The following is a 288,358-nucleotide window of genomic DNA, read 5'->3' as shown; positions in this document are numbered from 1 at the left end:
CCCATCCCTCCAACCGTAACAAGGACAGAACGCCCCTGGTGCTCACCTTCCACCCTACCAAACTTCACATAAACCAAATCATCCGCCGACATTTTTCCCCCCTCCAAACGGACCCCACCACCAGGGATATATTTCCCTCCCCACCCCTTTCCGCTTTCTGCAAAGACAGTTCCCTCTGTGACTACCTGGTCAGGTCCACGCACCCCCCCCCCCCCCCCCCCCCCAATATCCCACCCTCCCATCCTGGCACTTTCCCCTGCCACCGTGGGAATTGTAAAACCTGCGCCCACACCTCCTCCCTCACCTCCATCCAAGGCCTTAAAGGAGTTTTACCTGCACATCCACCAATATCATTTAATGTACCCGTTGCTCCCGATGCGGTCTCCTCTACATTGAGGAGACTGGACGCCGCCGAGCAGAGCGCTTTAGGGAACATCTCCGCGACACCCGCACCAATCAACCACACCACCCTGTGGCCCAACATTTCAACTCCCCCTCCCATTCTTCCGAGGACATGGAGGTCCTGGGCCTCCTTCACCGCCGCTCCCTCACCACCAGACGCCTGGAGGAAGAACGTCTTATCTTCCACCTCAGAACACTTCAACCCAGGGCATCAATGTGGACTTCAACAGTTTCCTCATTTCCCCTTCCCCCACCTCACCCTAGTTCCAAAATTCCAGTTCAGCACTGTCCCCATGACTTGTCCTACCTGCCTATCTTCTTTTCCACATATCCACTCCACCCTCTTCTCTGAGATATCATCTTTATCCCCTCCCCCACTCACCTAATGTACTCTATGCTACTTTCTCCCCACCCCCACACTCCTCTCACTTATCTCTCCACGCTTCAGGCTCTCTGCCTGTATTCCTGATGAAGGGCTTTTGCCCGAAACATCAATTTCACTGTTCGTTGGATGCTGCCTGAACTGCTGTGCTCTTCCAGCACCACTGATCCAGAACCTGGTTTCCAGCATCTGCAGTCATTGTTTTTACCTCGTTGATTTTAACACTCCTCAAAAAGCTAGTCCAAGTCTAAGTCCCTCGACATAGTTACAGGATCATTTGTATTTTGATTTAAAAATAAACCTTTCAAAGGATCTTGTGGTGCAGTGTCCCTGCCCAATATTTGGATTGAAGTCCCAACTTGTGGGGAAGTGTGGCTGAACAGATTAATTAAAAACCTCTAATGTCGAAAAGGGAATAGCAGGAATATGGCTCTGTGCAATCATCTCACCTGCAAGAGTATATTCACATGAATAATGTTGCTGCAAAAAACTCTGTCTTCTTCCGAATTCACCATCAAGCTTGAATCTACTTACTAACCATTGTATCTCTATCCACAGAATGAGGAGCTTCCATAGTCTTTAGGTGCCTGGAATTCAAGCAGTCAAGGCTTTTTATTCTTAGCTTAAGTTTGTTCTTTATTCCTGCAGATCTATCACAGTAACTGTTAGAAGGAGGAGGATAATGACATTTAGGGAGGAGCAGGGAAAGGACTGAAGAAAATCTTATGATGACAATGAGCAGATTGGGAAATTGGGTTGAGCAGCAATAAATGAGTGAATTGGAAAATTCCATCAATTCATGGGGGAATGAGGGGAAGCAAGCTGTTTTCTCTCTCTCTCTCTCTCTCTCTGTCTGTCTGTCTCAGGACTTTCATGTTCAGACAGCTGCCATTATACCAGCTAGGCCTTGGTCATCGGGCACACAGATTCATGGCAAAAGGAATGTTACTGCTGCAGATGGACTGTAGGTGGAGAAGTTGGGAGGTCATGTTGCTGTTGTACAGGACTTTTATGAGGTTACTTTTGGAATACTGTGTTCTATTCTGGTTTGTATGTTGTAGAAAAGATGTTGTTAAACTTGAAACATTTTCAAAGATGTTGCTGGGGTTGGAGGGTTTGAGCTACAGGGAGAGGCTGAGTAGGCTGGGGCTATTTTCCCTGGAGCGTTGGAGGCTGAGGGGTAAACCATGTAAAGATTTATAAAGTAATGAGAGGTATGGATAGGGTGACTGGCCAAGGTCTTTTTTTCCAGTGTAGGGGAGTCCAAACATAAGTTTGAGGTGAGATGGGAAAGATTTAAAAGAGACCTAAGGGGGCAACTTTTTCACTCAGAGGGTGGTGTATGTATGGAATGAACTGCCAGAGGAAGCAATAGAGGCTGGTACAATTGCAACATTTAAAAGGCATCTGGATGGGTATATGAAAAGGAAGGGTTTAGAGGGATATGGGCCAAATGCTGGCAAATGGGAGTAGGTTAATTTAAGATATCTGGTTGGCATGGGCGAGATGGACATGCCCTCAGAAGGTCATCTTCTTTTGTGTTCTCCCACAGCATCTCAGTGCGGAGGTCTGGGGTCAATCCTGTGTTGGGGAAATTTGCCTTACAAGTGGAGCACAGTGATTATGGAGGTTTAGTGGGTCTCCCCCAAGGACATTTATGTCTAGATGGACTGGACATGCTGAGTGTGCCCTTCATAGAGGCAGATGCACTCTCCTTGGCTTGAACTCCTCCCAGGCTGAGGGGTGGCAGGCAGGGTGGAGATTGAAGGCCTGGCCACCTCTGGAGTGTCCTGAGATGGGATGTCCAGGGGAGATTGTACCATGTTCACCCTCCAGCTGGGCACTTGCTGGACTAGCCTGTCTCCTCATGAGGAAGAGGCCTTTAGAGTGAGGTCAAGATCCCTCATCTCCCCATCTCCTCGCAGCCAGTGCTGAGCACCAATGGTTGGAGTGATGGAGTGTGGGTCTGTGTGACTTCCAGCAGACTCTGAGACTGTTAAATCCACTTCTCCACAGCAAACACCAACCTGGCCACGGAGGGTGGGTTCTGGGTTTGGGAAGGGCACAGACAGACGCTCACATGACTAAGACAGCACTGCTACAGTTCTGATGTGTGTCTGTGTGTGTGTGCGTGCATGCGCGCACGTGTGTGTCTGTTTATGTGTGTGTCTGTGTGTGTGCACGCATGTGTGTCTGTGTATGACTGTGAGCATGTGTCTGTGTATGTGTGTCTGTGTGGGTGTCTATGTGGGGGTGTGTCAGTGTGTGTGTGTATGGGGGGGGTGTCTGTGTGGGGTTGTATGTGTGTGTGTGGGCGTGTGTGGGCGGGGATATGTGTGGGTGTGTGTCTGTGTGTGGGGGTGTGTATGTCTGTGTGTGGGGGTTAGTGTGTCTGTGTGTGGGTGTGTGTATGGGGGGTTTGTGTGTCTGTGTGTGGGGATGTGTGTGTGTTGGTGTGTGTGTCTGTGTATGAGGTTGTGTATGTTTGTGTGTCTGTGTCTGTGTGTGGGTGTTTGTGTGTCTGTGTGTGGGTGTGTGTCTATGTGTGTGTGTGTGGGTGTGTGTGTGTGTGGGGGATTTGTGTGTGTGTGTGTGGGGGGTTTGTGTGTCTGTATGTGGGAGTGTGTCTATACGTGGGTGTGTGTCTGTGTGTGCAGGTTTGTATGTCTGTGTGAGGGGGGTGTCTGTGTGTGGGGGATGTGTGTGTGTGGGTGTGTGCAGGTGTGTGTCTGTGTGTGGATGTGTGTCTGTGTGTGGGTGTGTGTGTGTGTCTGTGTGTGGGTGTGTGTCTATGTGTGTGTGTGGGTGTGTGTGGGTGGGGTGTGTGTCTGTGTGTGGAGGTTTGTGTGTCTGTATGTGGGAGTGTGTCTATGCATGGGTGTGTGTCTGTGTGTGCAGGTTTGTATGTCTGTGTGTGGGTGTGTGTCTGTGTGTGGGGGTGTGTGTGTGTCTGTTTGTGGGTGTGTGTTTGTCTGTCTGTGTGTGTGGGTGTGTGTCTGTATGTGGGTGTGTGTGTGGGTTTGTGTGTGGGGGGGGGTGTCTGTGTGTGTGGGTGTGGGTGTGTGTGTGAGGGGGGTGTCTGTGTGTGTGGGTGGGTGTGTGTCTGAGTGTGTGTGTGTGGGGGGGGTGTGGGTGTGTGTCTACGTGTGGGTGTGCGTATGGGTGTGTGTGTCTGTGTGTGGAGGTGTGTGTCTGTGTGGATGTGTGTGGGTGTGTGGATGTGTGTGGTGGGGCAGTGTGTGTCTCTGTGTGGGTGTGTGTCTGTCTGTGTGTGGGTGTGTGTGGGTGTCTCTGTGTGTGTCTGTGTGTGTGTCTGTGTGTGGGTGTGTGTCTATCTGTGGGTGTGTGTGTGTGTCTGTGTGTGTCTGTGTGTGGGGGTGGAGGTGTGTGTGGGTGTGTGTCTGTATGTGGGTGTATGTGGGTGTGTGTGGGGGGGAGGTGTCTGTGTGGGTGTGTGTGTGTGTGTGGATGTGTGTGGGGTGTGTGTGTGTGGGTGTGTGTGTGTGGGTGTGTGTGTGTGGGTGGGGTGTGTGTCTGTGTGTGCAGGTTTGTATGTCTGTGTGTGGGGGGGTGTCTGTGTGGGGGGGGGTGTCTGTGTGTGGGTGGGTGTCTGTGTGTGTGTGTGTCTGTTTGTGGGTGTGTGTTTGTCTGTCTGTGTGTGGGGTGGAGGTGTGTGTGGGTGTGTGTCTGTATGTGGGTGTGTGTGTGTGTGTTTGTGTGTGGGGGGGTGTCTGTGTGTGTGGGTGTGGTTGTGTGTGTGTGTGGGGTGTCTGTGTGTGTGTGTGTGAGAGTGTGTGGGTGTGTGTCTATGTGTGGGTGTGCGTATGGGTGTATGTGTCTGTGTGTGGAGGTGTGTGTCTGTGTGTGTGTGTGGATGTGTGTGGTGGGGCAGTGTGTGTCTCTGTGTGGGTGTGTGTCTGTGTGTGGGTGTGTGTGGGTGTCTGTGTGTGTCTGTGTGTGTCTGTGTGTTTGTCTGTGTGTGGGTGTGTGTCTGTGTGTGGGTGTGTGTGTGTGTCTGTGTGTGTCTGTGTGTGGGGTTGGAGGTGTGTGTGGATGTGGGTCTGTATGTGGGTGTGTGTGTGGGGGGAGGTGTCTGTGTGTGTCTGTGTGTTTGTCTGTGTGTGGGTGTGTGTCTGTGTGTGGGGGTGTGTGTGTGTCTGTGTGTGTCTGTGTGTGGGGTTGGAGGTGTGTGTGGATGTGGGTCTGTATGTGGGTGTGTGTGTGGGGGGAGGTGTCTGTGTGGGTGTGGGTGTGTGTGGGTGTGGGTGTGTGTCTGTGTATGCGTGTGCGTGTGTGTGTGTGGGGGAGGTGTCTGTGTGGGTGTGGGTGTGTGTTGTGTGGGTGTGTGTCTGTGTGTGTGGGGGTGTCTGTGTGTGTGGGTGTGTGTCTGTGTATGTGCGTTTGTGTGTGGGTGTGTGTGGGTGTGTGTCTGTGTGTGGGTGTATGTGTGGGTGGGTGTGTATGTGTGTGGGTGAGTGTCTGTGTGTGTGTGTGGAGGTGTGTGTCTGTGTGTGTGTGTGTGGAGGTGTGTGTGTGGAGGTGTGTGTGTGGGTGTGTGTGTGTGTGTGGAGGTGTGTGTGTGTGTGGAGGTCTGTGTGGGGGGGTGTCTGTATGTGTGTGTCTGTGGATGTGTGTGGTGGGGCAGTGTGTGTCTCTGTGTGGGTGTGTGTCTGTGTGTGGGTGTGTGTGTGTGTGTGTCTGTGTGTGGGTGTGTGTCTGTATGTGGGGGTGGAGGTGTGTGTGGGTGTGTGTCTGTATGTGAGTGTATTAGGTGTGTGTGTGGGGGGGAGGTGTCTGTGTGGGTGTGGTGTGTGTGTGGGTGTGGGTGTGTGTCTGTGTATGTGTGTGGGGGGGAGGTGTCTGTGTGGGTGTGGGTGTGTGTTGGTGTGGGTGTGTGTCTGTGTGTGGGGGGTGTCTGTGTGTGTGGGTGTGTGTCTGTGTATGTGTGTTTGTGTGTGGGTGTGTGTGTGTGTGTCTGTGTGTGGGTGTGTGTGTGGGTGTATGTGTGTGTGGATGTGTGTGTGGGTGTGTGTGTGGAGGTGTGTGTCTGTGTGTGTGTGTAGAGGTGTGTGTGTGTGGAGGTGTGTGTGTGTGGAGGTGTGTGTGTGGGGGTGTGTGTGTGTGTGTGGGTGTGTGTGTGTGTGGAGGTGTGTGTGTGTGTGGAGGTGTGTGTGTGTGGGTGTGTGTGTGTGTGTGTGTGTGTGTATGTGTGTGTGTGTGGTGTGTGGGAGTGTGTGTGTGTATGCATGTGTTGATGGAGTTACGAGTTGCCAACATCATGGTGTCCTCTCCAGCTTGGGGCTGAGCAGGTTCCTCGTCTCCAGCATCTCTCCATGATCCAGTGACCCAGCGTGTCTTGAAGAATGACAGAGTATCTCATTGAAACTTACAAATTTCTTACTGGTGTGACAAAGTGGACATAGAATGGTTATTTCTCCTGGCTGCTGACTTTTGAACCAGGGGGTATATCTCAGGCTGTTTAAGGCTGGAATATCTTCATTCAGCAGCTTGTGTATATTTTGGAATTCTCTCCAACGGCAGAAAAATGGCATTGAGGAGATGATCAGGCATGATCTTGAATGATAGGACAGCCTTAATGGGCTGAATGGGCTACTCATGTCATGATCTCAAATGACAGGACAAGTTTGCTGGGCTGAATGGCCTACTCCTGTTCCAATGAGGGAATCTGTAGATTGCCAGGAGCACTGCACAGACTGTCAATGTTTATTTCCTCATCCAACAAAGTTCATCAACCCTCTTCTCCTCCATTAAAATTCTACACAAGGGAATTTCCATGGATGAAGTTGGTATTGAGAACCTCCTGCTCCTGTCACAACCAAGTCTAACTCTATCAGGACTGCAGATCCTGGAGATCAGAGTCAAGAGTGTGATGCTGGAAAAGCACAGTGGGTCAGGGAGCATCCGAAGAGCAGGAGAGTCGATGTTTTGGGCATTAGCCCTTCATCAGGAATGAGGCTTGTGGACCAAAGGGGCTGAGAGATAAATGGGAGGGGAGTGGAGCTGGGGAGGGGAAGATAGCTGAGAGTGCAATAGGTAGATGAAGGTGGGGGTAAAGGTGATAGGTCAGAGAGGAGGGTGGAGCAGGTAGGTGGGAAGGAAGATGGACAGGTCATGAGGGCGGTGATGAACTGGAATGTTGGAACTGAGATAAGATGGGGGGGAGGGGAAATGAGAAAACTATTGAAATTCATATCGGTCCCGTGGGGTTACAAGGTCCCAAGGTGGAAGGTGAGGCGTTCTTCCTTCAGGTGTCGGGTGGTTAGGGTTTGGTGATGGGGAGGTCCAGGACCTGCATGTTCTTGGCAGAGTGGGAGGGAGCATTGAAGTGTTCAGCCATGGGGCGATGGGGTTGGTTGGTGTAGGTGTCTCAGAGATGTTCCCTGAAATTATCTACAAGTAGGCATCCTATCTCCCCGATGTAGAGGAGACTGCATCGAGTGCAACGGATACTGTAGATGACATGTGTGGAAGTATCCTTTGGGGCCTTGGGCGGAGGTGAGGGGTTTGGCATTTCCTGAAGTGATAGGGGAAGGTGCGGGAGTGAGGTGTGGGCTGGTGGTGGAACATGGATCTGACAAGGGAGTCGCAGAAGGAACGGTCTCTCCAGAACACTGATAGGGGTGGGGAGGGAAATATATCTCTGGTGGTGGGGTCTGTTTGTCGGTGGCAGAAGTGGCAAATGATGACGCGATGTATCCAGAGGTTGGTGGGGTAGAAGGTGAGGACCAGGGGGGATCTGTCCTTGTTGCATTTGGAGAGGTGGGGTTGAAGGGCGGAGGTGCGGGAAGTGGAGGAGATGCGTTGGAGGGCATCATCAACCATGTGGGAGGGGAAATTACGATCTTTGAAGAAGGAAGCCATTTGGTATGTTCTGTGGTGGAATTGGTCCTCCTGGGAGCAGATACAGTGGAGACGGAGGAATTGGGAATTAGGGATAGCATTTTTACAGGAGGCAGGGTGGGAGGAGGTGTAGTCCAGGTAGCTGTGGGAGTCAATGGGTTTGAAGTAGATGTCTGTGTTGAATCAGTTGCCAGAGATGGAGATGGATCACTCCAGAAAGGGGAGGGAGATGTCTGAGATGGTCTAGGTGAAATTGAGATCGGGTGAAAGGTGTTAGTTGAATTGATGAACTGGTCAAGCTCCTTGTGTGAGCACAAGGTGCCGCCAATGCAGTCATCAATGTAGTGGAGTAAAAGGTGTGGAAGGGTGCCGGTGTAGCTATGGAAGATGGACTTCCACATACCTAACAAAGAGGTAGGCATAGCTGGGGCCATGCAGGTGCCCATGGTAGCCCCTTTGGTTTGGAGGAGGTGGGAGGTTTGAAAGGAGAAGTTGTTGAGGGTGAAGACTAGATCATCCAGGATGAGTGTGTCAGTGGAAGGGTACTGATGGAGAGAAAGAAATGGAGGGCTTGGAGGCCTTTGTCACAGTGGATGGCGTGTACAGGGACTGGATGTTCATGTGAAAAAGCACTGGGGGCTGGGCAAATGAAAGACTCAGAGGAGGTGAAGGGCATGGATGGTGTCCCAAATGTAGGTGAGAATTCCTGCACTAAGGGGGACAGGATGGTGTCAAGGTATACAGAGATGAGTTCAGTGGGACAAGAGAAGGCTGAGACAATGGGTCGACAGCGACAGTCAGGTTTGTGAATCTTCAGCTGGAGGTAGAATTGGGTGATGTGGGGTTCTCGGAATACAAGGTTGGAAGCTGTTGGTGGGAGATCCCCTGAGGTGATGAGGTTATGGATGGTCTGGGAGATGATGGCTTGGTGATTGGAAGTGTGGTTTTGGTTGAGGGGGCAGTAGGAGGAGGTGTCCTTGAGTTGATGCCTGAACTCAGTGGTGTAGGGGTCAGTGCGCCAAACTTCTACTGCGACCCCCTTGTCTGCTAGTTTGATGGTGAGGTTGGGGTGGGCACGGAGGGAGTGGAAGGCTGTACATTGCGAGGCTGAGAGGTTGGAGTGGGCGAGGGAGGTGGACAGGTTGAGGCAGTCTATGACACAGCAGCAGTTGGAAATGAAGAGTTCAAGGGCGGGTAACAGATCAGCATGGGGTGTCCAGGTGGATGGGGTATGTTGGAGATGGAAGAAGGGGTCCACAGAGGGTGTGTGGGAGTCCTGACGAAAAAAATGGGCCTGCAGGCAGAGGCGGTGGAAGAACTGTTCAAGGTCGTAATGCGAGTCAAACTCATTAATCCTGGAGCATAGTGGGATTAAGGTGAGATCTTGGCTGACGATCATTCATCCTCAGTGTTGGGGAGGTCTAGGGAATGATAAATCACAGCAGGGCAGGAAGCTACGATCTGGTATGGAGCTGGAGCTGGGACTGGGGGCGGAGACTGCCACCGGAGTCTTTTCCAGCACCAAACACTCAACTCTAACTCAGTAGGGCACAAGGCAAAAGCCTTATTTCACTATGTCTGGTAAATGCCCTTTAAAACATTCTTCAGGATCCAATTCAGCAGATCTACTGATACAGGGAATGTACACATCAACTATAGAAAGAAGCTGAGTAGGCTGCAGCTATTTTCCCTGGAGTGTCAGGGACTGAGGGGTGACCTGATAGAGGTTTATAAAGTCATGAGAGGTATGGATAGGGTTATTAGACAATGTCTTTTCCCCAGGGTGGGGGAGTCCAAAACTAGAGGGCATAGGTTTAGGGTGAGAGGGGAAAGAAATAAAAAAGGTCTAAGGGGCAACTTCTTCCCACAGAAGGTGGTACGTGCATGGAATGAGCTGCCAGAGGAAGTGGTGGAGGCTGGTACAATTGCAACTTTGAAAAGGCATCTGGATGGGTATATGAATAGGAAGGGTTTAGAGGATTTTGGGCCAAACGTTGGCAAACTGGATTAGATTTATTTCGGATATCTGGTCGGCATGGATGAGTTGGACCAAAGTGTCTGTTTCTGTGCTGAAAATCTTTATGACTCTATAACTCAACATTCATTTGTCATACGTTGCTGACTACTCAAAGGTCCGCAGTGCAAGGGTGGACCTAGTTCAGTCTTTTGGGAACCACTCTACCGTAAGTGATATACTAAAGCTTTTGTGTGATTAATAAGATTTAAATCCATCATTTAAGCCTTAAATTGCTCATACTAACAGATCTTGGTGTTTTAATGTAAAAGTTATGTACCGATAACATCAATGAAAATAGGTCTGGAATAGGGAGAGGGCTGTAAGACATGTGGCAAGACATATTGACCTGGGCTTCAAGGACTTGGTGGCCAGGGTTCAGGGACTTTGAGGTTTACCTCCAACACATCACATGCATTTCTTGTGCAGCCTGACAGCTGTTGGAAACTTTACACTTTACAAAACTCGCTAGGTGGTGATAGTGAATCAACTGAAAATTGACAGCAGATTGAAAATATAAGCTAAGTCTCCTTTCATTTCAGTGCTTTGGCCTAAATGCAACCGCCATGTTTAAGAGTCCAGATTGTGAATTCTGGGAGTATAGGAGACTTGCTGTACAGAAATGGAGGGCAACCACAATTACATTTCCCTGAACTTGATACAACGTAATTAGACAAACATGTCGCAATGTACTGTAACCTAATCTAATTACCAGTCACGATGCAAAGAGGAGTGTCTAGACCATAGATGTGTCAATGCAACAGTACATGCCGTGAGTCGGGGAAAAATACTGGTTCTTCAATTTAAAAGTGCTGACATACAAGAAGCAATGCAACTCCCTGTACAAACACCGCAACTAAACAACAAATCCCAATAAATGCTAAGTTCATGGCTGCATCCTGATGTAAATTGTTCCCACATCTCTTATGTGGTCAATAAAGACACATTCCTGAAGAAGGGCTTATGCCTGAAATGTCGATTCTCCTGCTCCTTTGATGCTGCCTGACCTGCTGCGCTTTTCCAGCAACACATTTTTCAGCTCTGATCTCCAGCATCTGCAATCCTCACTTTCTCCACATTTATGTGTCTGTCTAATTAGTGTTGAAGCACTCAGCAAAGGCTAATACTCTTTTATAAGTAAAGAATTTCAGCTAGTCCACCTCTCCTGTGTATGTATCAAACTTTATGCCTTGAGCCAGTTTTTGTTGAATCATTTCCAATGATATATAGTTCAGGCAAACAAAGGCAGATGTTTGATATGTCACAAAGCTGGTTTCTTTTTCTCTAAACGAAGTTCCTTTTCTGAAGGATACAATGTCCCTGGGATTTTTCAGAGGTGTAATAAACCGGTCCCGGTTCTGATTAGACTGGTACAGAGATGAAAGAGTATTGAGAGGCCTTTTTGTTTATATGTAAATAGGTTTTAGGAGTGACCTGTATAATGAAAGGGGAGTGGTCAGCTCTCTAACTGAGCAGTTTAGTTCAGTCGAGAACTAGTTGGGAATTCAACAGTGACCTGTGTGGAAACAAACTCTCTCTCTCTCTCTCTCTCTGCCCTTCTACCTTCAACCTGTAAGCATCTGTTCCATTCAATTATCCTGGTTTCTAAGGGGGTTTGCTTATTAGGACTATTGTGTATATTCAAAACAACATACTTAAGTCTAGTTAAGATAGACTGAATTCTGTAGGGGTTCTTTATTCTGTTCTTTGTGTTTCATTGTGTAATTTTGTGATTAATTTTTTTAGGGGAGAAAGTGAGGTCTGCAGATGCTGGAGATCAGAGCTGAAAATGTGTTGCTGGAAAAGCGCAGCAGGTCAGACAGCATCCAAGGAACAGGATATTCGACGTTTCGGGCATAAGCCCTTCTTCAGGAATGAGGAAAGTTTCCTCATTCCTGAAGAAGGGCTTATGCCCGAGATGTCGAATCTCCTGTTCCTTGGATGCTGCCTGACCTGCTGCGCTTTTCCAGCAACACATTTTCAGCTCTGAATAAATTTTTTGCCCGTTTTTAACCTGGTAGTCAACCTCACTAACTTATTCCGGGTAATTTTCACTGTACACTTACCGAAACAAGTTGCAAAGTTATGGTCTGGGCTGCCTCCTTAAGAACGTTTTGAGTGGTCTGGCCTAGTCCATAACAGATGGCGCATTCATAATGCCAAAAAGAACACAGGTACTGTTGGAAACCATTCGTTTTAAACAATTCACGTGAACAATATTCGTTTTTAGAAAATTCACAATGTGCACTGTGTTCTCAAGGTGTTAAATTCAATCACCCTTTATAGCTCTAAATTACAGAACGCCACCAGATTGTGACATTGCCAACATCCCATTGTAGCACAGACTACACTGGCATTGTTAGCCTGCGTTCAGAAAGCTGTTAAAAATCTTTGTTGCTTTGAAGAATCTCAAATGTCTGGTCTTGTTTGTAACCTGACTCCATTACCGCCCTCTTTTTAAATCAACAACAGATTTTCAGCAGCAGGTTTCAGTCTGTTTCTTGAATAGCAAGATTTGTCCTTTTGAGGAGAGTTTGGGTCAACCGGGTCTGGACTCAATAGAGTTTCAAAGAGTGATAGAGGAACTCACTGAAACATTTCAAATTCTAACTGAGCTGGACAGACTGGAAGCAGGGTTATGGTTCTCCCTGTGACCACAGTCTCCAGATACAGGGTAGCCATTTTGAAATGAAATGAGAAGTTTCTTCAAACAGAGAGCAGTGAACCTGTGGAATTGTCTAACCAGAAAGGCTATGGAGTGAAGCCTCTGAATACTTTCAGGAAAGAATTGGATTGCTCTCTAGAGGCTGAAATTGGCTTAGCTTGGTTGGCTAGCTGGTTGGTTTGTGAAGCAGCACACTGTCAACAGTGTGGGTTCAATCCCTGCACTGGTTGAAGTTACTATGAAGGGCTTCCCTTCTCAACTTCTCCCCAGCCCTGAGGTATGATGGGCCTCAGGTTAAACCATAACCAGTTGTGTTGTGTCTCTCTTTAATCAGAGAGCAGCTCCATGGTCTGGTAAGACTATGGCAATGGTCACTTGATGGCACTGAGATATAGGATCAGCATAATCATTTTGTATGGACCAAATGGTCTGATTCCATGCTGTGTATCTATATGACTTGGGTTAACCTGAGGCCCATCATACCTCAGGGCTATTTTCTACAGGTCAAGTCCTACCAGAAATCAGTGAAGTGTCATTTTTAGAAAGCTTCATGAAGGATTTTCATTTTCGAGGCCCAGTGAGTCTTCTCATGTTATTGTCCAAAGCACATTATCTATACACCATGTCCTGAGAGCTCACCACTCACCATATTCTCCCTGTCGTCACTGTAAGCTAAAGTATCTGCCACTGACAGGGTATCCTGGCATTCCTGGTGCCGTAGCCATATTTGAAAAGCTTTGTGCACCTGGTCCAACACTGGAACAGTCAGTCTGGAATAGCCCTACACAGTTTGATGCATTTTCCCTGAACATGCCAGATAAAGGAAGATTGGTGCTCCACTTTGAAAATGGGGTGTAGAGGTCCTGGTGGGCAGGTTGGTGCAGAGGAGGGCCATGCTACTTCCCCAGGAGTGGCAGAGGAAGCCACGACAACAGACCATGCCAGCCCAATCTGAGGTAACCTCCTGGGTAAATGTAGTTTCTAACATCCAGAGGAATGCTGAGCAGTGAAGGAAGAGCAGAATAGAAAGAAGGTCAATGAGCTTCCCTGTCTCACTTGGGTATGTGTTCATGTCTCTCTACCTCTGCTATTGCACATACCTCCCATCAAGGATCATTGTCTCCCACTTCCAATAATCTACCCAACAGCTTCCTTCACTCACTCTTGCCTAGCTTAACCTACCATAGCACGAACCTGCATGGCCTCTGTGTTCTCTACTCACTCCCTGGGACATCTCACCAATTTTCCCCAACCATCACTTCCTTTATCTCATTCCAGAAGAAAATAGGCAGAGAGCAAAGGTGGATAGTGGGGGTGGGGATGCTGATATTCACGGAGGGAACATGGAGAGAATCCCGGTTCTTGCCAGTAAGACCAAGATGGTTCCTGTGCAGATGAGAAACCTCCAAATCCAGACAACCAAATAGGAAGCATTATCCATTGTTTTGCGACTCTCCTGTTACCCCCCCCCCCCCATGTGAATGTGTTCCCAATGTGCCAACATTCCCACCTCTTGTTTGCAACACTTTTTCTCTTTTGTCCCCTGCAGATACCAGTGGCATCAGCACAGTCTTGGTGGGCAAGGCACCTCCACCTCTGAGGAAGAGAGCATGGACCCCTCAGAGGATGCACCAGTAAGTCTTTAGTCTGCACCCTCCAGCAGCTCAGACACAAACATCTCAGTGGGTATTGTAGCTCAATGAGCAACCTCTGGTGAGCACATCACCCTGCCACCTCTCCACAGCTGGCAAAGGAAGAAATGCCCCAGTCCACTGGCACTCAGAGGACTGCCAGAAACCAATCACCTGCCCAGCCGCAGACAGGAGAGGAGGTGGACATTTATGGTGTTGGACATTTGTCACTTCACCTGAATACACAGGAACAACAGACAGGATTGTCCAAGGCACTGGCCAACCTGACACAAAGGCTACAACAAATGCGTTAGGATTGTGCTGCCTCTGGCACCCAAATGTCTGGTTGCCTCCATGAAAGTCAGGTCCAGTAGTATCAGAGCCTGCTGGATTGACGCATAGGCCTGCACTTCATTGCTTTAGCCACAGGAGGGTAAGGGACCTTGACATCACTCCAGGTGCCCCTTCCTCACAAGGAGGCAGGGCGATGTCAGTAGATGCCCAGCCAACGCAGGAATCACACATGGGCATCCCAGGAGTGTGCTGTCCCAGGACATTCCAGAGGTGGCCAGGCCTTCCACCGGTGCCCTTCCTGCTGCCCTCAGCCCTGTGGGAACTCACACTGAAGTGGCGGCACCTGCCCGTGGGTCGAGAATTCCCAGCATGTCTAGACACACGTGTCCATGAGATCACCCAACCAAAACTCCAGGTTCCAGAGTTGGGCAGGCTGCAGGCCGCTGTGGACCCCAGGACTACAGCAAGACCTGGTAAGAGGGAAAGAAAGAAGGAGACCTCTGAGAGCATGTATGGAGACATTTCATTCTAAATAAATAATCACATTTGTTAATAAATGCTCATTGATCATCATCAGATGTGTGAGTGAATGTCTGTCAAGCTGCAACTCCAAGATTGCTGGTGCAAAGCCTTGCCATTCTTTACCCTCTGTTTCATTCACTGGCTGAGCCCAGCATTTAGTGCCATCCCTAGTTGCCCCTTGAGAAGATGGTGGTGAACTGCCTTCTTGAACGGTTGCAGTCCACCTGCTGTGGGTTGACCCACAATGCCCTTAGGGAGGAAATTCCAGGATTTTGACCCAGAGACAGTGAAGAAACTACAATATATTTCCAAGTCAGGATGGTGAGTGGCTTGGAGGGGAAGTTACAGGTGGTGGTGTTCCCGTGTATCTGCTGCCCTTATCCTTTTAGATGGAAGGGACGTGGCTTTGGAAGGCTCTGCCTGAGGATATTTGGTGAATTTCTGCTGTGCATCTTGTAGATAGTACATGCTGCTGCTACTGAGCATCAGTGTTGGAGGGAGTGGATGCTGTGGAATGTGGTTCTGATCAAGTGGGCTGCTTTGTCCTGGATGGTGTCAGGCCTCTTGTATATTGTTGGGGCTGCACCCTTCCAGGCAAATGGGGAGTATTCCATCACATTCCTGACTTGTGCCTTGTAGATGGTGGATAGGCTTTAAGGAGTCAGGAGTTCACAGCAGCAGCATTCCTAGCCTCTGGCCTGCTTTGGTAGCCACTGTGTTTATGTGATGAGTCCATTTGTGTTTCTGGTAAATGGCAAACCCAAGGATGTTGGTAATGGGAATACAGTAATAGTAACACCATTGAATGTCAAAGGGCGGTGGTTAGATTGTTACTGGAGATGTTCGTGCCTAGTATTTATGGTGCAAATGCTACTTGTCACTTATCAGCCCAAGCCTGGAAATTGTCCAGATCTTATTACATTTGAATTGGAGAGGTGGCAAATGATGCTGAATACTGTGCAATCACTGGTGAACACACCCATGGCTGACTTTATGATGAGGGGGAAGATCATTGATGAAGCAGTTGAAGATGTTTGGGTCTCGGGCACTACTCTGAGAAACTCCTGCAGAGATGTCCTGGAGCTGAGATAACTGACTTCCAATGACCACAACCATCTGCCTACGTGCCTGGTATGACTAACCAGCAGAGAGTTCCCCCCATTGATTCCAGTTTTGCGAGGACTCCGTGATGACTCTCTTCACAACTTTTTATCCTCTCTGCATCTCAGTACACTGTTTGCAATCCCCAAAAATTAATAGATGGACTGACCGTGGCCCACCTCCTTCACTGACCTGGATGGAGAGCCCTGAAAGATGAATACCCAGACCCTTGACTGACCTTCCTAAATCACCTGCAGAGGATCCACACTACAGAGTGTGGCCCATTCCCCCAGCAATAGAGGTACTGACCCTGACTTTTCCAAGTGACTGAACATGTCTAAGCCCCTGAACTGGTATCAGAGGCTGACCTTGCTTACTGCGTTGGGAACCATTGACTGAACTCTGCCTACCTTGAGTTGATTGAGGGCTAGCCCCCGCTAGGGTTTGAGACACAGTCATTTAGTTGAAGCAGCCTGTTTGCCATATAGGTTGCTGGCACATGATGCAGATGTGAGACTGAGGAAGCTCAGTGAGTTACAGCAAGGTGTTTACCCTCTTGACTGATCACCATAGCTGAAACTATGACAAGCTGTGTGGCCTTTGTGGCTGAACTCAAAGGGCAAGTCAAGTTAGAAATACTGTGAGTCTTTAAGCTCTGGCTGAAGAAGCAAATCACATAAAAGGAAGGCAAGGCAAGGATGCTATGAGCATCCAAGTAGGTGCAAGGTGAGTGAGCACTAAGAGAGTGAGTGAGCAGCCTTGAGATGAACCCTATTTGAACCCATTAGCTGAGTACCTATCCCTCACCCCAAAGTGCCCTTGCAGCAACATTACAATGGCAGGTGTCAGGATGGACCAAAGTGGGGGGTCAGTTAGCTCAGTTGGCTGGATGGCTAGCTTGTGATGCACAGTGACATTTGCAATGTGAGTTCAGGTTTTGCACCAACTGAGGTTACCATGAAGGACTCTCCTACTCAACCTCTCTTTTCACCTGAGGCTTGGTGACCTTCTGGTTAAACCACCACCAGTTGTCTCTCTTCTCTGTCTCTGTCTCTGTCTAATGAGAGAGCAGTCCTGCAGTCTGGGAAGGCTATGATGACTTTGCCTTCACACCAAAGTGTAGTTTTGAAATGCAGAACTTTAAACAGGTCAGAGATCCACCTGACACTTGGTTGGAAAATTGAACCTGTTGCTATTTACGTCAGGACGGTCCTTACTGTCCATCTCACACAGTTTTCCCAAAATTGTCACCATCATCCATGTCAGTTAGGGCTGGGAAGATTCTTCCTCATGTTTACAAAAAAAGCAATGCATATCATTATGACTGACCGAGTCTGCTTTTGCAATTGATTAATCACACACCTGATAGACTAACGTCTAGAGATAGCTTCTAATCCTCATGTTCTGAGGCAAGATGGCACACCTCTGGAGTGGGTCTTACTTGAACTCAAGCCTCCAGGCTCAGAGATTGGGAACCAACCACTGCCCCACAATAGCACCTTCGGACCAACTTTTATTTTAACACTGATCCAAATATGTTAAATCGTGTGCAAAATGACTGAGGAGGGGATCCCCTCGTGGCATCATTGCTAGTTAATCCAGATATCCTGGTAATATCCTGGGAACCTGGGTTTGAATCCCACAACAGCAGATGATGGAATTTGAATTCAATAAAATATCTGGAATTAAGAGTCTAATGACCACCATGAAACAATTTCTGATTGTCAGGAAAAGCCCTTCTGGTTCACTAAAGCCCTTTAGGGAAGAAAGCTGCTAGACTTCCCTGCTCTGGCCTGCATATGACTCCAAACCCACAGCACTGTGGTTGACTCTTAACTGCCCCCTGGGTAATGAGAAATGGGTAATGAATGTTGGCCTAGCCAGCAATGCCCTTATCTTGTGAATGAATTTTAAAAATATACAATTGAAATTGCTGAAATTAGGATTTTCTGGAACAAATCTTTGCCACAAATAAGATGGTCAAGCATTAGCTTTCATTCATGCTGTTTAACATGATCAGATTACAAGATGGAGGGCTAATGAAAGGTTAACCCATTACTGCCACTCAATTACAATAGCAGACTGCAGATAACAAAGAGGAGTATTTTATGTGGTAATCTCTGAATGTACTTGAATACTTAAAGGTTTTTGGCAATGAGAGTTACGATGTAAATACATTGGAGATTGCTCAGAGGAAATTGCCTAGATTGCTACCTGGAATTAGTGTGTTGTTTTACAAGGATAGGTTGCTCAAGCTGAGCTCGTTCTCACTGGATTTTCAAAGCATGAGGGGTGACTTGATTGAAGTGTATAAGATCTTGAATGGTCTTGATAAGGAGCAAATAGAAAGGTTAGTTCCTCTTGTGGGTTGGACCAGCACTAAGGTGCGCTGTTATAAAATTAAGGAGTCACCCATTTGGGGCAGAGACAAAACCAATGAATTCTCTCGGAGGTTATGCGACTTTGGAGCTCTCTGCCTCAAAAGGAGGTAGAGGTGAGGTCATTGAATATTTTTAAGACAGAGCTGGATAAATTTCCACCACAGAACACACCAGATGGCCTCCTTCTTTAGAAACTGCAATTTCCCTTCCCACGTGGTTAAAGATGCCCTCCAACGCATCTCATCCACATCCCGCACCTCCGCCCTCAGACCCCACCCCTCCAACTGTAACAAGGACAGAGTGCCCCTGGTACTCACCTTCCACCATACAAACCTTCGCATAAACCAAATCATCCGCCGACATTTCCGCCACCTCGAAAAAGACCCCAACACCAGGGATATATTTCCCTCCCCACCCCTTTCCACCTTCCTCAAAGACAGTTCCCTCCATGACTACCTGGTCAGGTCCACGCCCCCCTACGACCCACCCTCCCATCCTGGCACCTTCCCCTGCCACCGTAGGAATTGTAAAACCTGCGCCCACACCTCCTCCCTCACCTCCATCCAAGGCCCTAAAGGAGTCTTCCACATCCATCAAAGTTTTACCTGCACATCCACTAATATCATTTATTGTATCCGTTGCTCCCGGTGCGGTCTCCTCTACATTGGGGAGACTGGACGCCTCCTAGCAGAGCGCTTTAGGGAACATCTCCGGGACACCCGCACCAATCAACCACACCGCCCTGTGGCCCAACATTTCAACTCCCCCTCCCACTCTGCCGAGTACATGGAGGTCCTGGGCCTCCTTCACCACCGCTCCCTCACCACCAGACGCCCAGAGGAAGAACGCCTCATCTTCCGCCTTGGAACACTTCAACCCCAGGGCATCAATGTGGACTTCAACAGTTTCCTCATTTCCCCTTCCCCCACCTCACCCCAGTTCCAAATTTCCAGCTCAGCACTGTCCCCATGACCTGTCCCACCTGCCTATCTTCCTTTCCACCTATCCACTCCACCCTCCCCTGACCTATCACCTTCATCCCCTCCCCACTCACCTATTGTACTCTATGCTGCTTTCTCCCCACCCCCACCCTCCTCTAGCTTATCTCTCCATGCTTCAGGCTCTCTGCCTGTATTCCTGATGAAGGGCTTTTGCCCGAAACATTGATTTTACTGCTCCTCGGATGCTGACTGAACTGCTGTGCTTTTCCAGCACCATTCTAATCTAGACTCTGGATAAATTCTTCCGCAAACATGCAGGTCCTTGGACTCCTCCATTGCTAGACCATAGCAACATGACGGCTGGAGGAAGAGCGCCTCATCTTCCGCCTAGGAACCCTTCAACCACAAGGAATGAACTCAGATTTCTCCAGTTTCCTCATTTCCCCTCCCCCCACCTTGTCTCAGTCCCAACCCTCAAATTCAGCACCACCTTCCTAACCCGCAATCTTCTTCCTGACCTCTCCACCCCCACCCCCACTCCGGCCTATCACCCTCACCTTAACCTTCTTCCACCAACGCACTTCCAACGCCCCTCCCCCAAGTCCCTCCCTACCTTTTATCTTAGCCTGCTTGGCACACACTCCACATTCCTGGAGAAGGGCTCATGCCCGAAACGTCGATTCTCCTGCTCCTTGGATGCTGCCTGACCTGCTGCGCTTTTCCAGCAACACATTTTCAGCTCTGATCTCCAGCATCTGCAGTCCTCACTTTCTTCTGGATAAATTCTTGTCAGGTAAGGGATTGAGGGATATTGGGACAGATGGATATGATGAATGTGGAACACAAACAAATCAGCCATAATCTTATTAATGGAGAGTACCTGAATGGTCTATTTTTTTGCTCCCATCCTATATGGTTATATGTGTCAGTCTTCTGCTGGTCTCCACTCCACAATACAGATATGTTAAGGAAACCAAAAACATCACTGATACAGAAAACATGGGGCCCATGAATGAATGGATGGTTAGATTAAACAAGGCAGTTTTAAGGAAGTAAATGTGCCAAGTTATTAATCACATTTTTGAATGAATAAAGCAATTGGGATCTTCATGTGATATGGCAGAATCCAATATAGAACATAGAAAAATACAGCGCAGTACAGGCCCTTCGGCCCTCAATGTTGCGCCGATCCAAGCCCACCTAACCTACACTAGTCCACTATCCTCCATATGCCTATCCAATGCCCGTTTAAATGCCCATAAAGAGGGAGAGTTCACCACTGCTATTGGCACGGCATTCCATTAACTCACGACTTGCTGAGTAAAGAATCTACCCCTAACGTCTGTCCTATATCTACCACCCCTTAATTTAAAGCTGTGCCCCCTCGTAATATCTGACTCCATACGTGGAAAAAGGTTCTCATGGTCAACCCTATCCAAACCCCTAATCATCTTATACACCTCTATCAAGTCACCCCTAAACCTTCTTTTCTCCAATGAAAACAGCCCCAAGTGCCTCAGCCTTTCCTCATACAATCTTCCTACCATACCAGGCAACATCCTGGTAAACCTCCTCTGCACCCGTTCCAGTGCCTCCACATCCTTCCTATAGTATGGCGACCAAAACTGCACACAATACTCCAGATGCGGCCGCACCAGAGTCTTATACAACTGCAACATGACCTCAGGATTCCGGAACTCAATTCCTCTACCAATAAAAGCGAGTACACCGTATGCCTTATTCACAGCACTATTTACCTGGGTGGCAACGTTCAGAGATCTGTGTACATGGGCACCAAGATCCCTCTGCTCATCCACACTACCAAGTATCTGACCATTAGCCCAGTACTCCATCTTCTTGTTACTCTTACCAAAGTGAATCACTTCACACTTACCTACATTGAACTCCATTTGCCACCTTTCTGCCCAGCTCTGCAGCTTATCTATATCCCGCTGTAACCTGCCACATCCTTCCTCACTGTCAACAACTCCACCGACTTTCGTATCATCTGCAAACTTGCTCACCCAACCTTCTAGCCCCTCCTCCAGGTCATTTATAAAAATGACAAACAGCAATGGTCCCAAAACAGATCCTTGCAGAACACCGCTGGTAACTGCACTCCAAGATGAACCTTTACCATCAAATACTACCCTGTCTTCTTCCAGCCAGCCAATTCCTAATCCAAACCTCCAACTCCCCCCCTCAATGCCATACTTCCATATTTTTTGCAATAGCCTACCATGGGGAGCCTTATCAAATGCCTTACTAAAATCCATATATACCACATCAACCGCTTTACCCTCGTCCACCTCCTTAGTCACCTTCTCAAAGAATTCAATAAGGTTTGTGAGGCACGACCGGCCCTTCACAAAACCATGCTGACTATCCTTGATCACATTATTCCTATCCAGATGTTCATAGATCCTATCCCTTACAATTCTCTCTAAGACTTTGCCCACAACAGAGGTAAGACTCACCGGACTATAGTTACTAGGGTTATCCCTACTCCCTTTCTTGAACAAGGGAACCACATTTGCTATCCTCCACTTTTCTAGCACTATTCCTGTAGACGACGAGGACATAAAAATCAAGGCCAATGGCTCTGCAATCTCCTCCCTTGCTTCCCAGGGAATCCTAGGATAAATGCCATCAGGCCCAGGGGACTTATCTACATTCACCCCTTCCAGAATTTCCAACATCTCTTCCCTACATATCTCAAAGCCATCCATTCTAATTAATTGTGACTCAATATTCACATCGGCAACAATGTCCTGTTTCTGAGTGAATACTGAAGAAAAGTATTCATTCAGTGTCTCCCCAATTTCTTTAGCCTCCACACGCAACTTCCCACGACTATCCTTGATGGGACCTATTCCTACCCTAGTCATCCTTTTATCCCTGACATACCTATAGAAAGCCTTTGGGTTTTCCCTAATCCTATCAACCAAGGACTTTTCATGTGCCCTCCTTGCTGCTCTGAGCTCTCTCTTTAGATCCTTCCTGGCTACCTTATAACTCTCAATCGCCCCAATTGAACCTTCACGCCTCATCTTTACATAGGCCGCCCTCTTCCCTTTAACAAGGGAATCCAATTCCTTATTAAATCACGGCTGCCTCACACGACTCTTTCCTCCCTGCCTGACAGGTACATACTTATCAAGGACACTCAGTGGTTGTTCCTTGAACAAGCTCCACATATCGATTGCACCCTTCCCTTGAAGCCTACTTTTCCAAGCCATGCATCCTAAGTCATGCCTCACCGCATCATAATTGCCCTGCCCCCAGCTATAACTCTTGCCCTGTAGTGCACACTTATCCCTCTCCATCACTAGAGTAAAAATCACCAAATTGTGGTCACTGTCACCAAAGTGCTCACCTACCTGCAATTCTAACACCTGGCCTGGTTCGTTACCCAGAACCAAATCCAGTATGGCCTCACCTCTTGTTGGCCTGTCTACATAGCGTGTCAGGAAACCCTCCTGCACATATTGGACAAACACCAACCCATCTAACGTACTCGAGCTATAGCTTTCCCAGTCAATATCTGGAAAGTTAAAGTCCCCCATAACAACCACCCTATTACTTTCACTCTTCTCCTGAATCATCCTCGCAATCCTTTCTTCTACGTCTCTAGGACTATTAGGAGGCCTGTAGAAAACTCCTAACAGGGTGACCTCACCTTTCCTATTTCTAAGCTCAGCCCAAACTACCTCAGATGGCGAGTCTTCATCCATCGTCCTTTCCACTGCTGTAATACTATCTTTGACAAGCAATGCCACACCTCCCCCCTCTTTTACCCCCACCTCTGACCCTACTAAAACATTTAAACCCTGGAACCTGCAACAACCAATCTTGTCCCTGTTCTACCCATGTCTCCGTAATAGCCACAACATCGAACTCCCAAGTACCAACCCACGCTGCAAGTTCACCTATCTTATTTCGTATACTTCTCGCATTGAAGTATACACACTTCAAGCCACCTTCCTGTTTACAGGCATCCTCCTTCGAGATTGATGCCTGGTTCCTAACCTCCCTACAATCCAGGTCCTGCACCCTAAAACTACAGTCCAGGTTCCCATGCCCCTGCAGAGTTAGTTTAAACCCCCCGAAAGAGCACTAGCAAACCTCCCCCAAGGATACTGGTGCCCCTCAGGTTCGGGTGTAGACCATCCTGTTTATAGAGGTCCCACCTTCCCCAGAAAGAACCCCAGTTATCCAGAATATGTCAGGCTTTTAAATTTTAAAGTAGAGAATGGCACATGCTTCTTAATCTTGCTTAGGATGCACAGTAAAGAAATACAGCAGAAATGGTTGTGTAAAGATCTGGAAAGGTTCATTTTGAGGTATGATGAAAAGTTTAAGATCTCTAAGAAGGAACAGCTAACATCTTGTCCTCCTCTAAGTTTCTTTAATAATCTCTAACATCTCAATGTAAACAGAACAAGTTGCTAACATGTGATGAACGATATCTTGGTAATCCCAAGAGACATTTCTAGTTAGTTCAGGAGCTCTCCCCCACTCGACCAAACAGGCGCCAAAGTCTCCTTTGCTCAAAAAGGATGGTGGCAACAAGCTTCATCATGAGTAGTGGCTGATGGGGTGCAATGAGCTGGCCCTGCCCATGCCACAGACATCACCCAGAAGTTGCTCAGGATTTGCATTAATTGGGAACAATGTGGTCAAAGTTTAATTCCAAGAATGGGAGGCAACAATAAAAACAAGAAACTAAACCACCATCAGTGGCTTGTGATCCATCTAACACACAAGACAAGGAACTTCTTAATTAAAAATAATAATTGTTTCGCTTCCATGGCAAATACAAAGCTATAGATTTCATATTTCATTCAATTCCTGTCAATTAGAGGAAATTTGAGCCGTTAGGCATTTTGGTAACTCTGTGGAGAATCAATGTAACCCACACTAACATGAGAAATATCTCTTGCAATTCAGACCATGAATAACAGTTCAATAGATTTAGGGGTTTAGTGTTGCTTCAACTCTCTAAAACACATCAAATCACTTCACTGACAATGATATGTTTGAAGATTAATGTTGCTGGGTTAACCATATTTATCGTCACACAAGCCAATTGTGGGTAAAGGAAGACTTCTAAAAATGAAAATAGTTAACAAAGTCACTTTTGAGCTTCAAGGTTTGGTTACAACAAGAAGCCACTGGACACAAAATTTTTGTTTCTCTCACTCCAGATGCTGCCAGACCTGCTGAGTTTCTCTGGCATTTTCTGTTTTTGTTTGGTTCAGTAGAAATCAGTGTCCCCACTAATGAACCAAGGTATTGCATAATTTAAAAGCAATGATGATACCAACCCCACCCATTTGTTTTTAACATTTTTGAGTCACATGCTGAGACAGATAACATTAACCTTCAAATGAAATGTCATTCTCTGATATAAGATAGTCAGTTCAAGGCCTGCCTGGTATTGTCAGTCACTGCACACACCACATAAGCACTTTACATTTCACATTTCTATAGTATGGATATAGACAGCACTACCTATACAGCATTGGCCCAGGAAATGGGCTGCAGATCAACTTGCATGTGGCTCAACTCTATCACATTCTTTTTGCTGCACTGTAGGATTTGGATACAGTGTTCATTGGACAAGTCTGAGTAAGTCTCTGTTACTTTAACGCGCAATCAGGCGAACAGGCACTCACCTTCTCTGAAGTAATATGTCGAGCCTATATATTGCATCATGGTTCAGCTGATATAATTCATAACTCTGGGCCAGGTCATGGCACAAGCGCCGTAGCAAAGATTTGAGGATGTCATTCAGGGCAGTATTGAGGGAGTCTGCATTGTTGAAGGTGCCACCTTTCCATGAACTTCTAGACTGATGCACTGTCTGTCCTTTCAGGTGCATATAAAAGATTCTGTGATAGCCACTTCAAATGTGTCTTACCTAATAATTAGCTTTGAATTACTAAAACAGAGTTATCTAGTTATTTACAGGAAACGTTATTAGAACACTGGTATAAGCCTACATTCAGAAATACTGAGAAGTTCTATATCTCTTCCTCTTTCTAATCAACTCATTGAGTTAAATTGGGATTCCCATAGAGATAGCCATGATGTTAGGAATAGGTCTTTCACGGATAAAAACTCTCTCCACCCTTCAGGATCTCTGCCTGTATTCCTGATGAAGGGCTTTTGTCCGAAACATCGTTTTTACTGCTCGACAGATGCTGCCTGAACTGCTGTGCTTTTCCAGCACCAGTCTAATGCAGACATAGGTCTTTCACAATACTGTGTGCTGCAAAACCTCATCAAGCACAGAATTAGCCAAAAGTAAAATAACAAGACCAGAAAACTGTATCAGAAACACAATTCAAAAGCTAACCTGAACCTTTTAGGGAGGAGTGGGTAGTGTGTGTGTGTGTGTGTGTGTGTTGGGGGGGTGGTGGGAGGAAATGGAAGGTGGTGGGAACAAGAGTCCACATACTCCAGGTAGCATTTCAATGTATTAACACAGCACAGTGAAGCTCCTCTCTAATTCTGGTGGGGGTTCCTGCAACATTCATTTATTGTGCCTGGCGTTTGCATCAAGTGTAATGAATGGAGGCTCATATAAATCCACATCCACATTTCCATGCCATCACAACACCATTATACATGCTGTGTAGATTTAATAAAAACAGAATTAAATAAAAATATTTTTGGTAAACTGTCATAAATGTGTTAGCTTTATGTAAGGCTGCATGGTTAATGTGACTTATTGAATAATTAATATTAGCATTAGCACCATTGCAACACCTTAGGTATGCATAAATGAATAACTGAACCTCAATAAATTACAAAAGATTTTTAAAAAAACAATGGAAAGTTTTACACTTCTGAAAAACAACAGTGTGTGTTTAATGTTGCATTGGGAGTCTGTGATTTACTCTCAGGAGGATAACTTACAACTCTAACATAAGGAAGTATTAAAACCCAGCAAGGCTTCAGTGTAAATGTATAATAAAAATTAACAAGCAGGAATTGTGCCAGTCTGTGATAAAGTCCATCTTTGCTTCTCTCACATTTTCTCTCTTGGTTCCTCAGTAGTCTTTTAATTCCATCACTAGCTTATCTGTTACCTTGAATATTTAGTGTGGAACTGATCCTTATGGACTGGAAAGATTTTGGTTTTATGTGACAGAAGTAGAACTTGCTGGAAAAACTCAGCAGGTCTGGCAGCATCTGTGGAGAGAAATCAGAGTTAACATTTCGGGCTGAGTGAGCCTTCAACCTAAAATGTTAACTCTGATTTCTTTCCACAGATGCTGCCAGACCTGCTGAGTTTTTCCAGCAAGTTCTATTTTTGTTTCTGATTTATAGCATCTGCAGTTCTTTTGGTTTTTTTAGTTTTTGATGACTGACTGAATCAGGATGGAGATATGGTCACTGCAACTGGTTTTAATACCTTACAATTATGGAGGAGACAAATCAGAGAGGGTCTCCCTGATGGAATAAACATGCATGCACTGTCAGGTAGTGAGTCCTCACATGAAATTTAGGTGAGAATAAAATCAGGTTCAACTATATTATCTTTGTTGTAATCAAATAGCATGCTGATTTTCTCACAGAAAGATTGGGAGAAGCATCAAACTGTCATCTTAAGTTGTAACTTGATTCAAGGATGATGTTTACTTGAGTTGCCATGAGTCTTCATGTGCGAGACCAGGTTGATTCTCACCCTTCAGATCTTTGCTCACCCATGGTAGGACAGCCCACAAAGTGGTGGGATCTGGACTGTAGAATTTTCTTCCCCTTTCTTCATCTCTACTACTGCTCTGCCTCATCGTTATAGTCTTTGGATTGAAAGTGTGATGTATATTTATGGACACGTTAACACCATGTGGACAGATTGATAGCAAGCTCCTCCCAATGCTGCCATACTGCAAGAAGACTTCCAGAGTGGGCTTGTGATTTCTTCTGTGTCTTCACCTGGGCACTGGTCACTTGAAAGTTGAAGAAATGAGACCTGGCAGGGGAGACACGTTTTGATCATTTAGACACCGTGTTCAGTGCATTGTTGTTGATTCTGCAGGAACACATCTGAATGCTCATAAAGGGTTTCAGGAAAGACATTAGCATTTGTCATACTTAGTTTGTGGAACTATATCCCAATACATGTTAGCTTCTTAAATAGAGAATAGAAATTAAAAGAAGTACTCTCTTTCCCTTCCTTGTTTCACAGGACATTAGTTCTATATCTTTGAATTCTTAAAAATGTGAATTAATTATTTTGCTTCTCTGCTTCATTGTTTCACCGCAATCATACAATAGCCCAAAAAATGAGCATTGGATTTACACAGAATGAATTGCTGTTGATATTTTCATATTAACAGTCAGTGCCAACATTTCTGAAGTACCTTTCTCTTGTCAAGAATTAGGTGATTGAAAGCTGCCAAAATACACTACAGGCCTTTATTAAATATTGATTTAAAATGACACTATCAACTTCAAGTTGCTTTGCTCTTTCCCCATGCTCAATGCAGTCAGAAAGAAGATGAGGAAATTGTATCTTTTTAAATTCCATTTTTAAAGATATCTCAGTCTTCCTCACCCTGTTCAAATTCCCTCTTTTAGTGCTGCCATGTTCTTCCTTGAATTTCCTAAAGGATTCCTTCCTCCAATGTTTGACTTTCTTTGTGTTAAAGCTGTGACAAAAGTATAGTTTGACATGTGTCAGACATACTACAATACCTGAGCCAATTTGCTGAACCTTTAAGTTTGAGTTTATCTGGGAGTGCAACAAGTTCATTCATGCAGTGGAGGTGGGGCATTGCAGCTGTGCCAAGTCTTTGCCTCACCTGGTACTTATGCCCATACCTCCAGGGGATAGTGATCGAGAGCAGGATCCCTGATTGATTTTCTCCTGCCTAACCTGAGGCATTCTGGCTAATTGCAATGCTCTGCCTGCTGCTCTAGCACAGCTCAGCTGCTCCCTGCACAAGAGCAGGTGAAGCTGGGACCTCTCCTCTTTGCTCCAAATGCAGAAAGCTGTGTATTTATTCCCTAAACTACTGGGGAAGCAGTGCCAACTTCCTTTTAAGTCTCTATTTACCTGAAATGATTACATGGTAGAGTGGAGCCACATACCCCACTGCATTATCCATGAGGGAAAATGTGATTTGTATGATTCAGAGGTTGACAGGCCACCAAAACATCAAATTGTAAAGTTACTTAACACAAGTTTCTGTGTTAAAGTTGCTATTACACAAACAATGTAAATACAGTCAATGCAATAGCAGATAAAGATGAAGAATATGCTTTGTAACGTTGTACTGACTTTTAAATAATATTTCCGCTATATGATGTTATCAAGTAATCTGAATTCAAACACTACTATAACCATGTGGTACATAAAATCACAGGTTACTGAACAAACAGCACGTTTTAAACCATAGACACCAAATTCCACACTCAAGTTAAATGATCAATAAACCGTTCCCTGTAGCACTCCCTTGTGAGTGAATGAACAAATTATCCTTCCACCCCTGGGCTCTTGAGTTTATTCCAGCTCCTATTGACGAGCTGAGGTCTATTCTCTAAGGAGAGCAAAATTTTGAAGATGCTGGAGACCTGAAATAAAAACATAAGGTGTTGGAGAAACTCTACAGGTCTGGCAGCATCTGTGGAGAGAGAAAAGTTCTGAGGATGAATCAATGGATTTGAAATGTTAACTATGCTTTTCTGTCCATAGTTGCTGCCAGACCTGCTGAGTTCCTCCAGCACTTCCTGTTGTTATTTTAGATCATTTACTGGATGTTTTGCACTGTGGTGCATCCTCAGAAAGGCACTGCCTCATTTCTCAGGCATGGTTTATTCTTTCACAAGGTTTAAAGTGGTCTTTCTTCATGAGGGAGCTTGGGCACTGAATGACAGTGAGCTCTATTGACCAAGGAACATTAGGGTTGAGTTCAGTCCTGTTGTGGGGTAACTCCAAGCCTAGCTGGGCGTAGACTGTTGTTGAGTTTTCCTCTCTCTACTCAAGGTTTGTCAGTTCAATTAGCTTAAGTTACTACAGATCAGCTTCCATCATATATTACCTCTTCAATTTTATGGGAAACATTGCATATCCTGGCTGCCTTCATACAAACATTCAAAATATTTAATGGCATTTAGTGTGACATATTTTTCTGCTATCCACTGGAATTCCACCCTGTCTCTCTCTCTCTCACTCACACACACACACACACACACACACACACACACACACACACACACACACACACACACACTCCATTAATATATATTCATTTGTACATTAATAGAGAGGATAATAGGGAGGCACCACCCACTAATAATATATTTAAATTATCTGAAGTTGCTGAACCAGTTTTCAAGGAATGGAGAGTTTCAGCACTCAAGTGAGAGAAGGATGTCGCGGTAAATTACAGTTCAGTGAGCTATTACAGGTTGTGTTTAGTCTGGCCGACTCTGTGCAGGAAGGTTTTATTTAGGCCCCAGATATCCCACCTGATAAGCAAATTAGTTTTCGCATGGGTTTTGATGTATCACTTTGTTGCCCTTTTGGTTGCCATGCCAATTCCAATCAGCCATAGGGAAAGGAGTAGCCACAACACTCATTCTAGAAATCCATCTGGTTTGGCATCTCCAAGAAACAGAGCTTGAACGCTGACCTGCACAACTCTGTGAGCATCTGAATGAACAAGGACAATAGCCTCAGTGACTTTACAAAGTGTCTGCACACGGACTAAGCCATCTCCTGTTCTTCAGGACATCACTGAGCCTGAAAGAGCCCAAATGGACTCACCCTTGAAAGTAGCTATTATCCTGTAGTCTTGGGAATCTAGCCGTTTCAAAAGAGGGATGTTGCCATCTGGATATCCACTGCTGAGGGTCAGTGTCAAAGTACATCCACTGGAACTCAAGATTTAGCAGTTTTTAAATGTTCTGCATCACATGCCATATCAAGAAATTGTTCGACTTGAGATGGGGTTTTGAGATGGAAAAGTTTAACAATTGTCACGACTTTAAAGGCCAAAGGCAAAGCTGTGCTGATATTGGACTGAGCTTTGCAGGTTGACTCACATGAAATCATACAGTTCAGTAACTATTGCCCTGGAATGTCTGCATTTAATGCTCTGCAGCAATATTCAGGCAGTTAATGTTAAAGTGGTATGCACATTAGCTTTAGTGCCTCGTACAAAACACAATTTCTTCCAACGTTGGAATGTTCCTCAGCTAATTCAGGTGCACTCAAAAGTAAAAGATTATAGATTATCTAAAGAGATGACAAGTTGGGCTCTTGTGATGGTAGTGTCCCTATCCCTAAGCCAGTCAGCCTGGGTACAAGTCCCACCTGCTCCAGAGGTGGATAATAATGTCTCAGATCAGGTTCATTAGAAAGTACAAAAGAGACATCAAATAATGCAATTACATAGTAGTGTCCCTACCTCTGAGAGAAGAGACCCAAGTTCAATCCCACCTGCTCTGGAGGTATGTAAAACATCTCAAAACAGGTCGATTGAGGAAATCTTGTAGAAACACCACATAGACAAATTATATTTTTACTTCTGTGGAACAAAATTTATGGTTTTGAATTGTGTTTTCATTAAGTGTATACCATAACTTATCCTCAAATTTCAAAATCACTCTCTCATTAAATCAAATTAATGATCTTTATTTTATCAACAACCTAGTCAAGAAGCCAAATTCCTCATAAATTAATTCCTTTCCCAATCTAAGAACACTTGTGAAGAACTTTATTTTGTTAGCTTGTCACATATTCCTTCCTTGTTGCATTGAAACACTGGTCCATCACATAAAGCTGCCAATTATAAACCTGCAATTGATTACATAGACTTAAATATGGTTTGATCCTCTTGACTTATAAAGGCCTTAATCAAAACGATAATGACTTACCTGAATGCTTTATCTTTGCAATTATGCAATTTTGCTTACAATTCTGTCATGCTTATGATGAATATACACTGAATGCTCAAAACTAAAGAATGCCATGAAGTAGATAACTACTCATCAGAAAAGTTCGACTGAATTGAATTTATTATCACGTGTCCTGAGGCACAGTGAAAAGCTTTGTGTTGTGAGCAATACAGGCAGATCACAGAGTTAACTAACATTGATAAGTAAATAATAGTTAAACAGTGGCAAAAACAAAAACACAGGTGTAGGCAAATGTTAAGAGTTTGTGAGTCCATTCAAGTACTCTAACAGAATTGGGTTGAAACTGTTGCGAAACTGGCTGGTGCGTATGTTCAGGCTTCTGTACCTTCTCCCTGATGGTAGAGGTTGTAGAAAAACATTTTCAGGGTGGGATGGACTTTTGAGAATGCTGGCAGCCTTTCCCTGACAGTGGGCCTGGTAGATGGATTCTATAGATGGGAGGTTGGCCTTTGTGATTGTCCGGGCCGAGTTCACCACTCTCTGTAACCGTATCCAATCTTGAATGGTACAGTTGCCATTCGAGGTAGTGATACATCCAGACAGAATGTTCTCGATGGCACACCTATAAAAGTTGGCGAGAGTATTCGCTGCCATGCTAAATTTCCTCAGCTGCCTGAGGAAGAAGAGATGTTGTTGGGCCTTTGTAACCAGTGCGTCCACATGAAGAGTCCAAGAAAGCTTGTTGTGGTTGACCACTCCCAGGAGCTTGACACTCTCCACTCATTCCACCTCTGTGCTGTTAATGTGTAGGGAGGCATGATTAACATCCCCTGAAAGATAATAATGAGTTCCTTGGTTTTCCCGGAATTGAGAGCTAGGTTGTTCTCAGTGCACCATTTTTCCAGGTCTTCCACCTCCCATCTGTAGTCTGTTTCATCGCCATCTGAGATTCGACCGACTATTGTGGTGTCATCAGCGAACTTATAAATGGCATTAGTCTGGTATTTGGCGACGCAGTAATGGGTATACAGTGAGTACAGTAGGGGGCAGAGTATGCACCCCTGGAGCCCCCCCAGGGGTTCCAGTGTTGACTGTTGGTGAGGATTAAATGTTGTCCCCAATCTTCACTGATTGTGGCCTGTGGATCAGGAAACTGAGGATCCTGTTGCAGAGAGAGGGGCTTAGTCCGAGATCACTAAGTTCAGTAATCAGTCTCGAGGGGATAATAGTGTTGAAGGCTGAACTGTAGTCAATAAGTAGGATTCTTACGTAACTGTTCTTGGTGTCAAGATGTTCTATGGAGGAGTGAAGGACAAGTAATATGGCATCTTATGTGGATCTGTTGGTCTGATAGGCGAATTGGAGTGGGTCAAGATGAGTGGGGAGACTGGAGTTGATTAATGCCATGACCAGCCTTTCAAAGCACTTCATGACCACTGAAGTTAGAACGGTAGTCACTGAGACATGCTGCATCAGCCTTCTTAGGCACAGGGATGATGTTGGCCTCTTGAAATAGACAGGAACAGTGGCCTGCTGCAGGGAGAGGTTGAAGATGTCCAAGAAAACCTTTGTCAGTTGATCTGCGCATGCTCTGAGTGCATGGCCTGGTATTCCATCTGGACCCATCGCTTTCCTTAGATTCACATGAAGAAAAACTGATCTGACCTCTGATTCAGTGACTGTTGGGATAGCTTCATCAGGATTTGTTGGAATAGGTGTTACCTCTCCTCCGAAATTCTGCTCACTAATGTTGTAAGGTTCAGCTTCACTTCGAGGGTCATCATTTTGAACAAGTATGAGAAGACATGATGCCAGTTCTTGTGGGGCACTCTTGTGGAGTGGGGCAATGTTCTCAGTGGATCATTGCAGAGGACAGAAGCTCACTGTTCACCAAGCAAATGTTCAGTTTGGATTTTGTTACAGCAAGACTGGATAACAGGTTGGGGAGAGGTGAAGTGCCTGAGAGAGAACAAAGGGTGATAGAAGTAAGGGCTCCTGTGAATGAAGATCCAGGGAATTCAGAGGTGAAGAGTGTGATGCTGGAAAAGCATAGCCGGTCAGGCAGAACCGAGGAGCAGGAGAGTTGATGTTTCAAGCATAGGCTTTTCATCAGAAATGAGAGGATGGCCCAAGGGGGCTGAGAGATAAATGGAAGGTGGGGTGGGACTTGGGGGAAGGTACCTGCGATCCTTGCAGAGGGAGGAGGAGAAGAATTTCTTCACGGTAGGCTTCCTTGGAAGAGACTTTGCAGTAAGGTTATAATCAACTAGGAGAAAGTGAGGACTGCAGATGCTGGAGATCAGAGTGAAGAGTGTGGTACTGGAAAAACACAGCTAGTCAGGCAGCATCTGAGGAGCAGGAGAATCGACGTTACGAGCATAAGCTTTTCATCAGGAAAGGATGCTGCCTGACCAGCTCAGCTTTTCCAGCACCACACTCTCGACTCTGATCTCCAGCATCCGCAGTCTCCACTTTCTCCTAGTTGATTATAACCTGACTGCAAAGTTTCTTCCAAGGATGCCTACCTTGAAGAACACTATGGTCACAATAGGCTGCTTTTCATGCTGTACCCCCCTCAAAATAGAATCCAATCCCTCAATTTCCCAGTATCTGCTAGCAGTGGGAGGAAGCTGGCTTGTAGTTAGCATAGTGTCAGCTTAGAATTCTAAATGTCCACTTTTGGCATGTAAGTGGGAACTTCAATAAACATGATGTTGGAAACGGTCAGGTGAAGAGAAAAGCAAGAATGGAGAGTTGCATATGAGCTAAGTGAATTTGACCTTAAAGCCAAGTGGAAGTGTTGTGGCCTTAATTGTTAGTAGCACATGTTAGCAGATCAAGTGGACAAGCACCAGAATGAAGAACAGCAGAACTATTTGTCCCAATCTGGAAATTCCACATTCTAACTGCTATCTGAGCAAAGACAGTTCTCATTATTTCCTGTACGCTTGTTTTTTCATGATCCTGTATGAATGGCCTTTACTTTTCTCTCCACATCTAACCCTCTGTACAACCCATCATAATTTTAAACTCCCTCTCCAGTCTCCTTAAAGTTTTCTCTTTTGTAGAAACCCTATTCTGTTGATTGCTTTCTGAATATAATCAGACAGTTTATTGTCAACTTTATAAATAGGTTTTGTACCTACTCCAGTCTAAGCCCACATTCTTTTTAATAGTGTGAAGACCAGAACTTTGTAGTTTGTGAATTGTAATGACCAGGTTCCTTTACACATTTTCCCAATGCATTCACCTAATTTTACAAATTTGTGTAATTACTTTTCTGCTGCATGATCGATGTGATATTCACACCCATTATTGATACACATCTATGATGTCAATCTCATGAGTTTGAAAATTATTTGTTTGTTCTATGCATCAATTTAACAATTTAATACTAGTGCTTTAGCTGATAGTCCTTATTCACACATTTAATTATTCCAAAATTTCCACAAAATTCCTTTTATTTCATAGGCAATGAATTATGATTATGGACATGGATTAGTGCAGGGATACTTGTGCATACAGTATACCGGTACCTGCATTTTAATGTAGGCCAATCTGAAATAAAAAAGCATTAAATGTGCAGACATTACACTCAGGAATTAACTATTCTTTTGCAGATTTTAGTGCATTTAGCTAATCAGCAGGTCTGGTTGCATTCTGCTTGACTCCTCAGTATAATGTATTCAATCTCAAAGTCAGTATACTACGAGTAACAGAGACTTGCCACTTGTATGCTAAAAAAAACACATTTAGCACATTCTGCTTTAATGAACCCCACTGTGCTGTCTAAAATTCAGAACAGTGCTGTCTCCGCCTAGTGGAGAATAATATATATCACAAGTTTTTTCAGTTGTTTAGCGTCTTGCTAATGACTCTTTTTTTTGGACCTGGAGAGGGCTTGGAAATTATGCTTTTAATGCTGTGATGTGGAAGAGTCGGTGTTGGACTGAGGTGGACAAAGTTAAAAATCACACAACACCAGCTTATAGTCCAACAGGTTTATTTGGAAGCACTAGCTTTCAGAGTGCTGCTCCTTCATCAGGTAGTTGTGGAGCAGGATCAAAAGACATAGAATTTATCGCAAAAGATTACAGTGCCATGTGACTGAAATGATATATTGAACAAACTGATATTGTTGTTAAGTCTTTCATCTTTTAGAATGGGTTGCAGGTTTCAGTTCATTAATGTGTAAATCTGAGAACCTCTTTTAAGTCGAGTGCTCTGAAAGCTAGTGCTTTCAAATAAACCTGTTGGACTATAATCTGGTGTTTTGTGCTTTTTAACTTTTTACACTGTGATAAAGGGGAAGAGAAAAGTAACAGATGCCCCAAGCAAAAGATGAAGGGATTGCTGATGGTGATGAAGGGAGTGCTGATGGTAATAAAGAAGCCAACGAAATGCAAAATAGGTCTTAGTGACATATTGTGAGTAGCAAATGCAGTGAACTAAATTGAAAGGAGTACAAATTAACCACTGCTTTACCTGAAAGGTGTATTTGCAGCCTTAGACAGTGGGGAAACATGAAGCAAAAAGGCAAGTGTTGCATTCTTTGTGATTGCACAGGAAGGTGCCATGGGGGCGGGGTAAGAAATTTGTTAGGAATGATGGAGGAATGAAACAGGCTGTCACTAATGCAACATTCCCTGCAGAATGTGACAGTGGAGGAGAGGGAAAGGTGTATTTGGTGATGGTATCCTGCTAGAGGTGACGGAAATGGTGGAGGGTGATCTTTTGAGTGTGGATGTTAGTGAGGTGGAAAGTGAGGACAAGGGGAACCCTAAACCCTATAACTGTTCTGACAGGGGAAGGGGTGAGGGCAGAAGTGGGACAAATGGGTTGGACACAGTTGAGGACCCACTCTACCATGGTGGGGAGGGGAATCCTTAGTTGAGGAAAAATGTGAACATGTCAGAGGCACACCTGTGGAAGGTCTGATGCGACAGGTGTGAAGAAACAGAGAAACTGGAACAACGGAATGGAGTCCTTGAAGGAAGTAGGGTGTGAGGAAGTGTAGTCGAAGTAACAGTGGTAGTTGGTCAGTTGTATTGGCAAACAGATTATCACTAGACATGGAAAACGTGAAGTCAATGTTAGCCAGGGAATACATAGAGATGGACCAGGTGAAATTGGAAGCAAAACTGATTTTTTTTTTTCAATTCTGGACAAGAGCAGGAAGTGGCAACAATGTTGTCATCAATGTATTGGAGGGAGAGCTGTGGGAGGACTGGAATAAGCAATATTCCACAAATACCATGCATAACCGGGATGTAGGGCTTACCTATAGCCATACATTTGTCTTGGAAAGAGTGAGTTAAGTCAAAGTTGTTGTTCAAAGTGAGAAAGGCACTGGCCTGCGAGTCCATCATTTCAGCCTGTTCCCACATCATAGCACTTATTTCTTCTTACCTTCCCTTATTCAGTCTGAGCTTACTTACATCTGTGATCCTTCTCACCCTTTATATCACATCCACAATTCTCAGGAACCTGGCCCCAGTATCTTCCTCTTCAACATGAATGTGCAATCTTTCTACACATCCATCCCCGATCAGGGAGGTCTGAAGGATTGCCACTTCTCCCTTGAAAGGAGGCCTGAACAGTCCATCAACCACCACTCTCCCTCAACTGGCTGACTTGAGTGCCAAAAGGGTCAATGGAATTCTATCTGACAAAATCAATGTGGCATTCCTATCACCGAATATTCCCAACTCCAATAACTTGATGTTTACACAGACAGTGGAAAAATTCCTCTTCATTTCTTGATGTTCCCAGTATATCCATTGCCAGTACAAGGAGCTCCAAACCCTACAGGAAAAAAAACAGTAAAACTTATGAATGACACATACTGGGAGAAAGTGAGGACTGCAGATGCTGAAGATCAGAGCTGAAAATGCATTGCTGGAAAAGCGCAGCAGGTCAGGCAGCATCCAAGGAGAATCGACGTTTCAGGCATGAGCCCTTCTTCAGGAATGAGGCGAGTGTGCCAAGCAGGCTAAGATAAAAGGTAGGAAGGAGGGACTTGGGGGAGGGGCGTTGGAAATGCGATAGGAGGTTAAGGTGAGGGTGATAGGCCGGAGTGGGGTGAGGGCGGAGAGGTCAGGAAGAAGATTGCAGGTTAGGAAGGTGGTGCTGAGTTTGAGGGTTGGGACTGAGACAACGTGGGGGGAGGGGAAATGAGGAAACTGGAGAAATCTGAGTTCATCCCTTGTGGTTGGAGGGTTCCTAGGCGGAAGATGAGGCGCTCTTCCTCCAGCCGTCGTGTTGCTATGGTCTGGCAATGGAGGAGTCCAAGGACCTGCATGTCCTTGGTGGAGTGGGAGGGGGAGTTGAAGTGTTGAGCCACGGGGTGGTTGGGTTGGTTGGTCCGGATGTCCCAGAGGTGTTCTCTGAAAATGTTCTGCAAGTAGACGGCCTGTCTCCCCAATATAGAGAAGGCCACATCGGGTGCAGCGGATGCAATAGATAATGTGTGTGGAACTGCAGGTGAATTTGTGGTGGATATGGAAGGATGCCTTGGGGCCTTGGAGAGAAATAAGGGAGGAGGTGTGGGCGTAAGTTTTGCATTTCTTGCGGTTGCAGGGGAAGGTGCCGGGAGTGGAGGTTGGGTTGGTGGGGGGTGTGGACCTGACGAGGGAGTCACGGAGGGAGTGGTCTTTTCGGAACGCTGATGGGGGAGGGGAGGGAAATATATCCCTGGTGGTGGGGTCCGTTTGGAGGTGGCAGAAATGACGGAGGATGATACGATGTATATGGAGGTTGGTGGGGTGGTAAGTGAGGACCAGTGGGGTTCTGTCCTGGTGGCGATTGGAGGGGTGGGGCTCAAGGGTGGCAGAGCGGGAAGTGGAGGAGATGCGGTGGAGAGCATCGTCGATCACGTCTGGGGGAAATTGCGGTCTTTGAAGAAGGAGGTCATCTGGGTTGTACAGTATGACACATACTGGTCCCATTCATCTTATATGGAACTCCAGGAAAGTCAGTGTATTCATTTCCACGTTTTTCTTGCCTTTGGGAAACATTCCCCTTTTGACTTTAAACAAGGTAAAATCAGGAGCACCCATGAACTATTCCAGGACTTTGAGGATGTAACTCTGAAGATGGACGAGGGAGATCCAGTAAATATAGTGTACCTTGACTTTTAGAAAGCTTTTGATAAAGTCCCACATAAGTGGTTAGTGAGCAAAATGAGGGCGCATGGTATTGGGGGCAAAGTACTAACTTGGACTGAAAGTTGGTTGGCTGACAGGAAACAAAGAGTAGTGATAAACGGCTCCTTTTCAGAATGGCAGGCAGTGATCAGTGGGGTACTGCAGGGATCAGTGCTGGGACCGCAGCTTTTTACAATATATATTAATGATATAGAAGCTAGTATTAGTAATAACATGAGCAAATTTGCAGATATTCAAAGTTTGTGAGAAGATTTGTAGCTCGGGTGTTCATTGTTGTGGTTCTGTTCGCCGAGCTGGGAATTTGTGTTGCAGACGTTTCGTCCCCTGTCTAGGTGACATCCTCAGTGTTTGGGAGCCTCTTGTGAAGCTCTTCTATGATCTTTCCTCCAGCATTTGTACTGGTTTGAATCTGCCGCTTCCGGTTGTCAGTTCCAGCTGTCCGCTGCAGTGGTCGGTATATTGGGTCCAGGTCGATGTGCTTATTGATTGAATCTGTGGATGAATGTCATGCCTCTAGGAATTTCCTGGCTGATCTCAGAGAAATGTCTGCAACACAAATTCCCAGCTCGGCGAACAAATTTGCTGATGATACAAAGTTGGGTGGCAGGGTGAAATGTGAGGAGGATGTTAGGAGATTACAGGATGACCGGGACAGGTTAGGTAAGTGGTCAGATGCATGGCAGATGCAGTTTATTGTGGATAAATGTATGGTTATTCACTTTGGTGGCAAGAACAGGAAGGCAGATTACTACCTAAATGGAATCATTTTAGGTAAAGGGGCAGTACAAAGAGATCTGGATGTTCTTGTACACTAGTCAATGAAGGTAAGCATGCAGGTACAGCAGGTAGTGAAGAATGCTAATAACATGCTGGCCTGCATAACAAGAGGGGGATTGAGTATAGAAGCAAAGAGGTTCTTCTGCAGCTGTACAGGGACCTGGTGAAACCACACCTGCAGTACCGTGTGCAGTTCTGGTCTCCAAATTTGAGGAAAGACATTCTGACTATTGAGGGAGTGCAGCATAGGGTCACGAGGTCAGTTCCTGGAATGGCCGGACTACCTTACTCTGAAAGACTGGAGCAACTGAGCTTGTATACCCTTGAGTTTAGAAGACTGAGAGGGGATACGATTGAGACATATAAGATTATTAAAGGATTGGACACTCTGGAGGCAGGAAACATGTTTCCGCTGATGGGTGAGTGCCGAACCAGAGGACACAGCTTAAAAATATGGGGTAGACCATTTAGGACAGAGATGAGGAGAAACTTCTTCACCCAGAGAGTGGTGGCTTTGTGGAATGCTCTGCCCCAGAGGGCAGTGGAGGCGCAGTCTCTGGATTCATTTAAGAAAGAGTTGGATAGAGCTCTCAAGGATTGTGGAATCAAGGGTTATGGAGATAAGGCAGGAACAGGATACTGATTAAAGATGATCAGCCATGATCATATTGAATGGTGGTGCAGGGTCGAAGGGCAGAATGGCCTACTCCTGCAGCTATTGTCTATTGACTGTGCTCCCTTAGGTTGATCATCACTCATTGGAGTTTAAGGTGACTTTATTGAAACATGTTATGATTCTTAGGGGGTTTAACAGGGTAGGTGCAGAGAGGTTGGTTCCCCTTGTGGAAAAGTGTAGAACCAGAGGACAAAATCTCAAAATAGGGGGTCACCCATTTAAAACAGAGGTTTCTCACGGGGAATCAAGGCTCATGGGGAAAAGGCAGGGAAAATGGGGTGAAAATAGTCAGGTCAATCAGGGTGAAAATTATCAATGGTGAAGCAGATTCGATGGGCTGAATGGTCTACTTTTGCTGTAATTTAAGGTGACATGGTGGCTCAGTGGTTAGCACCGCTGCCTCACCTGGGTTTGATTCCAGTCTTGGGTGACTGTCTGTGTGGTGTTTGCATGTTCTCCCTGTATCTGTGTGGGCTTCCTGTTTGATTTGGAGACGCCGCTGTTGAACTGGGTTGATCACACAACACCAGGTTATAGTCCAACAAGTTTATTTGGAAGCACTAGCTTTCTGAGCTCTGCTCCTTCATCAGGTGGTTGTACCAGGGATATATAGGTTAGGTGGGTTAGCCATGGGAAATGCAGGGTGATGGGGTAAGGATTAAGTCTGGGTGGGATATTCTTAGAGTGAATCGATGAGCTGAATGGCCTGGTCCACACTGCAGGGATTTCACTGTTCGATGATTTTACATTCTTATCGAGTGACAGTGCATAAGAAGACAGACATAAAAAGGAGCACCAATGGGCAACTGGAGACAGCTCCCCATCTCAGAAACTCATGGCTCATCCGATTGGGACATCAGCTCCACTTTCCTGCGTACCCAGTCCCCGCCTCAGGTAACGTTTGATTGCCCGAATCAAAAATCAACCCAACACAGCCCTGTGCATAATGAAGGAACCTATCTCCAATGCTTTGTGGAGGGGGAAGAGGAAATTCCACAGATTAACGACCCTCAGAGGGAAAACGTTTTCTTCCTCATCTCCCTCTGGGGTGAGGAGACTGTGACAAATCGAAACAACAGCGTTCATTCTGCTGTTTAATGACACCAAATGATTCCCTCGATGTAACATTACCAGAATAATCTAGCGGAAGGTCCAACCTAAACTTCCTCTCTTCACAGCAGCTGTTGCCTGGGCCCTTGGATCTCTCCTGCATTTTGATTTCCAGTCTCTGTATTTTGATTTACAGCGGGGACACACCCCTGTGTGTGCGTGGGGATGGAGGGGGAAGGAATGTCAAAGTTCAGTCATCTAGTTCTCAACGAAGGAGCAACTGGTGTCTCAGTTTTTATTTTTAATATATAATTTTAAACCCACCTCCTCACTTTACCCGTTCTGTAGAAGGGTGATTGGACCTGAAACGATAACTCTGCTTTCTCTCTCTCTCTCCCCCCACACACAGTCGCTGCCTGAGTTTCTCCAGCACTTTGTGTGTTTGTTTGTGAGTTGTGTGTATTTGCAGTATTCACTTCCCTGGGCCTTGAACACTGAAACCTTAAACAGGCTGCAGTTTTCCTACATTTTCACTCTCTGGAACAGACAGAGGAGTTTGGAATGGATTTTTCCCCCCCCGGTCTGTGTGAAGACGGGCTCCACCCCAAAAGCACTTTCCAGTCCCACTCCTGATTTGGCTTTGGGTTTTTAATGTTGTTGATGTGTCGCTGGCTACAAATGTCCCTCGCCAGCGCAGGCGGAGCGGCCGCAGCGAATAACATTTTGTGGGACGTCTCTTTGGCACCAACAAGGGAGTGAGGAGGAGGAGGGAAGGAAAGGAAGGGTAGGGTAGGGTGTGCGCGGAGCTCCCGCCTTGGGTGGAGAGACACAGAGGCGTTCCCCGGCGCTTTCCCCGCTGAATGGGAAGCGGCTGTGAGCCGCTGCTCCGGCCATGATCGCACAGGAACACCCGATCCTGACCATCCTATTGTCCGCCCTGGCTTTCCAGAGCCTCCGGCTGGTCCTGCGGGCGCGGAGCGGCTGCCTCCTCCCGAAACAGGTCGAGGGCAACAAGACCAAGTCGTGGAGATGGACCAACCTCAGCGTCTCCCTGGTGCACTCGGCGATCACAGGACCGTGGGCTTTGTTGTGGTATGTTTCCGCCGCCCCCTCCCTCCTTTCAGGCGACCACCCTGTCTGGGTTGAGGTGTACAGTCCTTGTGGGTGGTGGTGGACCTGATCCCAGCGCGTGTTTTCCACACTTCATTGGGTGCCAGTGCAACTCGAGTTTAAAATCTGAGTCACTCGATTTTGCTGTCCTGTTGTTGCTATCCTGCAAAATGCCTTTGATATGAGAGCACTTGCTCCCTCTGGTCTGGTTTGGAGAGGGTTCAGGAGGGTGGGACTGCCGACTTAGGCCAGCTCCAGGACTGGTACAGACCCCCAGGAGACAAGTGGTCCAACAGGTTGGAGGTTCCTCTGTTTCTGCCTTGTAGTATGAGGGTTGAAAGTTGCCAGGAGGATAGAGGGGTGGGGGAGGCCGTAAGCCCCTCAACTGGAGAGGACTGTAAAGGTATGTGGTAGGGGATAGTATACTTGGGGGCTGCGGGAAGGTGTTGACACTTTTCAGCTGGAAGCGCCCAGCTCATGTTGTCTGTCAGGGTTCAGGACATCTGCTCTGAGCTGTGGGGGAATTTGCAATAGAAGGGACGAGGGTTAGGTCGTCGTTGTCCATGTAGGTACCATGTTGTGGGTGGCACAGTGGTTAGCACTGCTGCCTCTCAGCGCCAGAGACCCAGGTTTGATTCCTGCCTCAGGCGACTGACTGTGTGGAGTTTGTACATTCATCCTGTGTCTGCGTGGGTTTCCTCCGGGTGCTCCGGTTTCCTCCCACAATCCAAAGATGTGCGGGTCAGGTGAATTGGCCATGCTAAATTGCCCGTAGTGTTAGGTGAAAGGGTAAATGTAGGAGTATGGGTGGGTTGCACTTCGACGGGTCGATGTGGACTTGTTGGGCCGAAGGACCTGTTTCCACACGATAAGTAATCTAAAAAAAACATAGGCAGGACAAGGAAGTTCTATAGGGCATGAGGAGTTAGGTGCCAAAGTAAAAATGATAACCTTAAAAGTAATCACCTTTGGAACCATGAGCAATTTGGCACTGGGCACATAAGATTGGAGAAATGAATATGTGGCTGAAAGACTGGTGTGGGAGAAGTGGGATCTAGTTTGTGGGCCATTGGCACCAATACTAAGGAAAATGGGATCCATTAAGTTGGGACAGTCTAAACCTGAATCATGCTGGGGTCTGACTTCTAGTGCTGCAAATGTGTTGCTGGTCAAAGCACAGCAGGTTAGGCAGCATCTCAGGAATAGAGAATTCGACGTTTCGAGCATAAGCCCTTCATCAGGAATAAGAGAGAGAGCTGATGAAGGGCTTATGCTCGAAACGTCGAATTCTCTATTCCTGAGATGCTGCCTAACCTGCTGTGCTTTGACCAGCAACACATTTGCAGCTGTGATCTCCAGCATCTGCAGACCTCATTTTTTACTCTGACTTCTAGTGAGCCACATAATTGGGAAAGTAGAGAGGATTTTAAATAATGGGGGGCAAGGGATCAAATTTGGAAATATGTATTGATGCAGAGTTGGATAAATTTGTGCTCATTATTAAGGGGATCAAGGGTTACTGGGTGAAGGCAGGATAATGGGGGTGAGATACATAAAAGCCATGATTGAATGGTGGAGCAGACTTGATGGGCAGAATGGCCAAATTCTGCTCCTATATCTTATGGTCTAAATCAAAGAATCGAGATGCGGCAAGACTGAAGGGAATATGATTAACAGACCATTACAGGAAAGGATAGGGAATACAAACTAAGAGTAATCCAACAGACAAAGCTAGAGATTATGCAAAAGTTAAAGGCTCTGTATCTGAATGCAGATAGTGTTTGGAACAAAACAGATGAATTGACAGTACAAATAGAGATAAATAACTAAGATCTGATAACCATGAGAGACATGGCTGCAGGATGACACAATTTGCGTTCTGAGTGGTGAAAGGACATTTTAGGAAGGACAGGAAGCTAGGAAAAGTTGGAGGAGTGGCTCTGTTAATAAATGATAGTTTTTGGCAGAATAGGGAATGTGACCTAAATTTAGGAAACAAGGCTATAGAAACAGGTTGGGTTGAGATGAGGAATTATAATAGCAAGAAGACACTTTGGGAGTGGAATGCAGGATAGAGTATTAAAAAATGAAACTATGTTAACTTGTCAGAAAGGTACAGTTATAATCATGGATGATTTTAACTTATGTATAGACAGAACAGTCAGATGGGAAAGTAGCTTAGGTAAGTGCTTCACAGAATATATTTAGGATAGCCTTTTAGAAATTCACATTCTGGAGCCCAAGAATAGATTATACTGGACCTGATATTGTGCAGTGAGATAGGATTAATTAATTCCCTAATAGTGAAGACTTCCCTAGGTACCAGTGATCATAACATGATTTAATTTGACATTCAGTTTGAATGGAGGGAGGAATGTGTCCAAGTGTTGTAATTTAAACTTAAACAAGGGCAATTTTGAGAGCACAAAAGCAAAGCCAATTAAAATGAATGGGCAAATAAGGGATACATCCATATAAATGCAGTGACAAAGACGTTTAAGTGGATATTTCAGAATGTACAGAATAGATATATCCAACAAGAATGGAAAACTTCCTAGGGTGGAGTTCACCACCTGCTGTTAACTAAAAAGTTAAAGATGTTGTCAAACTCGAAGGAAAAGCAGAGCTAAGTTGATTGGCATGTCAGAAGATTGAACAGAACTTAAAAACAAAGCAAAGAATTGACTAAAAGATTAATGAGGTGGGAAAACAGTGAAAATAGGGGCAGGAGTAGGCCTTGCAGCCTTTTGAGCCTGCTCCACCATTCAATGTGATCAGTATCCTATTCCCACATTCTCCTCATATCCTTTAATTCCTTTAGCCCTGAGAACTATTAGTACTTCAAAATCATTCACTGTTTTGGCCTCAACCACTTTCTGTAGAAGGGAATGCCACAAGCTCACCACTCTCTGAGTGAAGACATTTCTCTTCATCTCATGCGTTAATGGCCTAACCCATATCCTTAGATTGTGACCCCTCGTATGGATTCCTCAGTCACTGGGGACATCTTTACATCTTTAAAAATTAGAGTACATGAGATAACTAACTAGAAATACAGAAACAGAAAGTGAAAGGTTTCTATAGATATTTACTAAGTAAAAGAGTTAACAAAGTGAGTATTGGTTCTACAGAAAGAGAGTTTGGAGAATTAGTAGTGGAAAATAAGAAGATGACATGAATTGCATCTGCCATCACTGTAGAGGATGCAAGCAGCAATAGAAATAGCTGTAAGTCAAGAAATGGAAGTGAAGGAGCAACTCCAGAAAATTACAATCAGCAGGAAAGTAGTATTGAGCAAATTGTTGAAGCTGTGGGTAAACATGTCCCTGGGTCCTAATGGACATCATCTTCGATCATAAAAGAAGTGACTAGTGAGATGGTTGATATTTAATTTTTGAAAATTCCGTAATTCAGGGAAGAGTCCAATAAATTGGAATCATGTTTAGCTAATTTGTTGAACTTCTTTGAGGATGTAACATGTGGCTAAAGGGGAATCAATAGATGTACTGTACTTGAATTTCCAGAAAGCATTTAATAAGAATCTGCATCAAAAGTTATTGGGGAAAATAAAAGCTCGTGATGTAGAGGTCACATATTGGCATGTATAGAAGACTGGCTAGCTAACAGGAAACATAGAGAAGGCATAAATGATCCTTTTTTTGGGTAGCAAGAGGTAAGAAGATGTGCTTGGGATTCAGATGTCAACATTTTATATAAAAAGACTTTGAAGGAACTAAAAATATAGTTGGTAAATCTGTTGATGATTGAAAGATAGGTAGGAAAGTAATTTGTAAAGCATGCATCAGTCGTTTACAAAATATAGTAAGCATGCAGTAATGATCTGGCAAATAAAGTATAACGTGGGCAAATTTGAAATTGTGCATTTCAGCAGGAAGAATAAAAATAGGCATGTTATATAAATGTTGAGAGTTTGCAAAGCTCTGAGATGCAGAGGGATTTGGGTGTCTCAATACATGAAAAAGGTTAGTATGCAGGTCCAGGAAGTAATCAGGGAAGCTTATTATTATATGGGGTGTAGAACACTTCAGTTATTCTCCAGTTATACAATCGGACCATATCTGTGTGTTATGTACAGTATAGGTCTCCTTATTTAAAGAAGGATGTATATGCTTTGGAAGCTGTTCAGAGAAAAGTTCCCGATACTCTAATGCCTAGAATGGGTGGGTTGCATTATGAGGAAATGTTGTTCAGGCTTGAGCTTGTATCCACTGAAGAGTAAGAGGTGAAACATAAGATTCTGAGGAGCTTGACAGACTCGATGTGGAAAGCACCATTTCTGGGAAAACTGGAACTAGGGATCCTTGTTTAAAAATGAGAATTTTTCTATTTAAGACAGAGATGAGGAGAAATTTTCATTTTCAAAGAGTCAGAAGTCTTTGGAAAGCCCTTCCTCAGAAGGCATTGGAAGCAAACAAATTGAACACTTGTAGAACAAATAAGCAAGGGGGTGAAATGTTATCAGATATAAGCAGGAAAGAGGAGTATCAGATCAACCATGACCTGAGAGAATGGAGGAACAAGCTGAAGCGGCTGCGTGATAATAGACAATAGATGCAAGAATAGGCCATTCTGCCCTTCGAGCCTGCACCACCATTTAATATGATCATGGCTGATCATCCTCAATCAGTATCCTGTTCCTGCCTTAACTCCATAACCCGTGATTCCACTATCCTTGAGAGCTCTATCCAACTCTTTGTTAAACGAATCCAGAGACTGGGCCTCCACTGCCTTCTGGAACAGAGCATTCCACACAGCCACCACTCTCTGGGTGAAGAGGTTTCACTGTCCTAAATGGCCTTCTCCTTATTTTTAAGCTGTGACTTCTGGTTTGGGACCCACCCATCAGTGGAGTTCTACTGCTCCTAATTTGTACATTCAATGTCCAGAGGAGTCTAACCACCAATCCCTTTTAATTGAGTGTATTCATATATCATTCATCATTGTGAAACATAAAATATTAAAATTTTCTGTTAATTTCATAATGGAAAGGATTCTACAAACTAACTTGAGAAGACATGCAATTCCCATGTCTAATGTAAAAATTGCTGAAAGGCATTGCAATTAGGGTTACCTTGGTGATATTAAAATGTTGCCGTTTTTAAATAATTTTAATCCATCTAGGTTCTGATGTGGTTTCAAGTCTGTATCCTAAGGTCCAGTTGTTTGCAGTGCAGTTTCAATTCTGTACACTGCAACATCGGTTCACCCCCATGCCCTCCAATGTTGGTGTTCAAACTGGAGCCTGCAGATCCTAAGGGATCCACAAGGGGCTCTGACCACAGTCAGTGGTGTTGTAAGCAGACTTCTTTTCAGATGCCATCAGATTTTGTTTTTTTTCCATTGATAACATATGATTTCTTATGCTGTTTGCTGCAACAAAATGAAAATTCAACAGTTGTTTGCATTCTATTCTTTTGGGTTTCTGAAATTGCAAGTACATTTGTCGGTATTTTTAGGAGATTCCTTAGGCTGTGTATCAATACAGGCAAAGGGTTCTCATGTAGGTGCCTGTATTTACAAGGAGACCTTAGTAGGAATGTGTAAATATTTTCAGAGGATCCCCACAACCGTGTGACTACCTAATTCTGGGGATGTGTTTAAAGTGGGAGAGTTGCTGATTGATCACTGTCTGTTTTAAAATAAATAGGTCAAAATATCAGTTGCCTAAAGGGAAATCATGCAATTGATTATTGAAAACATTTACTTGGAAAATGTGAGGAAAATTCTTATTTGTTAATTGGAATTTTCTAAAGCTCTTTAGATTTAGAGGACATTCCTTTGGATTGGTAAATTGCAAATTAGGAATTTCATTCCATTGCTCATGAAGAGAGGAGTTGGAAACCTCATACAGTTGTTCTCGGATAATGCACGTTCCAGCAGTGCAATTTGTTTATAACGTCGCTGAGGAACTAAGAAATGGTATTTTTAAGAACCCTTACCTTTGTTTGCAATAGTGCGATTCCAGCGGGGATCATTTTGTGCGCTTCGTTCTGCATATGCGCTGATGTCAGCTGCCGACAGAGCAGCTTTCTGTGAGGGGTACAGTAGAGAGAGCAGCTTTCTGAGAGAGATACATTAAGCAGCTTCCTGTGAAAGGTACACTTTTTTCCTAGACTATCCCATTTTTTTGAAAAAATAGAAGGGCATAATGACAAGAATGTTAGCAAGAAGTGTCCTGGTTATAAAACTGCAGGTGGTGAACGCAAAAGATAGGCTATAATGCTGGAGGAAAAGCTAAATATTATAAAGCGTTTTGAGCATAAGGAGAGAATACATGATATAGCTCGCTTAACAGGAATGAGGGAGTCTACCTTATGCACCATGATGACCCTCTGTTCCTGTAATAACAATAACTTTTAAATGTACTGTGTTAAATTTACTTTTGTTTCATTGATAACTATGGTTTATAATTTCATTTGGTCTGTGCAATACTTTGTATTTTAGGTAAGTTTAGAGCCATCGTGAGTGATATTTTTGGTGGTCTGCCCCAACTCCAGTTTCCCACAGACCCCATTATTTATATATTAAGCAAGGTTTCGCTGGAATGCATCTATGGCATTTGAAAGTGAGAACGCAAAGAGTAAATACAAAAACTGAATATGCCAGAAATCTAAACCAAAGACTGAAATTTTTGGAAATGTCCAGCAGGGCAGGTAGCATCAAAGTTTTAGGTTAATAACCTTCCATCAGAGTAGATAGGACTTTTGCTTGTTTCCTTTCTCTGTTCTAATAAAAAGTAACTGGCCTGAAACATTAACTCTGTGTCCTTGCTCACAGTTGCTGCCAGAATTGCTAAGTAATTCTGTCATTCCTTATGTTTATTACAGAGTGATGAACAAGTACAAACTGATTGAAAGGTAAACATTTAGAGTTGATGAATTTAGTTGAGACTTTTGAGGTGACCAACATGGTCGATAGAGAGGTGTCCATGGAAGTGGATTTTAGATGGCATTTCATATCATTTTGAATTAGGTTATTAGCAAAAGTGAGTGTGCACAGGATTGGAGGTGATCTTGTGCCATGGATGTGGTTATTGGTTGAGATGTAGGAGACAGAAAATAGAAATCAGTTTCTAGATTAGATTAGATTTCTTACAGTGTGGAAACAGACCCTTCGACCCAACAAGTCCACACCGACCCGCCGAAGCGCAACCCACCCATACCCCTACATTTACCCCTTACCTAATACTATGGGCAATTTAGCATGGCCAATTCACCTGACCCGCACATCTTTGGACTGTGGGAGGAAACCGGAGCACCCGGAGGAAACCCACGCAGACACAGGGAGAACGTGCAAACTCCACACAGTCAGTCGCCTGAGTCGGGAATTGAACCCGGGTCACTGCTAACCCGGGTTAGCAGTGCTAACCACATTGGCGAATGTGAAAAGTGAAGTTGTCCGGGATTGTGTGCTGGCCCTCATAAGTGATTTGGATGTAAGAGTAGACTGTTGTGTGTCCAAATTCACAGACTAGGCCAAGTTTAGATGCACAACAACTACCTATTTTAGGCCTGATGTAATCATCCAGGAGCTAGAAGGCTCTTGTGAGCACCAGGGCATGATCCTTGTTATTGTATAAGAAATGGAATCTGATGTAATCTGTAAGGCCTGAATGCAATTTTAAAGCTAACCTGTGTAGCAGATGTTAAATTTGCCAGACCCTGGCTATGGAATGCAGCAAACCAGAATCCCAAGGAATAACTGGAGGTGACTCATTAAAAAGCTTTGTTGCAAGTGGGCGGCTGATTTTTGAAGATTGGTAGAGGCTCTTTAATTTGTTTCTTATTCCCCCCCATATAAAAAAAAACATTTTTACTGCTGCTAGATCTTCCATAAACTCTACCCACCCAAATTGTATTGAATGCAGTCACTGTCAGAATGCTGTGTTGATTTGGTTCTAGATGTGAGTTGATGGACTCCCCTGTTACTGATGAACCAGCTGCCTATCAGTCTTCCTATATTGCTAGGAACATGCCAGTTTTAATTGTTAAAAAAATCTGACCTTGAAAATGATTTGAGCTTCCAAGGAGTTTCATAGGCCCTGCTCACTGGTCTAACCCGCACTCCATAGCAATACCTTTAGGTTTTGCAAAGCATGCATCTAGCACAGAGTAAAATGCCTAGAAACCACAAAGAAATACCTCATTCCAGTTAGGGTCTCTTGCTAACTTTTAATTATTTTGTAATTTTTTGCTTTAACATCCAGATCCACTAAGAAGTGGCTTGAAGTACTTAATCTTTAAGTACACTCTTGCACACACCAACAGGAGACTTTGCACTCTTTCAACTTAATCTCCGATTTTAGATATCAACCTTATTTACGTTAAAATATAATTCAATTAAATAGTCAGGTCATACCTTGTGATTTTGTGTGTCAATATTTGGTCGATGGTGGCCTTGCCTGTGTGAGAAAGTCATGGTTCAACACCCAATCTGGGCTGGTATATTCACCTTGTACTGAGGAAGTGTTGCACTCAAATGAGCTGTAAAATCTGGAATCTTGAAGGACTGGTGGATGGGAAAGCTTCTGTAGCAGTATTGTAGGGAAAAAAAGCATGACAATCTCTTAGTGTGCACACCCATAGTGTGCCTCAGCATCACTGAACTGGATAACCTTGTCCTATATTTCATTGTTGGTTGTGGTATTCTGCTGTTTGTCACTGGCTGTTGTGTTTTCTGAGATTATGGGAGTGATTGGATTTCTCAAGTGCTTTAGTGAAAGTAAATGCTATGGACGTCCTGAGAATTTGATAAATGCACGTCCCTTCTTTATATAAACATAGTGAAGATTCTGGCACATTACTATGGCCGCAACGGATCTAATAACAAGCAAATCAAAGTGCTAGATCTCACAAGACTAATAAAATGTGGAGTTTCGTAATACGCGCTCTGCTTCTTCCTTAAATGGAGATCTGAACAGATTCCATCCACCATCTGCCTCTTTCAACTGGCTGAGCTTGTTTCCCGATTTCTCTTTAACTTGTCTCACCTCCTCCAAATAAAAGGTGTGGCCACGGGTTATGCCTGCCCTATTGTGAGTTTTATGCAATATTTGTTCCAGTTCTCCTCACATCCCCTCTTACAATACTTTTTCCAGTATATTAATGATTGTGTCGGTGCCATTTCCTGCTCTCATCTGGAACCAGAAAGCGTCATCAATTTGCAACCAATTTCTACTCCTCCCTCATCTTCACTTGGTTCATCTCTGACTGTCTCTTTTCTTTTTTTATGTTCTCTTCCCATTTCCAGGGATAGCCTATTGAAATTGAGTTGTTGAAATTCATCGCAAACCCACGCAACATTACTTTAACTACTTGTCCTCACATGCTGTTTCCTGTAAGGACTGCATTTCATTCTCCCAGATTCCCATCTCTGCTTCCGTTAGGATTCCCTTATTGGCTTTTCCCACCTCACTTTATCCATATTGAAAGGATCCTCTACCATTTCTGTCACCTATGGCAGGATGCCACCATCAAAAACATCATCACTTCCCCTCCCTGTCAACATTTTGAAAGGATGATTCCTTCTGTGACATATTGGTCCACTCTTCGATTGTCCCCTAGCATCTCAACATTCTCCCCTAACACTTTCCCATGCAATTGCAGGAGGTATAATACTTGCCCTTTCACCTTCCCTCTCCTCACTTTCCAAGGTCCAAACACTCTTTGCAGCAGTTTGCGTGTGTGCCTTTCAGTCCAGTCTACTTTTTTTACTGCTAACTATACGGTCTTCACTACAGTAAGGAGACCAAATACCAATTTGTGGAACACCTCCACTCAGTCCACAAGTATGACCCTGACTTTCTTGTCACTTGCCATTTTCACCCATGATCGCATGTTTGTCCTAAGCTTGCTTTAGTGCTCCAATGAAGGCCAACACAACAGCTCCTTTTCTGTTGAGGCAGTTTTTAACCTTGTGGAGTCAACCCACTGCCAAATCTCTGGATTTGTGATTTTGCTTTTAGCGAAATGACCTATATTCTGACCTATCTCTCTTCTCTGCAACCATTACCACTCCCTTTGCCTTTTGTACTGTGGCACCTGTGATCTCTAACCTCTTTCGGCCTTTAACTTTCCCCTGACCATTTCTTGTGTTCCACTTGATCAATTCCACCTTTTCCAACAGTAAACCACCCTATCAATTTTCTACCTGTCGCTTCAGTTCTAAAGAGGAATTTATTTGGACTCAAATGTGAACTGTTTCTCTCTACAGATACTGCCAAATATGCTGAGTATCTCCAACAATTTGTTTTTAGTCTGGATTTTGACTTGTATGGCACAATATTTAGATTGTTGATGCTGTTCCAGACTGGACAGGTTGAGTTCTAAGAAGATTGATCTCCCTGTATCTCTGACTTAGCTTCTTTGGGACCATGTGTCACTTGCTTTTCTACCAAGATACATTACTTTAAGTTTGTCTATATTAAATTTTACCTGCTCCAGTTATGTATATAGACTAATTCACTTTGTCATTCCTTGTTTGCTTCCTCAGGTTCAACTTTGCTGTCTCAAATTTGGTGTCATCTCAAAATCCAAGCAATTTGAACTAAACCTTTGAACAAGAAGCAGCAACATCAATTCCTAGGACATGCCACTCATCACTTTCCTCCACTAACAAGTATCTTCAATTTGCCCTTTTCAGCCAATTACTTATCCATCTGTAGATTTCACCCTGACATGAAGTTCAAATTTATTGAGATGCAGCATAGCAGCAGTCCTTGAAATCCTAAAGGTTTATTCTTGTTCTTGTGATCCTCACTAGCCTTCTCTCAACATCCTTAATCTAATCTCATCAAGGGATCCGTCTACACCTTTCTTTCTTCTTATCTAGCTTCTCCTTAAAACAGAGCTATGATGGCCATGTCAACTAATTCCTCTGATAGCGAGTTCTACATTCTAAAACCTCTCTGCATAAAACACATTCCTCTTAAATTTCCTGCTCATTTTATTAGAGACCACCTTATTGCCATTGCCCCTGGTCCTGCCCCCAACCTTTTTACCTCTCCCCTATAAAGCTCCTCAATAATCTTGAAATAGTCTACCAGATTTATCTTTTATTCTCCTCTTCTCTCATGAAAAGGCTTCCATCCTGTTCACCCTTTCCTGGTAGGTGTCAACACTCAGTCCTGGTATTGTTTAAATAAATAATTTTTGCACTTTCTTCTTTTTGTATAATATGGAGAGTAGAATTAATCACAGTACTCCAGCTGTGGGCTAACCAATGTTTAATGCATGTTCAACAGATCATCTCTGCTTTTCACCTTTATCTTTCTGGAAACAAATCCAGAGCGTTGTTTGCTTTTCAGTGACTTTATTGTACCAAAATGATAGGTTTGCATTCCAAGTTCCATATTTCTATTTAACCCCAATAACTTCTGATTCACGTGCCCAACAGAAATCTGACACTGATGAATTTGTAACTGCCTTTTTTCAAAAAAAGGGCAAGTTTTTGAATCATCCCCACTTCTTCCATGTGCCAGGATTGGATTCACAATACTTCATTGCTTTCTCGTCCAATGATATTTTTTCACAAAGATCTGCAATACATTCATTTTACAATACAGTAAATGAAGAGAGAAAGTCTAGAGTGAAGAAAAATTGGGTTTTATTTTGCTAAAGTGTAGATGGGCAAGGTGTGATTAGATTAACGTCTATAACATCCTGAATGATCTTGACAAAGTAGAACTGGAAAGGCTGGTTATACTTGTGGGAGGGTCCAAAATGAGGGTTGTTATTTTCCTCTTGAGTTGTGTTCCTTTGGAACTCTGCATTACATGCCAGTGGGGGATGGGAACACTGAATACTTTTAAGATGGCTGTAGATAGATTCTTGTTGGGCAAGGGAACCAGACGTTATTGAGGTCAAATGGGAATATGGAACTTGGAATGCAAACGTATCAACAGTGAGCTTAGTGAAAGATCGAGCAGCTTGAATGGCCAACTGGCCTACTTCTGTTTCTAGTTTGTGTGTCGGTATGCCAGGGTGTGAGAGTGCACAAGTACAGTGAAAAATCTTGTAATTATCTGGATGTACATAGAGAATTAGAACTTGACCTAATTTGGATTTACAGGAACATGATTGCTGAAATAAAATTAGGAAGAGGAGCATGCAGTTTACATAAAGTATGTGTTAAATAACACTGCAGTGTGTGAATGAGTTTTACATGGAGTCTCCAGACTGTATATTCAACATCGAGAAAAATGATGCAGAGAAACAGAAACCGATAAGCTTTGGCTACTGTGTGCTGAGAAAGGACTGATGATTTGCTACAAAAAAATAGTATAGTAATGAACTAGCTACTGCCAACATTGAGTTCAGATCTCCACAACAGCCAGTTCATTTCATAAATGTTGTTATTTTGTATAAGATAATAGCTGTGAATACTGTCAGATTATCATTAAAAATCCAACTCATTCACTAACATCGATCAGGAAACCTGCCATTTCTGCCTGTTTGGGCTTGCATGTGATTCCAGTCCCTCCATAAATACTGCTTATTCAGCATAGTCCACGTTGCAAAAGCACGTTACATGAAAGAAATGGAAAAGTGCTTGAAAGTAATTATTTATGAAGCATGAGTTTACAAAAGAAAATTGTCTTGTCATAAATATCACTGGTTGTTACGACAGAAGGTATAGTCACTAAGCAAGTGCAGTCAAGCTGCTTTATCAATTTTGCAGCCCTGCAATAGCAAACGTGGTTTCTGTAAAACAAAATTCAACAGTGTAACATGTCTTTTTTTTTCCCCCTCTTTTGCAGCGTATACAAGTCTCCTGAAATGTTAACTGAATTATTAACGTTCCACAGTTCCTTTTCATACTTGCTGATCTGTTTCTCCACGGGTAAGAATGTCAATCATATAGAATGTTGTACACAGTATGAAAAATAGTAGATTTCATCCAAAGTTTGTTGCTTGTTCAAAGCTTGAGACTGCAATGTACATCACCAACAGATCTAACTAGCAAACTTATGACTTTTTTTTAATGCTATGGTGATTGTGAAATAACTTCACAACTAAATTAGGAATTCATTATTGTTGAAACTTTCCTGTATGGTGGAGTCAAAAAGTTAATTAAACTTCCAGTCCTATGCTGACATATTGCTCAAAGTTAGTATTTTACCTGTTGCCTTGCAGATGGACTGTTAAGGAAACAGATTTCTTTATGAAAGCAGTAAGTTTATAAGTTTGGTATTATTCAGAAAATACCGAAACTAATCACGGCCGAATAACAAAAAACTGCTCCCTCTGTGCTGCAGCTATGTTATTCAATTTATTTTCAAGCAGGCTCTCAAAAACATCTTCCAGTTTTAGCAGTATCTTAATTGGAATCTCACAGCTACTTGTTTTTAGGGAGGCTGACTGGGTGTTTCCACTCCTTTATACATTCCACCTTATCCCAGCTCTAGACTCCTCAACAAAATTTTATCCTGAGTCAGTAACTCTGCTGCCAGGACAAAGTCATTCTTATCCTTAGGGTAAATGCCAGGAAAAAAAAAGTACAGGGAGGCTAATTTCCAGATTCCTAACTGAATTAATAGCGCAAGAAAGGCTATTTTAAAAAAATCAGCTGGATGTATTTTGCAGAACTGAACCAATGTAGTTTGACTTAAACTGAAGTGGTTGGAAATAAATTGCTGTTTACATCTGTGGAGAAACCATATTGAAACTACATGGAACAGCACAGTGACTCGGTTGTTAGCACTGCTACCTCACAGTGCCAGGGACCCAGGTTCGATTGCACCCTCAGGTGTCTGTCTGTGTGGAGTAGCATATACTCCCCCTGTCTGTGTTTACTCTGGGTGCTCAGTTTTACTCTCATGATCCAAAGATGTGCGGGTTAGGTGGATTGGCCGTGCTAAGTTGCCCTTAGTATTTAGGGATTTGCAAGCTGGGTGGGTTATCCATGGGAAATGCAGGATTACAGGGATAGCATACGGCATGGGGGTGGGTAGGGGGGGTAGTTGGGTTGGGTCTGGTTGGGATGATCTTCAGAGAGTTGGCGTGGACTAGATCATAGAATCCCTATAATGAGGAAGCAGGCCATTCAGCCCCACCGATGCTCTGAAGAGCATCCCACCCAGACCCATGTCACCCAAGGCCGAATGGTCTGCTTCCACACTATAGGGATTCTATGGTTCTAATTTTAAAATGTATATGTAATCAAGGACAGACATTGGAAGTAACTGTGCAATCCTGGCCACAACCAATTAGTAATGTCTGGGATTGAGAGAGACGAATGAGCCTTGGTGATGAGGATCCTGCACAGTGGTCTGTGGGCAGCCTGATATCCAGACATCACCAAGTGGAGAATACATAATGGCCAGGGAACTGCTTGAAGCCAGTGACAACTATTGCATGAGCTTACATGGGAATTAGATTTTAACTTTTATTTCAAGTCTTTTTAATATTGCTGTAGTGAAGAGTTGGTGTCATAGGTTTGAACATTGGAGGGTAAAAAATGAGGTCTGCAGATGCTGGAGATCACAGCTGAAAATGTGTTGCTGGTTAAAGCACAGCAGGTTAGGCAGCATCCAAGGAATAAGCCCTTCATCATTATGCCCAAACGTCGAATTTCCTATTCCTTGGATGCTGCCTAACCTGCTGTGCTTTAACCAGCAACACATTTTCAGCTGTGATCTCCAGCATCTGCAGACCTCATTTTTTACTTGAACATTGGAGGTACAACATTCTTGCTTTGCCCCCAAGCTTCATTGACACCTTGAGATCATGCCTCTTTGCTGATATTATGGGATCTAATAAATTGTCTTATTCCAAGTTTGAACTTTGATCTAAAGGCCTTTATAAAATCCTTATCATGCATGAAAATTTCTGGTCTTAGTGATTTACTTTAAACCAGCGCTTTTCTGGTTCATCTGATGATTTTCCAATGTCTCTTGAAGAATCTTGAAATGCATGTAGAACATTCGTTCATAACAAAAAATTTCAGCCTTGCTAATGTTGCTCATACCCAGAGAACCAATACAAAGAAAAGGAGGACATTTCTGGTTTAAAACATGAAACCTATTTTCATGCCCACAAAACCATTCAGAGTGTAAACCAAACTGATGATCTGGGAGCTGCTGATGTAAAGATGTACCTTTTCACCATGAAAATGATAAATATTTGAAAGCAGATAATATTGAAACATTTTAAGTGAGAATTAAATATTGTAAATAGCAACAGAAGTCATTGCATGGAGCTTGATTTTTTTTGGATTAGCCAGATGACCTGCAGCTTCTTTTAGATCCTGCTTTTTTCGTGGTTTTGATATTCTGATTAGTAGAATAAATTTAAACCATTTTTTTTCACCCTGAGGGACCTTAGCATCCTAATTATGTATGACTTATGTGTCATTATACAAATACAAATTTATCCTGCTATCACAAAATAATTTTAGGTTTAAACTGTTGCTTTTGAAAATTGTTTTGAGAAGTAATAGTAAGATGATTGCATAAAACCTTGTTTGTTGGTGGAAAGGTAATGCTGTGGATAGAGGCTTTCCCTTTGAGATTACTGCTGATGGGCTGTCACAGTCCATCATTCTGTGACAGATTTACTACACTATTAGAAATTCAAGATCAACATTTTTGAGTCAAATGCTAATTCAGTGGCAGGTACAGTTAAGCGTGAAGTACATCTGAAGAGAAGCAAGATATTCTTTTGTGATAGCTTTTAATTTTATCAGAACTGTCTATTGAATTCCTACTTTACAGACCCCATAACCATACATCATCAGGCAGCAGTTTCAGTGCAGCCTTGGGCTTATGTCAAAGAGTCATGATCTTATTAAATGGCAGAGAAGGCTCGAGGGGCCAAATGTCTGACACATGCAACAAGTCCATATCGAACCAAATTATCCTTCAGCCCTCAGTGGACTTTGTGGCTCTCTAAAATAAAAGTGAATTAGAATTATCGCTTTTGTTTCTATCTGTTCTTGGAAGTTTGTAGAGTACAAGAGCAGGCTAAAATGGTTCCCACTAAGATTGTGTTACAGACGGGAGTGATAGGACCACCCAATCTATCACTAAACATGTTATTCTATCATATTGACCAAGCAGTTGCGGGAGATTTCATCCTAATTCTCCTAAGGTTAGCTGCTCTCTGTCAGCATTGATTTTTGTTCCTACATTCCTGGCTAGGTCAGGGGAATACTCCTTTACTGCATCAATTGCTTCCTGTTCTTTCTCAGGAGCATGTTTGTTTCCATTCCTTCCAGTCAATCTCCATCACAGCATCTGTTCTCCTTGCTCTTCCTTTATAAAGGACCACCTCCCACTGCACGTAAAACAACACATAAACAAGTTATTACAGACAATGAAAATCTGAAGTGCGAACAGAAATTGCTGAAAGTATACAAGAGGTCAGGCAGCATCTTCAGAGAGAAACAGGTCATGCTTAAGATTGATGATCTCTCATCACAGTTGAGAAAAGAGTTCAGCCGAAGGGCCATTTGAGCTGAAATGTTAACTGTGTTTCTGTCCACAATAAGTTCCATTCTGGCACAATGCGGTTTCCTGACGCTTCCGCTCCATGCTGGTGTTCTGAGTTAAAACGCCCACAGCTCTTTTTAACTCGTAAGGCAATTCTGTTTCTTGCAAGAGAGAAAAACGTAAAAACACTTCATTAACAAACTTTTTCTCTGGAAATAGGTCACCAAGGGGGAAAAGCAAAAGTGAACTAAAACAAAAGAAGGAAAGATTGAGTAAACATAAAAAGATCAATTTCTCTGGGTAAAAGCAATTAATGCAAAGACATGTTATGAAAATAGTAAGAGAGAGGAAAGGTGATTAACGAAGCAATTGCAGCTTCACAAACAGCCTGTTTTCAGGTGAAAGTACATACTTTATAAAACTGCTTGAGCATAGAATGTAACGACATGTCATAATGACACAAATAGTTATTCCTTCACAGATGTTATTCCTTTATATTTACACTGAACAATTTAACATTTATTTGTTCCCATTGTTTACTGTTCCAGAGGAAAGTTTATAATACAATAATAGTTATTAACAATATGCTTATAATGAAAGGCTGGAACTTTTTCACTGGAGTGTAGGAGGTTGCGGAGTTTATAAAATCATGAGGGGTGTAGATAGGGTTAAGGTCGGTCTCTTTTCCCTAGGATGGGAGACTTCAAGACTAGGGGGCATATTTTTTAAGGTGAATGGAAAGAGATTTAAAAAGGACATAGGCGATTTTTTTTACACAGAAGATGGTTTGCGTATGGAATGAACTTCGTGAGGAGGTGGTGGCTGTACATACAATTGGATAAGTACATGAACAGGAAAGGTTTGGAGGGATAGGGACCAGGAGCTGGCAGATGGGACTAGTTTAGTTTGGGATTATGTCTGGAATGGACTGGTTTGGACCAAAGTGTCCATTTCTGTGCTGACTCTATGACCCTATGAATCCATCTTTAATAATTTACTTAAAAATAATATATCTCTTTTGGGCAACATAATTAGGTCACTTTTCAGTTATCTCACTTACAAGGCGCTTCATTCATTTATAGTGGTAATCTGGAATTTGTATCTTAATATTTTTAACAGTTTTTTAAAAACTCAACAACCTCCTGAAGGCCGTGAAATGCCTATTCACAAGATGACATGTTGTTTCTCAAGCTTACCTTGAGCTCCATGGGAACAGTATTGGAGAGTGAGGGTAGAGGGGTCAGTGTAGGAGTACAACACAGAACTAAAAGCAATTTGAGGACATGCTTTGAGGGCAAACTGGATAGAGATACTGTAAAATGCAATTGCCCCATTTCTCCAATGAGTAGGAGACTGCACTATTGAGTAAATAGAATAGATGAGAATGAAAGAAGTACAAACAAGTCGCTGCTTCACTAGGAAGGAGTGTTCAGGACCTTTGAATGGCAAGAAGGGAAGAGTTAAGTTAAATGTAGCAGCACCTGTACTTTCATGTGACAGTACCAAGTGAGGAACAGGGCATGTTTAGGACTGAACCTCCACTAAGGAGGGAAAGTCCGAAGATGATCTGTTTGGCGGATGCTGATGGAATGGACAGCAAGGACAAGAGCTTTCATGAGGGAAAGGGTGAGAACAGAAGTATGGAAAACAGGATGTAAACAGTTGAAGACCCTATCACCTTGGTTGAGGAAGACCGATCAGATTTGTAAGGGTGTCATGTCAGAACAGACGCAGCAGAGAAACTGAGAGGCTAGAATTCTAACAGGACTGGGTGTGGGGCAGTATTGTGTGATGTTGGTGTAGTAGAAATAGCTCTGGCAGGCAGTGGGTTTTCAGTTGGTTTTCAGTGGATTTTGGTGGATAGTCTATCCCCAGAAATGGGAAGAGGAAAGTCATGGAAGGAAAAGAGAGAATTTGAGAGAGACCATGAGAAGGCAAGTAAAGAGTGAAAACTGGAAGTAAATGGGATTAAACTTTCCAGTTTGGAGAAAGGGCAGTAATAGTACCAATGCACTCATCCAGGCATCAGGAGAAGTCAGGGACTCCAGCAAAATGTGAATAAAGAACGTTCCACCTCTCCTATAGAGAGGCAGCTACAGCCTGGACATGTGCAGATTTACAAAGAAACATCTTTTAGTTGAAGGAAGTGAGTGAAGTTAGAGGAGAAAATGTTCCATGTGAGAATAAGTTCATCCAGTGGAATAAGATGATAGTAGCTGGAGAGTGGTTCTTATTCCATTCAAGAAAGGTACAAATTGGGAGCTGGAGCAGTCCATTTGGCCTTCAAGCCTGATGTCAATAAGATCGTGGCTGATTTGATTATGGCCTCAACTCCACATTCCCATCTACCCCCAGTAACCTTTGACTTCCTTGTTAGTCAATAATATATTGATCTCTATTTCAGAAGTTCCACTGATATTGTCTCCACAGTTTTCTAACTGAGAGTTCCAATGACTCCGGACTGCCTGAGAGAAAATAATTCTCCTCATTTTAATCTTAAGTGGGTGACCCCTTTAAATGAAATTGAAATCTCTTAGGTATAAAGAATGCACCATCCCTGGTGAAAAGGAAATAGTTAAGTCTAGGAAACCATAAACTGCTAAAGTGGTGGATAGTGGTGAAAGAGTTGTGGACGTACAGTACAAGGAAAGAGACTAGACGGGTGAGAATCTATAAAAGAAATCGGTTCCATTGAGGATGAATAGGCTGAAATTGTGTGTCTGACAGGACCATACAGTTTGTGGGTCTTGGGAAGGTGGTAGAGCAGTCTGTATGGAGTTGGGAGCTGAGAGGTTAGAGTTTTTAACAAATGTGTCACTGGTTTTGTGGTAAAGAGACTCATTGAAATGTGGTAACTATGTGGCCATTGTAATGAATCATCTCAAAGGCATGGAACAACATTAGCTGATTTTACTTTGATAGTATATAAAAGTTCCTTCAAACTATTTTTATAGGACAACTCACCAGGACTTCTTTGGCAGCATCTTCCAAAAGTGCATTCTGCACTACTTAGAACAAGGGCATTAGATACATGGGAACACATCACCTGCAAGCTCCCCTCCAAGCTACTCATCATCCTGATTTGGAAATATATCGGCATTCATTCATTGTCACTGGGTCAAAATTCTAGAATTCCCTCCCTAACAGTACTGTGAATGTATAGGAACACAGGAATTAGGAGCAGGAGTAGGCAATTCAGCCCTTCGAGCACGCTTTGTGATTTCAAATGATCACGGCTGATTTTATCCTGGGCTCAACTCCACTTTTCTGCCTGCTCCCCATTGCCCTTTATCTTGCTTTTTATCAGAAACATATCTGTTTCTTTTTTGAATCTGTTGATTGCTCTCTGGGGCAGTGAATTTCACAGATTCAAAACCCTCAGAGAAGTAGTTTCTCCTCGTCTCAGTTTTAAACCATTTCATCTCACTCGATATGTATGACCTCTTGTTCAAGGCTGTCCCAGAAGGAGGAACACCTTTCCAATGTTCACCTTACCATCTCTAATGTATGTACCCACTAAGGACTGAAGTGATTCAAGAAGGCAGCTCATCATCCCTTTCTCAAGGCATTTACAAAAAGGCAGTAAATGCTACACCAGCCACTGACGTCCATACGCCCGTAAATGAATAGAAAAATGAATGCAGCAAATATATAGAAATGTAGTAAATATACTTTTCATAAGCTTTTTGTGCAAGAACAACTGCATCAGATAGTGATTTTATGGTTTATTGGATCTTCGAGGGTTATAGTCAGTGTATTTGGAAAATATTCAGCCAGAGTTATTTTCTTCGAAATTGTTTGTTTTTTGATGTTATTGATCTTTTGGTGATCTGAAGTGTTCAGAAAGTAATAACTGCTCACTCGGCCTTGCTGTTGGCCAGTCCAACTCAGAATATGTGGTCTCCCTCTTTATTTGTCAGATGAAGAAGATATCCAATTTTCAGGAGGCGTAGGAGCAGATGTAAGCCATCGAGTTTGATGCATGACTTTGAGTACAGCTATTACTGGTAGCAAGAGGCACCCACATCTAACTCCACCCTGAGTATTATTAGCAGTGCATAAGTCATTCATATTAAACTACTGTTTTTTTTGGAAAACAATCCTGACCTAGTTCGAAGCATCCCTTAAAGCAAAGTTACAGGTGAAAGGGGATTGTAAGGAGATGAGCAGGACAGTGATATTAGAGATTTCAAGACAACCAGGAGATTAGGGCCAGACCAAAAGCAGGGGCGTATGCTACCTTACAGCAGTACAGTGTCAGCCAGGCACCCAAGCAACATATTAAACAGTCAGGACCATACTGAGTAGTAAGAAATCAGGAAATTGGGATTCCTAGCATTGGACAATCCATAATAGTTAGGAGTTCTAAACTGGAAAGAATGAGGTGCCCACGTTTCTCCCAAGTGAGGTGCAGCAGTCACAATGACCCCAAAGATATTTTTGCAGAGTCTGGACCAAATACTCCAAGCAGATATATTTACAGACAGTGTTGTTTGACCCAGAGTAACCCAGTGGCTGAAAATCACCACAGGAAGCTTTAGAATGGTCAAGGTTATGAATGAAGACTTAAGATTAGTATGCATCGTTGTGTCCTATAATACCTCATCAATAAAGGCCAAAATACCCAAGTTTGCTGCTGTTTTTAAAATTTGGGGTTTTTAAAAAATATTATTTTTGTTTCCACTGATCTTCAGTGAGTCATTTTTTCAGCATTTGGCTTGAATTCATAGCTTAACCTCGGCAAACTGATGATAATATCAGATACATTTCACAAAGTCAAATATCAAGTTCATGTTTCTCAGAAACCAAGCTTGATAAATTGTTATTTGAGAGTGTTTGAAATATGTCACCAGACTCCCTGAAAATTCCTTTCATTGTCTTACCATTTTCTGCTGTAGTTAGTGTGAACAGCTTGTTTAACTGTAGGAGTTATCACAATCAGTTTCTATGCTGTCATGACACAATACTCAACATTCATATTCCTGCCCTGCTTTAGCCACATGCACTGTTCCTGCCTCTGATTTTTTTTGTGTGTAGCCTGTTTATTCCACTGCACAACAGATTGCTGCGTGTTAGCACACCTTAATGACATAGAGGAAGCTCTGGCTAACAATTTGTTGGAATATTGAAGGATGGCTGCATTAACTGAAAATGGTGCTTTCGGTGAAAAAGTTGAACTGAGGAATTGTAGTCAATTAAGCAGATGCAAGAGGTGCCTTAGTACTTTTCCAAAAAGAACTTAGTTTTCTTGATGCTTTAGAAAACCTCCTTCAACACACATAGTCAAAAACAGAATCATGTACCTGATTTGTTTTTGTGGCATCTTTGCAGCGTCCACAATGGCTATCATGTTTGGCTAAAAAAATGCTTCAGGGCTTGTGCCCGAAATGTCGACTCTCCTGCTGCCTGACCTGCTGTACTTTTCCAGCACCACACATGTTGACTCTGATTCTCCAGCATCTGCAGTCCTCACTTTCTCCTTTTTAAAAAAAATCAAGTCTACACTTCAAACAAAAAATCACTTGTTGAACTCCCTCTGGACATGATAGTAATGCACCAATCAAATGCAAGTCCTATAACTCTGGTTCAAATATAGTTGAATCCTAAACACTTATAAATCATGGAACAGCCCATGCTAAGTGCATAATTAAAATGCATGTGCATTAAGTAAACTGGGAAGGTTTCAGCTGTTTCTGTAACGGGAGTTTGGTGGGGCTTTCTTCTCTTATTTGAGTGCTTCCAACTTTATTTTTCTTGAAGACTGTGAATCTTGCACAATGGCAGTTCCTCCCCTATCAGCCAGTGGTCACTGAAAACATAATTCAAAGTGGCTTTCACTGTTGTCACCTCCCAGCGATGTCACCAGAGAGCTATAAGGAATGGCAAACCCGACCAGGTGCAGCAGCCCCATCGCTTGCCCCGTTAAGAATACCAAGCCCAGCTGTAGCAAACTGCACTCCACCCTAAACAGCAATTAAATCAGTGCAGGTTCAAGCCTGAAATTTCCTGGTCTTCTGATTTCACACCAGCTGATGAATCTACTTACTAAACAAGTGGGTGGGAAACATGTTTTTGCATCTGTTTTCTTGAACCATTCAGTTACATTGTGTTCCACCAATTTTAGTAAGTACATCATACAGCTCTAGTCCTTTGTCACTTTTATATAATAATTGTGAATTGTTCTTTTCAGGCTATTTTGTCCAAGATGTGGCTGATATCATCATGAATGGCCAGTCTAAAGCATCATGGGAGTTCCTGTTACACCATATGTTGGTAATTATACTGTGGAGCTTCAATACTAACCCAGCAATTCAGATCAGCTTTTAAGTTAATTTACTTCAAAAAAAGTATAAATTTTATGCTGGAGAAATAGATCGGTTCTGTGAGAGTTGTAATACTTGATTTTATTTTGCGTTAACTATTTCTCCCTTGTGCACACATGCTCCATATTGAGAAAGCATCAGTTGTTATAGCAACTGACAGTATTATCTACTGTTGCAACACAGGGGCTAATTTTATGAGTCACGCTGTCAGTGGGGAGCCATGCCTGCCAAAAACACACATCCAAAATCAGGGAATGTGCTGCACAAAATATTTCAAACCTTTATTTTAGCATCTCATCCAACAACATGATTTCTGTCTCCTTTGTCTTCCTGCGTTACCTCTCCTTGGTGTTCAATCTTTTCCTGCCCAGTTTAATAATTTCTGTCTGTATACTACTCCTAACAACAAAACATTGGTATCCCCCTCTTCTTCACTCAGTTTTTTTCCCTTCTTTTATTAACTTCATGATATGAAGGGGGGATCTGGGAATTATTATAATAATCCAGCAGAGAGATTCATGAGTGTGTGTTGTTTACTTCAGTGTTTCAATGCTGCCAAAAAAAAAGCTTCCTTCACTGTTTGCTGCAAATTATAGCAGGTATATCCAAGTGGGGGAAGGGTGTATTTGGAATCTGGTATGTTCAGAAATATGGTCGTGCACTCTGAATTGTGGTGGGGATTGCAGTTGGAATGGAGGAAAGGACAGGACCTGTGTACATTTCATGGGAATGTTTTTAGTGCTTGTTTGTGATTACATTTTATTTTATGTCTGTTTATATTCTCATGCATGAGGAACTCTTATAAATTTCTCTTTACTGAAATGTGGATGGAAGCAAATATAATATTTTGGAATGTGGTTATGCATTTTATAATGATGAGTAATTTTTTAAAAAAATCAAATTTAAATACTCAACTAAAAAGCAGAACTAAGAAGTAGACCAGTGTTCATTGGTCATGACACATAACAGATTTAACAATAGGAAAAAAATAATTATAAAACAATAAAATACTACCACTGAAAAGGTATTTTGTGCTCAAAGATTTAGTTTGCTCAGTCATATGACTTATAAACTAGTGTTATAAACATTAGCATTCTAAGTACAATGTTTCATTGCTGTAACAAAATGTTTAGATATGTGGCTGAAGTATAATTTTAGGCTTTGGCAGGTTAAGTGCTGACAGTCTGTCATGTAAATTTCAACATTAGTATGTAGGTTAATCATAAGATCACTGCAGACTGGAATGTTACAGATTAGCCAGGCTGCAGATAAATTTACATAATGACAATCAGCCCTCAGCAAGACATTGAAGAAATTGCTAGAAAACAGTAAAACCATTTTTCTTTATGCACTGAAGATGAATGAAAAGGCTATTTAATACATACGCCCTTGTGATATTAGTAGAATTTGAACAATGCTATTTCTGTTATCTTCCAAAAGAGCAGGAGACTAATTTGAAAGCAGCTAGGTACAATGCAGTTCAGGGCAAAATATCTAATCAATGTCAACATTCAGCTCTTAAAAGGATGCTCTGCAAATATTAAATGTCTGAATACCACAAGTTTATTTTTTTTCATTTTATGCAGTTAGTAGTATATCATGACCACTGAGGACAAGGAGAGGAATTCTGATTGGGATGAGCAGCATTCTCTATTTATATTTTAAATAGTTGAAGTAGGTGTGGCTATGCTCCATGTATAATGACCACTTGTACATCCCCAGCCACCCTCCATCCTCAAAGGTTGGTATTGGCCACGCACCAGCCTCATCGCATTATTATGTATGTCTCCAGGTCATTTACGACATAGTTGTTCACTTCAATACACCATTTTGGAGTTCACCAACTGCCAGGCCATTTAATGTTCAGGGACAGAGACCATCTCACACATGATGCACCTTAATTCAGAGCTGACAGGCTCACAGTATTTCTTTGCATTGCCTCTTAATGCAGACAAAGGCCAGTCAGCTTATCATAGTTGTCAGCAATGACTAGAGGGGTGGGTATGTTGCTGTTCAAAACTGTGTAACATCAGTGTCACACATACAGAAAGCGCCAGCAACTTGTGTGACAAACGCACTACATGGGAAACATACTCCAGCCAATTGAGCTAACTGACCTACATAATAGCCAGGCTTTGGCTGACAAATGGCAAGTAACATTTGTGTCACAGAAATGCCAACCAATGACCATCTCCAACAAGACAGAATCTAATCTTCGCCCTCTTGACACTCAATGTCATTATCATCATTGAATTCCTAACTATCAACATCCTGGGGATTACTGAGAAACTGAACGGGCCAGGTCATACAAATACCATGATTCCAAGAGCAGTTCAGAGTCTAGGAATCTGCAGTGATAAACTCATTTCCTGATTTTCCAAAGTCAGAGATCACATGACACCATGTTATAGTCCAACAGGTTTATTTGAAATCATGAGCTTTCAGAACGGAGCATTTCACCCAATGAAGGAGCAGTGCTGTGAAAGCTTGTGATTTCAAATAAACTTGTTGGACTATAACCTGGTGTCATGTGACTTCTGACTTTGTCCATAAGACATTAGCAGCAGAAATTCGGCCATTCAGCCCATCAAGTCTGCTCTGCCATTCAATTATGCCTGATAAGTTTCTCAACCCCAATCTCCCGCTTTCTCCCCGTAACCCTTGACTCTGTTGATTCTCAAGCACCTATCTATTTCAGTCTTAAATGTACTCCATGTTCTGGTCTCCACAGCTTTCTATAGCATTGAATTCCATAGGTTCAGCACTGTCTGGCTGAAGAAGTTTCTCTTTATCTTCATTCCCTTTACTCTAAGGCTGTGCCCTTCGGTCCTAGTCTCTCCTATCAATGGAAACATCTTCTCAACATCTACTCTGTCCAGGCGATTCAGTATTCTGTATGTTTCAATTAGATCCCCCCTCATCCTTCTGAACTCCATTGAGTATAAACCCAGAGTCCTCAAGCTTTCCTCATATGTTAAGCTTTTCATTCCTGGGACCATTCTTATGAACCTCCTCTGAACACGCTCCAGGCCCACTACACCCTTCCTGAGATATGGGGCCCAAAACTGCAAACAATACATCCTAGTCCAACACCAGCACCTCCACTTCATGGTTTTCCAAAATCTGTACAAGGCTCAAGTCAAGAGTGTGATTTGAATACTTCCTGCCTGCCTGGACGAGCTCAAATAACACTAAAGAAGCTTGATACCATCCAAGATAAAACAACCTGCTTGATTGGCCCCACACCTATAAGCATCTATTCCCTCCACCACCAACGCTCTGTTGCAGTTGTGTACACCATTTATAAGATGCACCGTAGAAATTCTCTGAGGTTCATTAGAAAGCACCTTCTAAAATAATGACCTATAATGTCAGAGGACAAAGGCTGGAAACACAAGTGAACACTACTGTCTGCAAGTTCCCATCCTCGTCACTCACCACCCTGACTTGGAAGTACATCACCGTTTATATGGTGTCGCAGGGTCAGAATGTCAGACTGGACTTGAAATGTTAACTCTAATATTTTCTGTATTGATACTGTCTGACCTATTGATTTTCTGCTCCTTTTCTGTTTTTATTTATTTTCAACATCCACAGTTATTTGTTTTTATTTTTTTGCTTATTTTCAGTGACTGATATATAAAGTCACCTAGCTCTCGTTGTACCTCCCCTTTCTCAATTTATCGCCATTCAGCCTGCCTTTAATGTTTTTGGCTAGTAAACTGGATCGCATTATCCACATTATACTTCATCTGCCATGCATTTGACCACTCTCTGAACTTGTCCAAATTACACCGGAGCATCTCCGCACCCTCCTCATAGTTCATCTTCACACTTAGGTTTGAGTCATCTGCAAATGGAATTTATTTCCTCAGCTAAATATATGTTGTGAAATGATCCATGTGGTATCCCACTAGTCAGTAGCTTCCAGTCAGAAAATGACCAGTTTATTTCTACTTTGTTTCTTTTCTGCCAGCAGTTTCTCTAACAACATCAGTACACTACCCCAGTCCTATGTACTTATTGTTATATGTTAATAATGTATGTGGGGCATTATCAAAAGTCTGAGAGTCCACATGAATGGCATCCACTGGTTCTCCCTTATCAAGTTAACTAATTATGTTCACCAAAAAATGTCCAGTAGATTTGTCAAGCATGATGTGCCTTTCATAAATCCATTCTGACTCTGTTTGATCCTGTCACTTTGCTAATTGCTGTGCTACTAAATCTTTTACGGTGGACTCTAGCATTTTCCGAACAACCACAGTTATGTTAATTGGTCTACAATTTCAGATTAGAGTGGTGCTGGAAAAGCACAGCAGGTCAAACAGCATCCTAGGAGCAGGAAAATTGCCTTTCGGGCAAGTGCCTGTTCTCGCTACCTGCCATTTTCAATAGTGGGGTTACCCTAGCTAGCCTGTAACCCATACAAACTGTTAGGGTCTGAGTCTGAGGGGGCATGGGGCATACGTGTAGCTTGGAGGGGACATGGGAGCAGCCGCAGGTTGAGGAGTGAGGTTTAATGAGCATAAGAACAATGTCATCAGCTGGGCTGCTATCCCTGAGAACTATGGCAGGCCTTTTAACTAGTTTGACTTCGCACCCACAAGCCTTTCCCCCGCCAACATCTTTGAGAAACAAAAATATGAGAAAAATTGGTTTCAGAGGCAAGCTTGCATTTTAGAGGCTGATAAAGTGCCAGTTCATATTTACCCATCCCTTTGTGAAAAGACAGTCTGAAATGTGTTGCTTGAAACTCCTTTGGCCTGTTACCTCAAGAAAGTCATGTTTAAAATTAACTTGTTTATGATTAACAGACTGGTTGGTACATTTAACTAGCACAGAGAGGAATTTACAACAGCATCATGAGCTGATATTTGCACTGCTTACTTCAATGACTGAGCTCTTAAAAAATAAAACAAAGGCTTTGCTAATCCAAATAGGTTTTGTGGCAGGTCATTAAAGAAGTGCAGAAATTTATACAACTATACAATGATGAACTGATGGATTAGATTCTTGAGTAGGCATAAAATTTTAAATGTGAATTATATATTAGCATTCTGATTATATGTTTCAAGTGGAACTATGTCTTCTAGATCAACAAATAATGGAATGATGATCATCAATGGGTCAGAAGCTTCTGTACTGAATTTGTATAGATCAATTAACATTATGGGACTTAGGCTGTTTGTTGACTTTTGTTTAATTATTATAGCAATGTCATAAATCCGCAGTTTCATTCTTTGTCCCTGCCTGGCTAAGTGTTAAATCACAAAAGATTTACGATGTGTGTGCAAACTACATGCAGGTAGCCTGGCTGTAGTTAAAACACATTTATTTGGGATTGCATTTTGAGAAATCAAAATTGTAACATGCCACAAACCGGGATGAAGATGGTAAAGATTGGTGTCCTTTGCTGGTATCAAATTGATTTATAATATTGAACAAGCTTGATGTCTTAAGATCCCTCCTGTTTTAATCTTCAACCTCAGGTATATCAAGTAGCAGGATTAGCAATTAGATTCTGATGAAAGTGTGAAGCCTGTTTGGCAATAGGAGAATATACAGCCTCAGTAGGGAAATGGAGCTGGGTACAAACCAGCCACGAACTCACTAGTTTAATTTCCCAGTATTTACAAGGATTTTATATGTCGATCACACATGTTGGAAGATCAGAGCTGTTCCAAAACCAGTCTTCAGTCAGTCAATGTTACTTATTTGAGTAATATTCGCAGAGTCATAAATATTTGAACCACCAAGACACCATTCAATCATTCTGTAATCCAGCTCATATAAAGTTGTCATTAGAATCCTTTGTTAGGTTGGAGTTCCCTGTCCTCTGAGTAAAAGTGAGAACTTATCGTTAAACATTTATTTGTTAATCTTTCAGATCGCTTTTGCTGTAATGTTTTTCAGTGCCAAAACAGCATCCCCAATAATGCCACCCTGCCCCTGTTCATGGAGAATTCCCAAGACTCCTAAAACTCGAGCTGTTTCATAACTTCTTGTGCAGCACTATGCAATGCCTCAAGATGTGGCATTAGATGCATATTCCACACTGTCCTCCCTCAATCCTCCAAAACTCCAACCTTCATGTCAGTCTCCCTCTTTGTCTTTAAAACCATTCCTTAAAACCCAAAATCCAATTTTTTTTACCAGAAGTTCCTCTTCCCGGTTATTTCTTCTTTGCGTCAGTCAACGTATGTTTAATTTATTGCACCTCTGTAAAGGCCCTCAAGAGACTTTTCTACTTGAAGCAGTGTTGCCCATTACGTTAGGCACTAGCTACTTGTGGCTAATTGGGTAGCCAGATTGCATTTCACATTGGGGAATGGAACATGAGTAATTGTCACTGTCAGTCAGAATGTAATTTCAATACTCATATTCCCACTGCGTACATGTGTTCTTTAACCTTTATACCTATTTGATGGCAAATTGTCAAAATTAGGTTCTGTGGGTGTTTTGGGCAGTTGTGGATGCTTTATCTCCTTGATTGTGAAATGGTAGTCTGTGGAAGTTGTGTAAATATAACAAGTAAAGCCAATTTACCCCATACTGTGTTCAGAATGGGTTTCTATTAAAATTAACACAGACAGGTAAAATAGTATTACCTCAACCAAGACTATGGTTCGTCAACGATTTCAGTTGGAGATTATATTAAAGGTATGTTTATAAATGTGAGACATTCTTCATGCAGTCTTTGTCTAATTAGTAGCTGATTGCTACAGTGTCTGGATTGAGCTGTTCATGAAGCATCTCTTACAGTTTCATATAAAACCTTACTGTGCATTTTCCAAAGCTGCCATATGAACTGATATACACTTAAAGCTTATGAAGCCATTGTTTACTTAAAATAGTAGCAATTTAAGACATCAGTGATTCATTTGGTTTGGAAGAGTAAGTGAGGGTGAAATTGTTCTCAGGCAGTAGCATAAATTGGGCAATAGCGAATTGGCAGCCTATGACATGCCACTCAGTTTTCCTTTCCATCAATGTCAATGTGGATTATGAAAATAGATTCCACAGGCAGCTTGGTGCAAAACAAACCGAGATCCTTTTGGCTATCACAATTCATGAGTATTTGCTGAACTGCTTCAATGCTGTGAGAAGGCAGATATGTCAAATTCCACATAGGATATATAGGCTTCAGCAAGTGCATGTAGGGCTCTAAAGAGGATTGTACAGACCACACAGAACAAATAGATGTTCCAGAGAGTTGCATGAGAATCCAAGAAAGTCATACTAAATGCAGGATATATTCAGTTCTATGCATTATCACCAAACAAATGGTCAATAATAATAGGTATCTATGACTGAACACCAAATAGTATTTTTTAGAACAATGTTACGGAGTTTAAAAATAAGTTAATCTCTACCTTTGGACTTCATGGTACTAAGCAGAGAGGTGGTGCTTTCCTTAATTGATACATGTACACCATGGCACTGTTAAAAACTAAATTCCATTTTCCAGAAAAGTATCTAAAACAACTTTCAGGTTGCACATTGTAATAAATGCTAATACATGTTTTAAATTTGCAATCATTTAGATTGTTATGAGTTATAATTATGCATTAACAAGGACTGGTCCTAAACACACAATACAAATCTAAGTACCTGACCATCTTACTAATGAGAGTGCTTTGAAGAAGGGTGAGTAAAAATGGAGAAAGTGAATGACAGTGCCCTTCAAATACAACACAGCCTGCAGCATTTAACTAAATTAAATTGTGTTCCTGTGGAGCCCAGCTGCATGACATTGCTAAGTTTGCACAAATGAATAGGACAGTGGTACAGAACTGTACTGTCTGTGGTATTATAGCTTTAAATTGTTGCTGGTCATGTCACACTGTCTCCATTGTTCAGTCTCTAATGAACCCAAGTTACTCTATTGTCACACCAACTCACTGCAGCAGATCCCTGCTACTCAACACAGCCTTAATTGGCAAATTCATTAAAAGGTAATGACTTACATAGATTTTCTTGAATATACTGTGCAAATATAATCTGGTTCTTTGAGGTGAAATGATATGCTTTCCACATTTTTATGGTGTTACAGCTTAACAGTGTCTTGACAGTGAGAGAGAAAATAGTCAGTAAATGAAACATGTCAGAAATGAAGATGCTGAAATGTGTAATAAAACTGTAGGTTACCATCTCAAAGTGAAGGGTAAATATCTTTGGGTGGATTTTACATCAGAGCATAGTTTTCTAATGAAGGTTTACACTCAAACTGGCATTCAGACTAAAGCTGATTGTTTTGGTGACACATTTCCTCCACTTATGAGAGTGGAGGGGTTGGCAGACATCAGGCTTCTCACTCTGTACCAGGAAAAGGTTCTTGATTTAGTCGGAGAAGAGCATGACTGCTCATGTCAGGATGGGGAACCTCAGTGACTAACTGCCTCAGTAAATATCACTGAGGGACTGTGCTGTGCTGCTGTCTCTCTCTTTTAGACCACAAATTTACTACTTCTCTCACGCAGCTCCAGTGAACACATGCTAAGAAGAGATTGGCACCAGAGGCTCTTAACTCTATCTCTATCTTGTGAGGAGAAAGCCTCTGAATCTCAGAGGATGTACTTGCAAAGCTTTTACCTGTATCTTCCACTGGGTCAGAGACTTTCACCTTAGATTAGATTTGGAAGCACGATCTAGTGAACAGATCACTGACATGTCTCTGCAGCTGGTTTAAGGAGAAACACCCAAGGTCTCTGGCTGTCAGAGGACTGCTGGAGACCAGGCAAAAGATGGTCCCCTGCCATTAAAGGTTTCAGCAAAATGCAGGTGGGACAGGAACAGCGGGCTGGTTTTGTCTGAGAAGTCAGTTAGCTAAATGGAATGATAGAAGTGTTCACCAACATTATCAGTACCCGGCTAGCTCCAGCATTCATTGTTCAGCTGTCTGCATGAACAGGCTGGCTGCTATCATGAAGCTCCAGATCCAGCACACTCTCTATGTTTGCTGGGTTTGCACATAACCTATGCTCCTAGACAGAAGTGCTCAGCGTCAATGGCAAGGAAGTAGGGGAGGCAATGGCCTCGGATAATATCACTGAGCTGTTAATCCAGAGACCAAGGCAATGTTCTGGAGACCTGGATTGGAATCCCGCCTTGGCAGATGGTGGATTTGAATTCAATAAAAATCTGGAATTAACCATCCAATGATGACCACGAATCCATTGTTAATTACCAGAATAATCCATCTAATTCACTAATGTCCTGATACCTGGATCACCATTCAATGGCGTTCTTCTTCCAAGTTCACAATTTCCCTTCCCATGTGGTCGACGATGCCCTCCTCCCCTTCCCGCACCACTGCCTTTGAACCTCACCCCTCCTAACACAACAAGGACAGAACACCCCTGGTCCTCCACCTTCCACCCCACCAACCTTCTCGTACATCGCATCATCCTCTGCCACTTCTGCCACCTACAAATGGACCCCATGTCCAGAGATATATTTCCCTCCTCATCCCTATCAGCATTTCAGAGAGACCATTCCTCCCCACAACTCCCTTATCAGGTCCGCCCCCCCCCCCCCCCACTATTCCCGGTACCTTACCCTGCCACCGCAGGAAGTGAAAAACCTGCGCCCAAACAACTCCCTTCACCTCTACCCAAATGATCCTTCCACATCTGACAGAAATTTACCTGTACCTTCACTAATGTCATAATTTGTGTCCGTTACACACAGGCTGGTCTCTTCTACATCGGGGAGACAGGATGTCTCCTTGCGGATCGTTTCAGAGAACATCTCTGGGACACCTGTGCCAACCAATCCCACCGGGCCTGTGGTTCACTCTCCCTCCCACTGTGTCAAGGACATGCAAGTCCTGGGCCTCCTCCATCACCAAACCATTACCACCTGACACCCGGAGGAAGAACACTTCATATCCCACCTTGGGACCCTGCAACCACAATGGATCAAATTGGATTTCAACAGTTTCCTCATTTCCAATCTCCCAGCCTTATCCCATTCTCAAGCCTCCAACTTGGCACTGCCCTCCCGACCTGTCCATCACTTTTCCCGTCTACCTACTCCATTCCCCCCTGATCTATAAACTTCTCCCTCACCTTCATCTACCTATCGCATTCTCAGCTACCTTCCCCCACCCAAACCCAACCCCCTCCAATTTGCCTCTCAGACCACAGCCCACAAGCCTTATTCCCGATGAAGGGCTGATGCTGCCTAACCTGCTGTACTTTTCCAGCATCACACTCTCGACTCCCCACTCGATGGCAAGATTCTGAAGTCACCATTTAAGGCTCACGTGGAAAATCACATTCAGTTTTTCAGTGTTGCGGTTCTGATTTTTCCCATTTTCTCCATGTCTTCCAACTTTATTGCCATTGCTGATACTACACCAGGGAAGAGAAAACTCTGCCCTAGATATTTTTAAATCGTGTATTTATAGACTGGGTTCTAATGCCTCTGACATGTGGGGTCAGTCACGAACATAACAGATCTTTACTGAAGTCCTTTGGGCTTTCTATTCATTTCAATGAACAGAGTACTGGGAGATCTGTATTAGATCATGCATTCCAGTGTGAGTTTTATATACATGCTCCACCCATCCTAAATATCCATGTACTGAAGGGTAAAAATCTGATCTGATCTCTGAAGTGCTTTTAAATAGAGAATCTTAAGGTTAAAGTTTTTCTAGAAGACTTTATAAGGCAAACAGATATTCAAGTTTGTCTTATCATGGGGAATTTGAAATAATCAAATCTTCAAAGGATCTAGCGTCTTTCTTAGGCACTGATACCGTTCATACAATCCCCCTTCGCTCTGAACCCTGCACAGGCTGGGACTGGAACATTGTGAGAGCAGTTACAAAGGTGAAAATTCATTGGGGAATGGGAACAGCATTCAGAAATCAGGCAGAAGCATCCACGCTTTGTAACATGGCCAGGTAAGCATAAAAAAGCTATTTGACAGCAATGAGTGCCCGGGGGGAGAGCAAGGAAGGTCTTGTGTATAACTTAGTATAGTACAGGAACAGGCAGTTCGGCCCACCGTGGCTGTGCCAATTGTGATGCCATTTTACACTATCCCACTTGTCTGCACAGGGTCCTTATCCCTCTATTCCTTGCCTGTTCGTGTGTCTGTTTGAATGCCTCTTAAATGGTGTGATCCAGTGAAGAATTGGAAATGGTAACCTGATGTGAGCAGCCAGATGCCCAGGCTGCAGCACTGTTGGTTCTGAAAGAATAGTGAAGCAAATGTCAACTCTCCCCATTTTACTGAACTCAAAATCCTCTAGGGGAAGCAGAACAGTTACTACAGCACTGATTAATTTGCTACAGCCCAAGGGGAAAGAAAAAACTGTATATATTTATCTGAATACACCTGTGTTGCTTTCAGATGCTGTTTTAAAACAACCTAATCAAAATTTCCTGAAACCATTGGCTTTTGGCAGAATTTTCCACCGGTTAGTCTCATTTATTTGCAAGACCAGGCAATTCAGTTATTGGATGGATCAAAGGCAAGGTCAGGCTTGGCTCAGCTGGTAACTAATTATGAATGAGTCAATGTTTCCTTCAATCAAGCACTGAGTATTTTTGACCACTGCCATAAGCACAAATCCTCCGTAATTGTAGCGCACTTGTTGCTCTGGCTGAGATCAGCGCATTCATTGTCGATCTGAGATCAAAACTGGGATCTACGTGCTGGGGCCAATTCCACTTGATCCAAACAGTGGCAAAACTAAAATTGGAAGTAGCACCAGATGTAACCCACAAAGTGATTACACAATGACGTCATGCCATTCTATCCTATGTAAACAAACCAGGTTTAAAAAAAAGTGTTATGCAAGAACCTCTGAAAACCTCCATGCAGTAAAAGTAAAATTGTTTCAATTTTTTTCACATGTTGCTACATACAGAATGTACCTGACATTTCAGATTCATTTCCAAAAAAAATGATAAATTAGATAAATGTACACTCTCATTGGAGGTTTGTCAAGAGTGCACACTAGGAAGCAGTGTATCCACCCTTAAAGATTCTAAGTTTATTTATCTCCAAGGAGAAGACAATTGTGAAATTCATCGTCATCTGTGAAAGTGAAATTTTATTTCCAGCCCAGTAAAATGTATTTAAATATTTCAAATATTTCTGTAAAATATTATAGTGGTTTTGTGATATGTTCGTTATGTGTCCACTTAATCTGTGAAAACAGCTGGTTTCACATTTGAAATTATTTTATGCGAAATGCTTTCTCATATTTGAGTTGCTTCCAGAGACAGTCCACTCCTGTTGTCTTAATTTTGTCCTGATATTTTTGAAGTTATTCATGACTCTGAGTTGAACAGTGAAAATAACAGTGACAGCTTCCTTCTAAAAATAGATGATCAGGTAAATTGACTTAAGCAACTTTTACTTAAGGTGAGTAGAAGCTATTTTGAGTTACACAATGCCTAAATAAACTCAAAAAAAAAAGCTGGAAATCTGAAATTGCCAGCGAAAATCAGCAGGTCTGGCAGCAGCTTTGGGAAGAAAGCAGAGTTGATATTTTGGGTCCAGAACTGAGATTGAAAGGATGGTCACTGAACCTGAAATATTGACTCTGCCTACTCTGGATGCTGCCAGGCCTGCTGAGTTTTTCCAGCATTATCTGTTTGTGTACCATAATAAACTCCACGGCAGATGTTTCCAAGAGGACAGGGAACAGGTGTCACTTCTGTATCCAAGATAAACAGTCACGTTTTTGGATTTTTCACTCAGATGCCCCTGAACTTGGCAAGAGGCAGAATCCTGGTCCAATTAAAGGTGGATGGGCAGCCTATCAAAGCTGAGTATTTTCTGAGACACTTCAACTTGAAATAGATGGTGAATATGGAATGGGTGTTTCAACATGGGGAGTGGTGCCCTCTCATCTATCTTGTGGAAATTTTAATTGTAAAATGCTAACTGCAGTATTGCCTAGCACCCAGACAGGGGAAAAGGGAATCGAGACCGAGAATCATTAGAATCTCTACAGTGCAGAAAGAGGTTATTCCGTCCACCATCCCTGGAATTCAAAGTTTGGGAGAAGATTTGTAGCTCGGGTGCTCGTTGTTGTGGTTCTGTTTGCCGAGCTGGGAAATGGTGTTGCAGACGTTTCATCCCCTGTCTAGGTGACATCCTCAGTGCTTGGGTGCCTCCTGTGAAGCGCTTCTGTGATGTTTCCTCTGGCATTTATAGTGATTTGTACCTGCCCCTTCCGGTTGTCAGTTCCAACTGTCCGTTGCAGTGGTCGGTATATTGGGTCCAGGTCGATGTGCTTATTGATTGAATCTGTGGATGAGTGCCATGCCTCTAGGAATTCCCTGGCTGTTCTCTGTTTGGCTTGTCCTATAATAGTAGTGTTGTATAACAGAACCACAACAACCACCCCTGGAAACTATGGACAATTTAGCCTAGCCAGGCCATCTATCCTGCACATCTTTAGTCTGTGGGAGGAAACCAGAACACTCGGAGGATACCCAGGCAAATACAGATAGAGTGTGCAAATTCCACACAGTCACCCGAGGCTAGAATTTAACCTGAGTCCTTGGTGCTGAGAGGAAGCAGTGCTATCCTCTGAGCCACAATGCCACCTGAGTACACTAGGGATCCCTCCCTGTCTGCCATCATGTGCCGGTCATTAGGCAGCTCATCTGGTTTCTGAGAGTGTGGGCCAGTGGAGGACAATTGTAGAATTCTTGTCAGCCTCCTTTAATTGCAGTTGACAAGGCTCTGAAGAAGACTAATTGAGGTCAGTTAGCCAAACCCAGCTTCACCCCCACCAAAATGGCTGGCACTGTGCAACTGGCATTTGTTTAGTCTCTTCCTGCCTTATTTCCCGGTCACTGCTCAGCCTGGAAGTCTTGTCATATAAGGTCAGTAATGATTGAGTAATCTGAGGTTACAGGAGGAAAATTTCAAGAACATGAATTGAAAGGCCTAATACTGTGGAAAGGCAAGAACTTTCAAAAGGTGATTGGAGGCAAATGTTCGCAGGTAAAGGGATGGCTGGAAAATGGGACGCCTTCAGAAATGAGATAATGAGAGTCCAGAGAAAGTATATTCCTGTTAGTGAAAGGAAAGGCTGGTAGGTATAGGGAATGCTGGATAACTGAAGAAATTGAGGGCTTGGTTTAGAAAAAGGAGGAACCATATGTCAGGTATAGACAGGATAGTTCGAGTGAATCCTTAGAGTATAAAGGCAATAGTATACTTGAGAAAAATCAGGAGGACAAAAAGGGGACATGAGATAGCTTTGGTAAGTAGAGTTAATGAGAATGCAAAGGTATTTTACAAATACATAAAGGACAAACGGGTAACCAGGGAGAGAACAGAGCCCTTCAAAGATCAGCAAGGTGGCCTTTGTGTGGAGCTGCAGAAAATGGGGGGGATACTAAATGAGTATTTTGCATCAATATTTACTGTGGAAAAGATATGGAAGATATAGAATGTAGGTAAATAGATGGTGACCCCTTGCAAAATGTCCATACTACAGAGGAGGAAGTGCTGGATGTCTTGAAACGCATAAAGGTGGATAAATCCCCAGGGCCTGATCAGGTGTACCCTGGAACTCCGTGTGAAGCTAGAGAAGTGATTGCTGGGCCTCTTGCTGAGATATTTGTATCATCAATAGTCACAGATGAGGTCCGGAAGACTGGAGGTTGGCTAACATGGTGCTACTGTATAAGAAGGGTGGTAAGGACAAGCCAAGGAACTATAGGCCAATGAGCCTGACCTCGGTGGTGAGCAAGTTGTTGAAGGGAATCCTGAGGGACAGGATGTACTTTTTTTTTTGGAAAGGCAAGGACTGATTAGAGCTAGTCAACATGGCTTTGTGTGTGGGAAATCATGTCTCACAAACTTGATTGAGTTTTTTGAAGAAGTAACAAAGACAATTGATGAGGGCAGAACAGTGGACGTGATCTATATGGACATCAATAAGGTTCCCCATTGGAGACTGGTTAGCAAGGTTAGATCTTATGGAATACAGGGAGAACTAGCCATTTGCTTATTGAACTGGCTCAAAGGTAGAAGACAGAGGGTGGTGGTGGAGGGTTGTTTTTCAGACTGGAGGCCTGTGACCAGTGGAATGCCACAAGGATCGGTGCTGGGTCCGCTACTTTTCATCATTTATATAAATGATTTGGATGTGAGCATAAGAGGTACAGTTAGAAAGTTTGCAGATGACACCAAAATTGAAGGTGTAGTGGACAGCGAAGAAGGTTATGTCAGATTACAACAGGATCTTGATCAGATGAGCCAATGGGCTGAGAAGTGGCAGATGGAGTTTAATTTAGAGAATGTGAGATACTACATTTAGGGAAAGCAATTCTTAGCAGGATTTATACACTTAATGGTAAGGTCCTTGGGAGTGTTGCTGAACAAAGAGACCTTGGAATTCAGGTTCATAGTTTCTTGAAAGTGGAATCACAGGTAGATAGGATAGTGACGAAGGCATTTGCTACGCTTTCCTTTATTGGTCAGAGTATTGAGTACAGGAGTTGCGAGGTCATGTTACGGTTGTACAAGACATTGGTTAGGCCACTGTTGGAATATTGTGTGCCATTCTGGTCTCCTTCCTATCTGAAAGATGTTGTGGAACTTGAAAGGTTCAGAAAAGATTTACAAGGACGATGCCAGGGTTGGAGGATTTGAGCTATAGTGAGAGGTCGAATAGGCTAGGGCTGTTTTCCCTGGAGCGTCAGTAGCTGAGGGGTGACCTTTTATAGAGTTTTACAAAATAATGAGGGGCATAAATAGGATAAATAAACAAAGTCTTTTCCCTGGCGTCAGGCAGTCCAGAACTAGTGGGCATAGGTTTAGGGTGAGAGGGGAAAGATATAAAAGAGACCTAAGGGGCAATGTTTTCATGCAGAGGGTGGTACATGTATGGAATGAGCTGCCAGAGGAAGTGAGTGGAGGCTAATACAATTGCATCATTTAAAAGGCATCTGGATGAGTATATGAACAGGAAGGGTTTGGAGGGATATGGGCCTGGTGCTGGCAGGTGGGACTAGATTGGGTTGAGATATCTGGTTGGCATGGACGGGTTGGACCGAAGGGTTTGTTTTCGTACTATACATCTCTCTGACTCTGAGATATAAGGAAACACCACCCACCTTCAAGTTCTCCTCCCAAGTCACGCGCCATCATGAGTTGGAAATATCTTGCCATTCCTTCAGTTTTGTTGGGTTGAAATCCCTCCCTAAAAATTGTGGGTCAATCTATAGCACATGGAGTGGAATTGTTCAAGAAGATAGCTAATGACGATCTTCTCAAAAGCAACTAGTGATGGGTAATTAATGCTGGTTCAGCCAGCGACTCCCACGTCCTGTGAATGATTGAGAAAACCAAATCTACATTTCAATGTTGTCTTCTGATGAAAGGTCACAGACCTGGCACTGCTTTTCTTTCTCTCACTTTGCATAGATGATGTCTTGTCTGGAATTTGTTTTTGCACCATTTTCTGTTTTTATTTCAAAAATGTGAGCCTCACTGGTCCAACTATCTGCAACTTAGTAATATTAATACGTGAAATAGATAAGACTGCTAAGTGCACATATGTTTCTATTGTACCTCTGGATTTCAAGCATGTACCCCATACACAATGATTTGCTGCATGCAAAACCTATGAAAACCCACATTGTTATTGTGAGCATATAATTATGGAACCATGATATTTTATATAAATATATACAAGAAATATACTAAACCCAGCCAGGATTGGTACAAATGTATGAGAGGAATGTAGTTCACAATGAGAACCTGACTGCTGCCATTTAACAAGATCAATTTTCTCCTCAGGTAATTTCCACATTCCTGTATATTGTGCTGACCCATAATTACGTTGCTGGTGCCGTTGTTGCACTGTTCGTTGAGATAAACAGCATCTTCCTCCATACCCGACTGCTTCTGAAGCTGGCAAATGCACAGACCTCGCAGCTGTACCACTACAACAAGTACATCAATGTCTTCACCTATATTGTTTTCCGGCTGCTTGCTCAGTTTTACCTCACTTGGTTCATGCTGACGAATTTTAGCATCCTTCCAAACTCGGTCTACATTAACCTGAACTTGAACGCAATGAACATCATGATCTTGGTTTATTTCTACCGTCTGATCCGCACAGATTTTTTCAGTAAGCCGAAGCACTACTTACAGAATGGCAACAACAACACAAAGTTTGTGGATGATTAAAAGTCTCCTGCTTTTGAAAATTATGGTTTGAAATGGAGACAGATTTATTGAATTAATTTAAAGCTGGACTAAATACAAGAAGCAGAATACCTTACATTTTAACTGTTTAACTGCTGTCTGTCCAAGATTGTATTTCTAATGTAATTTATGTAATGGGATAAGTCTTTGGGCTGCTAAGGAAGGAAACTGACAGAGCCAGTACATGTGCGTGTTAGCTTTATTAGGCAAAATGGCTAGATTGGATAGGACAAGAATTGTAACAAAAAAAATTGTGGTGTAATTGTAGGGATTAAAAACCGTGTACAATTTTTTTTTAATTTATTGTAATTCAGGAAATAAAAAATAGAAGTGTATAATACTGTTAAGGAGCCTTGACAGAGTTCCATCAAACACTAAACATTATTATCCAGATAATGGATGAGCAATATGAATGAGGAAGATTTATGTTTGTTGCCCAGACTGATCGCTGGTGTGGCAGTGTTGTGGTAAAGAGGTAGTCGCAGTGCTTCTGGGAATGGAGCTGATAAAGAACTGAGGTTCCTGCCTTGAGTAATCTAACCCGGCAGTCCCTTCTGAAAGTTCAGATGTGAGGGTGACCAGATATCGGGAAGATTGTTGGACTTGGCTGCGGCAAATAATCTGTCAATACCATGGACTCTGTAGTTGTGGAGCTTTGGCTTACATGTGTTTAGTGAGATAGGAATTATCATGAGGATGTGCCTCTGGTACTCGCCAGTTTTCCAGAATCTGATTATTCTGTGTAACTGTGGGCAGGCCTCAGCCAGGGAAACTGCCTGGAACAGATGTGGGAAACATGCACAGCTGACCATTAAAGTCTTTTACTGTTCACAGCATCCTTCATGATATCTTAAAGTACTTAAATAGTTGTAAACTGTGCTTTCTTTTGAAAGTATCTTCAGCTTTGCAACCAATTGAGCTACCCAGAAAGTGAACTCTGTCATCCACAGCAATGTCAGATACAGGGACAAGGAAACCCCTTGTCACATGCTTGCTAACACTGCACATGCTGGATGCTGGGAAATTCATCATATGGTGTATTCATATCTAAGGATAATATTAATTGCCCAGTCTATTGGTCTAAGGTTCCTCAAACAAATGCTAGAGCTGGAGAGAAGTTCCAGAAGAGGTTTTTTTTTGCCTCAGTCAGCTGAAGTAGGACAGACTCCATAATGTAATTTCAGTAGAAAATCTCACTATCCAAATTCATGCATAATTTCTGGCTACTTGGATGAGGTACATAGGACATCTGACATGTTCACACTATACAATGCCAAAAAAAAAGCTGATCTTTAGTTATGCTACAATAGTCATTGTCCTTGACTCCATAGCATTATATTTGTCTTAAGTAATTTGTGTTGAATTGAATTTGTACAATAAAACTTTCCTGTGTAATTGATGCAAAATGAATTTAATTCTCTTTGCGTTTCTTTAAAAGAACTTGCAATGGAGAACGGTAAGAAATGTGTGTTTATAGTAATGGCACAGCTCATATGTGAAAAGGTTGCAATTCACTATCTACACAAAATGGAAACAGCAGTTATGTGTAGCCATCCTCCTGATGTCTTTAAAGGCAGTTTCTACTGTTTTGCAAGAAGATTGCGGAGGTAATGTGATATGTTTAATATGTTAGCATTACCTGTTTGCATACTAGTGCCACTACTTTGATTAAGCGCACTATAATGCTGAAATACAATTTTACTAAACTTTTTCACTATATCTATATTTGCAAGTAAAACAAGTGGAAAGAATTTATACCTTGCTTTTATCAAATTCTCCAAGTATGTTTATTCAAAGTTTTAGAGGATCTGCATTCACCTTCCTTCTTTTACTGTTCCAAAACTTGCTCAACAGGAAATTGTATCTTGTAAGTCCAACATTCCTAAAACGGTGTGGTCACAAATGAACATCAGATGGCTAAAAGCAAAGACAAATACAAGGAGAGGAGTTGGCATTAACTCTTTCCTGTGTGATTTGTAGCATTATTGGAATAACTCAGACATTGGCAACCTAGGTGTTTTGACTTGGTCAAACAGCTCTGGCTTTATTTTTAAGTCATTCCGGAGCTTTTGTAGACTATACGCAGTCCAAATTATTTCTCTAACTTGTATTAATATTAAATGCAAGACTTTTTAATGTCTGTCGATAGTGTTGCCCCAACATATGCCCATGTGTCAACCCTGCATAATTAAGGAAATGGTATCACTATTTTTATATGTCATTTCTCTTGAATTTTGTAGAATTAAATTGAGCATCTCAGTCACTGTTTGCTGTTATTTTACTAACAGTACTTTCTAGAAACGTCCAATTGCAGCACTGCAGTCCTCTCAGATGAAACTTGTCTTATATAGTTTTCTATAGCTTTGCCAAAAGGTGGTAATAGTTATTAATGGATAAAATTATTTCTTTTATGGTGGTATATGACACTGTTAATTTCTTATGAAGTACTGATGCAACTCAATGCATATGTTAACAGTTAGATTGACCAGGTGAATGATCAATATTTATGACACCTGAAAGCCTAGCTGGTATGACAATGTGCATTTTTGCTTGTGATTTCTTTGTTATCAGGCAACTGGTGCAAAACCTTCTGCGAATAACATAGCATTCAATACAGTAAGCTTATTCTGTTTCAAAAGGAAAGTTATAGAGTTGGTCTAGAATATTAAAAAAATGAGTATGAATGGGGTGAGTTACTCTGAGTGACACTATCGTTAACAGAATATTGAATATCTAAGGAGAATCCGCTGTGTTATCATTAAATGTAGCTTGCCAGGGAGGGTTAAATGTAACTATTACATCATTTTTAAACCAACTGGGATGATAGGCAGATACTGGTCTAGTAAGGAACTGCCTGAACTAGTTTGGTGAAATGTATGTTCTTTTCGTTAAAGTTATTGGTGCTGCTAATAATGTTTGTTGCCTTGTATAAAAGGAGAATAAAATGTAGAGTTTTCTATGTTTTTCAGAATCTTTGACAAATAAAATTACATTCTGTGAATTTCAATGCATTATGTTTTCATGTAATTGTTTTATGTTTTCCATGTTCAAAAAAAATACAATTCCTGTAGACATTGCTAATATTTTAGGTGTAGTCCTTAGCATGAAATATCACATGTTAATGCCATATGTATTAAGAATACATGAACCCCACAGTTTTAATAGTTTGTCTTAGAGCCACTGTCTGATGGATTCTCATTTGCACCAGAAATACTATTATCCCATAGTCTTTTAAAAAAAGTGTTCATTGTTTTAGAATCCTGGTACTTTTATCTCAGACATTCAGCAGTAAACTATATGGCTGAATGGTGTCCATTTATTGTTTGAATCATTCTGAGACAACAAGAGAATTTTCCCAATTCAGTTTACTTATTGGGCTAAGGGCAGGTGAGTTTTCTCCAGTAAAACACATTTTCAGCCTTGGGGTGATTACGAACAGAATCTTACAGGGATCTAAGCAAGGTGGGCTGTGTAAAGATGTGTGGCAGAACTGGCTGAACTTGTTAGACTATACTCTGTTATTGTCGGATTTTTAGCTTTGTACGCCCCAGAACTGGCTGGTTGTGCAACAAGGTCCATTTTGACATCAGAAGCAAATTGCACCATACATTTCACAAGCAGAGTGGTAAATTCCTCACTAAATATTGAAGAGATGCCAACTGACAAGGATTCATGCTTGCTAAAACACAACTCTATCAGTTATAGCCAGCTTTGAATCTTACCAAACTCATCAACAAACTACATTTTGGGAAGAGTCGACAAAGAAACTGGAGCAGCACTTGGCAGATTCAGCTCCGTGCTTGCGGGAATGACTTCCATGTTGGAAACCAGATACCAACATCATATGGCACACTTCAGAGACATAGGCCACACATGCCCCATGTCCATAAATATTAGTATCCCACATTTATTAGCCTCTAAACCCTCCAGCTACACTATAGACTAATTTAGAAGATATTTCTGCTCTTAAATGCTAGCACTGATAACTATCATTGTAAAGCTGTTGAAATGACACTGTTCACTTTAAGACATTTACTCAGCTCAGGGAATGGACCAGACTGTATCCCTGGATGTTCACCTGCTGTCACTGTGCCCATTAATTATCACCAGCTGGACACTCACAGCATCTCTGCCTTGTATTGTTTTGATTTTTTGCATTTCTTCCTCTCAGCCATATTCTGCTATCTTGCCATGCAGTTTAGCACAGATAGAAGGATGGGAAACTTGTCATAATTGTCAGCAAGTTTCAGTTTCATCAAAAGAAATTAGTCTTCGCTCAGGGGTTCCCAGCAGTCAACAGCAGGTATTGATCCAGGCCATGCTCAGGGTGGTCCTCTCTCATTAACGAGGAAAAGCTGAATGGTGGACAGCACATCACCATCTTGAGTTTTTCCATTCTTATAGGCTATTTCTCTCATGGAATAAGAGCAAGGTAATTATCATGAGAGGTGAAAATGGATCACATAGCTATTCTTATTGATGCAGTTGGGAAGATGTCCTGAGTGAGTGAGTAGGCAGCACAGAGAGCATGCAAGTTTATTGTGTTATGAAGGTGTAGAGAGGTACTGAACATTTAAGAGAGTTGAAGGACTTAGCAAGCACACACAATGCTGGAGAATTTACAATGTAACATTTGATCCAGCAGCTAACAGTACTTGGGTTGCTATGAGACAAAAACAAATGCAAATTTGGTCAATCAGTTTAAATTATGCCCCAAAATACTAAACTCCAATTAAGTTTGAATTTAGTATTTTGACAGTATTAAAACGAATGAAACGATCCGATACTCTGGGGTATAAAAATGAGAAAAAAATTAACAGTTGGAGGAGAACTGCCAAGCCACTAACATATGCAGACTGCCCTCAGAATAGCTCTCTTAAATGTACCTTTATCTCTCAACAACCTGTGAAACAGAGTCCCTAAGAAGAAAATATGACAAAGGAAAATACAGAGGACATTGGCAAGCTGACTGGTTTTGAAACGTGATTTCTTTTCGGTAAATCGTAATCAGAAATTTTATCAGTCAGTATTGTAGAAGGTAAAATAAAAGATAGGTTGGAGAAAGGAGTTATAAATAGTTGTTAGTTAATTATTCTCTGTTAGACTTTAAAAATTAACTTTATCTTTTTTACTTTAAATAGTGACTTTTGGGAGAGTTCTTGGCCTCTCAAATTTTAACAGATTACAGCACAGGTTAAATCTTTTCTGTGTTGCTGGTTTAAATTAGCAGAGGGGTTTACCCAGTGTTGTAACAATTGATTTTGGGGCTTGGGGTGGATAAGATCAGGTAGAGACAATGTTGAAGATATTTGTGAGAATGGAAGTGTATGAACCTTGTTGTGAGTTAGGCACAGTAGCAGAAATAGAGTATGAGGTGTTGGAGAGAAGGCAGTGACACGAATGCTGGCAGAGTGGAGAAAGTCATTGACATTTTTCCTACTGGTTGGGCATTCTTATAGTCAGCTGAGACTGCTTTACCCGGATGGTGACCTTGTACCAATGTGGGGCGTGTTCTGTCATCATGTCTTCAACTGCTGGTCCAAGGGGGAGGAGGAAGTCCCATGCCAGCATCACCCAGTCCAGCAACATCTCCATGTCCCTACCTGCAAAATGGGATGCCAATTTTCCTGTGCCACATCCAGGGCAAATGTAGCAACCATGCAAGGCAGCTCCAAACTGACTGTGATTGTCTGGCACAAGCACAAGAGAAGCTGATTAATTCCAGGCTACCTTCAGGATGACGGTTTGTATCAGAAATGGCATGTGGTAAAATGGGGCAGAAATTGAATGTGAGAGATGCCCTTGCAGAGGACTTTTGATGAGATGCAGCAAGAGAACTTACTCGGCCTCAGCGACAAAGCCTTCAGGAAACTCTGTGCAACGTATACTTAGCCAAGAAAGGGAAGATTCAATCCATCGAATGCATTCAGACATTTCTGCAGCTCATGCAGATTGAGTTGGATTGAGTGTTTTTGTGTAGGGTTCCACTCCTTTCCTGAAGGATTCCCTTGTCATAGATGGAATAGCACTGTTCTGGATAACATTTTGCTTTGTGCATGATTTTAAAATAGGCTGTGCATATCAAATCTGAATTCAATATAATTTTTAAAAACTATGGCCTAGAACCGTATATATTCTTAAAGCCCCAAACCTATTGTGTCTGAACTTACTGCAACATAGACACCACCTGGTGAAAATATTCTGAATTGCACATAGATATTTTCAAATCAACCTGTTCAGAGATGTTATTACACACATTTTTACTGACCTGAAAAATGAACAAAGTAGAATTACCTTATAATGCTCTACCTTGCATCTCAATTTTTGATGCAAATTCCTTGCACTGTCTTTCCCAAAGTGAAATAAATCGACTTACCACATCTGCATGAATGGAACAAAATGCAGAAGTTAAAAATGCCAGTGTTCTATTAGGGTATCAATTAGATCATTTCTCTTTATTATGTTAGTTGTAAGTTACTAACCACTGGAGCAGCTTCTTCAAGTCATGGGACAAGTACAATCAGAGAACAATGTGTATGGACTGAAGAGAATGAGTAGAATATGTCTCCTTAAAATGGTGGAAAGAGGTGAACTGAAAAAGGAAATGGGTGGAAGAGTCCCAGATTGAAAGAGTATCAGAAGAGTTCTTTCTTCCCCATGTGGAAGGCAACAATGTGACTGGGAGAAAGAATTAAATGGGTGCCTTGATGTTCTAGAGGGAGCAGTATCAGTGTAAAGGTGAAGGTGGAAATGAGTTTGAATAAGCAGATCAATGTGAACTAAAAAGGGAAGGGAAAAAGGTTCTCAGGCTGGATTGATGAACAAGGATGTGAACTTGGAGAATGAGGTGGGCTGGCAGAATGAATAAGGTGGAGGTGACAACAGAGCATCTGGTTTAACTGGAACAGAGACAAAGAAAGAGTGCCTTTCACCGTGAAGTTGAAGAAAAATGCAGAAATAACCCATGTTGCTAAGGTCCATGCAACAATCGGATTTGACAATTGTGTATATATCAATATTTAACATGTACACAATTGCCTGTAATTTTTATGAAAAGAGTTATGTTATTCCCCTTCTGTTTAGATCAGATCAGTAGCAGTAAATCAGCTCTTTGCAGCTGACTGAGAAGTTTAAACAGCAACAAAGATTGTAAATTCTTTTTAGCAGCATCTTTATAATAGTTAAATTGAAACACAGTACTGGTCAAAATTAAGGAGCCAATTACAAGGTTTCTTGCCTGTAAGGAGAAACTTTATTGTTTACTAATTTCAAGAAAAATAATAAACTGTGATATTAAACACACAAACAAACACAGGTATAAAGTTTAAAAAGGAAGTGTCTACTTCACAAAGGAAGATTAAGGATAGACAATTTGAAAAGTCCTCAAAGTCTCTTAAGTCTTAGATTTTAATTTGAGACACTCTTGTTTAATGGATGTCTTGTTCTCTCAGCTGTAAAATTTGTAGATATCTTTAGGTTTCAGTGAATGGATGTTCCTCTAATTTCCTTTATCACCTAGTCCCATTTTTTTCAAGTGACTGACAGAAACAGGGTAAGATGGAGAGAGAAGACTTCCATTTTTACTATTATAAATCAAATTTCTACTCTGTTCAAAAAATGTTGCCTGAAAAATGATTCCTTTGTGTATTTCCATATCTGGCTCCATTGCTTTTTTTATGCTGTATAACCTGCAGATGACTTTCATCTCAATTGTCAAAATTCCAATAATTCATAAATCAAACATCAAAAACATATCTGAGTGAGTGGTCATTTAGTTATTGAGGTCTACAGCGCAGAAAAGGCCCATCAAATCTGTACCAGTCAAAAACAACCACCAAACTATTCTAATCCCATGCTTCAGCACTTGGTCAAGGGTCTCATATGCCTTGGAATTGCAAGTGTACGTCTAAATACTTCTGTATGAGAGACTCTGTCTCTACCACCATTACAGGCAATAAGTTCCAGATTCCCACCATCCTGAGTGAAATTTTATTTCCTCAATCCCCTCTAAACCCTTACTTTAAGTCCGTGCCCACTCCCTCACTCTAGACCCAGGAGAAAAGTGCCTTCCTGCCTACCCTTACTTTGCCTCTCAATTTTATACATCTCAATCATTTTTCCTTTCATTCTTAACTTCTCCAAGGAAAATAATCCCAGTCCATCCAATCTCTCTTCAGAACTAATACCCTCCAGCCTAGGCAAAATCCTGGTCTATCTCCTCTGCACCCTCTCTAGTGAAATCACATCCCTCCTATAATGTGGAATCCAGAACTGCACACAATACCTAACCAACTCAGACAGTTCCAGCATAACTTCTCTGCTCTTCTTCTTCATGTCTTGGCTAGTAAAGGCAAGTATCCTATTTACCTTCTTATCCACTTTATCTACCTGTTCTGTTACCTTAAGGTACCAATGGTCATGTACACCGAAGTCCCTCTGATTTTTGGTGCTTCCCAGGAACCTACCATTCGTTCTGTACTGTATTCCATTGCCTTGTTTGTCCCACTGAAGTGCGACACCTCACAAATTACCACATCCACAGATGCCACCTGACCTGCTGAGATTATCTAGCAATTTTCTGTTTTTTCTTCTGTGTAGAGTCCTTCACTCACACTGATCCAGCTCCCTCAGAGCCAGCTCTCAGAGTGACAGGATGTCTGACCCTCCTATTCTTTTTATTTATTTCCCCCCCATACTACTGCCTGACAGCGGTAGTACTTATTTTTCTCTAACACCCATGTCGTATGTGCAGGTCTCGGAAACAGTGAAAAGCAACAAGTGTGCAGATCTTTATTTATATTCCACCACCAGGAAGAAAGGAAACACCCGAGTGGCCAGTGACAAGCAGTGCCCTTCTTAAAGGGCAGAAGGACAATGCTGCATGATCAAACAGTGAAGGGGAGGGCAGGGATGAAATCAAAATAAAATTTCCTGCTATTATCACTTGTCCTAATTAAAGTTTTAGTAAATCCAAATCTAAAATTGATTAAGCAGGAAAATTGGTTAAATGCTATAATTTTGATTTGGCTGGAAGATTTACTTCTCTGGATTGTCTTTTTCCTCACTTGTAGAATATTTTCTAAACAAGCTGTTCAGATTGTGTTGTTGGGCTGTGGTGGCATAGAAGTACTCCCCTTCCTTTGAGGCAAGAGGCCCAGATGCAATTACATCTCTGAACAGATCGGTTAGAAACATCTTCAGACATGTTTGGGGGGGAGGGGGGGTGAATCCTTCTGAGTCCACATGAAGAGTCACTGGTCTTAAAATGCTTAACACTGCTTTCACTCCACAGATGCCAAGAGATCTGCAGACTTTCTCCAGCAATTTCTCTTTACATTGTGACACATGGCTAGAGCAGGCATGACTTGAATCTAGGTTTCCTCCTCACCAATGGAGACCTTCCAATCAACCTGTTCATCAGATATTATTATAGTCCACCTCTGGAACAGAGAGGCATTTGAAGCAGGGACCCCAGGCTTAGAGATAGGGCCACTTTCACTGCCTGGATTAGAGTGGTGCTGGAAAAGTACAGCAGTTCAGGCAACATCCAAGGAGCAGGAAAATCGACGGTTTGGGCAAAAGCCCTTCATCAGGAACACAGAAGGGCTTTTGCCCGAAACATCGATTTTCCTGCTCCTCGGATGCTGCCTGAACTGCTGTGCTTTTCCAGCACCACTCTAATCCAGAATCTGGCTTCCAGCATCTGCAGTCAGTATTTTTACCCACTACCACCGCACCAGGAGAGCTCTTCACCTGTGGATTTTTATTTTAATCAACCTGTTAGTACCCATCTCTGGAGTAGGTAAGACCCGGGCCTCCTGGCTCAGAGGTAGGGGCACTACCTCCACACCATGCACTTGCAACCTGAAGTTAGCTCCACCCACTATTATTCTGGATGAGTGCTGCTGAAAGTGCACAGCGGTTCAGGCAGCATCCACCCACCCACCCACTATTAGCCGGGCGACGCGGCTTGTTTCCTCCTCCCAGCCTGTGGGGGGCGCTGCAGCGGGACGGTGGGTGGAGGGAAGCACGTGACCGTTCCCGCGCGCGGCTTCGACGCCCCGCGCGTGTGAAGAAGGTTCTCGATTCGTGCCGGGGGTTGAGGGGCTGGGTTGGTTTCGTCGCTTAAAAACCCGGTCTCCGCATTTAAAACCACTGAGGCCAAAACGGTTTTCGAACCACAGCCCGCGCCCGTTCCCGCTGTACATTTAACGTGCTCCTTTCTCCCGGGGCGAGGACCAATGGCGGCCGGCCTGTGGGCCCGGATCCTGCCGTTCGTTGTCGTCGGTTTCCGTTACATCGTCGGGACCAAGCTGAACGTCCCCAAAGTGCTGCTGCCTTACTCCGCAACCGTGAAGGTTAACTTTACCCTGGAGGCCGACGAAGGGTGTTACCTATGGTGAGCTCCTTCCCCCCCCACCTTGATGATTCTGAGTGGGATGGAGACCAGCGCCAGGTGGTTTTCACTCCCCAGCAGCATATGCTCAGTCAACTTCATGTGTTCCCATTGTCGAACAACTCCTAATTACTAAACAAATCAAAGAACCGTGGATGCTGGAATTCGGGAATAAGAATCAAGAAATTGCTGGGAAAACTCAGCAGGTCTGGCAGCATCTGTGGAGAGAGAGATGGCGGAGTTAACCTTTTGGGTTCAGTGGCCTTTCTTCAGAACTCCTAACTTTGCTGATGACCTTTCAAACGAAGTTTTGACGTTATTGAACAGGACGTCAAATATTTGACATCCATTTTGATTACACCCTCCTTTTCAGGTTTGCAAAATGACAATTCTCGGAACCTCCATTCGTCAGACACACACAAGATGTTTGGGGGACTTGACAGGGTAGATGTGGGAAAGTGTTTCCCCTTGTGGCAGAATCTGGGGCCATAGGGCATAATCTCAGAATGAGGAGTCATGCATTTAAGAAAGCAATGAAGTGCAATTTTCTCTCTCCCAGGGTTATGCATGTGGGCTTCTTTACCGTAGAGCGCTGTCTAGACTCCGTTGTTAAATACAGCTGTTTTGTAACAACTTTGTTTGGATTTCTTGCCTATTCTAAGATGCTACAAATCATCTCCTTGACCAAACTTTTGATCAGCTGGCCTAATAATTCTTTGAGTCTCCATCATATTTTGTTTTATAGTCATTCCTGCAAAGTGCCATGAGTTTAATTTAGATAAATGCGATATGCATTTATTGGAAAAGCAAATCCGAGCAGGACCTACATTTCATGGTAAGGTCCTGGGAAGTGTTGTTGAATAAAGAGATCTTGGAGTGTACGTTCATAGTTCCTTGAAAGTGGAGTCATAGGTAGATAGGATAGTGAAGAAAGTGCTTGGTATGTTTTCCTGTATTAGTCAGCATATTGAGTATAGGAGTTTTTTGGGGGGGGGGGGGAGGTCATGCTGTGGCTGTACAGGACATTGGTTAGGCCACTTTTGGAATGTTGTGTGCCATTCTGGTCTTCCTATCAGAAGGATGTTGTGAAACTTGAAAGAGTTCAGAAAAGATTTACAAGCATGTTGCCATGGTTGGAGGATTTGAGCTATAGGGAGAGGCTGAATAGACTAGCTGTTTTCCCTGGAGTGTTGAAGGTTGAGGGTGATCTTAGAGGTTAATAAAACATGAGGAGTGTGAATATGCTAAGTAGACAAGGTCTTTTCCCTGGGTTGGGGTAGTCAGAACTAGAGGTAAAGGTTTAGGGTGAGAGGGGTAAAATATAAAAGGACCTTAGGGGCAACTTTTTCACACACAGGGTGGTGTGTGTATGGAATGAGCTGCCAAAGGAAGTGGTGGAGGCTGGTACAATTACTACATTTAAAATTACAACATCTGATAGGTATGTGAATAAGAAGGGTTTAGAGGGATACGGGCGACGTGCTGGCAAATGGGATTAGATGAGGTTATCTGGTTAGCATGGACGAATGGACTGAAGGGTCTGTTTTTGTGCTGTACATCTGTATGACTATTTTATTACGTTGAAGATGTTGTATAAATATAAATTGTTCTGTACTGACTTATTAAATTGCATTTCAAGATTATATACAAATGTGGGTGCTTTTAGAGGTTAAGTTTCTGCATGCACAACTGAAAGAGATTATGGCCATGTTTAAAACTTAAAGAATCCAAATTATAAACTGACCAAAATAAATGTTCTGCAGGTGAAATAGGCTGTGTTAAATTTGGATATATTTTCTCAATACCATAACAAAAACTTACAAATCGTGCAAACTTAGTTTCAAACGTTTCGTCCCCTTTCTAGGTGACATCCTCAGTGCTTGGGAGCCTCCTGTGAAGCGCTTCTGTGATGTTTCCTCCGGCATTTATAGTGGCTTTTCTCTGCCGCTTCCGGTTATCAGTTGTTGTCCGCTGCAGTGGCCGGTATATTGGGTCCAGGTCGATGTGTTTGTTGATAGAATCTATGGATGAGGGCCATGCCTCTAGGAATTCCCTGGCTGTTCTCTGTTTGGCTTGCCCTATAATAGTAGTGTTGTCCCAGTCGAATTCATGTTGTTTGTCATCTGCATGTGTGGCTACTAAGGATAGCTGGTCGTGTCGTTTCATGGCTAGTTGGTGTTCGTAGATGCGGGTTGTTAGCTGTCTTCCTGTTTGTCCTATGTAGTGTTTTGTGCAGTCCTTGCATGGGATTTTGTACACTACGTTGGTTTTGCTCATGCTGGGTATCGGGTCCTTTGTCCTGGTGAGTTGTTGTCTGAGAGTGGCTGTTGGTTTGTGTGCTGTTATGAGTCCTAGTGGTTGCAGCAGTCTGGCTGTCAGTTCGGAAATGCTCCCGATGTATGGTAGTGTGGCTAGTCCTTTGGGTTGCGGCATGTCCTCGTTCCGTTGTCTTTCTCTTAGGCATCTGTTGATGAAATTGCGCGGGTATCCGTTTTTGGTGAATACCTTGTATAGGTGTTCTTCCTCTTTTTGCAGTTCTGCTGTGCTGCAGTGTGTTGTGGCCCTTATACCCAATATACCGGCCACTGCAGCGGACAGCAACTGACAACCGGAAGCGGCAGAGACAAGCCACTATAAATGCTGGAGGAAACATCACAGAAGCGCTTCACAGGAGGCTCCCAAGCACTGAGGATGTCACCTAGAAAGGGGACGAAATGTTTGCAACAAAAACTCCCAGCTCGGCGAACAGAACCACAACAACGAGCACCCGAGCTACAAATCTTCTCCCAAACTTTGAACACCTACGTGCGAGAGACGCTAAAACAAGCCAGGAAATGGGAATCCTGTGCCAACCGCCTAAGCGCCACATACGAACAACTCCAGTTCCTGTATGAATGCCGAAAGAATCGAATCCTTCCACCATGTGTCAGATACAGACCACCAGTCAACAATTCACAAGCCAGGGACACAGCCAGACAGAACGGACTCAGGATGATCCAGGTAATGATTATAGACACTCACAAGACTTCACAAATACAGACAAGAAATTGCGTGCCAAAAATCGTTAATTTCAAAAACCACCAATCAGGAATGGACCCGGACCATAGAACAGGCTATCACCATAGTACAGAACAGGACCACACACCGCAAAAAAACAGCACTAAAAGAAAAAATGGCCAAACTAACACACAACGAAGAGGACACCACAACACACGCAGACACGGAAAGAACAATACTAGCCAAGGGACTCAACTACAACCACAGAGACGCCAAGACAGCAGATTTCCTAGCAGCACTAGAGTGCACACTCAGGAACAATGGATTGACAGAAGAGACACAACAAACAGTGAGACAAAGTATCGTACCTCTGATAACAAGGAAAAGATAAACACACAACCTCAACACCAAGGAGAAAGCACTAAAATCACTAAGAAACGATAAGAACATAATCATACTACCAGCAGACAAAGGCAGAATGACGGTCATACTGGACAAAGCAGAGTACATCCAAAAGGCACAACAACTACTTGCAGATACCAACACCTACCAAAAGAGGGAGTCTGACCCCACCCCACATCTCACCAATAGGATAAACAACACACTGAGGAATCTACAAAAAAATGGACAGATAACCAGATCTGACCTGCAAAGAATGAAACCGGAAAGCAACAACACCCCCAGATTCTATGAACTACCTAAAGTACACAAACCAGACATCCCACTCAGACCCTTACACAAACACCATCACACAAACTGGCTAAAGAGCTACAGCAGAAACTGAAACACCTGATCAGCAGATCCAGACACTCTATACAGTCAACACAAGAATTCTTGGACATCATCAAAAATATACACATAGACAAGGAAGAAACCATGGTCTCATTCGATGTAACGGCACTGTTCACCTCTATCGACAAAACCCTAGCCTGAGAAACAATATCCAACCTGCTGGACATACAGAACAGACAACAGGATGTTGAACCTATTAACAAAGACTGCATACTTAAACTACTGGACCTGTGCCTCACAACACACTTCACATTCAACAACCAGATATACGAATAAATCAACGGAACATCCATGGGCTCACCGATCTCTGGACTCATAGCAGAAGCAGTAATGCAAAGGTTAGAACAAACAGTCTTACCGCAAATACAACCTAAACTTTGGGTACAACCCAAACTCTGGGTCAGATATGTGGACGACACCTTTGTAATCATTAAAATAGAGAACACACACCGGATCATCAACGCCACACTCACAGGAATCCGATTCACGAGAGAGGAAGAAAAGGACAACCAGCTCCCATTCCTAGCCGTGATGGTACAGAGGACACCGAACGGAGAATTCAGCATGAAGATATACAGGAAAGCCACACACACAAACCAAGTCCTGAACTATGAAAGCAACCACCCCAACACGCACAAACGAAGTTGCATCAGGACACTATTCAAAAGGGCCACAACACACTGCAGCACAGCAGAACTGCAAAAAGAGGAAGAAGAACACCTATACAAGGTATTCACCAAAACGGATACCCACGCAATTTCATCAACAGATGCCGAAGGGAAAGACAACGGAACGAGGACATGCCGCAATCCAAAGGACTAGCCACATCAGGAACATTTCCGAACTGACAGCCAGACTGCTGCGACCACCAGGACTCATAACAGCATACAAACCAACAGCCACTCTCAGACAACAACTCACCAGGACAAGGAACCCGATACCCAGTATGAGCAAAACCAACGTAGTGTACAAAATCCCATGCAAGGACTGCACAAAACACTACATAGGACAAACAGGAAGACAGCTAACAACCCGCATCCACGAACACCAACTAGCCACGAAACGACACGACCAGCTATCCTTCGTAGCCACGCACGCAGATGACAAACAACATGAGTTCGACTGGGACAACACTACTATTATAAGGCAAGCCAAACAGAACAGCCAGGGAATTCCTAGAGGCATGGCACTCATCCACAGATTCTATCAACAAACACATCGACCTGGACCCAATATACCGGCCACTGCAGCGGACAGCAATTGACAACCAGAAGTGGCAGAGATAAATGCCGGAGGAAACATCACAGAAGCGCTTCACAGGAGGCTCCCAAGCACTGAGGATGTCACCTAGAAAGGGGACTAAACGTTTGCAACAAAAACTCCCAGCTCGGCGAACAGAACCACAACAACGAGCACCCGAGCTACAAATCTTCTCCCAAACTTTGAAAACTTAGTTTCACATTATAGTTTTAACTCCTTTCTATCAAGAATAAAAACTAAAGTTGGTTGAAATTCACAAATTCATCAGCACCATTAAAGACCAAATGATGCATTAAGTATATCTTTGTTAAAGGAACCACATTTAAAAACCTCTGTCAACCTTCCTTTTCTTTCGGCTGCTGACTTGTCTTCTATTTTCTCTTCAGTATTTGCATGAAATCTCATTACCTCCAGATTTTTGTTGGACTGTGAGCTTGTATTTATGTTACAATTTTACAGTTCCCATAAATAAAACACAGCACTGCATGCACTTTAAAGTTTTATTGTACATGGTGTTATGCTATAAAAAATGACTTCAGCCTCTGCTAAAGCTGGAAAAGGACCAAAGCTATTGTACAGTTGTGCTCTCAAAAGAATGAAATGTTTCTGTTTAAAAAATTACAAATATACTTTTGTTAGAAATCACCAAGTCACGAACTTATTGTCTTTTTGGGATCAATTTTCCCAAAAGAAAGCTGAATGATTTCTGTGCTTTTGTCTGGTGAAAGATTACTTTTGTTACTAAATACTCTCGGCAGATAAATGTTTCTTGAAATCAATTCAAAGCTTGCACTAATCAATATAACATCTTGTCCATAATACATGAAACCTTGCTACTGTCTACAGGTTTACCGGTTTTGCTCAATTTATAAGAATTGTTAAATTTAATCTTTATTACAATTTTATAGTTTCTAGGGTTTTTTTTACTAGCATGGAAAATGTTCATCCCAAAATAGCTAGGTAACTTCAGGGTAAGATCAGGCTAAGGATTACATACTTTGAATGTAGCTAAAATGAAAAAGCATTAAGCAAGGACTTGAAATTAAAGGCCATCTACAGCGTTAACTCTGGCCATTTATTTGCCAAAATAATATGAGATAGTGTAATTTTTAATAGTTGTGCACAGGGAAAGAATTGGAGTTGTGGGGGTGGTGGTCTTGTTTTTCTTTAAACCAGTGTGCAATCTAAGTCAGGCTTCAGGAAATTTTGGTGAGGTAACTGTGTTAGCCAGCATACACTTGTGCTTGCTGCATAGGAATAAAAAAAATGAATGCTGCAGCATAAATAATCTAGTTCTCATAGCAATAACAAGCTAGTCTAGGTATCCTTATGCGCAATCTCATTGCACAGCCTTTAATTATTTCCTTGACAAAAATCCTTGAATCCAAGGATTTGTGCTTATTGGTTCATGATGCTATCAAAGCATATATGGTTCATTGTAGATGCGCAAGCATTTTGGCTTATAAAGTCTTGAACTGTGTGAAAAGGTCAGGCCACTGTTGGAATATTGCAGTTCTGGTCTCCTTTCTATCGGAAAGATGTGAAACTTGAAAGGGTTCAGAAAAGATTTACAAGGATGTTGCCAGGCTTGGAGGATCTGAGCTACAGGGAGAGGATGAACAGGCTGAGGCTGTTTTCCCTTAAGCGTCAGGCTGAGGGGTGATCTTATAGAGGTGTACAAAATTATGAGGGGTATGGATAGGATAAATAGACAAAGTCTTTTCCCTGGGATCGGGGAATCTAGAACTAGAGGGCAAAGGTTTAGGGTGAGAGGGGAAAGATGTAAAAGAGACCTAAGGGGCAACTTTTTCACGCAGAGGATGGTACATGTATGGAATGAGCTGCCAAAGGATGTGGTGGAGGCTGGTACATTTGCAACATTTAAAAGGCATTTGGATGGGTATATGAATAGAAAGGATTTGGAGGGATATGGGCCGGATGCTGGCAAGTGGGACTAGATTGGGTTGAGATATCTGGATGGGTTGGACTGAAGGGTCTGTTTCCATGCTGTACATCTGTGACTCTAAAGGACATCTATATGTCCATGTAGAAGCTCTGAATTTATTGTGCAACAATGTGTTTGGAAAATAGCATAATTTAGACAAGTCAGTTATAGAAATTATAGGGTCATTATGGTCCAGAAGGAGACCATTAGGCAATCTTCAGAGCAATACAGTTAGTTCAATTTCCCCACTGTATCCCAACAGCCATGCAAGTTTATTTCCCTTAAGTGCTTATCCATCTTCCTTTGAAAGTCATTGATCATCTCTGCTTTCACTGTACTTTTAAGTAACAACAGGTTCTTGGTCATTACCACTTTCTGTGTAAAGTAGCTTCTCCCTAACACCCTCCCTGCAATTGACCAAATGAAGAAATATCATACAGGAAGACACTGAGCACATTGGGAGACTCCATTGGAATAGTCAGAGACTAAGTTGAGACAGCGGAGATGGTACAAACCTCTAAATCTGACCCTTCAAGTGTTACGTGCCTCAAATGTGGCTGAGTCTACAGATTATGTATTGGACATATTAGCCATCTAAGAACTATTCAACCAGTGCCCAGAGGCAAGTTGTTCCGAGGGGGAGCCTAAGAAGAAGGAAATTCAACACTCAACATTGACAAAGCCCATGATCCCATTATGCTTTGACTTTTTTTCAACATGTTCTACAATCTTCAAATCAATGTGCATTATCCTTTAAATATATTTTGCCCTAACTCATTTGTTCTTCCAACCTATTTTCCGTTCACTGCAATAGAATGGAGTGCTGCTCTGTTGGAGGTCCATCTTTCAGATGAGGTGTTAAACAAAGGCCCTTTTGGCCCTGTCAAATGGACTTCTAAAATCCCATGTCTCTATTTGCAAAGAAGCAGTGTGTGCCCCCACCACTTTTGAAGTACATTTTTATGTATTATTAATTGCATAGAGAACACTATTTTTAATTTGTTGATATGTTTCAATCTGAAATATGGGCATAAGCGGTTCAACGTGGGCTTAAAATTAGAAGAATGTGTCATTTAAAAATTTAAAATTAGCAAAATATTAACTGTTTAAAGTTTCAGGATATACTTAATTGCTATTTTACCTGATATTGTATTTCTATTGATTCAAATGTTGGGTCCACAAATCCATCTTGACACTAATTGCAGTCAAGATGCTTATTAAATGTTTAAATTCTATTTTTTGTTTTAGGTGAGATTAAGTTTTAAATTTGTGCTGCAGTCCATGTTGCTTATTGAAATGTGTAAGTTATCCATCAGGCCTTCCACTTAATGGCTAGTCTATCGTAAATGTGGCAAAGTAGCTTGGAAAAGTGATGGTTCACTCAGTTGGCTGGACAGTGGGCTTGCAATCCAGAGTGATACCAACAGTGTGGGTTCGATTCCCACATTGACGGAGTTTACCATGAAGGTTTCTCCTTCTCAACCTTTCCCTTTTGCTTAAACCATCACTATTCATCTCACTCTAATGTGAGAGTAGCCTTTTGTGACTTACCTTACTAGTAAAAGCAGTGATGATAGACCTACTAGATTTATTTCATGTTGCAGGTTTTCAACAAGACCAGATGTGGCAACTATTGAAGCTATATTTCAGAATGATACTGATTGTTCACATACAGCACTGATATCTGTCCGCTCAACTCAGCTTACTCGCCTCACCAGCATAATTATAGCTGAGGAAACAGGTATACTTCATTGCACTATTAATTCAATTATAGGGTTAGTAGAAGTTTGAAAATACAATTGGAAGACTGTAATACTGTACAACATGTTGTATTTGAAGAAATTGACTTTCAAAATCCTCCAGTCATAAAATCTAGAACACTAGCAGATGTTCCAGGATCTTGTAGTTGGTGAAATATCAATTGTCTGGATTGCACAGTGTTAACTTGTTTTAGGTCTTTGATTTAATATTGCAATAAGCAAGAAAGAAGATGCAAAATTAACAAAACAAAATTACTGAGAGTGAACATTTTCTTCCTTTTGCTTTAAACATCAGCAGGTGTAGGTTGTAAAAGCTTATTATTTTGGGAAGTAGAGTCAAATTAAGACAACTTTTATATTCTCAAAAAAATATGGCGTTGGTGCTATGTGGTACCTTTCATTGGATCTGAATTTTTAATACATTTGAAGCAGCAAATCAAACTTTGTACCTCATTGGTTTCAGATACAATGTGATGCTAGGTAATGGAGGAAAGTGACAAGTAATACCACTTTTCATGTAAAGATAAACAATGGAACATATTGAAATTCACCACCATTTTCATACAAAACAATTGGAAAAGGTCTGCAAAGCAGTCATATTTTTTCTTTTTGTTTCAGTGACAGGACAAGTGTTGCGCTGTGATGTAATGGTTGATGTAATAAGTGAAATTGAAATTATATCAACAACCCGGGAGCTGTATGTTGATGACTCTCTCTTAAAATTAACAGTCAGAGCATTGGATGAGGAAGGTATGAACTGCACTTCATAACACTATAAATGTGCTTTAATCACATCTATAACAGTGTACTTTGGCAAAAAAAATACATCTGATGTAGAGAATATGAAAGTCACAATTTAACGAAGTTACCTAGAGAACAGATGACCAAGTCAGTCTAACTGGTCTGTGCCAATACTTATGCTGTATGCAAGTCTCCTCTTCACTCTGACTTCTTTCACCCTATTAGTATATTCTTCCTCACTTGTATCTATCTTGCCCTTTTGAGCACATTGCTAATAGCATTGCTATTAAAACCAGCATAAAGGGCAATTTTTGGTACAAATTAAAGATTATAGTAATGCTTACTACAATAAAGTTTTATTGCTATTGTTTTAAACGTTTTCATGTATGCATCAAAACAGTATTGTCTGGGAACGGTTCACATGTGTAACTAACTATGGCAGTTTAGAGATTGTAACAAATTGAAAGAAAAAGTGTAATTGTATGAAAATATGGCAAAGATTAATAAAAGACTTTGTGGATATACCCATTTCAAACAGGTATGCTGTTTTGGACAATGTAGGGGGTGATGGATTCTCAGGGGAACGTAGCACAAACAGCCAAGTTTCTGGTTTTGAGACTGGCTCTCATGCAACGAGGGGTACATCAGCTTCCAAAAGGTCAATTGCGTTAGGGGATTCTGTAGTCTGCAGTACAGACAGATGTTCTGTGGCCAGCAGAGATAAAGCAGAATGGTGTGTTGTTTCCCTGGTGCCAGGATCAAGGATGCCTCAGAGGGTGCAGAATGTTCTCACGGGGGGAGAGGGGCCAGCAGGAGGTCATTGTCCACATTGGAACCAACGACATTGGAAGGGAAAAGGTTGAGACTCTGAAGGGAGATTACAGAGTGTTAGACAGAAAATTAAAAAGGAGGTCCTCAAGGGTAGTAATATCTGGATTATTCCCAGTGCTATGAGCTAATGAGGGCAGGAATAGGAGGATAGAGCAGATTAATGCATGGCTGAGGAGCTGTTTGTATAGGAGAAGGATTCACATTTTTGGATCATTGGAATCTCTTTTGGGGTAGAAGTGACCTGTACAAGAAGGACGGAGTGCACCTAAATTGGAAGGGGACTAATATACTGGCAGGGAAATTTGCTAGAACTGCTTGGGAGGATTTAAAGTAGTAAGGTGGGGGGTGGGACCCAGGGAGATAGTGAGGAAACAGATCGATCTGAGACTGGTACAGCTGAGAACAGAAGTGAGTCAAATGGGCAGGCAGGGACAAGGTGGAATAATAAATTTAAACTGCATTTATTTCAATGCAAGGGGCCTAACAGGGAAGGCTGATGAAATCAGGGCATGATTAGGAACATGGGACTGGGATATTGTAGCAATTACGGAAACATGGCTCAGGGATGGGCAGGACTGGCAGCTTAATGTTCCAGGATACAACTGCTATAGGAAGGATAGAAAGGGAGGGGGAGTGGCATTTTTGTTAAGGGATAGCATTACAGCTGTGCTGAAGGAGGATATTCCCGGAAATACATCCAGGGAAGTTATTTGGGTGGAACTGACAAATAAGAAAGGGATGATCACCTTATTGGGATTGTATTATAGACCCCCCCACCCCCCAAATAGAGGGAAATTGAGAAACAAACTTGTCAGGAGATCTCTGCTATCTGTAATAATAATAGGGTAGTTATGGTAGGGGATTTTAACTTTCCAAATATCGACTGGGACTGCCTTAGTGTTAAGGGTTTAGATAGAGAGGAATTTGTTAAGCGTGTACAAAAAATTCTGATTCAGTATGTGGATGTACCGACTAGAGAAGGTGCAAAACTTGACCTACTCTTGGGAAATAAGGCAGGACAGGTGATTGAGGTGTCAGTGGGGGAGCACTTTGGGGCCAGCGACCATAATTCTATTAGATTTAAAATAGTGATGGAAAAGGATAGACCAGATCTAAAGGTTGAAGTTCTAAATTGGAGAAAGGCCAATTCTGACGGGATTAGGCAAGAACTTTCGAAAGCTGATTGGAGGCAGATGTCTGCAGGTAAAGGGATTGCTGGAAAATGGGAAGCCTTCAGAAATGAGATAACAAGAATCCAAAGAAAGTATATTCCTGTCAGGGTGAAAGGGAAGGCTGGTAGGTATAGGGAATGCTGGATGACTAAAGAAATTGAGGGTTTGGTTAAGAAAAAAAGGAAGCGTATGTCAGGTATAGACCGGATAGATCGAGTGAATCCTTAAAGTATAAAGAAAGTAGGCGTATACTTAAGAGGGAAATCAGGAGGGCAAAACGGGGACATGAGATAACTTTGGCAAACAGAATTAATGAAAATCCAAAGGGCTTTTACAAATCTATTAAGGGCAAAAAGGTAACTAGGGAGAGAATAGGGCCTCTCAAAGATCAGTAAGGCGGCCTTTGTGTGGAGCCACAGAAAATGGGGGAGATACTAAATGAATATTTTGCATCAGTATTTGCTGTGGAAAAGGATATGGAAGATATAGACTTAGGGAAATAGATGGTGACATCTTGCAAAATGTCCAGATTACAGAGGAGGAAGTGCTGGATGTCTTGAAACAGGGAAAGGTGGATAAATCCCCAGGACCTGATCAGGTGTACCCAAGAACTCTGGGAAGCGAGAGAAGTGATTGCTGGGCCTCTTACTGAGATATTTGTATCATCGATAGTCACAGGTGAGGTGCCAGAAGACTGGAGGTTGGCACTGTTTAAGAAGGGTGGTAAGGACAACCAGGGAATTATAGACTAGTGAGCCTGATGTCGGTGGTGGACAAGTTGTTGGAGGGAATCCTGAGGGACAGGATGTACATGTATTTAGAAAGGCAAGGACTGATTAGAGATAGTCAACATGGCTTTGTGTGTGGGAGATTGCGTCTCTCAAACTTGATTGAATTTTTTGAAGAAGTAATAAAGAAGATTGAGGGCAAAGCAGTAGATGGACTTTAGTAAGGCGCTCGACAAGGTTCCCCATGGGAGACTGGTTAGCAAGGTTAGACTTCGTGGAATACAGGGAGAACTAGCCATTTGGATACAGAACTGGCTCAAAGGTAGAAGACAGAGGGTGGTGTTGGAGGGTTGTTTTTCCGACAGGAGGCCTGTAACCAGTGGAATGCCACAAGGGTCGGTGCTGGGTCCTCTACTTTTTTTTGTCATTTACATAAATGATTTTCAAAGTTTGTGAGAAGATTTGTAGCTCGGCTGCTCGTTGTTGTGGTTCTGTTCGCCGAACAGAACCACAACACATAAATTATTTGGATGTGAGCCTAAGAGGTACAGTTAGTAAGTTTGCAGATGACACCAAAATTGGAGGTGTAGTGGACAGTGAAGAGGTTTACCTCAGATTACAACAGGATCTGGACCAAATGGGCTGAGAAGTGGCAGGTGGAGTTTAATTCAGATAAATACGATGTGCTGCATTTTGGGAAAGCAAATCTTAGCAGGACTTATACACTTTATGGTCAGGTCCTCGGGAGTGTTGCTGAACAAAGAGACCTTGGAGTGCAGCTTCATAGCTCCTTGAAAGTGGAGTCACAGGTAGATAGGATAGTGAAGAAGGCATTTCGTATGCTTTCTTTTATTGGTCAGCGTATTGTGTACAGGAGTTGGGAAGTCATGATGCAGCTGTACAGGGCATTACTTAGGCCACGGTTGGAATATTGCGTGCAATACTGGTCTCCTTCCTGTGGGAAAGATGTTGTGAAACTTGAAAGGGTTCAGAAAAGATTTAAAAGGATGCTGCCAGAGTTGAAGGATCTGAGCTAGAAGGGAGATGCTGAACAGGCTGGGGCTGTTTTCCCTGGAGAGTCGGAGGCTGAGGGGTGACCTGATAAAGGTTTACAAAATTATGAGGGGCATGGATAGGGTAAATAGACAGAGTCTTTTCCCTGGGGTTGGGAAGTCCAGAACTAGAGGGCATAGGTTTAGGGTGAGAGGGGAAAGATATAAAAGAGACCTAAAAGGGGCAACTTTTTCAAGTGGAGGGTGGTATGTGTATGGAATGAGCTGCCAGAGGAAGTGGGGGAGGCTGTTACAATTGCAACATTTAAAAGGCATTTTGATGGGTATATGAATAGGAAGGGTTTGGAGGGATATGGGCCGGGTGCTGGCAGGTGGGACTAGATTGGGTTGGGATATCTGGTCGGCATGGACAGGTTGGACCGAAGGGTCTGTTTCCATGCTGTACATCTCTATGACTAGACTATTCGGAAAACTTTAGAAACAGGAAAAATGAATTAATGAGGATGAAGAAATTATGGATTGAACAAAATAAATGTTTCTATGTGTATATTTTTAAAAAAGGAAGAGAGTAGCTAAAATGCTATTTGATCCTTCAAGGGTGAGACTTGGGAATTAAAGAAATTGTGAAGCTTTTGAATAAGTACAGTGAATGTTTTATTTGTGTTCACAGTGGAAAGTACAAAAGCTTCGAGAATAGTAGGAAACAAGAAGTAAAGGAATAAAGAAACATAAATCATGATCACTAGAGGAAAAAGCACTGGGAAATCTTGAGGGCAAAGGCTGACAAGTCCCCTGGATCTAAGAGCCTGAATCTGAGGGTCTTGAAAGAAATGTTAATGGAGATAATGGATGCATTCCATGTAATAAGCAAAATTTCTCTACTGGAAAGCTCTCAATCGTTTGGAAAACAGCAGATGTAACACTTTTATTCAAAAATGGGGAAACTGAAAGCAACAAACTATGCCAGTTAGTCTAACACTTGTGATTGGGAAAATCTAGAATCTGTTGTTAAGGAGGCAGAGCAGAATATTTAAATTGTTTTCCGGGGTGTAAATTCATCATGGAGTTATAAAAGGGACAGTTTGTTTGACAAATTTATTCAAGTTCTTTTCAGGATGTAGCAAGCATGATGAATAGAGGATGCTAGTAGATGTGTTGAATTGGAAGTTCAAAGGGAATTAAGGATTTGCCTTATCAAAGGTTACTGTGCAAGATCAGATCTCATGATGTTGGGGTGTTTATATTAGCTGGAGGATTGGCTAACAGGAAACAGTCCGATAAGTGATTTATTTTCATGTTGGCAGAGTGTAATTAGTGGAGTGCCACAGGCTTTGTTGCTAAGTTTCAATTATTTACAATCTACATTCGTTACTTAGATGAAATGACTGGTATATTTTCACCACATTTGCTGAAGAAATAAAGATAAGTAAGAAAATCAGTGAGGAAGGTACAAGAAGTCAATAAGGGAATGTACAAATAAGGGAATGTATAAGTGAATACGGCGATGAAGTATAATGTGGAAAACTGAGAGGTTGTTCACTTTGGTAGGAAGAATAGAAAAGCTTAAGATTATTTACATGGGGAGAGGGTGCTGTATGTAGTACAAAGGAATATGTTTAGAAGAATGAGAAGCAATCTTACTGAAATGTGCAATATTCAGAGAGGGTTGCCAAGATGGACACCTGAGAGGCTATTCCCCTCAAGGGGTTAGAACTAGGGTGCACAAAAAAAGTTGTCTTGACTTCTAAGATTCACAGAAGAAGGGATTTCTTTGTGCTGTCTTTGGAATTCGATTTCGTCATCAAGCATTCAAGGGCTAGTTAGATTTTTTTTAATCTAAAATGGAATAAAGGGGAACAGATGAGAAATGGAGCTATAGAAACAGTTGCATCAGTCATGATCTTAATGAAAAGAAGATTAATTTGCTGGGCTAGTTGGTCTGTTCCTGTTTCTTCAGGTATAATTTCTGCTGCCTGTGAATTTTGGAATCACTATCATTTCTGTAGATAATGTACCTAAATTCTTTAATACATGGCAATGTATAATGGAGTTTTCCTATCTATGTTTAAGGCAATACTTTTAGTAGCTTGGAAGGATTTATTTTCGAATGGAGCATTGTGAAGAATGAAGATATGGATAATATTGCTGAATCGCCAAGTAAAATTAGGTAGGCATCAGTTGGGCTTTTAAAATCTGGAAGATCATTATTTCTGTATCTTGACATAGACTAACAAAAATAAGCCTAATCCTTTAAAATGGAAACAGTAGTTTGATACAATTAGATGATAGTGAAATAAGCCAACCTTACTCAAACTGGTCAACCAGGTGAAACTACCAAACAAGATTACTTGTGTGCCTAACAACATAAACAGTAAGTGATAGACAGAGTTAAACGATCTCACAACCAACAGATTACGTCTAAGTTATGCAGTCCTACAACATTCAGTCATAAATGGTGATGGACAATTAAACAACTCACTGGAGGAGGATGCTCCAAAGATTTCCCCATCCTCAAAGATGGAAGAGCCCAGCACATCAGTGCAAAAGATAAGACTGAAGCATTCACAGCAACCTTCAGCCAGAAATGCTGAGTGTACTATCCATTGTGACCTCCTCCAGTGCTCCCCACCATTACGGATACCAGTCTTCAGCCAATTTGATTCTCTCTGGCTGCATTTTGGAAAGGCAAAACAGGACAGGACTTGTACACTTAATGGGAAGGTCCTGGGTTGTGTTGCTGAGCAAAGAGACCTTTGAGTTCATAGTTCCTTGAAAGTGGAGTTGCCGGTAGATAGGATAATGAAGGTGGCATTGGTATGCTTTCTGTTATTGGCCAGTGTATTGAGTATAGGAGTTGGGAGGTCATGTTGTGACTGTACAGGACATTGGTTAGTTAGTTTTGGAATACTGTGCAATTCTGGTCTCCCTGTCACAGGAAGGATGTTGTGAAACCTGAAAGAGCTCAGAAAAGATTTATAAGGATGTTGCCAGGGTTGGAGGGTTTGAGCTATTGGGAGAGGCAGAATAATTTTCCTTGAAGCGTTAGAAACTGAGGGGTGACCTTATAGCGGTTTATAAAATCACGTGGGGCATACATACGATGAATAAACAAGATGTTTTCCCCATGGTGGGGTCTCCAAAACTAGAGTACGTAGGTTTAAGGTGAGAGGGGAAAGATTTAAAAGGGATCTAGGAGGCAACATTTTCAGTGGTGCATGTATGGAATGAGTTGCCAGAGGAAGTAGTGAAGGTTGTTACACATTTAAAAGGCATCTCGATGGATTTATGAATAGAAAAGATTTAGAAGGATACAGGCCAATTGCTGGCTAAATGGGATTAGATTGATTTAGGATATCTGGTTGACATGGATGAGTTGAATCGAAGAGACTGTGTTTGTTTCTGTGCTGTACATCTGATTCAGTATCAAGACATGGTTGGAGGCACTGGATACTTCAATGACTACAGGGCCTGACAACATTCCAGCAATAGTACTGAAGATTTGTGCTCCAGAATGTGCCATTCCCTAGCCAAGCTTTTCCAGTACAGTTGCAACACTCTCATCTACCTGACAATATGGAAAATTGCCCAGATATGTCCTGTGTACAAAAAGCATGACAAATCCAACCCGGTCAAATACTGTCCCATCAGTCTGCTCACTATCATCAGTGAAGTGATAGAAAGTGTCATCAACAGTGTTATCAAGCAGCACCTACTCATTGACACCCAGTTTGGGTTCTGCCCAGGTTACTTAGCTCCTGACCTCATGACAGACTTCGTTCAAACTCAGACAAAAAAGTTGGATTCCAGAATTGAGGTGACAGTGACAGCCTTTGATGTCAAGGCTGAATCCCACAGAGTGTAGCATCAAAGTGTCCTAGCAAAACTGGAATCAGTGGGTATCAGGAGACAAACTCTCTGCTGGCATATAGGAAGATGGTCATGGTTGTTGGTCGGTCTTCTCAGGTCCAGGACATCTGAACAGGAGTTCCTTAAGTTATTGATCTTGCCCTGTCATCTTCAACTGCTTCACCAATGACCTTCCTGCTATCCTAATGTCCAAAGTGGGGATGTTTGTGCAATCATCAACAATGTTCAGCACATTTGCAAATCCTCATACTGAGGCAGTCTTTGTTCAAATGCAAAAAGATCTGAACAGTATGTAGGCTTGGGTGACAAGTGGCAAGTAATATTTGCGCCACATAATTACCAGGCTATGGCTGTTATGTAAGAAATAATCAGATCCCTTGACATTCAGTGGTGTTACCATCACTGAATTCCCCACTATCACCATCTTTGGGACTACTACTGACCAGAAACTCAACTGCACCTGTCCCATAAACAAAGTGGCTACAAGATCAAATCGAAGACTATGAATACTGCGGTAAGTCACCCATCTCTTCCCAAATTCTGTCCATAATCTACAAGGCACAAATTAGAAGTATGGTGGAATGCTTCTCATTTGCCTGGATAAGTGCAGCTCCAGCAACACTCAAGAAGCTTGACACCATCTAGAACAAAGCAACCCGCTTGATTGGCACCACATCCACAAAAATCCACTCAGTGCATCACCGACACTTGGTAGCAGCACTGTGAACTATCAAAAAAATGCACTGTAGAAATTCACCACTGTTCAAACAGCACCATCCAAACTCACAACCACTTGCTTCTAAAAGGACATGGGCAGCAGATACATGAGAGCACCACCACCTCTAAGTTCACCTCCAAGCCACTCACCATCCTGACTTGAAAATAAATAGTCGTCCCTTCACTGTCACTAGGTCAAAATCCTGGAATTTCCTCCTGAACAACAGTGTGGATCAAACCACAGCACATGGGCTGCAATGAGTGGTTCAAGAAAGCAGCTCGCCACCACCTTCTTAAAGGTAACTAAGGACGGGTAAGAAGTGTTGGCAGCCAGTAACATCCACTTTCCATGAATGAATTAAAGAAAATTTGTGCATTAACCATACAATTTCATGTAAGTGATTTGAATCTTGTCATTTTTCTTAACATGCTCGATTTCTAGAAAATATTTTGTATGCTATAATTTTCTGTGGGTGTCGTGTATCCATGAATTAGAAAAAGAAAAACTGGAAACCAGAATTTAACATTCCCATGCTGGTGGGCTTTCAGAGGTGAGAGGAGAATCATTAATTTCCTAAACAAGTTGTTTGCCACACCTCTTTCTTGGCCTGCATGTGCAAGTTATCTTTCCCACAGTGTTATCACTCTTACTGCTAACTACGTCTTCTACATGCTGTTGCTCTTGCTTCCCATTGTTGCCTCCAGCCTTGTTTCCGTTCTTTAGTCTCCAGGGTCTGTCTTCGGCTACTTTGCTCCGAGCTCCTGTTCTGAACTTGCACTGAAGTGTCAGCCTGCATCTAGTGACAGAGATTGGTCAGTACAGATGTTACAACACTAGGTAAACCCCTCTACTAATTTAAACTGAACATGCAGAGAAACCCTCGCCATAATCTGTTAAATTTCAAGAGGCAAAGAACCATCCCAGGTTTCGTTATTTAAAATAAAAATTAACAATTTTTTCTTTAAGTCCAACAGAGAACATTAAAACCACAACTATTTACAACTCCTTTCTGTTAAACCTATCTTTTACCTCTCACTCTACAATACTGTCTGATAAATTCCCTCTTGTAGCAAATCAATTTCAAACCCAATTGTCGTTTTTGGATATCAAACTTTCTCTGTAGATTTCTCTAGGTTGGCTTTGGTGTTTCAATCAAATGTGCACAAATTTCCTATGGACAGGTACCTTTCAGAGAGCTATTCTCCTGGTGGTCTTTGTTATCCACCAACTGTTCTCTCTTCTCTCTCTCTCTCTCTCTCTGTCTCTCTCTCTCTCTCTCTCTCTCTCTCTCTCTCACTTTCTGAAGGGAAGCATGATTAACTTAAGTCATTTTGCTTAAAGTTGTGACTTGAAGAAAAGCATACTCTACTATAACACAGAATTCATTGCTAGAAATTCAGCCCATGTGCAACTGTAGGGAATACCCTATATTATAGCTGTCTGTTATGTGACAACATGCCATGCATTAGCCTGTTGTGATAAGATTTTGAATGACAATTGGCTTGTACTGTACTGGAAGTTAGTTTTTATTAGATTTACTAACATGTACACTAATAGGTTTGAGAGCTTCACACTGACTCAGGTAATTGGTTTGTTTTGACAAATCATATTCAGAATTTGCCTTTATATTTGTAAGGGAGAAAGTGAGGTCTGCAGATGCTGGAGATCAGAGCTGAAAATGTGGTGCTGGAAAAGCGCAGCAGGTCAGGCAGCATCCAAGGAACAGGAGATTCGACGTTTCGGGCATAAGCTCTTCTTCAGGAATGAGGAATGTGTGTCCAGCAGGTAGGGAGGAGGGGTTAAGCAGGCTACCTTTTATCTTAGCCTGCTGGACACACTTTCCTCATTCCTGAAGAAGGGCTTATGCCCGAAACATCGAATCTCCTGTTCCTTGGATGCTGCCTGACCTGCTGCGCTTTTCCAGCAACACATTTTCAGCTTTATATTTGTCACTCTTATGATCTAATGAGTTCCCATCTTTTCATCAGAATAATGAAGTTTTCAGAGTCCACCTATTTACCACCTGCACATATAGCAAGAATGGAAAAAGATGGACTGCAGGGCGACATCATTCTTGTATCTGGGTTAATGACTGGTACTGCTAACCTGAAAACACGACTGCAGGATGCTATATATAAGGTAATGGTTTGTTGCAGACTTTGTAGTTACCACGAAATCAGCTTTTAAATAAAGCTTAGATGCTTTTATAATCCAACTTGCCTAAGAACTATAAGGATAAAAGAGCAGTTGAGAATTCTTTACGCCCAAAGGAAAGTGGGAGCCTGGAAATCATCACCTGAATGGGTGGTTAAGGCAAAAGCTCACAATGTTTAGGCAGTACTATATCGGGCTATTGGCCAAGAGCTGAAAATTGGATTAGTGTAGTCAGATCTTTATTGACCAACATATAGACAGTGGCTGAATGGCTTCCTTTTTGAGCTGCAAGCATCAATGAGTCGGTGACCAATCAGAGTCTAACTACTTGGTCTGAGAACTAAGATAAGTAGTTAACTATCTTGCTGCATTGCCGTGCCGATTGTCCAACCAATCTGCATCTTTTTCTCATGCTCTACACGTTGGTGTCCCTTTTTAGCAAGCTGTTTCTTGTGTCTTAGTTCTGATGAGTGTAGGCCAAAAAAACTTCATTTTCAACTACCTATCCACATTTAACATCGTTTTAAGTTTTGTAGTACCAGTAAATTCTTTGAGGAGAAAGTGAGGTCTGCAGATGCTGGAGATCAGAGCTGAAAATATGTTGCTGGAAAAGCGCAGCAGGCCAGGCAGCATCCAAGGAACAGGAGATTTGACGTTTCGGGCATAGGCTTGAAGAAGGGCTTATGCCCGAAACGTCGAATCTCCGTTCCTTGGATGCTGCCTGACCTGCTGCGCTTTTCCAGCAACACATTTTCAGCTAGTACCAGTAAATTGTCAACATACTTTCTTTGTATGCATTAAATCCTTTCAATGTTGTACCATTATTTCCTAAAGTCATACTGTTACAACCCAATGGGATAGCCTGCCATATATGGAGCCATGCTGTTCCCGGACTTGTACCAGATGTTGATTTTTGTTTTAAACGGGTTCACACAGTATCCCCAGTATCCTGACTTTCAGATGAAGATTGAGAGAAAGAATGGACCGAGTTTCTGTATCATGCAAGAATTATTATTTATTACAAGTAATTCTACTATAACCACAAGTAAACAGGTACAAACCACTGATGCATTACACTACTAATTAAAACTAGTTCCCTTGTAAACTCGCTCTTTACTTACACGCACACTCTGTCATACACAAGTTGGGAAAATAGACCAGAACACAAGAACAGAATTAGGTTTTTTGGCCCATCAGTCTGCTCTGCCATTCAATCGTGGCTGATATGTTTATCGATGTCATTTTCCTGCCTTCTCCCCATAACCGTTGATAAGGGGACACAATCAAGAACCTATCTATCACTCTCTTAACTACACTCAGTGACTTGACCTCCACAGGTCTGTGCCCAATGAGGTCCACATATTAACCACCCTCTGGCTGAAGAAATTCCTTCAGTTCTAAAGAGTTGTCCCTTCAGTCTGAGGCTGTGTCCACTGATCCAAGTCTCTCCTACTAGCAGAAATGTCTTTTCCATGTCCCCTCTGTCCAGGCCTTTCAGTAATCTGAAAGTTTCAATCAAATGTGCACACCACCCAAAAAGTAACTGGGCAATTCTTCTATCAGATGCAAAACCCACAGTCCTCAACTGCTCCTCATGTGCTAATAACCTTCATCCCTGGGACCATTCTTGTAAACTTCCTCTAAATCACCTTCAAGGCAAGTGCATCCTTCAATACGGAATTCAAACTGTTCACAGTATTCCAAATGATGTATGACCAGACCTTTTTGAGTCTTCAGCAGTACATCTTTGCTCTTGTATTCTTAATCTTAAGAGAACCCTGAAGTAAACTTACAAGTCCCTTTGTGCTTCAGACTTCCGAAGGCTCCCCCCCCATTAGAAAATAGTCCAGGCTCTATTCTTCCAATGAAATTACATAACCTCTCATTTTTCAACATTGTATTGTTGAACAATACATCTGCCACTTCTTTGCCCCCTGTCCAAATCCCTCTGCAGACTCCCTGTTTCAACATGACCTTTTCATCCACCTTTGTGTATTCAACTGTGCTGCAGTGAGGAAATGCACTTAATGAAAAATAAGATTAGAAGAACCAGCAATCTACCTTGAAGAAAATGCCCCTGACCAGATGCATCAGCAGAAGAGGAGCTAGCCACTAGTCTGATCTTGCGATATGTATATATGGAATCGGTCTTCGCAAATTGACTGATAGAATGGTTATGTTTTCATGTGAAATGCAATGCATAAAGATATATTTGAATAAGCCAATTTATTCATGAATCCAGCAAAACTTTCAGGGCTAGAGTGAGTTGGTGTAGTCTTTCTGTGGAACAAAAATGCCTGTGTGAGACAGAAAGCCAGAGTCACTCAGACTACCAAAAACCCCAGTGCCATTATTTCCAGTCTGCAGTGATTCATCGTCAAAAGGAAAAACACCAGTAGAACTATTAACTTTGGCCACATGAATGAAATATCCAGAAATTTCAATATTCTCAACAAAAGATCATTCAGAATGTTCAAAAAATGTTGCATATCCATTTCAATTAATGGAGAGGAAGGTTATCTAATATGTGAGGGCATTATGGAACTGAAAGCATCTTATCTAATTCAGAGTTGGATCTTTATGATGATGCCACAGCCAGTATGATTTTGGATTAATTTAATGAACTCTGCATTAGATGCTGAATCTAATGAATTTGACGCTTTTAAAATATTACAATTGTGGTTCAAGTTTACCTTGTAGAATTATTTTATTGAATAAAACATGGATTTATTTCAAGTTACGCATATTTACATTTCAGAATTATGATCACCTAGACACAAACCAGCATTTAGCTTGTGTACTTGGCTGATAAGTGAAATGTTTTTAATAAAGGCTTTTCAAATCTTCAAGACTAAGGATTTTAATAACTATTACATAGATCATAAATTAACAACTAAAATGTTAATGCACATCAATTACTTTGTTCACATTTACCTGGAAAATGATGTAATTCCAATAGCAAACACCAAAATCGGTCGAGAGTAATAGCCATATGTAAATAAACTCCTACTGTCATTAACTTCAAAGGTCCTCAAAGCCTAACTCTGTCACCCAGTTTTTGCCAACTTACCTCATTTTTGTTCTGTTCAGTGTTTCTTTTATTGAACTTCTGAATTTGAAGATTATATAAATGCAAGTTCCTTTTTGTTTTTAAGAATTGAAGTGTTAATCTTGAATTGTCGGCAGTGGAGCAGAAAAGTATAATTCCACATTGGTATTGAAGTATTATTTCTTGAAAGAGTGACAATTTGAAGTACAGTCCAACCAGACTACTGGCTGCTCTCTCGTTAAAGAGCCACAACTGGTGGTAGTTTAAACTGAGGGTCACAATGCCTCAAGTGAGAGGAGAAATCAAGAAAGAGAGTTTTTCGTGGCAGTTTCAGCTGTTGCGGGAACTGAATTTGCACTGTTCTCTACATTGCAAACCAGGTATCATCCAACTAAATGAACCCTACCCCAGATTCCCTAAACCAATAGAGGCAGCAGAGTGCAAATGTGAATATATTTCCAAAGACCTCTTAAATCAGTGTGTCACTTCTTAAATGAGATAGTAATAAGTAAGGAAATAGTCAGACAAGGAAACTTTACATGGTCTACCTTTCACCTGAATATCTGTCTGTTTAATTGGATTTTGTTTTATCAGTTTTTACTTTTCAAATGACATTTTCATTGTCAATTATTTTTTTCAAAATCTATCTTTTTTTAAAAGACATCTGAGTCGATATGATTGTGGCAAGCTAACGATGGTCTCACCTTGCTTGAATTATTTAACCCACTGATGAAATTTTTAAGTTTACTCATTTATGGGCTGCAAGCATATGTTACGCCAGCACTTTTTGCCCATTCTTAATTTCATTTGTATTATAGCTTAGTTACATGTGGCAATTACAAGGGACTAATCTTGGTGTTTACTATTGTTGCGGGGAAAAACACCAGACTTGGAGTCAGAATCAGGGTTCAATGACAGCTTATTGCACAAGGAAATACTGGAGTTCCGGGGAGAGAAAGATACAGCACAGTGGTCAGCTGCGAGTCTTCTCTTGACCTGGAACACATGTCAAGAAACTTTTATACATCTTGTATACAATAAGTCGGTGATGAGATTATTGTCTTTGCCACAAACAAACCATGTTACAATCATTGCAGAATCGTTGATAGCTTCGATACAGTCTTTGTCACTTCCAGCACAGTGTTTCCGCGTGGTCATTGTCAGTTTCAGTGTAGACAGAGAAGGATGATTACTGCACCCCTGAGTATTAGCATTTCGTACTGAGTTGGTATCAAGCTGTTACTATTTCTGTAAGAGGTGTTGGCTGGACCCAGACACTTGGGGCAATGTTCACCCACCCACTTAAGCATTGTGCTGGCATTATGGTGGCTCCAGTCAGTGTCTGTATCCGCTCTGCTGTTTCTCTCCACATTGTGATCCAACAGCCACCTTGTGTGTCAAGATGGCCAACTGATGGCTCAGTAGCCATCTTGTGTGTCCGTGTGCCTAGTGTCACCCTGCTCCATGCCATTTCCCTCTTCACTATTGGAATTATATTGTGTGCATGTATCTGGAAAACCAAATTATCAATGTGCATTGCTATATTAGTTGTTAATGTATGATGTTATTGCTGTGATTTATTAAAATCCTTTAACCGTAAGCATATCTTGTTTTCTCCGTTTTCACATTCTCTTTTTTTTTTCAAAACCTATGATTGGCTTTCTCATTCTTGAGTAAAATGTCCATTGTCTTTGTGCTATAATATCCATTGAATTAGTAGTACGACATCTAGCAGATTGACAACCAATATGCACTTTATTGTACTGCATTCACATTGTGTAAGTAGGGTGATATTTTTAATATAAAAGGAAGCCAGTGTATTGGATTGCATCATACTGTTGGGAAATAGGCTTGGTCCTCGTTCACAAAATTGTTGATGCAGTCTGTGCTGCTGGTCAGAATTTTGATATTCCTGCATCATGTGAATATAACTTTAATATTTTCTTATCCAGTTTGCTAGCAGGTGCATGAAGTATGAAGTAGAATGGTCTCAAAAATGTGGGTAACTTGGGGTCATTGGAGTACAGGGGAATATTATTGTTTCTTTTCATGCATGAGCATTCATAAGCACATTCAGTTATTTCTAACTTCTGATTCTTTCTTCTAGAATGTTCCTGCTGCATCAATACGTGTCACTATTTTGGAAAACATTATCTTGAGTCCAGCCCATGATATTTATTTGTTGATAGGCTCTATTATTCGCTACAGAGTTGCTAAAGTTGTAAATGGGAAAATGACAGGTAACTTTCAACTAAAAACTAAATTGAACTACTGCCGGAAGAGGGAATTTCTATATCTGTTTTGTTTCTCCGATCAACAGTTATAGATTACAGAATCTTGAACAGTTATTTGCTTTTAATATTTTCCTTTGAAGTCAAGATGGACATAAAATATGACTGAACATGGAAGCATTTGTTTTCAGTGTAAGTAACTTGTTATGAGACTGTTGGGATAAAGATACTTTAGAATGTCTTCTGTCTTTAAGTATGCATGTCTACAACTGAGCTGCTGAAGTAATACATATTAAACCAGCAAGAGGCTAGAAGAACACAGTAAGCCAGACAGCATCAGCAATTCGAAAAGTGCATGTTTCGAATACAGCCCTTCTTCCAGCCTCCTGCTTGTCTATTTTGCATTCCAGCATCTGCAGGCTTTTTTTGTCTCTAACAAAGTATTACATATAGATTTAATGCATTTCAATTTACTTTTAGCAGTGAAATTAGACATTGAACCTGATGTAACTGTAGTTGAATTTGTTTACGTATGATGGAGCAGTAAATTTGAAGTTACTTTGCCCATGTGAGGAGTGTTGTGTTGATTTAAAAAACAGAAAGTTGCAACATAAAGATGTCATCTGGCTGCCTAGATTTCAATTAATCTGAAGTCTTCAGGTAGTGGATCTAGTAGAATGTAAAGCATCGAAGATAAAGCAGTCAGAAGATTTGGGCTATTAAGGTGTTTTTTGAAGTGCAAGAAATGCAGAGGACTGCATAGTCAAAATGACATACACAGTAAAATAACATGCAATTTGTTTAGTTACATAGAACCAAAAATTGAGCAGAACTTTGGTCAAAAGGGTACCAAAACAATTTTTAGTGTTCGGAACAAAGCAGGCAGAACAATGTCAGTCAACCAATTCTGTTAAGTGCTACATTTTTTGAAAGAAAAGTGTAAAAATACTATGACTAAAACATTTATGCACTTAAACAGTATTTAGATTAAAACTTTGTGCATTGAGAAAATCTGCTTCCACAATTTGGAATGTGGAACAACATTTTAAAACAGTGTTGTAAATACATTGCATGTTACACACAGTTTTTTTTCCCACAGGAATATTGAATTGAATTTATTGTCATGTGTACCGAGGCACATTTTACAGCTTTGCCTTGTGAGTAATAGGCAGATCAGAGTTAAGTATCATAGATAAGTAAATAATAGGTAAACAGCGGCAAAAACAAAAACACAGGTACAGGCGAATGTTAAGGGTTTGTGAGTCCATTCAGTATTCTAACAACAGTAGCGTAGAAACTGTTTCCAAACTGGCTGGTGTGTGTGTGTGTTCAGGCTTCTATACCTTCTCCCCAATGGTAGAGGTTGTAGAAAAACATTGCCAGGGTGGGATGGCTCTTTGAGAATACTGGCGGCCTTTCCTTGACAGCAGGCCTGGTAGATGGATTCTGTAGGTGGGAGGTTGGCGTTGGTGATTGTCAGGGCTAATGTCATCATTCTCTGTAACCATCTCTCACTTTTTAATCTTTTGGTTTTAATATGTGACCCAAAATGTTTGCAGTAGCTGGATCATCCCAAATCTGCAGCTGAAAATATCATTTTTAATGTCAGTGATTATTCCAGGTATGACTTATCACAATCACATCTGGAAGACTGGGAACAGACAGTAGGAATAAATGGTTCTTTTCCAAGAGACAGGGACTACTGGTGTAGTGCAGGGATCAGTGCTCTGAACCCAACAGTTCACAATATATATTTATGATTTAAATTAGGGAACTAAATAATATCTGCAGTTTTGCAGACAACACCAAGCTGAGGAAGAGGTTGAGCTCTGAGGATGCAGAGTTACATCAGTGTGATTTGAACATGCTGAGTGAGTGCGCAAATGCATGGCAGATGAAACATAATGGATAAATGTGAAGATATCTGCTTTGGAAATAAAAAAAACAGGAAGACAGGTTATTATCTGAATGATAACTTTGGAAATTAGGAGACTTTAGTGTCCTATTACACTAGTCACTGAAAGTAAGCATGTGCATATGGCAGTGAAAAGGACAAACAACATGTTGGTCTTAATAGTAAGAGAACTCAAGGACAGGAGCAGGGATATTGTGTCGGAGTGATTATAATCTATTGATGAAACTACACCTGGAGTATTCTGTGCAATTTTTGTTTCATCTGATGAAGGATGTTCTGGAAATGTTGAACGAAAACTGCTTCCTGGGATGACAGGACTGACTTATGAAATAGGACCAGTGTCCCCAGCTCAGTTTCTGAATGTGCAGAGAGCAGCATTGTCTTAAATCACAAGATAAATTATGGTGGCAGGGAGGAGCAAAAAACATCCAAAGCCAAGAACTGAAGTTGGGACAGAACCTTGTTTGAAACAGAAAAGAATTTGAGAAAATGCTGGTTAAAAAATAAGACAAGAGTTCATGCTAAATGTTTTCCTGTAATTAAATGTTGGTTAGCTTGCCTTGTACAGTTTGAAACAAATTACTTTGTACTTAATCTCTACTGACATTTCTGCCCAAAGAATTCATTTACCTAATATGATGCATACACATGCATGTTTTCAGTTTTGACGCTGCTTGTGACTCACTGCGGGTACTGGGACCCTAGCAGAAATTTTGAAAGATAATATCAATAACCTAAAAGAAAATAAAGCTTTATTCACAGAGAATATAGAACATTACATCGCAGTACAAGCCCTACAGCCCTCTGATGTTGCACTGACCTGTGAAACCAAACTGAAGCCCATCTAACCTACACTATTCCATTATCATCCATATTTATCCAGTGCCCATTTAAATTACCCTTAAGTTGGTGAGTCTACTACTGTTGCAGGCAGGACATTCCATGCCCTTATTACTCTGAGTAAAGAACCTACCTCTGACATCTGTCCTATATCTATCACTCCTCAATTTAAAGCTATGTCCCCACGTGCTGGCAATCATGAGGAAAAAGGCTCTCACTGTCCACTAAATTTAATCCTCTGATCTTATATGTCTCTATTAAGTCACCTCTTTCTTCTCCCTAACGAAATAGCCTCAAGCCCCTCAGAAGACCTTCCCTCTATAGCAGCCAATATCCTGGTAAAATGTCTCTGCATCCTTTCCAGTGCTTCCATGTCCTCCTTATAAGGTGGTGACCAGAACTGTACGCAGTACTCCAAGTGCAGCTGCACCAGAGTTTCGTGCAGCTGCAATATGACCACATGGCTCCAAAACACAATCCCTCTACCAATAAAAGCCAACACACCATAAGCCTTCCTAACAACCCTAGCAACCTGGGTGGCAGCTTTTCAGGGATCTTTGTATATGGACACTGAGATCTCTTTGCTCATCCACATTACCAAGAATCTTGCCATTAGCCCAGTGCTCTGTATTCCTGTTACTCCTTCCAAAGTGAATCACCTCACACTTCTCCGCATTAAACTCCATTTACCATCTCTCAGTCTAGCTCTACAGCTTATGTATGTCCCTCTGTAACCTGCAACATCCTTCCACACTGTCCATAACTCAACCGACTTTAGTGTCATCTGCAAATTTATTAACCCATTCTTCTGTGCCATCAACCAGATCGTTTATAAAAATGCCAAACAGCAGTGGCCCCAAAATAGATCCTTGCAGTACATCACTAATAACTGAACTCCAGAATGAACATTTCCCATCAACCACCACCCTCTGTCTTTCAGCTAGCCAACTTCTGATCTAAACCGCGAAATTGCCCTCAATCCCATGCATCTGCATTTCCTGCAATAGCCTACCACGGGGAACGTTATTAAACACTTTACTGAAGTCCATATACACCACATTTACCACTTTACCCTCACCCATCTGTTTGATCACCTTCTCAAAGAACTTAATAAGACTTGTGAGGCACAGCCTACACTTAACAAAACAGTGTTGACTATCCCTAATCAAATTATTCCTTCCTAGATCCTTTCCAACAATTTACCCACAACCAAAGTAAGGCTCACTTGGTTACCAGGATTGTCTCTACTCCTGTTCTTGAACAAGGGGACAATATTTTCTGCCCTCCAGTCTTCTGGCACTATTCCTGTAGACAATGACAACATAAAGATCAAAACCAAAGGCTCTGCAATCTCCTCCCTTGCTTCCAAGAGAATCCTAGGATAAATCCCATCCAGCCCAGGGGTCTTATTTATTTTCACACTTTGCAGAATTACTGACACCTTCTCCTTCTGAACTTCAATCCCGTCTAGTCCAATAGCCAGTGTCTCAGTATTCTCCTCGACCACATTGTCTTTTTCTTGTGTGAATACTGATGAAAAATATTCATTTAGTGCCTCTCCTATCTCTTTGAACTCCATGCACTGCCACTGTCCTTGACAGGCCCAATTCTTACTCTAGTCTAGATTAGTGTTGCGCTCGAAAAGCACAGCAGTTCAGGCAGCATCTGAGGAGCAGTAAAATTGACGTTTCGGGCAAAAGCCCTTCATCAGCAATACAAGGCAGAAGGCCTGAAGGATGGAGAGATAAATGTAAGGAGTACTCGCTGCCTGTATTCCTGATGAAGGGCTTTTGCCCGAAACGTTGATTTTACTGCTTCTCGGATGCTGCCTGAACCGCTGTGCTTTTCCAACACCACCCTAATCTAGACTCTGGTTTCCAGCATCTACAGTCATTGTTTTTACCTACTCTTACTCTAGTCATTCTTTTTATTCCTCACATAGCTTTAGGGTTTTCCATGATCCTTTCTGCCAATGAGTTCTCATGTCCCATTCTAGCTCTTCTTAGCTCTCTATTTAGGTCCTTTCTGGCTAACTTGTAACACTCGAGCCCTAACCGAGCCTTCACGTCTCATCTTTACATAAGCCTTCTTCCCCCTCTTGAAAAGAGATTCATCTTTAGTAAACTATGGTTCCCTCGCTTGACCACTTCCTGCCTGACAAGTACATACTTATCAAAGACATGCAGTAACTGCTCCTTGAACAAGCTCCACATTTCAATTGTGCTCATCCTCTGAGATTTCCTTCCCCATCCTATGCATCCTAAATCTTGCCTAATTGCCTTTCCCCTAGCTATAACTCTTCCCCTGTACTATATATCTATCCCTTTCCATTGCTAAAGTAAACATAACTGAATTATGGTCGCTTTCACCAAAATGCTCGCCTACCACCAAATCTAACACCTGGTCCGGTTCACTACCAGTACCAAACCCAATGCAGCCTCCCCTCTTTTAGCCTATCTACATACTATGTCACGAAACCCTCCTGCTTACGTTGGACAAAAACTGGCCCATCTAAGATACTTGAGCCAAATCATTTCCAGTCAATATTTGGAAAGTTAAAGTCTGCCATAACAACTAACCTGTTCCTGTCGCTCTATCCAGAATCATCTTTGCAATCCTTTCCTCTACATCTCTAGAACTTTTCGGAGGCCTATAGAAACAGGGTTTCCTGTTTCTAACCTCAGCTCATGCTACCTCAGTAGATGGGTTCTCGTCAAACGTCCTTTCTCCCTCCATAATACTGCTCTTGACTAACAATGCCACTCCTCCCCCTCTTTGCCACCTTCCCTGTTCTTACTGAAACATCTAAACCCCAGAACCTGCGATAACCATTCCTGTTCCTGCTCTATCCATGCCTCTGAAATGGCCACAACAGAGAAAATGTTAAGTAGTATCAAGCAACATAATTACAATGGTGAGAAATAGAGAATGAGGCATAAATCCAATGGTGGGGAAATCTTGAGCATTCCCATTTTAGAGGAGCCCAGGTTGAAAACAAAGGCAGGAATATTGTCATTAATTATTTGTCCTCATCTGTGTATGTCTCTTAAATGTTGTGAGTACTTAAATTGCATTGTGGGTTGAATGAAATTTGTCGAAAGAAACATCCGAGAATGCAAAGCAATACCAAACAGCCCTAACCAGAGTGGACATGCATCTTCCAAAATGACTCTTTGACAGGACCGGGACATTTACTCATGAGTCAAGAGTAGCTTTATTTGTCATTTATACCGTAAAGAACAGATACAATAAAATACAGCGTTCATCCAGAATTAAGATGTGACATGGACAGCATAAACAACACAATCTTACGCAGGGCGGCGTAACATGCGTAAGAAGTGCAAAACACTCAAGACAGCACAGTAAGTCCTGACACACCAAGATAATAGGCATAGTGGTGTATAAATTAGTGTAATAAAAGAATGATAATTAGTAAAACATTGTTCGAGCAGCAATTCGAAGTTGTGCAAAAAGTTTCAGATGGAATAGAGTCTGATCACAAAGTGTTAATGAGCCTGATGGCCTTGGGGATAAAACTGTTACCGTGAGAGGCCAAACGCTTCAGTATCTTCTGCCAGATGGCAGGAGGGAGAAGAGTTTGAGAGGGATTTGTGGGGGCTTCCACAATGCTGTAAGCCTTTTGGATGTACCGTGTGATGTAAATGTCTGTAATGGAGGAAAGAGAGGTCCCAATGATCCTCTCAGCTGTCCTCACTATCAGTTGTAGGGTCTTACAATTCGAGACAGTCCTATTCTCAAGCCATGCGGTGATGCAGCAGCTCAGGGTACTCTCAATGAATTCTCTGTAGAATGTGGTGAGGTTGGAGTGTGGGAGGTGTGCTTAGTCATAGAGATGTACAGAATGGAAACAGACCCTTCGGTCCAACCCGTCCATGCCGACCAGATATCCCAACCCAATCTAGTCCCACCTGCCAGCACCCGGCCCATATCCCTCCAAACCCTTCCTATTCATGTACCCATCCAAATGCCTTTTAAATGTTGCAATTGTACCAGCCTCCACCACTTCCTCTGGCAGCTCATTCCATACATGTACACCCTCTGCGTGAAAAAATTGCCCCTTAGGTCTCTTTTATATCTTTCCCCTCAAGACACTGCTGGCTTTCTTGGCTATGGAGCTCGTGTTGAGGGGCCAAGTAAGATTGTCCGCCAAGTGAATGCAAAGAAATTTGGTGCTCTTCACGATCTCCACGGGGAATTTGTTGATGTCCAGTGGAGAATGGTTGCTCCATGCCCTCCTGAAGTCACAACCATCTCTTTTTCATCTTATCTACATTCAGAGACAGGTTGTTGGCTCTGCACGAGTCCGTTAGCCACTGCACCACCTCTCTGTACGATAACTTGCCGTTCCTGCTAATGAGATCCACAACAGTCGTGTCATTAGTGAACTTAATGGTATGATTCAGGCTGTGTATTGCTTCATAGTGGTGTGTCAGCAGGGTGAACAGCTGGACTGAGCACACAGTCCTGGGGTACCCTGTGCTCAGTGCGGTGGTATTGGAGATGCTGTTCCCAGTCTGGACTGTCTGATGTCTCCTTCAGCAAGTCCAGGATCCACTTGTAAAGGGAGGTATTTAGGTCCAGCAGACTCAGCTATTCAATCAGGTGCTGAGGAATCCTAGACTTTGGTTCCACATTCAACACTATGAACAGTAATCTGACATGGGTGTCCTTATTCTGCAGGTTTTTGAGGGCCAGATGGAGAGCGATGGAAATGTCATCACCTGTTGAATAGTTTGGACAATACATGAACTTCATGTCCAATGAGGGGGCAGCAGGATCTTAATATGCCTCCTCATGAACCTCTCAAAACACTTCATGATGTGTGTTAGCGCAACGGGGCATAGTCGTTGAGACAGGGCGCTGAAGACGACTTCAGCACGGGGATGATGGTAGCGGCTACAGAGCATGTTGGAACTATGGCACAGCTCAGGGAGATGTTAAAGATGTCCGTGAGAACATCCGCCAATACATCAGAGGATCTTCTTAGCACTCTGTCAGGGATGTTGTCTTGTCCAGCAGCCTTATGTGGGTTGACTGTGATAGTGTTGCTATTAGGTATTAATGGAATTTAATTTTGTGGGTCTGGTACTGGATTTGCAAAGTGGGTTGAGTTGAAATCTGCTTTTACAAATTGTGAAATTGAAATCAATAAATAGCAATTTTTGTTAGGCATCAGAAAGTGATTGTGGAATTAAGTTGCTGGGTTGTCACTGAAAATCCAACATGTTCATTAAAACCTACAGGTTCCCTTCTTTGAACAATGTAATCAATCTGGTAGATCATGATATCACACTACATGTTTGACTTCTTAATGACATTTAAAATGGGCTGTTTTGTAAAAACAGTTACTTCATGATTGGAATGAGCGTCCAGTGGATCTCATTAATCATGAGATTCTTGATTTGGGTTGTTAACCTGGGTCAGTCAGGAAGCCTTAACTGACAGGACATTCAGAGTCTTCATTCGAGTGACTGGCTCTGAGCTGACTGGTGATGGGATACCAGCTTCTGTGCAGTTATTTTAGTTACTATATAAAGACGGTAGTCCATCATTATCTTAAGCTAATTAGGAATAGTTTGCTGGATCTAGACTTACCAGCCTACCCCACTTCCTAAGAAATGATAGAAAAAAAATTTGCAGTTTTAAATGTTCACTTAATATAACTTTGGTTTGGACATTAACAATTCCGGCTGAACTGAATATGACAATACTGAAATCATACATTGTACAACTTGGAGCATTAAAACATCACTTCATTTTATCTAATATATCATCAATTATTTACATTTTTGAAACGTTCTGCTTCTTGTTACTCTTGCAGAAATTGAGATGCCATCCGAACAGTACAAATTGGAGTTAAAAAGTGGTGAAACGGACTCTGATGTGGACAGAACAGTCGCAGAACTGGATTCTGACACCTGCATTGTCACAGCAGTCCAAGAAGGGCAGATTAACTTAGTTCTTACATATAAGAGTATCCTTTTTCCATAAATTGATTTTCCACTGCACAATATTATCCATGCAAGCTTGTTTCCAACTTTAAAAAGTGTAGCATGTTCTTTTCAGGAAATTGCTAACATGAACAGGATTCGTGTAATTGTAGATGCCACTGTCAACTCATCAAAAGGCTTCACATAATGTTATAAAATGTATTTTGTTGGTGTGGCTTTTTGATGAGTGGTTCTGTTATATAACAAATTGAGGGAAAAAGTGATATTTTATGGGTAATTTAATCAATAATAATTCAAAGATTTATGTTAAAATGGTTCTTGAGAAAGAAGTAGGTTGTCAAAACCGGACTATAATTTGGAGATGCCAGTGTTGGACTGTGGTGTACAAAGTTTAAAAATTACACAACACCAAGTTGTAGTCTAACAGCTTTATTCAAAAGCACTAGCTTTCGGAGCGCTACTCCTTCATCAGGTGGTTGTGGAGTATAAGATTGTAAGACACAGAATTAAAGCAGAAGTTTACAGTGTGATGTAATTGCAAGTCTATATTGAAAAAGATATGGATTGTTTGTTAAGTCTCTCATCTTTTAGAATGAACATGTTGGTTTCAGTTCTGACTAAGTTGAATATGATCCTATCCATAGGATTTCCTGATAGAATATTCGAAGTCTTAGAAGTGAAGGATTTTTTTCCACAAATATTAATGATTTGACAAACAAAAATCTTGTTCTCTGTCTTGTTCTTTTCACTACAGTATCAATAAATAACTCTTAAAAGAAGCTAGTTCCAATAGAGAAGCTGTAGACTCACAAATTGGAGAGAAAACACTATTGTTTTGAAAGTTTGCTGTAATTTTGGATTTATAAGTTATTTTCAGGGTTATGTATCCAGAATTCAAATGCATAGAAAATTGGAATACTTCGATAATCACTTATCTGGGTGCTTTAATTCTAAAATGATGATTTAACTTTTTTTTAAAAAAGACATTCTATCTGTTTTCTATTGTCTTGTTGCAATTTAGTTTCTTCCCTAATTTTCAACTTTTTTTTAATCAGTTAAATCAGTGGACAATTAGGAATTTCTGATCCTGCTTAAAAATCATATTTGGATTTATTATTTCAGTAAGAGGGGCCAAATTGCCGACTCCTGTTCCTGTTCCTTATGTGCCAATATTACCAGTAATGTATGGTTCAGGCTAGCAATATACAATTGTCAATCCATGATAACTTTTGAGGCACGAAAAATGTCTCAAAGTGACTGGCCACCTCAAAAGAAGCTGGAAGTCTGCACTGAAACAAGTAGCTTTCCACAACATAATGGAATTCCTATGTTCATTGCAACCAAATTAGCATCTCTTCAAAATGGTGATTTTGGGGAGGTAATCCCAGTCCATCCTGTTCCCATCATTTTAATGTGCTCAATCACAGCCATTTGAATAAAAGTCTGCTTTCTTGGGAGCAAGCGCAGGTAATACGCAGCTGGAGTTGTATAATCAATCCTAGATGTTGGGTATTAGATTAAATTTTGTATAGCTTATATGCCATCATGTGTTGAATGACATTAAATTACCATACACTTGATAGGATTTCTTAAAAAAATCCTGTTGCTATCCATTATCTATATATTTGCATTCAGTAGTCAGTATTGAAAGAAGTTAAGATCTCTTTAACTAAAAAGTAGATATTCACATGCAAGCATTTTCTCAGCTGCCCAATTCTACAATATATGTTGTGGGGGCTGGTTTTCTAGGTCAGTGTTGTACAGATTTCCTTTATGTCTTGTAGACATAATATTGAATAAAGCAAGATAAGAAATTTAGTAGAAAGAATTGAATGGAGATTGTTATTACACCCAGTTGTTGCAATAGAGTTATGGAGATCAGAACTTTTGGAGAAATGTGTCCTGAAAGTGCCTTTTGGGAGCACTGCTGATACTTGGATTTACTGCATGGTGTCTTGATCTTTCAATAGCAGATTTTCGCTATGTTCCATATCCACAAATGGCAAGTTTCCACGCACAGTTAATAATCGTGCTAGGAAACCTCCAAAATATTGAAGCAAGGTAGACCTAGAAAGTAATGAAGATCTAAACGTTTTACAAAACCACTTGCATAGGAGGAAGTCCAGACTTGATATAGTTTCTGGCTACAATCCTTTATTTCCTCCAGCTGCACTGATTTTTTTAAAATTTAAAATCCTGCAGCCAAGAATGCTAAAGCTTCCAATACTAATAATCTAGAAAAGTTGGGAGACATGGCAATCCTGTGCTGCTTACCTTCTGAGCTGTTGATACAGGTTGGCTTGTTGATGAACCACTTTTTATTGCTATTATTAGAAAATTAAAAGTTGACCAGTACTTTGTAACTCCACAATAAATGCTACATCACTAACTAAAATTATTTTTGCAACTCTTAGCATGCAAGCAGTTTTACTTTTTGCTGTTTACCAGCTGAATAACATATGAGAACATTCAAGTGAAGTAAAATCATAGACAATAATTTTAATATACAAATATTTTAAGTTCTTGGCATTGTAATTTGAGGGGGTGATAAATTATTTGCGCTAGATGTGAAAGTGGATTTGAGATTGCTGTCAGATCAGTCATGATCTTATTAAACAGTGGAGCTCGCTCAAGGGTCCAAATAGGCAAATCCTGCACCTTTTTTGTATGGCCTCGGTTCACTTGTAGATCTTGGTTATTGACCAGTTAATGAACTCGAAATTGAATAAATGCAAGTTTTTCAAGAAGTGTTAATCTGTTTAATTGCAAATCTCACAAAGAAGGTATCTAAAAATAAGAAGTGAGATCTTTGGATTTTCCAGTATTGGTCTTGTGTGGGCTAAAGAAGTATGATAGTTAAAATGCTTAGATGTTCACATTTTAAGAGAGTCATAGAGAAATAGTGTGGAAACAGACCCTTTGGTCCAACTTGTCCATGTCGACCACATATTCTAAATTAATCTAGTCCCAATTGCCAGCATTTGGCTCATCTCTCTCTAAACCCTTCCTATTTGTATACCTACCCAAATGCTTTTTAAATGTTGTATTTGTACCAGCCACCATGACTTCTTCTGGCAGTTCATTCCGTACATGCGCCATCCGCTGTGTGAAAATATTGCCCCTTTAGATCCCTTTTAAATCTTTCCCTCTCACCTTAAGCCTAGTTTTTAGACTCCCCTACCCTGAGAAAATGGGTCACCCCTCAGCCTCCGATATCTCACATTTATCTAGATTGAACTCCATCTGCCACTTCTCGGCCCATCTGATCAAGGTCCCATTGTACTCTGAGGTAACCTTCTTCACTCTCCGCTACGCCTCCAGTTTTGCTGTTATCTGCAAGCTTACTAATTATTCCTCCTATATTCAAATCCAAGTCATCACCAGTTCATTGTTCTGGAAGTTCGCAAAATATTTTATAACTATTCAAATTCAACATACATGCTAGATGCGTGAAGATTGTTCTAAAATGTTTCCTTTTGATCCATCCAGGTTTTTATGTCTTTCCTGGAGAAAGGTGGGTTTTGGAAGTAGGAAGAACATATGAATTTAGAGTGGAAGTTTACGACAAAAACAGTAATAAAGTTTATTTATCCGATGTAAGTTATTTGATAACCCAATTTTGTTTCTTCAGTGCACTTTTTTCCTTCTGTGTTCTTGACTGATATTAGCCATTAGTCCTAACTGATATTCATGCAGTTTTCTTTGTTTTGTTTGTTTGTTAGAAATGCAAGGATTTACGTGTTGATTTATGTTTGGTACTATCTCTTTAATTCAGGGCAAAGTCAAATGGTGAAGAGGGTCATTTGATCTGCTTCAAATTCTATTTGATGACAAGCCTGGGTGGCTTAGTTCTCATGGGGACTTGATTAGAGCAAGGTGATATATTTCACAGCTGGAAACTAAGACAGGAGCATTAACTGTAGACATGTTTTTAATCTCTGTCTATGGACAGCAAATGAGAGAGCAGTCTTTTAGAAGGACAAAAGGCTACAGATAACGTGGTCAAAAGCGGGGAAAAGGCTTTAAGTCCTCTATATGTAACCAAGCAGATTGCAAGAGGAAGGACAATCTCTGGCCAAAGAGGTGTACTCTGTTATAATCTAAAGACCCTGGAAAAGTTGTTCTTGAGGTTAGGAGAAGTTCCGAAGTTGCCCTTACTATTGGTAGTTCATTCTAGAATTGCCTGAAAACTAATGGAAGATTGATAATCATTCAACACTATAATTCAATGAATTGGGAAGGCATGGACCTGTTGGAAGTTGGGACTTGAACTATGTTCTTTAAGATTCTAATCCTATGAAAAGCATGCTGGAAAGTAAATATATATGCACATTTGGTTGCCAGTTCTATTAAGATGATAATATAGGCTAATCTTTCTCTAGTTTGGAGTACAATTTCTCTACTAAGTAACTTTTAATAACCTACTGGTTGGTTGGGCTGAATACCTATTTCTGCGTTGTATCTTGTATGTAGTAGGTCTGTGTCATCATCTGCATACATTTTCCATAAAAAAGGTATAGTGGTCTTTGCTTCCACCAGTTTTTCCTGGCAAAGCTCCATGCACTTTTTTTTAAAAAAGTGCTTTGCAGGGAAAATCGTGACAGCGTCAAATTGATATAGTTTGATCATTGTTCTTATGACAAAAGATTTAATAATTGTGAGATCGTTTATCTAAGCGATACATATTTTTAAACAATGTATCTATTTTAGAACGAATCTTCCATTATTTAGTTTGGAAGGGACAATGGAGCGTGCATTATAATTTAATCAAAAGCAGAGAACAGTTAATAAAGAAGTGGAATCAGGACTCAAATGATTTGATTATGATCCAGTATTCACTAGAGACAGAGGAATGTGTTATTCTTGAATAACAGCAAAAACAATTAATGCAATTACCTAGTGCAGCACATGCAGCAAGATTCAGTAAATATCCTGCAAATGCCATATATATGGCATAACTATTTTTCTCTGTAAGGTTTTGCTGCACGCTATTATACCTTCCTGCTATGTCAACTGCTTTATCAAAGTACTGTGTTCTGCATTTGCTGAAGTGAACTTTGCACTTATTGCCTCTACTCAATTACCTAGATAATCTAGCATCATGTTGGCTATGCTTTCACAACTATGCTTTTCCAAATCAAAGGAAATTTAAAATGGTTTTAATGAGAAAACTATTATTTGATGGCACATATCTTTTCATTAATCAACATGTGGAAGATCTAGTGTAGAGTTGAGAGATAAACTGAAGTATCCTGCTAGTCTCAAGTCATCCAAAAGAGATCCTATTTTTCAACCATAAACTGGATGAATTCATCATAAATTGACTTTACTCAATTTTACCTCATTGATTTTACTCAATTGAATGCTTCCCAAATCCACTGCATCTGTAATATTTGATCTGATTGGTTAGAAATGAGTACTATTAAACTAAGAAAATACCCATTATATAATGAGTCAAACTTTTCATTTCCACTCTTAAAAGTTAGTACATAGTTTGTGAGAAGATTTGTAGCTCGGTTGCTCATTGTTGGGATTCTGTTCGCCGAGCTGGGAATCTGTGTTGCAGGCGTTTCGTCCCCTGTCTGGGTGATATCCTCAGTGCTTGGGAGCCTCCTGTGAAGCGCTTCTGTGATGTTTCCTCCGGCATTTATAACGGCCACTATAAGTGCCGGAGGAAACATCACGGAAGCGCTTCACAGAAGGCTCCCAAGCACTGAGGATGTCACCTAGATAGGGGCCGAAACGTCTGCAACACAAATTCCCAGCTCGGCGAACAGAACCACAACAGTTAGTACATGTTCTGATATTGTGCAAACAACTGCAACAACATGTTTGAGTATATGCCTTCAGTACTCTTGTTGCTTTTTAATCTGTTCCTCCAGGTCTGAATCCATGATTAACCCATATTGCCTCATTAGATACTTAAGCAAAGTTTTTCTGTGATCTGCAGAAATCTTATAATTTTGAATTCCAAAAGAGTTTTACCAGTTATTAAACCATCACTAACCATCACTGTTAGTATTGTTGACAATGTTTAGAAAAGTTAGCAGATAGAACTTAGAGTATACTAGCTACTCTTGATTGTATTTCCTATCATTAGCTTACATTAAGTGATTAATTTTGTTTGAAGTAAACACTTCGACCTTTCAAACAGGCCATTCCAATATTGACTTTGAGAAAATATATTTTTTTTAAAGGAACACCATGGATGTATTCAGTTGATCGGTCTGAAACTCAGGAGTGTGGAATTCTTGAGTATAGCACTTCTTGAATGGAGCTGGGAGTAAATCAAAGCTTTCTTATTATGTTTAGTATCCAAGGGGACTATTCTGTGTTTTGTGTAACTATTCAAGCATATTTTTGACACATCAGAATGAAAATGTCTGTCTCCTTTATCATTGAATTAATTGTGGAAAACTTGGAATTTATTTTATATTTTTCATACTTGAAGGCTCGTCTTAATATGAGACCCTAAGCTAACGTCACCTTGGATAATGCCTAAATATAACACTGAGTGGAGAAAGTTCCGTTATAAGAATGATATCTTACAAGGGTCTGAAGTGACATAAGCTACAGTGAGATGTGTGACAAGATTGGGCAAGATGTCTACCAAGCAGCATTTGCTGAATCATTTTACTCAAGCAGTGAAGAACGTTATCTAAGAGTACAACAAGTTCTTAATCAGTTGTGGCTAAGGACATAGGAGTGGCAGATAAAATTTAATTTAGATAAATGCAAGCTGTTGCATTTTGGTAAGACAAATCAGGACAGGACTTACACAATTAATGATAGGACACCGGCAGTGTTGTTGAACAGCGAGACCTAAGAGTTCAGATATATAGTTCCTTGAAAGTGATCTCACAGGTAGACAAAGTGGTGAAGAAGGCATTTGGAACGTTTGCCTTCATGCACAGAGCATGGAGTACAGGCGTTGGGACATAATGTTGCAGCTGAGTATTTTGCATCAGTATTTACTGTGGAGACTGATATGGAAGATAGAGAACATGGGGAAATAAATAGTGACAACTTGAAAGATGTCCATATTGCAGAGAAGAAGGTGCTGAACATCTTAAAATGCATCAGGTGGATAAATCCTCTGAATTTGATCAGGCATACCCTTGAGCTCTGTGGAAGCTATGGAAGTGATTGCTGGGCCCCTTGCCGTGGTATTTGTATCATTGATAGCCACAGATGAGATGCTGGAAGACTGGAGGTTGGCTAATGTGGTGCCACTATATAAGAAAGGTGGCAAGAAAAAAATGAGGAAACTATAGACTAGTGAGCCTGATATCGGTGGTGGGTAGATTGTTGGAGGGAATTCTGAAGGACAGGATTTAGACCTATTTGGAAAGGCAAGGACAAATTAGGGATAGTTAATACAGATTGTGTGTGGAAAATTGTTTCACTAACTCGAGATTTTTGAAGAAGTAATGAAGAGGATTGCAAGCAGAGCGGTGGATATGATTTATATGGACTTTGGTAAGGCATTCGCCAAGTTTCCTCAAAGTAGACTAGGTTAGCAAACTTAGATCACACAGAATAGAGGGAGAGCAGAATTGGCTCAAAGGTAGCATACAGAGGGTGATGGTGGTGGTGGAGGGTTGCTTTTCTGACTGGAGGCCTGTGACTAGCAGTGTGCCACAAGGATCAGTGCCTGGTCCACTGCTTTTTGAAATTTTTATATATATATATTTAGATGCGAACAGAAAAGGTACGGTTTGTAAGTTTGCAGCTGACACCAAAATGGGAGATGTAGTGGACAGCTAAGAAAATTACTTCAGAGTACAACAGGATCTTGATCAGATGGCCCAATGGGCCAAGGAGTGGCAGATAGAGTTTAGATAAATATGAGACGCTGAATTTTGAAAAGACATATCAGGACTTATACACTGAAAGGTAAGGTCAAGGCTGATGCTGCTGATATAAGAGACCTTGGAGTGGAGGTTCATCGTTCCTTAAAAGTAGTGTAGCAGGTAGATAGAATAGTGAAGAAAGTATTGAGTATAGGAGTTGGGAGGTCATGTTGCGGCTGTACAGAACATTGGTTAGGCCACTTTGGAATATGTGCAAATCTGGTTTTCTTCCTATCAAAAGGATGTTGTGAAACTTGGAAGGATTCAGAAAAGGTTTACACGAATGTTGCCAGGGTTGGAGGGTTTGAGCTACTGGGAGAGGCTGAATAGGCTGGGACTATTTTCACTGGAGCACCAGAGGCTGAGGTGTGATCTTCTTGAGGTTTATAACGTCATGAGAGTCATGGATAGGTAAGTAGATAAGGTCTTTTTCTTTACATTTGCGTGGGAAAGGTTTAGAGGGATATGGACCAAATACAGGTAATTGGGGCCAGTTTAGTTTGGGAAACCTGGTCAGCACGAACAAGTTGGACCAAAGAGTCTGTTCTGTTTCTGTGCTGTGATGTGCACCCAACTCATCGGCTGTTTGGTAACTGTCATTGTGCTCAAATTCTAAGGCTGTGCCCACGAGTCATAGTATTCTCAATCCATGCCAGTAACTCACCTTGAGCACCATGGGCCCTTACCTTACTCAGCATGCTCCCGTGAGGCATCTTATCAAAGGCCTTTTGGAAGTCTAGGTAGATAAAATCCACTGAGTTTCCCTGGTCTAACCTACTTGTTACCTCATCAAAGAACAGGTTTGTCAGGCACAACCTACCCTTATTAAATTCATGCTGACTTGTTCTAATTCAACCCTGCATTTCCAAGAATTTAGAAATCTCATCCTTAACAATGGATTCTAGAATTTTATCTACAACCGAGGTTAGGCTAATCGGCCTATAATTTTCCATCTCTTGTCTTGATCCTTTCTTGAACAAGGAGGTTACAACAGCAATTTTCCAATCATTTGAGACTTTCCCTGACTCCAGTGACTTTTGGAAGATTACAACCAATGCCTCCACTATTTCTTCACCCACCTCCCTCAGAACTCTAGGATGTAGCCCATCGTTGCCAGGACATTTAGAATTAGAGGGAGTCAATTTAGAACTGAAATGAGGAGACATTTCTTCAGCCAGAGAGTGGTGGGACTGTGGAATTCATTGCCACAGTGTAGTGGAGTATTCTTAATCTCACAAGGAATTAGAGCTACAGGGATAATGCGGGTAAGTGGTGTTGAAATGCCCACCAGCCATGATTGAATGGCGGGGTGGACTCGATGGGTCAAATAACCTTACTTCCACTCTTATTTCTTATGGTCTTCTGGTTAAAATTTAATATGATTTATAATGTTATGTTTACACTGTGGAAATCTCTTAACTGGTCAACAGTAGTTTTAACATGTACACTTTTGTCAGATTAAAATGTTTGTGTACATTTTTTGCATATTTAATCAAAATTTGGTAAAATATTTGTTTAGTACTGTATACTAAATTATTTAATTTTTCTGAAATGAAAATTATAAGAGAACTAGCACAAATGTAAACTTTATTCAGAAATTTGGCTGCTCTCCGTATGCAATTTTGTATAAAGGTTTGCAACTTGGAAGAATGAGGCTGCTGCAGTGAAATAATTGGTTGGGTTAGTAAGTGTGCCAATCTTAATGCCACTGTTTGAAAAAGTACAATATTGTGAAAATAATTTGATTGGAAGCATGCTTTTGGAAACAAATGATTATTTTAAACTTAGTTTTTTTTCCCAGAATTTAAATATTGGCACTACCATTCCGGAATCACACTTCAGAATCTTGAATAAGTCTATTAATGGAACTTATTATAATGTTGATGTTTTGCTGGCTGGCCAAGAAATAATTAAAGCTTCACTCTTTGGAGTAGCAGGAGAGGTATGGATGAGATGTATAAACTGACAAATGTTATACACAACATATTACAAGACACATTGCTGTTTAAAAATTGCTTGGAGCAATTTATCATTGTAATCAAAAACAAATAGGGGAATCTTTCAAGTATGTTCAATCTGGTCTGTTTTATTCCATCAATGTGATTGTTTAAACTTGTTTTTATATTTGTAAATTTTGTTTTGCTATTGTATAGGCATCATGCTTCAACATTTACCCAAAACAAACTAGTGAGTGAGAAGTTCCTGAAATAGGATTTTTAGCTAACCTATGTTTGAGATCTCTGTGCAACTCAGAACATATATAACTGATCCAAACTTTATTTCATTTTTTTGCAACTGACAGCCTGCTACAGAATCATTTAATCTACATTTCATCGTGGATTTAATCATCAGCCATTTTAAAATGTCAGATTTCCTGCACTTAAAATGTTAGTGTATTTGTCAGAATACAGAGTTCAGGTATAGATAAGTTAGACAATATTTGGTCCCTATTTTGCTCACTAATGTTCATATGACAGTAGTGGTTTAGAAGTAAGTTGTCCCTTTAAATGTTCAATCAGCATTAAAGATATCTTTAAAATAATCCCACTGTTAACAACAAAATAGAAGCATGTAAAATTTGTGTAATGTTTATTATATATTTAATCTTTTATGAATGTAAAGGTAAATTCAGGTCCAGCAATTATTTCTTGCTGGCATTCTATATCTACTCAAAAATGATTTGTTGTTTTGTCAAAGCAATTAATGCAGGTATTGATATGTAAAACCATTGATACAAAGATTGGCTGGCTTACAAGTATAAAAAAACTTGAAAATAATCAACTTTGCTTCTTTTGATTATTGATATTATCTTGTTATAGAGCCTGGTTATCCCCATTACCAACCACCAAGAAGTAATTATTTATGAACCAATAATCCTGAAGCCTAAAGTCCTTGTGTTCCCTTGGCATCCCAAACCCCGAAGTTATCGACACTTAATTCAGGTACTGCTTTCTGTGACTCAATTATGATATGAGTTGCACTTTATTTTGAAGAAACTTGCATAATCTACACAAATAGAAGACCAACTTACCTTGTATCAAAAAGCACTAGTAGAGGTAATTCAATTCCATTCACTATATAACTGATGCAAAATAGGATGGGAGGAAGAGCATGAAACAATGGACAAAAGGACTTGGGAATGTGCAGATGAGGCTTATCTGAAAATTACAGAGATAAGGGATTTATAGAAAGGTATAAATATTGTTTTCCTGTGAACAAGGAAAGTGAAGCATTTTGTAGTTAAAAAGATTTCAGCAGGGTGGATGGGTTTAAAACTAGTGCGAGTTAATTACCAATAAAGGTGGAAATGAAAATTATTTTTAATGGTAGTAAATTTCAGTAGGAAATTGGGTATATGCTTGGATAAATTTGCAGGGCTATGAGCAAACAGCAAGGGTATACAACTGATTGGAAAGCTGTTTTAAAGAACTGCAAAGTCTTATTGGACCAAACTGAAAACGAAAAATAGTGAAGATCACAGCAGGTCAGGTGGCATTTTCATGGATGCTGTCTGACCTGTTGTGATCTCCAGCATTTTGTTTTCAGTTCAGATTCCAGCATCTGCGGTAATTTGCTCTGACCTAATTGGACCAAATGGGCCCTCTCTCCTATATGATTCTTTTTGAAGAATGTGGTGCTGGAAATGCACAGCCAGTCAGGCAGCATCCAAGGATCAGAGGAATCGGTGTTTTGAGCATAAATTCTTTATCAGGAACCTCGGATGCTGCCTGACTGGCTGTGCTTTTGCAGCAGCACACTCTTTGACTCTGATCTCCAAGATCTGCAGTGTTCACTTTCTCCCTAAACGATTCTTTTGCCTACGCTAGTTTCTATTCCCTTAAAAACAGAAGAAAATTGACATTTAGTTTAAAAAAAAACAAATTGAATTCTACCTGAGGATACACTGGACTGCCTGGAAACCGACTACGATGTAACATCTTGTGGTACAAGGCTAACTTTTTGATGTGTTGCTTCAAATAGGGAATCTTCCTCATCATGAATGTTTGCTGGAAACTTCACAGTACATATCTAGCCAAAATTTTCCATATACGCTTACAAGTTGTGGTTCTTGGCAGGTGAAATGCCCCATCTGAAGCACAAAATTGGATTATCCATGTCTTATTTTTTAAGCTATTCTTTCTGCATAAACTGCACAAATAGATTTCGTAAATGTCTTATACAAACCTTTATATTTCCACAGGTTAATGGTGGAAGTGGCAACTTTACGTGGTCATCAGGTAATGAAAGTGTAGCTCTGGTGACAGTAAAAGGTGTTATAGCAACCAGTGACAGCCGAGGTTTCAGCATTATACATGCTAGAGATGTGGAAAATCCAATTCACTTTGGCAAAATGCAAGTAAGTAATAAATCATGGTGTCCTTAACTATTTAATTCTGAAGTTTAGATTTTTCAAGCTGTCTTATTTTAATTCTGGTGTTAACTGTTTACAATAAAAATATAAATAGTAAAGTAATTGCAATTGGAAGATCTAGTCTCTTATTCTCTTTGAACTCCACACACAATTTTTATTTTGTTTTATTTATTTGGTCTTTCTCTTGTTTTCTAATATGCAATGGTCACGGGCACAGCATTCCCTAAAAGGTGTGCACTTTATTTGTAAATGGTACAAGAAATGTCAGCATGTCCAACTGGTAACAGGGCATCTCATCAGTGGTAAGGGTAGGCACTTGGAAGAGCCTGGTATGCATGCTGCTTTACTGGATCTCTTAATTAAACAGATGCTGTGTTCTTTGTAGGGGTTAACTGAAGATTGCTTCTGTAATGAAAGACTTAAAACTCATGATTGGGAGAGCAGTACAATAATGTCCTTTAGATCAAAGTATGCCTCCTTTACATCAGGTGGAAGGAGAGTATCCCACCACTGGATGAGGTCACATTTTTCAGAAACCTAGCTCCTTGTATCTGGAAACAAATCAGGAAAGAATCTGACTTGATCCAAGTTGCTACAGTGAGACTCCCATTCAGTTTTGTTGCCATTGTCAGCGCAGGACTTCATCATAACAGCAAGACAAATGAAGACCTCTTCCACTTTATATTCCTTTCATCCAGTCATGGCAACCCCCTTTAATGAGCTTCCTACTTTCAAATGCTTAGCACTTCTCTCAAATATTGTCTTTTTCTTTTGCATACTTGGTATATCAGCTGAACTATTATACCTACATGCAAATGTTGAGAACTCTTCATTGCTGAATAATATAGCCCCTTTCTCGTGCAGAATAAGCTGGGCAAATGCCAGGGAGAGGACGTGCGCATGAAGAAGAATGAAGTTGTTTCATGTGTTATTTACTGAAGAGATTGCTTTGGAATTCCTATAGGAGAGAAAGCTAGAATTGTTGCAGAGGGTGAAGCCAGCTGCAACAATTATCTCTCTCCCCTTTTCCAAGTGCCAGATGATTTCCAATAGAAGAGGAGGGAGAATCTGCAACTGGAATCTACTGTGACTGTCAGTACTCCTAAACCTGCCAGTGACTGTTCAGAAATTGATACCCATGACCTTTTGATAATGATATGAAAGAGTAAGTACAGATTGGTACATCACAGATGTAGGAGAAAGTGAGGACTGCAGATGTTGGAGATCAGAGCTGAAAAATGTGTTGCTGGAAAAGCGCAGCAGGTCAGGCAGCATCCAAGGAGCAAGAGAATCGACGTCAATACTCACCAGAGAAAATGCATACTTCTTTGCCTGCTATAAAGAACAAAGTCAGTCATTTGTAGTGCACACATTTCAAAAATAACAGCTGCAGACCAAGAGTTGTCTGGTGCAATGGCTGTCTACTGTGCGCTTGCAGATCTAATTACACAACATGACAGATGGCCTTGTAATTTGTGCATGAGATTTATGCATAGCATCAGGTTACTGCAGTCTTGAATTCAAACTTGAAGTGAGCACCTCTTCAGGAGTATCTGATAGCTCCTCTTAAGGCTTCACATACTAAAATATTGCACACCCTGGGCTGCAGTATTTCCTGCATTTTACTAAGCTGAAATAACAGAACTGATTTGGGGCTTTCATGATGTTAAAGCACTCCTGATGTCTGCTGTTGAACAGGTCAGTTTGGCTTCTGAAGTTTTTAAAATTCATTCAGGGAATGTGGGCTATGTTGACCAGGCCAACATATATTCCCCATCTTTAGTTCCTCTTCACAAGGTGGTGGTGGTGGCCTTTTTCAACTGCTATAGCCCGCCATGTTGTAAGAGAGGGAGTTCCAGAATTTTGACCCAGGACATTGATGGATAGTGAGTGGTTTGGAGGTGAACTTGGGGGTGATGGTGCACTAGTGTATCTGTTCTTCTTGCCCTTTTTAATTGTATTGGTCGTGAATTTGCAAGGTGCTGCCTAAGGAGTCTTAATAAATTTCTGCAGTGCATTTTTTAAATGGTAAACACAGTTATTATTGTGTATCATTTGTGGAGGGAGTGACTGTTTGAGGATGTGATGCCAGCCAAGTTGACTTATCATGGATGATGTCAAGTTTCTTAAGTTTTGTTGGAGCTGAAATACAGGCAAGTGGGGAGTATTCTGTCACTGTTGACTTGTGCCTAGAAGATGTGAACAGACTTTTATGAAATCAGGAGATGACTTACTCGCTGTAGGGATTGCCAGCCTCTGATGTGTTGTTGTAGCCATAGTATTTGTATAGCTCGTCCAGTTAGGTACCTGAAAAATGGTAACCCTCAGGATATTGATAGCAAGGGATGCACCCATGCCTCCTAACTCAAAGGTAGGGAAATTACCATTGCACTACAAGAGCCTATTTGCTTCCTCCAAGTCATGACCAGTATGGAGGAGTACTGATTCATCAGCCAAGGATTGTTTGATATCTGGTAATCAGTAGGCAGATTCCTTGCCTATGTTTGACCTGATGACTTGAGACTTCACAGGATCTAGGGTTAATGTCGAGGACTCCTAGGCAATTCCCTCCTCACTATTCCACAATGCTCTGAATAAGTGAAACCCCATACAGTTTTGTATACATACAAGCCATTTATTTTATAGGTTGCATTAAGGCTAATTGACAGAATACAATTGGTACTCCATTTGCTACAAGAAAGAGAATTGTAAAGTATTTCTTGAAACCAAAAATAGAAGAATTGATATGAACGGACTTGAATGGTATATTTTGCACCACTGTTTTAACCAGAGCAACTGTTGAGGGAATTTCGATATGATTTATTTATTGTCACACATACCTAAGTACAATGAAAAGCTTTGTTTGCGAGCAGTACAGGCAGATCATAGTAAGCAAGGACATATAGATCATAAGGTGAAAACAAAACTTGGACAGAATAAGACATGCAAGCTACACTGCACAGACATGCATGAGACATGACCAGTTTTAACAAAATTAGCAGTATTTGATGTTAGAGAGTCCATTCATCAGCCTAATAATGGCAGGGATGAAGCCGTCCTTGAATCTGCTGGTGCGTGTGTTCAAGCTTCTATATCTTCTGCCTGGAAAGCATTACCGGGGTGGAATGGGTCTTTGATGTTGGCAGCCTTTTCACAGCAACGCAATGCATAAACAGATCTGTGGATGGGAGGTTAGCTTCCATGATGGTCTATACACAACAGTCTTTAGTTTCTTATGGTCCTGGGCAGAGCAATTGCCATACCAGGCAGTTATGCGCTTGTACAGTGTGATTTCTACAGGGTAGCTGTAAAAATTGGTGACATTCCTCATGGACATGCCAAATTTCCTGAGGTGCTTGAGAAAGAACAGTCATTGTGCCACCTTTACCATTGTGTCTACGTCGGAACTCCAGAACAAGTTGTCAGTTATTGTCACTCCAAGAAACTTGTTTTTCTTCATCCTCTCGACCTCAATGTGGATGGGAGCATGTTCTGAAGTCAATATTCAGTTCTTTAGTTTTGCCAGTATGAAGAGAGAGGTTGTTATTATTGCACCACGTTACCAAGCTCTCTGTCTCCTTTCCAGGTTTGAGTGTTGCACTTGATTATCTGGGCACAGTAGATTTTGGAATTTTTGATACGATGAGCACTTGCCCACTAAAAGAAACCCTAATTTCTATTCTAGCTAAATAAATAGTGTGCATGAGTAGACCATGGAAAGTCTCCCCATAAGCTTCAAATGAATGAGCTAGGCTGAAATTGTGTGTAGTTTGTCTTACAGATTTAATTCTGTATTTTCAATTATCCTTAGGTCAATGTGCTGAGGCCAGTCAGTATAGAGTTTGTCCAGTCCCGTGTAGAAATTGAGGTTGGTCAGACCCTTGATCTACCTATCATGGTTTATGGGCTCATGGATGCCATGGAAACGGTTCCAGTGAATAATTGCACATTAATGAACTTGGCAGTGGAGATGGACAAGCAAGGGGTATTCAAGGTCATTCAAGGTACAGTAGAAAGATATTGTTTTTATTTCTTAATAAATTGGATACTTTGCTTTCAAACAATTAAATATTAAATAATTATTAACTTTCTTCTAATTGCATGGAGCCTTATTGGTGCAAGTTTAAAATGTTGGCATTTGGATGTTTGATTTGAGAATAAGATTTAACAGCAATCATGTGAATCTTCTTATCATGGAATATTTAATAACACTTTGCCACAAACTGAATTTCATGTCATTAGGTAAGTTTCTGCCTGGAGTACTTATTTTTTCAACATTAGATCAGAAAGTCAGAAGAACTGAATCAGTCTGGGTAAAGCATGTAGCTTAAAAATAGACTGAGTTGAATTCTTGTTAAAATTGCTTATTTTTGTATTCTAAAACATTTGGCTATATGCATTTGGTTTTCCTGGGTAATCTGCCATTTCTTTGTGATTTTTGTACTTTTTCTCCTGTACTTTGTTTTATTAATCTTTGCTGGTGTTGCAGTTGGTGTTATCATTGTGCCCAACACTTCGAATGACTAAGACAAGTTCTTCAGGAGCTAAAAAGTACAGGTGCAGTGATACTCAAGTTTCAGTTTGTACCCATCACAATATTGGCAGGTTGTAGATCTGTCTACCTATACCAGAATGTGTAAAATGGAAGCTTCCTTCCCATCATGCTTTTATGGTAAAAGGTATCAGATTTGTACATTAGTTGCATGATAACTTCCAGGCAATATCTAAGCTTGAATCAAAATATTATGACTCTGGACCTGAAAACTTTGTACTGCTTGACACTAAGCCATTTAATTAGGTGGTTTGTGGTACAGACCAGTTTTGGTCAAATATTATATTTTTGTCAGGAATAACATTTCTTGCATGAAAACAAATTGCTGGAGAAATTCAGCATCCTTGGAGAGGGAAACCGAGTTAACACTTAGAGTCAAGAACTCTTTGAAATCAAGGAATTCCAGGTACGTTTTTATTTCAGATTTCTAGCGACTGAAGTGTTTTGATTTTATAGTATTCTTTTCCTTACTCTGTTTCCCTGGGTTTCTTTGTTTTACCCTATTCAAGATGGTTCAAGTGCAAACCCATATAAATGTATCGGCACTGTATAGGAATATGAGCAGAACTAGACCATTCTGTCTCTCAAACCAACTCCATCATTCAGTTAAATTATGGCTAATGTGTATCTTAACTTATCCTTCTTCATTCCATACCCTTTAGTATTCACTCTCCATTTCAAATGTTAATTAACTCAACCTCAAATTTGTTTTTAAGGGGAGAGCCTTCCTAATTTACGGGTGGCTCAGTGGTTAGCACTGCTGCCTCACAGCACCAGGGTCCCAGGTTCAATTCCAGCCTCAGATGACTATCTGTGGAGTTTGCATATTCTCCCCATGTCTGCATGGGTTTCCTCCCACAGTCCAAAGATGTGCAGGTCAGGCGGATTGGCCATGCTAAATTGCCCATAGTGTTAGGTGCATTAGTCAGAGGGAAATTGGTCTGGGTAGATTACTCTTCAGAGGGTTGGTGTGATTGGTTGGGCCGAAGGGCCTGTTTCCACATAAGGAATCTAATCTAATCTCATTTCTAATTCCCTTTATGTAATAAAGTGCTTCTTGATTTTGACCCTGAATGACATAGCAGCACAGTAGTTCAGTTGGTTGGCACAGTAGCTCAGTCGTTAGCACTGCTGCCTCATAACACTAGGGACCTGTACAGTTTCTTCTGCAGCTGTACAGGGCCCTGGTGAGACCACACCTGGGGTACTGTGTGCAGTTCTGGTCTCCAAATTTGAGGAAAGACATTCTGGCTATTAAGGGAGTGCAGCGTAGGTTCACGAGGTCAATTCCTGGAATGGCAGGACTACCTTTTACACTAAAGACTGGAGCGACTGGACTTGTATACCCTTGAGTTTAGAAGACTGAGAGGGGATCTGATTGAGACATATAAGATTATTAAAGGATTGGCCACTCTGGATGCAGGAAACATGTTTCTGCTGATGAGTGAGTGTTGAACCAGAGGACACCACTTAAAAATATGGGGTAGACCATTTAGGAAGAGGTGAGGAGAAACTTCTTCACCCAGAGAGTGGTGGCTGTGTGGAATGCTCTGCCCTAGAGGGCAGTGGAAGCCCAGTCTCTGGATTCATTTAAGAAAGAGTTGGATAGTAGAGCTCTCAAAGATAGTGGAATCAAGGGTTATGGAGATAAGGCAGGAACAGGATACTGATTAAAGATGATCAGCCATGATCATATTGAATGGTGGTGCAGGCTTGAAGGGCAGAATGACCTACTCCTGCACCTATTGTCTATTGACCTGGGTTTGATTCCAGCCTCAGGCAACTGTCTATGTTTGCACATTTTCTGTGTCTGCGTGGGTTTCCTCCCACAGTCCACAGATGTGCAGGTTAGGTGAATTAGTCATGCTAAATTGACCATAGTGTTGATGAACGTGTAGGCTAGGTGTGCTAGTCAGGGGAAATGTAGAGTAATAGGGGTAGGGGAATGGGTTTTGGTGGGGTACTGTTTGGAGGGTCGGTGTGGAATTGTTGGGCCAATGACCTGTTTCCATACAATAGGGGTGCTATGATTCTAATTTAAGAATTGTGCCATTTTGTTCTGATCTTTCACCGTGAAAGCTAGTAACTTTGATCCATCTACTCCATTAATTTTTTTTTATACATGTAGGATGTGGGGGCCACTGGCTGGCCAGCATTTACCGCCTGTCTCTTTGTTTCCCTTAAGGTAGTGGTGAGCTGCTGCCTTGAACCACTACAGTCCATATGCTGTAGATTCTCCCACAATACCCTTAGAGAGATAATTCCAGGATTTTGACCTAGTGACAGTGGAAGAATGGAGAGGAACTTGCAGGTGGTGGTGTCCCCATGTATCTGCTGCCCTTGTCCTTCTAGATAGAAGTAGCCATGGGTTTAGTTGGTGCTATCTAAGGATCTTTGGTGAATGTTTGCAGTGCATCTTGTAGATTGTACACACTACTGCTAATGAACAGTAGCAGTGGATGTTTATGGATGTGGGGCCAGTCATCTGCTGCTTTGTCCTGGATGGCATCAGGTTTCTTGAATGTTGGTGGAGCTGCACCCATCTAGGCAAGTGAAGACAATTCAGTCACACTCCTGACTTGTGCTTTGTAGTTGGTTGACAGGCTTTAGAATCTTAGGCGGTGCGTTACTTGTCCCAGTATTCCTAGCCTCTGACTTGCTCTTATAGCCATTGCGTTCATGTGGCTCCAGTTGAGTTTTTGATCGACGGTGATCCCCAGGGTGTTGATGGTGGGGGGGGGGGGGGGTGGGGAAGAGGGAAATTCAATGATGGTAAGACTATTGAATGTTATGGGGCAGTGGTTAGAATGTCTGTCTCTTTTTGGAGGTGATCATGGCCTATCATTTGCGAATATTACTTGCCACTTGTTAGCCCAAACCTGATTTCTGAGGAATTATAAATGGTACTGAACATTGTGTAATCATCAGTGAACATCCCCACTTCTGACTTTATGATACAGTGAAGGTCATTGCTGAGGCAGCTGAAGAAGGTTGGGCCTAGGACACTCCCAGTGAGGAACTCCTTGCAGAGGTGTCCTGGAGCTGAGATGACTGACTCCAACATCTACAACAATCTTCCTATGTGCCAGGTATGACTGCAACCGTGATACCTATTGATTCCACTTTTGCCATGGCTCTTTATTGTCACATTCATTTAGATGTAGCCTTGATGTCAAGGGCTGTCACGTTCACCTCCCCTCCAGACTTCAGCTCTTTTGTCCGTGTTTGAACCAAATCTGGCCTGTGGTCAGGAGTTGAGTGGCCCGGGCAGAACCCAAATTGGGCGTCACTGAGCAGTTTATTGTTAAGCAGGTTCCATATGATAATCCCGTTGATGACTCCTTCCATCAGTTTACTGATGATCAAAAGTAGTCTGATGGGGTGGTAATTGGCTAATTGGATTAAATATGGACAACTTTTCACAATTTCAGGTAGATACTAGTGTTGTAACTGTGCTGGACTAGCTTGGTTAGAAGAGCGGCATGTTCTGGAACACAAGTCTTTCATCCTATTGCCAGAATATTGTTAGGACTCATAGCCTTTGCAGTATCTAGTGCCTCCAGTTGTTTCGTGATATCATGTGGAGTGAATTGAATTGGCTGAAGATTGGTAGACCACTGGCAGGGTTCGAGATGGATCATTCACTTAGCACTTCTAGCTGAAGATTGCTGCAAATGCTTCAGCCTTATCTTTTGCACTGATGTGTTGGGCCTTTCCACCGTTGAGGGTGGGAATATTTATGGAGCCTCCTCCTCCATTGACCATCACCATTCACAATTGGATGTGGTAGAACTGCAGAACTTAGATTTGATCCATTGGTTGTGGAATCGTTTAGCTGTGTCTCACTTGCGGCTTATGATATTTGGCGCACAAATAGCCCTGGTTACTTGATCACCCAGGTAGACAGTTAATTTTTATGTGTGCCTGGTACTGCTCCTAGCACGATCCCCTTACTTGATGGTCATAGATGAGTCGGAGAAATGCCAGCCTATGAGTTGTAAATTGTGTTGGAGTACAGTTCTGCTGTTGATGGTTCATAGGACTTAATGGATGCCCAGTCTTCATCTGTTCAGAGTCTGTCCCAGCTATGGACATAAGTGGCGAAGTCTTGGATAAGCAACCCTCATTCTGACACATCATCCTCCCTGCCGTGACTGTACTAATAACAATGGGGTTCTGACAGTGGTCCATAACTGTCCTCATCTTATCCATGAACAACAGGTTAATAAGGGAGGACTTTGCCTGGGAGGCCTAGATATCCAGCCATATTGATGACCTCTGTACCCTATCTGATACTGTGTATTAATTTATTTGGGGCTATTTCAGAATATAAGATCAACTTTGCAAAATCAACATTATGCCTTTGGGGACATCCAGGAAATGCCAGAGGTTGAAGGTGGCCCAAGGTTCTCTCTTAAATGGTCACAGGTGGGGTTCCGATACCTAGGCATTTTTATTACCCCCAGTCGCACACAAAGGACAGCAGGGAACTCCAGTGATAGCTCCTGATGTCTGGGAAATGAACTCCACCCCATGCTTGAGGCAACTACAATTTAGTGAGTTTGATGAGTGCTCGCCCATGATGTCAGACAAGGAACTAAACCAACCCATAAGTTTCTGCAGAGTTGAACTGGGAAACATTATAGGAGCATACATGTGGGATAAAGCAAACAAGGAAGGACATTCATATTAATGAGGACCATTTGGCCCAACTATTAAATTGGAAGAGCCTCCCATCTCTGGAGATTCCGCCTAATATTGTCAAACAAGTGAGCAAAGTTAGTCCGAAATAACCGATCAAACATGAGAGTAATAAAAATGCCTAGGTATCGGAACCCCACCTGTGACCACTTAAGAGGGAACCTCGGGCCACCTTCAACCGCTGCCATTTCCTTGAGTTCCCCGAAGGCATAACCTTGATTTTGCAAAGTTGATCTTATATTCTGAAATATCCCCAAATACATTAATACACTGTATCAGCAGTCCCACTTCCAGAGCGGTTATGTGGATATTCTGACAAACTGCCTCTGCCAGCGGCTCTATCACCAACGTAAACAACAGTGGTGAAAGGGGACAGCCTTGACGTCTACCCTACCAATCCTGAAGTTCCCAGACTTCACCCCGATGGTGATGACCGTGGCCAGAGGGTGGCAATATAAAACCTCCACCCACCTAGCCAAAACCCCACCCAACCCAAACCGCTCTAATATAAAAAAGATACAGCCATTCCAGATGGTCAAATGCTTTCTGTGCATCTAAGGAAATCACCAACCCCGAATTGATCATTGCTGACATACTTAGACCATATTCAGCAGCCTTCTAATATTATTAGAAGACCTACAGCCCCTTATAAAACCTGTCTGGTCCTCTTTGACAATATAGAGCCACACCTTCTCCAATCTCAGCACCAAGATCTTAGACAGAATCTTGAAATCTGAATTTAATCGAGAGATGGGCCTGTATGAAGCACAATCCTCAGGAACCTTCCCCTTCTTAAGAATGAGAGAAATACTAGCTTCTCTCAAAGATGGTGGTAACCATTCATGCATATAGGAGTGATTGTACATCTCCAACATTGGCCCTGACAGAATCCCTATAAACTCCTTATAAAGCTCACCCTGGAGACCATCAGGGCCAGGCACTTTCCCACTCTGAAGTTGCCTAGATGCCTCCTGTATTTCCTGAACTATCAAGGGGGCATTAAGGAAAGAGGCCTGTGGGATGAACTCAGATTTCTCCAGTTTCCTCATTTCCCCGCCCCCACCTTGTCTCAGTCCCAACCCTTGAACTCAGCACCAACCTCCTAACCTGCAATCTTCTTCCTGACCTCTCCGCCCCCCATCCCCACTCCGGCCTATCACCCTTGCCTTAACCTCCTCCCACCTATCGCATGTCCAACGCTCTCCCCAAGTCCCTTCTCCCTACCTTTTTATCTTAGCCTGCTTGGCGCACACTCCTCATTCCTGAAGAAGGGCTTATGCCCGAAACGTTGATTCTCCTGCTCCTTGGATGCTGCCTGACCTGCTGCGCTTTTCCAGCAACACATTTCAGCTCTGATCTCCAGCATCTGCAGTCCTCACTTTCTCCTGTTCCAAGGTTACCCCTGGGAGGTCCAGATTCCTAAAGACTTCAATTTTAGCCCACCTGTCCTCAACCTTCAGACCAATACAATTCAGAGTAAAAAATCCAAAAAGCCTCATTAATCCTTTTGGCATCGTACATGAGAATCCCGGCACCGTCTCTAATTGCAGTATGCTTTTTCCTAGTCAGATACGCTAAATACTTCCCTGGCCTATCTCCATACTCGACCAGCCTTTGTTTAGCAAAAGCAAGTTCTTTCTTTGCAGTTTGTGTAAGTATTGAATTCATGGCAGTCTGAGGGCCGTGATCCACTGTAGCTTAGTCACTGAAGGCCATGCAAAATGTGCTGCCTCGGCGGCTTTCAGCCGCGTCTCAAATGGACGTTGCTGTTCCTCCGTCTGTCATTTCTAGCCAAATAGGAAATAGCTAATCGCCTAGCAAAGGCTTTAGCGGTCTTCTATAGCATAGATGGACTACTAGCTGTTCTAGAGATGATAGTCACGAACTCCTGAAACTCCTTCAAAAAGTATTCCACAAATTTGGAATCCTTAAGGAGAAAAGGATCCAGACACTAATGCTGCAAACCTAGCTCCTCACCCTTGGCCTTAACCTCCAGATATGCTGCCGTGTAATCAGAGATAGCTATGTTCCCAACTTTACAACTGATAATCAAATCCAGAAGGGTCGGGGGAGCCAGAAGAAGATCAATCCTCGTGTAACATTTATGTGGGTTTGTAAAAAAGGTGAAGTCCCTGCCTGTAGGGTGAAGACATATCCAAATATCCACCAACCCCAACTGCTCACATGAGTTAACCACCTGCTTGGCCTGTGAAGAAATAGTTGGGGGCCCACTGGGCATCCTGTCCACTATCTGATCCAAAAGGCAAGTTAAATCACCACCAATCAACCTCCCCCCTCCCGTGTTCCAAAGGCATTCAACCTTGAAACGGCACTAACCAAACATTTGAAGGGATGTGCCGGAGGACAGGAGACATTTCAAATGCCATATTCCTCCCCATGTATCAAACTGTCCCTACTCATCTTTCATCTGCTCTGATAATGTGAACGGAAGGTTTTTCTGGATAACCACCTCCACTCCCCTACTTTTAGTAGTTAAGGATGAAAAGAATACTCTGTCATAACCCCCCCTGTTGTAGCTTCAGGTGTTTTCCCATCATCAAGATGGATTTCCCACAACAGATCGATATCAACCCTTTCACCCTTTTAACAGGCGAATTACTTCCCTTGATGTTCCACGTGCACCATTTAAGAAGACACTTTGCCATATCCCCTTTCAGAGACCCTTTAACCCCCGGGAGGGAGAACCCTACTTAGTGTGCTGCGCATAAGTAAACAAAGACTCCGAGTAGCAAAATTGTGTATGCAAAAACTACTCTATGATCACTACAATCAACTATTGCTACCAAAAAACTGCAAAGAAAACCAACTATAAAACCTTGAACGGGAGACTTTTTTTTCCCCTCCCCATAGCGGGCATTCACCCTATCCATCTCCTCCTTCACAGCTCCTTGAAGCCTGGACTGTGCTGCAGCCTTAGGCAAAAAAAACTAAACTAGGCAATGATCCTTAAAGTCAACAAAAAAAGACAAAGTCAGGATAAGCATTCTGCCCATCCCCGGCTCCATGCTAACCCTACTTGTGACTGAAAGAGAACAAAAAAAAGGGAGACAACAAAGGACACCCACAAACTTGCCCAGTTATAAAAAATATGATAGGAAGAGCTTATTCCAAGATTTATTTTTAAATTATTAGAGAAAGAGAAAGATAAACGGGGGAGAGGGGGGAGAGAGAAAGGGAAAACACAGGGAAAGAAGGAAAAGAGGATGAGCATTAACTGTATTCTTCAGACCAGTCAGTCTGTTTTAAAGTGTCTTCAAAGTTCTAAGCTTTATCCACTGAGTCCTCGTGGCTGAAACTGAGCACTGCGGGGTACCTTGTAGAGTATTGGATGCTCAGGTTCCTCAGCCTCTTATTAACTTCATTGAAGGACTTCCTCTTTTGAATTATAGCTGCTGAGAAATCCTGGAATATCGTGATTTTTGACCCCTTGTGCAGCAGTGCCTGTGGCTCCTTTCCCAGTGGTCTGGAGGCTTCTATCACTTTTTGCTTGTCCTTGTATGTGTGAAGTGCACTAGGTGGGGGTGCTGTACCGGCCCAGACCTTTGCACTGCGATCCGATAGACCCTTTTAATCTGCAGCCGGCTGGACTTGATTTGAAGGCCCAGGAACTGTGGCAGCCAGTTTTCAAAGAAGCTGACTGGCTGACCACCTTCTTCACCCTCCGGGAATCCGACAATATGAAAATTCGTCCTCCAGCCATGATTTTTCAAGGTCGTCAACCTGGTCTTGTAAAGTCCGCATCTCCTGCTCCAGTACCTGGATTCGACAAGATGAGGACCCGATCTCCTGTTCATGCTTCTGCAGCATGGACGCGATGGGTTGAACCTGGGCAAGGGTCTCCTCATGGACCTCCTCAATCACAGCCCCAACCTTCGAGGTAAGTCTCACTGTCACCAATTCCTGTGAGTCTGTCAGGACCCTTGGGGGTTCGGGAGAGCTAATGCTGTGGCCCCTGGTGTGCTCGGTGCTGCAGGGTAGTGTCCTCCCTGCTGCTGTTTGCTCACTCCTTTTCCTTTTGGCATTCTTCCCACTCCCAAACATTAATGAATATGTATTCTGTAAGGTTTTAAACTAATAATTCTCCACATAAGTTGGCCAGGGATGGTAAAAAACACCAGTATGCCTTGGCTGTTAGGCAGAGCCATCTACGACAGTTCTACAGATTCGCCACCATCTTGCCGAGTTGTGGGAGATTTTTAATGAATATTTATCCTCTGTGGTTACTGAGGAGAGAATCATGAATGCTGTGGAAATAAGGGAAACAAGTGTGGGTGTCATGGACTGTGTACATATTACCAGAGAGGAGGTGTTTACTGCATTAAACTGCATTAAGGTGGATGAATCTCCTGGGCCTGATCAAGTCCACCCTCAGATGTTGTGGGAGGCTAGGGAAGAAATTGCAGAGATTTTTGCTTCATGTAATGTTCCAGAACACTGGAGGGTGGCTAATGTTGTTCACATTGTTTAAGAAAAATAGTAAAGATAAGTCCGGGAACTAAATAGGAAGGGTTTAGAGGGATATGGGAAGGATGCTGGCAGGTGGGACTAGATTGGGTTGGGATATCTGGTCGGCATGGGCAGGTTGGACCGAAGGGTCTGTTTCCATGCTGTACATCTCTATGACTCTACAGACATTAGTGCTAGGGACGTTGTTGGAGGGAATTGAAGGACATGATCAACCAGCATTTGGATGGTCACGGTCTGATTAGGGATAATCAACATGGATTTGTGCCCGGCAAGTCATGTCTGACAGATCTTTTAAAGTTTTTCAGAGGTAACCAAGAGGATAGATTAAAGTAGTGCAGTGGATGTTGTCTGTAAGGACTTTAGGAAGGCCTTTGACATGATCCTGCATGACAGGCTGGTAATGAAGGTTAGATCACATGGGATCTAGGGAGAGCTAGCTAACTGGATTCAAAATTATCTCAATTGTAGGAAGCAGAGGGATGATGGTTAATGGTTGCTTCTCAGACTGGAGGCCTGTGACAGGGGTCATTGTTGGGACATTTTTTATTTATATAAATGATCTGAATGTGAATGTACAAGGCATGATTGGGAAATTTGCAGATGATACAAAATTAAGAGCTATTGTTGATACTGAGGAAGGTTAACAAACATTTCCGAGGGATCTTGATCAGATGGGGAAGTGAGCTGAGGATTAGCAATTGCAATTCAATAGTGATAAGTGTGAGGTGCTGCACTTTGGAAAGTCAAACCAAGGTAGACTTGTACAGTATATGGTAAAGTCCTGGGGAATATTATGGAACAGACGGACCTAGGAGTACAAAGTGCATTGTTTTTTGAAAGCGGTGTCACAGGTAAACCAGGTGTTGAAGAAGGCACTTAGTATGTTGGCTTTCATTGGTCAAGGTTTTGAGTATAGGATTTGGGACACTATGTTGCAATTGTGTAAGTCAGTGGTGAGGGTGCAATTGAAGTATTGTGTACAGTTTTGGTCACCCTGTTATAAGAAAGACATGGTTAAACTTGAAAAAGTGCAAAGAAGATTTATGAGGATGTTGCCAGAACCAGTAAGCCTGAGTTATAGGGAGAGGGTAGCAAGATAGTTCCTTGGAACATAGGAGAATGAGGGGTGACCTTATTGAGGTGTATAAAATCATGAGCGTAGATAGGATGAATGCATAAAGTCCTTTTCCCATGGATGGGGAATTGAAAATTGGAGGGCATAGGTGTACGGTGAGAGGGAAAGATTTAAGATGGACCTGAGGAGCAACTTCTTCACACGCGTATATGGAATGGCTGTCAGAGAAAATGGTTGAGGTGGGTACAATAGCAACATTTTAAAGAAAAAAATAAGATGGGAACATGGGTGGGAAGGGTTTAGAGGGATATGGACCAAATGAGGGCAGTTGGAACTAGCTGAGTGGGCACCGTGGTCAGCATTGACCAGTTTGGGCCAAAGGGTTTGTTTCCATGCTGTTTTACTCTATGACCTGCCATGAAAGGATTCAAGGAGGAGACGGTGAGATCTGCAGATGCTAGAGATCAGAGTTGAGAGTGTGTTTCTGGAAAAGCACAGCAAGTCAGGCAGCATCAGAGAAGCAGGAAAATCGACGTTTTAGGCCGGAGCCCTTGATCAGGAATCAAATTCAGGTTGCAGAACATGAGCTGAGTTTCCGGATTAATAGTCTAACTGATAATACTACTAAGCCATCTCCTCCTCTTATAAATATTTTAATAATTTGAAAAACTTCAATTCCATGATGTTTCAAGCTTCCATATTTGAGGCGATATAAATGTAACTTCTGCAATCTGCCTCAAAATTTAACTATTTTGAGCTCAGTTTTATTCTGTTGATTTTTGCACTGGACCCCACCTGACCCGATATACCTTCCCAGGGTGAAAACACTATTTCAGATCAGAGCTTTCCAGCTTCTGTTCTTTAAATTTCAACTCCCTCTACCTGTCCACCAGTTTTGTTAGCCTTCATACATGGACAACCTTAAAAATTCACCCATTCCATCACCAATGTTCTGCCATAACTCTCCAAGCCCCTTTTGAAAATACCTTCCAAACTCTCAGTCTCTTATCAACCAGAAAGACTTGTGAATATACCATTCACTTTTTCTGCACCGTTGCTGGATCAAATCTTGGAAACTAATTCCAAAAAGCAATTTTGATATACGTACGTAGAATGGACAGCATTATTTCAGGAAGGTGGCTCACCATCACGCCTCAAAGATAATTGAGGATGGGAGATGTCTACTGATTTCACTCTCAACAAATATGAAATAATTTTCTACTCTACAATTCATACTTTCCCACCAATTTTTAGAAATTAATTCAATCTACTTTTAATCTTAAGTTGATGTCCACGCTTTTGGTTGTGTTGAACTGTAGTTTTGCCCACCTCGGTGTCACTTTTGCAACTTCTATACTTCTTATTTTTTCATTTAACTTAATATTGTGTTGGAATCAGGTGAGAAGGTGTAGAAAGGTTCCTCTCTTTTTCCACTCCTTATTTTGCTACAATGAAAATAATGTTTACCAATTCAGTGATTATCAAATTATTTACATGCTTGACCAAAAGGAGATACTCAAGTTTCCTTATACTGTTTTCTTTTAAAAATGTATCTGTTGGATTTGAACCAATTAATAATTAAATAAACTTTTGACTTTTATGCACATGTGCATAGATGACTTACACACATGTAAATTACAAATAGGAGAATAGATCAAGCACTTTATACTGTCTGATAAAAGTTTGAAAAGTATGGTCCCTCTCATTTGGTAATAAAATTATTTAAATATGTTGATGGGTGAGTGACATCTGCATTATTGTGGTAGATGGATTTTGAGCACCAGACGGGACTCAAATGTGCAGGTTGGATGGAGAGCACGGGGAAAGGAGGCAATGACATAATGATATTGTCATTGAACTAGTAATCCATGGATGTAGGTAGTGTCCAGGAGACTTGAGTTTGAATCCCACAATGGAAGATTAGATTCCCTACAATCCACACCAATCCTCCGAATTGGACCCAATTCGGACCCAATTCCCTGTGACAAATGCACCTAACATTGTGGGTAATTTAGCATGGCCAATTCACCTAGCCTGCACACCTTTGGACCGTGGGAGGAAACCCACACAGACATGGAGAGAATGTGCAAACCCCACACAGACAGTTGCACGAGGCTGGAATTGAACCTGTGTCCCTGGCACTGTGAGTCAGCAGTGCTAACCACTGAGCCATCGTGCCACCCCAAAAGATAGTACAGCTTGAATGCAGTAATATTAAAAGTCTAATAAAGACCATGAAACTCTTGTTGATTATGAATCATCTAGTTTACTAATGTCTTTCAGGGCAGCAAGTCTGCCATCCTTACTGGAATGTGACTCCAGATCCACTGCAATGTGATTAGGTCTGAAATAGCCTAGCAGGTCCATTAGTTGGATCAAAATGTTGAGAAAACTGAAAAAAAGATGCAATAGCATATATCGCCTGGCATCTACCTAGGTACCGGACAACAATAGCAGACTCAGTCCTGTTGACTCTACAAAGTCATCCATACTTCTGGGGGCTAATGACAAAATTGGGAGAGCTGTCTCACAGACTAATCAAGTAAAAGCTTAACATATTTATACTTAAAGAATCAAACAGTGCAGACAATCTCTCATACATCCTTATCTTCTATATATCCTGCTAGGTGGACAGGAAATAGCCAACAGAGATGGCTGTACAATTGTATTTGGAAGGGCAAGAGTTACTCTGGGAGTTTTCTATCTTAACTTCAGGCCTATGATGTTTCAGCAAACCTGGGCATGAAAATCTCTGCTGATTACCACATAATCACCCAAGCAAATGAATAGGTTCAACTACATAATGAACAGGTGGTGAGGAAACCAAAAGAGGGCAAATCATACTTGACCTCATCATCACCAATCTGCTCTCTGCAAATACATCTGACCATAACAATATTGTTAAAAGTAACCACTGCAGTCCTTGTGGAGACAAACTCCTGTTTTCACGTTAAGGATATGCTCTATTATGTTGTGTGGCACAATTATTATGTTAAATGGAATAGAATTTAAACAGACCTAGTAACTCAAAACTGGCCATCCATGAAGCACTGTGGTCCATCATAAGCAGCAGAATTGTACTCTAATGCAATCTTCAACTTTGTTGCCTGAAATATCCCTGCTGTACGTTTTCCATAAAGCCAAGGAGTCAACTCTGGTTCAGTGGAAAGCAGAGGAGTTGTCAACCTGATGGAGCTACAAAACAACCTGTGTGCCAAACAACATAAGCACAGAGTGATTGATAAGATTAGGCAATTCCACAGCCAACGGATCTGATGTAAGCTCTGTAATCCTGGCACATCCAGTCATGAGTAGTGATGAACAACTATATCAGTCTGTTAGAGGAGGAGACACTCAAAATGCTCATCTTTAGTTCAGTGTTGGGGTAGCCCAATATGAGTGAAAAAGACCAGGCTGAAGCATTTGCAGAAGTCTTCAGCCAGAGGTAATGGGTGAATGATACATCCATATGGGCGGCATGGTGGCTCGTAGTTAGCACTACTGCTTCACAGCACCAGGGACCTAGGTTCAATTCCACCCTCAGATGACTGTCTGTGGAGTTTGCACATTCTCCTTGTGTTTGTGTAAATTTCTTCCGGGTGCTCTGGTTTCCTCCCTGTCCAAAGATATGTGGATGGGCAATTTAGCATTGCCAATAGTGTCCAGGGGTGTGGAGGCTAAGTGGATTAGCCATGGGAAATACAGGAAAAGGATAAGAGGTTTGATCTGTTCAGAGAGTCAGTGTGGACACTTGGGCTGAAAGGCTTGCTTCCACACTTACAGGGATTCTATGATTTCTATCTTGGCTTCCTCTGGAGGTCCTCATTGTCATTGGTGCCAGATTTCAGTAAAATTTATTCACTACACATCATATCAAGAAATAGCTGATATATTGTAAAGACTATGGATCCCTGAACAACATTCCAAGTACATTCTGGAGACTCATGCTTCAGAACATACCAATTCACTCGCCAAGCTATTCAACTAAAGCTACAGCATTGGCATCAATCCGGCAGTGTGGAAAACTGCCAAGGACTGGCCTGTAGACAAACAGCAGCACAAATATAATCCAGTTAGTTACTGTCCCATCAGTCTATTCTCTGTAATCAGTAAAGTGATGAAAGGTGTTGTCATCAGTGCTATCAAGCACAAATTGTTCAGTAGTAACCTACTGATTAAAGCTCAGTTTGTGTTCTGCGAGGGCCATTCAGTTCCTGACTTCATTAAGTTGAATTCCAGAGGTGAAGTGAGAGTCACTGCCCTTGACATCAAGGCTACACTTAACCAGATGTGGCATTAAGAAGCAATGGCTCAAAGGAACATGTTTGTGATTGTTGGATGTTAGTCATCTCAGTTCCAGGATATCTCTGCAATTGTTCCTCAGAGTAGCATCTGAGACTTAACCATCTTTAACTGCTTTTCAACAACTTTCCTTCCATGGGGAAGTAGGGATGATTGCTCAAGGTTCAAACCATTCATACTCCCTCATATGCTAAAGCAACCTGTGTACAAATGCAGCAAGTCCTTACTGATAGCCATTTCTGCTGACAAGTGGCTAGTAAGATTTGTGCCAAACGAGTATTAATGAGAGAGAATCTAGTTAACACCCCCTCCCCACCCCCAATTCGATATCTTTACCACTACTGAGGGCCCCACTATGAAGATGCTGGAGGTGTTATTGACGAGAAACTAAACTGGTCTAGCCTGAAAAATACTATGGCTACATGAGTGCGTCAGATGCAAGAAATCCTACAGTGAATGGCCCACCTCCTAACTCCTCAAAGCCTGCCCACCATCTGCAAAGCACAAGTCAGGAATGTGATGGAATACTTCCCGCCCGCCTAGATAGGCATAGCTCCAACAACGATTAAGCTTGATACCATCCAGGGCAGAGCAGTTCACTTGATTGGCACTACATCCTCAAAACGTCACTCTCCCCACAGCTGACATGTGAAAGCAGCTGAGTGCACCGTAGTCAAGAAACTGTAGAAATTCACTAAGGTACCTTAGACAGTACCTATCAAATCCACAACCAATGCCATTAAGAAGGACAAGGGTGGCCAATGCATGGGAACACCACCACCTGCAATTTCCCCTCATGACTTGGAAATATTTCATCATTCCTTCAGAGTTATCAGGTCAAGTCCCTAGAACTCCTGTAAAAATGGCACTGTAGGACTACTTACACCAAATTAGACTGCAGTGGTTCAAGAAGACAGTTCAGCACCTCCTTAAGGACTTCAGAATGGTCAATAAATGCTGACCCAGCCAGCAACACCCATATCCTCTGAATGAGCTTATGAAAAAGTGGCACACTCAAGAGTCTTGCTTCTCTGAGTTGTGGGTTTTGTTATTTACAACTGACAGGTTACACGGATGTACTTGTGGCTGAGTTAACTCCATTTCTCAGGTAGAGTTCGTTGTCTAAGGTGACTATGCCTAACATTTAATTTCTCACCAAGTTGACTACCCATATAATGGTCTGGTTGCTTTGTGAATGGCTTAAGAGATGATCTATTCACAAACCTTCAGTATTTATGTCTGTAGATAGGCTGTCTCTATTTCCACTTCTTTGGAACGAGACACCACTTTGCAATTGTTCATCAACCTTGGGAACCCCTACTTCAAGTCACATTAATATTGGTTATGATTTGGAGATGCCAGTGTTGGACTGGGGTGTACAAAGTTAAAAATCACACAACACCAGGTTATAGTCCAACAGGTTCAATTGGAAGCACACTAGCTTTCGGAGCGACGCTCCTTCATCAGGTGATTGTGGAGGGCTCGATCATAACACAGAATTTATAGCAAAAATTTGCAGTGTGATGTAACTGAAATTATACATTGAAAAATTGATTGTTAAGCCTTTCATCTGTTAGAATACAGTGATAGTTTCACTTCTTTCATGTGTAAATCACAAAACCCTTTTTTTATAAAGTTGCATTCTCGGGTTAGCTGTTAACAATGGTGATCAATCTAAACATCAGGCCATAGACAGAGAACACAGGGGCTAACACCTTCAACATAGCTAGACAATATGTTGAAGGTGCTGGCCCCCTGTGTTCTCTGTCTATGACCTGATGTTTAGATTGATCACCATTGTTAACAGCTAACCCGAGAATGCAACTTTATATAAAAAAGGGTTTTGTGATTTACACATGAAAGAAGTGAAACTATCACTGTATTCTAACGGATGAAAGGCTTAACAGACAATCAATTTTTCAATGTATAATTTCAGTTACATCACACTGCAAATTTTTGCTATAAATTCTGTGTTGCGATCGAGCCCTCCACAATCAACTGATGAAGGAGCATCATACCGAAAGCTAGTGCTTCCAATTAAACCTGTTGGACTATAACCTGGCGTTGTGTGATTTTTAATATTGGTAAAGTCTTTTGAAGTTCAGTCATTGGTTTACAGCCTGTATTTGCATTGAGTCATTCTGATTATTGTTCACTGGGTAGCTGGACCTGGATTTCTGTTTGATCTGCATTTCCAGTAACAGATATGGATAGAAGCAGAACTGGGGGATTGCCTGTTCAGCATTGGCAGATACAAAGAAGCTGAGAGAGCATGCAAGGTTTAATTCAGTTGCCAGCTGTGAAGCACATTGCACTTGTAAAAAAGATTTGCTATCACAGCTTATAAGAGGAGTATTCTCTCTTTGTGAAACTGAATATCACCAGCAAAAAATCTTTTTCAGGATAGGGTGAACAAACTGCATTTGAAGTTAGTGTTAGACGTATCAAGCTGAATCGTGAAGCCCCTTACTAACAAAACTGCCTTGAAATCTAAGATACATCTTGTATCTCTTCACAAACTGTCACCTTCTGTCAGATTGCCCATGCTTTTAGAAACTGAAATTTAGAAATTATACAAATGGGCTGATTAAGGTGAATGGATAACAACAGCAGCTACCTGTACAGAGGAACCTCGATTATCCAGCATTCAATTATCTGAGTATTGGATTAACAAGTTTTTAGAAGATTTGTAGCTCAATTTGAGGTTCTGGATGTGAGTTTGCTCACTGAGCTGGAATGTTCGTTTTTAGACATTTCATCACCATACTAGGTAACATCATCTGTGAGCCTCCGGGTGAAGCACTAGCGACATGGCCTGCTTTTGTTTAAATGTTTAGGTTTCCTTAATTGGTGATGTCATTTCCTGTGATGAAAGGAAAGGCTGGTGGGTGTAGGGAAAGCTGGATGACGAAATAAGTTGAGGGTTTGGTTAAGAAAAAGGAAGCAAATGTCAAGTATAGACAAGATAGATTGAGTCCTTAGAGTATAAAGACAATAAGAATATACTTAAGAAAGAAATCAGGAGGGCAGAAATGGGACATGAGAAAGCTTGGCAAATAGAGTTAAGGAGAATCCAAAGGGTTTTTATAAACACATTAAAGACAAAAAGGTAATAAGGTTGAAAATAGGGCCCCTCAAAGATCAGTGAAGCAGCCTTTGTGTGGAGTCGCAGGAGGTGGGGGAAATACTAAGCTAGTATTTTGCATCAGTGTTTACTGTTGAAAAGGACACAATAGATATAGAATGTAGGGAAATTGATGGTGACATGTTGGAAAATGTCCATATTACAGAGGAGGAAGTGCTGGACATCTTGAAACACATAAAAGTGTAAATGCCCAGGACCTGATCAGGTGTACCCTAGAACTCTGTGGGAAGTTAGGGATGATTGCTGGGCCTTTTATTGATGATAAAAATATCTCAGCAATCATAGGTGAGGTGCCGGAAGACTGGAGGTTGGCTAACATGGTGCCACTGTTTAAGAAGGGTGGTAAGGTCAAGCCAGGGAATTATAGACCAGTGAGCCTGATGTCGGTGGTGGGCAAGCTGCAGGAGGGAATCCTGAGGGACAGGATGTACATGTATTTAGAAAAGCAAGGACTGATTAGGGATCTCACAAACTTGATTGAGTTTTTTGAAGAAGTAACAAAGAGGATTGATGAAGGCAGAGCAGTGGACGTGCTCCGTATGGACTTCATTAAGGCGTTCGACAAAGTTTCCCATGGGAGATTGGTTTGTAAGGTTAGATCTCATGGAATACAGGGAGAACTAGCCATTTGGATACAGAACTGGCTCAAAGGTAGAAGACAGAGGGTGGTGGTGGAGGGTTGCTTTTCGGACTGGAGGCCTGTGACCAGTGGTGTGCCACAAGCATCAATGCTTGCTCTGCTACATTTCGTCATTTATATAAATGATTTGAATGTGAGCATTAAAGGTAGTTAGTAAGTTTGCAGATGACACCAAAATTGGAGGTGTTGTGGACAGTGAAGAATGTTACCTCAGATTACAATGGGATCTTGATCAGATGGGCCAATAGGCTGAGAAGTGGCAGATGGAGTTTAATTCAGATAAATGTGAGGTGCTGCATTTTGGGAAAGCAAATCTTAGCAAAACTTGTACGCTTAATGGTAAGGTCCTAGGGTGTGTTGCTTAACAAAGAGACCTTGGAGTATAGGTTCATAGCTCCTTGAAAGTGGAGTCACAGGTAAATAGGATAGTGAAGAAGGCATTTGGTATGCTTTCCTTTATTGGTCATAGAGTATTGAGTACAGGAGTTGGGAGGTCATGTTGCAGCTGTACAGGACATTGGTTCGGTCACTGTTGAAATATTGCATGCAATTCTGGTCTCCTTCCTATTGGAAAGATGTTGTGAAACTTGAAAGGGTTCAGAAAAGATTTCCAAGGATGTTGCCAGGCTTGGAGGATTTGAGCTATATGAAGAGGTTGAATAGGCTGGGGTTGTTTTCCCTGAAGCGTTGGAGGCTGAGGTGTGACCTTAAAGAGGTTTATAAAATCATGAGGGGCATGGATAGGATAAATAAACAAAGTATTTTCCCTGGGGTTGGGGGAGTCCAGAATTAGAGGGCATAGTTTTAAGGTGAGAGGGGAAAGATATAAAAGAGACCTAAGAGGCAACTTTTTCACGCAGAGGGTGGTACATGTATGGAATGAGCTGCCAGAAGAAGTGGTGGAGGCTCTTATGATTGCAACATTTAAAAGGCATCTGAATGGGTATGTGAATAGGAAAGATTTGGAGGGATATTGGCCGGGTGTTGGCAGGTGGGACCAGATTTTGTTGGGATATCTGGTCAGCATGGCCGGGTTGGACTGAAGGGTCATTTTCTGTGTTGTACATCTCAATGACTCTATATGATGCATGGTTTTATAACCATGTGGCTGAACACTTTAACTCCCCCTCCCATTCCGCCAGGGATATGCAAGTCCTAGGTGTCCTCCACTGTCAAACTCTAGCCACCCGACGCCTGGAGGAAGAACGCCTGATATTCCACCTTGGGACCCTCCAACCATAAAGGATCAATGTGGATTTCACCAGTTTCTTCATTTCCCCTTCCCCCGCTCCTTATGTCAGGTCCAATCTTCCAACTTGGCACCACCCTCCTAACTGTCCTACCTGTCCATCTTCCTTCCCTCCTATCTGCTCCACTCTCCCCTCTAACCTATTGCCTTCATCCCCACCTTCATCTACCTATCGCATTCTCAGCTGCCTTCCCTCCAGCCCCACTCCCCTCCAATTTATCTATTGGGCCATCCCTTCATTCCTGCTGAAGAGCTTATACTCGAAAACGTTGATTCTCCTGCTCCTCGAATGCTGCCTGGCCGGCTGTGCTTTTCCAGCACCATACTCTTTGACTCTGATCTCCAGCATCTGCAGTCCTCACTTTATCCATCATGGTTTTATAACAAACATTGTTGAATTCAAAGAAGAGATCCATTCCAGCGAAAGGATAGATACGGTAAATAGACAAGGACTTTTCCCTGGGGAGTCCAGAACTAGAGGACATAGATTTAGGGTGAGAGGCGACAAATCTAAAAGGGACCTAAGGGGCAACTTTTTCATGCAGAAGTCGTGCATGTATGGAATGAGTTGCCGCAGGAAATGGTGGAGGCTGGTACAATTACAACATTTAAAAGGCATCTCGATGGGTATATAAATAGCAAGCGTTTAAAGAGATATGGGCCAAATGCTGGAAAATGGGATTAGATTAGACTAGGATATCTGTCGGCATGGACAACTTGGACCAAAGAGTCTGTTTCTGTACTGCACATCTCTATGACTCGATGACAGTGTTTAGTTTGTAAAAGTATTCAGGCCATCCGAGCTGGAAAAAAGTTTTAAACTGACATGATTTAAGTGAGAAAGTTCAGTCGGCTAGCCCCTGTCTTGCAAATCAAGGGAAGCGAACCATATCTCGTGAATGGGCAGTAAGTCCTTCACAGGAAATGCTTGCAAGCTTGTCAGTTGTGTAAGAAATCTTAAGCTGATGACTAAAGTGAAAGTTGCACTCTGGAATCTGACTTGTCTGACATAACAGTTGGTTGCGATTATTGCACCATAATGAGTAAGCATTGATACCAAAACAATTTCATGCTGTTTTGTTTACTTTGTATTTTTACTAGACATTTAATTGCAAAAAAAATTAATATTGTTAAGTATTCTCACTTAAGTACACTTTCTTGGCCATATCTTCTCGTAAATCAAAATCTTTACTCTAACTTTCATCTGTTTTCTACCAGGGAGATTAGAGCCAGATGCTGCACATTGCACAGGAATACGCGTTGAAGCAGAGACACCTGGCCATACGGTACTAACAGCTAGTGCTGGATCTCTGGAGGTCCACTTTAGCAGCAGTATCACCATTGCTTCTTACCAGCGGCTTAGAGTAAGCATCTGTGACACAACCCAAGCCATATTGCAGTCAATATAGGTGTTATACCAAAGCATTATTTATGAGGCTTATCAGTTATATATGAGTTATTAAAATAATAAGCTGGTCATGTTTTGTTTATTCTGTATATACTTGTCTATTTCATTTTTTTCATCAAGTATCTTTCAAACAGAGCCATTAAAGTTTTGTCTGCTTGTATTATGTGAAAATGTTCAGTGTAATCCATTTTTCTTATTGCTATTTACTGATTGTGAGTGCTTTATTATGTAAGAATGTATGGCACTTTGTTCTTTTGGATATAAAATTTTCTTTTTTCCTCAGCACCTCCATTTCTGAATTATTATATATGCTGTTGGATTTTAAATTCTGTATTTAATGCTGAAGATTATTGATCATATCATCAGCATGGTCTACTGGACCATATGTTGAGACGGAAACCGAATGGTCTCGTCTCTACGTGTTCGTTGGAAGGAGAGATCAAACCGGCTAGAGTTTGGAGCAAAAACACCGTTTATTACAGAATCAAAACTGGTACACTATACAACGAATTCAAAAGCATGCAAATTCGTTGGAGAAGGCGTTCTGTCTCTCCCTTCGGATCTGGTGCAGTTATACTTCGCGCTTCCTCGAGTTCCCGGTCAGGTTCCCCTTGTTCGGCTCTTTCATTGGTCGGTTCACCTGTCTGTGAAGGGATTAGTGTCTCTATTGGCTGCCCCGAGATACCTGTCCCACTCCTGCTGTGCCGAACAATGGGTAGACATCCTGGGTTCGGCAGTTTCCGATCTTGTAAATTAAAAGTTTATTGTTGGAAGGGTTTCCTCATTGCCATGCGTCTGGCTGTCTGGGCGTTCACAATAGTTCTCCATAGTTGAATATACAGATATTATCATTTAACATAGGACCCGAATGAGTTTGACGTCAGCGGAGGCATTAGCAAGTACTTTATCAATCAAGTGTGGTATCGGTGCGATTTACACTATCCGATAGTTACCGGTTTCCTTTATTAACAATGAGAGTGTAATAGGATGATCTGAAACTGACGGACATGTTCTAATCCCCCAGGAATGTGGCCCCAGGCAGACAGTTCTGCAGTGGCTGGGTTTACTTTACATGGCTGTGTTTTAGTTGGTATCTGACAGTGTCTGCTTTAATAATGGTGCTCCCCTCCCTAGCCCCAATGTAGGTACCCCGATAGCAGATTCTCCCCAACACATAGGAGCTTCCTTCTCATTAGAGAGTGATAACTGGTGGCGGTTTAACCTGAGGATCACCATATCTCAGGCAAGGGAAGAGGTTGAGAAGGATGATCCCTCGTGGTAACCTCAGCTGGTGCAGGAACTGAACCCACGCTGTTGGTATAACTCTGCATCGCAACCCAGCTGTCCAGCCAACTTAACTAACCAACCAATATCCACATCATTGATCACTTGAACATAACTTTTATCTTTTGAGTTGCTTTTATAGATTTTGAGAACATAAAAGGTTTTCACGTCACCTCATACTGGATTTGGCTAGCAGTTAAATTTAAGGAAAAACTCATTGCAGAAAGCCAATGGATCTCATTAATCAAAAGTAATGGGACTGTCCTTGTTTCATTTTGTACATAACCCACGATAAGTGTCACATCTTTTAAATGATATATTTCTGAGTGTGCAATTTTAATATTAGACCCCCCGTCCCCACCAGTTTATATCTCAAGAGCAGCTCCTTGTCAGATTTACCTAAGTAATAATGGTCGCATTGAGGACCAATCTTTAAGTCATGCATTTTTTGTTTAGTTCTCTGAATGTAAAGAGAGCAGAGTTAACAAAGGTCTCTTTTCCAACTGAGCTCGACCCGACCAGGAATGATTTTTCATACTGACTAGTGCTCCAAACATGGACGAATGCCTCACTACTTAACATGGAGTTAAAAGAATAACTTCTAGAACTTTATATATAGATTGTGACGTTCTGGTGTCTTGTATAAAAAAAATCTGGTGTTTGCATCATCACTTTGTTCCAAGAACACTGGAATGTTGGATTAGTGATAATGTGATAGACCATAAGGTCTGAGGCTAGGAATTCTGCAGAAAATAACACACCTCTTGACTTCCCAAAACCTGTCCACCATCTACACAGCACAAGTCAGGAGGAGGATGCAATACTACCCACTCGCCCGACTTAGTCCAGTTCCATCAACCTTCAGGAAGCTGGACACCAACCTGTTTAAGCACCAGAGGTTGAAAGTCGTTTAGACAGTGCAGGCAATTTTTGTTCTGATATTTATTCAGACTTTCGCATGAAAAACTCCAATACCACTTATTACTTTTTTCCCATATCACAGAAATGTTATGGTGCAGGTAAAGGTCATTCATGTCTGCACTGACTTTCTAATTGAGCATCATGGCTTAATGCCATTCTCCTGCCTTTTCCCCATACCCTTGCATGTTCTTTCAGTTTAATAATCATCTGATATCCTTTTGAATACCTTAATTGAACTGTCACCACCTTTACTTCCAGAAAGTACATTCCAGACCTGAACCACTTGTGTACAAATGTTTATTGCCATATCATGTTTGTTTCCTTTGCACATCAGTTTAAATCTGTGCCTCGTCTTTCTTGCTTCATTACACAATGAGGAACTATGTCATCTTGTATGCTGTATCCAATCCCTAACAGATTGTTGGTGGTGTCAGCAACAGGTGTAAACAATGAGTCAAAATACAGAAAGGAGATAGAGTACGTGGTATCATGATGCAATGATAACAACCTCTCCTGGCAAAAAAGAAGAATTGATCATTGACTGCAACAGAGCTGAGGCAGAAAGGGTCAAGTTCTTAGGAGTGAAAATGAAGAACAATCTGACCTGGACCTCTTACGTAGATGCAACAGTCAAGAAGACACAACAATGCCACATCTTCCTCAGGCAGCTTAGGAAATTCCGCATGTCCATAAGGACCCCCGCCAATTTTTACAGATGCACCACAGAAAACAATCCATTGGGTTATATAACAGCCTGGTGTGGCAACTGCTGTACCCAGGACCATAAGGAATAACAGAACATTGTGTGCACAGCTTAAACCATCATGGAAACCAATCTCTCATCCATGGAGTCCATTTACACTTTCTGTTACCACAGAAAGGCTGCCAACATCATCAAAGACCCCTCCTATCCCAGTAATGCTCTATTGCAACCTCTTCATCAGGCAAAAGATGCAGAAGCTTGAACAAATGCACAAAAAGGTTTAAAACAGCTTCTTCGCTGCTTTATTATTTGCCGACTGGAACACTGTAACTTCAAATAATGTTCATCTTGCTTTGTGCATGTCCTGTGTAGTGGCAACCTTGCATGCCTCGCTCTAAGCATCCTATGATTTGTGGGTCCTTATTTGCAATGATCCATCCGTACTGCTCACAAAACAAAGGTTTTCACTATTTAGGTACATGTGACTGCAATAAATAAAATCAAGTACAAAAACATAGACCAACGACTTGCAATTTTATATGTTGCCATTTCACATGGTGCAAAGTGCAAGGGCTCTGTAAAACTACTCTAATATGTTATCCTTCGTCCTTAGCCTCCAGCCAAAATTCTTGGTTTGTTTTCTAATTCATTTCTTTTGCAGAGATTATTTCTGTCACCTATAAACTTATAAGTACCAAATTCCAAACCCATGAAAAGCATCCTGGAAATTCTATAATTTTTTTCGACTTATAATTCACCATTATTGTCGGCATCTTTTGTTTTTTAAAAGTCATATTACTGTCTTAGCCCTTTAGACCTAACTTGAAAAATAGTGGTTCTTCTAGCTCTTCCATGTCAATGAATCATATTGGTTGATACTAGGATTAATACTGAAATGCAGATAAAAGCACCAGAAAGCTAATAATACTTTCAGATGTGCACTTTCATAAGCAAACCATGCAAATGAAATGAATAAAACAAGTAAATTAATGTAAGTAAAACAAGTAAATTAACGTAAGTGCATCTAATTACCATCTTAAAAGAGTACTGCCTATTCAGTATTTCTTGTACTGTTCCTTTTGAAGATTGTTTCAGAGAGTACTTGGCTATAAGTCTTTACTTGGATTGTTCTATTTGTTCATATTCATATGTGCAAGTATTGTGAATATTAGTTCATGAAATCATGTTTGGTCTGACTGGATAATATTTTTTTCAGTGTGCACATAAACCAGTTGTGTTTTATACATAATTTTTATCTCATTCCTTAGGCCTTATAAAAACCTGTTATTGGAGCAGATTCTTAAAAAATTCACTTGAAAACATATTTACTTTAATGTTGATGTTGTGCAAGAGGAAAGAATATTTATTAACTTGCCTAAGGGAAAGGGGATCTCTTGTCTGAAAATTAAAGACTGTGAAATTACCTCTGCATTACTTAGGCACATAAGAAAATGACACACAGGTCTTCAATTGTGGAGCTAAATGGCAGTGAATAGTTGATTGGTACAGACCATGAGGATCCTGGATTTCATGTCTAGATTGTTAGCTTTTCTCAACAAAAAAGACTCGAGTTAATTACAAAAATATGCAGAGAGATTCTGCTCATCATTTGGTCTAATAGTCAGTTTTAATGGACAAAGTTAAAAATGTCACAACACCAGGTTATAGTCCAATGGGTTTATTTGGAAGCACTAGCTTCCAAATAAAGGAATCCAAGATTGTGGTAAAGCTGGGAGGATGGGATTGAGGATTATCAGATCAATGTGTTCTCATTAAATAGCAGAATGAACTTGATAGACCAAATGGACTATCAATACCCCTAGGTCTCATGGCAAATTACCCATCCATTGTTGATTTTCCCCAGAAGTGCAATGTATTATTGTTACAGTTGAGCAGCTTTCACAGTCCATTTCTGCAGTGTGTGACATGTGCCACATGTTCACAAATTATATTCAAGTTACAAAGATTTTACTAACAAGGGTAAGCCTATTTTTGTTAATAAATCTGATTTCATCCAACAGAGTAGTTCAGTAATATATACTATTCTTATAATGTCAGGCTATTGATCCAGTTGCAGTTGCTATAGTCACACTGACTTCTTCAAAAGAAATGCTGTTCGAAGGAGGACCTAGACCTTGGGTGTTAGAGCCATCTGGATTTTTCACAGATCTGATTGGTGAAAAGGGGGAAGCAGTAATCATCAAACAACAAAGAGCTCCACTGGTAAAAAAGAAAAATCACCATGGGTTTAGAGTCATTTGTGTATCCTTGGGAGAACAGGTAAGAGGTATTATGCAGCAATATTGTAAAAGTTAGCTTTGCAAAATTAATGAGTTATAGTGTTAAGGATATCTGCTTCTACAGTGCAAACAGCTTAAGTGTTTTTTTAAATCACTCATTGGATGTAGTGTCACTAGCTGGGTTATCATTTATTGCCATGCTTAGTTGCCCTTGAAAAGATGATGGTGAGTTGCCTTCTTGAGCTGTTGTAGTCCTTTTGCTGTAGATAAATCCAAAATGCAGGAGAGAGTTCCAGAATTTTGACCTAGCGACACTGTGGGGGTAGTCATATATTTTCAATTCCGGATGCTGTGGCTCAGAACAGTTCTGAAGAAAAGTATTATCAGACTCAAAACATCAACTCAGTTTCTCTTGCCAAAGTCGTCGAGGTTCTCCAGTATTTTATGTGTTAATTGCTAAGCAAGTTTTGTCTGAAAGAATCAAAACAGAAATTTCTGGAGAAATCCAGCAGGTCTGACAGCATCTGTGGAGAGAATGGTGCCTAATAGTAATGTTGGTGATATCCTGCATCGCTTCATCAAGAATAGCATGATGGGATGATGATTTGGCTGGATTGGTTTTGTCCTGTTTCTCATGTGTAGAACATACCTGGGCAATTTTCCACATTGTTGGTTAAATGTCTGTGATGTAGATGAACTCAAACAGCATGGTTAGGAGCATGGCAAGTTCAGGAATACAAGTCTTTGGTACTGTTACTGGAATGTTATCAGAACCCATATCCATTTCAGTACCCACTTCCTCCAACTGTTTCTTGCTATCACCCAGAGTAGATCACATTGGCTAATGACTGACCAGTGATGTTGGGGATGTCTGATAAAAGTCAAGATGGATCATTCATTTGGAATTTCTGGCTGAAGATTGTTGCACTGATGTGTTGAACTTCTCCATCATTGAGGATAGAAATATTTGTGGAGCCTCCAACTCCAGTCCACCATGTTTCATGAATAGATGTAGATCATTCAGCCCCTTCAGCCTGTTCCACCATTCGGTGAAATCATGGTTGATCTGTCTCCTAGATCCATATATCTGTCTTAATACCTTTATCCCTAAATACCTTTGCTTAAAAATTTATGTGTCAGATTTAAAAATAATAAATGATCTTGCATCAACTGCCATTTGTGGATGAGTGTCCCATACCTTTTAGGTATGTCCTTAATTTTCAAACTGTGTCCCCAGTTCTAGAGTCTCCAATCAATGGAAACAGCTTATGTTTATGAACTCTGTCTTTTCCTGTTAATATCTTGGTCAGATCATCCCTTAACTTGGTAAACTCTAAAGAAAACAGGCCTGATCAGGTAGAAAACCTAGACAAGTACGCCACCACAGTTACGGACTTCATTAGTAAATGTGTAGAAGTCAATCCAGTTATTTCCCCAACCGTAAGTCTTGGATGAACCAGCAAATCCACTCCCTTCTGTCTTGATTGCTACCTGTCTGGTCTTCAGATGACCCAGACCAATACAGGAAATTCAGATATGACCTTCACAAAACCATCAGGGATGCCAAGAGGCAATACTGGACCAAGCTAGAGGCCCAAACCTACCAACCGACTCCCGCCTATGGCAAGGTCTCAACAACACTATGGGATACCAAACAAAGCTGAGCAAGATAGCAGACAAAGACACATATCACCTTAATGTTTTCGAGGCTCAGTTTGAACAGAATGCCAGCAGTGTGGTGATTCCTGCCCCAATAATCCCAGATATATCCATTCCCTCGGTCACCACTGCAGACATCAGATCGATCAACCGAAGGAAAGCGATGGGCCGGGATGGTGTCCTTGGCCGAGCACTCCGATCCAGTCTGGACCAACTGGCAGAGGTATTCACTGACATCTACAACGTCTCTCTCCTACAAGCTGAGGTCCTGACCTGTTTCAAGAAGACCACCATCATTTCCATAACTAAGAAAGCACATGTAGTATGCCTTAATGATTACTACCCAGTGACACTGACCTCACTAGTCATTAAGTGCTTTGAGAGGCTGGTCATGGCCCACATCACTTTCAATCCCCCAACTTGTTTGGATCCCCTACAATTTGCTACTGATGTAACAGGTCCACAGCAGATGCCATATCCGTAGCCCTGCACACTTCCCTGGAAAATCTGGACAACAATGACACCTACATTAAACTCCTGCTCATTGACTACAGCTCTGCCTTCAATTCCTTCTAGACTGATCCCCATACTCCATGAGCTTGATTTTGGCTCCACCCTCTGCAACTGAGTCCTCAGCTTTCTGACCTACAGACTGCAATTAGTGAAGATAGGTGACTGCACCACTTCCACAATAACACTCAACACTGAATTTCCCCCCAAGGATGCGTCCTCAATACCCTAACTGTGTTACCTGTACACCCAAGTCTATGTTGGTGCCATTCGTTTGGAATTTGGCAACAAATTGCTGACAACACCACCATAGTAGGACAGATATCTCAGAATACTGAGTGAAAATACAGAAGGGAGATAGAGAGCTTGGTAACGTGGTGCAATGAGAACTACTCTCTCAATATCGGCAAAAGTAAAGAACAGGTCATTCACTTCAGAAAAAACGGAAAAGAACACAGCCCCTTCTACATCAATGGAACTGAGATTGAGAGGGTGGAGAGGGTCAAGTTCCTCGGAGGGATGATAACAGATAACCTGTCCTGGACTTCCATATAGATGCAATGGTCAAGGCATAACAATGCTTCTTCTTCCTCCAGCGGCTCAGGAAGTTTGGCACGTCCATAAAGACCCTCACCAACTTCTACACTTGCACCATGAAAGCATACTGTCCAGGCGTATAACAGCCAGGTATGGCAACTGCTTTGCCCAGGACAGTAAGACACAACAGAAAGGGCTGTGCACATCCCAGCTCATTGTGGAAACCAGCCTTCTGTCCACAGACAGCTTGCTGCTGTGGAAAGGCTGCCAACATCATCAAAGATACATTGCACCCTGGTAATGATTTTTAACCTCTTCTCTTAGGCAGAAGATACAGAAGCCTGAATGCATGCACCAGCAGGTTTAGGAACAGCCACTTATGAATGAACTCTCTAGCCTCATGATGTTGATCTTGCTTTGGTTTCATCTTTTTCATCACTTACAAGCTACTGCTTACAACATCCTTCCTTGAAATTTGTGAATGCAGCAATTCACATTTTTACTGCTGAAACAAGCTGTATTTAAGTTTTTCAATTTTGAGTTATTTTGTTGACCATATAGTTGGGGCAATAAAAACAGGCAATGGGCAGCTTCAAACCAGCATCTACAGTAAAACAACACGTACGGACCAAATATTGAACTACAGAAGCAATCATTCCAACATCCACAAACGAAGCTGCATCAGAACATTATTTCAACAAGCCAACAAACACTGCAGCACAGGAACTATGCAGAACAGAGAAAAATCACTTATACCATGTATTCAAATAGAATGGGTATCCAATGAACACAGTCCGCCGATTTCTCAGCAGCAAACTCAAACAAGCAGACAACCCACGTCCAGAAGCCCTAGCCACTCTCTCCTACATCAAAGACTCTCGGAAATGACTGCCAGACTACTCAGACCCCTTAGCATCATGGTAGCCCATAAACCCACCAACACACTAAAACAGCAGCTAATGAACTTGAAAGACTCTATACAGACAAGAAGCAAACCTAACGTCATTTAGAAAATACCGTACAAGATTGTAACAAACACTACATTGGACAAACAGGCAGAAAACTAGCCACCAGGATATATGAACACCAACTAGCCACAAAACAGCATGACCCTCTCTCACTAGTATCCTTACATACAGATGAGGAAGGACATCACTTTGACTGGGACAACACATCCATCTTAGGACAAGCCAAACAGAGACACGCACGAGAATTCCTAGAAGCGTGACATTTCAATTGGAACTCTATCAACAAACACATTGAGTTAAACCCCATCTACCACACCCTGAGAAAAAGAACAGGAAATAGCATCACCAACCCAAACATATAAGTAGAAAGCAGAAATCACATACAATGCTTTGCCTGAGGCCCACTGAAGATGTTACCGAGTAGGGTGACGAAATGTCTGGAAATGAACCTCCCAGCTCAGCAAGTGAACCAACAATCCAGAACCTGAACCTGAGCTACAAATCTTCTGAAAACTCGCTTAGTCATCTTTTCACAGTTTGGATAATTCTGCTGTATTGTCCACACCCAAGGCTATAGTCACCTGCCCAGAAATCAAGCAAATGGTTGTTATTCTGCTAAACCGCCAACAACCAGTTAATTGAAAAGCCAATCATGCCATACACTGCCATTCTGCTGAGCATTCTCCTCGCTGCCTGGAAAAAAAAGCTATGTTGTAGATCCAGTAGCTAGTTTTAAAGCGACAGCATTATCTTGTCATGTTCCTGAAGTATTCTCTCATTCTTTTCCGGTCACAAAAATAGATGTAATTTTAACAAAACTAAATTAGTGTGCATACTCAGCTTTTGAATATTTTCATTTCATATCTTCCTTAGTTTCTGACATTTAAAGTTGGTAATCATCCAAGCTTACTGAACCCCCATCCAGCCGTTGAATCAATTAAAGTGAAGTTTGTTTGTGCTGTGCCTACCAGTATCACTTTGGCTCCTGTTTACAAGTCACGTGAATTTGGTCTTCCGTGTCCCCTGTTGCAACACAACAAACAATTGGTAAGCAAAAATCAAAGAACTTTGGAAGCATGGAAATCTGAAATGAAAACAGAAATTGCTGGGGGATCTCAGCAGTACCTATGGAGAGAATGATGATACCAGAACTACTGAGTTTCCCCAGTAGTTTTGTTTTTGAAACAATGAATAAGATTTGGTAGAATTTTGCTTAAATTTAAGTTGTTAGTTGGTGATGAAAAACAGTAATTTAAAATAAAACAAAATGTAAGACTATATAATCAACATGGAGCAGTTAGACAACCAAAATAACTTTAAATCTACTATTCTGCTAGAGTTATAGAGGTAGACAGCACAGCACAGAAAAAGATCTTTCGGCCCAAGTTATCATGCCAACATGATATCCTAAAGAAATAAGTCCCATTTGCCATCACTTGGCCCATATCCCTCTAAACCCCTTCTACTCATATACCCATGCAGATGCATTTTAAAAGTTGTAATTGTACCAGCCTCCACTACTTTCTCTGGCAGCTCATTCCATGCACGTACCACCCTCTGCGTGAAAAGGTTACCCCTTAAGTCCCTTTTAAATCATGTCCCTCTCATCTTAAACCTATGCTCCCCCACTTGGAAAAAAAACTTTGTCCGTTTACCCTGTCCATGCCCCTCATGATTTTATAATCCTCTATAATGTCACCCCTCAGCTTCCAGCATTCCAGGTAAAACAGCCCCAGTCTATTCACCCTCTACTGGTAGCTCAAATCCTACAAATCTGGCAACATTTTGCAAACTTTTTCTGAACCCTTCCAAGTTCCACAACATTCTTCCTATAAGAGGGAGACCAGAATTGCACGCAGTGTTCTAAAAGTGGTCTAATAGTGCATCTGCAACATGACCGATACTCGATGCTCTGACCAATAAAGGCAAGCATACCAAACACCTTCACTATCCTATCTACTTGCGACTCCACTTTCAAGGAACTATGAACCTGCACTCACTCTCCCCAGGAACTTACTATTAATTGTATAAGTCCTGCCCTGATTTGCCTTTTGAAAATGCAACACCTTAAATTTATCTAGATTAAGCTCTATCTGCCACTCCTCAGCCCATTGGCCATCTCATTACAATCCCATTTTAGTCTAAGGTAGCTTTCTTTGCTGTCCACTGCACCTCCAATTTTGGTGTCATCTGCAAACTTAGCAACTATACATCCTATGTTCACATCCAAATCATTTTTCTAAATGATGAAAAGCAGTGGACCCGGCAACAAATACATGTAAATCCTGTCCCTCAGGATTCCCACCAGTGTCAAGCTCACTGGCCTATAGTTCCCTGGCTTTTCCCTACCACCTTTCTTAAATAGTAGCACCATGTTAGGCAACCTCCAGTCTTTGGCACCTCAGCTGTGACTATACAAGTATCTCAGCAAGGGCCCAGCAATCACTTCCCTAGCTTCCCAAAGAGTTCTAGGGTATACCTGATCAAGTCCGACGGATTTATCCACCTTTAATTGTTTTAAGACGTCCAGTACCACCACTTCTGTAATATGGACATTTTTCAAGATGTTGCTATTTATTACCACACATTCTCTTTATTCTCTCCAAAGTAAATACTGATGCAGAATACTTGTTCAGTATCTCCCCCAACTCCTGTGGTTCCGAACATAGGTGGCCTTGCTAATCTTCAAGGGGCCTTATTCTCTCTCTACTTACCCTTTTGTCGGCAATGTATTTGTAGAATCTCTTTCAATTCTCCTTGACCCTGTTTGCCAAAGCTATTTCATGTCCCCTTTTTGCCTTCCTGGTTACCGTCTTAAGCATACTCCTACTGCCTTTTACTCTTCTAAGGATTCACGATCTGTGCTGGTTGTACCTGATATATGTTTCCTTCTTATTCTTGACCAAAACTTCAATTTCTCTAGTCAAGTCAGTATTCTCTTCATCCTCCTAATAGGAACATATTGTTTCTGAACTTCCGTTACTTCCTTTTTGAAGGCTTCCCATTTTCCAACCATCCCTTTACCTGCAAACATCCACCCCAATCAACTTTTGCAAGTTCTTGCCTGATACTGTCAAACTTAATCTTCCTCTAATTTAGAACTTTAACTTTTAGATCCGGTGAATCTTTTTCCGTCATTACTTTAAAACTAATACAATTACGGTCACTAGCCCCAAAGTGCACCTCCACTGACATCTCAGTCACCTGTCCTGCCTTATTTCCCAAGTAGGTATACAAAATACTGAATCATTTTTTTTCCCAAGAGTAGGTCAAGTTTTTCACTTTTTCAAGAAGGTATATCCAATATTGAATCAGAATTCAATTAACACATTCCTCTCCATCCAAGCCCGTAACACTGCGGCAGTCCAAGTCTAAGTCAATATCTTCTACCATAACTATCCTATTATTCTTACAGAAAACTGAGATCTTACAAATTTGTTTTTTAATTTCCTGCTGACTGCTGGGGGTTCTGTAGTACAAACCCAATAAGGTGACCCTCCAATTCTTATTTGTCAGTTCCACCCAAATAAGTTCACTGGATGTTTTCCTGGAATATCCTCCCTAAATACAGACTTAATGTTATCCCTCATCAAAATGCCACACCCATCCACTTTTGTCCACAACCCCTCCACTTTTGTCCACAACCCCTCCCCATCCCTCCTACAGCATCTATGTCCTGGACCATTTAAGCTGACAGTCCTGACCATCCCTGAGCCATTTCTCTGTAATTGCTATGATATGTCCCCAAACAAGCCCCGAGTTCATCTGGCTTAGCTGTTCCACTTCTTGCACTGAAATAAATGCAGTTTAATATGTCAGTCTTACACCATTTTCTGCTTTGTTCTTGCTTGCCCTGACTGTTTGACTGACTCCTTTTGCCAACTGTTTCAGTCTCAGAACATTCAGTGCAGATTTTGATTGATTGAATTGGTTTTGGCCTGAATATTTGGTAGGAAAATGGGAAAATTGCAAGTAAAATGTTGGGCTTTATTCTTTAACTAAAATGTCAAAGATTTTGTTTTGCTATTTTCATTATTTTGCCAGTTTAATCTCCACTCGCTATAATAAGAATTCAAAGCAATTGAAGGATCACTGTGCAAAGTTCTTAGTATGCTGCTCTGTCAAAACTCTAATGGTTTGAATTTAGGAGCTTTTTTTTTAATGTTTAACCACATGGAATGTAACAACATCTGCATACAATGACACTTCAGTATTATAAATTTACTTCCAAAGTTAGGAAATTACTTATAATTTAATGAAAAAGCTATCCAAGTATTTTTTACATAAAATAAGATTTGTTTAATGTGAAACTTTTTAAGAGATTTCATTTGTGCAGCATCTTTATAATTGTTAGAAAAATATTTTTCTATAAATACTATAGAAATTCTGTGTAATCGATACCATTTTTTTCAAAAATATATTAAGGGAGTACAAGTTTTAGTTTCCTCTATGGTACTTTTACACTTACTGTTTTGTTTGGGTAGGTACCTGTTTCCTTTTGCAGGAATACAATTTTGGAGCTAACAGCCTACGATAAATATGGTCGAAAATTTGATAACTTCACTTCACTACAAATTAATTGGAAATCATCCAACTTTTCTTTGGGCAGTTTTCATCCAGCAATACAAATGGAAATGTTCTTAAGGGATGATGGAAGTGGACAGAAGAGGCTTCATGGTGATGTATACTGTGTACAAACCCCTAACACATAATATGAGGGATCATCATGGGATAACAGAATATCAGTTTTCACCATTATGAAAACCAATGCGATAGAAATATGGTGGCACTTACTTAAACAAACCATTTCACAGCAAACAAAGTACATTTGCTCAGCAGAGTCTATTCGAGTAACATACTACTTAAGTCTACTTAAAGAGTATGCAACAGTCAACGCATGACTTAAACTGAAACAATATTGGGTCTGCAAGTTACAGCTTTTAGAAATTCTTTGTCATTTTAATATATTCTAATGAGCTGTCAGCAACATAATCATATTGATCCAATTGCTTTCAATGGGGAATCTCAATCTATTGGCATGTTCCTGACCAGGGCCATTTCAAAACTGCTGTGTTGAATGGATTGTGATAGAAGGATAATGTTATAGCTTTCCTCTTGCAAGGCCAGGTTGCCAATTGTATCCCTTGCAGGGCCTATCAAAGGCATTGGATAGATGATGACTGGAATTTTCTGTGTAACAATTGTACACTGTCTCTCAATTGATAAATTGATGCAGCCTCCTGACAGTCTACCAGTGTTCCATACAGTATTTTTAATTGTACCAGGCTCTACCATTTCCTCTGGCAACTCTTAGCACAGTTTCTTCCCCTGCCCCCTCTTGCAAACATTCCAAAAATAATCATTTGGCCATGTTTACAAGAAGGGCTTGGCTATTATCAGCACTATGGAGGGATTTTAATTACCATAATAATGGTGTGGCAATCATGGCAATATCGTGGAAACTATTTTACAGAATAATTTCAGGAACCTCGAGGTACAGGTCAGTGATCATTTATTCAGCCAGTGTTTGGAATGTCTGCCTCAGAAAAGATTCCAAGATGGCACTCTTAAGTCAACAATAATCCATTAGCTATTTTTACATTGTAAATCACGTAGGCAGTACTTGAATTCTCATATGCTGTGTTTTAGACAAACAACTTGTTTTTCATACAATCCAAAAGTAGTAAGAAGGTTGATACCCCTGGTCTCGCCACTCCTAATCTTCCCAGCTGGCCATCCTATCTCGTCTCTGAAGCCTGTGCTTCTTTCCTATCCTTGACATAACTCCATTGCTTTGTCTTTCTTTCCATGGTATGGGGTCATCTTCACACTATTTCCAAAAAAGTGTTAATGCCAGTTCAGCTATGTTGCATTTTTACAACAACTGCTGCTTCAGCATCTGAGTGTGTTTCTGCAGTCTAATTATTCTTTTAACCTGACTACTTTGTTGAATAAGAATAAATGGAAAATGAATCTTAACTGATTTATATCATTATTGCTTATGAAGTTAACTAATGCTCCTACCTTATTCTAATCCCAGCTGGAAATTCATGTGGATTTATGGGTTAACTCATGTCATACCCAAATTTCAACTTAACAGCCTCAATTTATTTTACTTAAGAATTTTCATTGAAGTTCTCAACCTTGAGGTGTAGCCCCTAGCTTCATTAATGGTTACCACCTTTGTCAGTGAGGTGCCATTCTCCTGTGCTGTATGGCTTCAAACTGCTCTCCACTCATGGAAACCAATTTGCCATCCTTAATTGAATGTGGCTACCATTGAATTAGCTGCTTCCTCAGCAATTCATTTGCAGAATCTTGCTGCTGGTAATTCTTGGTTCCTGACCTGGAATTCAGCCTGTCAAGATCAGAATCTGGAAAGAAAATCCAGTCCAACATTGCATTGTTTCCCCATCCATGTGTGAATTGTTTTGGGAAGATGCCTATTATACTGATTTTCCTAAGATTCACAGCATGTTATAGTTCAGTTTTTACTGTAGTACATTCTTTCTAACAATAGGTCATAGGATGGTTGTAGTTTACAAGAGGAAAGGAACAGTGACTATTTCAGTATATCTGGTCGGCTATGGAAAAACTGATACTGATCTGCCTCAAAGCCATGTTGTAAGTTCAAAAAGTTACTATGAACCATATTAATCCATCAGTACATTTAAATGTCTAAACAATGTACAATTTTAAAAATCACTTCCACTTAAACACTAGGTTTACTGCACGATTTTAGATTGTTCTGTTTGATCATGTAATGGGTATTTTGGAAGAATTTGAAAATAATGTTTCTCTACTTTTATCATGTGAGTGCATTCTCAATTGTATTTTCATAGTGGATTCAAGGATACCCCATGAATTTGAATTGTTTTCAAAATATCAAGTGTATTTGACTATAGAACTTGTCCATTCTTTTAAAATTATGTTAACTCATTGATGTGGAGTTTTGCATTTCAACACATTATACAACAAACCTCTGCTGGAAGTATATCAGGAGAGAATTTAGTTTATGTGTGATGTCCCTTACAGTCAAATAGTCTTATTATTACTGTTCACACATGGTTAATGATTACTTGAGCAAGGTACAGGACCAAATGTACAGTTGTATCATAATTTCAACAAGATGACAGGGAAGAAAGAAAATCCTTAAGAAAACTTACAACCTGAAAGAAAAGACTCCTTGTTTCCTGATTTAAATTCCTTGGCAAGATTTGAACAGATGGATTCAATCTGATGCCAAACCATTTGACTATTTGCAGGCTGAGCCTGGGGTTTTTAAATTCTGCATCATTGCTTAGCTTCTCACTCAAATTCAGTAGGTTTTGAATTGGCAAGATTTGGCTTTCTTTCAGATAGTCTTCGCCAAGAAATTGAAGGAATAGCCTTTCCCACCTGGTGTTTACAAGATGGGGTTAGAATGGCATGCAAGGGAAACCCAGCGCAGGACTTGCCCAAGATACTATTTCTCTAAGCTCATGAGGAAATCCGTATGGAGGTGGCCATTGCCTATGGCATGAATATTAGAGCATAGAACAATATAGCACAAAACAGGCCCCTTGGCCTTCGACGTTGCGTCGATCTGTGAACTATTCTAAGCTCATCCCCTACACTATCCCATCATCGTCCATGTGCTTATCCAAAGATTGTTTAAATCTCCCTAATGTGGCTCAGTTAACTACATTGGCGGGTAGGGCATTCTATGCCCTTACCATTCTCGGAGTGAAGAACCTGCCTCTGACATCTGTCTTAAATCCATCACCTCCAATTTGTAGTTATGCCCCCTAGTACAAGCTGACCTAGGAAATAGAATTTCACTGTCTACCCTATCTAATCCTCTGATCATCTTTAAAATCTGATTGAAGATTTGTAGCTCGGGTATCCGTTGTTGTGGTTCTGCTCGCCGAGCTGAAACTTCCAGCTCGGCGAGCAGAACCACAACATCTGATCATCTTGTATGTCTCTATCAAATCCACTCTTAGCCTTCTTCTTTCCAATGAGAACAGACCCAAGTCTCTCAACCTTTCCCCATGAGAGCTTCCCTCCAGATCAGGCAACATCCTGGTAAATGTTCTCTGCACCTTTTTCCAATGCTTCCACATGCTTCTTGTAATGGGATGACCAGAACTGTACACAATATTCCAAGTGCGGCTCCAGAACTCAATTCCTGTACCAATGAAACCTGACACACCGTATGCCTTCTTAACAGCACATGGATGTTTCCCATCCATGTGTGAATTGTTTTGGGAAGATGCCTATTATACTGATTTTCCTAAGATTCACAGCCAAAATAAGTGCATGTTATAGTTCAGCTTTTACCGTAGTACATTGGTTGGCAACTTTCAGGGATCTATGTACATGACCTTCAAGACCCCTCTGCACATCCACGCTACCAAAAATCTTTCCATTGACCCAGCACTCTGCCTTCCAGTTATTCTTCCCAAAGTAAATCACCTCACATTTAGCTGCATTGAACTCCAGTTGCCACCTCTCAGCTCAATTCTGCAGTTTATCCAAATCCCCTGCAACATTCTTCCACACTGTCCACTACTCCACCAACGTAAGTGTCATCTGCAAACTTACTCACCCATCCACCTTTGCATGCATCTAAGTCATTGATAAAAATGACAAACAGCAGTGGTACCAAAACAGATCCTTGTGGCACACCACTAGTAACCGGACCCCATGCTGAATATTTTCCATCTATCACCACTCGCTGCCTTCTTTCGGAAAGCCAGTTTCTAATCCAAACTGCTAAATCGCCCTCAATCCCGTACCTCTGCATTTTCTCCAACAGCCTACCATGTGGAACCTTATCAAAGGCTTTACTGAAGTCCATGTACACCATGTCAGCTGCCCCACCCTCATCTACATGCTTGGTCACCTTCTCAAAAAACTCAGAGGTTTGTGAGACATTACCTGCTGTTGATGAAACCATGTTGACTATCTGAAATCACATTGTTGCTTGCTAGATGATGATAAATCCTATCTCTTATAATCCTTTCCAAAACTTTTCCTACAACAGAAGTAAGGCTCACTGGTCTATAATTGCCTGGTCATCTCTCCTGTCCTTCTTGAACAAGGGCATAGCATTTGCAATCCTCCAGTCCTGCGGTACTAAACTTGTTGACAATGATGACTTAAATATTAAAGTCAAAGGCTTCGCTATCTCCTCCCTAGTTTCCCAGAGAATCCTTGGATAAATCCCATCCGGCCTAGGGGACCTGTCTACTTTCACTCCTTCTAGAATTGATAATACCTCTTTGTAACTAACCTCAATCCTTTCTAGTCTAATATCTCGTATCTCATTCTTCTGTACAATATTTTCCTTTTCCTGAGTGAAAACTGATGAAATCTTCACAAGGTCCACACTCAACTTTCCACTTGCAGCTTATTCATCCAATAAGTTGTCCAGGCCTTCCTGTATTCGAGGATGGACATTGTGCATATCTAAGGGCTTTCAAGTGGAATTGAACACTTAATTATAAACAAGTGATGTGATGTATATGGACTTCAGTGAGGTGTTCAACAAGGTTCATCATGGTAGGCAAAGTTTGGAATAGAGGGAGAACCAGCTGTTTGGATACAGAACTGGTTCAAAGGTACAAGACAGAGGGTGGTGTTGGAGGATTGCTTTTCTGACTGGAGGCCTGTGACCAACAGTGTACAACAAGAATTGGTGCCTGGTCCACTGCTTTTCATCATTATAAAAATGATTTGGATGTGAGCATAGGAAGTGTAGTTAATAAGTTTACAGATGGCACCAAAATTGGAGATGTCGTGGACAGTGAAGACGGTTACCTCAGAGTACAACAGGATCTTGATCAGATGGACCAAAGGGCTGAGGAGTGACAGATGAAGTTTAAATAAATGTAAGGTGCTGACCTTTAGAAAGGCAAATCAGGGCAGGACTTATACACTTAATGGTAAGGTCCTGGGGAGTATTGCTGAACAAAGAGACCTTGGAGTGCAGGTTCATAATACCTTGAAAGTGGAGTCACCAGGTAGATAGGAGAGTGAAGAAGGTGTTTAGTATGCTTGCTTTTATTGGTCAGAACATAGAGTATAAGAGTTGGGAGGTCATGTTGCAGCTGTACAGGACATTGGTTATGCCACTACTGGAATACTATGTGCAGTTCTGGTCTCCCTGCTACAGGAAGGATGTTGTAAAACTTGAAAAGGTTCAGAAAAGATTTGCAAGGATGTTGGCAGAGTTGGAGATTTTGAGCTGCCAGGAAAGGCTGAATAGACAGGGGCTATTTTCCTTGGAGCATTGGAGGCTGTGGGGTAACCTTGTGGAGGTTTATAAAATCATGAGGGGCATGGATAGGGTAAGTGGACAAGGTTTTTTTCCCTGGGGTGGGGGACTCCAAACCTAGAGGGCATAGGTTTAAGGTGAAATGGGAAAGATTTAAAAGGCACCCAAGGGACAAACTTCCCATGCAGAGGGTTGTGCGTGTATGAAATAAACTGCCAGAGGAAGTAGTGGAGGCTAGTATAATTACAATATTTAAAAGGCATTTGGATGAGTATATGAGTAGGAAAGGTTTAGAAGGATATGGGCCAAGTGCTGGCAAACGGGACTAGTTCTATGTAGGATAGATCTAGTTGGCATGGATGAATTGGACCAAAGAGTCAGTTTCCGTGCAGTATATCTCTGACTCTAAGTGCTCCCACATAGTATCTGATGATGCAGTGAAAGTAAGATGAAGCAACTGCGGATAATTAAGGCTTGGACTCTGGCCTGATAGAGTTCTTCTGCAATCATCTGATGTTGAATTGATTGGACTTGAGTAATTACAACCAGCTTCCTTTGCATTAAGTATGTCTCTAATCAGTGAATAGTTTTCCTGCATTGACTTCAAATGTGCTAGGCTTCTTAATGCTTTACTTCATCAAGTACTGCCATGATAGAAAGGATAACCACTTGTACTTAAACTCAGGTATTAAAGTATTGTACTGTTTAAATAAATTATCAAATAAAATTTAGTTTATTGTGGAAAGTATAAAAGAAGAAAACTTGCTGTTTGCATCTTTCACTTACACTGATATTTGAGATTGATTCCCAAGTTCTTGGTATAAAATTTCTCATGGGTTCTACGTACCTGTGAAGTAATTGTACTTGAGCAGTGCATTTTTAATTTTACTAATATTGAATTAATGTCAGCTGTATATGAATACAATAATAAGTATATTTTATTTTGTACCTCAGGATGTTAGGTTTTCACCAGTATCAGCCACTGTTGATTTGTTGCTGGTGGATGATGTGTCCTTAGTGCCGAAAAATCTCACTGTATACAATCATCCTGATGTTTTGGTAAGAAGATTTTAAGGGTCAAATAAGAGTATAAGAGTATTGTGGTAGTTTGTGTAATCCAACAGGTTAAATAGATCATAGAATATTTTAAAGAAATACAAGCAACAAAATAATTGTGAACATCTCATCTTCCACTGGTACTGAATAATCAGTCATCATAAATCAGTGGTTCTAATTCTAAGCAAGTTGAATTTTGGATTGCACTGCACAAAATTTGACAATGATCCCTGAAATTCAGAAGAAAAAGTTAGAATGTTATTTATTTAATCACTCTTAATTATATTGTGGCGATGGAGATCCGACTTTCATCCGCCATTTTAATATAGAGTTGTTGCTAATTAGTAAGAACGTGTGAGTTTTGCAAAAGGGCATTTCCATTCTGTAAAACAGCCAGAGGAAAATGATGGACTCTTGCAAGTGGAGAGGAAAATTTGATTTGGTGGAAAATAAAATAATTGCGCCATGCACACATTAAAGTGCACTCCAGACGAAGATTCAACTGCTATTTTATATTAAGGTTACTAAGTGTGAATTTGACTGGAATTCTAGTTATCTTACCTTATAAGCAGAAGACCATAGGTGGTTGCCTGTCCAAGACTTGAAGTCATTATCTAACTTGTAATTTCCTTGGTGAGCTGCAAATTTGCCGATGACTTGAAAAACTGATGTATGATAAATAGTGTAAATGGGAATAGAAAATTACAAAGATGTTAACTAGATTAATTGCTAGATTAACAGGATGAAATTGTGGCAAATAGATTTCACCACAAGTATGTGTGGGATAATCCATTTTTGGGCTATAAAGGAATAAATGAGAATATGGTAAAATATCAGGGAGAGTGCACATGCAATGTTTCAAGCCTTATGCACGTAAATTACTAAAATGTAGTTTTCAGTTGCAACATTAAATCAAAAAGTTGGTAGAGTTCTAACCTTTACAACAAGAAGTTATAATAAAACAGAGAAGAACATTTGGCAACAAAGATGCACAATGTAGACAGGCAGGAGGCTGCAAGAACACAGCAAGCCAAGCAACATCAGGAGGTGGAGAAGTCGATGTTTTGGACGCACCCCTTCTTCAGGACTGTGGGTGGGTGTAGGGGGTGCTGTAGATAAAGGGGGTGGCAGAGGTAGGGTGATGAAGTGGGGGTTGGTGAAGACAAGTAGAGGGTACAACATGGAAAAAGTGAGGACTGCAGATGCTGGAGTACCAGAGTTGAAAAATGTGCTGGAAAAACACAGCAGGCCAGGCAGCATCCAAGGAGCAGGAGAATCGATGTTTTGGGCATAAGCCCTGCTTCAGGAATGAGGCTGGTGTGCCAAGCGGGCTGAGATAAAAGGTAGGGGGGAGGGAATTTTCCGGAGGGCCACTGGGAATACGATAGGTGGAAGGAGGTGAGGGTGAAGGTGATGGGCCGGAGAGGGGTGGGGGCAGAGAGGTCGGGAAGAAGATTGCAGGTCAAGAGGGCGGTGCTGAATCCGAGGGTCGGGGCTGAGATAAGGTGGGGAGAGGGAAAATGAGGAAGCTGGAGAAATCTACATTCATCTCGTGTGGTTGGAGGGTTCCTAGGTGGAAGATGAGGCGCTCATCCTCCAGGCATCGTGTGGCCAGGGTCTGGTGATGGAGGAGGCCAAGGACCTGTATGTCATTGGCGGAGTAGGAGGGGGAGCTAAAGTGTTCAGCCACGGGGTGGTTGGGTTGGTTAGTGCGGGTGTCCCAGAGGCGTTCCTGAAATGTTCCGCAAGTAGGCAGCCAGTCTCCCAATGTAGAGGAGACCACATCGGGTGCAGCAGATACAGTAAATGATGTGTGTGGAGATGCAGGTGAATTTGCGACGGATATAGAAGGATCCATTGGGGCCTTGGAGGGAGGTGAAGGGGGAGGTGTGGGCACAGGTTTTGCACTTTTGCGGTTGCAAGGGAAGGTGCCAGGGGTGGAGGTTGGGTTGGTGGGGGATGTGGACCTGACGAGGGAGTCGCAGAGGGAGTGGTCTCTTCTGAATGCTGATAGGGGTGGGGAGGGAAATATATCCCTGGTGGTGGGATCTGTCTGGAGGTGGCGGAAATGACGAAGGATGATACGATGTATCTGGAGGTTGGTGGCGTGGAAGGTGAGGACCAGTGGGGTTCTGTCCTGGTGGTACAACATGGTTGGTCAATGGAGGTCAGTGGATAGCAGGGATGAGTAAAGTCAATGTTGAGTCCTCCTGGCTGTGGGCTGCCCTGGCGGAAGATGAGGTGTTGTACCTCCAACTTGCGGTTTGGTTTGTTGTTAGGTGGTGCAGCAGAGGGCTGTCAAAAGGACATTGTTCGAAATAGGTGGACATCTAGGATGCTTGCGTGTGGAACGTCTCCTCATCCAAGCAGATGTGGTGGAGACGGAGGGGCACAGTGCATGTGTAGCTACTGAGGAGGGTCTGTTCAAATAGCCAAAGAGGCAGACATTTACTACTGGATGTTTACTACAAACCCACAGACTCCCATAACTACCCGGACTATACCTCCTCCCACTCAGTTTCCTGCAAGAACTCCATCCCATTCTCCCAATTCCTCCACCTCCACTGCATCTGCTCGTACGAGGAAACATTCCACTTGCAAGCATTCCAGATCTTCACCGCACCAGCTCCACAACAAACCAAGCCGCAAATTGGAGGAACAACACCTGATCTTCCACCTGGGCAGCCTACAGCCCAGAGGACTCAACACTGAATTCTTCAGTTTCAAATAACCTCCCTTCCCATCCCCTGACTCTCATCCCAGCTCTTCCTCTTCCCTGCCACCAACCAGATTCATTCCTCCCATTGACTAACCAGAGTCTTAACCTCTACCTGTCTTCTCCTATCCCCAGGTCACCACCCTGCCCCAGCCTGTCTATCAGCAACTCCACTTACACCCACCCCCAGTCCTGAAGAAAGGTTACACCTGAAACATCGACTTCTCCACCTCCTGATGCTGTTTGGCTTGCTGTGTTTTTCTAGACTCCTGCCAGTCTACATTGGATTCCAGCATCTGCAGTTTTTTTTTGTCGCTAACAAAGGACAGGTCATGGGGACAGTGCTGTGCTGGAAGGTTGGAACTGGGGTGAGGTGGGGGAAGGGGAAATGACTTCACCAATTTCCTCATTTCCCCTTCCCCTACCTCGCCCCAGTTCCAACCTTCCAGCTCAGCACTGTCCCCATGACCTGTCCTACCTGCTTACCTTCCTTTCCACCTATCCACTCCACCCTCCTTTCTGACCTATCACCTCCATCCCCACCCCCATTCACTATTGTACTCTATGCTACTTCCTCCCCATCCCCACGCCCTTTCATTTATTTCTCCATTCTGCAGGCACCTTGCCTCTATTCCTGATGAAGGGCTTTTGCCCAAAACATCGATTTTCCTGCTCCTCGGATGCTGCCTGGCCTGTTGTGCTTTTCCAGCATCACTCTAATCAAGACTCTGGTTTCCAGCATCTGCAGTCCTTGTTTTTGCCTACCAGACTTATCCAGCCCGGTCTAAAATTGCCACCCAAATCAGCATGGTATTGATGGTCCAGAGAAATGTCCAGCTGCACAAGAAGAACATTAATGATGCTCTGTGCTTCAGAATGATAAGTGCCGTCTTTTTTTTTCTTTGTTGCCATGTACAACCACTTCACCCGCCTTCCGCCAGGGCTCTTGGTCTGCCATTCTTTCAATTGTATGGATAATTTTCCCTCTATCTCCCTCTGACTTCTCCCTCAAATGTTCTCAATGTTTCCTACTCTCTCACTTGAGCCATCTCACCACTTTTCCCCTTCACCAGCACCAACAACTGAATCAGCCACTTCCATCTCACTCAGTCACTCTCTTTGCCTGATTCCAGGTGAGTTGGGTAAGTAATAGATTCTGGCCCAGATTGTGGTGTCCATGCTTTGAGAGGCCAGCCTGAGGGCGTTTGACTAGAGGATAATGACTTCCTGACCAGGCGTCCTGTTCCTCAGCTTGAACTCATTGTGATCAGGCACAGACAACATGACTTTGTTAAAGAAAAGTCATGTTTTAACTAATTTACTGGAGTTCTTTAAAGAAGCAACTTTGTGGATAAAGGGGAACCAGTGGAGGTATTATATTTAGATTTCCAGAAAATATTTCATAATGATGACATCAAAAGGTTTTTCAGAAACTAAAATCTCATCCTATTGGAGTAACATTAACATGCTAGCTGATTGGTTGGCTAACGAAAAACAGACAATAGGAATAAATGGTTCTTTTTCATGCTGACAAGATGTCACGTGATATGTCTCAGGGATCAGTGCTGAGGCTCAACTCTTTACAATTTAAGTAAATGATTTAGATGAAGGGACGCAGGTGTGGTAGCTAAATTTGCTGATGACACAAATATAGGTAGAAAAGTGAGTTGTGCAGTGGACATGAGCTAATAAAGACATATTGACAGAATCTCAAAAAGCAGTAGATACTGGACCTTCAAATATTTCTCAGCCAGAGGTCAATAGATTCTTGATTGCCAAGGGGATGAAATTGGATACTTGGATTCTTTGCTCTGGATATCTGGAATTTACAAAAAGGTTATTATATACTCACCGAAAATCCATGAGAACCACAGTGTTGAACAACAAGCAGAAAGTAAGGATATTCTTCAGAAGGAGCAGTTTTGGCCATAGCAACTTAGACAGGGATTCTCTGTAAATCACAGACAGTGGAACAGAGTGTTGTGAATTCATCTTTTATTGACTGCAAATGTTTTGATGCGGCCAAGATCCCCTGCATAATCCCAACTGCAAATATAGCTTTACTGGATTGATCATTTTATACTTCTTTCCTGTTGTTTAATGGAAATTAAGATTACAATCTGACGGAAGCCTTCAAAACATCTGATGTTCCTTGATTCAGTGTTCGTGTTAGTATGGGCTAGGGAAAGGATCACTGTCACTTCGACAGTTAGAACTTTGTGAGGTGCTAAGGTTGGCTGGTCTCTCTGTCTTCATTCTTGTAGATGCAGCTATAGTGGCAGTAGCTCACAGAGCTGAAGGTGAAAACCAAACCTATTTGAAAATGCAATAATATGTTTACAAAGAAGTTTCATGTGTGATACCGATGTGCCCTCAAGGTTTTCTTTCTCCTTTCTCTCTCATTACATCTAGGTGCAGATTCATTTTCTGTTGGACCAACACTTTCTTTGTTAGCGTTTTAGAAAATATCTGATGTAGCTTTCCTATCTAGTTTTATATTTTAGCCACCTTTCTCTTGTAATCCAATTCTTCACCCTCCCCCCTTAACCTTTTTGTAATTCTTTGTTTTATTTTAAATATTCAGTTCAATCTTCTGACCTGCCCCCAATTTTGCACAATTATATTTCTTTTCTTTAAAATTGATAATTTGATTTTTGATTTTTTTCATTAACCACTGATGGTGGGTCCATCCCTTATAATTTTTCTTGTTTGTATATATTCTGTGCTTCCTGGAATCTCCGCTTAAATGCTTATCTCTGTTGACCGAACCTCAACCAAACTTACCAGTTTACTTTCACGAGCTCTGCTTTCTAGCCCTCATAATTGCCCTTTGTTTAAATTCAAAGTAATAGACTTGGACTCGCACTTCTCTCCCTTTAAAGTATATATAAAATTCACCTGTATGGTCACTGCTACCGATGAGGTGCCTTTAGTATGAGGTCACTGTGGGCGGCACGGTGGCACAGTGGTTAGCACTGCTGCCTCACAGCGCCTGAGACCTGGGTTCAATTCCCGACTCAGGCGACAGACTGTGTGGAGTTTGCACGTTCTCCCCGTGTCTGCATGGGTTTCCTCTGGATGCTCTGGTTTCCTCCCACAGTCCAGGTCAGGTGAATTGGCCATGCTAAATTGCCCATAGTGTTAGGTAAGGGGTAAATGTAGGGGTATGGGTGGGTTGTGCTTCAGTGGGTCGGTGTGGACTTGTTGGGCCGAAGGGCCTGTTTCCACACTAAGTAATCTAATAATGAGTCTTATTTTGTTGGTCAAAACCAGGACCTGTATAGCTTGCTGTACATGCTGGTCTGAAAAGTTCTAAAACCATGGAATGAATTCCTCATCCAAATTAGGTTTTACCATCTCATTTTTCCAGTCTATATACAAGTTAAAACACTCCATAAAAATCACTACCCTTTTGACAAGCTCCCACATTTCTTTCTTGATAGATATCCTATCATATTTACCATTAGGGAGCCTGTACATATCTCCCATAGGTGGCTGGTTATTTTTATTATTCCGAAACTGTCTCAATATCTTGGTTTCATGGATTTAGGTCATCCCTCTTTATTATGTTAATATCATTTTTAATTAAGAGCAACTCCTCCACCGTTTCCTAGCATCCTGTCCTTCAATACTTAAGTCCCAAACCTAGGTCATCCTGCAGTCACACCTCAGTGAATGGCCATGATATTGCATTTATTTATCTCAATCTATACTAGTAGTTCATTTGTCGTTTCAAATACTATGCGCTTTCAAATATATTGCCTTTAGTTTTATAACCTCTAATTGCTGATTTGCTCCTTGATCTTTGTTCTCTTTCTCTTCCTGTCATTTTCTGTTTACCATTTCCCGTATTAATTCCTTACATTGTCTATTTCCCATTCTTTGGTTCACTGCAGCTTCCCAAATTTGGGCGCTTGCTTCCACTATTTAAACTAAAATTAGTTGTACTTTCCTAGTTACATAGTTCATAAGAACACTGGGTGTAGCACACTTCAGGTATATGTTGTCTCAACAGTACAGATCCTCCTTTCTTCAGTTTTTGGTGCCCCAATAACCAGAATGTCTTCTTCCACACCAGATTACCTGAATCATGTCAGCAGGCAGACACATAACTGTCTCATCTCATCATTCTTTGCTGCGGAGAACCATGTCAGTCCCGTTGACTATGCTGTCCCCTACTACCACTTTAATCCCATTTCACTGCCTGACTTGAATAGCTTCCTATCACCATGGGGCCTTGGTCGTTTAGCTCATCCACTCCACAGCCTTGGCTCTCATCCACACAAGCTAAGAGAACCTCAAATCTCTGTCAGACAGTATCTTTAGAGAAAGAAACAGGATTGCAATTTCTGAAAAGGTGTCGGACTGGTCTTGAAACATTAACTCTGTTTCTCCATTGATGCTTCCAGATCTACTGAGATTTTCCAATGCTCTCTGAATATGTTTGAGACATTTAGTGACTGTAGAAACATGTACAATGAAAGTCTGTTTCTTTTGTTTACTATTGTAATATTTACTGAGATCAATAGATATTTTTGAAAACTAATAAAAAACCTATGGTAATGTGCTGATCATAGCAGTCTACAGCACAGCCCTTTGACCCATCAATTTTGTGCTGCTTTAAAAACAACCTCCTAACTATTCCAATCCCACCTGATTCCTGAGGCGTTTTAACCTTGGCATCACAAGTGCACTCTAAATTCTTCTGAAATGTTATGAGGGTTTCTGTCTCTACAATCCTTGCAGGCAATGATTTCCAGGTTCCTACCACTCTCCGAATGAAACAAAATTATTCATATCTCCTCTAAAACACATACCCCTTATCTTAAATCTAACCCCCCGCTCAATGATCCAACCATTAAAGGAAAACGTTTATTTCTGTTTACCCTGTCTGTGTTACCCATAATTTAATATTATGTTCCCCTCAGTCTTCTCTGCTTCAAGGAAAACAACCTCAGTCTGTTCTATCTCTCTTCATAACTAAAACTTCTAGCTCGGGCAACATCCTGTCAAATCTCTTCTGCACTCTCCAGTGTAATCATCCATCCTATAATATGGATACTAGAACTGGGCACAGTAGTCTAGCTGTGACCTAACTAATGTTTTAAATGGTTTCAGCATTGTTTCCCTGCTCTTCAGTTCTATGCCTCGGCTAATAAAGGTAAGTATCCCATATGGCTTCTTAACCACTATATCCTGCTACCTTAAGGGACTGATGGACATGCACACCAAAGGTCCCTTCGACCCCAGTGCTTCCCAGAGATCTACCTTTTATCAGGTATTCGCTTGCCTTGTTTATCCAGTCCAAGTGGGGTGTGCCTCAGACTTGTAGGGATTAAATTCCAATTGCCACTGACCAGGCTCTCTATACCCTCCTGTGATCTAAGGCTGACATCCATGATTATGTCACTGAATTAGTAATGCAGAAGCCTGAGCTAGTTATCCCAAAATGAGTTTAAATCCCACAATGGAGCAGCTCAGTGGTTTAGCACTACTGCCTCACAACACCTGGGATCTGGTTTAGTTCCAGTCTTTGGTGTCTGCGTGGGTTTCCACCGTCTCCAGTTTTCTCCCACAGTCCAAAGATGTGCAGGTTAGGTGCATTACTCCATAGTGCCCAGTAACCCATGGGTTAGCCATGTAAAATCCCATGCAAAGGGACAAGGTGGGTCTGGGTGGGATGCTCTTTGAAGTGTCAGTGCAGACTCAATTGGTCAAATGGCTTCTTGCTGCACCGAAGGGATTCTATGAATGGCAGCTGGAGAATTTAAATTAATCTTAAATAAACATGGAATACAAGGCTAGCATTAATAATTGTGACCGCAAAGCCGCTAGATTGTTGTAAATTCACATTTGGTTTAGTCACATCCTTTAGAGATGGCAATTTGTTATTGTTAACTAGTTTGGCCAAAATGTGACTCAACTCACAGCAGACCTAAGGAGCAACTTTTTCACGCAGAGGATGGTTCATGCATGGAATGACCTGCCAGAGGAAGTGGCTGGTACAATTACAACATTTAAAAGGCATCTGGATGGGTATGAATAGGAAGGGTTTAGAGGGATATGGGCCGAGTGCTGGTAGATGGGATTGGCTTAATTTAGGACATCTGGTTAACATGGACGAGTTGGACTGAAGGGTGTGTTTCCGTGCTGTACATCTCTGTGACTCTACGTAGTTTCTTAAGTTATCTCTTAAAAGGTTTCGTAATTGAACAATATCCAAGGAGATGATTCACTGCTACTTGGTCATGGGAATTAGGAATAGAGAGTTGACCTTGCTAGCAATACCCATATCAGTTGAAAAAAGTTTTAAAATGAAGCCAAAGAAAAGAGCTCATGGCACAGAAAGACCTACGTCTGTTTTTCAAATGAGGCATTAACTTAAGAACAAATCTCAGGTGGTTGTGAAATAGCTTGTATAGCATTTTACTCTCCACTGAACCACTATAAATAAACTAACTGGTTTAGTTGTTAAATACATGTCTTCACTCTGTGCCTATTGGACAACCTGCATATTAGAGTCATAGAGATGTACAGAATGGAAACAGACCCTTTGGTCCAACCTATCCGTGCCGACCAGATATCCCAACCCAATCTAGTCCCACCTGCCAGCACCTGGCCCATATCCCTCCAAACCCTTCCTATTCATATACCCATCTAAATGCCTCTTAAATGTTGCAATTGTACCAGCCTCCACTACATCCTCAGGCTGCTCATTCCATACGCATACCACCCTCTGCATGAAAAAGTTGCCCCTTAGGTCTCTATTATATCTTTCCCCTCTTACCCTAATCCTATGCCCTCTGGTTCTGGCATAATCTTGCATAATGACTGTGACTGTGCTTGAAAGAAGCGTTTTGGGATATCCTGAGTCCATGAAAAAGCACAATGTAAAGTAAGCTTGCATCTTTTAACAGAGTTATGGACTATATTTGTGTATTTGTAAGCAAAGTAATGTTGGTAACTTTTGTTTTATTTTTCTTTAGGAAGTAGTTTATTTAACTGAGGGCTCTGGATACTTTTTCGTTAATACTACTGATACTGAGATTCTGACTAACACATATCTGGAGGCCAAAAACTATGTACAAGTCAGTATCAATTTTCAAAAAATTATAGCTACTTTTTTTTTTGGCTTGCATTGATACTTTTAAACTTTTTGCTGCAGATAAGGCCATTACAACCAGGCTTTGTGACAATGAAAGCATATGACCTCTGCCTGACATGCAAAGGTCCAGCCAGAGCAGAAATCTGTGTATCAGATATATTAGACTTTGAACTAAATTTTATTCACAAGGTAAGTACATTGTAAATATGCAAATCTATTACTAAGCAATTACTTCAGAGCAGTTTAATTGCTGATCAAATACAAGTTAAATTGGTATTTTTGTAAGATGAGAAAAATTAAATTATATAATATTTAGCTTGGTAAACTTCCTTGAGATCAAATTTTGGTGATATAAGACTAATCTAGTACTTCTGGTGTCTGTATTTAGAACAATAGTACTTGGGTGGGATAAAAAGAGTTCAAAAAATCACAACGATGCATGGTGCAAAGGATCTTAATAGGACAATGGTTAGAAAATGAGGCAGTGGTTGCAACTAAAATAGTTATTTCATTATCTACAGATTGAAATTGGAAAGTCTGTTGCAGTTAACGTCAGGGTGTTGGATTTCTTCAAGAAACCCTTTTTGAACAGATACTTTCGTTACATGAATATAAGCTTACAGGCAGCTTCCCCAATTGTCACCTTAGAGTAAGTATTGAACACAAGTCGAAAGGTCTAATTGTTTTAGAAAGACCAACTCAAAATATTAGAAGTAAAATTCATGTATTTTCAAAGAGTATATTGATCTTTCTTTTATGTTTGCATGGAAACATTCATTTACAGCACAAATAGATGTATGGTTTGACATAGGTTTTCACTGCTTACTATGGCTGTGGATCTCAAAGTTGAGTGTATGCAACATATCCTGTTTCAGTACCTCTCATCCTGGATTCCTGATATCTGACTCCTGATCTGCTACCTCAAACTTGACTTTTCCCATACATTACTTCTCACCCGATTCAATTTCTCATTGGATTGGTACTAGGTCAACCTCATTTTAGGTATGAAAGTGAAGGTATGGAAGCAAATTGTAAATATAGAAAGAAATAAAGGAATTTGCAGGAGGGAAAAGCAGCAGGAACATAAGTGGAAGATAGGAGAAATAACAAGAAAAACAAGTGATAAGGGTGAGGTTGAGAAATGGAACTGGGAGAAGAGAAACAGAAGTAAAAAATGAAGAAAAGAAATCTGGTTAACTGGTAAGAATGATGACAATATTGAGGTAATTTTCTGAATTCATCAAGTCAGTGGGAGACTTTACCCTCATTTGTGTATTTTAAGATTATGGGAACCCTGCTGTCAATTTCAGTATGTGTGATTGAACATGCGAGTTTGTACACTTTATAAATGTTGAAAATTTGTTTTGAATTTTATGAAGCTCAGTAATTGTTCATTTCTCTCAAATTGCGATAGATTTAAAAGTGGAATTCATATTGTTATGGGAAAGGATAAATATGATTTTCTGTAGAACAAACAAAGTAACTGACTGTCTTTGGATATTTTGTGCACATTGCCACTTATTGTGAAAATCATGCCAACAGTAGTTATGGAGCGAACCAAACCCTTAAAATGTCAAGTTGATGAACAATTTTTGGTGTTCAACAACTTATGACAATTTATGGGGAGGTGGTTAAATATTGTTAAAATACAGTACTTGCATAAACATTTTAATTTTTAGACCAATTACTGACTTGGATAAATATGCTGCAAGTTACTTACTGAGAGCTGTGGCTTTGGGTCAAACCACTCTTATAGCAATGGCCAGAGACAAGTTTGGTCGAAAGTTGAGCTCTTCCCCACGTCAGATTGAAGTGAGTATGTTCCTTTAATTGTATTGACTAAGAGTAAGTCTGCATTTCTATCATCATATTATTTAGTTTAACCACAACGCAAACAGTAATAGATTTCAACACCCTGAGAATGTTTTGTACAATTTCAAGCAGTAAAGTAGTACCATTTATGTTTAAGATTATATTTGTTATTACCTCTGAAGAAGGAAGTGTGGATTTTACTGCATTAGACATTTTCGTGAAATGGGAAAAGAGGTCATGGAAATAGAACTAGGGGCCTGAAACCCACTTAAATTTTCTTTCTGATACAATCCTGCTCCTTCGACACTGCTTCTCCACTGACATGGGAATGAGGGCCTGCTGCTGAGTACAATTTCTTTGCCTTGTTCTGATAAAAAGGATATAAGCATTAAGCCATGGGGCCTGTGTGGCAATCATGCTGAGCAGCATATTGAAGGAATGGAGCTTTAGTGGAAGACCCCTCTCTCACGCTGGCCTCTTCCTCTTTAGAGATCCAGTGTTTATTAGACAGCAATTACCCAAAGGAAAAATAAATCTGTGGGACTTAGCTGGCCCACTAATACCACACCTTGCCTGCTCTGATGCTGCAAGATGTGATTGATTATAATACTGATCATGTTTGACCTCTTGCAGCTGTGAGTTTCCTCTTGGTAAAAGTTTTGCTGTCTTGCTTTATTAAAGATGTTCCAGAGAGGAAACTGGGACAGAAGTCTAAACCCGCAACCTTGTATGAACTAGTTTTGTTCTAATGAGTAGTTTTTGGATTACCAGCAGAAAGTTGCATTTGTCACTTAGTATTATTCTACTATTGGAAAACTAAAATGTTTTGTCTAAGTATTCAGATCCTCCACAATTTCTTCATTTCCCGTTACTATATCTTCAGCCTTATTTTCCAGCAGTCCAATGTCCACTCTTGCCTCTTAACTTTTAGATATCTAAAAAGATCTCTTGCAACTTTCTGTTATATTATTAGTTGGCTTACTTTCCCATTTCATCTTCTCTCCCCTTATTGGTTTTTCAGTTATCCTATGCTGCTTTATAAAGGCATCCCAGTCCTCTGGCTTCCCATTCTTTACCATATGCTTTCTTATTCACTTTTATGCTGTTCCTGACTTCCCTGGTCAGCCATGATTACTTTATCTTCCTCTTAGTATGTTTCTTCTTCCTTGGGATGAATTTCTGTTGTGCCTCCTGAATTCCCGCTGCCATTGCTGCCCCACCATTTTCCTTGCTGGGCTCTTCCTTCCAATCAACTGCCAACTCCTTCTTTATGTCTTTGCAGTTACCTTTGCTCAATTGTAATATTGTTATGCTAGATTCAAGCTTCTCCCTCTCAGACTAGGGGGTCAATGCTATCATATTATGGTCACTGCCCCCTAGGGGTTCCTTCACCTTAAGCTCCCTAATCAAGGCTGCCTCATGACACATCACCAAATCAAGAATTACCTGTTCCCTAGTAGGGTCTATCACAAGCTGTTCCAAAAAGCCATCTCATAGGCATTCCACAAATTCCTTTTCTTGGTAGCTGTTCGTAATCTGATTTTCTGACTACTGACATCTTGACTACTGCTTGGAGGCCTGTACACAGATCTCATCCGGGTCTTTTTCCTTTGCAGTTCTTCAACTCTACCCATATAGATTTTACGGCTTCTGACCCAATATCACTTCTTGCTAGCAATTGAATTTCATTTCATATTAACAAGGTATTCCCAATCCCTCTGTCCAGATGTCCTTTTGATTCACCAGGACTTTGGTCCCAGCAGGATTCAGGTTGAGCCCAATCTATCTGAACAGCTCCCTCTTTTCCCAGTACTGATGCCAATGTCCCATGTATTCAAAAATAGAAATTGCTGGAAAAGCTAAGTCTGGCATCATCTCTAAAGAGAAAACACCGTTAACATTTCAGGTCCAGTGAACCTTCCTCAGAACTGATGGTAGCTAGGAAAATGTTTTTTTATGCAGAAGACAAGGTGGAGAGAGGATGTAAGGATTAACTGATAAGTGGAGATAGAGCCCAAAGAGACAGACCAGTTGGACAGACAAAGAAATGAATAGTGATCAGGCTAGGAAAATGAATAGCTATTAATGGGGACTGTTTGTAGCTAAAATTGGCTTGTGTTAATAGCAGACCATGTGATACTGGTGTACAGGTGTTGGGGTAAGGACATAGGAGAAGCTCAAGCCCGAGAGTTGTTGAATTCAGTATTGAGGCCAGAATGCTCTAGATTTTCCCCATATCTATGAATTCAAAACCCATTTCTCGCATGTGATCTTTCAGAGGAGAGACAACCTGAAACATTAACTCTGTTTCTATCTATCAATGTTGTCCAAGCAGCTGAATATTTTTAACATTGTCATTCCTTTTTAAGCGTGAAAACTTGCAATATTTTTCTTTTGTATAAATGTTTTGACAATTGACCATTTGTTCTTAGAACTAGGGAGGCACGTTGCTTTCTAAATCAGTATTAGCAGTTAATGATGCACATGATAGACATAAAAATTGTGTATTCAATATTTAGATGAGGAATAGATTGCTCACATGATCCTAACCCACAATTTGCATTGGTTTCAGGTATTTCCCCCTTTTAGATTAATCCCACAGAAAGTGACCTTGATCATTGGTGGAATGATGCAGGTTAGTAAACATAAGTAAACTCACACACTAACTTTATTGCATGAATATAGGATTTATGAACATCCTGTTGTGATATTGGAGCCAAACGTTTTCAGGATGTTAGCATAAGATTGACATAAAAAGAATTGGGAGTAAAGGACAAGAATGGACAGCACAGTGGCTCAGTGGTTAGCACTGTTGCCTCACAGTGGCAGGGATCGGGTTTAATTCCAGCCTCTGGTGACTGTCTATGTGGAGTTTGCATGTTCTCCCCATGTCCGCAGGAGTTTCCTCCACGTGCTCCGTTTTCCTCCCACAATGCAAAGGTGTGCAGGTTAGGTGGATTAGTCATGCTAAATTTCCCTGTAGTGTCCAGGGATGTGCAGGCTAATTGGGTAACCATGGTAAATATGGCGTTCTGGGGCTAGGGTGAGAGCCTGGATGTAGGTGGAATCATCTTTGGAGGGTTAGTACAGACATGATAGGTCGAATGGTCTCTTTCCATACTGTGGCGACTCTATGATTCTATAAATAATTGTAATGAATGTGATGTTGTAATTGAGGATTTCGCAGTGAACATAGAATATACTTTGTAAATTATGTTAAAGGTTAATAATATGCTCTGGGAAGGAAAAAGCTGATGATTTTCCACTATTGTGACTTTTTTGTGGTTGTCTTAAATGAGAAAACTGATGCTGCCAGGTTTAGAATCATGCTTTATATCTGCTTGGAGCAACTGGAAGCGTAGTTTTTGCTGATCTCTATTTGGTCATTGAATAAGTCATTGATATGTGCAGAACATAAAAGTGAGGAGAGATTTGTTAAGTACACATAAATAAGTAAATGAAAGGTAAAAAGAAAACTTCATGGACTTCATAAACTCCCAAAGGGAACTTTCAATGTTTGGCTTAAATTGTAATGTTGTTCACTCATGCACATCCAGAGTTCATTGCATACATGAGACCCATTCGCAACAGTCTTTAGCCAAAAGTGTTGAGTGTATGATCTATTGGGCACCTCCAGACTTTCCCAGCATCACAAATGCAAGTCTTAAGCTAATTCATTCCACTCTGTGTTATATCAAAAAATGGCTGGAGACACTGAATACTTGCAAAGGCTATGGACCCTGATAATATTCTCGCATTATTACTCCAGATGTCTGCTCCAGAACCTGCCATGCCCCTAGCCAAGCTGACCCAGTCCAACGTGGCCAATTACCACTCCATCAGTCTACTCTCAATCATCAGTACATTGATGGAAGGTGTTATAAACATAAATACATCAGGTGTTTTGAACTAACACCTGATTACACATCTCTGCAGGAATTCCTCGGGGTTATGTCCTAGGCCCAGTCATCTTCAGCTGCTTTATCAATGAACTTCCCTGCATCATAAGGTCAAAAACGTAGAAGTTTGCTGATGATGGCACAATATTCAGTACCGTTCCTGACTCCGCCGAAACTGAGGGAGACCATTTCCACAAGCAGCAGGAATTGGTCACTATCCGGTTTGGGATAACAAATAGCAAGTAACATTTGCACCACGTAATTTCCAGGCAATGACCATCACCAACAAGAGTGAACTTAACCATCATCCCTTAACATTGAATAGATTACTATGCTGCATCCCCTACAGTTATTATCCTGAGGCATCCAATTGACCAGAAACTGAACTGGAGCAGTCACGTAAATACTGTGGCTACATGACCAGATCATTGGCTAGGAGCCCTGTAGTGAGTAACTCGCATTCTAACTCCCTAAAACCTGAGAACTATCTGCAGGTCAAGAATGCAGTGGAATACTTCTCACTTGGCTGGGTGAATGCAATTGCAATAACATTCATGAAGCTAATATCATTCAGGACAAAGCAGTGTGCTTGATCAGTATCACAGTCACAAATATTCAATCCCTCCATCACCAATATTCATTAGTAACAATTACCATAATCTACAAGATGCACTGCAGCATTAACCAATGTTTCTTAGCACCTTCCAAACCTATGACCACTACCATCTAGAGGGCACCAGCTACATGTGGACACCAACAGCAGATTCCCTTCCAAAACATTCATCAATCTGACTTGGAAATATATTGCTGTTCTTCTCAGTGTCACTGGGTCAATATCCCGGAACTCCCTCCTGCATTGTGAATCTACCTACACCAAATGGATTGCAGATCTTTGAGCAAGCAGCTCATCATTATTAAGTTAAAAATCACACAACACCAGGTTATAGTCCAACAGGTTTAATTGGAAGCACATTAGCTTTCAGAACGACGCTCCTTCATCAGGTGATTGTCACCCGATGAAGGAGCGTCACTCCTAAAGCAAGTGTACTTCCAATTAAATCTGTTGGACTATAACCTGGTGTTGTGTGATTTTTAACTGTTACACCCCAGTCCAACACCGGCATCTCCAAATCATCATTATTAAAGCAGCTAGGAATGGGCAATAAATATTGTCCCTGACAGTGATTTCACATCCCATAAATACATTTTCTTTTAAAAAAGTGTGGGGAGAACAGGCCAAAATTATTGAGAAAACACCTGAAAAACAGTACTTTCTCCTGAAAAGTACTAAAACTGTGCTATATTTTAATATAGAGTGTTGATTAAAAGCTTGTCCTAGAGTCAAACTATTATTTTCTGATTTTTATATTGTAATTGATTGCAGGTGATGTCTGAAGGTGGTCCACAGCCACAGACAAATATTCATTTCTCTATTAATAATGGTACCATTGCTAAAGTAAATGAATTAGGGCAGCTGACTGCCCTAATGGTGGGAACAGCAAAAGTGACTGGTATTATTCAAGCTGTCGACGATGACACAGGAAAAGTGGTTGTTTTCTCCAAGGTAATGCAAGGTTTGACTATGAGTTTTTATTTCCACCTAAAGACTCAGCTGTCAATCTGGCTCATAAATGGATGTTGAAGATTAGCAGTTTATTTATCAGAACCTTCTTATAATTCCTTCCAAAACAACTGAGATATGATTAATTTTACTATCATCAGTAACTGGAAAGTCGATGGTGATTTTGTACACCCCTACCAAAACAGGAGTTGATAACTGGAAAAGCTAGTGATTCTTGAAACATTGTTCAATGTTCCAGTGTACATGTCTTTCAGTTTACCTCAAACACAATGGGTATGAAATATGTACACTGTGTTGAAAGATTATTTTTTATTATTTATTCTGTAAAAGCTATCCATGTTACTATTTAATCTACTTGCTAAAATCATAGAAAACTGTTTTATTCTTCTCTCAGTTAGTAGTAAGAATGTCACTGGTAATTTTCAGAAATACGTGAAGTGGAAAAGAGGGTTTGTGTGGAACAGTCTTTTTGAGAAATCTAGTAGAGACAGATTGTCTAACTCAGAATTAGGGACATACAGAACCATCAGAACCATCTCTGTGGCTGCATTTTAGGGTTCTGTTCTATACATTCAGTGTGGAAGAGAGTGGAGATGCCTTGAGGGGTGACTGCCTCCCTGCTCACACTAATGGGAAAACTTGCCAAATCAAGCTTCAGTTAGCCACTTCAGAGTTGAAAGATTTTGTAAAATTTTTTTTTACATTTGACAGAGGCAGAGGAGGAGCGAGAGCAACAGATGGTGTGGAGGTTCAGTACAAAAGACATTAAAGTTGCTAAAAATGGTGAAAGAAAAATAAATATGTAAAATGTGTAAAAATTAAGATGTGAAATAGAGAAAATGAGTCCTCTTTGCTGAGGGCAAAGTAAACATAACAACGCTGGACTTTGAGGAGGTGAAAGCTGTAAGAAAAATGGAGGACAGACATCACGTGGTCAGGCTGTAACGTTGTGCAGTTCAATATTGAGTCCAAGAGTCTGTAATTTGCTTAAGTGGTGGTGTTCCTGAGTTTGCATTGTCCTATGTTGAACATTGCAGCAGGCCTCGGTCAGAATTGTCAGCATAAGAGCAATGTGGTTTTATTGTTTGGGTCAAGATATGGTTACATTTCCTGTATTTGTCAGGCGAAACTTAAGAATTGATGTGACTTTCTATCCTGTTGCCTAGAGAATCAGCAGAAAGTACTCCCAGCTAATGTCAGCAACTCTGATCTGGAGGCAAGATATCGAGTATTTCTTCAGAAGAAGTTCAATTTCAGAGACTTGTTAGCCAATCCAAATGACCAACAACTGTCATCCCATCATTGCCATTAGGAATCTTGGCCACTTTTGGGACTATAGGAAACCCCACAAGTCACTTTCAGTGTTGGGATGGATGCAGGTAAACAGGTGTCATGACAGGGACTTGGATAAAGTTGAGGTTATCCCACCTGTTATCCTTCTGTCCTTGATCACCTCCCACCAGCCATAAAATTGAGGCCGGATACCAAGTGATCATTAATTGATTAAATAAGGGCCTCATTTCGGGCAAGGACAGACAGACCGCATTTGGGATTTCTCACCTGCTGTAAATTACAGACAAGTGAAACTGGTCCCATTAAAAATTTTGTAGGTATTTCAATAGACATTACCTAAGTAAAGGTGACTAACTATGAAGAGGGGTCATTCTGTGGCAGTTTGATGAATTGTGCAAATATGTTTTTTTTAAGAAAGCAGGATCTTTTTAACCATAAAGCTGAATAAATAACTTTTCAAAGCACTGCGTAGTTGAGAATAACTGGATTTTATGTTTTCACAAAAGGATGAAGTGACTGTAAATGTGATTCAACTAAGAGGGATAAAAATTCATGCTCCAGTAACTAGATTGAGGACTGGAACTCAGGTACAATATGTAATCATTTCCATGTTTGTGTGAATTAATATTAATATCATTAAAAAAGATTTTATGCAGTATACTGTTTTATAACAGTGGCTCAAATCAGGAATGTTAGCCAAGCAACATTTTATATGTGTAATTTGAATCATAAGTCTTTCTACTTTAATAATCTTGTCACTAATTTGGCCCATTTTTTGCTCATTCCCAATGTGTAGTCGTGACAGTTTTTCTTTTACAGATATTTGTTTTTTTTAAAAAACTCATTATAAATTCTGCTTTTATGTTAGATTTACTATGTCCTGATGACAGCAGATAACACAAAGATAGGTGGAAGGATAGGTAGTGTTGAGGACTTGAACAGGCTGAAAAAAAGTGGGCAATGCAGTGATGATGGAAAACATTGTGGGAAAGTATGAAGTTATGCACTTTGGCAAGAAGAGTGGAGGCATACACTATTTTCTTAATGGGGAAAGGTTTCAGAAATCTCGAGCAAAAAGGGACTTGGGAGTCCTAGTTCAGGATTCTCTTTAGGTTAACATGCAGGTTCATGATGTTTAGAAAGACAAATGCAATGTCAGTATTAATTTCAAGAGAGCTAGAGTACAAGCTCAGAGATGTATTGCTGAGGGTGAGTAAGGTTCTGGTCGGACTGCATTTGGATTGTTATTGCCAGTTTTGGATCCTGTATCTAAGGAAGGATGTGCTAGTGTTGGAGAAAATGCAAAGATTTACAAGAAAAATCCCTGGATTAAAGGCTTGTCATATGAGGTGTAGTTGAGGACTGTGGGTCTGTAATTGATCAGAAGAGTGAGGAGGGGGTTATCTCATTGAAACTTAAAGAATACATAGGGCCCTGGATAGAGTGGATGTGGATTAGATATTTCCACTAATAGGAGAGGCTAGGACCTAAGACCTCAGCCTCAGAATGGAGAGATGACCCTTTAGAAGTAACATATGGAAATTCTTCAGGTGGTTAATCTGTGGATCTTATTACTGCAGAAGGGTGTTAAGGCCAAATTATTGAGTGTATTTAAGACAGAGATAGACAGGCTCTTGATTGGTAAGGTGTTCAAGGGTTATAGAGAGTATACAGGAGAATGGGGTGAGAAACATATCAGCCATGGTTGTGTGATGGAGCACATTCAATGGGCTGAATGGCCTCATTCCATTTCCCATCTTATATTCTGTGGTCAAATAACAATTTTCATTTAAATGAGGTCCCTGCTTCCCTATTCTTTTGATAATTAATTTATATCTTTTCAGTACCAATCACCGATCAGTGAAAATAGATTCTAGCTGTTTGTCAAAACTTCATCATCTTGACCACCTTTGACATGATTGAACCTCTTTGTTCTTACAGAAATAAACTGTAGTCATTACCTTTAACTGATAGATCTTTGTACATCTTTTCAACCATCCTTTAATAGTTTTGATATTCTTCCTGAAATAAAGTGCCCAAAACAGAAAGTAATGTTCCATGTGTGCCCTAGCCACTCATTATATATTGTACTCTTATTTATCCAAATAAGAATCATACAAGCATTTGTAGTCTTACGAATTGGACATTTCACTTTTAAAGATTTGTGTTGCTAAAATCCTAAACTTCCATAAATCAAAACAGCCTACTTTTTATTCTGGGCTGATGGTGGGACTGGTTCCAGGGCCCACTCGTAACAGGGGAAGGGGATTGGGCAAAGCATTTATAATCTCTGATTTGATAGAGGCAATCTGTTAATTGCCTTGGGAATGGACTAGAAAATGATGAGGTGCAGGTTCATTGAAACAGACTGTATTAGCACGCGTGTAACTATAGAAGTATAAGTACCATGGATTTCAGGAGAGGCTGAGGGCTTCTACAGTAGGGCTGACTCACTCTTTACAGCTGTGGACCTAAAGTGCAAACCTGAGACAGTGAGAAAGAAGACTTTTCTTTTCAGAAGGTAGAATACCAAACCAATTAGGCATGAGCAGGTGAAATGAGGGAAAACTTGGTCCAATGCTGAAAAAATTCCATGATCTTATTCTTTCTGGAAAGATGACTGCAATGGCAAACCTTCATGTCACATCTCTTTAGTAATTAGCCTAACCAACTGAGAAACTTGAAGATGTATGTTGCCCTGAATATTTTGTTATAACTAAAACTGTATGGAAGCATGTCTGCATAGTTTACTCTTGTGAAACTTTCCCTGTCATCATATATATAATTCCACTAGAAATAGCAAAAACATTTGGATCCAATATATATGAATTATATTTGACTGTGTACCGTTCTTTGTAATTTGTTGTTAAGTTCCTTTTTAATGTCACAACTATTAGGTTTGAAATCATTAAAATGAATCAGTAACCTAAGACATATAGTAAAGTGAACCAACCTTTAACTCCGGTTATGCAAGCTGTTCAACAGATAGCTTTTGCTTTAAGTTTATAATGCTCACTGTCGATTTGTAATTTTCATCAACCAGATGTCTAGAATATCTCACAGAGCATAATTTAGGAAAAACATTGGATAAGCATAAGACTTTTCTATGTTTTGCTCAACAATATCTTTTAAAAATGTTAAGTTCCAAATTACATTTTGAATCAAGTCTTGTAATAAGATGTACTAATCCTTTAAATTTTAAGATTTATGACCAATTTTATTATAAAATTAAGTTTGTTGGTGGATTGAGCATATAAAATATGTGGGATTCCAAGCCCAATTCCTTGCACCCACCCTGTTCCCTGTAATATGGGAGTTGCGAGATAGCAGTAAGGCACCCGATAACCTGCCCACCCTAGACCTGTTGAGGCAATAACTGCCCAAACAAGTTTCAATAGGGCCCTCAATCTATCTCCACTGTCATTATGCTTGACAGTGGTAGATGAACCTGAGTGCAAAGCATTGTGGAAACAACTTATTTGAAGAGTCAAGGAGGAAAAAGGAGATCACTTATTAATTGGGAGCACCCTGTGCACATCCAGGGCATAGCCCTCAAGATTTCACCTCCTTTGTTTCTATTAGCTCTGCAAAACTGGACTGCTACACCCACCCTTCCTAGTTAGACTCTCAAATTATTCTCTGCACTAAATTCCTAGGACTTGCCTGTCTTTGGTCACAACGATCGTCCTCTTAGGGTCTCTTTATAACCTCTGTGGTGTCCACCATTGAGTTCCGATGCTGCTTAGTTGTAGTGGTTAAATTATGTTGGCCAGCAGCTCTCGAGTTGTGGTTCCTGTTAACTGACTCAATCACAGCCTGTTCAGCCTTTTTTTAGTGTGCTAAATTATTATGGGTCAGGCATTTTTAAAAGCAATCCATTGAAGATCAGCCTATCTAAACCTTCCACTCTCCCATGTCATCTAGTCTAGTCTGTTATTTGATGCATCATCATAAAAAAAAGTTCAAATGTGCTATATTTTAGCTACCTGTATATGTGGTAGGCGTCACAAGTTGCCAGACTCCATTCACCTTCGGTAGTGCGGTACCAGGACTGACGTTTCACTGGACAACAACAAAGCGGGATGTGATTGAGCTTGTCAGCAGGCACTCAGAGGTAGCTGTTAGTTTCTCATTTGTTTAAAAAAAAATTATGGCTCAATAAAAAGTGTAGATTACTATTTAGTGTTGGTAATGAATAAAATGTTTTTGTGTTAAAGTAACAACTGCACTTAGAGTCATCGAGTCATACTACATGGAAACAGACTCTTCAGTCCAACTCATCCACACTAAACTGACATCCCAATCTGACCACATCCCATTTATCAACATTTGACCTTTTTCCTTCTAAACCTTTGCTATTCATATACCCTTCCAGATACCTTTTTAAATATTGTAATTGTACTTGCTACCACCACACCTTTGGAAGCTCGTTCAATACACACACCACCCTCTGCATGAAAAAGTTTCTCCTCAGGTCCTTTAGAAATCCTTCCTCTCTCACTTTAAACCTATGCCCTCTAGTTTCAGACTCTTCTACCCTAGGAAAAGGACCTTGGCTATTCACCCTCTCCATGCCCTTAATGTTTTTATAAATCTCTGTAAGGTCTGCCCTCAGCCTCTGAAGCTCCAAGAGAAGAAGCCTTAGCCTATTCAGCCTCTCCCTGCAACTGAAACCCCTTCATCCTGGCAGTATCCTTATACATCTTTTCTGCACCCTCTCAAGTTTAACAACATCCTTTCTATAAAAGGAAATCAGAATTGAAGCCAATTTTCTAAAAGTGGCCTCACCAATCTCCTGTATAGCCACAACATGGTGTCACAACTCAGATACTCATACATTTCTTTTTGAAATATTTTAAGGTTGTCTTTATTTGTACCAGTTTGTTTTTACTGTCATAAAATACCGATATTTAATTACCCTTAGTATGGAAACTAACAGATTTAGAGAGAAAAAATAAAACATTTGTTTTGTTCAGTCATAGCAGAACTGGGCATTTAGGTCAGGTAGCTTTACTTTTCCTCCCTGGTAACAGTAATATTCCTTAACTTTTCCACATTTATAAAAAATATCACTCTACACACTCAAGTATTTTTCTTTGACTTCTTAAACCTAAACTTCTCAGTATTAAGCATAATAAATTGAGATAATAAGTTTGGTTCTCCTTATAGGCAAAATTAAAATTCTCTTCAACTGTTGTTGCCTTGATGGGACATACATTTCTTAACTACAAGCAGGGATGAAAAATGTTAAAATATTGTCCTAAATATGTTTATTTGTCTGTATTGCAAAAGAAATTACTGTTCTTAAGCTTTTTGTTACCTGCGCAGCACCTTTTGTAATGTGAAATACTTGTGATTGTTTTATAGATTTCTTTACAGCTTTCTGCAGAACATAATTTTGCTATGCAACTGTATAGCAAAGCAGAAGGGAAAACAGGTTTAAAAGTCACAGTAACCGCACAGAATCCATCTGCTGCTCAGTTTGAAGGAAACTTTGACAGATTTTCTGATGAGATTCAAATTATGGTAATCTTGTCCTGTAATTTAGTTTAATAATATTTGTACTCCACTTAGGATCAACTCTCAAGTAGTGACATATATTAATTTTGCATATTGAACTGCAAGAGACTTTAAATGTGGTTATACCTGCAGTTCAGTTTAGGATGTTGAGTTGATGATTAGAATTGCAGAAAGGAAAAAATAGAAAGCACATCAACTCAGCTGCTTTCGTACTATTGTAATTCCACATTGCTAATGATGTCCTAGGAACATGATTTTTATTTTGTATACTATGTTATGTTTAATGTATTTATTTCATATAACTGTTGTCCAAAACAGTTCACAGGGATCACTGAGGTGCTGGGGCCACTGTTGTTTGTGATATACATAAATGATCTGGAAGAGGGCACTGTTGGTATGATCAGCAAGTTTGCAGATAACACGAAGATTGGTTGTATAGCAGAAAACATAGGGGACTGTCAAAGAATACAGGAGAATATAGACTGAAGAGTTGGGTGGAGAAGTTGGAGATGGAGTTCAATCCAGGCAAATGTGAGGTGATGCATTTTGGCAAGTCTAATTGCAGAGTGAATTATACAGTAAATGGAAGAGCCTTGGGAAAAGTATATGAACAGAGAGATCAAGGAGTGCAGGTCCATTGTACCCTGAAGTTGCTGTACAGGTGGATAGAGTGGTCAAGAACGCATATGGTATGCTTGCCTTCATCGGACGGGGTATTGAATATGAGAGCTGGCAGGTCATGTTAAAATTGTACACGACATTGGTTCAGCCACTTTTAGAATACTGTGTACAATTCTGGTCGCCACATTACCAAAAGGATATGGACGCTTTGGAGAGGGTGCAGAGAAGGTTTACGCAGATGTTGCCTGGTATGGAAGGTGCTAACTATGAAGAGAGATTGAGACAGTTAAGTTTATTTTCATTAGAAAAAAGGAGATTGAGGAAGACCTGATTGAGGTCTACTAAGTCATGAAGGGTATAGACAGGGTAGATAGAGATAAGCTTTTTCCCAAGGTAAAGGATTCAATAACGAGAGGTCACGCTTTCAAGGTGAGAGGTGAAAAGTTTAAGGGGGATACACACGGCAAGTACTTTACATAGAGGGTGGTCAGTGCCTGGAACGCATTGCCAGCAGAGGTAGTAGAGACTTTAAACTTCTGAGTTGGGGGGAAGGGAAAGTGAAAGCGACAGGGAGTATGGTGTTAAATGGAAAGATAAGCAGCAGGATAGCATGTGTCCAGGCGGATTTAAAATTGAGGCAGACTGAGAATGCAGAAAAAAGCAAGAATAACTTAGGACATCATATGACTTCCAACATCTCTAATGATAAGGAAGTTAGCATTAAGGCACTTTACCTGAATGCTCGTAGCATTCATAACAAAGCCGATGAACTAATGGCACAGATAATAGTGAATGATTATGATGTGGTAGGCATCACAGAGACTTGGTTACGGGGGATCAGGATTGGCAGTTAAACCTCCATGGTTTTTCAACTTATCGAAAAGTCAGAGAGGTGGGCAGAGGGGGTGGGGTTGCCTTGTTAGTTAAGAACAAAATTAAATCAATGGTATTGAATGACATAGCATCGGATGATGTGGAGTCTGTGTGGTTGGAATTGAGGAACCACAAAGGCAAAAAAACCATAATTGGTGTTGTGTATAGACCTCCTAACAGTGGTCAAGACCAGGGACGCAACATGTACCGGGAAATAGAGAAGGCATGTCAGAAAGGCAAGGTCACATTGATCATGGGAGACTTCAATATGCAGGTGGACTGGGTAAATAATGTTGCTAGTGGATCCAAAGAAAGGGAATTCATGGAATGCTTACAGGATGGCTTTTTGGAACAGCTTGTCACGGAGCCCACAAGAGAGCAGGCTATTCTGGACCTATTGCTTTGCAATGAACCGGACTCTATAAAAGATCTTAAAGTAAGGGAACCCTTAGGAAGTAGTGATCATAATATGGTAGAGTTCAGTCTGGAGTTTGAAAGAGAGAAGGCAAAATCGGATGTAATGGTGTTACAGTTGAATAAAGGTAATTATGAGGGCATGAGAGAGGAACTGACAAAAATAGACTGAAAGCAGAGGCTAACCGGGAAGACAGTAGAGCAAAAATGGCAGGAGTTTGTAGGTATAATTGAGGACACTATACAGAGGTTCATCCCCAAGAAAAGAAAGATTATCCGCGGAAGGATTAGACAACCATGGCTGACAAAGGAAGTCAGGAAATGTATTGAAGAAAAAGAGAGATCCTATAAAGTGGCTAAGAACAGTGGGAAATCGGAAGATTGGGAAGGATACAAAAGCAAACAGAGGATAACAAAGAGTGTAATAAGAAATGAGAGGATCAAATATGAAGGTAGGCTAGCCAGTAATATTAGAAATGATAGTAAAAGTTTCTTTCAGTACATAAGAAACAAACGACAGGCAAAAGTAGACATTGGGCCACTTCAAACTGATGCAGGAAGCCTAGTGATGGGAGATAAGGAAATAGCTGGAGAACTTAACAAGTACTTTGCGTCAGTTTTTACAGTGGAAGACATGAGTAATATCCCAAAAATTAAAGGGAGTCACGGGGCTGAGTTGAGTATGGTTGCCATTACGAAGAGATAGTGCTAGAAAAGTTAAAAAGTCTTAAAATTGATAAATCTCCTGGCCCCGATGGGATACACCCTAGAGTTCTGAGAGAGGTGGCTGAGGAAATAGCAGAGGCATTGGTTGAGATCTTTCAAGAGTCACTGGAGTCAGGAAAGGTCCCGGATGATTGGAAGATGGCTGTTGTAACCCCCTTGTTCAAGAAAGGATCAAGGCAAAAGATGGAAAATTATAGGCCAATCAGTTTAACCTCGGTTGTTGGTAAAATTCTAGAATCCATCATTAAGGATGAGGTTTCTAAATTCTTGGAAGAGCAGAGTCTGATTAGAACAAGTCAACATGGATTTAGTAATGGGAGGTCATGCCTGACAAACCTGTTGGAATTTTTTGAAGAGGTAACAAGTAAGTTAGACCAGGGAAACCCAGTGGATGTGGTCTATCTAGACTTTCAAAAGGCCTTTGATAAGGTGCCACACGGGAGGCTGCTGAGCAAGGTGAGGGCCCATGGTGTTCGAGGTGAGCTGCTGGGATGGATTGAGGATTGGCTGTCTAACAGAAGGCAGAGAGTTGAAATAAAAGGTTCTTTTTCAGAATGGCAGCCGGTGACGAGCTGTGTCCCGCAGGGTTCGGTGTTGGGGCCACAGCTATTCGCATTATATAATAATGATTTGGATGAGGGGACTGGGGGCATTCTAGCGAAGTTTGCCGATGATACGAAGTTAGGTGGACAAGCAGGTAGTACTAAGGAAGTGGGGAGGCTACAGAAGGATCTAGACAGGTTGGGAGAGTGGTCCAGGAAATGGCTGATGGAATTTAACGTGAGCAAGTGCGAGGTCTTGCACTTTGGCAAAAAGAATAAAAGCATAGACTACTTTCTAAATGGTGAGAAAATTAGTAAAGCCAAAGCACAAAGGGATCTGGGAGTGCTAGTCGAGGATTCTCTAAAGGTAAACATGCAGGTTGAGTCCGTGATTAAGAAAGCGAATGCAATGTTGTCATTTATCTCAAGAGGGTTGGAATATAAAAGCACCGTTGTGCTACTGAGACTCTATAAAGCTCTGGTTAGGCCCCATTTGGAGTACTGTGTCCAGTTTTGGTCCCCACACCTCAGGAAGGACATACTGGCACTGGAACGTGTCCAGCAGAGATTCACGCGGATGATCCCTGGAATGGCAGGTCTAACATATGAGGAACGGCTGAGGATACTGGGATTGTATTCATTGGAGTTTAGAAGATTGAGGGGAGACTTAATAGAGACGTACAAGATAATACATGGCTTGGAAAAGGTGGACGCTAGGAAATTGTTTCCGTTAGGCGAGGAGACTAGGACCCGTGGACACAGCCTTAGAATTAGAGGGGGTCAATTCAGAACAGAAATGCGGAGACATTTCTTCAGCCAGAGAGTGGTGGGCCTGTGGAATTCATTGCCACGGAGTGCAGTGGAGGCCAGGACACTAAATGTCTTCAAGGCTGAGATTGATATATTCTTGTTGTCTCGAGGAATTAAGGGCTACGGGGAGAACGCTGGTAAGTGGAGTTGAAATGCCAATCAGCCATGATTGAATGGCGGAGTGGACTCGATGGGCCGAATGGCCTTACTTCCACTCTTATGTCTTATGGTCTTATAGACAGGCACGGTAGGTTCATTTAAGATGCATCTGGACAGATACATGAGTAGGTGAGAAGCAGAGGGATACAGATGCTTAGGAATTGGGCGACAGGTTTAGTCACTGGATTTGGATTGGCTCAGACTTGGAGGGCCAAAGGGCTTGTTCCTGGGCTGTAAATTTACTTTGTATTTTTTTAAAGGTCAATTCATCAACACTACTTTTAAGTATATTCAGATAAAAATAAGCTTTTAATGTAAAAGATAGGGATTGGTTATCTATTTAATGTATCTTCCCTGCACTCTTAATACTGAACACTTCTAGATAACCCATTTCTACACATTCCATGTATTTTCTTCAGTAAATGCTAAATGTAAAGACAAAATAAATTTGCTAATTATAGAATTATGCTAATACTGAAACCCTAGTTTCAGTATTTCCAGCTAGTTATCTAATGTTACTTAATACTTCATTAGAAAGGATTCTTACAATATCTAAAAAAAAGTTGCTTTTTTTGTTCAAAACTCACTACATTGTGATTTCTTTTTGCAACAGTGGTGCATGTTTGGACTAATGAAGGTGTTTAACAGTAATACTTCTTATTTTATTCACTGAAGGTGTTTGGAATATTGCAACTTTTGCCTCTCTCTCTGCCAGCAAAAGAAGTACTGATGTCACCAAATTCTCATCTAAAGTTACAAACCTCTAGGTGAGCTTTTGTACTTCGAATTATTTTGATCAAATTGGGTACTACCTAAAGCATGAATAATTTATCTTGTGGGAAGCAGCCTCAATCTTGTAGCTGCTCGTTAACAATTCAGTGTTCAGTTCCTTTCATGTGAAGCATGGACAAACTGGCAAGTGTTTAGTGACATAATACATACGTTAATCCTATCTTGAACATGAGAAAGCCCATACATCTCCTTTTGACCTATAATGATAACACCAATGCCAAGTCACCCATCATCCTGGAGATATCTAACTGACCCCAAGTTAAAGTGGACTCATGATATTAACATCTTAGAAAGCCCTTCCATGCCAACCACCACCAAGAAAAACAAAGTGGAACATTGTCAGAGTAACATTAATTCCATGTTTCCCTTTTCAAATCAGACATCATCCTGACTTAGACAAATCCATTATATCTTCATTGTCAAAGATCAGTTGTTTGAAATTTCCCAAACTAACACCATTGTGGAAGCATAATCATTTCAAGAGCTGCAGTAATTCAAGAGAAGTCACACAACTGCCTTCTCAAGGCAACTTAAGTATGAGTAACAAATGTGGCGACAACCAAGAAAGTGTACTCATTTGCATTTTTTAAAAATGCATTTCCAATGAAGCAGCACAATTTTATATTTTAGCTTTATCTTTCATGTCAATTTAAAACTGTAAGTAAACATATTTCTGGGATTGTGTAAATGTTTTCAAATCTGGAGTGGTCACAACAAGGCAAAGGATGTGGTTTATTTTAAGTTTTATTCTTTTCAGGGTGGCATAGTTGCAATGTTTCATAATGTCATAGTATATTAAAATTTAGCTCATGTATGGGAGTTTTTTGTAACCCCTTTCTTTATTTGCATGCTGAACTGACCACAAAAAGAATATCAAAGGTGTATCAAACGGTGGTTAATGGTCCTTTCACAGTAAGGCAATACAACATGAGTGATTCTTCTGTATTTTCTAGTGCTTGGCTATAGTGACACAGACAGGGAGAATTGACTATTCCTATTTTAGTCATAGATTAATATTGCAAGGCTCATACAGTACATAGGAAGAAAACTGGTCACAGAAAGATAAAAGCTACATTTAATGTGATCATCGGCACCCAGAATTTGTGGTCGTATGCTGTTAGTTATAATGCAACAGTTAAACACAGCAATGACCCTTGAACTTGCTGCAGCATTCAGTTCATCATGGGTGAACTTTTACATCAACCACACCTTCCCACCCTACCTTGTCGGTTTCTTCAGTATTCATTAATCTATCAATCTCAGTTTGAGAAGCATCCACAGTTTTCTGGTGTAGAACACTTCAAAGATTCACAACTCCATTAGTGAAGAAATTTCTCCTCATCTCAGTCCTAAGTCGACAACCCATGAACTTGATGATATGTTTTCATTCTCCATTTCTTGTGCCAGGGAAATAAACATTATTATCCACTCTTTCAAGGTTTCTAAGAAGTTTGTTTCAGTTGAATCATTTTATTCTTACTGTAGCCCCCTTTAAGAACAAGGGAGAAGTACAGCACAGGAACAGGCCCTTTGACCCTCCAAGCCTGTGCTGATCATCATATCCTAAATAGACTTTTTTAAAAAACCTACTGCCATTATTCAGTCTATATCTCTCTGTTCTCTCCCTAGTCAGGTAATCATCCAGATGCCTCTTAAATGTTGCCAATGTGCCTGCTTCCACCAATGCATTCAGGCTCCAACCACACTCTGTGTGAAAGAAGAACAAAGAAAATTTATAATGTGGGAACATGCCCTTCGGCCCTCAGCCTGAGCCTCTCTTCATAGCTAGCACCTTCCATGCCAGGCAACATCCTCGTAAACCTTCTCTGCACCCTGTCCAAGCGTCCACATCCTTTTGGTAATGTGGCAACCAGAACTGTACACAGTCTGAAAATCTTCCCTCGCACATCTCTCTTAAACTTCCCCATTTTCACCTTGAACCTGTGCCTCCTTGTAATTGCAACTACAACCCTGGGAAAAAGCCTCTGACTATCCACCTTACCTGTGCCTTTCATACTTTTGTAGACCTCTATTAGATCTCCACTCAGCCACCATCTTTCCAATGAAAACAATTCTAGTCTTTTTAACCTTTCCTCATAGGCAATACCCTAGGCAACATCCTGGTGACCAGGCAACATCCTGGAGAACCTTCTCTCTCCAAATCTTCCACATCCTTCTGATAATATAGTAACCAAAACTGCACACAATACTCCAAATGTGGCCTAACAAGGGTTTTATGTAGCTGCAACATCATTTGCCAACTCTTGTACTCCATACCCTGACCGATGAAGGCATGCATTTTTTTTTATTATTTTTATTGAAAACTTTTTCAAAGCTTTTACAAATACAACAGAATACAAAAGTATAGAGGTAGTACAGCAGTGTCATATCACAATACTATAATAATAAACTACCTACTATTTTACCAGAACAAACATATCTACTTAAACTGAACTACAATCAAATTAAATAAAAGCTAAATTAAATTGAATTCAAGCTAAATTAAATAACATCACATTACTTTATTCTATTTCAGTCACTACACCTCCATTGAAGCTCCCATCCCTGGGAGAACCAGTCATTGTTCCCGTATTTTCCCAGTTTCCCCCTCTCAGGGCCCTTGGCTGCCCAATCCAATTCCCATGACTATAGTATAACCTTGGTTAATATTGCCTATGAGTCTGCATCTATATAATTTAGAAAGGGCTGCCTTATCTTTATAAACCCGCTCTGTTTTGTGGTGCACCATATTTATAAGGTAGTCTCGGGGAAGATGCTCCATCACCAGCCTGTACCATCCCATTTTTTCCAACGTCCAATTAATTAGAATGATCTTCCTCACATAGTGTCTAAGGATGTTACGCAACTCTTCCTTTGTTCCCCCTCAGAGGACACGTTTGGCAACCCCAGGAAAAGAAATACGGGATTCACCTTGACTTCAATTCCCAGGATTTCCTTCAGCTCCCTTACTATGGCACTCTTGTATCTCTGGATCTTGTAACATGACCAAAAGCAGTGTGCAAGAGTGCCTAAACTAATGTTACATTTGGGACATCCTAGAAACACTCCTCTCTTGAAGTTAGCTAGCCTCTCTGGCCCCATATGAGCCTGTGTAAAATCTTCAATTGCATGCCTTGCGCTTTGTTATGTATTGAGATTTTCTTTACATTTTCCCATATGTCTTTCCGTGTTTCCAACGAAATATCCTCTCCTAGTTCCCAAGTCCAAGTCCCACATAGCCTCTCCATATCTCCTAAGGTATGCCCTTTCTATAAATGATACAACGTAGTAACCAAAAGAGCGCCCGTTCACCAGAGCACACTTTTCTCCCTGTTTGACTTGAAAGGCTGAGCCAGGAGTGTGGTCCTCCTCTGTATATGATTCCTTATCTGAAACTTTTGGAAGAGGTCTCTATTACACAATCCATATTTCTGACTTAGTAGACTAAACAACATCAAGACCACCCCCTCAAATAAATTTCCCAAATAAGAGATTCCCTTATTCTTCCATGCCTTAAAGCCAGAGTCCATCGTCACAGGTTTAAATCCTAGGACTCCCGCCCACGGGGTAAACAACAAGGTCTTAAGCCAATTGCCCTCATCTTACCTCATTATCCTCTAAGCTTTCACTATATTCAAAATGATTGGGCTCTTACACTGCTCAGTCACAGATTTCACCTTAGCCATAAATAATAGATTAACCCGGGGACATCTCAACTGTGAGGCTTCAACGTCAAGCCAAATCGACCCAAATTCCCCCGTACCTAGTCACCCACGTATGCTAACAGTATTTATTTGATATGTCTTCAAGTCTGGAAGGTCCACCCCCACCCCACCCACCCTGCGGGAGCTGCAATTTAGTAAATTTAATTAGGGGGAGCCTGTGACACCAAATGAAGGACCCAAGCCAATTATTTGAGTCTCCATAACACTCGTCTGGGTAGCAATAATGGGAGCTTTCTCATGGGGTACAACAGGCAAGGAAGAACATTCATTTTGATCAGGGGTATTCAGCCTAACCGTAACAACAGTAATCCTTCCCACCACTGCAGATCCTGTTTTATCCTCTCCTGTAACTATAGTTAGCTTTATATAGCTGGTGGAAGACAGGGGTAATAGAAGTTCCCAAAATACAAAAAACCTTTTGATAACTATCTAAACAGGAACTGCATTCAATCCTCCAGATCAGGCACCTCCACTAATTCTCGCACCAGCATGACTTCTGATTTTGTGAAGTTGATCCTGTATCCTGAAAAACTGCCAAATAAACTAATCTTTTGTATCAGGCGGGGTACGGATTTTTCCAGATTTGCCAAAAACAAAAGGACATCATCAGCGTATAGGATGATCTGCTCCACCATTCCCATCCTTGGCGTCCCTATTTCATTCCTGATAGCCTCGGCTAACAGTTCAATTACCAATGTAAGTAACAGTAGTGAGAGAGGACTTCCCAATTGTACCTTTCCCAATACTGAAGTTATCTGGCTTAGTACCAGTTGTAATGACTGCCACCTTAGGATCATTGCACAATACTACCACTCACCTAGCAAAGGCTCCCCCAGACCAAAGTGATCTAGGACCCAAACAGGTACGGCCATTCTACCTGGTCAAAAGTTATTCCATGTCTAGGGAGACGACCAAACCTGGGTTCAATCTTTAGCGTACTTGCACCATGTTCAATATCCTCTTGATATTTTCGGAAGATCTATGGCCCTTGATAAAACCCATCTGATCTTTTATAATATCAGGCAATACCTTTTCCAACCTCAGGGCCAGCACCATAGACAGAATTTTAAAGTCCACATTCAACACCGAAATTGGTCTGTATGAAGCACATTCTTTAGGGTCTTTCCCCTTCTTTAAAATGAAGAGATATTAGCCAGGGTGGGAGACAATCCTGAGTAAATGAATGACTATACATCCCCAGAAGTAGCTCCGCCAACTCATTTATGAATTCCTTATAAAACTCATTTTGGATTCCATCTGGCCCCGGTGCTTTGCCACCCTGGGGATGCTTTATTGCTTCCAGCACTTCTTGTGTCGTACTAGGTGCATTTAACAGAGAGGCAGGTTCCATGTTTATACCACGGAAGTCCAGGTTCTCAATAAAGGTTTGCATTCTCACTGCACTGTTTTCGCCGCCCTCGAACCGATATAAGTCTGCAAAGTATTCCCGAAATCTAGCATTGATCTTCAATTCAAAGGTAACTGTGCCAGTCCTCTCTCTGATAGATATAAAGGATTGCGAAGCACTTTTCTTTCTAGCCAGATAAGTCAGATATGTACGTGGCTTACCTCCAAGTTCAAACAACTTTGTTTAGCAAAGGAGACCTTTTCTTTCCCACGCGTGTGTGCACTGAGTCAAGAGCAGCCAGGAGAGCCATGATCCTCTGCAGCTTGACCACTGAAGATCTATTATAATATGCTTCTTCAAGCACCTTCAGCCAGGCCTCCAGCGTCCATTGCTGCTTCCCCCCTCAGCCTCTCTAGTTGTTGAATATGAAATTGTCAGGCCTCGTAAATATGCCTTAGTGGCTTCCCAAAGTACCGATGGATTATTGGACGTACCAGAGTTGATAGCCCAGAAGGTCCTGAACTTTCTTGCAATATATTCAGCAAATTTGCTATTCCTTAACGGGAGTGAGTCCATGTGTCAGTGTTGTGCATCTATTCAGTCACCCTTGATTTTAACATCTAAATACACTGGCACATGGTGTGAGATAGTTATATTAGCAATTTTGCAAGCAGTATTCTGCCCAAACAGACCGACGGCATAAAGAACATACCAATTCTTGTGTGGGTTGGAATAGAAAATAAAGTCTCCCATTTGGGTGGAGATACTCCACACATCCACCAATCCCAACTTTCACAAGGCCACCAACTGTCTAGATTGCAAAATGTGCTCACCGGGCTCCTTGGTATATGTCTACCCCAGGAGCCATATATCATCTTAATCACCTTGGCCCACCTGTGTTGCCAATTATAGGGAACTGTGGACCTGAATGCCCAGATCCATCTGTATGTCAATCCTTAGGATTCTGCCATTTGCACTATAATTCACACTTCAGTTTGATCCTCCAAAATGCATCACCTCTCATTTGTCTGGATTGAATTCCATCTGCCATTTCTGTGCCCAATTTGCCAATCTGTCTGTATCCTACTGTGTCCTTTCACAATTGTTAATAACCAAGACTGTTTGCCTTTCTAATTGTTAGATATATTCGCATGTTAAGTTTGTTTGCATGTTGAGCTCCTCCGGTTGTCTCAGGAATTACTTGTTTCCAAGGTGATACTGAGCGAAGCAGTACAAAAATTAGTTTTGATTCCAAGTCTGCATTGATTTAGCTCATCTTAACCAAACTTGCTCATGTATTGCTGCAGTTACCCTTTGTTACATTTAGTGAAGACTGGGAAAATCAAAGTCATGTTATTATGATCTGAGCAGATGGTAATACTTGACAAGTTGGACTTCAGAATGAAACCTGGCTTGATAAGTCCTAAGTTTAATTCTTTCATTTGACTACTGTGGTGATTAGACACTGAATATATTCACATGAGGCTGCCAGTATTCTTTAGCATAAGAACACAGGTTTATTATGCATAGTATAGGAGAAAGCTTTATTTATATATATATATATATATATGACAGTTTATTATCTTAACATAACTTAATCAGCAAAACAACATTTCAACCTGTTACCAACAATATCCTTCTTAGATATGCAACCCAGAGAAATGTCACTCCTATTTCAACTTCCTAATTTCTTAATGTTATGGTCCCAGATAGGCTAGGAAGGCTGAAATATTAAACAGTTACTTAGCTTGCTGTGTTATTCCAGCCTCCTGCCTGTCTACTTTGGATTTCAGCATCTGCACTTTTGTTTTGTCTCTAACCCAATATGGATTCTTTGGCGTGATCTTTCTCACCATTCTTATGGTGTCGTCTACATGATTGAAGTAGAAAATGTCTATATAAGGACTGTTTGTAGTTAACTTATTTGGCAAAGATAACCTAGAAAGACCATCAGCATTTCCATTGTAAGTTGATTGCAAACACTTAATTGTGTAAGTGAGAATTGGCTTGCTGCTAAAGACTGTATCCTGTAAGATCTAAATATTGTAGTCAATATTTTCTGATCTGTTGATAGGGTAAATTCCGAGCCCTACAGGTATTGATGGAATTCTGTAATGCAAAAGTGATTCCTAGAGCTTCTTCCTCTTGATGCAAAAGCTATTGTCTTCTCATATGTCCGAAATAATCATCCTCCATATGCTAATGCATCATATGCTAATTGCACTAGCTTTTGGGGGGCTGCTGTTTCAGGTGGTTGTGGAGTATAAAATCCAAAACCTAGGGTTTCCAAATGAACCTGTTGGACTCTAACCTAGTGTTGTGTGATTTTTAACTTTGTATACTCCAATCCAACACCAGCACCTCCAAATTATGCTGGTTGCAACTGTAATTTTAGCTTAGAACCGAGTATTCTGCAGCATATTATCTGTACAGCATCTACTAGGTGCAAATCCAAAGTGTAATGAGATACTCCCCACTTGATTGGATGAGTGCTAATCCATTAACTTGCAAGAAACTCAGCACTTATAGGATAATGCAGTCCACTTATTTGACATCCTATTTACTGTTTCCATCACCAACGCAGAATGGTTGTATTGTTAACCATCTACACGATGCATCTAAGCAGATTGTCAAGGTACCTTTGGCTAAAAAATGAGGTCTGCAGATGCTGGAGATCACAGCTGCAAATGTGTTGCTGGTCAAAGCACAGCAGGTTAGGCAGCATCTCAGGAATAGAGAATTCGACGTTTCGAGCATAAGCCCTTCATCAGGAATAAGAGAGAGAGAGCCAAGCCGGCTAAGATAAAAGGTAGGGAGGAGGGACTAGGGGGAGGGGCGATGGAGGTGGGATAGGTGGAAGGAGGTCAAGGTGAGGGTGATAGGCCGGAGTGGGGTGGGGGCGGAGAGGTCAGGAAGAGGATTGCAGGTTAGGAGGGCGGTGCTGAGTTGAGGGAACCGACTGAGACAAGGTGGGGGGAGGGGAAATGAGGAAGCTGGAGAAATCTGAATTCATACCTTGTGGTTGGAGGGTTCCCAGGCGGAAGATGAGGCGCTCCTCCTCCAGCCGTCGTGTAGTTGTGTTCTGCCGGTGGAGGAGTCCAAGGACCTGCATGTCCTCGGTGGAGTGGGAGGGGGAGTTAAAGTGTTGAGCCACGGGGTGATTGGGTTGGTTGGTTCGGGCGGCCCAGAGGTGTTCTCTGAAGCGTTCCGCAAGTAAGCGGCCTGTCTCACCAATATAGAGGAGGCCACATCGGGTGCAGCGGATGCAATAGATGATGTGTGTGGAGGTACAGGTGAACTTGTGGCGGATATGGAAGGATCCCTTGGGGCCTTGGAGGGAAGTGAGTGTGGAGGTGTACACCCCCCACCAACCCAACCTCCACCCCCGGCCACCCCCCACCAACCCAACCTCCACCCCCGGCCACCCCCCACCAACCCAACCTCCACCCCCGGCCACCCCCCACCAACCCAACCTCCACCCCCGGCCACCCCCCACCAACCCAACCTCCACCCCCGGCACCTTCCCCTGCAACCGCAGGAAATGTAAAACTTGCGCCCACACCTCCACACTCACTTCCCTCCAAGGCCCCAAGGGATCCTTCCATATCCGCCACAAGTTCACCTGTACCTCCACACACATCATCTATTGCATCCGCTGCACCCGATGTGGCCTCCTCTATATTGGTGAGACAGGCCGCTTACTTGCGGAACGCTTCAGAGAACACCTCTGGGCCGCCCGAACCAACCAACCCAATCACCCCGTGGCTCAACACTTTAACTCCCCCTCCCACTCCACCGAGGACATGCAGGTCCTTGGACTCCTCCACCGGCAGAACACAACTACACGACGGCTGGAGGAGGAGCGCCTCATCTTCCGCCTGGGAACCCTCCAACCACAAGGTATGAATTCAGATTTCTCCAGCTTCCTCATTTCCCCTCCCCCCACCTTGTCTCAGTCGGTTCCCTCAACTCAGCACCGCCCTCCTAACCTGCAATCCTCTTCCTGACCTCTCCGCCCCCACCCCACTCCGGCCTATCACCCTCACCTTGACCTCCTTCCACCTATCCCACCTCCATCGCCCCTCCCCCTAGTCCCTCCTCCCTACCTTTTATCTTAGCCGGCTTGGCTCTCTCTCTCTTATTCCTGATGAAGGGCTTATGCTCGAAACGTCGAATTCTCTATTCCTGAGATGCTGCCTAACCTGCTGTGCTTTGACCAGCAACACATTTGCAGCAAGGTACCTTTGGCTGCATTTTCCAATCCCATAACCTCTACTGCTTAGAATGATGAGTCAGCAGATACATGAAAACAGCAGCATCAGCACGTCCACCTTCAAGCCCAACATGCATATCCCAACATGGAACTGCCACTAACATGCATGAGCATGAAACTGTAATTGCATTCTGCCCTTAGAAAAAGTAAGTGACGCAAGAGAATCTTGTTACACTTCTTTAATGGTATCATGCACCAGTTAACACTGTGTATTTGTGTCCAAATATATTGAACTCTGTGCCACAAAGAAGAAACACAGCTGACTGACAAGCTTGAATGGATCTTGAAATGAGCATTGGTAAGTTAGCGGTTGGGTGGGGGAAGAATTGGTGTTGGTAAAAGGTTGGGGCTCGGAAGGATTTGGGTATTGTGTTATGAAGTAGAAGGCGTGTACTATACCTTTTAAGAGAGTGAATGCTGTTCTACACTGAGATCTTACAAGAGCAGTCTCAGAGTGTGCGGGAAATTCGAAAATATGTAACATTTATGTGTGATACCTGAGTTGATTGCTTTTTTGACAGCAATTCGAATTTAACCAATCAGTTTAAATTATGCCCTAGAATACTAAACCCAATCAAGTTTGAATTTATTGTTTTGCCAGCATCAAACAATGATGTTAGGGATGTGAAAAAGGCAGGCATTTTGAAAATCAAACAAAACGCTATTGTCGAGAGCCAAGAAATTAGGAACACTCTCTATCAAAGGTACCTTTTCATATGAAGCCTGTATACAGTAAGAGAAAAATGGGAGATCTTTAGCCAGAAGAAGACAGACACTAAAGATGACAGCTGCCGTATGGTTTTGAAATTAAGTTGATGTAATTTTAATCAGTGTTTTATTGGAGCAGTATATTGTTATAGAGTTGGAGACAGATAATAAAGCAGTTAAGAGAAAAGGGGGCTTAGAGTTGTGAGAAGTTGTTTTTTAATGTTCACTTTTAGAGTTAAAGAATAAATTGTTTTTTTTATGAATAGTGAAATTTGAGAGTTCTGTCAGTCATATTTTAACAGATTACAAGGCAAAGTGAGCTATTCTGGGTGTTCAGTTGAATTAATAGAGGGGTTTACTGCCATCTCGTAACAGTTTGGGGGCTTATCCATGATTTGGACAGGTTTAGACAGATACGGTTTGAGAGTTGGACAGATTTGAGATACGAAAGATCCCAGCAGACTTAAACACTTGCCGATTAGTGTCCTAGATTTTAAAATAAAACTTAGGTGAGACAATTTGTTTAATTTTGGTTACTTGTGGTTGGTTAAATTAAAAATGAGAGAAATGGCTCTTAAGATTGCTAAAGAAGTTCTAGGTTTTGAAGATGCTTCCCAAATTTGCCAAGAAAGTTTAGAAAGACAGGAATGGCATTCTTTTAGAATCAGCAAACAGGTTAGAATTGTGTTTAACCAGGGACAAAAGGAAAGTTGAAATTGTAATGGAGTTGATCGAGCATTTAGATGTGTCAGTGAAACAAACAAGTGCAGTAGAGTTAGAAAAACGTAAGTTGCAATTGAGGCAAATGGAGTTAGAAGATACAGGAACGGAAAGAAGAGCCATGAGAGGAGAAAGAGAGAGAAGGTTCTTAGCTGAGCAAAGAGAGAGAGAGAAGAAAGAGAAAGAGAGAGAGAATTTGAACTGATGAGAAAGATGTTGTAGCCGCCTATATTTCATTTGAAAAATTGGCTGGGCAGATGGGGTGGCCAGAGAACCTGTGAGTAATGTTAGCTCAGACTAAGCTGGTAGGCAGACTAGTGAGGTATTTGCAATGCTGTCAGATGAGGGGTTAAGAGATCTTGCAGATGTCAAACAGGCTATTTTGAGTGCTTATGAATTGGTATCAGAAGCACATAGACAGGAGTTCAATAACATAAAGAAGGAACCAAGTCAGACTTATATTGAGTTCGAAACAATTAAACATAGTAAATTTGACAGATGGATGCGGGCCTTCAAAATAGATAAGATCAATGAGGATTTGAGAGAGGTTATTTTGTTGGCGTTTTAAAAACTGACTTCCAGCGATGATAAGAATTCATATGGATGAACAGGAAGTTCACAAAGTGAGAAGAGCAGCAGAGATGGCAGATGAAATAAGGCAACATTTAGCTTCTGACAAGAATGTCATCCTGTGAGGGATAGAAATTGGGAGAAGGGGAGATCCTACATTACAAAAGAAAGACTAGACCACACTGATAATAGTTTACCACAAGTGAAAAAAGAAACCCAAGAAGATGAAAAGGAGGTGAAAGGCCTCACTGTGGTATGGCACGTAAAGCCACACTGTTGGTCATTGAATAAAGGTATTGTGGGAGTAATGTGGTAAAAGAGGCTTAGCCAATGGCATTAGTGAAAGTAGTAAAGGAAACCTCAAGAAAAGTCGAGCTGCAGCAGAGTGCACAGCCTTGACAGGGACTGGGTATTGAGTTAGTGCCTGATCTCTATAAAGACTTAGTCTCTATGAGTAACGTTTACTCAGGAAGAACAGGGAAAGAAGAGAAAGAAGTTATAATTTTGAGAGATACAGGTACTAATTAGTCTCTCCTAGTAAGTGATCTAAACAAGAAAACACCTATCAGATGTAGAATGATACATCCATGGCTTTCACAATCAATGTATGATGCAACATATAACCTGATTTTGCATCAATACATACATTTCATAGTAAAATTTGAATAAGTTCATTAGGGACAGTCAACACAGTTTTGTGAAGGGTAGGTTATGCCTCAAACCATACTGAGTTCTTTGAAAAGGTGACCAAACAGGTGGATGAGGGTAAAATGAATGATATGGTGTATATGGTACACTATTGCACAAAATGCGGAAGCATGGGATTAAGATGATTTAGCTGTTTGGATCAGAAATTGACTAGCTGAAAGAAGACAGAGGGTTATGTTTGATGGGAAGTATTTATCCTAGAGTTCAGTTACTCATGGGGTACCACAGGGATCTGTTTTGGGTCCACTGTTGTTTATCATTTATATAAATGACCTGGATGAGGGCATAGAAGGATGGGTTAGTAAATTTGCAGATGGTCAGTAGATATGTGGATAGTAACGAAGGGTGTTGTAGGTTGCAGAAAGACATAGATAGGCTAGTCTGAGAGATGGTAAATGGAGTTTAATGCGAAAAAGTGTGAGGTGGTTCACTTTGGAAGGAGTAACAGGAATGCAGAGTACTGGGCTAATGGTAAGATTCTTAGTAGTGTAGATGATCAGAGAGATCTCAGTGTCCAGGTACATAGATCTTTGAAAGTTGCCAACCAGGTTGATAAGAGTTGTTCAGAAGGCATACGGCATGTAGGCTTTTATTGGTAGAGGGATTGATTTTTGGAACCATGAGATCATGCTGCAGCTGTACAAAACTCTGGTGCAACCATATTGAATTATTACATGGAGTTCTGGTCACCGCATTATCGGAAGGATATGAAAGCTTTAGAAAGGGTTCAGAGGAGATTTACTAGGATGTTGCCTGGTATGGAGAAAAGGTCTTGCAAGGAAAGGCTGAGCGACTTGAGGCTGTTTTCATTAGAGAGAAGAAGGCTGAGAGGCAACTTAATTGAGACATATAAGATAATGAGAGGGTTAGATAGGGCGGACAGTGGAAGTCTTTTTCCTCGGATGGCAATGGCTAGCACGAGGGGGAAAAGCTTTAAATTAGAGTGATAGATATAGGACAGATGTCAGAAGTAGTTTCTTTACTCAGAGTAGTAAGAACATGGAACGCATTATCTGCAACAGTAGTAGACTTGCCAACTTTAAGGCCATTTAAATGGCCATTGGATAGGTACATGGAGAAGAATGGAATAGCTTAGGTTAGATAGGCTTCAGATTGGTTCCACAGATCAGCGCAACATAGAGGGCCGAAAGGCCTATACTGCGCTGTAATGTTCGATGTTCTAAGAGATTAATGTATTTGCGCTCTTTGTGACCTGTTACCTGAGAGAGTGGTAATTTGTGGGATAGATGGACAGAAATTTAGCATTCCCCTATGTAAGATCAGGTTGGAGAACCAACTCAAGACTGGGAAGTAACAGTGGAAGTGATTGACAGTGTCAGTTCCAGGAATACAGTTTGTCCTTGTGAACGATTCAGCAGGATCCAAGGTGGGAGTAACAACCCTTGTTGTGGAGAAGCCAAAGGAAGACCAGGGAACTGAGGAGTTAAAAGAAAAATACCCTAGAATTTTTCCAGACTGTATAGTAACAAGATTCAACTATCATAAGTCACAGCAAGGAGCAAAAACTAAAGACACAGATGAAGGATTTGAGTTTCAGTTAGTGTACACCCTGTTTGACGTAATCGTGCAGGAAAACGTGAACAGGCGGAAGTGTTTCGTCCTGAAGGGCTAATGGACTTAGAACAGAAAGACGGGACAATAAAATATGTTTATAGGAGAGGCATACTCAGAAATGGAATCAGAATGTATTCCTGAGGGTTATCTTAAGGATAAAATCCTCGGACGAAAATGGAGACCATGGCAGGTTAATGCAGAGGAGGAATGGGTGGAAGTGCACCAGATTGTGTTGCAGGTAGCATACAGACAGGAGATGCTACAGGTAACACATGAATTACCAGCAGGAGGACACCTAGGTGTGAGGAAGACTCAGGCTAAGGTACAAAACCATTTCTATTGGTTTGGATTGTGCAAGGATGTGGTTAAATTTTACCATATGTGCCCAATGATAGGTAAGCCACAGGCAGTAATAAAACCAGCACTTTTGTTGCCAATTTCTGCATTCGAAGAACCTTTAATGCCAGTCATGATTGATTGTGTAGGTCACCTCCTGACAACTAAAAGTGAGCATTAGTGCTTGCTAATCATAATAGATATATCTAATAGGTTTCTGGAGGCAATTCCATTATGAAACATTAAGGCAAAAAGAGTGGTAAAGGAGTTAGTAGTTTTCTTCACATGGTATGGACTACCCAAAGAGATTCAGTCAGACCAAGGGTCTAATTTGACTCCTAGGCTGTTTAAGGAAGTCGTGGCTAGCTTAGGCATACAGCACTTTAAATCAAGTGTGTATCATCTTGAGTCCCAAGGAGCTTTTGGAAATGTGGCATCAGACCCTGAAGATCACATTAAGAGCGTACTGTCAGGATTACCCGAATGATTGGGATAAAGGTATCCTATTCATATTGTTTGCCATTAGAGATGCTCCAAACAAATTGACTCAGTTTACTGTCTTTGAGTTAATATTCGGACATGAAGTGAGAGGGCATTTGAAATTAATTAAAGAAAAATTGACAGGACCAAAGTTTGAGATCTCTCACTTAGATTATGTATCTGAGATGAGGTAGAGAATAAACTGGGTAGGTGAATTAGCTTAACAGCACCTGAAGAGGACACAGCGTAGAGTGGAACAGGTGGCAGATAAAAACTCTGAAATTCAGAAGTTTTCCTGTGGGGATGACATTTTAGTATTTTTACCAATGGTAGATCCCTTCAAAGCCAGGTTTAATGGTCCCTATCAAATTGAGAAAAAGTTAAGTCAGGTAAACTGTCTGGTAAAGATGCCGGATAGAAAAAAACTGTATCAGGTATGATTTGTGAATATGTTGAAGCCTTACTATAATAGAGACAGGGAACTGGAGAACTGGGTGTTAGCTATTGCCCCACAGAGTAAGGAATCAAATCCAGATGTTGTGGAGTTTGATGTGCCTCAAAATACGTTAAATATTGAGGATATCATAGAATTGGCGGCATGGTGGCTCATTGGCTAGCAATGCTGCTTCATAGTGCCAGGTTCGATTCCGGCCTCAGGTGACTGTTTATATTAAGTTTACACATTTTCCGCTTGTCTGCGTGAGTTTTGTCCAGGTGCTCAGGTTTCCTCCCACAGTCCAAGGATGTGCAGTTTAGGTGTATTAGTTATGCTAAATCACCCATATGTAGGTTAAGTACACTAGTCAGAGATAAATATAGGGTGGAGGGAATGGGGTTGGGTGGGTTACTCTTTCGAGGATTGGTGTGGAGTTGTTGGTCCAAAAGGGCCTGTGCCTATACTGTAGGGATTCCATGGTTTGATGAAACCTTTGAGGAGTGGGATAGGTTAGTGAGCAATCTGCCTCAGGAGCAAAGAACCCAGTTGAAAGGTTTGTTGAAAGGAATTGAACAACCAGTTGGATACTTCTCAAACTCAACACCCACCAGAGAAAATATTTCACGGTCAAAAAAGAATGATTAAGTTTGGTACTGGCATTACAAAATTTTAATGTTTATGTGATGAGCAATGTGTCGTAGATAGTTGTGTAAACTAACCACATTCCTCTTACATTCTTGGAATGATCTGAAGACAAAAATATACGACTATTTCATTGGAGTCTTGTGTTACAGACTTTTAATTTACAATTGTACATGTTGCGGGTCATAAAAATGTGGATTTAAAGGAAAAAGTATGGATAAGATTGAACAGATTCCTGTGTGTATGCAGAAATTAGTATGAACTTAGATTAATGTCCTATGTGTTTATATTGTAATGGGATTAAGAATTAGCAAAAAAAAAGCTATCTTTTCATAATGATGGTTCATTTTTTTTCTTAAGGAGGGAGGTATTGTGAAGTTGAAGGCATGTATACTACCTTTAAAAGAGTGAATGCTGAGAATTCTGCACTGAGCTTGAAACAGCAGTCTCTGCATTGGAAAATTGAAAATATGTAAGATTTGGCTGTGAAATAGATACCTGAGTTGGTTGCTGTTTTGACAACATTTTGAATTTAACCAAGCAGTTTAAATTATGCCCCAGTTTGAATTTATTGCTTGCCAGCATCAAACTAATGAGACAATCCGATGTTAGGAATATTAAAAAGGCAGGCATTTTGAAAGTCAGATCGAGCAACTGCCAAGAAATTAGGAACACTCCCTATCAAAGGTACCTTTTCAAATGAAGCATATTTGGAGTAAAAGAAAGAAGACAACCCGGGGAGATCTTTAGCCAGAAGAAGACAGACACCAAAGACGACAGCCACTGTATGGTTTTGAAATTAAGTTGATGTAATTTTAATAAGTGTTTTATTGGAACAGTATATTGTTATAAAGTTGGCGACAGATAATAAGCAGTTAAGTGAAAAGGGAGCTTAGAGTTGTGAAAAGTTGTTGTTTAATGTTTGCTTTTAGAGTTAAAGAATAAATTGATATTTTCTTTAAATAGTGGAATTTGAGAGTTCTCTCACTCATACTTTAACGAGTTACGAAGCGAGGTGAGCTTTTCTGGGTGTTTAGTTTAATTAACAGAGGGGTTTGCTGCTGTGTCATAACAATTGTGAGGCATTGTAGAGGGTAGGCTGGTCTGTTGTGATATTCAGACTTCAAGAAGGGAATCGATATGGAAGAGAATGGAACTGAGATGAAAGCTTAATTTGCACAACAGAAGGGGAAATAATAGAAAAAGACAGGAAATAACACTGAATTCTGAATAATTCTTCAATTAGAGTTGTGTGGAATCTCTGACCAGTATATTATAGCAGTGATGTAATAGCTCCAGATTTGACTAACTAATCCATAACCAGCAGCAGCACTGTTGACTGATGCCACATATTTGAAAACATTCATTGGTGGTGAATAGTTTGCTGGCTAGGCCACTATTTATTGCCCATCTCTAACTGTCCTTGAGGTGAGAGCGATGGTGCAATCATTGTAGTCCACTCCACAGTGCTGTTCGGAAGGAGTTCAGCATTTTGGCCTAGTGCCAGTAAAAGAAAGATGATATAGCATGCAAATGGTATTAGAACAAGATGTCGTGAGGGTCAATGTGTCATCTTTCATGCTATGTTTTTTTCAACTCCTTGCCAATGTTGTTGGCTTCTGATCCTCATTTGACCTTAATTGTAGAGTTCCGAAACATGCGGGGAAAATTTTACTCTTTGCTTCTTAACAATCCATTTGAAATAACATGTTTTTCCAATAAGACATAAACGTAATGTGGAGCAGGTACGCCTTTACCAAATGTGAGCCTCTATACCTGTGCTAAAGTTTTAAGGTTCTCATTTGAAATCAACAGGGATGGCAAAGCCTATGTCAACTATGAAGTGCGCAAATGTCCTCACAATAAGTCTGTGATAATGGAAGATGGACATGGTGTCTTGACATCAGGACCTCGAACTGGTTCTTCTGCACTCACGGTAACATCACTTGAATACTTTGGACTGAATCAAACTATTGTAACAGGAGTAAGGGTAAGTATTTCACTATTTTGCAATATAGTGAGTTCCAATGCTGAGCATGAAATGTCATTTTAAACAGTCCCCGTGTTGCATTAATTATTCTAGCAGTGGACTTAGAAATGGTATGTTTCATTGGAGCCAAAAAATATAAATTGATCATTGTGCACAATATGATCCTAATCACAACTATGTTGTAACTTGAAATGTACAAAGAGCAGATTAGAAGCCTCCAAACACTGAGCAGTAGAAGAAGCTCAGCAGTAGAAGCAACTTGCCAACATCTTCTTGAGGGCAATTATGGTTAGGCAATAAATTGTAGCATAGCCAAGACGCCCATATCTCATGAATGGGGAAAAAAGAAGCAGCCAAAGAATTAACCCAGAGGTTGTCATGATTGAGTCCTTAGTAAATTGTTGTAGTAAACTGTAGTTGGAAGCCTGAGAGCACAGTGGTTAACACTGCTGCCTCACAGCGCCGGAGACCTGGGTTCAATTCCCGACTCAGGCGACTGACTGTGTGGTTCTCCCCGTGTCTGCGTGGGTTTCCTCCGGGCGCTCCGGTTTCCTCCCACAGTCACAAAGATGTGCGGGTCAGGTGAATTGGCCATGCTAAATTGTCCATAGTGTTAGGTATAGGGTAAATGTAGGGGTATGGGTGGGTTGCGCTTCAGCGGGTCGGTGTGGACTTGTTGGGCCGAAGGGCCTGTTTCCACACTGTAAGTAATCTAATCTAATCTAATCTAAGCAGATGCTTATATGTACTGTTGAGGGCATGTAAAAGACCTATTCCTCACAGGGAGAAAATAATAAAAAATTACATGCAAGTAAAAGTGCATGATTAGAATTCATTAAAAGTTACATAATATAACTGAACGCTTTCAGCTCAGAATCTTGGGTAACTAGAAGACCTTTGGAGACAAATTATTTTCAACTGAGTCAATTCAGAAAAACTTTGGGTTATGACATGCAATTGAAGACACAGAAGTATTACCATCAAAGATCAAAATGTTTAGATTGCTTATAAAACTGATAATGTTTTACTTATCAGTCCTACATCTGCAAATCTCTCGTTGAACCGTTTGAATGATTTCCAACATGTACTCTAAATAGTGAATAAAAGCCAATAACATACTCTTATTACTAAAATAATTAAATTTGAGGCAAACAGTTTAATTCTACTTTTTGCATAGGTATATCGTTTTCCTGTAAAATTCAATATATACATAATGCATGTGCAGGCATGAATGGAAAAGATAAATAATAGTTAGCATGTCCTCCAAGTAGTAGAAGTGTACCAAATTGCAGAATATAGTAGAACCCCTCTATCCACGGATTCAGTTTCCACAGTTTCAGTTATCTGTGGTTTACCGCGACCAAAAAATATTACATGAAACATTCCAGAAATAATTCCGTTGGCTGCCAGGGAGGTATGTTTCCCATTTAAATGGGATAGGGTTCGCTGCTATCCATGGTTTTGGGCATTCACAGTAGGTCTTGGAATGTATCACCCGTGGATACAGGGGGACACCTGTAAAGCAAGATATCCTTTTAGATGAGGCCCAATTCAGTTAATATGTTTGTTGTATGTAATAGTGTGATTCTATCCAAATCAAAGATACCAGTGGAAATCATTTGCTTTGGAATTTATAGTTTATAATCTTCATTTTTCACTTTTTTTTTCTCCATTTGCCCATTCTTCTAAATATGTCAGTAGCTCTTGAAAGTAGAATCCATACATGAAAATGAGATGGACAGTTAAACCAGTATTTTGCCAGCCCTGGAAGATAGGATGGGTATCACAAGAGCTGGGTCAGTTCAGCTCCATGACTCCAACAACCTCTCCGTAGATTGAGATTTAAGAACAAGCAAGTCTCTAGCCCGTTGAGCCTGCACTGACCTGACTACACTGATACCACTTTCTAGCACTGAGCCCACAGTTTTGAATATTATGACATTTCAAGTGCTCTTTAATATACTTCTTGAAAAAGTTTTTGAGGTTTTCCCTTCTGCTCATCTTCCCAGTCAGTGTATTCCAAATTTCCATCACCTCTGCGTAAAAAATGTTTTCCTCAAATCCTCTCTAAACCTCCTGCCCTTCACCTTAAAATTATCCCCCCGGTTATTGATCCTTCAAATAAAGGAGAGCATGCCATAGATCATGTCTGAGCTAATAATCCTGAACTCAACTTCCCTGCCTTTTCCCCATATCCCTTGATTCCCTTACTGATTAAAAGATGTCTCTGAGCCTCGAATACACTTAATTCATCCTCAACAGTCCTTTATAGTAAACAATTGCACAACATCATTATCCTCTGAAAGAAGACATTCCTTCTCATTCTCTGCCTTAAAAATCCAAATTCATTCTGATTGTGCCCTCTGGTCCTAAACTTCCCACAAGGGAAAGCAACCTTTCCACATCTACCATGTCAAGTCCTAAGAATGTATGTTTCAATAAGGTTGCTTCTCATTCTTCTATACTCCAATGAATACAGGCCCAACCTACTGAACCATTCCTCATAAGTCAGTGCCTCCATACCTGACATCAGCTTGGTGAAACGTTTCGAGACTGCTTTCAATGCCAATATTTTGTTACATAAGGAGTCCAAAATTGTTCACAGTATTCCACCTGTTGTCGGACAACTGTCTTTTATTGCTTTAGCAAGACTCCCCCTGCCATTTTTACACTCCATTTCCTTTAACATAAAGACGAATATTCCATTTGCCTTCCCTAGCACTTGTGTGCTGACATTTTGAGATTTATATACGACCACTTCCAAATCCCTCTGTGTTGTAGCTTTGTGTAGTTTTTCTCCATTTAAGTAATATTCAGCTCTTTTTCCTGCTAATGTTCATAACCTTACATTTTACCACAGTATATTTTATATGCCAAGTCTTTTCTTATTCCTGAATACCTGCTAAACTCATTTCCCAATCCATCCAGCTCTGCCCTCATGCCTTTGTAATTACCTTATTTAAGCTTAGCACAGTTGCATCTGACTCATGTTTCTCCCTCTCAGACTGAACGTTAAATTCTACCATAATATGGATATACCTCCCTCAGAGTTTTCAGTTTTCTTGTACTCATTGAACTTTAAGAGATTGGCAGACAACTGTATTGAAACATGTAAGATTCTTACGGGGCTTGATAGGGTAGATGATAGGTTATTTGCAGGAGATTCCAGGACCAATAGGCATAATCTCAGTAAAGGGTCATGCATTTAAGACAAATGAGGAAAAATTTCTTCTGAGGGCAGTTCATCTTTGGCACTCTTTACTACAGAGGGCTGTAGAGGCAATGTCATCAAATATATTCATGGCCAAGATGATGGTTTTTAATCAGTAAAGGATTTGAGGATTATGGGGGAAAGGCAAGAAAGTGGAGCTGAGCTTGTCAATTCTGCCAGGATTTCATTGAACTGCAGAGTAGACCCAAGGCCAACTATACCAAACTTGGCAGGATCTGGGGAATGTGGATGGAGAGCAGCTATTTGAAGGTAAATCCACATTTGATATGTTGGAGGCTTTTAAAGAGAGGTTGATTTGAGTTCAGGAGGGATATGTTCCTGCGAAAATGAGGGATCAAAATAGCAAGGTTTGGGAACCATGGATGGCAGGTGAAATTGTGAGACTAGCTAAGAGAAAAAAGGATGCATACATAATGTCTAGGTCATTGAAGACAGACAAAGCTTTGGTAGAATATCGGGAATGTAGGACTAGTCTGAAATAAGAAATTAAGAGGGATAAAAGGGGTCATGAAGTATCTTTAGCCAACAAGGCTAAGGAAAATACCAAAGCCTTTTTTTCATATATAAGGAGCAAGAGGGTAACTAGAGAAAGGATTGGCCCACTGAAGGATAAAGGAGGAAAGATTTGCATGGAGAAAATGGGTGAGATTCTTAACGAGTACTTTGCATCGGTATTCACCAAGGAGAGGGACATGACAGATGTCGAGGTTAGGGATAGACCTTTGAGTACTCTAGGTCAAGTCGGCATAAGGAGGGATGAAGTTTTGGGTATTCTAAACAAGTCTCCAGGTCAGGATGGGATCTATCCCAGGTTGTTGAGGGACGTGAGAGATGAAATGGCTGGGGCTTTAAAAGATACCTTTGCAGCATCCTTGAACACTGGTGAGGTCCCAGAGGACTGGAGAATTGCTAATGTAGTCTCCTTGTTTAAGAAGGGTAGCAGGATTACTTCAGGTAATTGTAGACCGGTGAGCCTGATGTCAGTGGTAGGGAAGCTGCTGGAGAAGATATTGAGGGATAGGATTTATTCCCATTTGGAAGAAAATGGGCTTATCAGTGATGGGCAGCATGGTTTTGTGTGGGGAAGGTAATGTTTTGCAAATCTAATGGAATTCTTTGAGGAGGTGACAAAGTTGATTGATGGGGAAAGGGCTGTAGATGTCATATATGTGGACTTTAGTAATGCATAATGATAAGATTCGCCATGGTAGGCTGATGGAGAAGGTGAAATTGCATGGAGTCCAGGGTGTCCGAGCTGGCTGGGCAGCAGGAGACAGAGATTAGTTGTGGAAGGGAGTTTCTCAAAATGCAGACCTGTGACCAGTGGTGTTCCACAGGGATCCATGCTGGGACCACTGTTGTTTGTGGTATTTATAAATGACTTGGAGGAAGGTATCAGTTGCCTGATTTGAAAGTTTGCAGATGACACTAAGATTGGTGGAGTTGTTGTGGTTCTGTTCGCTGAGCTGGGAATTTGTGTTGCAGACGTTTCATCCCCTGTATAGGTGACATCCTCAGTGCTTGGGAGCCTCCTGTGAAGCGCTTCTGTGATCTTTCCTCCGGCATTTGTAGTGGTTTGAATCTGCCGCTTCCGGTTGTCAGTTCCAGCTGTCCGTTGCAATGGTTAGTATATTGGGTCCAGGTCGATGTGCTTCTTGATTGAATCTGTGGATGAGTGCCATGCTTCTAGAAATTCCCTGGCTGTTCTCTGTTTGGCTTGTCCTATAATAGTAGTGTTGTCCCAGTTGAACTCATGTTGCCTGTCTTCTGCGTGTGTGGCTACTAAGGATAGCTGGTCATGTCGTTTCGTGGCTAGTTGGTGTTCATGGATGCGACTGGGACAACCCGCACATCTTTGGACTGTGGGGGGAAACTGGAGCACCCGGAGGAAACCCACGCAGACACGGGGAGAACGTGCAAACCACACAGTCAGTCACCTGAGTCGGGAATTGAACCCGGGTCTTAGGCGCTGTGAGGCAGCAGCGCTAACCACTGTGCCACCGTGCCACCCACGACAATAGATTAGGGTTATTTCATTAGAAAGTTGGAGGTTGAGGGGGACCTGATTGAGGTCTACAAAATCATGAGAAGTATAGACAGGGTGGATAGTGAGAAGCTTTTTTCCCCAGAGTGCAGAACTCAATTACTAGGGCTCTCGTGTTCAAAGTGAGAGGGGAAAGGTTTAGGGGAGATGTGCGTGGAAAGCAGAGGGTGGTGGGGGCGTGGAACGTGTCACCAGCAGAGGTGGTAGAGGCGGGAACGATATTATCGTTTAAGATATATCTAGGCAGTTACGTGAATGGGCAGGGAGCAAAGAGATACAGATTTTTAGAAAATAGACGGTAGCTTTAGATAGAGGATTTGGATGGGTGCAGTCTTGGAGTGCCGAAGGGCCTGTTCCTCTGCTGTAATTTTCTTTGTTCTTTGTTCAGTGAGCTAAATGATCTGCATCAACTCCTATGTCTTAAGGTCTTATCTCTGCAGTCGTTATTTGATAATGTACCATAAGAAAAAAGCCTAACATACTTTGGTTGTCAATTCACTTCGCTGAAATTTGTCAAAATTTGTTTGGTTAATAGTTATTAATCTGCACTAACATTAGCCTCATATGCTAACTAAGATTCACTTAGCATGTATGTTGCTTCTGCATTGTTATTAGGTGGCTCCAGTGGCATACCTCAGTATTAACACCAGCCCAAAGTTACATATTGCCAAAAATGAAGAACTGGCTGCTGTCCCTCTTGGAATGACATTGACTTTTATGGTTAACTTTTATGATCTTAGCGGAGAGCAATTCCACGCGCACAATACAGAATTGTATTTAGCTGTTAACAGGTAAGCAGTATTTCTGACTATAGAAAGTATTAACATATTTTGAAGAACAAATGGAAGGAATTTATTTTGATACAAATTGTTTTAAAGCTTTATCTAAACCAATACAGCGTTCTTGTTACAGCAGGGATATCTGATATAATTATTAGTAAGTGCCAGGTACAGAGTGATGCTCTTTTAAATACATTTCATAAATGAGAAATTTGATATCCTTCTTTATTTCCTAAAGATACGTGTTGAGATACGTATCCAACTGGTAATTAAAAGCAGCTTCTGTACCAGTCAATTCATTTAGTACAATTTATATATCCAAAGGTAGTTGCAGCGCATTAAAATGCAATGTTTGGATAATATAACTAACCTGTTGACATACCTGGAGCTTAGTACATCATGCATAAGAACCCAATAATAGGTTTTGCTGAGTGCAGCAGCAACAGAAGACTGGCTTTCCATTTATAGGTATCAGGAGATGGATAGCAAACATTTCAATCTTGAATCTTAATAAAGTTAAACATTATGATTCCATATTGTTTATTTGCTCAAGCTCCAATATTGAATTTGTTGTTTGAGTTCTTTACTCTTCAGTTCTTGGACTTGGCTGTGACAGCTGGTATCAGCTTTCTCCCATGGGTAAATCAAAAATGAATATTTAGCCTGCAGCAAAAAAATAGAGAATACGAATGGCAATTATTTTTTGCCTTCAGATTTTATATCTTTTACCAACATAATGTAAAACTCCCCAGTTTTATGAAGGCTTTATATAGTACGATTTAATTTTCACATCAGATCGGCTTAGAAAAAAATTATTAAATGTCCTTTGCTATATCAAGTCACTTCTCTTTGTTTCTCTAAATGTGCCCATCAAGTACAAACATTCTTATCGTAAATCTGGCGTTTTAACCATTTAATGCCTCAAAAGGATAATAAAGGATCAAAGTCTACAATCCAAACTGTTAGGATGTTTAAATCTCTTTAGGACATCATTGGTAGTTCATTGAGATTATCAACGCCATATCACAACAAAGAAACATTGCTCTCTCCTGGAATCAAGTGATTTAGGAATGCCTCCAGTTAAATCACGGTTCTGAGCCTGAGACCTCCTGGTTCTATTCATCTGACTTCTATAGAATCATCTCATGTACACAGTTCCAATCTGCTAATTAAATATAGGCATTCTCACCCAGGCAAATTGTTCCAGTCTGCATGACTTGCCACCCCAGCCAATGTCTTCATTGTGAACACAGATAACAATTATTACCATAGATCTAGCGTACTTCCCTGACTTCAGCTCAGGATACACTCTAAACTCAATCCTCGACATATAGCTGGTATTATTTGTTATCTAATTTAGGTTATCTGAAAGTTGTACTCCCAAAGACTCCTGATGATTAAAATTGGAATCATAATTTGATATCACACATTTTGAATATACCCCCATTTTGAAATGATACAACTGAATTCTCAAGTATTTTTAATGAAAATTATTTAGTTTGCAAGTCTTAGTTTCAGTTTGCATTGTCATTGTTAATGAATCTTATTTGGAATTCTGACTCTAATAGTTCTGGGGACTCAACAAGAAAAGCTTCCTAACATTGTTTTCATCATTATTTTCCCATCAATCAGAATAGGAATATTATTTATATTGTTTACATGTTAATAGATCTCTGAATTATTAATAAAACACATTGAACATAATTATAAGTAACAAGGGCAATTTATTTACTTTGTAATACAAAAAACCTTAGGCAAACCTGTAAGGAACAGATTTAATCATACTAACAGCAGACTTCTGCAAAATATGATCCGATGAATGTGCTAATATTAATATTGTTAATGTTTTGCTTTTATATTGGAATAATGTTAACTTTGTTTTGTTGCATTATGAAATTTTAATTCATTGCAGCTACACAGCACCTTCTAAAATTTTAAGGACTGAACCTTTATATATTTTAAATCAATCTGTTCAGATGCATTATAATACACTTCTAGAGCAGTTGGCACTTGAACCCAGGCCTTCTAGCCCTGAAGTCTTTACAACTGCACCACAAGATCCTTTATACTATGACTGATTCTTTGGGCCTCCCTAACATTAGATTACCAATAGCTTAGGGGAATATTATTTGGAGATTTGGAGCAAATGCCTGCTGTTTCCAAAGCTCAATTGAAATCACTGATAGGGCAACAAGTAGCCCTACAAAACTAAAGCAAATGGGGTAAAATCAAATAATCAAAAGTTTCTCTTGCTAAAGTAGTAATTCTACAACACATTCCAAAGTCATGACCTCTGTCTAGAAGGACAAGAGCACGGGAACACCATATGTTAAATTTCCCTCCGACTCTCACACCACCTTGACTTGAAACTCATCACATTCCTTAACTGTGACTGGCTCAAAATTCTGGAGTTCTTTTTCTAAAAGCACTAATGCCTATACATAGACACCCCATGGACTGCAGTGGTATAAGAAAGTGGCACATCACAATCTTCTCAAGGACAGTTAAGGATAAGCAATACATCCCATGAACAAATGAGAAAAAAAAACTACAATCATAGAAATTGCTGATATTGAAACTGGAAGTTAGATTGATTTCGTCATCCCGATGGCAAAGCAACTTATTAAGAGGAATTTGGCTTATTAACACAATGTGTGTAAGACGTCTTCTACAGAGTTTTCTGTACATATATTGTTACAATAAAAGTAATGTAGAAACATGCTAACAGTCATTTATTAGGTGTAAAATAAAGATATAAAACCTCAAGACTAATAAGAATTTGATTTGAGGGATCCAATAATTTTGAATACTGGGGTTCAGAACTCCAGCTCATTTCAGAATCATCTTTCTAATTGATTGGGTAGTCCATCATTTGGGAAACCGCTAAGATTCATGATATACTGGGTTTTCCACTTAGTGTAGTTTACCTTCCCTTGAATTCAATGGAGATTATTAGTGGTGTGTCCTGATCTGATGTTCTGTATCAATCATCCATTTCATTCTGTTGGTTTTCCTGCTTGCAAAGTTAGATTAAAATTAACCCTCACTGGAAGATTTGCAAACATTATTTAAACCCAGAAATTAGACTCTCAATATCTTTAGTAGAGCTATTCTTTCACTACTTTAAAACACAGCCAGTTCCTAAGTTGCACTGGTTTTGTAGAGAAGAGTGCAACATTATCTAGCTCTTTAATGCCTTGTGGTTTTTTTTTGAGCCATAGTTTTCTCTACTCAGAGTCAGGGCGAAGTCAAGGCAAAAAAAGTTAGTAATGCTAAAGTAGAATTATAATGTTTCAACTGTTAAAAGTCCATGAAACAGATTAATAATGCAGGGAAGCATGCCTTTTTTTTGTTCTGTATGGTAGTTAAAATACGACAATCGTGATAAGTGAGTCCAATCTTCATGGACTCATGTTATTCATGTTCCCTAAAGATGCAATGTCTAATCTGGGTCATAAAACGTTATTATGTTATAAACCTAGTCTGTACTGATATACAAATAATATAGAGCATGTGGGTCAACTGTAATAAATGTTAAAGATAATCCTTAGCCTACTTGCAGGATTGACTAATGCAAATGGACTCTAGGAGTCCCAGCTATGGGATCAATGGACTCAGTGTTTGACAGTGCCAGATACTGATATTCGAGAACAATAATCTCATGCCTGATAATTCAAATTTCATGAATGGTATCTGCTTGGAATTTGTCCTTCTATCTGTGGCATATATTCTGACATTCATGAGGAGTATTTGAATAGCAGATTTTGCACCATGGAGGTGAAATTGGGATACTAACACTGGAGAAACTGAAATATATCCATGAAACCTACTTTTCCTTCTTTGGAAACATAGTGCTGTTGTTGTTGCTGCCTTTGAAAAGATACTACCTAACCAAACAAAAACCCTTCCTGTCTATATTATCTGGTCGGCATTAATGAGTTTGACTGAAGGATCTGTTTCCATGCTGTACATTTCTATGATTCTATTAAAAAATATGTGTTCCCTGTTGGGGCTGTTAAGTCTGGTCCAATCAGGGAGCCCTGACTGAATTATAAAAAGGATGAGTGTCAGAGGTATTGACATCCTGCTACCCAACACTGAATGCGTAGGACCAAAGCCAAGGACTGTTCATGTGTAAATAAGGAGTGACTTGGTGACAACATACTCGTCTATATGGAGTTATTTTAATGGCAATAGAAGTAAACCACAATCCTAAAGAAACCTGCACTCAGCAGTCGTATTTGAGTTGAGATTAAGCATTTGTTTAGGAAGCTTGAGACGTTCAACCTTGCCGCCGAGAACTGAGTTCAGTACGTAGAAAGAATTGGTATTTCTTTTCGAGCAAATAATATTGTGGCAGACAAGAAATGAGTCTTAACAGCCTCTGTAGCTACAGCTTTCTTTGTCATTAGGTGCTTAATTTTCTCTGAGGCACCACTAAAACCTTTCAAGAATTGGCAAACATAATTAAGGAATATTACATCCCCAAGCTGCCTCTAGTTCTGAAAAGCTATTGTTTTCACTCAGCAATTCAAGAACCAGGGGAATTTGTATTGGGATTTTTGACTCGGTTAAGCAATTGGAAGAAGCCTGCGACTTTGGTTTTAGCCTTGATCAGATGCTCTGAAACTATCTGATATGAGGAATGAATGATGTAACTATACAAAAATGTCTTCTAGCTGAATCCAACTGGACTTCAAATACGCGTGACAACTGGTTTTATCATTGAAAAATGCAGCAAGTGGAGCATACGATATTCCACAGTATATTCCATTGGAAGTGGACACCCTCACCAGTCTGATTAAGTGGAGTGGAACATCACTTGAGTGCAGAAAACTGCCTCAACTCACTCAGGACATATCTTGATCAGAGGGGCTTTAGGTTGGCTAATAGCAAAACCTCAAAACAAAGCTAACCCTAGGCCAAATGGTTAAAATTTCCTTCAGGATCCTGGCCAGCAGGCCATTGTAGTTGTTGTGGATATGCGGACCCGAGAGAGCAAAACAGTTCTACTAGATCTAAACTGAGTAAGATAACTTTGGCCTGTATCCAGGAGCATTCATATCCTAGAAAATCCGTCCACATTTGTTTTTGAACAGTCAAATTGTTTAGCAACATCAAAATCAGAACAAATCAAGATAGAAGTCTGGTTAAATGATAATCCATTTCTAATGGAGGTTGATACCAGTACAACTGTGTCAGTCATTGCAATTATTAACAAAATTCATTGTCTTTAACTTTGTGCAAGATCTCAGTTAAGCTGAGAACCGATACTGAGGAATCTTCATAGATGAAGGGTACAGCTTCAGTTTCAGTCCGTTATGAAAAGTAGCTGGTTTAGTTACCAGTGATTGTATTAAAAGGCTCAGGCCAAACCTTTATCGGATGAAATTTGTTGCAAGAGATTTGCCTAGGTTTGCTCAACTTTCTTGTTTCAATTAGAAAATAGCTGCCTAAATAAAGTCATACTTAATTTTGGAAGGATTCTGGGTAATCCAGGATGGAGGACGGGAAAAATTTCTGCCTGTAACGGCTACTCCTTTATTGAGGTATGTTAGGTGTTGGAGTTGATTTCTTCAAATCCCAGGAGCAGCATTGTTTTGGAACTTTTGGAAAAAAATGTCAAAACAACAGCTGTTTTAAAATGGAGAAGAACAGACAAAGGAAGCACATGGTGGAGTCAGTGCAGAAAGAGAGAAAAAAAACTGACAGCAGTGAACTTGCACAGTTACTGCCTTTGCTGTTTGAATTCATGTATCGCTGGATATCTGAGTGCATCTGGGAAAATTAACAAACAGCAAAATTTACAACTGATCTTGGAGGAACTGTTTGGCCAAAGTTCACAGCACAGAAGCAGATAAATGTATTGTTTTTAAGTGTGATCTACAGAAAGTCTGCAGTAGTGAGTTGAGTGGGTCCCTTCTTGATTTATATACTTTTTGAGATATGTCTCTTGATTAAACTTAAAATATAAGCCTTAACTATTAATTCAACCTGGGGCAGTGTTTTGTACAGGAATTAAATGGGGTTATTTTCTGGGTCTGCAGATTGTGAAGGAGCAAAAATGGCCTTTAGTAGAGTGATACGTGCTTCTTGTCAGATGTGGGAGTTTAAAGAGAGTTTAAGGGTTACTGCAGATTATATCTGCAATAAATGCTGTTGGTTGCAAGTCTTATCAGATCAAATGGATTGGTTGGAGAGACAGTTAGAAGCAATGAAGAATTTGCAACAGCAACAGTATGTGATGGATGGCAATTATAGGAGGAGGTGGGGGCAAGTCTCAGATACAGCCACATAGATGGGTTAACTCCAGGAAAGGTAAGAGAGGTAGGCAGCCAGTGCAGGAGACTTCTGTGGCTATACCCATTTCAAGCTGTTTTGGAAAATGTAGGGGGTGATGGATTCTCACGGAAATGTACCACGAACAGCCAAGTTTCTGGTATTGAGACTGGCTCTAATGCAACGAGGGGTACGTCGGCTTCCAAGAGATTGCGTTAGGGGACTCTCTAGTCTGAGGTACAGACAGACGTTTCTGTGGCCAGCAGTGAAAAAGCAGAATGATGTGTTGCTTCTCTGGTGCCAGGATCGAGGATGTCTCCAAGAGGTGCAAAATGTTCTCAAGGGGGAGAGGGACAGGAAAAGGCCATTGTCCACATTGGAACCAACGACAGGAAGGGAAAAAGTTGAGATTCTGAAGGGAGATTACAGAGAGTTAGGCAGGAATTTAAAAAGGAGGTCCTCAAGGGTAGTAATATCTGGATTACTCCCAGTGCTACGAGCTAGTGAGGGCAGGAATAGGAGGATAGGAGGAGAATGCATGGCAGAGGAGCTGGTGTATGGGAGAAGGATTTATTTTGGACCATTTGAATCTCTTTTGGGGTAGAAGTGACCTGTACAAGAAGGATGGTTTGCACCTAATTTGGAAGAGGACTAATATACTGGCAGGGAGATTTGCTAGAGTTGCTCGGGAGGATTTAAAGTAGTAAGGTGGGGGTGGGACCCAGGGAGATAGTGAGGAAAGAGATCAATCTGAGACTGGTACAGTTGACAACAGAAGAGAGTCAAACAGGCAGGGACAAGGTAGGACTAATAAATTAAACTGCATTTATTTCAATGCAAGGGGCCTAACAGGGAAGGCAGATGAACTCAGGGCATGGTTAGGAACATGGGGCTGGGATTTCATAGCAATTACAAAAACATGGCTCAGGGATGGGCAGGACTGGCTGCATAATGTTCCATGATATAAATGCTACAGAAAGGATAGAAAGGGAGGCAAGAGAGGAGGGGGGAGTGGCATTTTTGATAAGGGATAGCATTACAGCTGTGCTGAGGGAGGATATTCCCGGAAATACATCCAGGGAAGTTATTTAGGTGGAACTGAGAAATAAGAAAGGGATGATCACCTTCTTGGGAATGTATTATAAACCCCCTAATAGAGGAAAATTGAGAAGCAAACTTGTAAGGAGATCTCAGGTGGTTATGGTAGGGGATTTTAACTTTCCAAACATAGACTGGGACTGCCATAGTGTTAAGGGTTTAGATGGAGAGGAATTTGTTAAGTGTGTACAAGAACATTTTCTGATTCAGTATGTGGATGTACCTATGAGAGAAGGTACAAAGCTTGACCTACTGTTGGGAAGTAAGGCAGGGCAGGTGACTGAGGTGTCAGTGGGGGATCACTTTGGGGCCAGCGACCATAATTTTATTAGTTTTAAAATAGTGATGGATAAGGATAGACCAGATCTAAAAGTTGAAGTTATAAATCGGAAAAAGGCCAATTTTGACGGTATTAGGCAAGAACTTTCAAAAGCTGATTTGGGGCAGATATTCATAGGTAAAAGGATGGCTGGAAAATGGGAAGTCTTCAGAAATGAGATAACGAGAATCCAGAGAAAGTATATTCCGGTTAGGGTGAAAGGAAAGGCTGGTAGGTATAGGAAATGCTGGATGACTAAAGAAATTGAGGGTTTGGTTAAGAAAAAGAAGAAAGCGTATGTAAGGTATCGACAGGGTAGATCGAATGAATCCTTAGAGTATAAAGGCAGTAGGCATATACTTAAGAGGAAATCAGGAGGGCAAAAAGGGGTTATGAAATAGCTTTGGCAAATAGAATTAAGGAGAATCCAAAGGGTTTTTACAAATCTATTCAGGACAAAAGGCTAACTAGGGAGAGAATAGGGCCCCTCAAAGATCAGCAAGGCAGCCTTTGTGTGGAGCCGCCGAAAATGGAGATACTAACCGAGTATTTTGCATCAGTATTTACTTTGGAAAAGGATTTGGAAGATATAGAATATATGGAAATAGATGGTGACACCTTGTAAAATGTCCATATTATAGAGGAGGAAGTGCTGGATGTCTTGACATGCATAAAGGTGGATAAATCCCCAGGACCTGATCCGGTGTACCCTAGAACTCTGTGGGAAGCTAGAGAAGTGATTGCTGGGCCTGTTGGTGAGATATTTGTATCATCGATAGTCACAGATGAAGTGCCGGAAGACTGTAGGTTGGCTAACACAGTGCCACTCTTTAAGAAGGGTAGTAAGGACAAGACAGGGAGCTATACACCAGTGAGCCTGATGTTGGTGGTGCGCAAGTTGCTCGAGGGAATCCTGAGGGACAGGATGTACATGTATTTGGAAAGGCAAGGACTGATTAGAGATAGTCAGCATGGCTTTGTGTGTGGGAAGTAATGTCTCTCAAACTTGATTGAGTTTTTTGAAGAAGTAACAGAGAGGATTGATGAGGGCAGAGCAGTAGATGTGATCTATATGGACTTCAGTAAGGCGTTCAACAAGGTTCCCCATGGGAGACTGGTTAGCAAGGTTAGATCTCATGGAATACAGGGAGAACTAGCCATTTGGATATAGAACATGCTCAAAAGGTGGTGGTGGAGGGTTGTTTTTCAGACTGGAGGCTTGTGACCAGTGGAGTGCCACAAGGATCGGTGCTGGGTGCTCTACTTTTTGTCATTTGCATAATGATTTTGATGTGGGTATAAGAGGTACAGTTAGTAAGTTTGCAAATGACACCAAAATTGGAGGTGTAGTGGACAGCGAAGAAGGTTACCTCAGATTACAACAGTATCTTGATCAGATGGGCCAATAGGCTAAAAAGTGGCAAATGGAGTTTAATTCAGATCAATGCGAGGTGCTGCATTTTGGGAAAGCAAATCTTAGCAGGACTTATATACTTCATGGTAAGGTCCTAAGTAGTGTTGCTGAACAAAGAGACCTTGGAGCGCAGGTTCATAGCTCCTTGAAAGTGGAGTCACCGGTAGATAGGATAGTGAAGAAGGCGTTTCGTATGCTTTCTTTTATTGGTCAGAATATTGAGTACAGAGTTTGGAGGTCATGTTGCAGCTGTACAGGGCATTGGTTAGTCCACTGTTGGAATATTGCATGCAATTCTGGTCTCCTTCCTATCGGAAAGATGTTGTGAAACTTGAAAGGGTTCAGAAAGGTTTTACAAGGATGTTGCCAGGGTTGGAGGATTTGAGCTACAGGGAGAGGTTGAATCGGCTGGGGCTGTTTTCCCTGAAGCATCGGAGGCTGAGGGGCGACCTTTTGGAGGTTTACAGAATTGTGAGGGGCATGGATAGGATAAATAGACAAAATCTTTTCCGTGGGGTGGGGGAGTCCAGGATTAGAGGGCATAAGTTTAGGGTGAGAGAGGAAAGATATAAAAGAGACCTGAGGGGCAACTTTTTCATGTAGAGGGTGGTACGTGTATGGAATGAGCTTCCAGAGAAAGTGGTAGAGGCTGGTACAATTGCAGCATTTAAAAGGCATTTGGATGGGTCTATGAATAGGAAGGGTTTGGAGGGATATGGGCCAGGTGCTGACAGGTGGGACTAGATTGGGTTGGGATATCTGGTCGGCATGGATGGGTTGGACCGAATGGTCTGTTTCCATGCTGTACATCTCTGACTCTTAGTCTCGACCTTCCTGGAAGACTTATCAGATGAGCCAAGGCTACTTTGTTTGCTGACCAAGAAGGAATTCCGCAATTATGCAAGACCTGCCTAATGCCTTTTGCTTTATGGGCAAAAGTAGAGGCAGAAATCTGGAGACTCAAGTGAAGGAAAGATCAAACCAGTCCAATTCACAGAATGGACAACAGGCTAGATTTGCCTTTGTGTGGACTTTAAACAAATGCTCAACCATTTTTTTGCAGCTGGATAAATACTCAATTCCTTGGATAGGGGATTTATATGCAAAGCTGGCCATGAAGATGCTTTCTAACTTGAAGTTGGATGTGAGCCAAGCTTACTTGCAATTGCATTTCCCAGATGTATGCTACAATTAATGCCCATAATGGTTTGTACCAATATACGTGACTGTCATTTGAGGTCTCATCAGCCTGATCAATTTTTCAGCAGACAATGGAGAACATTTTGTAAGGTCTACCTCAGATATTTTAATAACGGTGAAAACTAAAAAACTGAAAGAACCTGGATATAATCCTACCATGTTTTTCCAAGGCAGGCATATACCTCTGAAAGGAAAAGCGTGTTCCAGTTCTCCCCAGGTGACCTACTTGGGCCACAGAGTCAACACCACCAGTTTAAAGATAAAGTAAGGTGATCAAAGGTGTCCTACCTCCCTCATCAGTCCAGGAGATAAGGGAACTTTTTGGACTGATGTATTATTATGGGAAGTTCATGCATAACCTTTTACCCATACTGGCATATTTGCATCAACTCCTTAAAAAAAGGGTTGGCCTTCGAAATGGTTGCAGAGACAAATCATAGCTTTCAGTGAAGGAAAGAAACAGTTATCACCCTGTAAGGTGTTCGTACTTCATAATCCCCCAAAAGAGCTGGCATTGACATGCGATGACTCTCTGTATGGTATTGGGGGTGATATTAGCTTATGGATGGCCCAGTGGAGAGAGGAACCGCTAAATCCGAATGCATTTAGATCACAGAGTCCTGGAAGTGATGGTCACAGATAAGAGGCCATTGTTTATTAGTGGGGAATTTGGTTCTATTTTTAAGTTGAATGGCATTTGACACATGAGGACACCTCCATACAACCCAGCATCCCATGGCCTCACTGAAAGAGCAGTTCAAACTTTGAAGGCTGGCTTGAAGAAACAGCCTACAGCCTTGCTAAATACTAAGCTGTCACAGTTTTTATTTGTAGAATCACCTCACATGCAACTACAGGGATAGCACCAGGAGCGTTGCTAATGGGTAGAAGCGTCCACACCAGATTAAGTTTGATCTTCATGGAAATGGGGCAGAAAGTGAAATAGCATCAGGAACTCCAATGCCAGACACAAGATTTGGCCAGGCAAGAGAGAGTTTGATACAGGGCGAAGTTTTGATGTAAGAATCACAGAAATACCTCTGTGGGTAAAAGACATGATCAACATGAGGTCAGGACCAGTGACTTCTAAAGTTTGGGTAGGTGCAACAGACCTGAACAAGCATGTGGACCATATGAAAGCCCCAAATTTGCAAACAGTGAGGGAGCAAAACCTGCCTTATCTAATGAACATTTGGAAAGGCCACCTGAACCCATTGGATCTTCATCTCTATCAAGCATTGTCGAGTCCTCTGAATCAGAGAACGACGTAACATTGTAGCTGCCTCAACGCCTTTGCCACCAGAACGAGAGTGAAATTCTACCAAGGTGCCCCTGGCTCAAGAAGTGAGTTCCCATGCATTGCACGCATGCCTGAATTGAATACCAAATTGGAGGAACCTGACCTAATGCTAAAACAGTCTAGATTAGAGTGGTGCTGGAAAAGCACAGCAGGTCAGGCAGCATCCGAGGAGCAGGAAAATCAACATTTTGAAATGTCCATTTTCCTGCTCCTCAGATGCTGCCTGACCTGCTGTGTTTCTCCAGCACCACTCTAATCTAAACTCTGATCTCCAGCATTTGCAGTCCTCGCTTTCGTCTAATGCTAAAACACCCAAGGAGCTCTCCAAGACAAAGACTAGCCTAAATTTGTGGACTCGTGGGTAAGATGTAATGAATGTAACAAGATCAGCCAGCTGGACCTTATAGAATGTGGGTTCTCTAACTGGTGCTGTTAATCTGGTCCAATCAGGAAGCCCTTGTTGACAGACAAAAAGGGAAGTATCAGAGATACTGCCACTCTTGAGAGCTGACTCTGAAGAACACTGAAGTCAGGGACTGTTCATGTGTAAATAAAGAGTGATTTGGTGACAGGGTACCAACTTCTGTGGAGTTCACGCTATGTGGTAGTCCTTCTCATGGCATTTATAGCAGGAATGCTTTGCATGAGCCGGGGATTTAATAACGTAACTAAATAAAATTGAAGTACTTTAAAGTCGTCATAATCCCAGAGGACCATAGGGCTGTTTTCTCCCATTGGAGAGACAGAATTGGAGTTGCGGCCACCACCTCTCAAATGAGGGGAGGGATTGAGAAAGAGGATTCTTTGTGATAATCTCAGTCAATACACAATTTGAACTGGTGCTATTGTTATTTTGCATCACAAACTAACCATCTAACCAACTATGGAATTAATAACTCTGATGCATAATTATCCTTGTGTGTCAGATTATACCGTTCTAGGATCTGATGGAAGAAAGTTCTTTTGAAATCCTTCTGTCTCATTGTTCTTTATGTCATGTACATAATCAATAAGCATTTGTCACTTTGCACTATGTTATGGACCAGACCAAACCCCTCAGAATATAATTAAGAGATCACCTAGATTCTAACTTCTTCTTTGAAGTCAAGTATAAGGCATTGCATTCCAGATGTGTTTTGATCAGTCAAACAGCTGGGCTTTATGCAAAACACACTTTAATTTTACTCTATAGTTAAAATACCAACAAAAGAAAGAAGAATTGGTCCAGCTTTAACTCTATTGGAAAACTAAACAGAATAATAGATTATTTTAAAACAGCAACTGTTACAATATAATAACATCCCATAAATACACCCTTGGCAAAGGCAAATTGAGTAAAATAGATTGTCTCACATGCAATGTTTCTTCAGTCCAGTAGGAAAGAGTATCAAGAGAAAATTCTGGCAGAGAGAACTCCAGCTTTTAGCTGAAACAGAAAAAGATGGCTTCCACACCCAGGATCTAAATCCCAGCAACTACTGAAATCTCAACAAAAGCATTTGATTCTGTGGGAGTCACATATTCATGCTGCTTCTGCTGTTCCAATTTTTTTTAGAAGCTCCAAAGTCTCACACGTTTACTTTATTGGCTTGGAGCAAACTAATTGTCACCTCTTGACCTCTCCATTTTAAAAAAAAAGGTCAAAATACACTTCTTAAAGCCAGAGCATGTAGGATGTCCAAAGATCCCGAATCATTGCCAGGATGTTTATTCATGGTGACAGAAGTGGTGTGCTCTCTGCAATGTGGCTGTAAGGTGAAACACCTTCAGCTACCAGCACGCAATTGAAAAATAACTCAACAGTAATTTAGCCAGCACTGTTATTGGTGTCTACCAACATCCAGCAGGTACTATAAGGAACAGGGTGGCATGGTGGTTAGCCCTGCTGCCTCACAGTGCCTGGGAACCAGGTTCAATTCCTGCCTTGGGCAGCTGTCTGTGTGGAGTTTGCACATTCTCCCTGTGTTTGCATGGGATTTCGCTGGGTGCTCCGGTTTCCTCCCTCAATCCAGAGATGTGCAGATTAATTTGATTGGCCATGTCAAATTGCCCATAATGTCTAGGGATGTGCATGCAGTGGATGTCAGTGGATTAGCCCTGGGAAATGCAGGGTTAAAGGAATAGAGTGGGGTGGGTGGGATGTTGTTTGGATGGTCAGTGTGGACTCAATGGGCCAAATGGCCTGCTTCCATACTGTATGGATTCTATCATGGGAAAATCATTGTCTATACCTGTGTATCTGGACTCATGGGAGGCCTTGATACTGTGTGACAAATTGGTGTCACCGATTTGATTTGACACCAGATTGCCTCCTGTCTTATTCATGTATCAGTTGAAGTTAGGTCAAAATGTTCCTTATTACAGTTGATAGCATCAAAGTGGACAAGAGGTTGATAAAAAAAAATTACTCATGAGGGATCCTATGGCACAGCAGTAGTGTCATAGGATAGAAGGTCTTAAGGAGAGAGGGTCAAGATTCAAGTGCCACTTCAGTTTTTGAAGGCCATGGAGGTGTTTTAACATGTCCAAACCTGCTGATTTAAGAACACCAAATATAAAGAGGACATTACAGCCTTTGATTCATATTTTAAGGTTCAAAGGAAGGCTGTCATACTTCAGAAAAATGAAAATGGATTCCTAGGGTTCTGCAGCAAATTTTGGTTCCTTTGCTAATAATCTCTATTCGGAATCAGTTTAGTGCAGATGTGGGAGAGTCCATTTAGTGCCTATGAGAAATCAGACCAGTACTAGCAAGTGACTGGTGTTGTTTCGTCTTCACATTGTAGTAGGAAATGCCTCACTGACACCATGCCTAACCATTATGGTGTATTAGCGAATGAACCTTTTTATTGTAGACGCAGATGAGAAACAGCCTGTGATTAGAGAAGCAACTCTTCATACATTGTTTCTCTCATGAATTAGGATAGCTACTTGGAATGGGGGTGGTGCTGTCCAACCTGAATTCACATAAAGTCTCAGTCTTTTATGATTATCTCCTTCTGCACACCCTTCTCCTGAGGCCTGGGGGGGTGGGGGGTGGAGGAAGGGTGTTCAGTGTTGTTATAGTTGGGGCAGAGTGTCAAAGGAAAGATTTGTGCTTTATTTTTAGAAGGGTGGGCAAGCACAATGATATGGAGAGCCTGTTGAGGAGATTACTGGTGAGCAGAGTTCTAGAGTCACGTAGCACAGAAGAGGCTCTTCATTCCATCAAGATTGTGCTGACCTATCTACCCTAATCCTATTTTCTAACACTTGACCATAACCTTGAATATTATAATGGCTCAAGTGCTCATGCACTACAGTCTTTAGTGAGGTTTCTCACCTCAACTATCCTCCCAGGCAGAGCATTCCAGATTCCCACTACTCTCTGGGTAAAAAAGTGTTTTCCTCAAATTTCTGCTGGACCTCCAACCTTAAAATGATGCCTTTAAATTCTGAGTTACAGACTGGAAGGTGGAAGTTTTCATGGGTTCTAAAAGATGGGAGAGAAATAGAAGGACAGTATCATAGTGACCAAAAGTCAGGAAGGAACTGGGAGAGATTTGGATCGGGCCTAGGCACACAGGATTCTCAGTCTGTGACAAATTCTGATCCAAGGCTTCAGATCTGCAATTCAGTGGCTGAGCTATTTCAGGTTTTGTATATTTGAGTCTCAGATATTTGGAGCTTGGAAGGAATGGAAGGTAAGGCAGACCTGGAATGTGGCATTGTCTCAGCATTCCCTGTAAACAGGTTCTGGAAAATGCATTTTCATCACCTTCAAAGAGCTATCTCCATCTCCTATCTCTGCAAAGATCTATGAATGGAAATGGCTTTTGGCATATTGCCCCCTCTCCCTTGCTGACAAATAAGTCAAGTCGGACATCTTAGATATATTCACAGCCACCATTTTATATTAGCACTGCACTTACTTTGACTTTATAAATAGGGAAAAGTAAGAGAGATTGACCACATCAGTACACAATACAAAACTCTGGTGTGGCTGTACTTGGAGTATTGCGCAAAGTTCTGGTGACCACATTATAGGAAAGATGTAGAAGATTTAGAAAGGGTGAAGAGGAGATTTACTAGGTTATTGCCTGGTATGGAGGGAAGGTCTTATGAGGAAAGGCTGAGGGACTTGAGGCTGTTTTCGTTAGAGAGAAGAAGGTTGAGAGGCGACTTAATTGAGACATGAGGGTTAGATAGGTTGAACAGTGAGAGTCTTTTTCCTTGATGGCGATGGCTAGCATGAGGGGTCATACCTTAAAATTGAGGGGTGATAGATATAGGACAGATGTCAAAGGTAGTTTCTTTGCTCAGAGTATTAGGGGCATGGAACGCACTGCCTGCAACAGTGGTAGACTCACCAACGTTAAGGGCATTTAAATGATAATTGGATAGGCATATGGACGAGAATAGAATAGTGTAGATTAGATGGGCTTCAGGTTGGTTTCACAGGTCGGTGCAACATCGAGGGCCGAAGGCCCTGTACTGTGCTGTAATGTTGTATGTTCTAAACAAAGGAGAATAGCAGCTTCCTATCCATCGTATCCATGCCCCTCATAAATATATATATCTCAGTCAGGTCCCTTCCTCAGCCTGCTCTGCTCTAAAGAAAACAATCTCAAGATGTAGTCCTCCAAATCTGGCAACATGCTGGTAAACTTGCAGTCTAACCACATCCTTCCAAAGTGCAGCAAACAGAACTGCGTACAGTGCTTCAGCTGTTCTTAACCAAAGTTTTGTACAGCTTCAATATAACTTCTCTGCTCTTATAATGTGTGCCTCAGCTGATGAAGGCAAGTGTCCTCTCTGTCGTCTTAACATCAATATTAACTTTTCCTGCCACTTTCAGGAATTTGTATATAAACATCCCAAGATCCTCTGGCCTTCCTAGTATCTTGCCATTCATTTAGTACTCCCTTGTCTTGTTACTTCCTATAAAGTGCATCATCTCTCATTTCTCAGTGTTAAATTCCAACTGACCAACCCATCTAAACCTTCCTCTAAACTAAGACCACCTGTCTCATTGTTAACCGCCTAGTATATTTTTATGTAATCTGCAAACAATTATCTCCCTCCCCCAGTACATTCTCACCTACATTTTGTATGTATACAATAAGCACCCAGACCGATCTCTGTGATACACTGGAAACTGGCTTCCTTGTATTACCACCCTCTTGTCACCTGTCATTAAGCTGATTTTGGGTCCATCTTGCCAAGTATCCCATGTCTTGTAATTTTACCTTTAATAATCTCCCATGTGAGATCTTGTCAAAGGCTTTGCTAAAATCTGTGTATGTCATATGCACTACTCACCTACACACCTGATCACCACCTCAAAATTTTTATTCAAATTTGTTCGGCATGACCTACCTCTGACAAGGCCATGCTGACTATCTATGATGAAATCTCGCCTCTTCAGAATCTTATCCAACAGTTTCCCTACCATTAAGGCTCAGGGATCTGTAATTCCTTAATTTCTGGTTTATCTCTACCACCCTTTTTGAAAAGTGGAAAAACATTAGCTGGCCTCAAGTCCTCTGGCATCACTCTTGTGGCAAGAAATGGCTTTAAAAAATGTGACGGGATCCTTGCAACTTTGTTCCTTGCCACCTACACAAGCCTGGTTTACAACTCATCTGGACCAAAGGATTTATCTTTTTAAGTATGATTTTTAAAAATCCAATACTTCCTTACTCCCTGTATCACTCTGCTGAAGATCCTCTCAATTCATCTGCCCAAACTCTGTGCCTACATCATTCTCCTCTTGAGTGATGATGGTTGTGAAGGATTCACTTAACACTCTATCATTGTCCTCTGGCTCCCTGTACAGATTTCCCCCTTGGTCCCTAATGGGCCCTACTCTTCCTCTGGTTATTCTTTTCCCCTTAGTATACTTGGAGAACAGCTTGAGATTCTTCCTAACTTTACCCACCAGTGTTTTCTCATGCCCCCTCTTTGCTCTTCTAATTGCTTTCTTAAGCTCCCCCCACCCTCCTATCTGCACTTCCTGTGTTTCACTAGGACCTACATTGATTTGCTTCCCTTGTATCTGCCAAGTGCCTCTTTTCTTTCTTTGCCAGTCCTGAATATTCCCATAAATCTCAGCTTCCCTGGGTTTGTTGCTCCTACATTTCACCCTGAAGGGCTTGTATTCTTCCCATTTACCTTTTTAACACTTCCCACTGATCTGCAGATTTTCGCACAAGTAGCTGTTCCTAGTATTAGTTTGCTAGATCCAGCCTTTTTTAAAATAAAATCTGCCAAGCCCCAATCTAAAACTCTCTTTTTGCAGGCATTGCTTTTCTTTTTCATAGGAATCTTGAATCGTACTGTGTTGTCTCTATCTCTGAAATGCTCCCCATTGCCATCTTGACTATGCGTCTGGCTTCACTCCCCGGCACCATCCCCTTCTTCGGGCTGAGATAAAAAGCTCTCCTGAATACATTTCAAGAAATCTGCCTCCTCTAAAATACTTTACACTATGACAATCACAATTCATGTTTGTGAATTGAAATCCCCTAATATGATTATCGTATTATTATTATACATCTCAGTGAGTTGTCTGAATATCTGCGCCTCTATTGCCTAATGACTGTTTGAGTGCAATACATTCCCAGCAAAGTTTTTACATCCTTTTTGTTCCTAGGCTCCACCCACAAAGCCTCATTCAAAATCCCTTCCAAGGTAATGTCCTGCTTTACTGTAGTAACTGTGTTCTAATTAATAGTGCAATGCCATCTTTTACATCCTCCCCTATTTCACCTGAAGATGTAGAGTGAGGAGGTATGATTATCAATTCTACAGTTACTCAGGAGTTAGAGCAGATTTTTTTTCTAAGTAACTGTCCAGATATGAGTTAGAACTAAAAGTGTGGGAAGAGGAATATTAGCAGTAGGCTATTCAGCCTATCAAGCCAGCTCCACCATTCAGCATGTTTGAGGTGGATCCTGTATTCTTGCTCTCTCTCCCCATACCCTTTGGAATCTTTAGCCTCTGGAAATCTACCCATTTTTAAAACATAATCAGTGACATGGCCTCCACAACATTCTGTGTTAGAAAATCCCAGATTTTTTTTCATGAGTTTCCCACTTGTCCATGCCTTCCATTCTGAAAAAAAGCCCCAATCATTCCTACTATTTCCTGTCTGCTAACCAATATTGAATCCATGCCAATACATTACCCCCAGTCCCATATTCTTTGATTTTGCATGCCAGCCTCTTACCTGGAACTCTACCAAAATCTTTTTGAAAATCCAAATGCAGCATATCCATTATTCTCCCTCCTTTATTTTACGAGATAGATCCTGAAAACATCCAATGTGTCAAACAAGATTAATTTTTCATAAATTAAGAAAAATTCTTTCCAGACAGCAAATAGGACCTGGAGAAATGGAGGAGGGTTCACTTGAGGTATTCAAGAGGCATTGATTGATTATTTGGATTGAAATGGTGTACATGGATATGGGCAAAAGGCAGGAGATTGGCACTAGGTAATAGAACCAGAGCAGGCATGATCGGCAGAATGGCTTCCAACTGTGCCATAACAATTCTGTAACAATTCATGTTAACTTTGTGTAATCCCTATTGAAATCTATCCATTTCTTAAATTTGGCCTCCACAACTTTTTATAATTTCCCTATTGTTGACTTTAGGCTAACCAGTCTGTAACTCCCATTTTTCTGCCTCATTTTTCCAACTATAATTCAAGTTGGAAACATTTTCAGAGGATTCCCAATGCTGAGTGATTGTCTAACAGAAATTTAAACTTGAATTGGAATTTGATGAATTGGCACTTCTACACGACTCGACATCTGGCTTATGCTGCTGCATTGTCTGTTCACCTATTAGAAATCTGGACCATAGTGTTCTCTAGATAGAAATGTCATTGTTACTTCTACAGTTATCCTTCCTAGGTCCACCTTTAGATTAGATTAGATTACTTACAGTGTGGAAACAGGCCCTTCGGTCCAACAAGTCCACACGACTGCCGAAGCGCAACCCACCCATACCCCTACATTTACCCCTTTACCTAACACTACGGGCAATTTAGCATGGCCAATTCACCTGACCTGCACATCTTTGGACTGTGGGAGGAAACCAGAGCACCCGGAGGAAACCCATGCAGACACGGGGAGAATGTGCAAACTCCACACAGTCAGTCGCCTGAGTCCGAAATTGAACCCGGGTCTCTGGCGCTGTGAGGCAGCAGTGCTAACCACTGTGCTACCGTGCCGCCCGTTTGCATTATGTTTTCAAAATGATTAGTGCAAAAAATGATTTCTCGTGTCTAATTCTAAAAAAACATTCTTGAAAGATTAATAGATTTTTTTTAACCCAATCTAGGGATGATCTGCTGCTGCTTGGACCTGGTACTAGAAATAATACTTACGTGGCACAGGCTGCCAATATAGGATTGACCCTGTTAGCAGTTTGGGATAACAGGCACCCAGGCATTGCAGATTATATCCCAATACCTACCCAATATGCGATATGGCCCAACATATCCGAGCATGTGATACTGAGTGATGTGATATGTTTCAGCAGTGTACTGGTAAACCAAGAAGGTTAGTTTTTCAACTTAAAAGATACCACAAAGTTTAGTTTAATAATTCAAAAGACTTGAAATAGCACAGCATTATAGTTGGCTGGAAATCTTAAAATAACAAAAGAAGCAATTTTTCTGCTGGAATCAAAAACTGTCTGGTTGCTGTTGCAGCTTTCTATCTGGTGGCTTTAGAATCATTTGCCCCAGTACTTCACTCACCACACATGTTGAGTTAGCAGCACAATAGTAAGAAGGCTCTCATTGCTTTCTAAATCTGGAACTAAGGTGAGCAGGAATTCCCTGCCAAACTGCTAAATGATGTACATAGGTCACCAGCTTCCATTTGTTAGCGATTTTCTTTCCATTCCCACCTGATGCAGGCTCTTTCCAGAGATGGACAGGTGGAGCTTTTGTTCAATTTATCATCTAGAAGACAGCACCTTTTGCAGCACTCTCTCCAAAATTCACTCCAATTGAGCTCCAATATCAGCTCAATTATGTGCTCAAGTCGCTGGAGGGATGCTCAAACCTGTGACCTCCTCAGAAACAAGAACAAGGACTAATAAATACAATATGTGGGACAGACACCACAGTAACATTGAATTTATTTGAGCTATAAGCAGAGTTAAGTCTGGTAATATGAATTTCCTTCAGTTTTCACTTATATAAAGGGATTGCTTGATTATGTTTGTGTTTTTTTCAGAATAATAGTTAAAGTAATTTCAACAAAGACAGAAGTGTGCCTCAGTTACCCCAAATTAGAACAATCTAATGCATCCTGCTTTTTGGAAAGATTTGTGACATTATCTTTTGTATGGTGAGAGCTGCATTGGAATTGCTTTAGCTCAAATTGTTTATAATCCTTATAACTGAGAGGAAAACAAAAGATATAATTCCAAATGGTGCAAGAAACAGTATCTTAGCCCACAATACAACTTAGTCCCACATGTCATGTTACCCTTTATAGTAGCTGCAAAAATTCCATTCTCTTCAAATCTTTTGTTTAAAATTTTGACACCCAGAAGTATTTTAAAGGGAGCATTTTTCTTGATTTACTTCTTGGTAATAATGATATGCAAATACATGCTTAATATTCCATAATGCAAAATTGCTTCTGCATCTGATATGTTCTGAAGAAGTGCTGCAAGTTTTTTTTTCAAAATATGAAATCAGCTGCTTTGTTGCTTGAAGTTGTTTATCTTGAAGTCAAAACTGAAGGATTTGTTTAGGTGAACCTGGGAACTGGTATCAGTTATCAAGTGAACTTCTACAGATTGATCCGGCCACAGGATTGGGAGTTACACGGAGTACAGGGTCAACCACAGTATATTATGAAATTCCAGGAATTGTGAGAACCTACAGAGAAGTAAGATTTCCATTATTTAATTTTGATGTATTTTATATAATCATGCTTGATAGACTATAAAATTAGTGGAAATATGGTAATATCGTATTTCATTAGTTATGCACAAAATGTTATTCCTATGAAGTGAAGAGTTCACCAAAACATAAACAAAGTGGCATTATTTCAGAGATTTTTTTTCTTTCTGCTACCACATGTTCATCAAATGGAACTTTATCTTTCTCCTTATTTCCAGTATAATGACCATTATAATCAAAACTTGCAAAAACAAAATTCTAATATTAAATCCTTATAGCCTTGGTTATGTTGCAAAATGCAATAGTTCTCCTCTTTCTGTTTCAGATCACAGTTATTGGTGTAGGAAAAGCCACAGTTTCCTTTCATGGTTTCACTTGTGTAATTGGTCGTCCTAATATTAATGTGTACAGATTTCTTGTGACAACTATGAACAAAGACAGCAGTCTGAGAGGTGAGTGCTCATTGTTTCTAAATACAGGTGGGAAACCATAGTTGTGAAGAGGGATTTAAGACACACTTGCTTAACTGCATTTTCTCCAGTAACAATGGAAAATTACATTGTCAGAATGTAGGAATTTTATCTAGGATATTTTGTTATAAATGTGAATATAGGAATGTATATTTGAGGAAAATCTTGATTGCATGATTTCAAATTAGGAACTGAATTATATTTTTGTACCATGGCTCCAATTACTCCCCATCTAATTCTGTTGCACTAGAAGACTGAGTTTCATCTTGACTTCAGTGTGCAATAAAATGAGAAATTCTTCATGTAGGTTTGCTTGCTGAGCTGGAAGGTTCTTTTTCAGACCTTTTGTCACCATACCAGGTAACATCTTCAGTGAGCCTCCAGACGAAGCACTGCTGGTGTTTCCTCCTTTCTATTTATATGTTTGGTTTTCCTTCGGTTAGTGATTTCCAGCTGTCCCTTTACCTGCAAATATCTGCCCCCCCCCAATAGATTTTGAAAGTTCTTACCTAATACCGTCAAAATTTGTCTCCCTCCAATTTAGAACTTCAACTTTTAGATCCTGTCTATACTTTTCCATCACTATTTTAAAACTAATAAGATTATGGTTGCTGGCCCCAGAGTGCACCCCCACTAACACCTCGGTCACCTGCCCTTCCTTATTCCCCAAGAGTAGATCAAGTTTTGTATCTTCTCAAGTAGGTATATCCACATATCCACATCAGAAAATTTTCTTGAACACACTTAAATTCCGCTCAGTCTAAACCTTTAACACTATGGCAGTTCCAGTCTATGGAAAGTCAAAATCCCCTTCCTAAACCACCCAGTTATTCTCATGGATAACTGAAATCTCCTCACGAATTTGTTTCTCAATTTCTCAATAACCATTTGGTGGTCTATAATACAATCCGAATAAGGTGATCATCCCTTTCTTATTTCTCAGTTCCACCCAAATAACTTCCCTGGATATATTCCTGGAAATATATAGGTCACTTCCATCCCAGAAGAGATTTCAACGATCCTAAAACATGAAAACTTCTACCATGCACCAGCTCCTTAGACACACATTCATCTTTTGTATCTTTGAGTAAAAAATGAGGTCTGCAGATGCTGGAGATCACAGCTGCAAATGTGTTGCTGGTCAAAGCACAGCAGGCCAGGCAGCATCTCAGGAATAGAGAATTCGACGTTTCGAGCATAAGCCCTTCATCAGGAATAAGAGAGAGAGCCAAGCAGGCTAAGATAAAAGGTAGGGAGGAGGGACTAGGGGGAGGGGCGATGGAGGTGGGATAGGTGGAAGGAGGTCAAGGTGAGGGTGATAGGCCGGAGTGGGGTGGGGGCGGAGAGGTCAGGAAGAGGATTGCAGGTTAGGAGGGCGGTGCTGAGTTGAGGGAACCGACTGAGACAAGGTGGGGGGAGGGGAAATGAGGAAACTGGAGAAATCTGAATTCATACCTTGTGGTTGGAGGGTTCCCAGGCGGAAGATGAGGCGCTCCTCCTCCAGTCGTCGTGTTGTTGTGTTCTGCCGGTGGAGGAGTCCAAGGACCTGCATGTCTTCGGTGGAGTGGGAGGGAGAGTTAAAGTGTTGAGCCACGGGGTGATTGGGTTGGTTGGTTCGGGCGGCCCGGTGGTGTTCTCTGAAGCGTTCCGCAAGTAAGCGGCCTGTCTCACCAATATAGAGGAGGCACATCGGGTGCAGCGGATGCAATAGATGATGTGTGTGGAGGTACAGGTGAACTTGTGGCGGGGATATGGAAGGATCCCTTGGGGCCTTGGAGGGAAGTGAGTGTGGAGGTGTGGGCGCAAGTTTTACATTTCCTGCGGTTGCAGGGGAAGGTGCCGGGGGTGGAGGTTGGGTTGGTGGGGGGTGTGGATCTGACGAGGGAGTCACGAAGGGAGTGGTCCTTGCGGAACGCTGATAGGGGAGGGGAGGGAAATATATCCTTGGTGGTGGGGTCCGTTTGGAGGTGGCGGAAATGGTGGCGGATGATACGTTGTATGCGGAGGTTGGTGGGGTGGTAGGTGAGAACCAGTGGGGTTCTGTCTTGGTGGCGGTTGGAGGAGCGGGGCTCAAGGGCGGAGGAGCGGGAAGTGGAGGAGATGCGGTGGAGGGCATCGTCGATCACGTCTGGGGGGAATCTGCGGTCCTTGAAGAAGGAGGCCATCTGGGCTGTGCGGTGTTGGAATTGGTCCTCCTGGGAGCAGATGCGGCGGAGACGAAGGAATTGGGAATATGGGATGGCGTTTTTACAGGGGGCAGGGTGGGAGGAGGTGTAGCCCAGGTAGCTGTGGGAGTCAGTCGGTTTATAATAGATGTCTGTGTTGAGTCGGTCGCCCGAGATAGAAATGGAAAGGTCTAGGAAGGGGAGGGAGGAGTCTGAGACAGTCCAGGTGAATTTCAGGTCGGGATGGAAGGTGTTAGTAAAGTTGATGAACTGTTCAACCTACTCGTGGGAGCACGAGGCAGCGCCGATACAACCCCCCACCTTTTCCTCCGCTACACCGATGACTGTATCGGCGCTGCCTCGTGCTCCCACGAGGAGGTTGAACAGTTCATCAACTTTACTAACACCTTCCATCCCGACCTGAAATTCACCTGGACTGTCTCAGACTCCTCCCTCCCCTTCCTAGACCTTTCCATTTCTATCTCGGGCGACCGACTCAACACAGACATCTATTATAAACCGACTGACTCCCACAGCTACCTGGGCTACACCTCCTCCCACCCTGCCCCCTGTAAAAACGCCATCCCATATTCCCAATTCCTTCGTCTCCGCCGCATCTGCTCCCAGGAGGACCAATTCCAACACCGCACAGCCCAGATGGCCTCCTTCTTCAAGGACCGCAGATTCCCCCCAGACGTGATCGACAATGCCCTCCACCGCATCTGCTCCACTTCCCGCTCCTCCGCCCTTGAGCCCCGCTCCTCCAACCGCCACCAAGACAGAACCCCACTGGTTCTCACCTACCACCCCACCAACCTCCGCATACAACGTATCATCCGCCGCCATTTCCGCCACCTCCAAACGGACCCCACCACCAAGGATATATTTCCCTCCCCTCCCCTATCAGCGTTCCGCAAGGACCACTCCCTTCGTGACTCCCTCGTCAGATCCACACCCCCCACCAACCCAACCTCCACCCCCGGCACCTTCCCCTGCAACCGCAGGAAATGTAAAACTTGCGCCCACACCTCCACACTCACTTCCCTCCAAGGCCCCAAGGGATCCTTCCATATCCGCCACAAGTTCACCTGTACCTCCACACACATCATCTATTGCATCCGCTGCACCCGATGTGGCCTCCTCTATATTGGTGAGACAGGCCGCTTACTTGCGGAACGCTTCAGAGAACACCTCCGGGCCGCCCGAACCAACCAACCCAATCACCCCGTGGCTCAACACTTTAACTCTCCCTCCCACTCCACCGAGGACATGCAGGTCCTTGGACTCCTCCACCGGCAGAACACAACAACACGACGACTGGAGGAGGAGCGCCTCATCTTCCGCCTGGGAACCCTCCAACCACAAGGTATGAATTCAGATTTCTCCAGTTTCCTCATTTCCCCTCCCCCCACCTTGTCTCAGTCGGTTCCCTCAACTCAGCACCGCCCTCCTAACCTGCAATCCTCTTCCTGACCTCTCCGCCCCCACCCCACTCCGGCCTATCACCCTCACCTTGACCTCCTTCCACCTATCCCACCTCCATCGCCCCTCCCCCTAGTCCCTCCTCCCTACCTTTTATCTTAGCCTGCTTGGCTCTCTCTCTTATTCCTGATGAAGGGCTTATGCTCGAAACGTCGAATTCTCTATTCCTGAGATGCTGCCTGGCCTGCTGTGCTTTGACCAGCAACACATTTGCAGCAGCATCTTTTGTATCTGCCTATTCCTACCCTCACTAGTTCATAGCACCAGGAGTAATCCTGATATTACTATCCTCAAGGACCTCCTTTTTAAATTCCTGCCTAACTTTCGATACTCTCCCTTCAGAATCTCATCCTTCTCCTTCCTATGTTGTTGGTTCCAATGTGTAAAATGACTTCCTGCTGATCCCTCTCCCCTTTGAGAACATTCTGTACCCTCTCTGAGACATCCTTGATCCTGGGGCCAGGGAAGCAACACATCATTCTAATTTTTCGGTGCTGGCCACAGAATCGCCTGTCTGTGCCTCTGACTATAGAGTCTCCTATCACATTTGATGGCTTAGAACCCAATGCACCCCTCATTAGAGCCTGCCTTAAACCAGAAACTTGGTTGTTCGTGCTGCATTCCCCTGAGAGTCTATCACCCTCTACATTTTCTAAACAGCATACTTGTTTGAAATGGGGATAGCCACAGAAGACTTCTGCACTACCTGCCTACCTCTCCTACTTTTTGTGGCATTAACCCATCTATGTGACTGTATCTGCAGCTTCTCCATTCCTATTAGTGGGTGGCACAGCTGGTTAGCACTGCTGCCTCACAGTGCCAGAGACCTGGGTTCAGTTCCCGCCTCAGGCGACTCTCTGTGTGGAGTTTGCATACTCTCCCCGTGTCTGCGTGGGTTTCCTCCGGGTGCTCCGGTTTCCTCCCACAGTCCCAAAATGTGCAGGTTAGGTGAATTGGCCATGCTAAATTGCCCGTAGTGTTAGATGAAGGGGTAAATGTAGGGAACGTAGGTTACGCTTCGGCGGGTCGGTGTGGACTTGTTGGGCCGAAGGGCCTGTTTCCACACTATAAGTAATCTAATCTGATCATAACTGCCATCCATCACACCCCCTTGCTCTTGTAAATTCCTCACTGCCTCTAATTGTCACTCTAACCAATCCATTTTACCTGATAGGATTCGCAACCAAAGACATTTCCTGCAGACATAATCCTCAGTAACATGAAAACCATCCCTGAACTCCCACATCCGACAAGATGAGCATATTACTCTACTAAAGGCCATCTTTGCTCCTTCACAATCTACAGACCCAGAAAATAGCACTGTCTTCTTGCTCTAAAAAAACACTGCTCCAGGCTAACTTAGTACTTATGGCTTATATTTTTAAAATTTAACCAAAAGACAGATATCAATAAACATATAATCAAGAAAGAACTCACTCTACTCACTAATGTAGATCTACAGCAAGGCTACATTTAAAAACTATTCACTTATCTGTTCCTGTGCTTTGAGCCATCCCACACAGGTTCCTCCAAGATCAGTTGTGAATTTCATTTTTTGTTAAGTTTTCCTAGATGCACACCTCTTGGTAAATAAGTCCCTTTTCCTGAGACTAAGTTCCCCAGGACTCCTGAATCTGCTCCCAGGTGTCTAATTCCTAATGCTATTCAGTTTTTTAACAAACAGTGCCGCTGAGCTGCAGCTGAACTTCCCTTAGCTCCAGCCTTTCTCAGCTGCACCAAGCAAATACTACTTATGGGCTCCCATCACCACCATGACAGCTACACTGAACCATTGGTGGCTTCCAATGCTTTCTCCTCCTCGTGAAGCCACCAGTCTTTGGGTCTTCTGCTGAGCCCTAACTTCTTGGTGTCTGCTAACAGCAGCACCTGTGCTACCTGGAACTACTTTCAACACTTGTAATTCCAAACTACAACTGACTTCTGGCAAACATGCTCCCAGTAAATTGAACCAAGGAACCTTCTTAACTTCAATGCACCTGCCTGACTCTGTGGCTTGTTCCAGATTCTCCTTAACCTGACCATTGAAGTTTACTGAATACCTCTAGGCTAATGTAACTTGGAAAGCTTTCTGAAGAAGCCATATCAGACTCAAAATGTTAATTCTCTTTCTCTTCCCACAGATCCTATGAGGCCTGCTGAGTTTCTCCAGTATTTCTGGTTTTATTTCAGATTTCCATATCTGCAGTATTTTGTTTTTATATTAGCTCCAGATTCCTCTTGGACTGCTATTATTGCAGGCTGTGCAGACACAACATCTCCAGCTAAGTAAACCCACTCTTTGTTTTATAGTTCCATCTCTTCTATTCTGATTATGTTAAACAAAAAGGAGTAACCTTTGGATTCTGAAGAAGGGACACTGGACTTGAAACGTTAACTCTGATTTCTTTCCATGGATGCTGCCAGGCCTGCTGAGTTTTCCTAGCAATTTACATTTTGTTTCTGTTTCTGATTTTCAGGAACTGCAGTTCTTTCAGTTTTGTTGTAACCTTTGGAACTGTCAGTTGTTTTGGCTCCTCTGGCAAGTGCTAAATCCCAACTTTTTAATTACTTTTTAGCTGTTGGCCTCTTAAAGACTCACAACCTAAACCTTCCTAGTACACAAGACTCCCAGAGTGCTTCAGTTACATTTATCCAATTTTCAACAGTTACCTTGAGTGCCTTGTATACTAAAACACATAAACCATGAACTAGGTATCTGTAGCACTCAGACCCTTGCTCTATCTCTTGAGCCGACCCCAATTTATGTAAATTAGACAATGTATTGCCATTATGTTTCCTTAAGTGCCTGACTTCATTTCGTATCCGTTCACATAAGTAGCATACGTTATTAGAGTTTCCATCAAGTTATTATGTCCTTTAATCAAATTAAATTTTGATACATTCCAAATTCCCCCAGTTATATACGTAATTTTCAGCATTCAAACTCTACGGTCTTGTGCAAGTTGTTTATAAATGACTGAATCTTAATGTGTCATTTGTTGCTTTTTTTTCCCCAAGAAAACAAATCTATTCAGATTGGTCAATTGAAAGGAGAGTTATTCCACTGACATGCTATGAGTGAACCCTTTCAAACAAAACATTTATAATCAGCATGCGTTCCCAACAGGAGTGTTTGGTAGATGTTGGCACTAACCTGAAGAACGTCGATTCTCCTGCTCCTTGGATGCTGCCTGACCTGCTGCGCTTTTCCAGCAACACATTTTCAGCTCTGATCTCCAGCATCTGCAGTCCTCACTTTCTCCCAGATGTAATCAAACATTACATTTGAGTTATACTATGCCCAACATCTTTCTTAACATTATGAAAAGTACTTGGAAAGAATTACAATCCTTCCCTTTCTCCTAGTGCTGAATCACAGGCAGTATCATTTGTCTTGCAACTTAAGGCTGTAGAGCTCCATTATAACATTGCTGTCAGGCTATCTATATATTTACCTAATTAATGCAGATAAATTATAACTTTGTGTTCATAAAGCCTACTCATATTGAACTGTCTGACATCAGTCTTTTGTATTCATCCAGGAGACTGCAGTCTTGCTCAAGTTAAAGCTATGTCAAAACTAAACCCTGCATCAAACCTTGCCTGTTCTGTGCGGTTTAGTAATATTGGATTGCAGTTCCTAGCAGTTTCTGTTTTCTCTGTGGTACCAGAATTCATAGCTGATACAGGTAAATGAGTAACATAGCCCTTCTAGAGTGTTGTGATCTCTCTTGCTGTTTCATGCAGGCAGTATTTCAAAATATATCTAATTATTTCCATGTTTATCATGATAGCTATAACTAACTGACTTATCAATGCACTGTTTAATATCAATACATGAAAAAGCTGGTTACATCATGTTCTTACATAGCTACAGATCCTGCAAAGCCACGTTATTTATTAATCTACATCAATTGAACCCAATACTAATTTTCTGCTGTTACCAGAGACTGTTAAAGGAAATAAAATGCAAAACTTAACTTTATACCAATTCTGGTCATAGAGTCAATTAAATAAAATGCCATAAAGACAGTATCGTGGCAAATGTTTAAGAGATGAGGTTCACTCCTCTAAAAATCTTCATTAACATTGGAAAAAGATTGTAAAACTCTTCAGTATAGACGGATATGCATCTTCTGGTATATGAATTGCAGTAATTAGGAAGGCAAATGGAATGTCATTCATTGCAAGGGTAATGAAATATCTAAATAGGAAATATTGCATAGAGTTTTAGTGCTAGCTCAACTGGATAATGCATACAGTTTTGAACTTCTTACTTATTACTATAGTATAAAGATTCACTTGACTTGTGTTGTTCCAAGAAAATGGGGAGTGTCTTTTTTGAGCAAGGTTTGGGCTATATTCATTGGAGTATAGAAAAATGAGAGGTGACCTTACTAAAACATTCAAATCTTAAGGGATTTTGACAGGTTGGATACTGAGGATGTTTCCCCTTATGGGAAAGATTAGAACTAGTGGATTCAAAAAATGTTTTAACACCTTATGACAATATTTTTGAAAAGAAAATAATGAAAATCCAATGTGTCAAAAGAAACATTGGACTGAATCAAAAAACTACTAGCTGAATTCTGCAATCGTAAATTTCTGAGTATCTATTATTTTGCTTTCAATTTTTAGGTCATTACAGTTGCACCGTCACAATAAAAGAACTGTCAGACTCTGTACATAAGGAGTTAAGTATAGGCGGAGACACCTATATATCTGTAAAAGCTTCTGTTCTGGGAGGCCATTATGCAGGTCAAGTTGGAAGAACAGAGATTCCTTTCATTCCTGGATTTTATATGAACCAATCAGTTGTGACTCTTAGTTACAAAGAGCCAACAGTTAACATCACCATTTTTGGTATAGCTAAAGTATTAAATGAACTGGAGGTAAGGAATCAGAGACACAGTTGCATTGAACTTTCAGACTGGAAAGGATTTCCTGAATAAAGTTTTGGGCATTAGCAGCATCAAATGCAATGTTTCAGTGTCAAATTTATAAGACAGCATGCATGGCCAGGAATTTGCACAGAGCTTCACTGCTGCATCTTGCTAGAAGCATGGCAGAGGTCCATTCACACACATAACCAAGCTGCTGTATTTCTGATTAGGTGGTTACAGTGGAATAAAAACTAATCTTAGTAAATGCCTATATTCAATTGCATGCATTTTTCTTAAATAAGGGTAATTAGTAGCAAAGCAGTTTTTTTAAAGTATAGTATTTTTAGGAATTCATGAAGTTAAAATCAGAGGAATTTTACAAATCTTCCAGAATCCTTTTGCAATGAGAACAATTTGTAACAGGAGTGGCGTAGCTAGGGTTTTAGCAAGCACCAGCCTATTTTTAAAAATCTTTATCTAAGTTATTGTTCCACCGGACAAGCCACACTTCAATAAATAAATTTCCTCATTGTCTTCCTTTCTTGTGTTGTTTGATCAGTGATTGCTGGGGCATAGTTTCATGAGCTCTGGTCACTTCCAATATCTATTGTAAATGAACTTGTTCATATGCCAATGTTGGCAGGTTCGCAGCTGACCACGATCCTATGTTCATTTGATATCCACATGCATGCATGATCACAGCTATATGGTAATCTGAAGCACAAGCTCTGTCTGTTTTTTTTTGTCTATAACCCATCTTGCCATGAGATCAGCTAACTTTGCAAAGATCAGAGATGAATGAAAGCTAATTAAGACAAATGTTATGTAAAATATCCTGTGACTTCTATTTGAGATGTACTTTTGTTTTAATGTATAAAAGCATTAATGTTATCTTATTTAATTTAATCCTTAGGTACAATCACAGTCACCTGCGATTGTAGTGAGTAAGCCTGTTAGGTTACATTCATTGCACAATGTTGTTTATTCACTAAGTACTGCGAATCTTAGCCTTCTTCAGCAAGGATTACCATGTACCAATATCAGTGTCTCCAGCATCTTGACAAAACAATCAGTACATGTGACCGTCACAGTTCTGCGGAGTGGAGGCAATGGTGGCACAACAGGCAAGAGTTAGCACAAATAAGACAATACTGTCGTTTTCATAACAATATTTGTCAAGTTTCTTTTTTAATTGCATCCTTCCTTTAATATCCAAATCTTACTTCTCACAGTCTCGCAATTGAAGCTTACTTAAGTAGTCCTTAATAAAAAAGTGTGCAGTGTCCCACAATATTCTGTAGCATTAAAATATCTGTCTGAAGGTTTTTAATTACATCGATAGAGGAAGACCAGATGGTATCGTACAAGCATGTTAATGCATATGTTCTTCTGTCCTTTGCTAGGGATTTCATGTTTCCAAGTGCAGGAAGGATAAAATAGAGCAAAGTTTAATCATTAGGTTTTAGTCCACTGTAACTCTGGGGGTAAATTGAATGTAAGAGGAACAGGTAAACAAAGCATTCTGACCCACTAATCAAATCCTTAAATTAAGATTATTTAGAATTTTACAGCAATCCTCTCCCCATCCATCCTCTTCTACTCCTTGGAGATGTAGAGGGCAGGATTCAGTGTCAAGGAAGTACAGCAGAGTGTTAATTGCCAAGTGGGCAAATTAAGATGGTCCAGCTCTTCAGCATAAATCTTATGCCTTCCTAATCCTTACTGTTTGCCTGACTCACTTCCCATCTCCATGCACCTCTCATCTTCACCATGAGCCCCCTCACGTGTCCTTCTTTACCATTCACCCTGTATCTATAATGTCCTCAGGAGCCATGCACTAATAGTGGGAATTCTTTAAAGTAGTTTTTTTTTAATCTCTAACAATCTTATTAGAGCTCTCAGTGCAAAACAAAACATTTATATTCTTAAAAAGATTTGGATTCAATGAAAATAATGTCAGTCCCTTCAAATGGTTATTTTGTTATTAAAATAAACTTCTTTCTGTAAACACCATTGAAAACAGCTAATCATTTAATAACTTCTGTGGCTGTCATCAATCTGTACATGGCTTACTGCTGAGATAAGTGGTTCTGTAGGTTTTTTAATTCAGCCAAGCATTAAAATTGACCCCGGCTGTCAATACAAACTGGAGGAAATGAGACCACTGCAAAATTGATTATTTTTCTAAGATGCACCAGGTGGTCTATCAATCAAAACAATCCAAGAGCAGAAATTTATCAAACTGAAAGCTGCAGACAAGACCTTACTTTCCAAATGTAAAGGGCTGTGGACATATAAGTCACTTCAGATCATGACAGCAGGGTCCCCAGGTATTGCTTTATTTGGTTTTAAATGTCTAATAATATTTTGCAGAAAAGAAAATACATCTCAAAAATTATTCAGTGGTGATCAATTCACAAGGGAGTCTATTATCATTACTTCAGTATCATAATACAGTATCTTATTATTACATTAGAAGTGATCAAGCAATTAACATTCACCTTTTGAAATATTCGCAACACCTTAGCAAGCTTCTCCATGGTTCACATAACTTCTCCAGGATTTCCAAAATCTGGCCAGATGGTCAGAAATACCAGGGAAAAGAAAACATGGATTTTGCAAGGGTTGTCGATGGTGACTTCAGTATCAGAGGGATGTGTACATGAACTTGTACTTTGTGCAGAAAAGCTGAAATGGTGTCTTGGATATCAGTGTTACAAGTTTCAAAATAGTCTTGCTTCAGGAAGACTGAAGGAGCAATTCTTCAGTGTTTCCAAAAACATTTTTAGTTTAAGCACTTAGAGTCGTAGAGATGTACAGCATGGAAACAGACCCTTCGGTCCAACCCGTCCATGCCAACCAGATATCTCAACCCAATCTAGTCCCACCTGCCAGCACCTGGCCCATATCCCTCCAAACCCTTCCTATTCATATACCTATCCAAATGCCTCTTAAATGTTGCAATTGTACCTGCCTCCACCACTTCCTCTGGCAGCTCATTCCATCCATGTAGCACCCTCTGTGTGAAAAAGTTGCCCCTTAGGTCTCTTTTATATCTTTCCCTCCTCACCCAAAACCTATGCCCTCTAGTTCTGGACTCCCCAACCCCAAGAAAAAGACTTTATTTATCCTATCCATGCCCTTCATAATTTTCTAAACCTCTATAAGGTCATCCCTCAGCCTCCGACGCTCCAGAGAAAGTGCTAGAAAAGCTAAAAGGTCTTAAAATTGATAAATCTCCTGGCCCCGATGGGATACATCCTAGAGTTCTGAGAGAGGTGGCTGAGGAAGTAGCGGAGGCATTGGTTGAGATATTTCAAAAGTCACTGGAGTCAGGGAAAGTCCCGGATGATTGGAAGATCGCTGTTGTAACCCCCTTGTTCAAGAAAGGATTCAAGACAAAAGATGGAAAATTATAGGCCAACTAGCCTAACCTCGGTTGTTGGTAAAATTCTAGAATCCATCATTAAGGATGAGGTGTCTAAATTCTTGGAAGAGCAGAGTCTGATTAGAACAAGTCAACATGGATTTAGTAAGAGGAGGTTGTGTCTGACAAACCTGTTGGAATTCTTTGAAGAGGTAACAACTAGGTTAGACCGGGGAAACCCAGTGGATGTGGTCTATCTAGACTTCCAAAAGGCCTTTGATAAGGTGCCACACGGGAGGCTGCTGAGCAAGGAGAGGGCCCATGGTGTTCGAGGTGAGCTACTGGTATGGATTAAGGATTGGCTGCCTGACAGAAGGCAGAGTGTTGGGATAAAAGAATCTTTTTCGGAATGGCCGACGGTGACAAGCGGTGTCCCGCAGGGTTCAGTGTTGGGGCCGCAGCTGTTCACATTACATATTAATGATCTGGATGAAGGGACTGGGGGCATTCTAGCGAAGTTTGCCAATGATACAATGTTAGGTGGACAGGCAGGTAGTACTGAGGAAATGGGGAGGCTGCAGAAGGATCTAGACAGTTTGGAAGAGTGGTCCAGGAAATGGCTGATGGAATTCAACGTGAGCAAACACGAGGTTTTGCACTTTGGAAAAAAGAATAAAAGTGTAGATTACTTTCTAAACGGTGAGAAAATTCGTAAATCCAAAGTACAAAGGGATCTGGGAGTGCTAGTCGAGGATTCTCTAAAGGTAAACATGCAGGTTGAGTCCGTGATTAAGCAAGCGAATGCAATGTTGTCATTTATCTCAAGAGGGTTGGAATATAAAAGCACCATTGTGCTACTGAGACTTTATAAAGCTCTGGTTAGGCCCCATTTGGAGTACTGTGTCCAGTTTTAGTCCCCACACCTCAGGAAGAACATACTGGCACTGGAGCGTGTCCAGCAGAGATTGACACGGATGATCCCTGGAATGGTAGGTCTAACATAGGAGGAACGGCTGAGGATCCTGGGATTGTATTCATTGGCGTTTAGAAGATTCAGGGGAGATTTAATAGAAACGTACAAGATAATACATGGCTTGGAAAGGGTGGATGCTAGGAAATTGTTTCCGTTAGGCGAGGAGACTAGGACCCATGGACACAGTCTTAGAATTAGAGGGGATCAATTCAGAACAGAAATGCGGAGACATTTCTTCAGCCAGAGAGTGGTAGGCCTGTGGAATTCATTGCCGCAGAGTGCAGTGGAGGCCGGTAAGCTAAATGTCTTCAAGGCAGAGATTGATAAATTCTTGATGTCACAAGGAATTAAGGGATACGGGGAGAATGCGGGTAAGTGGAGTTGAAATGCCCATTAGCCATGATTGAATGGCGGAGTGGACTCAATGGGCCGAATGGCCTTACTTCCACTCCTATGTCTTATGGTCTTAAACAGCTGTTAAGCCCCTCCCTATAGCTCAAATTATAAAGATACTTGAAGTAATATTGACACTGGCCAAATTTCTTTTTAATGTTGAATTTGCAGAGTGAGCCTGATTGGAAAACACAAAAGGTTTGCCGTAGATGGCAACTTTTCCTATGCCCTTTAAAATGAGTATTATCTTGACCGTTATTTAATATGCATCTAATTTTGGATTTATTGTTTAGAGTCAGATAACCAGGTGTAAGATACATTTTGCCCTATTTCATTTTTAAATTATTTTTTTAATGCAATTAAAGTATATTTCAAATTTATCCCATTTCCATCACCAGATGTGATTTAACCAAATATAGGTTGTAATTTACAATCCCATGTAGATCAGTTTAACAAATTCAGCCTGATTGCAATGGAAATCCACTTCTCAATTTTGCTTTATAGGAGAATTACCTTTTGAGGAATCCACTTTCTTTGACCAGCTGGTGGAATCCTACCAAGTGTTGATGTTCACCTTATTTGCAGTTTTGGCTACAACTGCTATAATTTTTATTGGTAAGTATCTAAAATTACATAGCCTTTGTTACTGTTTCTTTTCAGAATGTCACACTCAAAGATTAATTAGTTATTTTCAGCATCCAGTGTATAGTTAAGTGACAGACTCTCACACTGACCTGGGGTACTGAAAAGCTTTCCACATTTGATCTTTACATCTTGTTTTAACAAACAGGAAAAGTTGCAATTGTTGTAAATAATAATGTAATATAGTACTACTTCATCTTAATTTATTTGATAGTTTGTCAATTGACATTAACATTATCATGACCACAGTCATAACCACAGATCACACTTAGGCATATTATATTTTAATTACAGTGTGCTTTCTTAAAATAAAAGTCATACAGCCCAAAGTTAACTACAGATATAAATTCAGTAGAGAGATTCTAGAATGTAACACCTGATAGGGTGTCAACGATGCTTCGAAGGAAGAAAATGAACTACAGGCTGCAGTTGTAATCCCTTGCAAGTATCTCAATTTGTGAACATGATGGTGTAAAACAAAAGCAGTGTGGATGAGAAACACTTTTACATTTCCCCCCTGGAGAAAAGATTAGGGAGACTGTTTCTCTAATGTGGAAAGAGATATGAGGAATTCATCTCCTTTCTGACTCTTATATACTTCATGCATTATCCATCAAGAGCAACGTTATTAAATATACATCCTGTTATTAAACAATGATGAGAATGTTTAAAATGAGAAATATGCAATAATTCAGTGCTGTAGATTGTCGAAGCAATCAACGTATTTTATTTTCTATAAACTCTCCAGAATTCCTACCTTTTTGAGATTTTATTGTTTTTGTTTAGATTTTCACATATAGTATTGGGAACTGCAAACAAATACTTATACTGTAGTAATATAGGTTTCAAGGATTTTCTTTTCTGAAGATACAGAACTTTAAATAATGCTTTGCATTGCTGGTCTACAATGCATTAAAATAAAAATAATAGAAAACTAATGGACCTTGGTAGGGAAATAAGTATAACTACAATTTATTTTGTCTTGTAGCTTATAATGCCTTCTTGACAAGGATACAGACTATCCCTGTAATTTATGTTTCTACAACACCACAGACAGGTAAGTCTAGAAAGCTTCAGCAGAAACTATAGTGATGTTATTTATTGCTGTGGCTTCAGCCAAACTGATTGAGTAAGTTTACTTGTCACTCTGTAGGTTGTTGTACAAGGGAGTAGATTTTAACCAATTGTGTTTATACTTATATATAATACATATTATATTTGAGATAAGTAGAGAATTCCTTACGCAAAGAATGGTGAGCCTCTGGAAGCATGTGAAATTCTCAGCCACAGAAAATGATTGAGGCCAAAACAATGAATGTTTTCAAGAAGGAGTTATAGTTCTTAGGGTTAAAGGGATCAAAGGTTATGAGGAGAAAGCGGAACTAGGTACTGAGTTGGATAATCAGCCATGACCAAATTGAAAAGCAGAGTAGACTCAAAGGCCTGAATGTCCTATTGCTCCTACTTTCCATGTTTCTATGTGTTTGTGCCATGTATTCTGCGCAATAGCAGTTTTATTCCTGGTTCGAGGGATGAGAAATTTCCAACATTGACAGAATTCTGACTTTTTTATTTTAATTTTCACCTTGTGGCTGGCCTCGGGAAACTGACCCTCAGAATGCTGTTCCAAATGCATGCTGCACTTCCAAACATTTCCCATGCCCTAACACTTATACAGTATCATTACTCAGTCTCTTTAATTACTCACCATTTATTGCTAGTACCACTACTGTTCCCTTGCATCACTAACTACTCAGTTTCCAAATACTTACTGCTATAATTATACAAATCGCAAATCATTCTTGCTGTTGAACCAGGGAAGAAACCAAGAGTAGAAAGTATAATAAATAAACAAATAGAATGATGAAATGAAAACCATCAACAGAACATTTAAAAGTACCAATCAAAATATTCACAATTAGTTCCAAAATTGATGTAAATATTTCAACATTAGTTTGGTACCTTGAACTCAGAGTGGAAATAAATTACTTAAACTTAGTGCGTTGTATGTCGTAAGTCTCCACTATTAATTAAATGATCAAACTCATCCATATAAGAATTTGTGTCCAAAGATATCTTTTGGTGCAGAATATGTTGGTTTGTGGTTTTCCTAAAGCCATCATTCTAACATTTAAAGGCTGAGTAAGCGTGGGCTGAGGAATAGAGGACACAAGAGAACGAGATTTATGGGGATATGTGGAGAGAAGGAAAGTTGTAAGTCAAATATCAGCTGGTTGGGAAGAGGACTGTGTGTCTGCCGGGTGGGCAAGAGATTCACCAATTCTTCTTTCACTGAGGAAACATAATTGTGTAAAATGATATTTTACATGAATATACTTTAAAAACAAGTTATCTTTTTTTGTTGTGTATTATTTTATATTGATCATAATAATTGAACTTTAAGATTAACATACTATAAGTTATTATGCTGCTTTATTTCAGTTTTGTGTTTGTTGGCATCTGGGCCAAGTTAATTATCAATTTTTTATATTCAAAAACTATGGCCATTGCTGGCAAAGGCAGTTTTTTGTTCCCATCCCCAATAGTCGTCAAGAGGGCAGTACTGAGCTAAATCAGGGTGAGTGGAATGGACAAAAACCTTGGTTAGGGTGGAAAAACAGTGAAGAGAGAAGCTTGTCTTGTTCATGTCATGTCTGTATCCTTCTATGTTCTATGAGACATTCCTAAAGGTGTCCAGGATGCCCAGAGGAGGTCACACTTGGAAATGTTGGGGAGGTAGTAAAGTATTGATTTTGAATTTTAGTAGAGCAGGAAATAACTAAGCTGCAGAGCCTTTATAGTTTTAAAAAAACAGAAGATTAATCTTTGCTGCATTCAACAGCCATTACAAGAGATACTGTGGTACGGTAGTATTCTAGCAGCAAGCCAAACTCGACTAGCACAGCACGCATTCTTGTTGTGTGGACTAAAAGGGTTGAGATTATGAGAAGTGTATGGCTGTTTGTACTGGCGTCTTTCAGTCATGCTAAGAGACCTCCATTGAGGAGGAGGGCCTGAGCAGCACCCAAAGAGAGGCACCAAGAACACAATGGGGAATGGACAAGGAGAATACAAAGAGGCAAGAGCCATCCGCTTATTCTCAGAAGGTATTACCCTCTAGAGACTCTATCATCAGAGGCATGCTTCCTGCAAAGTTTTAAGAAGCAGTGTCACTGAAGGAAATGCCTGTCCAAAATAGAGGCCACTGAGTTCTGTACCAAGATGGAGATTCTTAGTCCATTGAGAAGTGTAGGTGGCATTGAAGTTTACCTTGGTTCTGAATTTGTTTTTCAAAGGATCATCCTTTGGCGGCACGGTGGCACAGTGGTTAGCACTGCTGCCTCACAGCGACTGAAGACCCGGGTTCAATTCCCGACTCAGGCGACTGACTGTGTGGAGTTTGCACGTTCTCCCCGTGTCTGCGTGGGTTTCCTCCGGGTGCTCCGGTTTCCTCCCACAGTCCAAAGATGTGCGGGTCAGGTGAATTGGCCATGCTAAATTGCCCGTAGTGTTAGGTAAGGGGTAATGTAGGGGTATGGGTGGGTTTCGCTTCGGCGGGTCGGTGTGGACTTGTTGGGCCGAAGGGCCTGTTTCCACACTGTAAGTCTAATCTAATCCCAGGATTTCCTACAGAGATCTGTCAGGTTTCGTATTCTGTAGCTTGTGTCAAGTTGGTCACCCATGTGTTTTTAAGAGTGCCAGCCAATATGAATGGTTTTGCACTGATCCAGACAATCAGATTGAGAGGCCAGTACAATCTGAAGCCAGTCTTGCTGAGTGCCATAGACCTTCATGTTTGTCATGAAGACTCCTCCAGACCGGTTAGTAGGCTTTGTTAGCAGAAAGGTTTCCAAACACTAAATACACCACTGGCTTGTGTCCACACAAAATGGATCTGATCCCATGTGACTATCACAACACTTACCTCAGGTGCCCAAACCTCTTTGATTTCTCATGTACCTGCGGGGTTAAGTGCTGGGTCCTCCTGCATTCACTGTAATCAAGAACAGATTAACCAATTGTTCATCTAATTTCCTGTTTGTGACGCTTTGTGATGTGGAAATTAGTTGTCCCATTTATCACAGTGATTGAACATAAATATTTTGTTGTGAAGACATTTAATATATGTTGAAGACTGAGCAAAGTGCTCTAATAAATTAAGGATTTTTTTTTTGCTTTCCACTTTCTTTAACATCATTTTGAGTTGGAATAATCTTCTGATCAACATCAAACAGAGAGATGGACTCAGCACTTTCTATCACATCACTGGTTACGTTCTTCTTTTTTTGTTTTAATAAAATTAACAAAGTGAAAAGTATCAATTATTATGATCTTTTTAAAATGCACACAGATGAACTAAATGCTGAAATTTAAAATGGAGAAGTACAATTGGACATTAAAATTACTTGAACAATGTGGCATGATATATTTGCATACTGTTGAAAAATGTCTCCAGAATAAAAGAACCAAAATAATTGATTTTGTTAAAAGATCACTTGATAGCAGAATGATTTCAATATGACAGTTAAAGGGTTAAGTTAATGTGAACAACAATAAGCATGGATGATTTCATTTTTATATCGGGGTTTCATTTGGTTTTTGACAGATTTCTTTTATCAAAAATGGAATCTGCGATTTTAGAGAAGATTTGTAGCTCAGGTTATAAGTTTGCTCACTGAGCTGGTAGATTTGTTCTCAGATGTTTCGTCACCATGCTAGGTAGCATCATCAGTTAGCCTCCGGTGAAGCACTAGTGTGCTAGCCTGCTTGCTATTTACGTGTCTTGGTCTATTGCGGTGGGTGATATCACTTCCGGTTATTTTTTTGAGAGGATGATAAATCGATATATTTGTTAATGGAGTTCCGGTTTGAATGCCAGGCCCCCTAGGAATTCCCATGCGTGTCTTTGTTTATCCTATCCCAGGATGGGTGTATTGTTCCAGTCAAACTGGTGTCCCTCTTCATCTGTGTATGGATACTCGTCATGTCTTTTGGTGGCTAGTTGGTGCTCATGTATCTTGGTGGCTAGTTTCCTGCCCATTTGCCCAGTGTAATGTTTGTTGCAGTCCTTGCAGAGTATTTTATATATGACGTTTGTTCTGCTGGTTGTTGCTAGGGGGTCCTTTAAATTCATCAGGAGCTGTTTCAGTATTGTGGTAGGTTTGTGGGCTATCATGACGCCTAGGGGTCACAGTAGTCTCGTCGTCATCTCCGAGATGTCTTTAATGTATGGCGGTGTGGCTAGAGTCTTTTTGTGGGCATGTTGTGTCTTCCTATTTAGGTTTGTTGTGTAGAAATCTGCGGTCTGCGCTTATTGTGTACCCAGTGTTCCTGAATACGTTGTATGAGTGTTTTTCCTCGGCTTCTCATAGTTCCTGGGTGCTGCAGTTTGTTGTGGCTTGTTTAAATAATGTCCTGATGCAGGTCCATATGGGGATGTTGGGATGATTGCTCAGTTGGACTGTTGAGTATCTGGTCATTGTGTGTGGCTTTCCTGTAAATGTTGGTCTGCTGCTCTCCATTGGCATTTTTTTCCACTGTGACATCTAGGAAGGGGAGTCTGCTGTTGTCCTCTTCCTCTTTGGTGAACTTCATTCTGGTGAGGATGTTGTTTATGTGTTTGTGGGCTTCATCTAACTTGTTGCGTTTCATGGTAACAAAGGTGTCATCCATATAGCGGACCCAAAGCTTGGGCTGGATTGTGGGAAGGGTTGTTCATTCTGCCCTCTGATAACTGCTTCTGCTAAAAGTCCTGATATTGGTGATCCCATAGGCATGACATTGATTTGTTTGTAGGTCTTGAAGTTGAAGGTGACGTGGGTTGTGAGGCACAGGTCTACTACTTTGAGGATGCTGTCCTTGCTGATGGATTTGGTACTGTCAGGTGTTTGTGTCCTTGGTTCGTCTAGCAGTGAGGCCAGTGTTTGTTGGCTAGGGTGATGTTTATTGATGCGAATAGGGCCGTAACATCAAAGGAAACCATGACCTTGTTGTCCTCTACCTTGGCCTATTTGATATTAAGGAATTTACTTGGGAGGAATCAAATGAGAATTGTGTCAAACAAGGTACTCCTACGTTTTTAATACATCATTTCCACAAGGTGATTGATAGCTTGGGATCGCTTCACAGCAGATATAAGAGAAATATATGAGCTAATTGCCAAGGAATTCCATATCCTGTATACTAGAACATAGAACAGTGTAATACAGGGAAAGGCCCTTCAGCCCATCATGTCTCTGCCGACCATGATGTAATTCTAACCAATCCTATTTGCATGCACATGGTCTATATCCCTCATTTCTATCTAAATGTCTCTTAAATGTTGTTTTTGTATTTGCTTCTACTGGACAAATTTATGTTTTGAGTGTCTTATCACATAATTGAGATCCTCCATTATTTCACTCGCAGTAATTTGTTTTGAAGTCACAGAGATGTACAGTATGGAAACAGACCCTTCAGTCCAATTTGTCCATGCGGACCAGATGTCTTAAATTAATTTAGCCCCATTTGACAGCACTTGGCCCATATGCCTCTAAATACTTGCTATTCAAAAACCCATCCAGAAGCCTTTTAAATGTTGCCTCTGGCAGCTCATTCCATATGCGCACCACCCTCTGCATGAAAAGTTGCCCCTTGGGTGCCTTTTGATTCTTTCACCGCTCACCTTAAACCTATGCACTCTAGTTCTGGACTGCCCCACTTTGTCTATTTATCCCATCCATGCCACTCATGATTTTATAAACCTCTATAAAGTCATCCGCCAGTAAAAATGCAACAGTCCAATTTTGTACAGCAAGATCGTGCAAACATAACTTAGATGTTTTTCTCCAGTGGTATTGGTTGAGAGACAAATATTGTTGAAGACAGCAGGAGAACTCTTACTATTCGTGTGGAAAGGAACTTGATTTAATGCTTAACAGAAAAAAAAGTGCCTTAACAGTGCAACATTCCCTCTGTGGTGCGTTGAAATACCAACTTAATAAACTTGGAAGTTACAATTTTCTGAAACAGAGAAGAAATAGCTTCAAATTGATCTGAACTGATTCTAGATTAGAGTGGTGCTGGAAAAGCACAGAAGTTCAGGCAGCATCCGAGGAGCAGGAAAATCGACGTTTCGGGCAAAAGCCCTTCATCAGGAATAGAGGCAGAGTGCCTGCAGGGTGGAGAGTTAAATGAGAGGGGCGTGGAGGTGGGGAGAAAGTAGCAAAGAGTACAATGGGTGAATGGGGATGAAGGTGATAGGTTAGAGAGGAGAGTGGAGTGGATTGGTGGAAAGGAAGATAGGCAGGTAGGACAGGTCATGGGGACAGTGCTGAGCTGGAAGTTTGGAACTTGGGTGAGGTGGCGGAAGGAGAAATGAGGAAACTGGTGAAGTCCACATTGATGCCCTAGGGTTGAAGTGTTCCGAGGTGGAAGATGAGGCGTTCTTCCTCCAGGCGTCGGGTGGTGAGGGAGCAGCGGTGAGGGAGGCCCAGGACCTCCATGTCCTCGGCTGAGTGGAAGGGGGAGTTGAAACGTTGGGCCACAGGATGGTGTGGTTGATTAGTGCGGGTGTCCCAGAGATGTTCCCTAAAGTGCTATGCTAGGAGGCGTCCAGTCTCCCCAGTGTAGAGGAGACCGCATCAGGGGCAACGGATACAATAAATGATCTGAACTGACCCTTGATATAAAATGTAGATGTATAACTAATTGATCTTATTGGTTTGTACAGAGAATGAAGCCTAATTGAAGTATTCTGATGACGTTGGTTTAGAATGCTTGCTGCTTTGTGTTTTCTCAGACATATAAGGCAACACTTGGAGCCTTTTTAAAAAAATATATAATTTTTTATTTTAATAAAAAGGATTTGCCTGAATGTGGAGCTAGGAGTAGTAGTGATAGTACATTGAAATTAATAGCCATTGTTGCCTTTCTCCTGATCACCAATATTGCATCTGCCTGATTCATCCTGATATTAATGGCATTCTTGTCAACTAACAGTTATCCTCTTATGGACTTGTGCACTGCCTTCTACATCATGACTGGCTTCTTTAAGACTAGAGGAATGCTTTTCTCAGGTCCTTGTGCACAATAGTTTTGTTGTGGTAGTCTTTTTCTCATTGTGTTTGGGGAAGCATTTGGCTGTGAACCAATTTCTATCTAAATGCAGTTATCGCATGATGTGTTTATATAAACAGTTTACATTATAGAATAGGATATAGAAACTTATGATGGAGAATTCAATAGCAGTGGAAGTGAATGTAAGGTTTTTAAAATTTTAAATATGAATAGACTAAGTAAACAAAGAACATAGTAGTCAGGAAGAGTATTAATGTCAAAAAATGAATGAGCTGATCAAAGTTAAATTATGATATTTAACATTTTCTCTTTGATCTATAGGTTACAATTCAACAACACCATGCAGTAATCCCCGAAGGCGATATCTGCAGTCCTGGCTGTGGAGTGTACGCTAACAAGTACTTATGGGAAGGCAGTGCAGGCAGTGTTTAGCAGTAAAAATTATTTACTAAATGTGGCTGTATTTTTGTCAGTTATTTTTAAGGATCTAGCAAAATGCAGCAACCAATTCAATCTTGTTCGCATTGAGTAGCTTTTTTAGTAGCAGACGTTTGAATTATGACACTTGACTGCATTTAAGACAGCTATGTTAAAACTTTTAACTTCAGGATATGATGAAATATACCATTAGTTTTTCTTGTAACTCATAGGAATTTTCCCATTAATATCTCATCACCATACCAAATTTCTGAAGGAAAGTGTATATTAGTGTGATTTCTGTGGATTTCAAGACAATAATTGGTGTGTGCTGTAGAGAATGTAATTTACATTTAAAAGTAATCAGCAAAACATATTTTACATAGCACTCACTATTATTACATTTTAAATCAAACTTATAGGTGATTACACTACATGAATTACTAATGAACAATCACCGTACCCTCTGCAGAGAAACAGAATAATATTAATACAACAAATTGTGGTTCACTGTTGCATTTTGTAATTTAGACAGATACAGTTTGACAAAAAAAACTGGTTTAGCTTTGTTGTTTGTTGAATGCATTCTGCATCTGTCTTTAGGTTGGTGAGTGCAAGTTGTGTAATACACATATTCCCAACATGCCTGCTTTTTTTCGGATATTAGCATTATAAAATTTTGTCTTGTAGAACAGAGAGAATTGAATTTTGATTGTTATAAAGCTCATGCATTTTTAAATTTTCTGTACATAGTTTAAGATTACAATTATATGTTTTAAGTCTAATAAAAGTAAAAAGGAAACTTGCAAGGTCTGTTTTTACATTTAAAACTTGCAATAACTTAAATTTTTGAATTCTGATTTCAGCTATAAATAGTTCATTTTCATTTCACATGCTAATCTCCATTATGGGACTTTCATATATCAAATAACACTAATTAGAATTAGATTTTATTGTAATGTACTCTAATACAGGGATACATGAGTGCAGTGAAAAGTGTACAAAGTCACAATCTTAGATACAAAGATGCCCATGTACAAAATCTTGGGTATAGCTTAGAAAAATAAACAAACAAAGTCAAAAGTTCAGCATTACAGTCCTTCTAAAGGAGAGCAAGAGAAAAAAAGCAGATGGAGCAGACATGTGTATGCTGGGTTTCACCTCGAGGCCAGGAGTCCACGCTGGCACAATCCACCACCACCAACAATGCTATCCAAGGATGGGACATACGTAGAAAGGGGGAAAAACACAAGGGGGAAAAAAAGGAACGAAACAGAGAGCAGAGGAGCTCCAGCTCAGGGTCCTACTCCATTGCCATCTTGAATATTATTTCCATTTCCAGCAAATACTGCTGAAAATCAGTCTGACTGTCAAAAAGGACAACTTACGAACTTGACAGTCTATCAAAATATTTTAAATTATTGCTTAATGGTGACTATCCACTATTCTACTTATGTATTTATTATAAGAGTCTATTACTTACGGTTATTGGCTTTTGTTTTCCTACTGGTTCAGTCCCACCTATGAAAATGAGAGTCTTCAGGTTTGGCTTCATAAGAAAACCCTGTTACCACTCAAGAATTGTTTGTGCTACTTAGTATATTCTTATGCTGAATGTGTTTCAATACAAAAATTTAATTGAAGTAGCCATTGAATTTGCTTTCCTCATTTGTACTCCATTTCATCTCAAATTATTGACTTTGGTGTTGGGATGAAATCCATACGCTCCCATTCAGTCGTTCATCCAACTAGACATTTAGCTGTCAGGACAGTGATAACACACTTACTTCTGAGTTTGAGGTTAAATGTTCAGGTCTCACTCCAGGACTTGAGCACAATAATGTAGGCTGCCATTCTAGTATAGAACTGAGGAAGTGCTGCATTGTTAAAGAAGTGAACTTTTGGATGGAGATGTTAAATACTGTTTTATCAGTCTCTCTAATATGTTATTTGTAGGTATTGCTGCCCATTGGATGTTACAGCTATGAAATCTCAGATGCACTCATACTGAAAGCAAGAAAATTCAGATCCTATTAGTCCTCCACATCAATTTTAGTGATTGACAGATTCCACCCTTCTAGACTTCAAAGGCACTATTTTCTCATGTGATGACTTCCAAGTATCAGTCCAATATTTTCTAAGTTGTTCAGAAAGGAACTTTACATGGTTGGATAACCCAAGGTTGATTCACAATTAAATTGACAGGCCATTTGCATGTTACTGTTGAGTTACGGATTGGCCTGTTGACAAAACTCATGGTCTTTCACAGCCTCTCCAATTTATATTTCTATTCAGAGATATTCAGGTGTTTGTTACAGCTACTATTTTAAGAGTAATTTACAGGAGCATCATGAAGGAAGCATTTTGTTTCAGTCAACTTGCTTTTTCTTTACACAGATTGATTAAGTTAATCTGAGCAGTCTACATTTAAAATGCAGAAAAAATAAAATGGACAAAGCATTGGCACAAAATCTCAAACAGCTTTATTAGACTACAATACTATTTATAATTTAATATTTAGTTAAAAAGGAATAAAAGAATATGATACTTCAGTCTTAATTGGGTAGTTTCTGATTTCATGCTCCAACGAGATCCTTACTTGAAATATGATTTCAACAATTCTGGCACATTTAGATCAAAGATCTGAAAGAAATTATATCCACATTTATGATGTGCACGCTTAATGAAAGTTACATATTGGGAACACAAAACTGGAAAGATTTGAAGGGAATGGAGGAGAGAGATTCACCAAACTTCTGGTAACCAGCAGATGGCAGCCGAGTTGCAGCAATGATGTGGAGACGCCAGTGTTTGACTGGGGTGTACAAAGTTAAAAATCACACAACACCAGGTTATAGTCCAACAGATTTAATTGGAAGCACAGTAGCTTTTGGAGTAAATAGCAAAATCTTTAAAGTTATTGCTGGCGTTTTGAGTATTTCCAATGTTTCTGTTTAATTTCAGATTCTGAATTATTTTTTAATCAACATTGTAATTAAAATTGATCTTTATATGATACACTACTTATCAATTCAGAGATGTCATACTAGATGATTAGTTTTTAAGTATGGTTTACTTCAGAAAGAAAGCAAACAAAACTTTTAAGAATGACCTTGGATACTATCTTTGGCTTCTTCCTATTGATCTACAACTTTCTCCTCAATAATATCAGCAATTTTTTAAATTGTATCCTTGAGTTAGTGTCAATTCACTATTCAATTTAGGGTAATTCCAATATTTTCAAATGGGGAAACTAGCTAGATGGCATGACCTTTGCAGAAATTTGTCCACTATGCATCCCCATTTCACCATATGTCAAAAGACCAAACAAAAATGCATGACACATATTTAAGAATAATTCATATTGTGCATCAAAGCATTTTTGCAGCTCTATCCATGTATCCTGCTTACTGCTGGCACACTTGCTGGTTACTCCAAGTTCAGAGAGTTGAACATAATAAAGGCTGACATTTCAGTGCAGACCTGTTGGAAGTTATTGACTAAGACTTAAGAGCAGCAACAGAGTAAGGGTGCTCAATGGCAACTACAAGGGACAATAAATGCTGGCCAGCAAGCGACGTCCACACCCCACAACATGATATATTTTTTAAATTGGCTGTGATGTAGGTTTTGCTGAGCAATCTTGCAATGTCCCTGATGAAAATTTCAGTTGCAGTCCCATTCAGTCGTGCAGCAACTGATTCAGCAATTTTTACTGGGCATTAACAACTTGAAACAGCAGTGATGTTATCAGACTATATAAACATCCAAAAACATTAAAATATTTTCACGAATAATCTTATAAATCAGAAACAAAATACTGAAATAATTTTTTTTTAAAAGCAAACTACATAATGGTACATGTGCAGTAAGGGGAAAGGTAAATCATTCTAAATAAAACTTTTAAAATTTAAATTAAGCTTTAGAAAATGTAATCATTTTATCAGTACACAAATCTTAGAATCCCTACAGTGTGGAAATAGGCCATTTGTCCCAACAAGCAGAAAGTGAGCACTACAGATTAGACCCATTCCCCTACCCTGTTATTCTACATTTACCCCTGACTAATGCAGCTAACCTACACATCCCTGAACACTATGGGCAATTTTGAATGGCCAATTCATCTAAGCAGCACATTTTTGGACTGGGAGAAAACCTACACAGACACAGGGAGACGGTACAAACCCCACACAGATAGTCGTCCGAGGATGGGATTGAACCCAGGTCCCCAGGATTGTGAGGCAGCAGTGATAACCACTGAGCCACCATGTCACCTCTGGATGAGCTGTGATGTAATGGTTATATAAATTATTTTTTCAAAAATTCTGTATATTAAATTTTATTCATAATTTTTAAAAGCTCACATGTCTGATTAAACAGGTGTAACTTTTTATGGGGTTTCCACTGAAGCCATTCGAAGCAGAAACTTGTTGGGAGGGGTGTCAGGGAAGTCCCCATGTTGGAGCTTTGAGGGACAGACTACAATTCTAAAATATCCTCATTGATCATATTTAATCTTGAGGTTGCATCAATTTCATAAAGGTCTGAAGGGTAAATATGGAGTGCCTTAAGCACCATCCATTAGATGTCACGTACTTGCAGGAAGAATGGGCTCTCAAAGAGTAAAGATTAGAATGGTGCTGGAAAAGCATCGGGAAGGGCTTTTCCAGCTCCTCGGATGCTGCCTAACCTGCTGTGCTTTTCCAACACCACTCTAATCTAAACTCTGGTTTCCAGCACCTGCAGTCCTTGTTTTTACCTCTCAAAAGAGTAAAACCTAATATCCAGAGCAGAGACTATATTTATCATCAAAGTAACCGGTAATTAGTTGCCAACATGTAATAAACTACTGCTTATTTAATACAAAAACCTGTTTTGTAAGACCAGTAAAGTGTTTCTTCTACCACAATAGAATAGGCTCTGGAGATTCCATAGAGAATGGTAGCAGTAAACATGCAGATTCTGTTTCATGTACAGTCAAACAAACTGTTAATTCTATATTAGTTGTGTTGTGCAACTTGTGAGTATTGTTGAACTAGACCCTATGAATAGCCACAGGCAGAATAGCTGTGTTTGTATACGTTTAATGTGTAAAATAAACAAATATAAATGTGTTTAAAGATTGGCTTCTAGGTATTTGAGTTCTGGGTATGTTAGACTTAGCGTGCTCAGGAATCTTATGACATACCTCAGTTACTTGAACTCATGATTAAGAGGTAGGGACACTACCATTGCACCACAAGAGTTTTCTTGGCTTCAGTTCTATGCTACAGTATGTGGCTTTCTGGAGGAGGAGAGCTGATTACCATTTATCCCACCAACATAAATAAAATTAGATTATAGTTGGTTAATTTGTGGGTTCTGCCTGTGTTCAAAAGTACTTGAAGCACTTCTCTCAACCAATTAATTTCAAGTCATGTAAGTCAATAACTGTACAATGCAGTTCACTCATATTTAGGTATGAATCAGTACACACATGCACCTAAATTGTGATATGCAGCTGCTGTGAATGGTGAATATATGGTCACTTGTGAACTCTAAACCAATTTTAAATTCTGACCAGACTCTTGAAACTTGAGAACCTTGGAGACTGGAAACAAGATGGCAGCAGAGTAGGCCTCCTGAACTGGAGCTCATCTGCTTCAACCATTTCCTTTTTTCCAGGTTTTTTTTTCTCTATATATCTTTACTTACCTCATGTCCTGAGTGTGAATGGCAGCAGCAGCAGCGAGAGCCCAGCATAGACCTAAAGTGTCTGGTTTGAGTGCAAGACCTGGCATCTGAATCGGTGGAGGCACCGCTCATGAGGTAGACCCCTTGGCGAACTACAGTTTGGAAGCAGGCTGTTTAGCTCAACAAGTCCACACAAACCCTCCAAAGAATAATCCATCCAGACCAATTCCCATGCCGTATATCATATATTTACCCCTGACTAATGCACCTAACCTACACATCTCTGAACACCGTGGGCAATTTAGAATAGCCAATTCACCTGACCTGCACATCTTTGGATTGTGGGAGAAAACCAGAGCACCCAGAGGGTACCCACGCAGACATTGGGAGAATGTGCAAACTCAACACAGTTGCCTGAGTTTGGAATCGAACCTGGGTCCCTTGTGCTGTGAGTAAGCAGTGGTAACCACTGAGCCACCATGCTGACCATGGTGCCTGAGGATCGGCGACTTCATTGTCAGTTGGGTCTGGCATTAGCAGCGGCACAGCAGCATTGATGAGTTTGGTCCTGTGATGAGAGATGTGACTCAGACGCTGGTTGGTCTGGCACAGGTTGTGGAGAATTAGCCCGGCAGCAAACGCTAGCACCCGAGGCTCAACGGCTTTGGTTGGGTCTGCTGTGGATGGGGACGAAAGCAGTGGAGGAGGAATGGTGGCACAAGCATTGACATTGGTAATAAGGTGGCTCAGGACTGATGGTCTCTTTAAGATATATCTTACTTTTTATTCCTTATTCTTAAATCATTCAAAATGGTGCTGGATTGTGTCGACAAATGAAAGATTTTTGATGTGTATTTTATTGTATTCTTACTGTAAAATGCAGGTGATAATAAAATCATTCATTAAAATGTTGATAGGGAGTGAGAACCACACTTTGAAGTACTTGCAAAGTCGATGTTGGAGCTTCTAGGCAAAGGTGGGTATTGCATATGCAGGAGATTAGAGTCAAGATTAGAGTAGTGCTGGAAAAGCACAGCAGGTCAGGCAGCATCCAAGAAGCAGGAAAATTGATGTTTCGAACCAAAGCCCTTCATCAGGAATGAGGCTGGGAGAGATAAATGGGGGTGGAGCTAGAGAAAAGGTGGCTGAGTGCAACAGGTGGGGGTAAAGGTAATAGGTTGGAGATGAAAGTGGAGCGGATAGTTGGGAAGGAAGATTGACAGGTGGGACAGGTCATGAGGATGGTGCTGAGCTGGAAGTTGGAACTGGGGTAAGGTGGGGGGAGGGGAAATTAGGAAACTGGTGAAGTCCACATTGATGCCATGGGGTTGAAGGGTTCCAAGGTGGAAGGTGAGGCATTCTTTCTGCAGGCATTGGGTGGTAAGGGAGTGGCAATAGAGGAGGCCCATGACCTTCATGTCCTTGGCATAGTGGGAGGGGGAATTGAAATGTTTGGCCGTGGGCGGTGGGGTTGATTGGTGTGAGTGTCCTGGATATGTTCTCTGAAGCTCTCTGCAAGTAGGCTTCCAGTCTCCCCAATAGAGAAGACCTCATTGGGAGCAATGGATCCAGTAAATGATAAGTGGAAGTGCAGGTGAAGCTTTGATGGATGTGGAAGAGGTGAGGGGGGAGGTGTGGGCATAGGTTTTGCGATTCCTCCGGTAGCAGAGGAAGGTATCGGGAGGAGAGGGTGGGTTGGTGGGGCGTGTAGGCCTGAACAGGTAGTCGCAGAGGGAACAGTCTTTACGGAGAGCAG

At 41.3% G+C, this 288,358-nt stretch overlaps 2 protein-coding genes across 2 annotated transcripts; both read left to right on the top strand.

Moving 5' to 3' along the window:
- The first annotated feature begins 41,514 nt into the window (after nucleotides 1–41,514).
- On the top strand, nucleotides 41,515–84,833 carry tlcd1 (TLC domain containing 1). The gene is made up of 4 exons (XM_060848249.1): nucleotides 41,515–41,832; nucleotides 54,629–54,711; nucleotides 64,491–64,573; nucleotides 81,412–84,833. The coding sequence occupies exons 1-4, from the start codon at nucleotides 41,633–41,635 to the stop codon at nucleotides 81,802–81,804; spliced, it is 759 nt and encodes a 252-aa protein (XP_060704232.1). The 5' UTR covers nucleotides 41,515–41,632; the 3' UTR covers nucleotides 81,805–84,833.
- Nucleotides 84,834–92,063: 7,230 nt separating this feature from the next.
- Nucleotides 92,064–280,907, top strand: LOC132830233 (nuclear pore membrane glycoprotein 210-like). The gene is made up of 39 exons (XM_060847766.1): nucleotides 92,064–92,221; nucleotides 100,817–100,953; nucleotides 101,591–101,722; nucleotides 107,528–107,624; nucleotides 112,031–112,181; nucleotides 117,353–117,485; nucleotides 126,074–126,226; nucleotides 127,884–127,952; nucleotides 129,693–129,799; nucleotides 136,876–136,998; nucleotides 138,258–138,413; nucleotides 142,240–142,432; nucleotides 163,799–163,944; nucleotides 168,955–169,176; nucleotides 173,684–173,857; nucleotides 177,295–177,487; nucleotides 179,331–179,434; nucleotides 184,026–184,130; nucleotides 193,830–193,931; nucleotides 194,009–194,137; nucleotides 194,470–194,597; nucleotides 195,628–195,760; nucleotides 198,333–198,395; nucleotides 201,044–201,223; nucleotides 203,041–203,121; nucleotides 206,517–206,648; nucleotides 207,902–208,060; nucleotides 212,875–212,966; nucleotides 230,328–230,502; nucleotides 236,394–236,569; nucleotides 256,498–256,718; nucleotides 257,929–258,065; nucleotides 258,405–258,531; nucleotides 265,739–265,885; nucleotides 266,835–267,088; nucleotides 267,993–268,203; nucleotides 272,317–272,427; nucleotides 273,443–273,511; nucleotides 280,834–280,907. The coding sequence occupies exons 1-39, from the start codon at nucleotides 92,064–92,066 to the stop codon at nucleotides 280,905–280,907; spliced, it is 5,454 nt and encodes a 1,817-aa protein (XP_060703749.1).
- The last annotated feature ends 7,451 nt before the right edge of the window (nucleotides 280,908–288,358 follow it).

Source organism: Hemiscyllium ocellatum, chromosome 31, assembly GCF_020745735.1.
Source record: "Hemiscyllium ocellatum isolate sHemOce1 chromosome 31, sHemOce1.pat.X.cur, whole genome shotgun sequence".
Classification (NCBI taxonomy): Eukaryota; Metazoa; Chordata; class Chondrichthyes; order Orectolobiformes; family Hemiscylliidae; genus Hemiscyllium; species Hemiscyllium ocellatum.
The sequence above is the reverse complement of the archived record's forward strand: the minus strand, read 5'-3'. Positions and strand labels throughout refer to the sequence as shown.

Excerpts from the sequence above, each read along its gene's own strand:
- LOC132830233 (XM_060847766.1), top strand. The coding sequence starts at position 92,064 with ATGGCGGCCGGCCTGTGGGCCCGGATCCTGCCGTTCGTTGTCGTCGGT. Across the intron at positions 138,414-142,239 it reads TTCACTTTGGCAAAATGCAA|GTCAATGTGCTGAGGCCAGT; the intron begins GTAAGTAATAAA and ends AATTATCCTTAG. Across the intron at positions 177,488-179,330 it reads TGGACAGAAGAGGCTTCATG|GTCATAGGATGGTTGTAGTT; the intron begins GTGATGTATACT and ends TTCTAACAATAG.
- tlcd1 (XM_060848249.1), top strand. The coding sequence starts at position 41,633 with ATGATCGCACAGGAACACCCGATCCTGACCATCCTATTGTCCGCCCTG. Across the intron at positions 41,833-54,628 it reads GGACCGTGGGCTTTGTTGTG|CGTATACAAGTCTCCTGAAA; the intron begins GTATGTTTCCGC and ends CCTCTTTTGCAG. Across the intron at positions 64,574-81,411 it reads TCCTGTTACACCATATGTTG|GTAATTTCCACATTCCTGTA; the intron begins GTAATTATACTG and ends TTTTCTCCTCAG.